At 41.2% G+C, this 216,442-nt stretch overlaps 1 protein-coding gene across 2 annotated transcripts; it reads right to left on the bottom strand.

Moving 5' to 3' along the window:
- Positions 1-65,468: 65,468 nt before the first annotated feature.
- On the bottom strand, positions 65,469-201,732 carry NEDD4 (NEDD4 E3 ubiquitin protein ligase). Of its 2 annotated transcripts, XM_080687249.1 has the most exons (29): positions 201,628-201,732; positions 173,343-173,416; positions 170,709-170,787; positions 170,571-170,609; positions 147,626-147,679; positions 111,368-111,418; positions 109,720-109,781; positions 107,202-107,304; positions 99,567-99,733; positions 96,113-96,230; positions 95,854-96,021; positions 92,775-92,840; positions 88,247-88,366; positions 86,813-87,016; positions 85,558-85,638; positions 85,276-85,330; positions 85,118-85,176; positions 83,971-84,036; positions 80,178-80,407; positions 79,143-79,264; positions 78,947-79,017; positions 76,956-77,051; positions 76,554-76,627; positions 76,208-76,268; positions 73,871-73,930; positions 73,681-73,788; positions 72,954-73,050; positions 68,903-68,975; positions 65,469-68,444 (listed from the first exon to the last, which is right to left on the bottom strand). In XM_080687249.1, exons 1-29 carry the CDS (start codon positions 201,670-201,672, stop codon positions 68,342-68,344), a joined length of 2,706 nt encoding a protein of 901 aa, XP_080543375.1. In that variant the 5' UTR covers positions 201,673-201,732; the 3' UTR covers positions 65,469-68,341. The 2 variants fall into 2 exon arrangements, with proteins under 2 accessions (XP_080543375.1, XP_080543374.1); XM_080687248.1 differs by lacking the exons at positions 147,626-147,679; positions 170,571-170,609; positions 170,709-170,787; positions 173,343-173,416; positions 201,628-201,732 and adding an exon at positions 136,012-137,856.
- Positions 201,733-216,442: the final 14,710 nt, after the last annotated feature.

Genomic DNA, 216,442 nt, shown 5'->3' with positions numbered 1-216,442 from the left:
AGGGAGACGCTGGGAGGGGGGGCGGTGGCGACAGGGTCGCGGCCCCGAGGAGGGGGGCGGGCCGCGCCGGACAATGCACCTGGGGGTCAAGCCCCGGCTGAGGGTCTCCGGCCCGCGTCCCCGCCCCCTCTGCCTCCCCGCCACCGTGGAGGACTGAGCCACAAAGGCCGAGCCTCCTGGCCAGCCTGCCCCCGGGGCCCCTCTCCCGCCGGCTTGTTTAGGATTCAGAGAAGGAGGAGGCGGGGTGGGGGAGGGATGGTGTTGAGAGACGGGGAAAGGCCGGAGACTTCTCCCCTGATGGCCCCTGCCCATCCCCCTGCTTCTCTCACACGCTGAGGCCCTGTGGAGGGAAACTGGCTATTTCCCACTTCAGAGATTTGTCCGCGAGACTGCAGGCATCCCCGGTGATAAGCCCCCCATTTGGGGACAGTTCTTATCCCCCTTGCCCCCATCAGATGCAGCAGATTAAAAGCATCTCCTACGAGCCCTGAAATGACCGATTACCTTTTGGGGAGATGTTTTATTATCTCTCAAGTTAGCCAAGTTCTGTGCGTCCTGAGAACTGTGCACACAAAAGGCCCTGTCCTAAGAATTGAAGATTCTTAGGCTCTCTGAGCTAGGTCTGGGAAACTAGGCTTTGTCAGACTGATACCTGGTTAGAAGTTAAAACTGACTAGGAGAGACGTAAGTGTTGTGAATTCATTCACATCTCTTAAAGTTAGGCATAACAAGAGTACTTAAAAGGTACATTTTGCAAATGTAATCAAATGGCTAAACGTGGATCAATCATAGCGTTACAAGTGGATCAGCAAACGGCACATGAATCTACTAGTAAATCTATGGCACATGATGAGGGTACAGGCTAAAAGCTCACCTTAATGAAAAGTGCTGGCAGAAAGCTAGCTTTTGTCACTAAGACAAAATCCTCCTTATGAAAAACAAAATGTGGGGGGTCAACAGTTTTAGAACATCTGCTGGCAGGGCAGCACTACCCTCGCTGGAAGCTTACCATGAAAAGGATCAGTCTACGAAACGATTTCTACTTGACTGCGTGGAAGACAGTAAAATCTTGCCTATATTGCCTCCAAAATGTTACTCAAAATTTACATGAATTTGAACTATTTTTAAGCATCAGAATAAAGGTAGAAGTAATAAAATGAAATATTTACAAGGGTGTTTTAAATATCTGATAAGTCAAGTTTACACAAAATTATATTTATGGGTGCCACTAAACTAGATTTTTAAAAATTGCATGACATTCTTCTCCCTCTTGACTCCCCTTTCTCCCTGTTCCCTTTCAATCGACCCAAATGCTCATATTTTCTGGATAAGAATTGCTAGTAAGATGCTCTTATGCTCTCTTTCTTGAATAAATAAGAAGAATAAAGGCTGGAGGAGGGGAGGGATAAGCTAAACTCAAGGGAAGAACTTTTTTTTTAACCTGCCACTTTGTCTTTTCTTTAACATTTCAATTAATCATAGGAGACTTTGATTCTAATACAATGGCTTTGGACCTTGAGTTGCACTGGGGAAGAACATAGCATAGCATCTAACACGAAATAAAATAATATATGTAACATATACAACATGTAATGTGATTTAACAAACTTTTCTGATATATTTACTGTCCCATGTTGGGCAGCAAAAACCTTACTCTGATGATGTAATTATACAATTTGTAGTATACCCAAGATCACTCATTAGTAAATGGTAACGGGGACATAGAATCTCACATCTTCTGATTTGTTTTTTGCTTTGGCTTTTTTTACTGTGATCTTTCTGTTCTTTAAATTTAATTAATTTAATTTAAACTTCTCTCTTTTTTTCTTTCCTTTTTTTCTAAACACCTATTCCTGTTGACTTCAGAATTTATGGCATACTTCTTTAAATAACACAGTATGTGTCTTCTTGGACAATTACATTTTCTTTCATGTACAATACTTGTCTTATCTGATGTACTAGCTGCATACGCCACTTCGGGGCTTGTTTCCCAGTTCTCGAATGCCCCACCGATTCCAGCACAGTTCCTGCGTATGGTGAGGTAACCACACTGCGGTGGTTAAGAGCATGGGTTTTGGTGTCTGTCAAACTACAGTTCAAATTTCAGTGTGACATAGACAAGTTATTATGCTCTCAAAAGTTATCTACTTAATGGGAATAAGTATAATGCCAATAGTTGCTGTGACATACTATAATGCTTGGAAAGTACCTGGTGCAAGCTCAATAAATAGTTGCCATCATTATTTAGTAAGTAAATATCCCCAATAGTGACAAATCTTTATCCTTTCAGAGTTGGCTTAATTTTGAAATATTCAAGTTTTTAAGAGTCAGTTCTGATTGGTGACTACGCTGATGACTTCTTTGAATAGTCCCTAAACTAGTCCTGAAAGGGATAGAAGTGCCTAGGTGTTTAAACTCCCAAACTTGCCTCCTCGAAGAATAAATCTCATTGAGATAAACAACTACCTAAGCTCTATTTTGCTTTTTTATTTTCAGGCTGAAAAGAAGAGAACCTATATAGTTTTTTAAAAGAACTGAAATCTGAGGGAAGGTTGGAAAAAAAAAGGGATTGGGTTCTGTTAAATAAATTCACATCTCCTTGGCACAACTTTTGGGGGGGGGGGGGAAAGTCACATAATTTTCCCCATCAAATTATGAAGCTGTACTAAACGATCTTCAGGCTTTATGACCTCTGAACATTATCTGGTTCTATGGATTGAGAAAACGCAACATAAGTCTGGAGTTGTTTAATTTTTCATTTAACAAATATTTATTGAGATCCTACTATGTTGCTTAGAAGGCCAGGCCCTGGATGAGGATCACATGCTATGATCGTCACGTAATTTCAGAAAGCACTCACAGATGAGCTTTCAGAATGTTGCCACCAGAAACATTCTGAAAAGGTTTAATTTAAAAAGGGGTGGTAATTCTTCATGGGTTGTAAAAGGCTGCAGCTGCTATGGAAAACAGATTCCTCAAAAAATTAAAAATAGAACTACAGTCTCACTTCTGAGAAAATATCCAAAATAATTTAAAAGTAGTATCTTGAAGAGGTACTTGCACATCTATGTTGATTGCAACCTTATTCACAATAGCCAAATAGTGGAAACAACCTAAATGTTCATCAACAGATGAATGGGTAAGAAAATGAAATATTATTTAGCCCTAAAAGATAATGAAGTCCTGTTGTATGCTAGCTACAACATGAATGATACTTGAGGACCTTATGTTGTGAAATAAGTTGGTCACAAAAAGACAAGTAATGCATGATTCCACTAACATGAGGTATCTAAAGTAATCAAACTCATAGAAACAGCAAGTGTAATGGTGGTTGCCCAAGAGCTAGAAGGAGCAGGAAACCGGGAGTTGTGGTTCAAGGGTATGGCGTTTCAGTTATGCAAGATGAAAAGAGTTCCACATGGAACAGACTGACCTATCTCAGAACGGGGGTAGAGATGGGGAGAGATTAACCAAAGAACTTATATACATACTAGAGGCCCAATGCATGAAATTCGTGCAAGGGCCTTGGCCCCGGCCTCTGCATGCCATGGCTGGGGGCCTCTGCTGCCTCTGCAGCGGCCCCTGCCTGCTGCAGCTTTGTCCGGAAGGAAGGATGTCTGGAAGGACATCTGGTCTAATTAGCATATTATACTTTTATTATTATAGACTAGAGGCCTGGTGCACAAAATTCATGCACGGGGGGGGGGGGGGGGGCGCGGTCCCCTCAGCCCAGACTGCACCCTCTGCAATCCGAGACCCATTGGGGGATGTCCAACTGCCAGTTTAGGCCCAATCCTGGGGACTGGGCCTAAACCAGCAGTCAGACATCCCTCTCACAATCTAGGACCACTGGCTCCTAACTGCTCACCTGCCTGACTGCCTGATCGCCCCTAACTGCCCCCCTGCCAGCCTGGTTGCCCCCAAGTGCGCCCCCCCAGCCTGGTCGCCCCTCACTGCCCCCCTCTGCCATCCTGGTCACCCCTCACTGCCCCCCCCCTGCTGGCCTGATCGCCCCTAACTGCTCCCCCTCCCCCCCACTGGTCTGGTCGCCCCACGCAGCCTGCTGTTCAGTCATTTGGTCATCAACCTGGTCGCCCCACGCAGCCTGTTTGGTCAACCATTCTGTTGTTTTGGTTGTGACGGTCGCTTATGCATATATATATATATATATATATATATGCATAGCCAATGGACACAGATAATAGTGTGGTAAAGGCAGGAGCTGGGAGGAGGGGGGCTAAGGAGGGGAGGAAATTGAGAAACATCTATAATACTGTCAGCAATATTTTTAAAAAGAAAAAAGTTTTACAGATCTGTTGTACAATAATATGGATATGGTTAACAATACTGTAATATATACTTAAGATTGTTAAGAGTAAATTTATATTATGTGTTGTTTTACCACGGTTTTTAAAAAATGGATTGTAAATCCATAGGAAAAGCAGTGATGGTAATAACAAGGCAGAAACCCATGTTTGCTAAGAATATGTAGATCAGTGCTTGCTTCGGTAGCACATATACTAAAATTGGAATGATACAGAGATTAGCATGGCCCTTGCGTAAGGATGACACGCAAATTCGTGAAGCGTTTCATATTTTTGCCTGTTGCATGCTTAATCCCTGGTGTGGGGTGTGCAGGAGGCAGCCCATCAATGATTCTCTCTCATCCCTCTCCCTTTCTCTCTGAAATCAATAAATATATATATATTTTTTTTTTTACAAAAAGAACTGAAAGGTCTTGGGTTCAATTCTGGTCAAGGACACGTACCTGGGGTTGCAGGTTCCCTGCCCTGGTTCGGGCATGTGTGGGAGGCAACCAATTGATGTAGCTCTCTCATCTCAATGTTTCTCTCTCTGTTCTCTCTCCTCTTCCCCCCTCCCTTCCACTCTCTCTAACATCACTGGGAAAAAAATATCCTCCAGTGAGGATTAACAGAAAAATTTGACCACCCACATCTCATGATATTCTTATGAAGAAATATTAATTGGATGTTAAAGGGATTATGCAAAATAACATTTGATTGAAGCATCTCCTCACCCTCATTCCTATGTTGTCCAGTTTCTCTCTGAAATCTTTTGAAATCTGTTCTCCACTAAATTTCTCCTGTTATTGCCCATGTTCCTTTTCTTAGTACCTCTCACCTGAGCCATTGCATTAGAATAGGCTCTGAACACACTTCCCCCAAATCTAGCAATCTTTCTGTCTCCGATTCATTTTTATTGTTACCACAAGGTTAATTTGTCTGTGATCAAGTTTTTCTTTTGATCAAAAACTTTCACTGCACCCTCATTTACCTGTAAAATGCCAAAGTATTAATTAAACAACTAAACTCCATAATTCTTTTTTTTATTTATTTTATTTTATTTTTATTTATTTATTTTTTTAAATATATTTTATTGATTTTTTACAGAGAGGAAGGAAGAGGGATAGATAGTCAGAAACATCGATGAGAGAGATACATTGATCAGCTGCCTCTTGCACACCTCCTACTGGGGATGTACCCGCAACCAAGTTACATGCCCCTTGACCGGAATCGAACCTGGGACCTTTCAGTCCGCAGGCTGATGCTCTATCCACTGAGCCAAACCGGTTTTGGCTAAACTCCATAATTCTAATGGCTCCCTAATCTGACCCCAATCTACAATTACAAATGTGTAGTCAATCTTTTTCTATATATATTCAACACTCAGGCCAAAGTAAACCATCCATGGTGATAGCTGAACAGCACTTGAATTGCTCTGACTCTGAGCTTTTGCAGGAGATTTTCTCTAATCCTAGACTACATTCCTTGCCCTTCACCCTCACACTGTAGTTGAGAGCCTTCCTAATATCTATATTTTCAGGGGCAGTAGAGATGTTATTTTGTCTGAAACCTTACAATTTTTTTCAATAAATGTTAGTTATTTTATTTTTTTTATTGATTAAGGTGTTACATATGTGTCCGTATCCCTCCATTACCCCCCCCATCTCCCCAACTCATGCCCTCACCCCCTTGCTGTCTGTGTCCATTGGTTAGGCTTATATGCATGCATACAAGTCCTTTGGTGAAACCTTACAATATTTTTGTGGTACATAACTTATGCATATTTTTTAAATATATCTTTATTGATTTCAGAAAGGAAGGGAGAGGGAGAGATAGAAACATCAATAATGAGAGAGATCATTGCTGCCTCCTACACACCCCCACTGGGTATCTAGCCCGAAACCCAGGCATGTGCCTTTGACCGGAATCGAACTTGGGACCCTTCAGTCCACAGGTCGACACTCTATCCCCTGAGCCAAACTAGCTAGGGCGACTTATGCATATTTTATCACGAGCATTTTGAGGACATGAATCACATCTGATTCATCTTTGTGTGCCTCACAGTAAAGACATTGCCTTGCAATGAAGAGGAACTGAATAGATATTTGTTGGCTGAAGAAATAATGAAGTACTATACTGAAATACTGATTAGATAGATGGAAAGCAACTGAGAGAAAGTTCTCTGGTAAAATAGTGCAAAATCCTATACTTGGAGTTAATCTTGTCGATTCTACATTTATTATCACTGACAAGTTAAAATTACAGAAGACATATTTATCTGAATTTTCAAGTAACCCAATGTGTAACTAATACGTTGTATGATAGAATGTGAATTTTTTTCACTCCGGGTAGTTGTTTATGAAGATGTGTACTAAGAAGAGAGGTCCTGGGGACTCTTCAAGTGAAGATTGTTACTAGTACACAATTTCCAAGAGAAAATAAGAGTATCAAGAAACAGGAGCCAGAAGTAACTCATCCAGTACCAGAACTGAAGGGGTCATTCTGGAGCAGGAAAGGGGAGATGATCAAGGATGTGTAAGAGAAGTGAGCATAGGACATTTAGAACAGAGGCCAAGAGCACTGGGCATCCCTTTGGATATATGCCAGCAATGGGAAGAGTCTTAAAGGAACTGCTGAGGAATGACATGTTCACTCATTCAACAAAGTACTGAGCATTCAGTGTGTCCCAGGCACTATTGCAGATACAGTTATAAGAAAATTATGTAGTCACTGAATATCGTGGTAAAGTCTGCAATGTTCAGGATAATTTGAGAACCGAGTTTCAGGAGCAATTTACATTCCTACAGTGGGATGAAATGGAAAGGAAGGGATTATGCTGCTAAGACATATGAAGAGTCTCAGCTTTTACCCCACTTGCAAACTAACAAGTTACTAGTAGACAACACAAAACTCCTGTGCCAGCGATGAAGGACAGTTTATTACTCATGGCAATGCAATAAGCAGAGTACCAGCAATTTTTCATCAGTTTCCTATGCCTCAAATCCCACAGGGCAACACAATGAGGGCCAAATGTCAACTGCACATACTGTGGGTTGTGCTACAGGGAAGGAACCCAAAGCTTAAGGAACCTAAATCTTTTATAATGGGTAGTAAGTATGCCTGACTTTTGCTCCAGAGGGAAACACTGTCTCTATATTCCATGGCTATTCACTATACAAACATCCTTGAAGAGATAGTCCAGGGCAAAGTGCAGCTGGTTCCTCTCTTGCAAGGTGCACAGAAATGCGAGAGAACCATAACTGTCTCCCAACACATGCTTCACAGTGGAGCTGTTATCTGTGGTGAACTTGTGGGTGAGTGGAAGCTGCCTAGTTGGACTGGATTTGGGTTAGCCTTCCAGAGAGAATGGTATGACTATGGCATTAAGTATGAAAGATCAAGGTATATTCAGGAAACTACAGGTAGGTCAGTATAGCTGGAGTACAGGCTACCTTGAAGATGGAGGGAAAAGAGGGACAAAGCCATGTCAAAAGAGGCCTCGTGCCATGCCTAGGAGCTTGAACTTTTCCTGGGGGGCCATGATTTCCCAAACGCTGCCCTTTAGATGGGTTGTATGTGGTACACTCTTTGCTATGAGCCCTATGCCAGATATTTTAGCAATTTATTATTTTTTAAATTGGGGCAGGAAAGGGGAGATGTTTGTTGAAAGTATTACAGGTGTCTCATTTGTTTGTTTGTTTTTTACCATTGACCCCCTCCATCCTGCACCCGCCCCTCCCAGGCCTTCACCACTCTATTGTCTGTGCCCATGGGCTATGCATATATGATTATAAGTTCCCAGTTAATCACTCTCCCCTCAACCCCCCAACTCTGGCCTTCCCCCTGGAATTCGTCAGCATTTTAAACTCATTCAGTTCTCACAACGAGATAAGTTATCCTTGTTTTACAGGTGGGTTGAGGCTCAGAGAGGCTAAGGAGCTTAGTCTGGTTCACACAGCAGATATATGACAAAAGCATGATTCTCCCCCAAGTCTACTTAATCAGAGTTCTTGTTCTTAGAACTCGCAGTGTCCCGTGAAACATAGAAGAGAGAGAGGAGTGTTAGCTGGAGGTGAAAAAACAGAACTACTGACAGATTATAACAAGATAATTTTTACTAGCCAACAGTTGTTTTTATATTTCTTAAGCTCTGAAATGCCACTAGTTATTGGGTCTTGCTGGCACATTTTCCAGTCTCCTATCACCGTCTACCTGAGGCTGCCACTTTTTTTTTTTCTTTCTGCTATGCAAACCACAGACAACTGGTACAGCTGGGTTGTGTGATGGGTGAGAAACAGCTCCCTCGTTTTTCAAATGGCATGGAATTTAACTGAGATAAACTCAAGCTCCTGTGGGTTGTTATTGGTTTGTTTGTTTTGTTAATTGAATTGCATTTGATGGACAGGAGTTAGGGTTGGGGATGTGGAATCCTTGCCCTAGCTGGTTTGGCTCAGTGGATAGAGCATCGACGTGCAGACTGAAGTGTCCCGGGTTTGATTCCCAGTCAGGGCACTTGCCCGGGTTGTGAGCTCCATCCCCAGTAGGGGCCGTGCAGGAGGCAGCCGATAAATGATTCTCTCTCATCATTGACGTTTCTATCTCTCTTTCCCTTTTCCTTCCTCTCTGAAATAAATAATACATATATATTTTTTAAAGGAATCCTGAATTAACTGTGGTTTTTGAGAAAAAGACCTATAGATGTTGATCACTGAGCCAACAATGTATGTGGTTGCAATCATGCTAATGCAGACCTATCCTGTGTTCAGAGATGTGTATTGTCCAGGACAAGGAAGGTTCAATCACACTATATGCCACTTCGGTCTTATACCAGGTCTAGCATATTATATTCATCTCTGAATTCCACATTTTAAGAGGCAAGGTCTAGAATGCATGCAAGTGTAGAATGCATGCAGAGAATAACCAAGAGGGTAAAATATTTGGAAGACAGAATAATAATATCAGCAACAGCAATAGCTAATGCATTGTACAAAGAGAACACAGGCTTGGCAAGGTTAAGAAACTTTCTCAGGGTCAGTAAATGATAATGCAGAATTCAAATTTGGGCTTGTCTGCTTTATTGCTTCATGTGTATTTGTTTCCGTAACCACAGTAAGAGTGGCTTTATCGTTGAATTCATATCTGCCTTTGATTGTGTTCAAAGTTTATATAGACAGGGATTTAATATCAACTAAACTTTTATTGCAGGGATTCTACTGCAATGCAACCAAAAAATAACATGCAAAATACATACATTCCTAAAAACATGGCAATGGGAAGCATACATATAACTTCTCCCATCTGAAGGTTAATGATTCCCTCCTCTTCAGCAATGGAATTATTTTCACATAAGTCTTCTATTTCTTGCTCTGCTTGATATAATTTAAGGAGACAAAATATATATATATAAAATGGAAAATTTGCGGATGTGGAAGAGAAGGGTAGGGAAAATCTGTATAGTAAGATCAATAATAAGAGGTGAAAAAAAAATGGTTAGACCAAAGAAGTAGAATTTGTAGAATAAATTTACAACATTACTGCGGGATTTAGAAATTCCCATCTTTCAACCTGTCCTGCTGCAGATCTCCTGGCCACTGAAGAGGTACTCACGCTCTGTTAGGTGGATGAGAAAAGAGAAAAGTGGTGGTGGGGGAGGGAACGCCATGTACTGAGATATTGTCCCCGACACTTTCATGCTTCATTAGAGACACTCCAGGGGTTTAAAGGGACTTCAGCACTCCACATCTAGACACACCCATGCTAAGCCTTTATTTAGTACATTCATAAATCTTTTATGACTGTCCTCAAATAGTGCACCATGCCTCAACACCTTTGCATCGCACCTAGCAAAGTGCTTTGCGCACAGTGGACCAGGGGGTCCCCAAATTTTCGAAGGGAGGAAAAAACTGCTTTTCACTTTGTCTCCTGATGAATGAAGTGGTGCTGACAGTCTTAAGTCCATGGTGGGTATGTGTGTGGTGTGGCTGATGTGGAAGTAGGGACAGGAAGGGAGGTCACAATTAGAGACCTCTGAATTGTATCCACCCCACCCCCAACTCACCTGGCCAGGGTTTCAAGCCTCAAGCTTCAAGGAACACCAAGCTCTTCACTCCCTACCATGGGAAGTATTGACAACACACATAGAGATAATAGCAACCTCTAGAGTCCTAGCCCATAATTTACTGAGCTGGGTTTTATAAACCAATCATTTTCTTGATAAGCTCATCAAAGACCTCTATAAGTCGGTAAGTTTTTAATGTCTCATTGAAAATGCATTTTACATCAGCGGGAAATTTCAAGTTGGTCATTATATATTGGTTCACTATTACTCCTGTTTCTGTCTATAGCAAATAATAGCACTAGTGGTAGTTAGTAATTGCTGTTTACTCTCTGCTGGGTGGCTATATATCCACATGGGGTTCACCATTTCTATCTAAGAGTTTATAAAGCTGTAGATTCTTAATACTGAGGCATATGTATTTCTCTAGTTTGTAGACTGTATGGCTATCATTGGCAAGGGATAGATACATGTGAAGGTGACTAGGGTTAATAGGTAGTTTTAATAATTATAATTATGGACATAGAATTTTTTCAAGTTTGTATAACATTTTCAAAGATATTTTTGATCACTGCTAGGTGTTTTCTAGATTTCTTGGCTACAAGAGTTAGAGGAAAAAAAGGTAAACAAATTTTGGGACATATGTAGCCATACAAATAGTTTATAATTCCTTTGCTCTGGCTAGTATTTTTCAGAAAATTTATTCTGGTAATTCAAATTTTTCATTAAAATACCTAAGACTCATGACTTAACAGGTTTTTAGTTGCCCAATATTTATTTTAAAATACTGTCGACCGAGAAATACTCTTTTTAAAATATGTTTTTTAAATTGATTTTTAGAGAGAGAGGAAGGGAGAGGGATGGAGAAATAGAAACGTTGATGAGAAAGGAACATCATTGGTCAGCTGCCTCCTGCATGCACCCGCAGGAATCGGACCCGAACCAGCAACCTCCTGGTTTCTGGGTCGACACTCAACCGCTGAGCCACATCGGCCGTAAGATAAATTCTCTTTTTATAACCTCCTAGACCAACTCTCTTTCTTTTTTTTAAAATATATTTTATTGATTTTTTACAGAGAGGAAGAGAGAGGGATAGAGAGTTAGAAACATCGATGAGAGAGAAACATCGATCAGCTGCCTCCTGCACGCTCCCTACTGGGGATGTGCCCACAACCAAGGTACATGCCCTTGACCGGAATCAAACCCGGGACCCTTCAGTCCCCAGGCCGACGCTCTATCCACTAAGCCAAACCGGTTAGGGCTAGACCAACTTTCTTATGTAACATTTTTACTGGTAATTTAAGAACTGTGAACAAACATTGAGTAGTTTGATACGTTTTCATTTTACAAGATAAAAATGTATGGCTATATATTTTAGAAGTGGTGGTTATGACAAAAATTAATCCTTAATTACAAGGTGGGGCAAAAGTAGGTCTACAGTTCTATGTGACACACCAAGTTTATTCTTTTTTTTTTTTTTTTTTTTTTTTTATCCTCACCTGAGGATATTTTTATTGATTTTTTTTGGAGAGAGGGGAAGGGCGGGAGAGAGAGAGAAGCATTGATGTGAGAGAGAAACCTCAATTAGTTGCCTCCTGTATGTGCCCCAACAGGAGACTTAACCCACAACCTAGGTATGTGCCCTGACCAGGAATCAAACCCACAACCTTTCCACGTATGGGGCAATGCTCCAACCAACTTAGCCACACTGGTCAGCGCCCGAGTTTATTCTTCTATTATTATTTATTAATCATTTTCCATATTCACAGCGGTAAACCTACTTGTGTCCCCCCACCCCATGTATGTTTTAAGATTTAGAAGGATTTTAACTTTAAAGCTTGATCCTAAAGTTTCCCGTAGGTTTGATGTCCACTAAGCACAGTACCATTTATCCCAGGCGAATCCCATTTATCACTGAATGGCAGCAGCTAATGAGGAATGGTATCCTGGGTACTTGCTTTCAGTTCAAAGCTCTTGCACTAGTGAAGACGCGTTCATTTCTTCAAAGACTTCCCAGCACCCCCTCCACAGCCTTTAAGAGGGCAAGGAATCCTATTCTGATTCCATAGAGGTTGTTCTGCATTATCATCTTAAGGCAGAGAAGGAGGGAGGAGCTGCCTTCTCTTCTTCTTCCTCTTCTTCCACATTCACTTCAAAAATCTTACTTAACCCAGTGGGGTGCTGACTAAAACCTCGCTGTGCATTTTCTAAGACTGGCCTGTTTCTGATAGGTTGGAGGGAAGCAGAGGGAGAACAGGGACAAAGGGAGATGAGTGAGGTCTTCTCTGGCCTCCCTAGGCTAAGAGAGCACCTAATTCTCTCCCATGGTCATTCTCTTCCCCCTTACCCAGCACAGCATAATTGCGTGTATTTATTTGTAATCTATTTCCTCTCTCACCCACTAGGAAACTTTACCGGGTTTAGAGCAAGCTGAAGACTTTCTGGCATAAAATGAACACTCAATATCTATTCAATGAATGAATTCATGCGTTTTGTAGGCATCATCATTTCCTCTGTTGGTAGTTTGATAATTTCAAGAGAACATTCCCGAAGTGTTAGTTATTTGAAATAGACTTCTCCTCTGATTTGAAATTCTAACATGTCAATATAAAATACTCTTGTTGAGGAATTTCTTTCAGGCGGCTATCTTAATCAGTTTTGGGCTTAATCAGTCAAACACATACTGTCTACCCAGGCACTCTGCTGGATGCTGACAAAATCAGGATGAAATGACACAGCCCCGACCCTTATAAACCTCCCAACATAACTGTGGAGACAGACATATAAACAAATGCTGATAAGGTTCTGTGATCTGTGCTGTAAGAGTGGTATGTACACAGTGTTGGGGGACTAGGCTGGGTAGGAATGTGTTTAAGTGGTGGAGAGGACAATTCAAGACAGGATAAAATCTAAAATATTACTTTAAATGTTATTAAAGTAACATTTACTTTATATAGAGTAAAAAGTTATGATGAAAATGAGCATTTCTGTGCACACCTCACCCCTCTCCTGACCAGAGCCTCCCTTCTCCCCACCCCCTCCAGGCTGGCCTGGCCACTCCATCAGCCTTCTGCAGAGCTGGTCCTGGGAATTCCCTTCCTGCTAGGCAGGGCTGGAGCCACATTTCCTGAATCCCAGGTCTTCTTTTTCCTTGCCAATTCCTTTACTTGGGTAAAGCATGTCCTGTGTAGTAGATCTCCAAGGAAGGGTATTTGGAAGGTATTATTTGAATACTTGACAATCTGGAAATGCCTTTGTTCCACTCTCATGCTTGATTGATAAAGTGTGTTAAGATAGAAATTCTTGATTAAAGATCATTGTCTTTCACTGTCTTTGGGCATCATTTTGCCTTGGGGAGTCCCAAACACGTTCTTTGAATATGATTTGTGTTTTTTTTTCTCTCTGGAAGTTTTTGGAATTAACTCATTATTCACGGTGTTCTAGAATTTTATCATCATGTGCTTTGGTGTGGGTTATTTTTCATTCATCATTCCAACAACCAGTGGGCTCAGAATTTCTGAGTTGTAAACTACTTGAGAGTAACAATTTTACTGACTTCAATCAGCTTGCAAGGTTGTCTGATCATGACTTCAGAAAAATCAGAGAGAAAATTGTATTTTGAATAGTCATTTTCAGTTGTTTGTCTGACATATCCCAACTTAAAATTTTTGTAATGTGAGAGATAGTTCAAAAGCAGTGTCCTGTATGGCCAGTGTAGCTCAGTGGTTGAGCATCGACCTAGGAACCAGGAGATCATGGTTCAGCTCCTGGTCTAGGCACATGCCAGGGTTGCAGGCTTGTCCCCAATGGGAGGTGTGCAGGAGGCAGCTGATCGATGATTCTCTCTCATCATTGATGTTTCTATCTCTCTCCCTCTCCCTTCCTCTCTGAAATCAATAAAAATATATTTAAAAAAAAAACATAAAAACAAAAGAAAATCAGTGTTCTTTTCTAAGAAGTAAAACAAATACCATATAACAATGCCTTTCATTTATATAACTTTTATAGCTTACTAACTTTTTTTACAAACTTGTCTCATACTATATTTTATCACCTATTTTGAGATATTTTTAAAGAGATACAGCACAAAAACAGTGAATAAAATTTGACATTTTTCTGTTTCTATTTCTTGAAGAAATGATAGATGTGTGATTTTTTCTATCAGGGATTAGTTTAGTATTTTCTTTGCTTTAGATAAATTGAAAGAACAGGTTATTAAAAAAAGGTTGTCTGGCCCTGGCCAGTGTGACTCAGTAGTAGACCAGCGGCCCACCCACCAAAGGGTCCTGGGTTTAATTTCCAGTCAAGGGTTGTGGGTTCATTCCCCAGCCGTGTGCAGGGTGTGTATGGGAGGCAACCAATGGATGTGTCTCTCTTACATCTCTCTCTCTATCCCCGCTTCCACTCTCTCTAAAAATCAATGGAAAAATATCCTCAGGTGAGGATTAAACCACCCCCCCCCCCCAATAAAAAAGAAGAAGAAGAAAAAGGATAAAGGTTGTCTGGTGAAGAACGTAAAAAATGAGATAGGTAATTTGGAAGTGGAAATGAAAAATCCAAACAGAGAATAAAGATAAAAACCACAAAGAACTAGTAATCTGTGAGAGGAACTAGGTTAATGTTTTAGAAGACATAGAATTAAAACAAAATATTCTACTGTACATACTGAGGTAAAAACAGGTCAAACTTAATGGGTTGGTAAGGGCCCAGCTTGCTGAGAGAGGATTAAGGAAGGTCCTCCACTTTAAATGCATGAAGATGGGGAGTGTTTCTGTGGTAGAGTTTTTCATCAGTCTCCAATTTCACCACCAAATAAATATCTTTTGGGTTCCTATCCAGTCTAAGAATAGAAAAATATCTCTTATCTGGGTCTTAGGTTTAAGACTAGCTTCCATGGTCTTCTAATATGTGAATACTCTCACAAGAGTAAGACAAAAATTCAAAATTTTATTAAACCCATATCTCTTTCACTAAATTATTTTTGCCTAATGGGTTTATTTTAGTCCAACAGAAATCCAAATCTTAGACTACAATAGAAAAAAGTTCTCACTTTAACCAGTAAACTACACTTGTGTTGGAGCTATGTACACGAAGTTCTCTTTCCAAATTTCCATTTTTATTTCTATAGTCATTGTAGTTACTAAGAATGAAATCTCTAAATCTTGAATGTGACCACTTGGTTTCAAATATTATTTTCATCATTTACTTAGTAGTTTCATGATTTGGGACAAGTTGCTTAATCGCCTGAATTTCAGTTTCCCCACCAGTAATCCTATATAATAAAAGGGTAATATGCAAATTGACCCTAATGGCAGAATGACCAGAATGACCGCTTGATCAGTCACTATGAGGTGCACTGACCACCTCTCGGTCCCTTTCCCAGGCCAGCAGGCTCCCATCGCCCGATGGTGAATGGGCAACTGGGGGTGGGTGGCGGGGGATGCCAGTGGTGCCAGGCCAAGGCCCCTGCCCTGCCAATCGCTCCACATACAGCGGGGGTGGGGCCAGCAAGCGGGCAGGAACAGCTGACCTCTTGGTCCCTCCCCCCGGCTGTCAGGCTCCAATCACCTGATGGTGAATGGAGATCTGGGGATGGGTGGCGGTGGGGGGCAGGGCTGGCTGTGGGCAGCCAGGGAAGATGGCTCTGATCACAGGCCAGGCCTAGGGACCGTACCAGTGCACAAATTTCGTGCGCTGAGCCTCTAGTATGTACATAATAATTAGTACCTATATCAGAGAGTTGTTAGTGCCTGGCACATAATGAATAAATGTTCCATCATTGTAAACCATATACATTTACATATGTAATGTGCAACTGAGCTCCATATTCAGTTAAGTATTCAATATTACAAAAGAGCTCGGATTTTGTTTTTTTCTCAGTTTATAAAAGGCCAGAAATATATCTGATGCAACCTTTCCTCCATGTGAATGATTGGAATCAATGCACAGGTATTCAATTTTATGTCTATAATGACCAAGAAGCTTTAAATCCACCTGCCCTACCAGGTAAGTTTACATACATATTTGTAGAGTATTTATACACTTTTCCAGCTATCAATGTTGCATATTACAGTTAGTTTCTTTAGATTATAAGAATTGGACTAGTTTATCTCTAATTTGTTAGATATTTGAAGTAACTATTACCAGATAGGAAGGTGTTTCCTATAAGGAGAGTGCTGAGCAATTTATGAATTTATCAAGTTCTGTTTCTGCATGCTGTTGTGGTAGATCCATGTATTACTTGTGGTAAATAAAATAGCTGATGTAAAATTCCATGGTTTAACACATTAAGCATTTATTTTATGCTTATGCTACATCTGGTGTACATGTTCATAGTTGGTGATCCACATTGTCATTTTGGACCCAGGATCCTTTCATTTTGTGGTTCCACTGTTCCATAGGGCTTCCGACTCCTCTGCTAAGGACTGCACATCTGGCCAGCAGACCGAGAAAGAGTGGAGACTGTGCAAGAGGCACTTATGGGCCAATTTTGGAAGTGGAGTACATCATTTCAGCCTATTTTTCCATTGACCAGAACTCAACCACATAGCCAAATCTTACTACTTGGGAGCTGGGAAATGTAGTCTACCAGGTATATGGGTTCCAGGAGTAAAGGAAATGGGTTTTAGTGAATGTGTAATCTCGGCTATAGCCTCGTTCAGGAAGTAAGCCAACAAATACTTGGGGAAGCTGTCAGGGAGTGTGAGGTCAACAAGGCATTGTAGTCTGGGGTATCTGCAATCAAAGCAACACAGGAAAACTGGTTTTCAGGGGGCAGTATGCTTACCTGCTGGGTGATATGCTAAATTTCTTAATCTTTCTGAATCTGAGATGTCTGGGTAAATAAAATATGGATAGTAACTGTATTTCTCTTTTAGGATGCAAGAATTAGTAAGAGAATGTATGTAAAATTCCTAGAATCTAACAAACATTTAACAAACATTAGCTATCATTATGATTATTACTATTATTAGGATATGTTCAAATCCTAGGAAAAAATGCTATGCAGTGAAAATGTAGTTTTGTTTTCCTTTATTTGCTCACTTTGTAGCCAGTTCCTAGTGCCACCCAACCTCTTTCCCTCCTGCTTAGCCAGATAACAACTGCCTCATGCTTTTTACTTTCATTTACTTTTTAATTTAACAGCAGAATGATCCAAGAGAACAAAGCAAAAGTGACCATGTTTTAATGACTTAGCTAAAGAATTCATGCACCATCACTTCTGCCATATTCTATTTGTTATATAGGCCAACCCTGTTTACTAAGAGATGTGACTACAATCACACAAGAATCTCGGGGGCATCATCTCTGAAGCTGGCTATCCACAGTCTGCCTTCTGGCCCCCAATGTCTTATGGCTCTTTCACATGCAAAACGGATTTGCTCCCTCCCATAGTCCCCCAAATCTCATCCCATTGGTGAGGGCCAGCACCCTTAAGCTTCTTAAAAGTCCTGTTGTGAAACTAAAAGCTTCCCTCAGGCATTGCCTTGAGCCTTTATGAGGTCTTCACAGAGAATTCTACCATGAGCTTCATCTTTATATATACTGTAGGGAGCGGCTATAGAGTCAAGCCTCTGACTGACCTGTGGCAGGGCCACAAACAAGTCCCAGCTTGGAGGGCAGAGCCCTCTTAGCATAATTTAGCTTGACCTTATAGTCCTCCCTTGCTCCTTCCTAGGTAGCTAATGGGCTGTGAGAGGTGCAGCAAGTGCTGCCAAAACAAGGTGAAACTCACAGGAACATTGTAAACATGTTGACCACTTCCCTTGTTTTGCTTTGTGTGCTCTGACTATAAAATAAAGCTTCAGCTTACAGACTGTGTCACTGTGTCCTCATCCAGGCACAAGTGAACCTACCTAGCCCCAACTGTATTCTCTTGTCTGTCTTCTTTAATCCTTCATCGCCCCTCCTCAGGTTCACCCTTGGCCGTGTTGGACACAGTTCATATACCATGTTTTTCTGCGAATGCCTTGGAGTTTTTCTGCGAATGCCTTGGAGTTTCTCTGCGAATACCTTGGAGTTTCTCTTAATCCAGAAGCCATTTCTTTTTGCTTTCTTTTCTTTTTTTCTAAATATATTTTTATTGATTGCAGAGAGGAAGGAAGAGGGGGAGAGAGACAGAAACATCGATGATGAAAGAGAATTATTGATTGGCTGCCTTCTGCATGCCCCCCGCTGGGAATCAATGCCACAACCCAGGCATGTGCCCTTGACCAGAATCAAACCTGGGGCCCTTCAGTCCACAGGCTGATGGTCTATCCACTGAGCCAAACTGGCGAGAGCCAGAAGCCATTTCTTAATTTCAGCATTATCTGTCATCTGGAGAGGCTAGGAATTTTCAAATTCAGAGATTCCTGAGTGATTCTTTTTAACAGTCCTTTCTTTGGCTTATCTTTCCTCTCACATTTTAGCTGAAGTAGCAAAGGGAAGCTGGGTGGCACCTTCAACACTCTATCTGGAAATCTATTAAGCTAGCTTGTTTTGTACATTAAATACATTTACTACTTTCCTGTTACCACAGACCACAGTGTTGCTAAAATCTTTGCCTTTACATAACAAGGACCACCTTTCCCCCAACGTCCAATAAAATGTTCCTAACTTTCCTTTAAGAACTCACTCTTAGCTTCCTCACAGGCTACCAGGCTTTACTGGCTTCTCGTGAAAGCCTTTTACTAATACTACTCTTCTTAAGGTTCTTCTAGTTTCTCCTTACTGTTTGGTTCCAAATTCCTCTCATATGCTAAGTTTTATTTTGGCAACAGTCCAATTTTAAGCATCAAAATCTGTATTTGTTGTCTTCTGAGGCATAACAAATTACTACCCCCAATTTAGTGTCCTAAAATAACGGTAGACATTTTTTGTCCTTACAGTTTCTTCCAATGCATTACTTTCTATGGCTGCTGTAACACATTTCCACAAACACAGTGGCTTAAAACAACACTATTTATTATCCTCTCATTCCGTAGTTCAGGAGTCTGAAGAGGCCTTCCTGGGCTAACATCGGGGTATCAGTGGGGTGGTCTTCCTTTCTGGAGGCTCAGGGAGAATCTGCTTTCTTGTACTTTCCAGCCTCGGGAGGTCACCACATTCCTTTTCTGGGGCCCCTCTCTCCATCTTTGAAGCCAGCAATGGCAGCTGAGTTCTCTCACTGCTTCCCTCTGACCTATCCCGCCTTCCTTTTCCACATTTAAGGAGACTTGTGATCACATGGATCGTCCTGGATAATCTCCTAATTTTAAGGACATCTGATTAACACCTGTAATTCCATCAGATACTTTGATTCCCCTTTGCTCTGTAATGTAACATAGCCACAGGTTCTGGGGATTATGACATGGACATCTTGGAGGGGGAGTCACTATGTGGCCTATGACAGTGGGTTAGAAATTTCAGGAGCATCTTAACTCAGGATCTCTCATGAGGTTGCAACCAAGATGTCAGCTGGGCCCTAGCCAGTTTGGCTCAGTGGATAGAGTGTCAGCCTGTGGATTGAAGCGTTACGGGTTCAATTTAGGTCAAGGGCACATGCCTGGGTTCAATCCCAAGTAGGGGGCATGCAGGAGGCAGCCAATCAATGATTCTCTCTCATCATTGATGTTTCTCTCTCCCTCTCCCTCTCCCTTCCTCTCTGAAATCAATTAAAAAATATATATATACACATATACATATACATGTATATACATACATATACATATATACATACACACACACACACACACACACACACATATTTAAAAAGATGTCAGCTGGGCTTGGAAGATGACTTCCCAGGTGACTCATTCAGTGGATGCTGGTTCTTGGGGACAAGCCTCAGTCCCCGCGCCTCCTCCCCCGCCCATGTGGGGCCCTCTTCTGCTGCTTGCAAGTCCTCAAGATGTGACTATTGACGTTCTTCAGAGCGAGTGATCCAAGAGAACAAAGCAGAAGCAGCAGTGTTTTTTATGATCTAGCTTCCCTAGTCACACACCATCACTTCCACCATATTCCATAGGTCACAGAGATCAATTCTGGATACAATGTTGGGAGTGGAGAGAGGCACTTACAGGGAGTGAATACCAGGTTACCAGGTGAGGCTAGCTGGGGCCATGTTGGAGGCAGGCTACCACACAACCACACCCTTTGTATGTGTAGGTATTTTTCTCTTTCCACGTCCAGCGCGGCTAGAGAGCGGGTCCAGTTCCCGAGCAGGGGCGGCTGGGGATTGAGAAATAAAAGAAAGAGACAAGACACAGAGATAGAAGGAAAAAGCTGGGAACGGGTGGGACCACCGTCCTCTTCTGATGGAGAGACAGGGACAGGGACCCAGAGCCAATCCAGTGAGTTTATTTTATATCCCAAATATCAGGAAGTTTCACCAAAAGATCAAGACAAAAGGAGATTATTTGCATTCTTGAGTAGGCCCTGAGCATTCCTGGTGCTAGGCTGGATTTAGATATCAAAACCACTTCCCCACACCACAGGCTGAAATGAAGGTCAAGCTGACAACACTCTTGCCCTTTTGGCAAAGCGTGTTCCCAGGGCGTGGCTTTGCCGACACCACTGGGTTCAGCTGACAACAATTGAGGAATGCCCATGTGCCTTCCCAGGGGCTGTCTACAGTATGAAATCCTTTCTAACCATTTTCTGCCCCCTCCCTCCCACCACTACCAACTCCTGTGTGCTTCCTCTGCCCAATTCTGACTCACACTATCCTTCATTTCGCTCCTTTGTTTACCGGTGAGTTTTCCTTCCCCTCCTTTTGAGCTCATTGAGGTTACTTAGTTCTGATTTCCCAACATCCAGCACAGTGTTGTTGAATTAAATTTAGTTGGGAAAGGAAAACCTGTGGACCAGAACTTAGAAGTAAACTCCACTCTTAGAAGGGAGCCTTGCTGAATTTGGATGGTGCCTATTGGCATTGGAAGACTAACTAGAGAGGACACTGAGATGGTAAAACCTTGAGTAATAAGATATCTTTACAGGAATTGTAAGGAACCTAAAGGCTGGGCAGTGGGTATAATAATTCTTTTCATTGCCTTCCTGCCGAATACCTGCGGTGGGTCATTCTGATTGTCTACTTGTATAGGGAGAGTCCTCCCTCTAAACAAGCTCTTCTTGACCTGTCAACCTGTGACAGTGTGACGAGAACTAATAACCGAGGATGATTATTTGCCTATTTAGGTCCCATTCTTTCCCTTCAAGCATCTCTATATGCCAGAGAGACCACTGACAATTCCTCTAAAGACAGGACTTATTTGGAGCCCTAAAATGTAAGTTTCCACTTATCCTGGGTTCTCTCCTTCTTGAATCAAAGCGTACACAATGTTTGTTCTGTGAGTTTTCCAAATTCTGTATTAATCTGGACTCTGGAGAACTGTGTGCTAGTGACAATTATTGCAGCATCCTGTGTTAGTGAGAATGGTTTCAAATTAGACAGCTTGAATTTCTTAATAGAAACCAGAGAGACTTTTGGGTAATATGCGAATTGAAAGAAAAAAATCTGTCAGTTTCTGGCCCAAAGGTGACCTCTGTAAAGACATATTTGTTAGTTGTGAATGCAGAGGTTACAGAGCCAGCCAGGACCATTTCTAAAGTGTTAAGCTGACCTTAGGTAACAAGGTCATGAGGTCAGTAGGAGTCAGGATTGGTTGAGGAGAATTCTTTGCCTTTTGTGGGGAGCTTTTAAAAGTCTGCAACTTTCTTTCCCTCTGTCTCTTCCTTCTGGTCTCTCTCTGCATGCCTGTTTTCTAAACGCCACCATGATTTTAAAACAGACCCACTGGCTGACCTCTCAGTCTAGGGGCACACGGATAACCAAACCTTGGAGTGCAAACCCCTTCCAGTTTGGCAGAAAGGCCAAAGCCTTTAACACTGGCTTCATGAACCTCCTATCCCTCATGCTATCTGTAAGAATTGTTTAAATACGATATAGCCTCCAGTTCTTGGCCTTATTCCCTTTGGTTTCTCTGAGTATATGAGTTTGAATTGGTATCTTGCTTCTCATTTTGTCCGTCTGGGTAGTTAACATGCCTATGCTTTCTTTGGTTCCTGATAGGTAAAGAATTGAAGACAGGTCACATTCTGTTTTCTATACTCTCTCTCTAGGAATGAAGACACTGGATTACTTTTGTTCTTACCAACTTCTTCTCTATGTGTAATGGTTTGTAGTCTAGAAGCTGTACCAACCCTTTGCCTTCATCTGAAATCTACTTAAGAACTTTTATACAAGCTTCTAAGACTTTGCACATGGGGTATGCTCAGTATTTGGTTTCTCCCACATCTAACTTTATATTTCTTATGTAAGCTTCTCTATTTTGCAACAGTAACTTTGGAGAATGATTTCTTTTTAAAAGGACTTTGAATTTCCCCCTGATGAATGTTTTAAGGCACATTCAGTGTTTTGCTCACATATACATACCTTAATTGATTCAGGAACGTTTCCTCCTCATTAACTTCTCTCCATCAGTTTGAAAAGGAAATCAAGACCTCACCGTGAATTCCCCTCCACTTCCACACTTCCTCTTTTTCTGTTCTTTGGAAAACCTGCTGGAATCTGGGCCTGACTTTTGAGTATTTACCAGGCTTCCAGCTGCAATGATCTCAGGCCCCTGAAACCACAGTTGTCCACAGCGTCAGGGTGCACCCAGAGGAGGCTGCTCCAATGGTTCAAAGTTCAGAAGCACACCCCTAATCACCCCCTCCCCCCCACAGCCTCACACCCAATGGTGTTTGCCTGTTGGGGGCTTGAGTTCTGGCTGCCAGGTGCTCATTTAGTTTCTTCTGCCTCTGTTTTAGGGGGGAAATAACCAGAGGAAGAAGAGGAAATGATTGTGTTAATGATCATGGCCCCACAAAAATCTAGAATATATGCTAGAGCCGTGGTCAGCAAACTGCGGCTCGCGAGCCACATGTGGCTCTTCGGCCCCTTGAGTGTGGCTCTTCCACAAAATACCACGGCCTGGGCGAGTCTATTTTGAAGAAGTGGCGTTAGAAGAAGTTTAAGTTTAAAAAATTTGGCTCTCCAAAGAAATTTCAATCGTTGTACTGTTGATGTTTGGCTCTGTTGACTAATGAGTTTGCCGACCACTGTGCTAGAGGAACAGAATATGGGAAGGGACAGCCCTGAGAACCTGGTTGAGAAATACAGATTTGTTTCCATTTGATTCAATTATTTTTAAAAAAAATAAATTGAGAACATTTTAAAGATCTTATTGGCTTTATTCAATGACTCATGAATGGGGCAGCATCTCATCTAGCAGATAGAAAGAACCTCTGAGGAGCTATACAACATGAAAAACTTTTATAGGCCAAAGGAGTGGGAATAAGGAGTTAAACTAGAAAAAAGCAGATTGGTTGTGGCAAGTCACTTTCCTTTAGGGGATGGCAGGGGTCTACCAGGCAGATTACCTAACAAGTGCTGATTAGGTGATTCCTAACTGACTGGTTTAAGGTTCTATTTCTGGGAGACCCAAACTTGTAATTAAGTTTGGTGACATGGGGCTTCGCACAAGTGACTCCATTTGGCCCCATTATCTTGTTTTTCTTTTGTTTTGTTTTTTATTTTAACACAATTCAACAAATGCTTATACAAGTAAAATTCTGTACTGTGAACATGGGGATGCATAAGATGCACAAGAAATATAAGATGTGGGTCCACAATCTAGTGGAGGAGGAAGAAAAATGCATACAGAACTTAGGTACAACCATATGAAGATGCAGAAGCAATGCTCATGAGAATAGAGAGAAGGAAGTCATTCTGATGGGAAGACTTCAAGAAAGCTTCGTGTACAAGGTAGCATTTTAGCATGGTTTTAAAGAATGGGTATAATTTAATGTACAGATTTGTCTGGGGTGCAGGTGGGGAATGCAGAGATTAGAGGGGATATTCTGAAAAGGGAAAAGAGCTTGAAGAAAATCCAAAAGGGAGGCAGCAAATGACGAGAGGCAGACAGATAGGAATTAGTAAGTAGGTATTTTTGCTTTTGTTTTAAAATGAGAACACAAGATCTTTTTAAAAATATGTTTTTTTAATTGATTTTTTAGAGAGAGGGAGAGATAGAAACATCAGTGTGAGAGAAACATCAATAAGCTGTCTCTTGCATGTCCCCCAACCCCCACCAGGGATCAAGCCCAAAACCTGGGCATGCGTCCTGACCAGGCATCAAACCAGTGACCTCTTGGTGCACAGGATGATGCTCAACCAACTGAGCCACAACAGCCAGGCAGTGAGTAGGTTTTGAACAATTAAATTTTAGTCATAAAAATTACATTGAGGGAGAAAAATGTAAAATTATCCTATATAATAAAAGCCTAATATGCTAAGTGTCCAGTTGGCCGGTTGGCCGTTCAACCAATTAAAGTGTAATATGCTAATGATATGCTAAGGCTGCTCAACCACTCACTATGATATGCACTGACCACCAGGGGGCAGACACTCTGATTGGTAGGTTAGCTTGCTGCTGGGATCCGGCTAATCAGGACTGAGCAAGATGGGCCAGACACTCCCTGGAGCCCTCCCGCATCCCTCCCCGCCCTGATTGTGCACTGGTGGGGTCCCTTGGCCTGGCCTGCGCCCTCTCCCAATCTGGGACCCCCTCGGAGGATGTTGGAGAGCCAATTTTGGCCCGATGGCAGAATGACCAGTTGCTATGATGCGCACTGACCACCAGGGGGCAGTTGCTCAACACAGGAGCTGCCCCCTGGTGGTTAGTGCGCTTCCACAGGGGGAGCACTGCTCAGCCAGAAGCCAGGCTCACAGCTGGCGAGCACAGTGGTGGTGGCAGGAGCCTCTCCCGCCTCCGCAGCAGTCGGACATCCCCCAAGCACTCCCAGACTGCCAGAGGGGACAGGCCAGGCTGAGGGATCCCCCTGAGTGCACAAATTTCAAGCACTGGGCCTCTAGTAATTAATAACTGGATGGACAACAGAAGAAAATTTAAAGACAAGATCACTTTGGAGGCTTTAGTTTAAAATTACTTTTAAGAACACAATAATACAGGTACATGGCAAAAACCACTTTGGATGATACAGAACATATTGGAAAACCATAGTGTTTTAGATATTATTAGGATTAGGGTAGAAGTTGGAAAAGGGAAGGTAATTCTCTCATATGGGATAATAATTCTTATGTTTAGGATTATTGTAAGGATAAAGAACAGAATTTAGGCCAAGTCCCCAAAAAGTAGTTGTTATTATTATTTCAAAATGTTTTATGTTTATTGTTCTTGTTATCTATACTAATAAAAGGGTAATATGCTAATTAGACTGGGAGACCTTCCGGACATCCTTCCAGACAAAGCCATGGTGGCAGGGCTGAGGCGGTTAGGGACAATCAGGCCAGGAGGGAAGGGCAGTTGGGGGTGATCAGGCTGTCAAGGGGGGGCAGTTGGGGGTGAGAATGCTGGTGGGGGGGGGGAGTTGGGGGCAAGCAGGCCAGCAGGCAGAGTGGTTAGGGGCAACCAGGAAGGCAGGCAGGTGAGTGGTTAGGAGCCAGTGGTCCCGGATTGCAAGAGGGATGTCCGACTGCCGGTTTAGGCCCGATCCCACAGGGATCGGGCCTAAACCGGCAGTCGGACATCCACTGAGGGGTCCCAGATTGGAGAGGGTGCAGGCCAGGCTGAGGGACACCCCCCCCCCCCCGGGCACAAATTTTGTGCACTGGGCCACTAGTAGTTATATAAAATTTAACTAAATTCAAAGAAACAAGATTTGACAAGCACTTGGCTTTGAGAAGAGAGGGGAGGAAAACATCAGAACTTGATGGGAAAGATGTGGAGATGGAAGTGCCAGTGAGTAGAGTGAGTCTGGGGTCTGGGCCTTTTTGTCCCCTGTGGGCCCTCTCTTCAGTCTTGTGCTCTAAATGTGACCAATTTCTTCAACAGTTGGAAACCACTTCTGTGTCTCTATCAGTTTCCCACCCATCTCTCTAAGCCTAAGCAATGCCAGCCCCTTCCTCAAGGCTTTTCCCACCTCCAATCAGAATGGAGAGTGTACCCCGGCCAGGTGGTTCAGTGGGTTGGAGTGTCGTCCTGTGCACAAAATGGTTGCAGGTTCAATCCTGGGTCAGGGCACTTATGGGAGGCGACACATCGATGTTTCTGTCACATTTTCTCTCTCTTTCTTTCTCTCCAAAATCAATAAAAAACATATCCTTGGGTGAGAATTAAAAAAAAAAAAAAAGAATGCGGAGTTTCCTCTGGGTACTCATAGTACAACATACTGCAAGTACATTGAGTATATACATATTCATGTATCTGTTCCCCCACTGAACTCTTCTGGGTCTCTTGCACTTAGTGGGTACCCAAGAAGCATTTACTAAAATAAAATGTGGCTCATAGTGAGTTTAAAGTTTACTATACATTTTTAATGTAGGTGTTGGGGGTAGCCCCCAACCTCAGATGTATAAAAAAGTAAATTTACTTTCCTGTAAGTCTTTTTTTTTTTATTAATATATTTTATTGATTTTTTTTTTTTTTAACAGTGAGGAAGGGAGAGGGATAGAGAGTTAGAAACATCGATGAGAGAGAAACAGCAATCAGCTGCCTCCTGCACACCTCCTACTGGGGATGTGCCCGCAACCAAGGTACATGCCCTTGACCGGAATCGAACCTGGGACCTTTCAGTCCGCAGGCCAACGCTCTATCCACTGAGCCAAACCGGTTAGGGCACCTGTAAGTCTTATTCACTTCCCTCGGTTGACAGAAATGTAACAGCAGTCCATTAGGGAGTCTCCTGCTTTTCCCGAGGACTGGATATAAGTTCTGGAGGGCTCATACAGAGCCGCCTTCCAGCCACACAGCTCACGGCTGCGTAGTCCCTTGTTCCTTGATTCTTCTCAGTGCTTCTCGGGCTCAAGGAAATTCATTCTACACCCCAGCCCCTGGTTCAGGTGCTGCGTGGGCCAGGTGCTCCGACGCTCACAGCCATGCCCACCCTGGCACTCTGGGATGGGCTGCCCCTGCGGTCTACCAGGGGACTGGGGTACAAGGGTGCTCTGTGCTCGGCTTCCCAAACCCATCTGTGGTTTCTGTGGTCATTTCCCATTGCCACCCTCCAGGCCAAGGTCGAGGAGGCAGGCAGGGCACAGGCCTCTTTTCTCAGAGAGCTACCTGCTTATGATTTTTATTTTCTTTCTTCCAGTATCCCGAGGGGCCCTACAAGGCCTGGACTTCTGAGTGTCAAAAGTTTTCCCTCCGCTTATTAAGGCGCTGACTGTCCTCTGGTCTAGCAGCCTGATTAAGGGAAGCGTGGAAGGGTAACAGGAAGGGTAACTGAAGGTTGAGGGACTCTGACAGTTCAGCTGTGCAGGCATCTGGTGAGGTGGGCTCCTGGTAGGGAAAGAGAACTGGAAATGTAGATTTGGGAATCAGCATAGTGGTGATCACCAAAGCTGAGAGTGAATCCATTCCATTTTCTCGATGTCTGTCTAAGGGGGAAAATCAATCAAGTCATTCTTTTAATTAAGCACTCTGCTCATGACCCCTAAGGGACAGACAGGAAGCTTGCAATTTACTTCTAAGAACCTTTCTCAGTGTGGCCCCAGGCTCCCGCTGCCTCCGCTCTTCTCACCACTGCCTTCCTGGCCCACCCTTGCTCACCCGCTTCTCACTCTCGCCTTTGCCAGGCTGTTCCCTGAGGCTGGAATGCCTGTGAGGCTCTCTCCCTTCTCTTGCCCAGCAACTCATCCTTAAAGAAGCTCAAATGCCTTCTCTGGAAAGCTTCCCTGAGGCCTGCAGCGGCATTTCCCTGTAGCTCTCTCCCAGCCGGCATTACACCAGCAACCACTGACCTGTGGAATATCTGAGGGCAGGAACTGCATCTGTTCAGCGCCTAGCCTAGCGCTCGGCACCTGGTAGATTCTCAGTAAATATTTGTTGACTGAACGTGGGAATTAAAAGCTACCGGTGACAGAACAATAATGATATCTAAGCCGTAAACAACAATAAGAGTGAACATCTGTTGCATGTTCCAGATACCGTTCTCAGCACTTTACTTTCTTTCATAGTCTTATTTAGTCCAAGCTGCAATCCTATGAGATAAGCATGATTTTTATCTCCATTTACAGATGAAGACGCTGAGAAATAGAGAGGTTAAGTTGCCCAACCCTTAGAGCAGTTGCTTAGCCTTGGGCAGGCTTCTCAATTCCTCTAGACTCCAGTCTCCTCCCACTGAAGGGAGGGCACTGGGTTCTGTGGTCTACAAGATCACTTTCAGTTTGGAAAATCTGTGACTTAATAGTCAGGGGTATGACTAAGACGTATGCAAATGATGGAGCCCTGCTGAGGGCAGGGCTTGCAGCGGGAGAAAGATGTATTGGGAAAGCAGATGCTGAAGAAAGGCCGCGTTGCGGCTCCCATCCTTTCCCAGAAGCGGCCCACGCACTCCCTTCTCACAGAGGAAGCTGGGCTGCCCTCTCTCCACCCCCCCCCCCCCACCACAGACCTTCCACACGGTTCCTTCAAGGCACCTGGCAGCTCCTTTTCCTCTCCTAAGGCTGTAAGGCTTCATGCTCACTTGCACTGCCTTTCCCTGGGGAACAGTGTTGGGAGGATCTGCCAAGGACGCACCCCTTAAGATGTTCGAAGGCCCCACACCTGCCTGGATACGGGCCAGGCTGGCCAGTCACAGTGACTCAGAGAAGTGCTGGGGCCCCTCTAAGATGGCAAAGAGCAGCAGGTCACCAGGGCTAAGCAGGTTGTGGGGTGAAGTAGCAGATCTGTGAAGGTACCCCCTCCATCTTGGTCTCCTTTGTCCCCTTGGTGCCCACACATCCAGTTAGTGAATCCCATCCATTCCACCCCTCACAGAACCTGACCTCGTTCCCTCTTTCCCACCACCTCTGTCTGGTTGGGTTTTAAGTACTTTGCTTTGCTGCAGTGACCTCCCTCACAGTCTCTCCTCCTCCCATTTCATCTAACACCAAGCTGTCGATTTATTTAAATCACAGTCCGGTCCCACAACGCCAAGGCCCCTGACTTCCAGCGCCTTCCCATTCTTTATCCTCGTTGGTCCCAAACTCTTTGTGTTCTCATTTCCTACTTTGTACAGGGAAACTGTCCCACCCCTGTCTGTCTGTTGAAACCCTCTCAGACCCAGTTCAAATGCAGTCTAACTTGATTTCCCACAGCCTGGTGCCCCTGTTAGAGCAGAAGATCACAGCCAAACTTGTACTCACAGTAATTTCTGTAAATCTGCCCCTGATAGGCTGTGAGCCCCAGGAAAGTAAGAACCCCACATTTTCCTGTTTCTCACAGAGGCCACGTACACAACCTTTCATTTCGTGGACACTTAGTAGCCACAGAACATGTGGAAGAATGTAGAAATGCCTAAGCCGTGTTGATGGGGGTTGAGCAACATGAGCCAACACTCACGAGTTACATACTCTGCCTACACTGAGCTGAGAAAGGGAATGCGTAGGTCTGTTTTGTTGAGAATGGGATATGATGTATGGGGTAAAAGGAACCGGGTAGTGGTCTCCCTGGAGCTTTCTGCTCCTGGGCTTCCACTCGGTAAGTTGCATTACTGATGTTCCGTTTGCTCAGCATTTTTCTTTTTCTGTGGGTGGGAGTGACAACCTTTAAGCTTCTTACCTGCAGATGGGAAACCAGAAGTCTCTGTGGGGTCTATTTTGAAATGAGAACAAATCAGGTGTCTCAAGTTTGGGAAGGAACGGGCCTAGGGCAGCTATGGGTACTTGGGCAGTGGAAGTTGACCTTCTCTCTGGAGCCCCTCCACTGAGTTGGTTTAGCATCCACAATGCCCAGGCTCCCCGTCTTGCTCCTCAGACCTCACAGTCTAGGGAGGGACCCGAGGGGGGATTAGCCACCCTGGATCAGTCAGCCTTAGCAAGGTCACTGGGCCACTCAGTACAGATGTGGCCTCTGGGACCCACCCTTGTGGGCTAGGGCCACTCCTCAGAGGAGGAAGTATCCTCGGGGGTTGTGTAGAGTCACAAGAAGCAGGTGCCTCATAGCACAGGTCCCTGTTTGAAAAGTTTGGCAGAAGAGGGAACTAGGTGGGGGAAAGAACAAATTCACCTCCTCCTCAAGAGGAAGAAATGTTGGGTAAGAGGATATCTATTACTGTCCAACCCCAAAAGTTGGAGAATGTAAACCAATATTTGTTTTAAAAGTAAAAAATGAGCCCAGCCGGAGTGGCTCAGTGTTTGAGCATCCACCTATGAACCAGGAAGTCATGGTTTAATTCCCGGTCAGGGCACATGCCTGGGTTGTGGGCTGGATCCCCAGTGTGGGGCGTGCGGGAGGCAGCCAATCACTGATTCTCTTTCTCCCTCATCATTGATGTTTCTATCTCTCTCTCCCTCTCCCTTCCTCTCTGAAATCAATAAAAATATACTTTAAAAAAATTTTTACTGTTATTCTAGTAACTTAGTCCACAATGTTTTGTAGACTGGAGAGCTAGAAGCGGAGGGGGCAAAGCATACATAACAAAGAAATGGAACTGAAACCCACTGCTGATTTGAATCATATATTCGAAGAAACAACTATTAATGGAAAGAGAAAATAGGGAAGGAGGCTGTAAATTCCAGGAATTGCTCTCTTTTCATGTTGGTGAAAATGTGAGGATGTGATTGAAGTTGAGGATGGGAGGAGGGGGTCAGGGAAGAAGGAGTGGGGTCTGGGGTGCAGGGGGGTAGGGAGGATCCTTGGGGGCTAGGGCATGACCCCGGCAGTCATGGCAGCTTCTGAAAGCAGATCCACTGCTAGTAGGACTTCAAGGGGTAAAGAATGGATCAGGGCCTGGGCTTGGGTGGGGTTATTATGTGCTGAAGCCGAGGAAGTTCATCTATCTCCCTCTGATAACACAGGGAAGATAAAGAGTTCAGCTGCAAAGACAGGCAGTATGGAGCCCAGAGGGTGATGTGGGACTGATCACGCACTAGCAGCCTGACACTTTAATCTAGTATCTCATTACTTTCAAGATGAATATTGTTCCTGTGTTAGTTTCCTAGGGCTGCTATAACCAAGTATAACAAATTGGGTGACTTAAACAACAAAAATGTATTGCCTCACAGTCTGGGAGGCTAGCAGTCTGAGATCAAGGTGCTGGCAGGACTGGTTCCTTCTGAAGGCTGTGAGGGAGAATCTATTCCAGGTCTCTCTCTTCAACTTCTGGTTGTTTGCTGACCATCTTTGGTATTCCTGGCTTATAGATGCATCAGTCCAACCTCTGCCTTCAGCTTCATGTGGCATTTTCACGTGCCTTCGCATGAGCATTTTCTTAGAACACTAATCAAATTGAATTAGAGCTCTAGCCAGCTCTAAAAAGACATAACCTCAATTAATTACATCTTCAACTACCCTCTTTCCATATGAGGTCACATTCTGAAGTAGTGGGTACATTCTGAGTCAACATATTTGTGTGTGTGGTGTTTTTTTTTGGGGGGGGACACAATTAAGTCAATAACAGTTCCCATTTTATAGATCAGCAGACTGAGGCTCAGAGAGGCTACATGCATTGTCCACGATCATCCAACTAGTAAGGATCAGAATCAGGATTTGAACCCATGTCTCTCTAACTTCAAGGCTGAAATGCTCTTATCTTCTCTGTGAACTGAGGGTTGGTTAAGAGAAAATGGAAAGTTCAAGAGGGAAAAGGTTAACAGCAATCAATGTGGGTGTTGAACTAGAGAAGTAGCAAGAGGGCTATTGGCAAGTGGCCAGGGCTCAATTAAGCTGGAGGGAATAAAATTCTCCTGGCAGGTCTGTGTAATCAGATGTCAACAGATATATTTTGATAACTCATAATATTTATGCACTGTAAGATGGGAATGGCAGTGTTGGGATTTGAGAAGTCCTTCTCTAAATTTTTGGGGAAAGGTACTGAGTGCTATTTTTAAAGCAGAAGGTCAGAAAAAGATAGCGATGATAGCAATAATCAATACTTCCATAGTACTTTATGTTTATATAGGATGCTTACCCTGTGCAGTATCTATAGCCATCCTTAATTTACTGACGAGGAAAGTGAGGCCCAGAAAAGTAATTACAGACATGTGCTGCTTAATGATGGGATACATTCTGAGAACTTCATGTTAGATGATGTTTTGTGTGAACATCATAGAGGGCATTTACACAAACCTAGATGGTAGAGCCTACTACACAACTAGGCTACGTGGTGTACCACCGTCTTCTCTGCCACCCAGCATTGACTAAAATGTCCTTACGTGGCTTACCCAGGGACACCCTGGTGTGAGAAGAATAGCAGGTTCTGTGCTGTTCTCTTTCCACTGAGCGCCCTTAAATGTCTTCTTCACAGTCAGAAAGAGAAGACATCACCAAGAGACAGCACAGGAGGAAAAAGAGAAGAGGGACAAAGCCCTGTCCTCAAAGACGATGTTTTAAAGCCAAGGGAGAGACAACCAGAGGAACAAGTGGCTTCACACTGGGTGGAATCACAGAATCGAGGAGGAAAGAGACGGTGACAGACAGCCTCAAATCCTGGGCAAGGTCGGGAGAATGAAGGCGGAGAACCTATCCCTGGATTTGGAAATGAGCAGTTCACAGGTGACCTCTGGAAGGTTTCAGGAGAGCAGTGGGCGGAAGCTGGCGTGCAGGGGGTGGGGTTGAGGAAATGGGATGATGAGTGGCTCCATTTTTCATTCAGAAAGTTTGGCAGGGAAAGGGAAGAGAGAATAGGATCTTAGCTGGAGGGCACAGCAGGACCCAGCAAAGGTTTTTCCAAGGGGGATGCAGGGAGATCTGTGCATGTCAGGAATACATCTGATTTCAAGGCTATCCTCTGTTTCCAGATGTGCCACAGTCAATGATGAATACAATAATGTCTCCAGCTGTCAGCCGAGTTGTAGTCCTTCTGCTCTCACAAAGACTTCCGTGTTTACTAACATATGTTATTAATTTTGTTTGCATTGTAGTGGACAGTATATTGCCTAACATGGTCTACACTGGATTTAGGTCTACATTTCCATTCGGCAACATTTATTGCATAGTGACCAAGAACTTGGTTTTTGAAGTGAGTCAGACCTGGATGTGAACATTGGATCTGCAGCCCAGGGCCAGTTACTGTCCCCTAGCCTCAGTTTCTCTGCCTCTTGGAAACCGGGGATTATATCTATCACTGAGTATTGTCAGTAGAATTAAAAGAGCTAATCTATGCACAGTGCTTAACACCATGCCTAGAACATACTTAGCACAATGCCTGGAACATAAACACTCAATCCATGGCAAGTACTAGTAGTCTTAGGTGAAGCAGTACAAGCAATATCACTACTGCCTTGTCCTTAAAATCAAAGTGGGGAATTTGTTTTTGCTTTCTGCACCTCTACACTGTACAGCGATCTCACCATCTCCTTTTACCAGGACCTTCTTTAGATCAGGGACTAAGGGTACTGAATTGGTGACCCTCTGAGGCAGCACAGACCCCTCCCCCACTCATTCCTCCACTATCAGGTCAGTCTGTGTGTGGGAAAAAAGATCTGAGTTCTTTTCAAACAGATCTCGGATGAAGGGGGAGGGAGAGGAGAGAGGAGAGAGGAGAGAGGGAAGGACACCAAATGAAACTCTTTGATCTAAAAAAATACCCCCAACCTCCCCCCCACACACACACTTGGTTTCTCTCTAGCCCGTCTGTGTCCACAAGCCTTCCTTTCTGAGGCCTCAGGGACAAAGATAAGAACATTGCTGAGGATTTCTACTTTTGTAGATATTACACATTTTATAATTCAAATGAACTATCACAGTTCCCTCATAGCCTATAAAATCATTAATGGAGTAGGTGCTTGGAAAAATTACAGAATTACATATACTTTTTTTAATGTTTAGAAAGCTATCCATTTTGGGGACCGATGGGGTAAGGGATGGGGGGAGGAAGAGCTGCTGAATCGCTGCAGGCCAGACTGCCCCGGAAACCCAGACAAATATAAACAAATATCCATGCCCACTGTGATTTTCTTTCAAGTTTTCTCGGCTCTTCACAAATGCCACTTTCCTTTGATCAAAGTGTCTTCTGAAGACCTGGGGGTAAAGATGGAACAGGCTTCCTGCTGCTCTCACCCCATTTTATCTCATGGAGACCCTCTGCTGATTAGGAGAAGGCCACTTGGCCGGGGAGCCCACACAGCCCAGCTTCTGGAATGTGCTGCTACAGTACTCTCCGCTGTCACGGGAAGAGTGATTGCCTCTCCGGAGTGTGAAGATAAACAGATTTCTCTGTCTGCAGAGCTTGTTCCCAGCACCACCTACCCACCCCTGCTCTGGGAGGACCCTCTGGTCATCCCCCTGCTTTAAAAACAACCCCCAAATATGACTGCTGTGCACCCAGACTTTCCCTACAGTCACATATTATTGTCATCTCAGGACTCCCGGGAGGATGGGTGCTTAGCACAACTCGGGTTCGTAGATGGAGGCAAGGCTAAGACAAACTGGTTCAAAAATAGCGAGCCAACAGGAAAACAGAGAAGACAGGGTATGAACACACAGTGGTCTCTGATGTTATCGTTGCCTGAGAACAGTTGTTTGAATTTCTTTCTGGAACTTCCATGGATCTTGCCAAGATCTCGCTGGGAACCCTGTGCCTGTTCCCTTGCAGCTGGCGGGGCCCCAGGTCCTCACGGTGGCCACCACCTCCTCCAGCGAAGAGGGGCATTGTGGGAGCCCCAGTGCATCTTCTTTGTTTATTTGCTGTGATTCAGTGGCAGGTGGGGGTGCAGAGCAATTGCTTCTGGAAATAACTCAAGTAGTCATGCAACTGTGTACTTCATAGCCCAGTGAACATCGGACATGTGAGTATGTCCATCAATGCATAATGTGAGCGGTCAGAGTGGACAGGGAGCAGTTTGGTTGCAAGAAGCCATGGGCCAGCTCTCAAAATTCATCTTCCTTTTCATGGCAAAAAGCAATCGGCTTTGTTGTCAGGACAATGACAGTTACTTACTGGCCTGCTTTGCAAGCCCTGTATTTATCTTTTCAAAGTAAAGGCCCCACATAAATCGAAGGAATAAACACTGTTCCCTAATGGATCCACACATGCAAATCTCACGTCTGGTGGTAGGGTTGAAGCATAGAAAAGCACAGCCCCGGGCCAGGTAGGAATTTTAAACCGATAACCTTCTCAGAACAGCCAATTGGGTCAATAATCCCCCAGCAGCAGGTAACAAAAGGCTGCTTGATGAGTTGCAGACAGCGCTCCCTGCCAGAGGCCCCTAATGGTCAGAAGTACATTCCCTGGTGTCTTCAGGCTTTTGTCCTGGAAAAATCTCTCCAGGCTCTGTGGGTTCCCTTCTGGCGCCAGCTCCCCTGGCAGGTGAGGGGAGGGAGGGAGCAGAGAGAAGAAGGGCTTCCCTCTGCAGGAGCCCCAGGAAAGTACTCTGCAGGGAGGAGGGAGGAGAACTGGGGAAGGGCTATATTTGAGTCTGGCTTCCGGCTAGGGTAACCCAGGGCAGTCAGGAGAGTGAGCTTTGGGGACTTGGGACCCCTTCTTGGACCTCCAAGAAAGGACCACCTTTCCATCTGATCTCAGGTAGGAGAGGCCAGGCCCCATACCTAGGCAAACATTGGAGGGGTGCAAGCTCAGCGTTGGCACCCATTTTTGTGTCTCCTTTCCTTCCCACCAGTTCTTCCACACCCAGCACCCAGCTTGTTCTCATCCCCCAGGTCTCAACTTGAAGTCACCTCCTTTCTAGGCACCTACATGAAGTTACTCCTTTCTCTCTCCCCCCCTTTCTTTAATCTCTTGATTCCTCCTTACACTCCACCTGATTTGTCAGCTGTATACTCATCTCCTCTAGACCTTAGGGCACTGAGGTCAGATCATGTCTGCCTGTCTGCCCTGCTCGGTATACAGCAGCATCTTGCTGAGTGCTGAATTAATGGGGAAAGAATACATGCATCACACCCAGGATCTCTCCCTCCCAAAGTATCTTCTTACTCTTTAACATTCATAGAGGGTCTTCTAGGACAAAGAGAATAAATGCTCATACATATAACACTCACCCTCCGTCAGACACTCCACTACGACTTTTCATTTACTTGTCTAGACCTCACAACTCTGTGAGGTAAGCGTAATTCTTATAATCTCCCTTTCGCAGTTAATGAGACTCAGTTTATGTGACCTGTCTGAGGTCACGCAGCTTGTAATCGGCAGAGGTGGGGTTAGGAATATGGGAGACCCTGATTATATAGTCTCCTCATTCTACAGCAGCAAATGGGGACCTCCTCCCTAAAGGCTGAGTTCAAAGGCTGTAAGAGGCTCCACCAGATGTACTACGGAACCAGCAAGGGAATTTTTGGTAAAAATAAATATCCCCATTTACTTGAACGGGCTGGCTCCCACCTCTTTTTAGTAGGCTGTCATAAGTCAGAAAGGCAAACAGTTTCAGTAGCCACCTTCAGAAACCCTCCTCCCCCAGACTGGAATATTGAGAGAAAGGCAATGATGATGAGCATTAAGGTGCCAAGAAAGGAGCTTGTTGACACACAAGAGCATCTGAAGGAGTTGAGCTGGTTGTGGGATCTCTTGTTGGGATGAGAGACAGCTGCCTGGGGCTGTAGGACAGGTGTCTGGAGACCGGCCTCAGTTATAGGCAGGGGTGGCTGGCCGAGGGCTGTTCTCCCAGGATCCTCAGACCATCTTGTTGCAAAGGAGACCCAGTCCACAGATTCCCCCTTCCCAGTGGGATTCTCTAACAGGGCCTGGAATCTTACAATTTCTGCAAAGCATTCACCTTTATTATTCTGTGGGATTCCCATGAGCAACCCTGTGATAGGAAAAAACATGAGTAAAATACAGGAACATGTTTCCCCTTTGGAAAATTGTGCGAATAAGTGGATGGCTCTAGGAGTGATCATGCACTCTTCTTGGGATGCTGGTGGGAGTAACCACTGCATGCTGGGAGGCAGTGAGGAGGAAGGCTGGATGGGCAGGGGGCTATTTTATGCAGGGTCTTAAAATTCAGAGACGTTTGAATGCTCTATTGAGTCTTAGGACGCCTGTGAAAGTTTTTGAACTAAGGAATGTCCATTCATTTATTCATAATTTAACAAAATGGTAGCCACAGGTGCTGTCATGATGAATAAGCCAGTTCCTGCCTTGTGTGATTGATCTCTTGGACTGTTAGAGAAGACAGGTGTATAAGCAAACAACTACAACCCAGCTGGACAAGTGTACTGGCAGAGCAATGTCCAAATCGCTGCCCAAGCACAAGATGGAGGGCTCTACCTGGGGCAGGAGTGGGGGCTGAGGCCTCCAGGAAGGTTTCCTGGAGAGATAGCTGAGCTAGGTCGTAAGTGATGACTAGGTGTTCACTAGTAGAGATTTGATTATAAGTGTGGAGGGCATTCCAGCTAGAAGAAAAAGCATCAGTCAAAGCCCAGGTGTGGGAAACAGCAATGTACCATTAAGGAATGCCAGTCTTACGGTATGGAGTATTTTGGGGAGAGAGGTAGAGAAAAAGAGATGATGGTGTTATAAAAAAATAGAAAGAAAAAGAGGTTAGAAAAGCTGTTGGGGGTCTGATGGTGAGGGGCCTTGCCTGTCTACTGCAGGGTTTGAGGCCAATCCCAGCCTTTCTCCTACTGTTTTCCAAAGGAACACCAGAGCCCTTGGCATGGTGGCACACATTCCAGTTTGAAGGGGTCCTGTGGTCTGTGGTCCAATATACTTAAGGAATTCTTGGGTTAGACAAAGGTCTTTTTCACTTCCTGAATTTTCAGATAGTTTTTTGTTTGTTTTTAGCATGAAGCATGGTGTTTTATTGTATCTGATAAAAGCACATCCGTAAGATTCAATAAGTCTTTGAGAGATATAAGGGTTCTCCAGAGAAACAGAATGAATAGAGTGTACACATATACATATGTGTGTGCATGTCTGTCTGTCTATTTATTTATCAAGAGGAAGGGAGGGGAGAGAGAGAGAGAGACTTAATTTAAGAAATTGGCTTACAAAATTGTGGTAGCTGCCACATCTGAAATTTGCAGACTCACCAGCAGGCTAGAAATTTCAGAATGAAGTATTGAGTCTGAAGACTGTCTGGAGGCAAAATCTCTTCCTCTTCTGGGGACCTTAGTCTTTTCTCTTAAGGCCTTCACATGGTTGGAGGAGGCCCGCCCATTTTATGGAGGGTAATCTGCTTTACTAAAACTCTACTGATTTAATGTTAATCTCATTTTTTAAAAAAGAACTTCTCAGCAACATCTAGACTGCTGTTTGAATGAGCAACTGAGCACTATAAGCTAGCCAAGTTTATGCATAAAATTAACCAACATAAGCACTCATAAGGCACTAAACATTGTTCTGGACACTGGGATCACAGTAATGAACTAAATGGATGATGTCTCTGACCCTATGGAGCTTATGTTCTTATAGAAGAGTCTGACTGTCACTTATGGGGTGAGTTTGGGGTGGGGTGGGGGAGGTTGGAGTCTGGGAGGCCAGAGAAGAGAATCTTATAATAGCATGAAGGCATAAGGTAATGATGTTAAGATTGGAATGGGAGCAGTGTGACGGGAGTGGCAGAGGCTAATAAAAGATCTGTTTTAGAGGAGGAATAAGTAGTAATTAAAATAATAGGAAGGATGCCAAACTCTTCATTTTACAAAGAAGAAAACACAGATCTTGAGAGGTGATATGACAAGTTTAAGATCTCATGACATGTGATGAAATTCTTGATACTAGACATCTCTCGGCAGGTTTGCACTGACATCCTGGATATTATGAATCACAGGTATAGGCCAAATTTTAATCAATGTAAATTTAAGAAAAATATATACCTGAGGAGGCTTTATTTGCCTACAACCAAACATAGCCTATTGTGAAAAATCAGACCAAGATTTGAGCTGAATGGGCCAAATGATGGTGGATAGCATAAAGTCCCCTTAACTTGAAAATGTGGGGTGAAAGGTCAGGACACCTAGTTATTGGAACACGTGAGAACTTTGCCTCAGACAAGGCCCACAACAAATTAGGTTGCACGTGAGTATGGCAATCCCAGTTTGTTTTTTCTGATGGCCCAGCCCCACTGCAGGGGCAGAGGGAGTACGGACTGTGGGCGAGAGTGGGGAGAGCCAGCAGTGAAAGCCCACCCTGGATGGGCAACGAGAGCTTCAGAGCAGCCCCGCGCAGCCCTGAGAGTGGCCGGCCCGAGGCACCCTTGCTTCTTCCTGAGCCCAGCCGTGTTCGCGCGGCTAGCAGAGGCTTCAACTTAATTACATTTAGCATTTGTTCTGATTACATTTTGGAAGTGTTTTCTATGGCAAAGCAGCACCGTTACATTTAGACATTTAAAAAACATACTAGAGGGTGAACCGAATTCATCTTACTCCAGGATGGCAGCTGCCAGCTCAAAGAGACCATGTGTGTATGGGCCACCAGACAAACAGACACGCTGGGTGTCCCTCGTCTCCCTCCCAAAGCCTGGTGTGGGGTCGGATGGCTCCTGTGGCTGCTGGGTGTGGGTTCAGGCCGAATCAGGCCTGGGGGTTGGCCTATGTAAGAGCGAGTCCCAGCATTCCATTCAGTTTGAGGTCAGCGGGGATCTGCCCCCTTTCTGGCCTGTCTTTCCCAAGCGATGCTGAGCTAGACCATCCTGCCCCTCCCCCTTCATAAAGCTCCTCTTCCCTGGGCTCACTACCGGCCCAATCAAGCTGAGAGGCAATAAAATCAAAGACAGCCTGGGACTGGGTACCACTGGCAGGCACAGAGAGAAGCCCCCTGACTGTACAGCAGGGTGCAGGGAGGGCAGGGGAAGGCTTCAGAAAGCCGGTGGGAATCAGTGGGGCCTAGGGAGAACTCAGCCGCATCAGAGGCCTGGAATAACCACCATTAATTACGGAGGGACCGCTGTGTGCCGGGCACCATGCTGAGCAGTTTGCGTATATCTCATTCTTCATGTTCAAGGAGGGTGAGTGACACAGCTGTTTTGCTCACTGCCGTATCCCTGACATCCAGAACAGTTTCTTGGTCAGTAAATATTTGCCTAAGCCCTGGCCAGGTGGCTCAGAGCATTGTCCTGATACACCAAGGTTGTGGGTTTGATTCCCGGTCAGGGCACATACAGGAATCAACCAACGGCCCTACCGGCATGGCTCAGGGCTTGAGCTTCGACCAATCAACCAGAGGCTGAATTCCCTGTCAAGGCACCTGCCAGGGTTGTGGGCTCAATCCACAGTATGGGGTGTGTGGGAGGCAGTGATTCTCTCTCATTGATGTTTCTCTCTCTCTCTCCCTCTACCTTCCTCTCTCTGATATCAATAAAAGTATATTTTTAAAAAAGAAGCAACCAATAAATGCATAAGTAAATAGAACAACAAATGGATGTTTCTCTTCCTCTCCCCTTCTTTCCCCCTCTCTAAGAAAAAAATTAATTTGCACCGAAACCGGTTTGGCTCAGTGGATAGAGTGTTGGCCTGTGGACTGAAGGGTCCCGGGTTCGATTCCGGTCAAGGGCATGTACCTTGGTTGCGGGCACATCCCCAGTGGGGGGTGTGCAGGAGGCAGCTTATCGATGTTTCTCTCTCATCGATGTTTCTAGCTCTCTATCCTTCTCCCTTCCTCTCTGTAAAATATCAATAAAATATATTTAAAAAAAATTAATTTGCCTAATACCAGAGGGGTAGGCATTTTATCTTTCACGGTGAGGAATTTTGGTTGAGAGAGAAAGTGGCCTGCCAAAGCCACCGGACGGAGTCAGGACTCAAGCCCAGGTCTTTCAGACCCAGAGCGCCCACTCCTAACCATGCCACTGCCCTGGAGCCGCCTGGGCCTTATAGAGGGCACAGGACCTGTGCGTGTCGTCTGGAGTCAGTGCTGGGACCTAGCCAGCCTGGACTGTGGAAAACTAAATGGAGTCAGGAGAAGAGGTCAGCATCATCCCCGCCCCCTCCTACACCCCACCCCCATCACTGCAACCTCAGGGGCGAGCCTCGCAGCCCTCCGTCCGTCCTAGAGCAGTGAGCACACCGTGGCTACTTAGGAATACTGTTTGAATGTGTGTCCTCTCCTTAAATGTTCATTGTGTTTTTTCCTTGCATTTTTGAATTGCTCTTCAACCTTGCGTGCATGTATATCTGGTTGTGCCAATTAGATTGTCAGTGAGGTGTCTGCTCTCAGGGTTATTCTCCGATGTATCCTCCCCGCTGTAGCCAGGCCAGGCGGAGCCCACGGCACCACTTCCCTGAGCCCAACTGTGAGAAAAAGCTTCTTAGGAAGCGCTCCACAGGCAGGGGCTCAGTGTCACCCAGGTCTCCTCCTCCTCTTCCCCCTATTAGTTCTCTCAGTTGCTCCATTTGTGTGACCCCACGAAAGAGGCTGAGCAGGATGAGAAAAAGCCTGGTTCCTGCCCTCAAGGCTGTAACAGAACAGGTGACACAGACACGCTTATTAATAACTGCATCTCAAAGTAGAAAGAAATGGTTCCATTAGAGAGATGCAGATAAAGCTCAGTACAGCATGTCACAGGAGGGAGAGATTGTTTCCAGCTGTGGCGATCGGGGACGCTGGCTTCTGGGATGTTCACTGTCTTATGCCACTCACCCCCATCAAAGAGAGGTGACCTCGAAAGACTTCAAAGGATACCGCTAACTAAGGAGATAACAGCACGGGAGAGCCTCGCCTTGGCGGTGGCCCTTGGAGTACTTTTGCACTCACTGCAAAGTGGAATCCTGTTTTAAAGGCTCATGCTGACTACAGAGAGCTCAGAAAGCAGAGGGCAGAGAGACAGCCCCTGGCTTCGGTAATCAAGTCAGAGGTAATTCTGGAAAGAGAAGTTTTGGAAGAGGGTGAGAGCAGAAGCTAGACTGCAAGGATATAAGTTGGGAATATATAATGAGGAAATGGAGACATCTAGTCATTTACTCAGCAAACATTTGAGTGCCAACTCTATACTCAGCACACAGCTGTGCGATGGGGAGGCAGAAATATGCAGAACAGACACGTTCCTACTCTTTGGGACTAGCAGCCTCTAAGTCATTTCAGGAAGACTGGGGAGCCTGACCGGAGTGTCTTGGTGGTTGAGCATCGACCCCTGCACTTAGAGGTCACTGGTTCGATTCCGGCCAGGGCACATGCCCGGGTTACAGGCTTCCTCCTCAGTAGGGGCCATGCAGGAGGCAGCCAATAGATGTGTCTCTGTCACTGGTGTTTTTATCTCTCTCTCTTCCTCTCTCTGAAAGCAATAAAAACATATAAAATAATCCCCCAGAAGATTGAGGAAATGTTATGTGTCAACTATACCTCAATAATTAGAAGAAAAGAAAAGAAAGGAAAAGAAGGTGAGAGGTGTCGTGGACAGACTAGGAGGGTAGCACTGCAAAGTAATGGAGCAAAGGTTGGCTTTGTCTTGTTGTTTTGGTATTAAGATGCGTGGGACCAGAGTGTGGTCTCAGGCTGAGGGGAGACGGAAATGAGGAGTTTGGAAATGCCCGAGGGCATGGTGGGGGGCAGATACTTAAGAATTCGAAATCCTGGAGGAGATGTAGAATGCATAAATCAAGCCAGCACTGAGTTAAGCACATCTTGTAAATGATCTCATTGGATCCTTACAATAACGCTGTAAGGCGGTTATTATTAGAGATGAGGAAACTCAGGTGCAGGGTAGACAGAAGCAGAGGTGCAAAGCCAGTCCAACTGCAAAAGCCAGGCTCACCTTGCAACACTTCACAGTGAATGGGCCCATGTGCGCCTGACCTTTTCACAGGGCTAAGCCGTGCAGTGTGGGGGTGGGGATCGTCTTCCCCCACCTCGGGCTGCTCCAAGCCCATCTGCAATAATGTTCTGGTCAGATTTGGGTGGCTGGTACGAAGGCTGACCGCTCCTTCCTCGCCTCGGGCCTACACTGAACCATCCTGGGTGCATTGACGCTTCCTTTGGCCAATGCCCAGCATCATTTGCCCAGCCCATTCTCCTAGGTTCAGGAAGTCACTTTCTCTCCACTCACCCCAGTTTAGGCTCTCTTAACTTAAAAACGGTGCTGGAGAAGCGATTGGCAAATAACGTTTGGCATTCCTAAAGCAATCAACCCATGTGGAATATCAAAAAAGTACAGAGTGGGTCAGACATACCTAGATTTCAACTCCCTTTCTGGTACCTAGAAGCAGTGTGACTCAGAACAAGTCACTTGTTTTCTCTGAACTTGTTTGCTCATTTAAAAAATGGGATAACAAAGCCTTCATACACTGTCCTGAGGATTAAATGAGCTAATTCATAGCATGTGCTAAACATCTTCTTCATTACTATGTGTCTAATAAATGTTGGTTTCTTCCCACTTCGAATACATTGTAATAAAGCACTAACCCCCACAAGAGCCTGTAGGATTGGTTCCTAATCCTTATTCAACACTGGGGGAAAGTCTCAAAGAAGGGAACAGGACCAAAAGCATTTTCCATGGCCAGAAATCTGACTGGGTTTGCTTCTCAAAATAGAAAAACCTCTACCTTGCACGTGCTGTCACAAAAGGCGTTTGCACACCAGAAGTGTGCTTTAAGGTAATCAAGAGGAAAGAACTGCCTTCTGCAAACACGAGGCATGGTATGGATGACCTCTTTCAAAGCCACTGCAGAATCCCTGACAGAGCTCATTTGCTGGTGCCGTCATGAGCTGCCTGGCTGACCTTAGAGTAGCACTCATGTATTAGACCAGGAGAAAGCCAAAACCACAACAGGGAAGGCCTTCCATAAGCAGCAACAGATGAAGCCACGATAATGCTCTCACCCACACGCCACCTGCTCCCATTCTGCAGAAGCACGGGGCCAAGAGCAGGAGGAAATGCTCTGCGATGTAGCAACCCCTGTCTTCCCAACCCACTGGGAAAACCAGTCTCTAGGGAAGTCCACATTACTCTTCAGAACCACCTTCTGACAGCCTCCCGGTCCCATTCCACATTTTAACCCGGGAAAGACGGGAAAGATGGGGCATTTTAAATACACATGTCAATGCCACATACAAAGCATTTGGTTAGTTAGCAATGAAGAAACGTGATTTTTTTTGTAATATGATCTACGCTGCCATCAATGCGACTTGACAGTGTGTGATGTGATTTCTCTAGCAATCTAAAACCATCAGCTTAGCTCCAATCGGCGAGACCAGAGGGGAAACTGTTCTGCCTTCCCCTCTTCCATTAACAAGGAATCATCGTCTCTATTTCAGATGACTAATATAACCTCATCTAGAGTCTAAAGATAACTCTTTCCTCTTTAAAATGAGCACATCCTAAGTGTTCTGCTAAGCCTGGTACCAGAGAAGAAGTCTTGATAACCTAACATTCAAAGATCAAAATCAGTCCGCAGGATGATTAAATTCGGCCCCATTAATTTTCCAGCCCGCCAACCGAATACACGTGCAAAGGAGATAAGGTAAGCTAGAAGCAAAGACCCAATAATACATTCATATCCTCTACTTTCTAAACCCTAAAATTATTTCTTTCTAAGGGGGGAGAGAGGAACTATTTCAGAAAAGTTATCTATCCTTCTCTCTCTTTTTCTCCCCATTCCCTTCCACTCCTTCGCCTTCCTTCCTCTTCTGTTTAACTCTTGAGAAAAGTCCAAGGATGGAAGAGCTAGAGAATTTTCATCTTACATTCCCTTTGCTGACCAGGGCTGGCCTTGGGTAAAATGAGGGCTTGGTCCCTATCAGCCTTAAGCTGGTTCCCTGGCCTGCTCAGACTGATCCTCCTCACAGCAGCCCCCGAAGACTAGGAAACCCCCTTTTCTGCCCCCGCTGCAGCCTAGCTGCTGCCAGAGACTTGAAGCTGCAAAACCGTATCTGGATCTCCTCCTTGGCAATGAGGCGACAGCCAGGGCAAGTGGCCGTTGGTATCCTCTGAGTAGCATGCAAATGGCTGACTGTGGGTGCAGCTCCACAGCACATGCTCCCGGGCGTCTGCAGCTGTGCTTCTGAGCAAAGGGAAAGACCCCCGAGGGGAGGACGGCCCTGCCAGGCTGCTCTCCGCCCCTTCCTAAAGGCCGAGGACCGGCCGAGGACGCCGATTTCGGTATGCCGGGAGCAAGCAAAAGGGGAGAATACAGCCGCACCGGGAACGTCAGCATCATGATTTTGTAAGTCCGTTTAGAGGCAGCTGCTAAGCAGGCGAGTTTTCCGGCTCCTTTTCAAAGCCGAGGGGAGATGCACAGATAGACAGCCCTCCTCTCTGCTGGAAACATGAATTAGTGGTGCCACCTCCTGGCAGAGGTGGCCTCCTGGCGCAGGCTGGGGAGCCTGCCATCCATTTTGTGTTGGGCACCAGGAGGTCGGAGCTGGAAGACATCCCAGGGCTTGTCCTAGTCCAGTGGTCGGCAAACCGCGGCTCGCGAGCCACATGCGACTCGGGAGCTGCTGTAAGCCGCTCTGTTGACTAATGAGTTTGCCGACCACTGTTCTAGTCCAACCCGCCCTCGCTTTACAGGAGAGGAAGTCGAGGTCTGGAAAAGCACAAAGCAAAATCAGGAGCGGAGCTGACCCTTAGGAACGAAAGGAACCACGGCGGCTGAACCCTTCCTTACTCGGGGCTGAGCCCTGTGCAAAGGGCCTGACATCCTCGCAAAGCTCCCATTCTCCAGGGAAGGAATGTGAGGGCCCGGGAGGCTCCAGTGACAGCTCCCAAATGGTGAGCTCCTCGCTGCCTTCCTGGCACAGCGTGCCAGCCACCTTTCAGACTTTTGGATAAATACTCAGCCCAGGCTCCAGCGGGTCTGGAAGAAATGCTGCCTCTGGACCGACGACCCATATTGCTCTGCTCCCTGGTACCGAGAGTTCGAAGGGACAGAGGCCCCCCTGCGAAGTGGGCGGGGGGCGCGGGGAACCCTGGGCGTGGCTCCTGAGAAGTCAGTAAGTAACACTCATTGGCACCTTGTTCTCTCCATGAGCTTTTGCATAAATGCCAGGCCGGCATCTCAGGTGGAAAATATGGTTCCTGTGTGAACCGCAGTAGAAACTCAACAGGCACTTGTTAAATGAGTTGTTGCAAAAGGCAATTCAGAGGTCATCTCCCCAAGCCGTGCTGCACCCGCCTTCTCTCTCTCCCTCTCCTCCCTCCCAGCCCCTCACACACAAACTCCTCTCCAGTTTCTTATTCAGCTTGAATATCTTCAGGAAACTCTACTAATTTTCCAAGGTGGCCACTTTTCAGTAAGTGCTAATCATTAAAATTATTCCTATTGTTGTGTTAGTTTGTCATCGAACAATTGCACTTCCCGGTCCTAATTCTGACCTCTCAGGCCACACAGGACCGATCGCCTTTGTCTTCTACATGACAGTGGTCAGGTGTCCACTGGCTCCTTCCTTTTATGTTAGCGATCCCTGGTTTCTTTCACAGTTTCTGTGCAGGGCGCCCTTCTCTGGTCACATTGTGTCCCCAGAACTTGACTGGGCACGCGGGCAGATGGGCTGCCGAGGAAGAGGACTGACTTCTCTTGTTTAAGCCCAGGAACCCCAGGCCCAGCGCTGCCTACCTCTGGACCTGATATGTGAGAAAAACAAACCTGAACTCTTTCCTAACTGATGTACGCACCTGCTCTGTACCTGACACTGTGCTGGCTACTGTCCTACTGCCACCTCCGATCACTGGGAAAATTATTAACCGCTCCCACCTTAGCGTTCTCGTCTGTACAATGAGGCACCTGTATCCAGTTATCTCTGTGGTCCTTTCGGTATCTAAGGTCAGCTCTACAGGCATCGCCGCCATTAGTCCCAATGAACTGCTAAAACAGTGCTGGCATTTTTCCTTCAATGGTTTACAGTCACAACTGTATTTAATTTGCATTTTGACATTTTCCTTCCTGGGACTATTTCTCATAACTGCAGAATCTGTTCCTGCTGAGTTGGAGAGTTCTTAATACTCCAGATCATCTCTTTCCTCCTCCCCCTTGTCATCCATGCCTCAGGCCAGTTCAGGGACAAGCACCCCAGACACCCGCCTCCATCGTAGTTCTGAGAAAGAGAATTGGGGACGGGTGAGGGCTGTGGTGTGGGCTCCTGCCCTCTGGCCACCTGGCTCCAGTGAGAAAGACCACACAGAGTACGTGGACATATGACGAGCCGGTTGCAGCACAGGCTGCTAACTAGTGCCCGGACGGACGTCTCTAGGCCTGTGCGGGTCCATCTGTACGACAGGGGGTGGGGAAGGCTACCTGCCTAGCCTGCCCTGGAGGTTGCTCTGAGCAGCTGAGGAGTTTCAAGCACTGTGGAGATGCTGTTCGTGTCAGGATCAATTTTAAGGTCCTGATAGCTACTTTTCCCATATGATGATAATTTTTTTAAAAAAAATGTGTATGTTTTTATCGATTTTAGAGAGAGGGAGAAATAGAAAAATCGATGAGAGAAAAACATCAATTAGCTTCCTCCTGCACACGCCCTACTGGGGATCAAACCCGCAACCCGGGCGTGTGCCCTGACCAAGAATGGTGACCTCTTGGTGCGTGGGTCGATGCTCAACCACTGAGCCACACTGGCCGGGCTGATGATAATTTTTTATGACCAGGTTTATTATCGTTATTCGTTACAATTCAGAGCTAGTAGACGTGGAACTTTGTCCTTCCCCACATACCTCCATGTAGTCAGAACATACACTTATTTGTACAATCACTACATTTATCTGACCAGAGAATAGACAGGGTAGAGCATCTAATTATCTGGCACAAGAAGCATTTCCTCTATTCCTAAAGGGGCAAAGCACCTCTTTAAAGTAAGTGACAGTTGCCCGGCAATGGCTGTTAAACTCAACACTATTTCTGACTTTGACTCTTAAATCACTGAAAACCAATGGACATGTTAAGGCTGGAACTCTCATTCTAGCCCAGCATCAGGGCTTATGGCTGCCACTGTGTTCACCGGTTCCCTTGTAGATAATGGAGGCAGGACCTGCTCCAGTGGCTGCCACCGCATGGGAATAATCATCAAAAGAAAGAAGAGACAAAAATATTTTAACTGCCTTGTAACCTCTCCTTAGCTGTGAAACAAGGTGGCTTTTACAACTGCCCCCCAGAGAGACTAAACACTGGGCCAGGACTGTTTTGAATGGAAAGCTATAAAGTCCAAGCATTTAAAAGGAGTGTTACTCTGTAATCACCGCGGCTCTTTATAGAGCTTGCCCTGCTCCACAGGCTGTGGCCGCACAGAGAACACCTCTCAGCATCTGCCTTTACCAGCTCACTTTGCTGCAATTGGAGGTGAGATCCGAGTGGGACTTGCAGTGGGAGGAAGTCTGGGCCCTGTGATGCTGCCGGCACTCATACAAGGTTCCCCAGGAGGGGTCCAGGGCCTGAATCCAGGCAGGTGACTTCCACTGCACCAAGCCACACAGGGAGGAAGGTAAGGACACCAGCTGGTCCTGACCACCTTTCCATCTTGCACACACAGAACTCTCAGAGGCCAGGATCTATTCCCTTGGGAAAATACAATAAAATACTTAGACAATTTTTAAATTAGAAGTTCTCTCCTGATGAAATTAAGCGGATCCAGAGTTGTTTGGATTTTAGCATTTAGGGACTGTCCAGTGGACAACCAGCTTCCTGCTCAGTCACCTGCCAGCCGAAAGGCTTCTGCCATTTGCATAATTTCTTAACCTCTCTTTTTTTTTTAAATCCTCACCTGAGGATATTTCCCCATTGATTTTCAGACAGAGTGGAAGAGAGAAGGAAAGACAGAGAGAAACATCAATGTGAGAGAAACACATCGATTGGTTGCCTCCTGCACACGCCCCTGCAACCAAGGTACGTGTCCTTGACCGGAATTGAACCCAGGACCCTTCGGTCTGCAGGCTGATGCTCTACCCACTGAGCCAAACCGGCTAGGGCTTAACCCCTCATTCTCAAACATGAACAGAAATCCAAGGATCACCAGACAGTTGGCTCAAACTGCAACATAAAATTAAAATGAAGGAGCCAAACAAATAGAAAAATTGACTCCAGAGGAAACCAAAGGTAATTCAGGGAACAGAAAAGGACTTGGAAAAACAATCTGTAAATATCCTCAGGAAAACGTGAGAAGGTATCGTGTCTTTAAAATGAGAACAGAATGCTATTTTATTTAAAATAGCATTATTAGGAGAAATGCTATTTTAAAAAGGAAAAAAACATGAAAGTGGTCTCAGAAAATAAAATGTTAATATCTAATATCTATTGAGATATTTGATAGAAATTTTAGAAAAGAAAGTCTTCCTAGAAGGTAAAATAAAAAGACACTAAAAATGAGAGGAAAAGAAGAGCCATAGAAGGAAGTCCAAACTCTCTTCTGAGTTCTGAAAAGAAAGAACCAAAGACCATGGACAGGAGGAAATTTTGAAAGGAAGAATTTAAGAAAAATGTCTAAAGCTGAATGACATTACAGTGTCAATGAGTGACATTGTAATTAAAATGGTCACTGAGTACCCGGTACAATAAATTTTAAAAAATAGATTTATATACCTAGATATAACATGAAAGTTTACAATATTGAGATTGAAGGAGATCCTAAATGCTTCAAGATAGAAAAACACAGAATGTCTACAGAACAAGAATCAGAATAACAGTAGCAACAGCAAATGCTAGAAGACAGTGGGAGAAAGTCCTTAAAATTCCGAGGGAAAACATGACCAACTTTTGCATACCCAATAAAACTATCATTTGAACATAAGGGTAAAGCCAAGGCGTTTTTAGAAGTTATGCATTTTTTTACAAGAAGGTCATAGTGATGCTTTGCCTTTCTTACTGCCTCATGAACAGAAACCCAAGGATCACCAGACAGTTGGTTCAAACTGCACACATGCTATCAACATGGCTTATCACTGGTGATTTAACCTTGATCATTTGGTTAAGGTGGTGTGGTTTGCAGGATTTCTCCACTGTGAAGTTAATGTTTTTCCCTTGGTATTAATTATTCTGAGGACATACTTTGAGAATGGGCAAACATACCATTTCTCTGTAAACTTTAGACCATTTCAGCATCCACTAGTGAGTCTTTCCTGCAACAGTTATTACTGCGGTGTTTGCCTAATCATGATTTTCATTTTCTCTCATTTCTCCCACATTTGTTAATTGGAATTCTTCTGTAAGGAATATTTACTTGTTCATTTATTTATTGAATTATTTGTATCAGTATAGACTCATGGAAATTTATTTTATCCTATGGGCTATGATTTAATACTATCATTACTTATTTTCTTGCTCAAGTTGTTCCAGTTTTTACAGTTGGAAGCTCCTTCAGGTTGGCTCCTGTGTCCTTTTGATGTCCCTTTATCCATTTTTAAAATTTATTTTTATTGATTTTTAGAGAGATAGGAAGGGAGAGGGAGAGAAAGAGAAACATCATCATGGCTGCCTCCTGCACACCTCCTACTGGGGACCTAGCCCAATACCTGGGCATGTGCCCTGACCAGGGATTGAACCGGCAACCTTTTGCAAACTTTGTGTGCATAAGACAACACTCAACCAACTGAACCACACCAGCCAGGGCTGTCCCTTTACCTGTTTTTGAGCATTTCTTTATTTTCTATAACTACAAGATGTTCCAAGCTCTTCTTTTCTTTTCCCTGCCCAGCCCTGGATTCACTATTTCTCCAAGGGGGCTTGGTTCCTTTTATTGGAGAACTAGAGGCCCGGTGCATGAATTCGTGCACCAGTGGGGTCCCTCAGCCTGGCCTGTGGGATCAGGCCAAAACCAGCTCTCTGACATCCCCTGAGGGGTCCTGGATTGCGAGAGGGTGCAGGCCAGGCCAAGGGACCCCACCGATGCACTATCAGGACTGGGGAGGGACACAGGAAGTTGGCCAGCTGTGGAGGGACTGCGGGAGGGCTCCAGGGAGTGTCTGGCCCATCTAGCTCAGTCCCGATTGGCTGGACCCCAGCAGCAAGCTAACCTACCAGTTGGAGCGTCTGCCCCTGGTGGTCAGTGCATGTCATAGTGAGCAGTTGAACGGTCTTAGCATATCATTAGCACGTTATGCTTTGATTGGTTGAATGGACGACTGGACACTTAGCATATTAGGCTTTTATTATATAGGACTAGTGACCTGGTGCACGAAATTTGTGCACATTAAAAGGGAATTAATTAGAGGAAATATTTTAATATTGCTATTTGCCCTTTCTCTATAATAGAAGTGTTAGAGATGAAAGAAAATTAGTAAAATGTATATGAAAATCTTCCTCCTGTCAGAGTCTGGGGCACACCACGGGAACCAGAGTCAAGTCCCCACCCACCCATGTGCTCCTCGAAATCACATGAGACCCAGACCTGGCCGGCCCCACCCCTGTCAAGCCCCACTGGGTGGGAGGCGCAGCCTCAGGTCGCCTGGCCTGGCACTGGTGGGGGGGGGGGGCCACAGCCTGAGGTCCCCTGTCAAGCCCCACCAGGCAGGGGGTGCAGCCTCAGGTTCCCCAGCCCAGTGCCGGGGTGGGGGGCATGGCCTGAGGTCCTCCAGCCTGGGCCGGGGTGGGGTGCGCGCCTTGAGGTCCCCTGTCAAGCCCCACCAGGCAGAGGGTGCAGCCTCAGGTCCCTGCTGATTGCTGGTTAAGGCTCGTTATGGGAACTCGGCCTCCGCTGTGGGTGCAGCCATCTTGTCTGTTATGGTGTGATGGTCAATTTGCATATTCCCTCTTTATTAGATAGGATGATGGATCTATCTACTTTCATATATTACAAACCATAGATCATCATGATTCATCCAAATTTAATTCAACATTACAGAGTTCCTTCTAGCTTCTTACTTTTCCTTTTTGTAACTTTCTTCTCAGACCTTGAGAAATGTGGCCTTCAATATCTACAACATATGTACTTATCTGTTTAATCCTAGTTATACCTAGAGTATTTTCAGAATTACTAATCTATACCACGTTGAGAAACAAGTTTAGGAACTGGAGCACAGTATTTATATACAGTTTGTCTTTACTGTTAATATCCAGTAAAAATAGTTTTGCGTTATTTAGGGGATTTTTTTCTCACCCCCTTTAGAGTATTTTCAATCGATTAGGTTCATTTTTTACTGTTTGTGTGCCACATTGGGTTCTTCCACATCCTGGTCCCTTTTACATGTTTATTTTTGGGTGGTATGTGGAACATTACTATGGTTCTGAGTCAGAGCATCACGAAAGTTTTATGGAGAGAGTGGTGGCTCCCTCCTCATCCCTGCTAGCCCATTCTAATCCCTCCCTTCTTTCAACCTCCCGCCCACCCTCCCCCTGTTGGGAACTGTGTTTCCTAAAGCTGCCATACAAAGTGCCACAAACTGAGTGGTTTAAAATGACAGAAAGTTATTGTCTCACAGTCCTGGAGGCTAGAGTCAAGGTGTTGGCAGGGCTATGGTCTCTCTGAATCCTTCTCTGCTACTTCTAGCTTCTGGTGGTTTGTCAGCAATCAGTTGAGTTTCTTGGCCTGTAGATAATAGCCACCCTTACCGCTGCTTTTATCGTCACATGGTGTTTTCCCTGTGCCTCCCTCCACATGGCCATCTTCTTATAAGGACACCAGTCATATTAGATCAGGAGCCCAGTATGCCCCCATCTCAGCGACATCTGCAATAGCCCTGTTTCCCAGTAAGGTCACATTCTGAGGTACTGGAAGGTAGGACTCTTTGGGGGGAGTTGTAGGGAGAACCAAAATTCAACCTGTAACAGTATGCTCTCTTTTTAGTTTCTGGATTATCCTTTCTGTATTTCTTTTGTACATATATTCCACATGTACATATCTCATATGCCTTCTTTCTTACATGTAGGACAGCAGACTATAGCTGCTCTTTTGCAGGTTATTATTTTTACTTAATAGCACATGCTGAAAATCACTGCACATCAATCTTACAGAGCTCTTCCTCATTCTTTTATAGAGCTGCTTGTGTTCCATGTTATAGGTGAGCCAGAGTTTAGTCAGTCTTCTATGAATAAGCATTTGGGTTGCTTCAGTGAATAGCCTGTGCATGTATATTTTCACATTGTTGGAATGGTATCTGCAGGATAGACTTCCTAGAAGCGGTATGGCTGGGTCAAACTGCATAGGTAGTTCAGTTCAGTATGGCCTATTCCTCCTGGCAGTTTGCATTCCCATCAGCAATGTATGAGAAGGCCTGTTTCCCCACAAAATGCATTGTCATGCTTTTTTATTTTGGCCAGTGTCATAGGTGAGAAATGGTATCTCAGTGCTGTTTAATTTGCATTTCTCTAATTACAAGTGAATTTAAACATTTTTTTTCATAGATTGGAAGCATATCTTCCCATTTTTTTCTATTGGATTTTGAGTCATTTGTCTTTTAATTATTTTTTAAAAACATTTTAAATATATAATTCATATACCATAAAATTCACCCCTTTCAAGTATACAACTCAATGGTTTTAGTATATCCATAGGATTTGGTAACCATCAACACAATCTAAGTTTAGAACATTTTTATCACCCTGAAAAGAAACCTGGTATATACCCCTATTCTTTCCTGCTCTCCAGCCCCAGGCATCCTCTAGACAGTTTTCTATTCCTGCATGGATTCACCTGTTTTAGACATTTAATACAAATAGAATCATACAATAGTGGTCTGTTGTGACTGGCTTTTTTCACTTAGCATAATGTTTTCAAGTTTCATCCATGTTGTAGAATGCATCAATACTTCATTCTTTTCATTGAATAATATTCCATTGTATGAATATACTAGTGGCCTGGTGCACGAAATTTGTGCACATTAAAAGGGGATTAATAAGAGGAAATAATTTAATATTGTTATTTGCCCTTTCTCTATAATAGAAGTGTCAGAGATGAAAAAAAATTAGTAAAATGTATATGAAAACCTTCCTCTTGTCAGAGTCTGGGACACACCACGGGACCCAGAGTCAAGTCCCGCCCACCCACATGTGCCTCAAAATCGCGAGAGACCCAGACCTGGCCGCCCCCGCACCCTCATTGGGATAGAACCAGACCTGGCTAGTCCCACCCTTGTCAAGCCCCACTGGGCAGGGAACGTAGCCTCAGGTCCCCTGGCCTGGCGCCAGGACAGGGGGCATGGCCTGAGGTCCCCCAGCCCAGACTGGGGTGAGGGGGAATGCCTTGAGGTCCTCCATCAAGCCCCGCCAGGTGGGGGACATGGCCTGAGATCCCCTGTCAAGCCCCACCTGCTGGGGGGCATGGCCTGAGGTCCCCCGGCCTGGCGCTGGGGCCGGAGGAGCAGCCTGAGGTCCCCTAGCCCAGCACCAGGACGGGAAGTGCACCTTGAGATCCCCTGTCAAGCCTGCTGGGTGTGGAAGGTGGCCTGAGGTCCCCAGTCAAGCCCCGCCATGTGGGGGGTGCGGCCTGAGAACCCCTGTCAAGCCCTGCCAGCCTGAGGTCCCCTGTCAAGCCCCACTGGGTGGGGGGCGCGGCCTGAGAACCCCTGTCAAGCCCCAGGGGGTGGGAGAGGGCATAGCCTCAGGTCCCTGCTAATTGCTTGTTAAGGCTCCATATGGAAACTTGGCCTCAGCTGTAGGTGCAGCCATCTTTGTGATGGAGTGATGGTTAATTAGCATATTCCCTCTTTATTAGATTACTAGTGGCCCGGTGCACGAAATTTGTGCACATTAAAAGGGGATTAATTAGAGGAAATAATTTAATATTGCTATTCGCCCTTTCTCTATAATAGAAGTGTCAGAGATGAAAGAAAATTAGTAAAATGTATATGAAAACCTTCCTCCTGTCAGAGTCTGGGGCACACCATGGAACCCAGAGTCAAGTCCCCGCCCACCCACATGTGCCTCAAAATCGCATGAGACCCAGACCCAGCTGCCCCCCCCCCCCTCATTGGGATAGAACCAGACCTGGCTAGTCCCACCCTTGTCAAGCCCCACCAGGCAGGGAACGTAGCCTCAGGTCCCCTGGCCTAGCGCCAGAATTGGGGGGCATGGCCTGAGGTCCCCCAGCCCAGACCAGGGTGGGAGGGCATGCCTTGAGGTCCCCCGTCAAGCTCCGCTGGGTGGGGGGCATGGCCTGAGGTCCCCCGTCAAGCCCCACCAGGCAGGGGGCGTGCATCCTCAGGTCCCCCAGCCCAGCACCGGGAGTGGAGAACAGCCTCAGGTCCCCTGTCAGGCCCCATCGGCAGGGGGTTGCAGCCTCAGGTCCCCCCTGGGTGGGGGGCGCAGCCTAAGTTCCCCCAACCCAGCACTGGGGGTGCACTTGAGGTCCCCTGTCAAGCACCGCCAGATAGGAGGGTGCAGCCTCAGGTCCCCTGGCTTGGTGCTGGGGCAAGGGGTGCGGCCTGAGGTCTCCCGGCCTGGTGCCAGAGTGGGGTGCGTGGCCTAAAGTCCCCTGTCAAGCCCCACCTGGTGGGGGCGTGGCCTGAGGTCCCCTAGCCCAGCACCAGGATGGGAAGCACACCATGCGGTCCCCTGTCAAGCCCTGCCAGGTGTGGAAGGTGGCCTGAGGTCCCCTGTCAAGCCCCACAGGGGTGGGGGAGGGCATAGCCTCAGGTCCCTGCTGATTGCTCGTTAAGGCTCCTTATGAGAACTTGGCCTCAGCTGTGGGTGCAGCCATCTTTGTGACGGAGTGATGGTTAATTAGCATATTCCCTCTTTATTAGATAGGATTAGATTAGACAGAATTGCATTTTGTTATCCATTCATTAGGTCAGTGATTTTCAACCGGTGTGCCACAAGAATTTTAAAACAGGCAACACCTGACTAATTAGTCAGGGGGCACTGACCTCTTTCCCTTAGATTGTCAAATTGAAAAAATGACAACCACCAACACAACAATAGTGGTCTGGTGTGACTGAACGAAAATTATACCTATTTTTTGTCAGATCAGTTAAAAAGTATATTTTTGGTGTGCCTCAGAATTTTAGTAATTAGTTTATGTGTGCCATGAGATGAAAGAGGTTGGAAATTGCGGCATTAGGGGATGGGCATTTGGGTTTTTGGCTTAATAGCATTTATTAAAATGCCCATCTTTGTCCTATTTTAGATGCCACCTTTAATGTCTGCTAAATTTCCACATGTACTTGGTCTATATCTGGGCTTTCTATTCTACTTTACCCATCTATTTGTTTATTCATGTGGCACTACCACACTTTGAATTACAGAGGATTGATGGTATATTTTAATGTCTGGTAGGACTAGACATCTTTTGTTGTTATTCTTTTTCAAGTGTTTTCCTGGCTTTTTTTTTTTTTTTTTTTATCAAATTGTCTAAAAAAGCTTGTTGGTAATCCATTAGATTTTTTAATTAACTTAGGGAAAACAACATATTTATAATGTTGAATCATACTATGTAAGAGTAGGAGGTATCTTTTCATTTGTTCAAGAATGCTTTTGTGTCTGTCAAGAGTGTCAAGCCAGATTTTAAAATTGCTTTTCAATGATTTCAGGGGCTGTGTTGAGTTTTCAGGAATGTGATAACATGCAAAATGGAGATAATATATGTCACATTCTATGCAGAATAAAAGAGCAATATTTTAAATGCTAATGTGACTCCCACAGTAAATGATGCTTTAAAAAACTGTAGCCTGATGGGCCAACGCCTTTGATGACATTTTATCAATGTCAGTTGCAGAGAAATGCTTGGGCAGCCAGGAAATGCCAGAAATGCAGGTTTATTTTCTTTCTTGGATCTTCCTCTCAGGGCCCTGCAGGGAGCCAGATCTTTCCCACCTAAACCATAAAATTTCTCAAGAAAGATAAACAGCTTCTCCCTTCTTGAAGATGGGGAGAGGGATGCTGACATAACCAATGGAGTCAATGATCTGAACAAAAATCTTCAGAACAGAGTGAGGAAAAAGAGCATGTGCGTCAGGACTGTAGCCAGGACAGCAACGCCCATGTAGTAGAATAACCAGGTGCTGGTGTGCTGCACAGATTTACACACACACACCCTTCCTACCCTCACACCCCAAGAGGACAGAGAATGACCAAAGATTTGGTCAAGACACACAGGTCTGCGAACACAGACCCCGACTCGGCCACCCCAGCAGAGAAGTTAGAGCAAGCCCCTCCGTGAGGGAGGTGTGGTGTCCTACGCCAAAGCACCTTGATCCGAGAGATTTCTAATCAGTTGTAAAGTTTAACTATTTAGATTAGAACATCTTAGCCACTGCTGACACTTGTTATTTTGAGAATGTAGTTTACTACAAGTCCCAGTTTAAGAACCTAGTAAGTTTCTATGAAAGATGCAACTCTCCTTGGCTCCTACTGCCCATTAGTCCCTGGCTCAGGGATGGCCGGCCTGACTCAGCTTGTCCACACCCTTTCTGTCTGGAGTGAGGGGGGCCCTGGCTGGATGGCTGATCCTCTCTGTGGAGGGGCGGCCTCCAGGCCTCACCTGCAGGTCAGGGTAGTGAGGGTCAGGTGAGTTCAGGAGGCCTGATAGGCAGCCCTGAGGCTCTGACGCCTGGGTCAGGGACCACCCACAGGGCCGACCTCCCCTAGATCCAGGTCTGCTCCTGATTTACCCTGTGACCACAGCAAACCCTTGCTGGGCTTGTTTCTCCTTTCTGAGCTGTCAGATGAGACGAATGGCACGCGCCCTACCTCCTTTACCGCCTTGAATGAAAAGAGACCACAAATGTGAAGACACTTTAGAGAGAACTAAGTAAGGGATGTTCTGGGTGGTTCGGTGAACGCCACGTCCCAGTACTTTTCAGCGTTCTGATTAGGAAGAGAGGGCCGTTAGAGAGCTTGCAAACACATTTGTTATGGGTTAAAACCTATCCGCTCACCCAGGGGCTGAGCCACTATTAAAACCGCAGGTGTATGCAGGTTAGGTCATTTTAAAAGGCTGAGAAATCGGGGTTCCACCAGCTGAAATGACTTGGAAGCCCCCATCACCTGGCAGGCAGACTTGGGAAGGGAGCCGTCCCCACACTGCGGCAGGGGAGGCCGAGGAGATGGAGGAAGAGTTGAGCCAAAGCGGAAGTTACTGTCACTCAGGGAGGGGCGTCTGTTATATTAAGTAGGGAATCAGCACAAGGGAAGAAGCCTCCCGTTTCCATCTGTCCCTTTCCGTGCAAGCGTATCTGTTCCCTGAGTCCATGCCCACGAATAGCAGGCTCCTTCTGGGAGCTCAGCACTTGGAAGCATTTAGGGCGTAGAGATTTGTGAATCGCTTCTACACAACGGTCTAGTGGCCTCACAGATGAGATAACTCAAGCAGTGACCCTGCCCAGGGACCGCCCCTGCCCACACCAGGCACTCTGCTCTGCCAGGCCTCTGGCACTGAGATTGGTCTCGGTGAACCGGGCCCAGGAGACAAGGGCGAGGCTGGGAATTCCGTCTCCCAGGCTCAGCCTCCCGTTCCAGGGCCCTTTCCAGCGGGGAGGCGTCCTCCTCGCCTCTCTCAGGGCTGGGACAGGTCCCACCTCCGTCACCGGCACTTTACTATGAACACATTCGGGGTCAGGAAACTTTCCCCCTTTGTATTATAACTTCAGCCTTTTACGTATGGACGTGAAAGGTCGTATTTGCTTTTAAGATACTAGTAAGTTCAGTCATCAACAAAAAGGTGTGTGGGGGGGGAGAGGTATATACCCAGGTGCCCTTGGATCTCAGCACTTCTGCTGGGAGGCCAGCCCCGAGAGGGACCTAAGTTTAGTCATTTGGGGCATCGGGGTCATTGGGGCACAAAGGTAGAGGGGAGGGGCTTCTTCATCCCCCTGGGCTTGGCCCCTTACCTGCTCTCCGTCCTGGAGCTGCCAGGCTTCCCCCAGTGGCTGCTTGTGACACACGGCCTTGGTCCCATCCCTGCAGAGCAGCCTGCTCCCCGCTCCCTAACTCATCCCCAGTCTCTGCCTCCTCTTCCCAGGACTCCCCAAGGTCCCAGGGCCCCTGCTCCTGGCCCTTCTCCCTCCTTGGCCTCCTGTCCTGTTTCCTTGTCTCCGCCCACCGCTCCCACGCGCAGCAGCAGCTGTTTCCCACCCGTGAAGTGACCGGCAGGTGGGGCTGGAGTGCCCAGGGCTCCCAGCCTGCTGGCACCTGGATGCTAAAGTGCAGAGGAGGGGGCCGAATTCTCGATGGGGGGCACAGGCAGGGCCTGGGATGGGATGGAGCAAAGTGAAATGAGGCCTGGTCCAGGCCAAGTGGGGGTGGGAGCCCAGGTCACCCACAGGCATCTGGCTCAGGTGTGTGCCCACATGTGGAGGAGCAGGGAGCACCCAGTGGAGAAGATTGTTGGCAATAATCACAGGTCCTGCCTTGGCTGGTGCGGCTCAGCTGGTTAGAGTGTCGTCCTGTGCACTGAAGGATCATGGGTTGGATTCCCGGCAGCACACATCCCCAGGTTGTGGCTTCAATCCCCCGTCAGGGCAAGTATAGGATGCAACTGAACGATGTTTCTCTCTCTTTCTCCCTCTCCCTTTCTCTCTCTAGAATCAATGAAAAACATATCCCCGGGTGAAGGTTAACAAATAAAAATTAAGAAAAAAAGTGTATCTGTTGAAAAATAATAATTACAGGTCCTGGAATACCTAACAAAGAGGGGAAAAAACCTAAAAGCTTAGTTTTGGCTAGAAAAAACACAAGTATACTGTTTATAATCTTTCCCCAAACCACATGTTCAATTAAATATGAAGTATAAAATTAACTCATCAGAAATGATGTTAGAATGATTCAGAGCTGCTCTCTCGGTTTGCTGCACAAGTAATGTGGCCACCCAGGCTCACAAACCTTTGCTGATAACCTCCAGATCTCTTCCCCCTTTAGATCCTTAACGGCCACAGATGCCTCCCCTTTGAGGTCACACCTGCAAAGTCAAAGCCCTCCTGTTTCAGTTCCAGCGGCAGCGCCAGCACCCGGCCAGCTGCTCCCATCTGGACGTCACAGGAGGAGCGGCCTAGACTCCTGTCTTCTCCTTTCTCGCCCCTCTCCACCAACAACCGGGGCCAGTTCAACCTCCCCACCTCTTTCCACACTCATGTCTCTACCTGGGGTTCAGATGCGACCGTCTCACCTGTGTCACTGGAATGAGCTGCAACTAGCACCTGCCTCCAGTCTTGCCACCCTAACCGGGCACACGGAGCTCTCCCAAGTTCATACCAATCACACATTTTTTTTGGTTTGTGACTTTTGAATTGCTCCCACTGACCAGATTCCTTCACATCGAATGTAAGGCCTTTCATGATCAAACCCTTCCAGTTTCTCCAGCCCCATGTAACCACTGCGTTTTCACCCGCCGGGGGTAACTCATAACGATCCCCGAGGAGTCTCTTGTTGTATTTCACTCTTTCTTTTCCGTGGGCCACACGCACCGCTGAAAATGAGAGGCTGGTTCCAGTTCAAAGCCGTTAGCTGGACTGAGCGCTCAGCCAGAGGTTCTCCATCTGCACTCTATTAGCCTCCTGATCGCATTTTGTTATTCTCTTTGCACCAGAGAAAACAAACAGATGTCTCTCCCACAGTCTGCCTCCCCCCGAGTGTCAAAGAGGTTCTCTCCCAGGTGACCCCCTGCGACCCGATGGAGTTCCTTCCTCTGCAGCGGCCTTACCCTCGGGGTTGTCCAGCCTCACTGTCGCCCTCCCATTTCTGGCTGTTTCTTTCCCATAAACCACCCCATTCCCTGGCCCCCTCGCCTGTTCTGGTGATGATCTACCAAGGTCCTAGATCTAGTGCTTCACAGAGGGCGCTACTGCCAATGATTCCCATATGTTGGCTTCTGCCTCAGCTTCCTTGACCTTCAGAATGGGACTCCCTCAGTGTCACTGTTGGAGACAACCTCAGCACTGGGGAGCAGGCCTCAGGGGTGACTTGGGGATTTAGCTTCCCTCCCCACCATCTGCATCAGATCTCTCCCAAGCCACCCCTAGGAAACATACAATCTAAGTGGAAACAGTGTGCTTACAGTGTAAACACAGCTCCCCTTTCAACCAGACCACCATCCCTAAGCTCCTAACTGTAAAATTTGGAATTGCCACAGAACAACTGTCTCGGATGTGGTTCAGCTTTCCATAGTTGGTGCTCCGGGAGGAACTTCTTCCAAGTCTCTGGAGTTGCCTGAGGAAGCTAGCTAATTTAGCACATCACCAGCTGCTTCTCAACTCCCTTTTGCTGTGTCGAAGCAGGACCTGCAGCCACGTTCCCATGCTGTCCAATATGGTAGCACCAGCCGTATGCGCCTTTTTGAAATGTGGCCAATTCTGAGTTGAGATATATATTTGTATGCATAACATACAAATACATATAATGCATTTGGAGACTTAGTACCAAAAAAATGAAAAACACCTCATTAACAACCTTATATTGATTACGTGCTGAAATGGTAACTTTTTAAATATGTTGGGTTAAATAACATATGTTCTTAACCAGTAAATTTACTTATCTCTTCCTTTTAAAAATGTACTTCTAGCAAACCTAAAATTACAGATGTCACCTACATTATGTTTCTATTGGACAGGCCGCGACTCAGGATGAGGCCTTAAACATGTCTTCATACACCTTCCAAAGGTTTGCAGGAGGTGCTGCATATTTCCTCTTTCCTGCCCTGGTAATGCTTAAATTAGTTATTAGAGATCTTGACGATAACCCCAAATTCCTATCTACATTGTTCCCAGATGCCAATGGGACAAGTATGTAAATTGAGTCTCTGGGGCAACCACAGATATTGAATCCTGGTAGTGACTGAGTTCATAGAGCTTTCTTTTTCCCCTTCTCACATTTCTTTGGAAGACAAGGATAAAACATGACAGAATTCCTCATAGCTTAAAGCCCACCATCAACATATATATGCACAAGCAATACACCATTCCAACGAGTAGCAGTACTGAAAAAGGAAACCCAGTTGGCAACTACTCATTTATCACTGAGAACTTGGTCACCCTGTTGGATCATTGGATGAGCATAAGATATTTCACCGTCATCAAGTCTGGAAGAAATATATATATATATATATATATATATATATATATATATATATATACACACACACACACACACACACACACACACACACATACATATATATTTATATAGTTTTTATTGATTTTTAGAAAGAGAGGAAGGGAGAGGAATAGAAACATCGATGAGAGAGGAACATCATTGATTCGATCTGCAGCCTCCTGCACGCCTGACCCAGAATCAAACCACCGACCTCTTGGTTCCTGGGTCAAAGCTCAACCGCTGAGCCATACCGGCTGGGTAAGTCTGGAAGAACCTTTATGCTGCACTTGGGCTAATGCCCGATGACTGAGTTTAACGAAGTCATTCATTTGGATCCTAGTTTTCAACTCCAGCATCACTGAAAATGGGGTTTGTTTGAACTGAAGTTACCCTTAGATCACTGTGCTCATTACTTCTTATCAATCTGAGAGAATATGCTTGAGTTTATCATTTATAAAATATATGTGTTACAGAAAACTCTCAGGAAGGCATGGGATTTGTCTTGCTAATAACTGACTATTTTTCATAAGAGAAATGAAATGAGAATCTAAATGATGAAACGAGTATGTTCATGAACCTAGTTATGGCTTTAATCTCTGATTAGCTTTCCAAAGAGAAAACTCTGCTCCAGGCTTGCCTGATTGCCCAGGGCCTTCTAGGGACCAGGGCGTTTGCTCACCTTCCTTCCTGGAGATTGAAGGATGGCAAATGACCAGCCACTGTGGCCTGTAAACGGCTTTCTTCCCTTCTTGGTTCTATTTTGATTTGCACCCGTGTCATTATCCAGAACATGATTTCATTGGAAAGAATGCCAACCCTTTAAATAAATAAAAAAAGCAGCTGTGACCTTTCATTTCTGTTTAAATATTAAGGAATCTCCTAAGGATGAGTTGAATTTATTTTCAGGCCAATTCAACCTTGATGCCGCAGGGAAAACACAAACCAGCAGCTCACCTGAGGGTAGTGACTTGTGACTACAGCAGCTGTGGCTGAATCCTACTGGCTGATATTAGCATTAGTTTATCTTGCCTCTCACTGGCTGAGAATGAAAAACTGAACTGTGCACTCTAAAATTAGATCTGCGTAAGTGTTTTTCAAACTGAATCTCCATAATCTGTTGCTATGCTTACATTTTGTGGGAAGCAACATTTCTAGGAATTGTCCCCATGGGCTCTAGCCCCCAATCCATGCAACCTGTGGATGTGCTAAAACCTCACTTCCTCACTTCCCTGCTTGTCATGCCTATGGCACAGTGGACCTTCAAAAGGGGAGATTATCCGGGGGGGCCTAATCTATTCAAGTAAGTCTTGAAAACGAGAGAACCCTCTCTACCTGGTGGTGGAAGAGTACACAGAAGGGGACATGGGGGAGACCCTGAGCATAAGGATTGAATGATGGAGCCAAGTGATGAAGAATGTATGTGGCAGCTAGAAGTTTAGAGTGGCTCCAGCTGACAGCTGGCTAAAAGATGGGGACCTAAGCCAGAAGGATTTGGGTTCTTTCTGTCAACAACCTGAAGGTATCATGGAAGCAGATAAGAGCCCAAATGGTTGACAACTTGATTTGGGCCTTGTGAGATCATAGCAAAGAACCCAGCTGAGCCCACGCAGACTCTAAGCTACTGACCTGTGAGATAAAAAATGGGTGTTGTGCTCTGCCAGCGTGGCTCAGTGGTTGAGCATCAACCTCTGAACCAGGAGATCACAGTTCATTTCCTGATCAGGGCACATACCAGGATTGCAGGCTCAATCCTCAGTAGGGGGCATGCTGGTGGCAGCAGATCAGTGATTCTCTCTCATTGATGTTTCTCTCTCTCTCTCCTTCTCCTTTCCTCTCTGAAATCAATTAAAAAAAAAAGTGGGTGTTGATTTCAGCTGCTAAATTCATAGTATGGAGTTTGTTATGCAGCAATAGAAAACAAATACTAGTACACCTTAATAATATATTGGACTCCATAGCTTTTGTTGTTGTAGTTAATAATCCACCGAGTTTGCAAGCTGTGTGGCCTCAGGTGAACAACTTGCCCTTCTGGAGCCTATAAAATCTGCCTCGCTGAGTTTTCATGATGGGTTATACTTAAATGTTTACTGCAGACCCGGGCTCTCAGCAGGATCTCAGTCAAGCTCACTGTGTATTTATTTAGACCCCAATGTCCCCCTAAATACAGAACTTCCTGCATGTTGTACAGTGCTGGGGACATTGGTGCTCAGAACATGTGCATTGAATGGATTATACACACCAACAGTATGCATCAGATCATCAATTTATCAAATATTTATGTGTTGGTAAATGAACGTATTAAAAGGATGTATACAAAGTAGTCTTTGTTCCCAAGCTACCCAAAAGTGTGTAGGAGTCAATTATGTAAAAAAAGAATTGCAATACCATTGAAATGCCATTCATGCAAGTATACAAGTGTATCAAACAGCCTCTTTCCATTGGCCCAAAAGGGGTGATTTCTCAAGTGAGGGATGAAAGCACGTCAGGCAGAGCAGGCACCGGACACTCTGAGATGATTAGGGGCTGGTTCGGGTGGAGCACGGGGTGCCTGAGCGAGGATGATGGAAGGTGGAACTCATATATTCAACGGAGGACAGACTGCATTTCATGTCCACAGGTTTTGGCTGCTTCACGTTTCTGGCTATGAGGAGCTCCCGGAGGTGTTGTTGACTGTAGAGATTTGCAGACCAGAAAGGAAACACTGGCGTGGCTGGAGGGACTGCATGGAACAGAGTGCAGGAGAAGAGACTGGCAGCACCTACACAGGGTGCTAATGTGGTGATAACCTTTAACTTTCAAAAACGAAAATCTACGGAAGCCCTTTATTTCTAGGTGATGAATGGTGTGGGCTAGCCAGTGCTTGCGCTAGTTAGCACCAGAGGGGTGGGAGCAGGGAAGGCAGTGGCCCGAGTCCCAAGGAATCTCTGGATTTTAGCAGAAACAAAAGGCTGGCGCAGGGAGGGGAGTGGATTCCTTTCTAACTGGGAAACTTCCAGGTGCCCAAGACGAAGAAGGCAAAGATCCTCAGTTCTGAATTAACTCTCAGAACTCCTTTTCTCATAGAAACAATGTTGTCAACAACTGTTAGGTTAAAGGCTGGTCTTTTTAATGACCAGCGGGCAGTGCCTGAAATCCAATCCATTTGTAACTTTATTATTTTGTCTTCTAGATATTTCACTAACAATCAGACTTTTGGAACATGACCTGCTTGTAAAGTGGAGACTACCTATGGTTAATAGTGTATAATATATAACGATGTTAGTTCATCAGATATAAATGCAGAATTGTCTTGAGAATCGCATCTGTGTTGCTGCTGCAAAGGAGTAGACCAGGAGACGTCACCCAGAACACTGGCTTGGAGGCATTTCTATTTAAAATGAACCACAGTTTTTTAAAATGAGAATAGAACTTTATTTGAGGCATCAAGATCTTTAAAAAATGATTTTATACTTTAAAGTATTCAATAAATTTTGATACATTAATCTTGATATATATAGATTTACCATATCGGATTTTTAAAAACAAGGTCAAATGGCTTAGAATCAGAACGAATTGTGTTTAACTTAATAATTATATGGAATAATTTTAGTATTATAAATAATTAAAACAAACAGCATTTAAATTTCAGTGAGGATGAAATGCATTTGTTATACAATTTTATGTCTATTAAAATTTGTTAATAGACATATTAAAATTTGTTTGATTACAGAGAAAATATAGGCTAAGAGTATGTGCTTATCATTTCTAGAAAAATATGATCTCCTTGCTTTAAGAAAATGACCCTACTTCCTCTCCAGCCATAGGATGCATTAGCGATGCTGTTCTGTCTGGATGAGGGGCTGTGCGGCTGGGAGACAGAGGGATGATGGTCTGTGGCTGGGGGCTGGTGGGGGTGAGTCTGGTCTTATTAACACCCTGGCTTATCTGAGTTACAGGATCATCCAAATGAACATCAGATGAAAAGCGAGCTTTATATTTTCTCAAGCTCTGATATCGGCTATGATATTTTACAGAAGTGACAGTTAAGCACTCAGGTGGTAAAATTCTGTTTTAACAAAAATAGTTTTCACATTCAGTTCTACATAATGAGAACATTCCAAAATTTACTGGCCCATGTCAACTGCGTTGCTGATGTGGAGAAAATGGATTCTGATGGTAAGACCCATGCATCGTCAAACATATGTATGCATGTATGTGTGTATGTATTCCGTATCAGAGATGTTCCTATTTCCTTGTTTATTAGCAGTCAGTTTATTTCTAAATAAAGAGATTCTTCTTTGGGAGTATAGTTAGTGTCCACGCCTGATTTGACAAAATCTGATGGCCAGCACAAAGCATCTTCTGATTGTCGAATACTTTACAAAACACCTCTCCCAAACGATCTGACGTGACACTGAGGGTGGGCGTGATGATTCCATTTGACAGGTGACGAAGCAGGGAGCCCAGAGAGGTGGGATAAGTTGCTTCAGTTTAAACAGCAGGTAAGTGATAAAATCAAGGACGACACCTGCCTGCCTGTCTTGCCTGAACGCTGCTTAGCCCAAGTGGAGATGAAACAGAGAGCAGTGATCTGCGACCTCCTTCCCCGAAGCTGAGCTGTTTGGAAAGTGGTTTTGCTACTGTCACATGCGAGATCTCTACCAGGCGCCAGCAGGGAACCATCTTATTACACCCACCAACTTAAACCAATAGCCAGAAGCACTTCTTACAACTCTCAGAGTATATGTACATATATGTATTTAAGAGGATTCATAACACTTATATGATACTTACAATTATTCCTAAATTTCCAAGATACCATATTGAGAAACAGGTTTAGCTTTTCCCAAGAGCATTTTCTATATAATCATTCCAACAGAAACACAGTCTTGGCACACTATTTGGCAGGCACGCAGACACGTTCCTTTTCGCCTTGTTCTGCTCACCCCTACGCTGATGGATGAAAATGCATTCACACGCTGGTAAGTTCCTTGTGGATGAGGGCTGAGCTAGATTTCTTGGGAGCTGACGACTCTCACCCAGGGCCTCGCACAGTGCTATGTGCATAGCAGACATCTAATACACGTTTGCTGGATGGAGGTGGTTTTCAGGTACTTGAATTTGATTCAAGTAGGATTCTACCTGTAACATTTTGCTAAAGAGTTTGGGAGTTATAGTAAAACATCATCACTTTCAAAGTAAACAGTATACTTTTTAAAAAGCATAAGAAATGTGGTAATAAATTTAATACAAATTATGCATTATAGCTACTCTTTGGTTGTTTTTTAACAAATTATTTGGTTTTATGACTAAAGTGACATACTAAAAATATAAAAAGGCAACTACAGGAATTAGCTTAATGTGTAAACATAATAAACCCTGTAAACATAGAGTTACTACATAATTGTGCAAGTGTAAAGAATGTCTAGTAAAGGCAAGTACTATACATTTAACTTAGTTCTTCGAGACGTACTTAGAAATACTGCTTTGTGGAGCTTTAGTTTAATGTGGGAAGAAGGAATTCCTTGAACTAAACTACAACGTGAGAGTGATGACTACTCTGATGAACCACCAGGATATGGAGGCAAGAGGACGGCATTAATACTTTCCACCCTCTGCAAATCTGAATTTGCTTCACGTCTTATACACCACTTCGTTGAGCAAAACCACATATTAACAAAAACCAAATACTTTTAAAATGAAGGAGTAAACAATTTCTTTTGCTGTTATTGCTAGCGAGTCAGTTGACTAAAAATATAGTAACACGGTTGTTCCAAAAATCTGGGCAGGAAGGTGCACTAGATAGGGCTACAGAGTAATAAATAACTGTAGGCAGCACTCAGTATCATGTAGTTTACTCAATATTTAAGTCTGCTTTTCCAAAGTTGGGTTTTCCTTCTCAAAAAGCATCAAACTCTTCACACATGACACTTATCACAAATATTTCACAGTTATCATTTCAGTAGTTTAAGAAAGGACTGCCTGGCGAATACTGGAAAAGAGGTAAATGTTAAGGACACATTCACTATTTCAGGCACAAAGGACTTAGGTCCTGGAGTGTGAACTCTAAAGATAGAATGAAACAACTGTAAAAGCAACACATTCTTTTAAAGAGGATGAAATACTGGTAAAGTCATCACACTATTTCTTCTTATGCATTTATGTGATTTTCTCCAATATCTGGGAGGGATCAATGGCTAAGTTTTAGTAGTTCCCCGGAAAATTTTAAGTCAAGATGTTGCTTATAAAAACGTGGCAGTAAAACAACCTAGATTGTTATTTGTAATCTAATCAACTCCATCAAAACCCTGAGTGTTCTCAATTGCCACCTGAAGTTTATCCCATAATTCTTCAAATGATTCATAGGGTGGCAAGTCCAGTCGATTAAAGCTGAAAAACAGAAGGGAACTGGTTATGACAGACACAGACAAAGCGAGTATAAGAGACATGTCATCACTGGGGGAGAAGGAAGATACAGGACTGCGCTCTGGGCATGGACTCCCCTCAGGATTTCTTGGTAAAGTCCTCTGCCCCCACCTCCAAATGTCTTCTGTCACTTTAACCTCGGAAGGCAATGTTCTACCCTCTTGGCATGACCCATCACTCATGCAATGGAGGCAACACAGGGTAAACAGTTGACGTTGCATCTCCAATGTGCAGCTACCTGGATTTCAAACTCCAACCTACCTTGGGTTGGTGTTGCTGCCTCCTCTTCTTCCTCCTCCTCCTCTTCCCCTCTCCTCCTCCCTTCCCTCCCTCGCCTCCTCCATAGCACAGAGGGGCCTTCGCTACCGAAAGAACTTCGCTCTCTGAGAAGTTGTTCTCTCAGGATGTAAGAATCTGCTTACCACGTATGGGCTCTTGGCAGCTTTTCAGGGGTGCCCCACTGTTCAACTGTAAAAGACTGTGGTCCATTTGAGCCTATCAGAAAGAAGAGTGCTTTGGTTTCATTTACTCTTTAAAGGAAACCCTAGGCATTTCACAACGCACGCTTTCTATTGTAAAACTTAAACACACAGAGAACTCATCTAGTTTTTTTAAACTCAGAAGAAATGAAGGCTGTCCTATGCTTGAAGGTTTTATTGCCCAGCCATGAAATGAGGATTCCTTTTCCACTGAATCACTCTGCCCCTGGGGTGAGATGTCCCAAGGTGCTTTTGCTGTTTCCTAGTCCTGCATTGCTTTTTTTCTCCTTTTTAAAAAAGATTTTTAAATTGATTTTTTAAAAAAATATATTTTATTGATATTTTACAGAGAGGAAGGGAGAGGTATAGAGAGCTAGAAACATCGATGAGAGAGAAACATCGACCAGCTGCCTCCTGCACACCTCCCACTGGGGATGTGCCCGCAACCAAGGTACATGCCCTTGACCGGAATCGAACCCGGGACCCTTCAGTCCGCAGGCCGACGCTCTATCCACTGAGCCAAACCGGTTTCGGCTTTAAATTGATTTTTAATTGATTTTGAGAGAGAGGGGAAGGGAGAAGGAGGAGAAACACTGATGTGGGAGTGGAACATCAATCGGCTGCCCCCTGCACACCCCCTACCGGGGATGGAGCCTACAACCAGACCAGTGCCCTGACCAGGAATCAAAGCAGCAACCTTTCAGTGCACAGGACACCGACCAAGCGAGCACACCGGCCAGGGCACCCTGGCTTTCTGTGGACCGCCTCCTTCACCAGCATTCTCCTTTCTTTTAGGTGTCCCACTGGAAACAGCTTTAATTTTTCTGATTATAAAATTTACTGCAAAAATTAAATCAAGAAAAATATAATGATGTAAAAATCACCTCAGATTCCACTATTAAATCTGAGTAAACCTCCCATCATGAATCTTTTGTGCATGTGCACATAAATAGAATGTGATCACGTTATGCATGCGACATTTTCCTTCTATTTTGGATATTTCTATAAACTCTTTTTTCCTTTGGTGTTTTCACTTAGCTCTTCCTCCTCTAATTCTCAACATCCTCCAACCTCCCAGGTAATCAATGCAGACAACCCAACATGTAACCTTCCATACTTTTCTCCATCCTGTTTTTAAAAAGCATTACTTTCCATACATCACAATTACGTTCACAGTTATTAACACCTCAGCACTTTTGTCATTATTTGTTTTCCAGCCTCTTGATTCTCTCATCTGAACAATCCATTGGGAAGACTCCCTCTAAGTCAATCTATATACACTCAACATGGTTTTCACTGGCTAGATAATATCACATAGCAATATTAATATTTTGTAGCAACACCGTCCTTTGTAAATACAAAAGAACTTGAATTTGTATTCTAATACTAACATCTCTGGCTCTGTGTGTGGGATATTTTCCCCAAATTCCAAAGTTTGTGAAATCAGTGGATGGCTGTAGGCCTGGATGCAGAGAAGAGGGAAGTGGAGGTAGAGATGAAAAGGGTGTTTGCCATGATTTTCTTTACGGAATGGTTACATAGCAGGAGAGGCAGGAAAGGGAGTCGGGTGAAAACACCAGCAAGACAAATGCCAAGAAATCCAATTAGGCAGGGAATGAGCACACTGACTAGCGGCAAAGCTCCCTCTCATTCTTCTCACTGTGGATGGTTATTCTAGCCCCGTGGTTGGCAAACGGCGGCTCGCGAGCCACATGCGGCTCTTTGGCCCCTTGAGTGTGGCTCTTCCACAAAATACCACGGCCTGGGCGAGTCTATTTTGAAAAAGTGGCCTTAGAAGAAGTTTAAGTTTAAAAAATGTGGCTCTCAAAAGAAATTTCAATCGTTGTACTGTTGATATTTGGCTCTGTTGACTAATGAGTTTGCCGACCACTGCTCTAGATCAAGCATGTCAAACTAAAAGGCCAACATGGGCCAAATAAACGAGGCATGCAGCCCATGTTGGGCCAAATAAACGAGACATGCTTGTTCTAAAAAAGTGGCAGCAGCTTGACAGGTTCTGCCAGCAAATATTAATGAAGCTTAACAAGGAGATCAGGTTTCCCAAGGAGGAGACAGAGGGGCTAGCAATCCCATCAGGTCGCAGCAGCTTTCTCTATGCCCAGAAAAGTCAGCTAGCACCACCCAGGCAGCAGTCCGTATCCTCTGACTTCCCATTCCCTGAACAATTCTAATCTTTGTTGCTCTGAGTGGGGCTCCACTCCTGGCAATACTTTCTCTGAATGATTTATTCTTCTTGGTATCTTTATTTATTTAGAGAAAGAGAGAGAGAGAGAGAGAGAGAGAGAGAGAGAGAGAGAGAGAGAGAGAGAGAGAGAGAGAAACATTGATTTGTTGTTCCACCTATCCACGCACTCATTGGTTGACTCTTGCATGTGCCCTGACTGGGGATCGAACCCACAACCTTGGTGTACTGCAGCCGTGGGCAAACTACGGCCTGCGGGCCGGATCCGGCTGTTCTATCCGGTTCTCTTGCTCTCCCCTCCGCTCCTTTACTTTGAATTTATATTAGTTCACACAAACACTCCATCCATGCTTTTGTTCCGGCCCTCCGGTCCAGTTTAAGAACCCATTGTGACCCTCGAGTCAAAAAGTTTGCCCACCCCTGGTGTACTGGGACGACATTCTAATCAACTGAGCTACCTGGCCAGCCTTGGTATCTTTAATAGCAAATAAATGTAATTCCAATAAACAATATGTTAAGCCCTAACCGGTTTGGCTCAGTGGATAGAGCGTCGGCCTGCGGACTCAAGGGTCCCAGGTTCGATTCCGGCCAAGGGCATGTACCTTGGTTGCAGGCACATACCCAGTGGGGAGTGTGCAGAGGCAGCTGATCGATGTTTCTCTCTCATCGATGTTTCTGACTCTCTATCCTTCTCCCTTCCTCTCTGTAAAAAATCAATAAAATATATAAAAAAACAAACAAACAAACAAAAAACAACAATATGTTAAGATGTGAGACAAATTGCTGTGCTCTATATCAGAAACAGTACATTTTTTCCCTTTTTCTTCTTCTTCTTCTTTTTTTTAACAAAACACACCTCTAGAGCTATGAGGTGAATAGACCAGAAAATAGTTTGATAAGCTATATAGAATTTCACTTTAGCCCTGGCCAGTTTTGCTCAGTGGATGGAGCATTGGCCTGTGGACTAAAGGGTCCTGGGTTTGATTCCAGTCAAGGGCATGTACCTTGGTTGCAGGTCTATCCTCTGCCCTGGTTGTGGTGCTCGTAGGAGGCAATCAATCAATGTGAGAAATCGATGTTTCTCTCTCTCTCCCCCCCCCCACCACTCTCTAAAAATCAATGGAAAAATATCCTCGGGTGAGGATTAAAAAAAAAAGAGCACAGAATTTCACTTTATAGAAAACTTAATAGTTATTCTAAATAGCAAGAGATAGGTGCATTCCTATCCCCAGTCCGCCATTTCCCACAAGGCTGAGGAACAGTAGCCTCATGAGACTCTCCACCCTCCAAATACCCACCCCCCCCCCCCCCCCGCCAAGGATTCCATGACCAAATAACTTTGGAAAATCTGCTTTTTTTCCCCCACAGTAAAGGCTCTGAAGAAAACCCAAAGAAACCAGTTTAACTTTGTTTAGTCCAGTATTTTCTCATATGTATTCTACTATGACACGCTTTGCTGTTTGTTGTACACTTATTAACATTCTGTGGAACTTGACACACTGCCCTAAACTCACACCACAGGCAACACTTTTTCTGTATTGGAAGGAGAACTTTAAAATTCAAGGAGGAAAAGTAACTCAAGTCATTTCATATTCCAGTTTTCTCCTTTGCTATCTCATTAGAAGGTGTACATATATTTTGGCCTACTTGAGTGTATCTAATTAAATCATTTAAAAATCTTTTTTGTTAAGCTAAATGTCTGTATGAATGATAGAGTCTTGAAGACTAATCAGCCATGACAAAGACAACTGGCTTTGCTCCATTTTTAAATGCTGTTTGGAAAACCCTTACCATATAGTTCAGCAAATCCATTCATAGGCACTCGAGATGTGCCAGTGACGAACTGAAGTAATCTTATTCTTTTTTCTGAATCCATCATTAAAACAGCCTGAATAACATAAAAACAGCATTTAAGACTTTCACTGGGAAAAGGTACCAAAACTATCCAAGTATGCTGTCTGAATTTTGTTAGAGCATTACTGACCACTTAGTAAATCTGCATGTTTCTTTTAGTTAAACTTGTGTTTATGGGTCGTTTACGATGTTCTTGAGAACTTTGTTTCCAAGGCTTATAAGAGAGTAAAGCCTAATAAAGTGACCAAAATTTCTTCTCAGTGAGTCATGGTTTTTAAGAACTATACTTACTGGTATTATTGAGTGGTATACACTTTCTCCATATGCTGAAAATAACATTTAAAGGAGTCATGGAGGAGTCCTAGACAACACACTGCAGTTTATTACAGGTTCTCCTGAAGAGTCCCTTCTTCAATAAGAAACTAAGTGCCCATTTTAGCTGTCACTGCCATTTGCTAGATTCTGAACATTTTACTTACTTACTAGTATCTATAAATATGGATGGAGGTTGGGACCATACTCAGAAGATAGATGTATATAGTACGAAATCAAAGATATCCTTTGCTGGTCTCTATTCTGTCTTATGTATGAGAAAGTAGCTAGTATAGTTAAATATGATCGAATCTATCGAAAGTAATTTATGAAGAAAGGAGCTTCTGATTACCTTCCAAAACCACTGGATGACCTGATGATTGACGCTGTAGCCATTTTTGTACTTGGTGTGTTCTCTCCAGTCATTCACATCGACATCTCCCAACCCACACATAAGAAGCTACATAATCAGAAATGTCAAACTGTAGATGAGAAAAATAACGAGCACCAAAGTTCCGTTTTGAAGTAAAAATGTTTCTTACCTCTAGCTCATTTTCATCAAAAATTTTGATGAGATCCTGTGGTATCAGTTCAAAAAATCCCTAGAAGAAAGAGTGGATTTAGAAACCTGGTTAGCAGGGTCAGTGGGCAATCCTACTTCAGCTCCTGGATGCTTCTGGAGGAACCCCACGTCCACACAGATTCTACCATTACACATTCATGCTTGCGTCTGTCTATTTCACATTTTAGATTCTCTGCTTCCTGATAGCTATGCCTTTTTGCACAAGACACACAGTCAGTGCTCAATACTGAATAAATGAAAAATTATGTGATAAATATTTAACAGAAGATTTTAAGGTAGCTTAAGAAATGAGTGCCCTGACAATAACCCAACTCCATGCAACCGAGATTTCAATATTGGCAAGAAGCTATGTGTCCCTAGTCTGTTCTCTCAGAGTTTCCTCAAAGTGGCAATTTTAAAGCTTCCCTGTACTCCTCAAGCCTCCCCCTCCTCCATGTCACCCCTTCTTTACAGGAGACAATTTCTGTTTGAGAGAGACATAGAGGCAATTATGCAGGATGGAATTCGCTCAACCTTCCACCTTCCCATGTACAACCAGCACCAACATCCACCATGGCCTCCTTCCCACTGCAGTGGAAAGAGGTACCACTCCCTCTCTGCGCTTCACCTGCTTCCTCAAGGTCACCGCACTAACCCTCCTTCTCTTTATCAGCTTACTCTTTGTGCATTTAAATGCGCTCCAGCCATATCTACGTTAAAAACAAAAGAGCAAACACCCCTTTCTTCTCTTCACAGACAAGTTCTTGACAGTGATATATGTTATCAAATCTACTTGTTCACCTCCTGTCTATCCCTCAACCCATTGCAATCTGACCTCTATGCCACTGCTTCCCCCGAGGCTGTCCTGGGAAAAAGTCTAAGCAACTTTGCGGCTACATCTAATGAGCGCTTTCTAATTCCATGTCTTATTTGACTTCTCTGCAGTATATTGTTGAAATCATCTTTGTTCTTGAAACTTTGCTGTTGATGGTTTTGCTCTTATGTCTCTGTCTGCCTTTGCTAATTCCTTTGAAGACTCCTTTTCTCACTGTCCATCCTTTAAATGTTGGTGTTCCCAGGTTTCCACATGTGGCCATCCTCTTTCACCTTCCTGTTCTTTTGAATTTTCCATCTGATCTGGTCTACAGCTCCATTATACATTCACAGACGATTCCCCAATCCATACTGCCACCCCAATTATCCATCCTTTAATCACCCTATGGTGGATCTCCCCTCCTGAAGACCATTGAGATGCACCCACAGCACTACTTTCTTGGTTCCTAATCCATTCTTCACCTGGATTCTTTCCCAACTAGACCTCTCCTCTTCTGATTTACTGCACATCATTTCCAGAATGGTCTGACTAAAGTGTACAATGCATCTTAACACCATTTCCCTTCCTCTCACTGGACTTCAGAGAAAACTAACAAACAGGCCCTTCACAATCTGGTTTTTGGCCAGCTCTCCAGGTTTAGTTTTACCTTTCGCGTCCTCTTTTCCAGTATTGGAATTGCTTGTCTGCTGTCTAATGTGTGTATAGTCGGTCTCAACTGCTGCTCTCTCAGAACTGCATTTCCCTCCTTTCTGTGTCTGGCCAATCCCTCTAGTCCTTCCCTGCCCCACCTCCACTCTCCCCACTCTGGTCTCTCCCTCTCTTCTGGGCCTCCCTAGCACTTCAGGCTTGCATCTGTCCATTTCAAGTTTTAGATTCTCTGCTCCCTAATAGTACGGCTTATGTCTTTTTGCCTGAGGTAGCACCAGACAGTGCTCAATACTGAATAAATGAGAAAGTATGTAAAAAATATTTAACAGGAAATTTTAAGTTAGTTTAAGAAATGAATGCCCTGATAATAGCCCAAATGTCTACCAGTTGGGGGAAGTTTAAATAACTTAAGAATTAACATTATGAATAAAATGCAGCCATAAATAATGACAGCTATATCTCCTGACATGGTAAGATCTCCAATAAATATGTGATAAGAAAACAAGTCACAAACCAATACATACAGTGTGATCCCACACAGGAAAAGAAACAAGTGGTATATCCCACTATTCTTATAGCACTCTTGTTCCTTTGTTCACTAAGGTCATTTAAGGTGAAAGGAGTGGGATTGGGAAAGGTAAGGGCAATGGGAGGGGGGACTGTCAAGGTTTATTGCATGGATCTCTTGAGTGATTGAGTACTTTGTTAATATAAAAATATAATTAAATTGGGAAGTCATATGCTAATTTTTCTCAGATATGAGAAGCCCCAATATTTACATTTGATGGACTACACTTTGAAATTACAGAAAAGCAAACGAAAGAAGATGAGTACCTCTTTAAAAGCAGCCATTTGCTTCTGGATTCGATTCACAAATCGCCACTGTATTACAAGGCTAAAAGAAACAAAAAGTCTGTCTTTTTCACACAAACCAAGAAAAAAAAATTCAAGGCATATTTATCCTTTTTAGAAACAAACAAAATAAAGACTAGCTAAGCCCAAGGTAAACCCTGAATCTGAGTGGGCAATACAGCATTGTTAAAGAAAGAGAAAGCGACATCATGACTCTAGCTACTGGGAAAGAGAGATAATAATAGAGTCTTCCTGGAAAGAAGTACAAAATTATTTCCAGCAAAGTATTTACTAAGTATAGCAAAACACTTACTAACAAAATACTTACTAAATATATTCCTTTTTGTTCTTATTGGTGACAACTATTTCTGATCCACCAACTTTCAACTCATGCTGATGTGTCTAAAATAAAGTATGATACCTTCATATGTTAGTTTAGTGAAAAAAAAAATATACATATTATAGTTATACCAGAAACCTGGTGTTTTAAATTAAATCCATTCAAAACTAAGAAAACTTAAAATATTAGTTTTACTAAAATAAATACGGAATGAGTCAAATGTCAAAGAAAGCAGAAATTCTTGCTGAGAGACAGCTTTTGTTACTGGAAAATAAATTTAAAAATAGAGCACAGAAATATTTTGAGTATACACATTATTTAACGTCTAAACTTGTTATAACATTTGTGTCATAATTCATGTACCATTTTAATTCATCAAAGTTTACAAACCTGTCCAAAAAGTTCTTCATCTATGACAAACCTGAGGTCCAGTTCTGTTGGATCATTTTCAAGAATCCATCTTAGTGAATTGTAATATTCACTATCCTAGATGGGGAAAATTACATATGTAATATTTGTATACATATAAAAAGAAGACACCTGCACCTGCAAAGGAAGTATACTGAGAGTCTGAAGGAATAATGGGACCAAAGGGAAAAGGTCATTGGACACCTTTTCCATACATTCACATGTATTATAAACTAGTGGCCCAATGCACAAATTCGTGCACATTGAAAGGAAATTAATTAGAAGAAATATTTTAATATCACTATTCACCCTTTCTCCATAATAGAAGTGTCAACCAAATTCACGATTGACAATGACAGATTGAAATACACGCATGAGATTGGCGCCAGTGAGAGTTTTATGTGTATTGCGCATGCGCGAGTCAACTTAGCCTTTTATAGCTATAGAATAAACTTGCTTAATTAGACCTGCTTTCTGATTTAGCTAAACTTTTCCCAGCCCAGTAAAGCATCCCAACTTCTCCTTCAGGTAATTGTCAGCAGCAGAGCAGTAAATATCAACATGAAGCAGATTATTATTGTAGATCAGGCAGGGAGAACAAAGGGTAAAATATTTAACTACAGCAGTGTTTGACTATATTCTGTGCAGTGAGAAAACGTGAAGCCATTTTCAAGGTCCATCATTTCTTACTTCTTTTCAGTCGGGTCAAGTTTCTAAACTTTCTAAATCTCTGTTTCCTGGCTAATGAGAAAAAAATAGGATTCCACTGAGTCTCCTATCTACCTACTCCAGGACTTCTGTGAGGATCAAATGAGATGAGGCATGGGAAAATGCTTCACAGACATTTGGTTAAAGTGTAAAATGTTTCCACCTGGCTGTAAAGCAAGTCGTGTTCCTGGGCTGAAGACACTGCAAGGAGTCTAGTCGCTAGGGAGAGAAAGCTGGGTGTTGCTACATGATGTCATTACCCAGATGGACACTTAGTATATTATATTAGCCTTTTATTTATATAGATAGAGATGGATGACTAGTACGTGTGAGAGTAAAAATGTATACATCAATAGAGTGGGGCCTGCTTAAAAGTTTAGAACTTAATCTCTGTGTGGAAGTAGTGGAGGTAAATATTTTATTACTCAGTTAAAGATCAATAAAGCAGCTTTCAGATGAATCCTAACTTCCATGGCTATTCACGAGCACATAGCACCTTTCTCATGTGGCCTGTGAGACTGTGTGTGTACTGTTTAAGTAGCAGTGGGAAGGCTGTTATTTCTACCTGGGCCAAGTTAAAGAATAACCTCAAATACAGAATCTCAATTAACCAACTCAAGTAACTGCACAACCTTATGATTTGTAAAGAATTATACTGTTCACACTGATACTGTGTCACAGGAAGGGAATGCAAAGTGAACCTGGTACTGAGGAAGCGGTCTTGGAACCCATGTGTACACAGTGTTTGAGGCTATTCAGCATGGGCTATAGTGAGGGATTTAATCCTTATGTTTCTGCTTCTTTGTAGTGGCCTAATCTCAAGGTCTTGCCTTTGAACTGATATTTTGAAAACATATGCCATGCATGATAAGTGATTACAATTCAAATATTGATGTGAGAAATACATTAAAATGTTGTTCAGCATATTGAAGTATTTAGGGAGAAGTTTATTAATATCTGCAACTTTCTTTGAAATGTATCAGAAAAGTAAAATGGATTGATGGATAGAGGGGTGAATAGGTATGTGATAAGTATAGATAAAAAGCCAATAGTGGAATCTGGATAGTGGCTACACACATGTCCACTGTAAAATCTTTTTATCTTATTATATGTTAGAAGTTTTTCATAATAAAATGTTGGGGGAAATGTTATATTTTGGAACATTATAATCTATTAATTTCTTCATCTTTAAAAGCTAGCTCTTTAAAATATTCAGTTGCCTGTTAAATTATTCTCTCTATATATTGTAAGTGAAAATGACATACCACTGATTCCATATCATGAAGTGTTATTGGTTTGTGTAGCATCATCTTGTAAAATGGGCGGATGAAAAAACCTTGCAAGAAAGCAAATATTTTTAAAATGATTACCAAGTGAAAGAAATCAGATCATCACATTATAATTACATTATAATACAATAATTATAATTACATATAAGAAACTTTTAAGCTTAATACTAACCATCCAACAGTTTGCCATGATAAACTGCCATTCCAGCTACCCGGCCAATAAACTTGAAGTAGGAGAGGTGATCTTCATTACACAATCCAGAATTTGGATTTATCTGTAGGGTATAATTATCCCTGCAAAGACAACCACATTTAAATACTGCTCTCTATATTTCACATAAAAATTTTAATATGACCAATAATATTACAAATTATCACTTTCTTTTTAGAGTTGTTTACCTCTTTTAGAACCATATTAAACCTCTGGATTTAATGGTTTTCAAAACAGTAACTTCTGTCAAAAGGGAGAAATAACCCAAATGTTCATTGAAAGATAAATGGAGAAACAAAATGTGGTATCTATATATATAAAAGCCTAATATGCAAAGTGGCCCCTCTGGAGTTTGATCGCTCGCTATGATGTGTGCTGACCACCAGGGGGTGGCGCGGAATGAAGGAAGGCCCTGGCTGGCAGCCAGCAGCCGCTAGTGACCCTCCCCATGCACGAATTTCGTTCACTGGGCCTCTATATAACATAATGGGATATTACTTAACCTTCAAAAGGAAGGACATTCTGACACATTCTACAATACAGATGAACTCTGAGGACATTATTCTAATGAATTAAGTCAGTCACAAAAAGACAATGCTGTATGATTCCACATATATGAGGTGCCTAAAGTTGACACATTCACAGAGACAGAACGTAAAATGGAGGCTGCCAGGGCCTGGGAGGGTTAGCGTTTAATGGGTACGGAGTTGCAGTTTGGGATGATGGCAAAGTTCTAGAGATGGATGGTGCTGATGCTTGCACAACGGTGTGAGAGTACTTAATGCCATGAATTGTACACTCACTTTAAAATGGTTCAAATGGTAAACTTTATGTTAAGTGTGTTTTACCACAATTTAAAAAGTTATTTTTGAAACAGCATTAGTGATCCTCTTCCTTCTGGCACAGTGAACCACATATTTTCCTTGCACCATACAACTCTGTTACTTTTAGGACAGTGATGTCTTTGTCTGTATATGTCACTGTAAAGGTGCTTACGTAGCAGAATATTCAAACAACCCGTAATAAGGGTTAAACATTTCCTTCGAGATCAGGAAGAACCACTCTCTGGCGACTCCTCCGTAATCTAATCCTTTTTCACCATCAAACTCAATCCACAGCCGAGCCTTGAGGAAGTCCGCTCTCTTGACACCCATAATCCTCCTGTAAGAGTCCTCGAGAACAGTTGCTCGGCGAAGTTTCATTTCTAACTTGTTTGGAATGTCATTCTGAAAGCCCAGAGAAGAGAGACTTCTGGTTTAAATCAATTCAACACAACGGCAAATTTCTCTCAGGAAACTTACACAATTCATTGTATTCTACCTTGTGCCAAGACCCTTTCTCAGGGAAAGCATGACTAGGAATATTTCCTCTATGGTATGATAGAATTCATGCGTTTTCTCTAATCACTTAGTAACACAGACTTCTGATTTTTATATCTGAAGAAGCCACTGATGGTGGCAGTAACGCTCAGGTGAAGGTGTTTCAGGAACAGTCCTTTGCATATTAAGTTCCAGTGAAGACCCACTTGTGACCTACAGTGTAGCTGCTGCCTGCTACTTGCTACCTGCCTGTCAGTTCAGGGTTTTTCCCTGCTCCCACCATTCCTCCTTGGAGTCTGTCTCATTCACTCTTCAATAGGTACTAATATTTACAGACTGTGAGAGGCACTGTTCCCCACATTTTAATGGGTTAATGCAATTACTCCCCATAACAGCACTATGAGGAAGCTGCTATTATTATCTCCGTTTTATGGGTGAAGAAACTGAAGACAGAAGTTAGGAAAGGCTTCGCTCTTGGGTCTCAGTTTTTTTTTTTTTTTTTTTTTTTTAATATATTTTATTTATTTTTTACAGAGAGGAAGGGAGAGAGATAGAGAGTCAGAAACATCGATGAGAGAGAAACATCGATCAGCTGCCTCCTGCACACCACCTACTGGGGATGTGCCCGCAACCAAGGTACATGCCCTTGACCGGAATCGAACCCGGGACCCCTCAGTCCGCAGGCCGATGCTCTATCCACCGAGCCAAACCGGTTTCGGCGGGTCTCAGTTTTAAAGTAGGTGCGACATTGTTAAGGATAAGGCAGAGGTCAAGCTTAAAGGTAGCTCAAGGCTTTGTAGCATTGGTGTTTAATATTTTTATCTCTGTCTTGGTGTTCTGCTCTTTTTGGAGTGATGTGTGCAGATATGGATTTCATTGTTTAAATCATGCCTGCGATTTTTTGTTAAACGGGGGGCAGGGGGGGGGAGGAGGGGTTCAGCTTCTTAGCGTCCTGTGCCATGCTTCGGGAATGACACCTTGTCTCTTACCGTTCACTCATGTTTTTATCTCTTTATATACCTTTGTTGCAATGTGGATAATTTCCTCACAAGTTTTCTCTCTTAATCACCAATATATGTCATGATGGTTAAGAATATGGACTCTGAAGCTTTGCCACTAACAACCATGGAACTTGATCACATTATCTAATCTCTCAGTGCCTCAGTTTCCTCACCTGTAAAATGTGATAACAGTCCCTCTCTGGTATATAGGGAGCTTCCCAGACAAGAAACATTTAAAGGAGTTTATCACTACCAAACCAGTCCTACATGAAATGTTAAAGCGTCTTTTTGAAGGAGAAGGAGGAGGTGGAGGAGGAGGAGAAAATATGAACAATAAAATGGCAATAAATACATACCTATCAACAACTGAATCTAAAAACAAAATAGATGAACAAGCAGAACAGAGAATGGGAGGGACCAGATGGGAGGGACGTTGGGGGGGATGAGTGGAAAGGTGAAGGGATTAAGAAGTATAAATTGGTAGTTACAGAATAGTCATGAGGATATAAAGTACAGCATAGAAAATATAGTCAATAATATTCTAATAACTAAGTATGTTGTCAAATGGGTACAAGATTTATTATGAGATCACTTAGTAAGTTACATAATGTCTAATCACTGGGATATACATCTAAAACAAATATAATATTGTATGTCAATTGTAATTGAAAAATAAAAAATTACATTAAAAAAACTTTTCCCAGAAATATTCAAGTTTAACTGATATCCTGGGTCAATTCTAGAAAGTGATGTTTTTCTAGGAATTTGTCTAAATTGATTATTTCAAATAAGTCTTCAAATCTAAAAGTTTATAGTAGTTTTTAATTTTCTCTCATATGTTAATTGCTGATGTAAATGTCATTTTAGCCCTCTTACATTTATAAGAGTTGTTTGTGCTTCGTGTGTTTTTTTCTTAAGGAGATGTCTATTATTCCTCACAAAGTAATTTAAAATAGATTTAATTTCACAATTTAAAAAATCACTTCTTTCATTTGTTGTTGCTTTTTTGAAACTTTAAATGATTTAAGTATATTCTGTTTTTTTATTCTAATTTATAAATTTGATGTTGAACCCATTACTGTTACCTTTTCTTAGGCAGAGTAGAAGGCTGTAAATATTCATGAATGTGTTTTCACTTAATTCTATACCCATTGTTATTTAGTTGCATAGATTTTTAAAACCCATTATGATTTAATTATCTTATGCATTATTAAAAGTACTTTTATTCATTTCAAAAAAGTCCCTTCCTTATAGAGTTATTGTAGAGATGACATGAATAATACATTTAACTTGCTAAGAAGACTGCCCAGTATATAGTGAGAGCTCAATAAGTATTACTGCTTTCATTATAAGTTCTGTGTTCTGTGACCTGTTTCTAAAGGCCTTGTTCCATATCTCCTGCTGCCTGGAAAACATAAACAATTAGATATCGTAACATGTTTATAAGTGTTCAGGGTGACAAAAGAAGTTAGTCCTCCTATTTCACCAGCATTTTTCATTAAGACTGAAAATATTTACCAGACAAATAAACCAACAAAAACTTAAAATCCCAAAGAATTTTAAGAAGTAGAAAACAAATTTCTAAAGCAATTTTAACAGTTTTTATTGAAGATGAGTTTAAAAAATTGCTTATATTTTATGATTTTATTTAGACATACAATAGTTGCACTAAACAACTATTATATTTCATTTTTGTTAAATTTTGAATCTTGGATGTGCAAAAGCAGGCTTCTGGCTTAGAATGCAAGAAAATGTAACCCAATATAGCCACCTACTGGTAGTATTCCTAAACTGCAGGGAAAGGGGAAAAGCGTGAGCAAATTGGAAAGGTATTAAAAATATAGTCATTACCAACAGAAATGAAATAGATGGGTAGATAATGAGTTTAATTCCAAACATATTAAATTTTTGGTGATGGAAGGGAGTGTAGTGAACAGATGTGATAAGTACAAGGATACAAGCAACAAGAGCACTATTCCAACCACAGCTGTACTTTCCAATTATACAGTGTTACATTTGAAACTGTAGAGAATGAATGACTACCACTGGAAAACAACAGTCAAAGCAGAAAAGGAATCCAGAGAGCCCTGCACAGTCAAAGACCAGGAGGAGAGCATCTCCAGAGCGACTCTTGCTCAGGTTCTACAAAGCCCAAGCCCCACAACCCCTCTAGGAAACGACGTTGGAGTTCTTTAAAAGCAAGCTTTTAATATTACTTTTCTAGATTACAGGATATCTTAAAAAATAAAGACATAAGATGACTGTGGTCTCTAAAGGTATATAAAAGAATAAGCGTCCTTTCCCTATAGGAAACTAGTTAAAGTTGTTACAAATATAGAACAAATTCTCTTACTATATTCTTTTCTTTTCTTTTTTTTTGTATCTCCTTCATCCATTTAAAAAAGTATTTCCCATTACCTCAGTGTACATAACATTCATTCTTAAAAACTCATTATAAGTATCACTAACCTGCTTCTTCAACTTTCTTCGGAAGAACTCATACTTTCTTTTGTAATCCCTGGAGTAGGGCACTGCCTTGAGTTGAAATTTTTGGAAAAATAAAGAAGGTTTAGGTTGTTTTATTTTGGAACAATTTTAAAAGTTCCTCTCTCGGTATTTTACGAACATAAGTTAAAGGCATTAAAAGAGAATATTTGGAAAGAAAAGTTTAATTTAAAGAAAAACAAATATAAAACTTAAAACATTTTAAATTTCTCTGTTTAAGATAAAATTGTATTCAGTAATTCCTATGGCTGTAATTTTCATCATTCAATATTCTTGAAATGTAACATGCCAGAAACAGGAAATTTCTTCCAAGAAGAGAAATATTAGAAATGAAAATTTCCATTTCTAAAGAGACTTTCAAAGTGATTTCTCCATTAAGGGAACAATTTGAAAAATGTACTTTTTCCTTGAACGTTAGGAGTTGCCTTTTTTATCCATTATTTTAAACGACCAAACATGGAGACTAAAGAGTAATCTAAAAGAACTATATCTTTAATTTTACTTACTTTTGTGAATTGAAAACAATTAAAATATGAATAAAAAATGGAAATTTTACTATATAAAAGATAATTTTCCTATTATTAACCCGATTCAACAGTAGTATAAACATCATACATGGCAATATTTAAATATAAGTGTGTCATATATCTATACCTATACCTATACCTATACCTATACCTATACCTATACCTATACCTATAATCTATTATATCTACAATAATTTCGACCAAAAAGCTCAAGATGCAGCCCCAGAATGGACAGGGCACTGTCTACTTCCTCACCTGTACACTCTAGATTCCTCTCTGATCTGCTGTGGCCTGACATTCTTTTTCAGACAATGGCAAGTATGAGCCTGAGCACAGCAGCCCACTGCCTTAGCATTTTGACTGTCTGGCTTACTAGTCTCCCAAAGCTATTGTGCAGGAGAAGGATATACTCTGATATGCTTTTTTGAAATATCTGAGAACTGGAGTTGGGGTGACGACAGAGTAGAGAAAGGCAAATATGCTTTCCTCTCAATGCCTGTAGGGTTACGCACTTGACCATTCATCCTTAAAGAGATAGGTGAGAGGACAATCTCATCAGAACACACTGATATGAAGAAACTTACTGGTCCAGTTATTGCTACATTCTGCAACCGAGGATCTTCCCATTGCGTTCTTTTTATATCTGAAGAGAGAGAGAGAGAGAGAGAAAAGATATTGTTCATTCTTATGCACAAAATTCAATATTATGAAATAATGTAATGAAAAATCACGTTGCACATACTGTGATTTATGTAGAAGATTCTTCCATCTGTGTGAGTTCTTTCTTCCCATCCTGGCTATAATGAAGAATGTATTTCAATTATTTTACAAAAAGGTTTTAGATGTATGGGTAGAAAAATACCATTGGTTATATGATTAATTTAATTTGTATATTTCATTCTTAGTAAAAGGCATCAACACTTTAATAATATTACTTATAGCTGTTAAAAAACTATTACTGTATTCCAAAATACAAAGTATTTAATGCGGCCAAGTTAGATTGTTAGCAGCTCTATAAACTTACAGGTAAAGGTCCAAGGTCATTGGAAGAATCTAGTGATGTCTTTCCTCTCAAATGAGCTGGAATTTTCAGTCTTGGATCTTCCTTTTTTGGTAGAATAAATGAAGAAAACAGTATAATTTTAAAATCACTAAAGTCAATCTGATACTATGTTTTCTAATACCAATGAATATTTAAATTATTATCTTTTAAAATATATTTTTATTGATTTCAGAGAGGAAAGGAGAGGGAGAAAGAGATAGAAACTTCAATGATGAGAGAATCATTGATCAGCTGCCTCCACCCACGCATGTGCCCCGACAGGGAATTAAAACCGTGACCTCCTGATAAGCTGATGCTCAACCACTGAACCACGCCAGCCAGGCTTAAACTATTCTTTTATTTCATTTGCTTAATCTGAGAAATAATAGTTTCTCCATGTAAGATCTAGTATCATTTTCAGTTCTCAGATTTCAGAGTTGAATCTGTGTTAACTCATCATCTCTCACAGAAATCATTCAGAGTATTTTGCCCCATTCCATAGGGCTACATAAGACTCTTCTCTAAATAAAATTGGGTGAAAGAGTGGGACGTAAACAGGACTACTTGTTATTTCTGAAGCCCTGAACATGCTATTTGGCACCTGTTAACGTGTTGATTTATTAATATTTTTGAAAGACAGGATGGCAAGCTCAAATAGGTTATTAAAATCAACCAAATTATTGAAAAAGAGAACTTCAATTTATTTGAATTATTATTTTAATATTTTATTAAATAATTTATTAAATTATTTTAGGTACATTGGTCTTTAAAATAAATTAATCAAATCTATTTATTTTGCTGCTAATTTTTAGTAATTTTTCTATTAGTGGTGAACCAAAGGCTAAATCACTTTAAGCCCTTGTCTTAAGATAAAATACTTATTCTACTTAGCCTTACAAGTTGTTGTTTTTTAAATATTAAATGAGTACAGATTCAAAAGTACTTTGGAACTACAAAGATATTACTAAGTACCTTCCCAAGCATTTATGACTAGTGAGTTTAAAACTGGATATAGGAAGTAAATGTATCTATAGGATAATACCCCCAAAGACTAAAAATAGTCATAAACATATCTTGAATAGACAAAACTATTATGAATTCAATGTATCTTTAAATGACTACTAGACAATGAAGGTTATATTAATGTACTAGTACACTAAAAAAGATTACAAAGACTGTATATAAGAGATTACTATTGCAGTTGTTATAAATTTAAATTGGAGACTATTGAAGTTACCCAGGTGGTGGTTTTGGTGTTGTGGTCAATAAAGAAAGGCCTCCCGTTTGGTGCATGCCGGACTTCCCAGCCTTTAGGAAGGAACCCTTGCTCCATTTCAGACGGCTGAGTCACCTGCTGTGCCGAATCACTTGTGGGGACCTGTGGTTGAGGGCTTGCAGAAAAACTCTGGCTTGCTGGCAGCTGACTGGTCTCCACTGTGGCCTAGCACATTAATTAAATCATGTTGTAATGTTTTATAGAGGATACACAAATAGCTGTGGTTAAAAAGGTAACAACCTGCAGGCAGAATATACACTTGTAAATAAGCCTAAACATTGGAAGCTCATTTTTAAAATAAAGTGTTCTGTTAAACTTTGTTGTTGTTGTTGATTTAAATAAATTTTCATTTCTCAGCTAATTCTTGAGCAGTAAGATGCTGGTTAACGAAGTTGTTGCTGATGCACGTGACTAAGAGAAGCCACAGTGCAACTGCAGGAAGTTGTCTTTACTCACCCAAAAGACTCATAGGTGGGGAGTTCTACATATATAAAAGTGGGTTCAAACGTAAAAGTGGGTTCAAATGCTGGATAGGCAAAAATGCATGGCAAATATCCACTACAGAAATGGCTAGTTGAAATACAGTCATCTGATGAAATATTAGGTAGTAGTTAAAAGAAATACACTGGATCTCTATATTTTAAAAAAGGATGGGGTTTTAAAACAATGTTGAGCAAATAAAGATTCAGAATTATACAACACAACATCTTTACAAAGTTTGAAACACACAGACATAAACAATATTTTGCATTGTTTAACTCTGTTTGTAAGTATATAAAATAGGGTAGAATATACAACAAATTCAAAAAGATGGTTCTCTCTGGGGAGTAGGAACAAGTGTTTGGCTAAAAAATTTTTTCTTTTATCTGTAAAATTTTATTTTTAAAAATAAAATGTCTAGAAATGAATATAGCAATTTGTTAAAGGTGGTAAATTCTGGGTGTCAAGAAAAAGGGTATCTGTTATATTATTCTCAATAAGAGAAATGGTGATAAGATAAAATAAATATTTCCCTAAACACTTACAAAAGCACTCACTGTTGTCAAGGACAAAATGTCATCAACACAAATTTCTTTAATAGATACAAATTACTAAGATTATCTTTTAGCTAAATAATGGTCTTAACCATTCAAATTACAAAATTACCCAATGATCTAGTCTCATTTACTTTATCCTCTTATTTCCAACTGGACTTGTTTTATGTAATGACAAGTGGTAATTCATGCACATCAGAGATCCACAGGAAATAGTAGACACTTAGCACCAATGTCAGAAAATAACTAGAACATGCTAGCAGCATCCAACATATATCACAAAGTGATGTAATAGCTTCCACAGAAATATGATGGCTTCATTTATGTAAGAAAACAAGTTAAGGGATAGATTTGAGGGTACCTGTACAGTGGGCCTTGTCCATGTAGTGGTTCTGGAATTGTGATCTACATAATAAGATCTTCCTCTTTCATCTTGTTTTTCTTCCCAACCTGGTGGTAATCCAGATGAAGTAGGCAAAAGCTAAGATGAAAAATAATGAGAGAATTAAATATTACTAAGAAAAAAATGCGTTTAAAAAGATCACATCCCTTTGTCACTGCTAGCCCTCTTTAAAATGAAACATGTTTTAAATAATATTTTGAAGTGTACACAATAAATTATATAATCAGTTCATTTAAACAAAACAGTAGATAATAACAATGAGGGTATTAACACTAAGAAAACATGGGACAGTAGGAAATCTGGTCCAATATGGCAGAATGGATGGAAACTGCCTTCACCTCTTCCCATGACCACATCAAAATTACAACTAAATTACTGAACAATCAACCTGAATAACCAGAATATCCATCTGAAGACCAGCTGAACAGACGTCTTATAATTAAGGATTTACAGAAGAAGCCACATGAGACTGGTAGGAGGGGTGGAGACATGAAACAGGTTGGCCCTGCACCCACATGCAGTGGTTGAGAATCCGGAGGGATATCTCATCTGCAGAGGTCCCTCCGGGGACCCAGGGGTCTCTACCCGATGCTGAGCTCCCCAGCCCAGAACAAAAGTGCTGGGAAGAAGAGCCCACATGACATCTGGCTGTGAAAAACCTATGGGGATTCCTACCCAGAGAGATGGATGGCTGCTGGAAGCCTCGGTGAACTCCTAAAGGGCTTGCACACAAACTCTTGTTCCCAGGCACTCACCCAGAGCTCCAGCAGAGGGATAGCAGTTTAGAAGGTATCTGAGTCATACAGGGAGAAACTGACTTGTGTGGTTTTGGAGAGAGGGCTGGAGGGACAGTCACCAATGACCCTGTGTTGAGTCCCTCTCCCACACTGCACATAGATGCCATCTTTCCTGGGTCAAGCACTTCCCCCTCAGAGCATTAGCCTAGTGAGCTATACTAGTCCCACTCGACGGCTCCCAGAGGCCTTGCACTACTCAACTTGGTCAGAGTTGTAGGTTCTGCCAGCGGCAATCAGCTGGGGCCCACATTGCAGTCTTTCTTAAAAAACACGTGAGGAATTCTGGGTGTCAGAGACACAGAGAGAAACTGAGTTGTGTGACTTCATAGAAAGGGCCATCTTCCTGCATGCTTGACAGGTGCCACCTGTCCTGTGTTGAGCCCTCCCTCTTAATCTGCTTTAAACTGATGAACTCCACTGGCTCCACCCTGATGACTCCCCAAGACCCCATCCCACCGCAAAGGTACACAGGCCCTAGGCAGGTGGCAGCTCGTCTTTGGTGTACCCTGAGATTTTGGCTGAATGGCTTTAGATCCAGAACTAGTGCCAAGTTGAATCTGTATTAACTTGGTGAACACCACTTGCCCTTACCTGTGATTCCCTGTGAACCCAACACATGCAACTAGCGTATTGCCCAAGGCTCTTTCCGTGGCTGAGCAGAACGGGCAGCTGGCAGGCAGTGGCAGGTCTCGGGGTGGCTTGGGCCTTTTGCTGACCTGTCCCAGGCCTTGTACTTGTGGCAGCTGGCCTTGGTACAAAGCTTGGGAGGCCCAGCAAGGGAGCTACCAACTGTGGATTGCTTTGTAGCTCCTAACAGATAGCCCAGAGCTGGTCACAGGCAGCGTAGGACATTGACCTGCACCAGAGTCTCTTCCAATAGGCCCTAGAACCAACATGCATGGTGGCAGTCTTCAAACCACAACAGAGCATGGCCCGATTCGCTCCAAAAGTGATACACTAAAAGGGCGGTCCCAGAAAGCACCAGACCCTGTGGGGGCAAATTCTGTTTCATGGGGGTCAGCCCCCATGCAGCAGCTCAGACATTGATTGTGACCAATCCTCATAGCCAGCCAGTGGAGGGTCAATCCCACTGATAGATATACCAATAGCAATCAAAGCTCATCTACAAAAGAAAAGCATACATAACCTACACAAGGTATGCTCCTGGAGCACCAGGTGATCAGGGAGTCTGTGCCACTGAGTCGCTCAGTACACTTATACTACACATAAGGCCACTCTACCAGGACTGGGAGACATGGCAGATCTACCTAATACAAAGAAAGGTAGCCAAATGGGAGGCAAAGAAAATGCCCTAAACAAACAAACAAAAAAACAAACAGAAGTCTTCAGAGAAAAAGCTAAATGACATGAGGGCAAGCAGTCTATCAGACACAGAGTTCAATAAAATGGTTATAAGGGTGCTCAAGGAACTTAGTGAGAATTTCACCAAAGAGAGAGCAAGCATAAAAAAAGACAGAGAAACCAGTCAGAAATGAAGGACACAATATCTTAAATGAAGAATACAATAGAAGGAATCAACAGAAGATTAAATGAAGTAGAAAACTGAATCAGTGATTTGGAAGGCAAGGTAGAAAAAAACACTCAATCAGAGCAACAAAAATAAAAAGTAATTTTTAAAAATGAGGATAGTTTAAGGCAGAAGTCGGCAAACTCATTAGTCAATAGAGCGGCAAACCACGGCTCACAAGCCGCATGTGGCTTGCGAGCTGCAGTTTGCCAACCACTGGTTTAAGGGACCTTTGGGACAACATGAAGCTTAACAACATCTACATCATAGGGGTCCCAGAAGGAGAAGAGAGAGTATGGGATCGGGAACCTATTAGAAAAAATAATAACAGAAAACTTCCCAACCCTGGCGAAGGAAAAAGATACACAAGTCCAGGAAGCACAGAATCCCAAGCAAGATGAACCCAAAGAGGCCCACACCAAGACACATCATAATTAAAATGCAAAAGGTTAAAAACAAAGAGAGAATGTTAAAAGCAACAAGAGAAAAGCAGTTAGTTACCTACAAGGGAGCTCCCATAAGACTGTCAGCTTATTTCTCCACAGAAACTTTGCAGGCCAGAGGGATTGGCATGAAATACTCAAAATGGCTATATGCAAGGACCTACAACCGAGACTACTCTACCCAGCAAGACTATCATTTAAAATTCAAGGAGAAATAAAGAGCTTCCCAGATTTAAAAAAAAAAAAAAGCTAAAAGAGTTCATCACCACCAAACAATTATTACAAGAAATGTTAGAGGGACTTTATATGAAGAAGAAGGACACTCCCCCATAAATATGAATAAAACGTCAACAACTAAGTCCCTTTCAATAATCACTTTAAATGTAAATGGCATAAATGCTCCAATCAAAAGATATAGGGTAGCTGAATGATTAAGAAAACAAGACCAGCTCTAGCTGGTTTGGCTCAGAGATAGAGCGTGGGCCTGAGGACTGAAAGTTTCCAGGTTTGATTCTGGTCAAGGGCACATGCCCTCGTTGAAGGCTCGATCCCCACCAGGGGTCATGCAGGAGGCAGCCAATTGATGATTCTCATCATTGATGTTTCTCTCTCCCCTCCCTTTCTCTCTGAAATCGATAAAAATATATATTTTAAAAAAAGAGACTCACTTCAGTTAGAAAGATACACAGAGATTGAAAATAAAGAGATAGAAAAAGATATTTCATGCCAATGGAAACAAAGAGAGCTGGGGAAGCAATATTCATATCAAACAAAATAGACTTTAAAATAAAGCTATAATAACAGACAAAGAAGGTCATTGCATAATAAGGAATCAATCCAAAAGAGAATATAACCCTTGTAAACATTTATGTACCCAACACAGTATCACCTAAATATATAAAGCAAATACTGATGGACATAAAGAGAAAAATCAACAGTAAGAGAGGACTTTAACACCCCATTGACATCAATGGACAGATCTTCCAGACAGAAAATCAACAAGGGAACAGCTTTAAATGGCACAGTAAACCAGATGAGTTAAATTGATAGCTTCATAGAATTTATCCCAAAGCAGTGGAATATACGTGACTGAATTCTGACATGACACTTCATGTGTGGGGCAGAATAGCTGCTATATGCCACGGGCCGTGTACAGAACCAAGGCAGCTGGACACCATCATCCTGAACCATGTGCTTCCTGTGGCAGACCCCCTCCAGCCAGGACAGCCCTTCAGACAAGCCGGATGTCACCCACAGTCAGAGATGGGCTTTCTTACTATGCAGGAGGCAGTTCTTCAGTTTCGTTCTTAAAGAAACTACCTACTCGCCCTGACCGGTTTGGCTCAGTGGATAGAGCGCCAGCCTGTGGACTGAAGGGTCCCAGTTTCAATTCCAGTCAAGGGCATGTACCTTGGTTTCGGGCACATCCCCAGTAGGGGGCATGCAGGAGGCAGCTGATCGATGTTTCTCTCTCATCGAAGTTTCTAACTTTCTATCCCTCTCCCTTCCTCTCTGTAAAAAACGAATAAAATATATTTTAAAAAAAGAAACTACCTACTCAATTTCCCTCCCCTGCACCTCCTATCCCAGAGCCTTCCTGGGCTGGATCAGTACTCCGCTAGGCAGTCAGTGTTAAAAAGAAGAAAAGGTTGCTGAGTTTTACATTTTCATGGATGATGGGGCGGGGGGCGGGGGGGTCAGGAGAGGATGAAACTCACCACAGGAAGTGCAGGCTGTTCCTCAAAAGTGTAGGCTTGTAAGCTGCCTCTTCTGCTGGAATGATTCTTATAAAAAGAAGAATGATAATAATTTTATATATTGGATTTGTCTTTGAGAGGCTGATAACATCGTGGGGGTGGGTATGAGGGAGTATAAGAAAGAACACTGGCTAGGAAGCGATGTGGAGACTGGTGACAGCATCCAGGGCTCTCAGCACCACCCACGTGCTAATGCCTTTAGCTTCGAGACACCTCTCCCCTACCCTAGACTGCCTGCCTCCTGGGCACTTTCCCTTTAATGTCAAACAGACACCCCTCACTGTGCCCCAAACTGCATTCGGTTTTTCCCTGTTCACAGCTACTCAAGCCCTCTCCTCACTTCAGTGGGTAGCATGTGAGGCCAGCAGCTGCCCAAGTCAGATGTCAGTCAGACCTCAAACTCCTCTACTCCTGTCCCTCACAGCCAGGTCAGTCACCAGATCCTATTCATTCTGTTTCTTGACTAGCTTGCAAATACACTCCCTCTCCACTTTAGTTCAAGTTTGTTGTTTTTAAAATGTCAAGTGTTCCTCATTTGTCACCTTGGTTATTACTACAGCAACATCCTAATAGATTTCCTGACATCAAGTCTGATTTTCTTGAATCTACATCCCATAGGGAGTGATGCAGCCAGAGACCATTGTACAGCGTGAGCCAGCCACCGGGTTCTCTAGCTCGGAGCCCTGCAGTGACTTCATACCCTCACTAGGATAAATTCACAGCCCAGAACACAGTGCTGAGTGAGCTTCCTGACCTGGCTCTTCTTTTCGGCTCCAGCACCTCCCACCTCACAAACAAGATTGCTTGTTTCCCGGAAATCCCAAATACTCTCTTTCCTTGTGTTTCCATACACATGTTGTTGTCACTATCTAAAATACCTTAGTTTTGTTATTTAATGACATCAAAATGTATAATACACATATAAATGAACTCAGAATAGCCATTGTACCATTGTTTATAATAATAAAGAATTATAAACAATCTAACATCTATCAACAGGAGACAGTATGATCCCTTAAGGTTTATTTGCACATTAAATATGGCAGAGTTTGATAATTTTTGTTGTTGTTGCTTTTAAAAGGAGTAAGTTTATATTTACTGAAATGGTCCAATGGTTTATGATATAGCAAGTGAAAAAAGAAAGTTACCAAAAAGTATGTATGAGATGATCTCAGGTTAAAAAATCATATAGAAATATATGTGTGCTCACAAGTTTATAAATATAGAGAAAATGTTCAGGACAATAATGGTATATGCCAAACCATTAATAGCAATTGAGGAAGCATGTGTTAGAGGTAACATGGAAGATTTAACTTTTATTTTATATACTTCACTACTGTTTTGTTAACCATGACCATATAACACTTTTAAAAGAATAAATTGTTTTTCTGAATAAGCAACACATGCGTACATATGCTATAAAATTCAAGTTACCAAAGACACATGTCCTGCTCACTTGTTCTTCCCTTCAGAGCGGAGGATTGTTATCAGTTTCCTTTAGAGTCTTCAAGAAATCTCATACACATACTTATTCTCTGTCATTTAAATAATTTACATAAAGAACAGTACATCAAGCACACTGTTCTGTACCTTGCTGGTTTTCACTGACTAATACCTTAGAGATTGTTCCACACAACACATACATTCAAAGCCATCTCATTCTTTTCAATGTCTGCATAGTATTTCATTGTATGGATACCATATATTACTTTTTAAATAATAAAAAAATAACAGGAGAAAAGGGAATAGAATCTTATGTGATTTATCACCAGTAAATCAAAATAGCTTATTCTCTAAGTCTTTGACTGACCTTTCCCACGCCCCTGACAAAAATAAAAAGAAAATGGAAGACAGACTAGACAGGTGGAGGAAAGGAGGGGAAAAGAGCAGGCAGGCAGATGTGCTCTTGGATATCCATACGAGTATTCACAGAGAACTGTCTACATTGAAGTTTGTTGAAGAAAGTGCTGAAACAGAAATCAGCAAACTTCTGTTATCTTTTTGTCTCTATTATAACTACTCAACTCTATCAATATAGTGTAAAAGCAGCCATAGGCATCACTTAAACATGTGGATATGGCTATATTTCAATAATACTTGAGCATATTGTGCCTTGCATATTGTTGCCCCTCAATAAATATTTGCTAATTGAATGAAAATCAGGGAACTCCAACTAGAAATGACCATAGCATCCTCAGAGAATGATCTTTGTCTTTCACTGAAAGAACTCCCTTGGTGATACAGATGAGAGAGCTAGCCATAAAGATCGCATTATGGCAGTGCATGTTGGAATACTTGCTTCTGGACCCGACACACAGCAATTTCTAAAGCAGTTACTGAAGTGAGAGTGCCATCTGTCTCCTTGTTTAGTCAAAGTACATCAGCACTTATTCACACATGTGCGTTGGAAACATCTGCAGTATAACTGAGGAGGAGAAAGTAGGATCTGGCCTGACACTCATCGGTAGGATCGAGACAAAATCAAGACCAATCTGTAATTATGCCTGGACACAGACAAAATGTGAACATTTTCCAAGCCCAAAATACCAAATATCTCCCTATCCTGGCAAATGTGAATGACTGATGCCTCTTGACTAATTATAGCTTTTGCCTGGCTATCGGTAAAATTTGAGAGACCCAATGACAGAGTTACCCCTGCTTCCTCACAGCATTCAAGGCACAAGCAAAATCTTGCTTTCCTACACCCTCCCCCAAATTGCCTAACATGAGCACAAATCCATTAAGTCTTTTCTAACATATCTTACTGAGACACTCATGGGGTGTGCTCTGCTGAAATGAGTAATAAACCTAACTTGTTCAATTACAGGTGTGTTCATGGTGGTCTCTGGCTGAAGGGCATTGACATAATGAACATTTGGACTCCAATGACCATTTAGATTATCCAAGACTCTGTTCTATACCATTAGTGGGACTATTTGAAAAAATGATCACACTCTAAAGTCCCAAAGTCCCTAACACATTATTGCATGCCATTTAGACAAAGTTGTTATCACAAGAAAAAAATTTAAGAGCATCTTACTGAGCTGGATACTGGCTGGCCAGTGGCTGAATTTCCACTAATAGTAAGTAAGGCATTCAATTCTTCTGCAAGGTGAGTCTGAACATCCGAGTTGTTTGATGGTGGAGGTGATGAGAAGGCCCGATCGCTATATAAGATGCCTTCATCTTCTCTTATAATTTCCCAATTCTAAAATGAACAGAATAAGCTTAAGTCACACATACTTTAATTTGTTGCTATAACATGTGTCTATCTACGAGAAAAAGAACATTATATCTACCTCGGAAGAGTCTCGGTTGTCAACACTTTCTGTTTCCTCAGATATCTGCCGCCTGGTGGTAAATGCACGTTGTGCTTGCAGTTGAATGTTACCATTCTCAGCATCTGTTAGGCTGTCCCTATATTAGAAATAGAAAAGCTATCACCGATGTCTGAAGAGAGTTAAAATGATAGCCAAATATTCTGTGATCATTTAAAAAACACCTATGTTAGATCAGAATTTATTCTTTTCAAAATGCATAGATTAAGTTGTGGGCACATTGGTACCTTATGGAGTAAAAGTTTTTGTGAAAGTGTGTATGTAACATGTCTAACTTTGGTATTTTAGTTCATCACTGTACCTGGGATAGTGGCTGACATGTAGGGGAACTCAAATATTTGTTGAATGAATGACTATCTGAGAATTTCACAAATAATTTCATTATATTATTTTGCCATGTTATTACAAGAGTATAATCTAAAGTAGTTCTCGAAAGTTCATAAAAGAGAAGCTTAAAGAGTTACATATACATCTTCATGAATCATATGGCAACATTTCCTAGAACTGATCTTAAGCCAAGAGTAGAGTTCCCCATGCATGAATATAGAGAGAAGAATAAAAGACACTACAATTAAAAATGTAATATATTGCAATGAAATGGTTATCTATTTTTGATTATACATAAATAGTAATGGTCCTGGTCTAATAATAAAGGTATGTCTGGGTTTAGGAAAAGCATGGAGGTACCATACTGAGGGGCAGGTCTTTTCTACTGTACCTTTCCTAAATTGCCCCAGTCATTTGTTAGTCATATTATTCTATTATTTACATTTATTATATCTAGAACATCAGATCAAGATATTTTTTACAAATATTTAATAACAAAAGTATTGTTAACTTAGTTAATGCTATATAAGCCCAGGATAGTCAGAACACCAGTTCTTATTGTACTATTGCTGAAGAACACATAATTTTGACAGATTTCCCCCCCTAAATACTTAATTTTGGCTAGCTGAAAACGACATCAACCATAGAGAAAGAAACGTGATTCTGCTCAAGTTGGGCTGACCATAATACTGAGTAGGCAATACGACAATTTTGCAGAATTTTCTAGTGTCTTCAGTTTTGTAATCTGTATGTCATTTTACAGAGATCAATGCCTCTGTGCCATAATCACTCATTTGCTTTGGGAGGATCTGAGAACATAAAATACCTATGAAAGTACTTGGGCTATAACAGGCAAAAAATTAGAAGGTTCATGAAAAATAAAATAAAAAATCTAAGTGTGTCAAAAAGTGGAAAACTAAAGAAAGACTTCAGAAGGCTATGAGAAATAGGATAGTTGATAATAAATATGAATAATTGGAGAATTTATTTACAAATATATAGTCTGATGATGAGAAAAAATGTCACTGAGGAGATGTATCCTATCTAATAAAAGAGTAATATGCAAATTGACCATACCTCCGCTACACCACAAGCCACGCCCACCAGTCACGCCCACCAGCCAATCAGGAGGAAATATGCAAATAAACCCAACCAAGAAGGCTGCAGCCACAGAGAGCAGAAAGGAGGCTTGGGTTTCCCTGACAATGGAGGAAGCCAAGCTTTCTGCCTGCCCTTGCCGGCCCAGGCCTCCACTCAATGCTACAAAGTTTTAATTATAGAAGATAAATCCCAACAGAAATGGCGGCAGCCACAGAGCTGGAGAGAGCAGGAGGCTAGGGTTGCCTGCAGCGATGGAGAAAGCCAAGCTTCTGCAGCCCTGGCCTGCCTTGGCCTCCACTTAAGGCTACAAAGTTTCAATTATAGAAGATACATAAATCCCAACAGAAATGGCTGCCGCCATGGAGCGAGCAGAAGGCTTGGCTCCACTCCAGGCTACAAAGTTTCAATTGCAGAAGATAAATAAATCCCAGATCGCAGGGCCTCTGCTTGGGTCACTGGGGGGTGTGGCCAGCCTGCCAACCACCACAGGCCCCTCGCTCAGGCCGCCCCACACCCCAAGGGAACCCCCACTCTGATCTGGGACACCATTCAGGGCAAACCAGCTGGCCTCACCCGTGCACCAGGCCTCTATCCTATCTAATAAAAGAGTAATATGCAGATTGACCATCACTCCAACACACAAGATGGCTGCCCCCATGTGGACACAAGATGGCCACCACAAGATGGCCAGCAGGGGAGGGCAGTTGGGAGGAACCAGGCCTGCAAGGGAGGGCAGTTGTGGGCGATCAGGCCAGCAGGGGAGGGCAGTTGGGAGGGACCAGGCCTACAAGGCAGGGCAGTTGGGGGCGATCAAGCCTGCAGGGGAGGGCAGTTAGGGGTGACCCAGCTGGCAGAGGAGGGAAGTTGGGGATGACTGGGTCTGCAGGAAAGGGCAGTTGGGGGGGGACCCAGGCCTGCAGGGGAGAGCAGTTGGGGGGTACCAGGCCTGCAGGGGAGGGCAGTTAGGGGTGACCAGGCCTGAAGGGGAGGGCAGTTAGGGGTGACCAGGCCTGCAGGGGAAGGCAGTTAGGGGCAAACAGGCTGGCAGGGGAGCAGTTAGGCATCAATCAGGCTGGCAGGGGAGTGGTTAGGGGGTGATCAGGCTGGCAGGCAGAAGCGGTTAGGGGCAATCAGAAAGGCAAGCAGGCGAGCCAGCAGTCTTGGATTGTGAGAGGGCTGTCCGACTGCCCGTTTAGGCCCAATCCTAGTGGGGTCCCAGATTGGAGAGGGTGTAGGCTGAGGGACCCCCTCACCCCCGTGCACGAATTTCGTGCACCGGGCCTCTATTCTATAATAATAAAAGTATAATATGCTAATTAGACTGGATGGCCAAACGACCTTCCAGACGACATTTCGGATGAAGCCAGGGCTGCGAGGGTCGAGGCAAGCCGCTCCGGCTGCGAGGGCCGAGCACCTTGCACGAATTTCGTACATCGGGCCTCTAGTATTAGAATGAAGATCATTCTTGAAGGTTATTCTGTCCTTGATCTTGTGTATGGTGGAAATTATGCACACATTGACCATATTGGTAAATGGGTGCTTTAACAAAAGATCCTTGTAATTGAATCCTTTATATTTTACAAATAATTTGTATTTTTTAAAGTGTGCTATAGTATTTAAGATTTGATAATAACCTAGTAACAAATGACAAAAATATCTCTAAGGTTTTCTAAATAATTCTAAAGAGAAAAATGTGTCCTTTGTGACTACATAATATTAAAAACAAGCACAGTTAACAATTCATTAAAATATACTGTAGGAGCAATTAGAAGGGTGGTATTTGTGACTCAAATAATTTTGAATGTTACCAAATTATTTTTAAAAACATACAGCAAAGACAGCATTTTTAAAGCCCTGGACAATAAATATCTTAGTGCAGTTTATGGATCCCTATTCTATTACAAATCCATTGGAAACATGACTTCAAAAAGAAAGTTAGTGGTCACAATGTGTTCAGATTACAAACATGAAAGCCATCAGCACATACTGAGGGGTTGGTCTTTTCCACTGCGTTCTTCTAGATTCATGGTTTACGTAGTAGGTCCTTCCAAGAATATCCTGTCTCTCTTCCCAGCCTGGAGGTAGAGGAGAAGGTTCTTGTTGCTGCTGCAAATGGCAAGCAGCATCTGGTTGGTCCAAAACAACCCAGCCAGGCTGAAAACAGAGGGTTAACAATTAAGCTTATGCTCGATTTTTTGACCTTATAAATTATGCCAGAGGTCATTTAAAACGTAATTTAGCATATCCAAGTCCAGAAATTAAACAAGGAATAAGCCCACAGTCAACTTTTAAGATCATCATATGAATTTTATGATAATGAAGACGTGGTTTTTTTTTCAAAATAACATTTAAATTTTGCTTGAAACTTTAAAAATGTTTTGAAAACGTTTTAAAACTATATTATAGTAAGTAAACTATGTAATAGAAAAACACACACAAACAATAACGGAAAGCACTGAGAAATTGAGAAGCATAGTTTAAACTAGGGCAACCTGAGGCTATTCTCTAAGTTATGAGCAAACAAATAAAGGGCAGGTTTCATGTTGTATTGAGCACTGCCTTCCCACAGAGAAAGCACCTTGTATAGGGTGGAAATCAGTATCTCTCTGAGACCTGGAAAAATGTTAAGTGAAGGTGAAATATATAGAGGCATGATAAGGAAATGCAAATGATTTAGAAATAATTGTGACAATGAACTCTCTAGTGATTAAAAAGTCATCTTGACTTTACTCTTTCTCCTCTGGACCAAGGAAAAGCATTTTGGTCAAGTCAGGAAGTAGCCCAAAAGCTCTGGTCAGGTAGTTCAGTTGGTTAAAGTGTCATCCCCATACACCAAGGTTAGGGGTTTGATCCTTGGTCAGGGCACATACAAGAATCAACCAATGAATATATAAATCATTGCAACAACACATCAATGTTTCCCTCTCTCTATCCTTTTTTTTCTCTCCTTCCCTTGCTCCCTCCCTCTCTTTAAAATCAATCAATAATTTTTTAAAAAAAGAAAGGAAGCAGCCAAAGAAATAAAATTTTATTTTGTTTTGAATGCCAGAAAGGCACTGGAAATTTCTTGAGACTATCGAGAGGGTAAATATCATAAAGCCTTAAGCTAGGGAGTTAGAGTAAGGAATTAGTAGGAAAGGATAACAAGAGTTAGTGACATTCTTTGGCAACAGAAACGTAAAACAGAAAAAGGCAATTTGTAAAAGTTATACTAAATACTGGAATGGTTAGGAAAGCATAAATAAACGAGTGAAGAAAACAACAATTCTCCGGATGAATGAAAAGACTTAATATGATCTTCGCTAGGAAGACTCAATCTCACAATGGTGTCAATTCTACCCAAGTTCGTTCACAAAGTTGCCTGGATTCCAATTAAACTACAGGATGGATTCTTTTTTTTTAATTAACAAGGCACAGAAATTCTCAAGTTCAAATTCAAATACAAACATGCAAGAAAAATCAGCAAAATTCTATAAAAGAAGAGCACCGTGTGGAGATTAACCCCACCAGATAAAACATGTTAAAAACCACTGGAATTAAAGCTGCGTGACCCTGTCTTATACAAGACAGCTCAGCAGAACGGATTAGAACGCCCAGAAAAGAGACTCAAAATTGTAGGAATTTAGTGTATGATAAAGACATTTCAAATTTGTGAGGAAACAGGCAAATCACCTAGAAAATAGAAAATTTTTTTAATTTAGAGCTACCTCAGACCTTATAACAGGATGTTACAGATTGAGCAATATTTAAATGTTAAAAAGTCAACCCAAAAGGTATTAGAACAAACCTAGAGAGACTTGTAAAGTACATCCTAAGAGTGGGAAAGCCGTTACGTATCTAATACCAAATCCAGAGCATAAAAGAGAAGACTGATAAATTTGATTACAAATCCCCAAATTTGTACATGGCAAAAACCACTAAATCAAAGTTTTAAAAACGACACCAGTAAATTTAATTTAAAAATTTCCAGAGATGACATCATAAAAAATTTAAAAATCCTATCTATAAAGAGGGAATATGCTAATTGACTGCCCCGCCCTCAAAGATGGCGGCGCCCACAGCCAATAAGGAGGGAATATGCTAATTGACAAAGATGGAGGTGCCCACAGCCAATAAGGAGGGAATATGCTAACTGACAAAGATGGAGGTGCCCACAGCCAATAAGGAGGGAATATGCTAATTGACTGCCCCGCCCTCAAAGATGGTGGCGCCCACAGCCACAAGATGGCGGTGCCCAGTCCACTCAGCCCCGCCAGGATGGCAAGGGCAGCAAGGCCAGGCACCTGCCTCCGGAGTCCCCCAGTCCCCTCAGCCCCCAGCCACCCAGGGCTAGCTGAAGGCACAGGTAAGCCTCAGATGGCGGCTGCCCAGCCACCCAGGGCCGCCTGAGGCTCAGGTAACCAGGCTGGCAAGGGCTTGCACTGCTGGCAGTGACAGCAGCAGAGGTGTGATGGGGCGTCGTCGTCCCCTGATCACCGGGTCGCCTCCCGCCCCTGAGGGCTCCTGGATGGTGAGAGGGGGCAGGCTGTGCTGAGGGCCCCCCTCCAGTGCATGAATTTTCATGCACCGGGCCTCTAGTAAAGAAATAAAAAAACAACAAACTGGCCAACATTTGGTACTATGATAACAGACAAAAAATAATTTCCTTAATATATACAGACTTTTTTTCCCTAGGCACTGGGGATCCCACAACAAAGGACTGTTGTTTGTCAACCAATTGATGGCTGAGAAGATGGAAGAGAATTCTTCTATATTGAAAAATGGGTCTAAAATTGAGGGGTCAGGGAGAAGAGCCGGGAGGAAAGGAGTCTTTTCTGGCAGCAGGTTTCTACAGCAAGGCTGGGCTCTTCCTGTTAGCTTGGAGGGGACTGTGAGAGCCTGACAGAACAGAAGGCGAGAAGCAGAGGGAGAGGAAGACTGAAAGAATTTTTCTGGGAAAAGGAATGTGGATGGGAAGTAACAAGGACTCCCTTTCTTTCTTCCTCTTTGTTATGTTTTCCTTTTTACCTCTTCCCTGGGAACTGGCATTGCTTTATTATTTTTTAATGCCCAAACTCTGTTCTGTTCCTCCCCTCGATCCTCTTACTTTTTCTCTCCATTTATGTTCACCTTCCTTTTATCTCTCCCCTTTCATTTAAATAATCATAATGTAGGATCAACAAACCTAAAATTTAGCCTTGCATATGTTAAATTAAAATTTATTTCTCCAGTTTCAATTTCAAAAGCATGTGAGTTGAATTTTTATATTTTACTCTCAAAAAAAGACTAATAACTATTTTGTTTAATATGGTCACTGATAGTTTTTCTGCAGATTAATGACAATTATTAATAAAATGGTCCTTGTTACTGCTTTAAAGAACTATAAAAATAGTCAGAGCTAGGAATATGGTATCAGAAAATAGTTAAAATCTTCTTAAAGATTTCTCTCTTAAAGGTCACTTATTGAATTTATGCTATCTAAACAAACCCAAGGAGAAGGAAAAACTAACTTAAGAACCCTTTTTAAAAAGCCTGTTTCAACTTTGAAAAAGTATAGCTGTACATTTTAACATTGTTTAGAAAGACTGAATTCTAATTTTTTATATAATGCCTTCCTATTAAATATGTATCAGCTAATGTTCCTCACAGAATAATTTTCTAAGTATCAATGAATGATATTTAATTACTAACCTCAAAGCTAAGATGCAACTGCCCACAATTTAATGGAGTCAAAGGCCAGAAACAAAGCATTCAGAGGTAAAACCAACACTGTATGTTAATCTTGTGAAATACATACTAGTACACTCAAATCAACAGTTGCAAGGGGTACAAAAATAAAATGTTACATAATATCTTTATAGCCAGACTTTATCTTATGAAGGAATACTAACTGCCTTAGAGTGAGCCTCTTATGAAGATTACCATTGTTTTCTTTAAATAGTAGAATTGTGTATATATTCAGTCACAAACTAGATGTCAAAGGCAAGACTTCTCTGGTCATTAGCTACACAGAACATAAATAAGCACAGATTCATGTGTTTGAATTCCTAGGGCCTTTCATAAATAAACTCCTACACGCTTACATCTACTGAAATTATAAGGTGCATTCTGAGGGAATTCAAACATTGAGACAGGAGACCACAAATGAAGTGAAGCAGCTCTGCCCACAGAAACTCAACTGTGAATAAGGTACCTGTGATATGTGCGTGTGGGCAGAACTTGGAGCAGGTTACTAAATAATAAAATGCTATTAATTTTTTTAAAAGTTACTAAATAAAGAATTTTCTTTCTTTACAGCAGACAGCTTTCATTTCAAACAGAATTTCATTATGCAAAATACCCTGTGCACCAAAATGTCAGAAACTTTGATGCAATAAATACCTTAAAACTTTTAAGTGATTATATGATAAATCAGAGAAAAACTAAAAAGATAAAAAGGTAATCAAATAAGTGATTATAGACATAAGAAAGAACACCAAGTTCTATGATGGTCAAACAAAGGGCTAATTATATTCTACTAGAGGCCTGGTGCAGGAAAATCATGCAGTGGGGTTCCCTCAGCCCAGCCTGCACCCTCTCACAGTCCGTGAACCCTCAGGGGATGTCCACCTGCCGGCTTAGGCCCGATCCCCCCAGGGATCCCCCCAGGGATCGGGCCTAAGCCGGCAGTCAGACATCCCTCTCACAGTCCGGGGCTCTTGCAGTCCAGGACCCCTTGCTCCTTATTGCCCACCTATAGCAGAGGCAGGAGAGGCTCCCACCACCGCTGCGCTTGCCAGCCATGAGCCTGCCTTCTGGCTGAGCAGCGTGCCCCCTGTGGGAGCGCACTGACCACCAGCGGGCAGCTCCTGCGTTGAGCATCTTCCCCCTGGTGGTCAGTGTGGTGCGCATCATAGCGACCGGTCATTTCGTCGTTCAGTCGATTTGCATATTAGGGTTTTATTATATAGGATGACTCAAAGACAAAAAGTTCTTTCCATTATTTCAGATTCCCCATCCTATCTAATAAAGAGGGAATATGCTAATTAACCATCACTCTGTCACAAAGATGGCTGTACCCACAGCTGAGGCCAAGTTCCCATAAGGAGCCTTAACAAGCAATCAGCAGGGACCTGAGGCTACGCCCTCCCCTGCCCCCGTGGGGCTTGACAGGGGACCTCAGGCCGGCAGGGCTTGACAGGGGATCTCAGGCTGCACCTCCCACCTGGCGGGGCTTGACAGGGGACCTCAAGGTGCACTTCCCATCCTGGTGCTGGGCTAGGGGACCTAAGGCTGCTCCCCCCACCCCAGTGCCAGGTCAGGGGACCTCAGGCCACTCCCCCCCCCACCAGGTGGGGCTTGACAGGGGACTTCAGGCCACACCCCCCACCCGGCAGGACTTGACAGGGGACCTCAAGGTGCGCTTCCTGTCCTGGTGCTGGGCTAGGGGACCTCAGGCTGCTCCCCCTGCCCCAGCGTCAGGCCGGGGGACCTCAGGCCGTGCCCACCTGGCAAGGCTTGACAGGAGACCTCAGGTCATGTCCCCACCCAGCGGGGCTTGACGGGGGACCTCAAGGTGTGCTTCCCATCCTGGTGCTGGGCTAGGGGACCTCAGGCTGCTCCCCCGGCCCCAGCACCGAGCCAGGGGACCTGAGGCTGCGCCCCCCTGCCTGACAGGGCTTGACAGGGGACCTCAAGGTGCACCCCCAGTGCTGGGTCGGGGGAACTCAGGCCGCACCCCACGCCCAGGGGGGACCTGAGGCTGCACCCCCCTGCCGATGGGGCTTGACAGGGGACCTGAGACTGTTCCCCCCTCCCGGTGCCAGGCCAGGGGACCTAAGGCTGCACCCCCCCCACCGCCTGGCAGGGCTTGACAGGGACCTCAAGGCAGGCGCCCCCCCACCCCCGGTCTGGGCTGGGGGACCTCAGGCCATGCCCCCATCCTTGCGCTGAGCCAGGGGACCTGAGGCTACGTTCCCTGCCCGGAGGGGCTTGACAAGGGTGGGACTAGCCAGGTCTGGATCTATCTCAATGAGGGGCGGGGGGCCGGCCGGGTCTGGGTCTCATGCGATTTTGAGGTGCATGTGGGTGGGCAAGGACTTGACTCTGGGTCCCGTGGTGTGCCCCAGACTCTGACAGGAGGAAGGTTTTCATATACATTTTATTAATTTTCTTTCATCTCTGACACTTCTATTATAGAGAAAGGGCAAATAGCAATATTAAATTATTTCCTCTAATTAATCCCCTTTTAATGTGCACGAATTTCATGCACCGGGCCACTAGTTTGTGTATATAAAAAATTCCCTGAAAGTTCTGTAGCAAAAGCACTGCTTATTATCGAGCTTTCTTTCCCTTCTCAAGGTATGTGCATTTGTGAGGTGAGCCCAGTCCTTGGGGAGGTTCCTCAGCTTTATAATTCTTCTGGAGATCTAGCCAGACCCTCAGGCAAAGAGGCATAGCTGTTGAGAGAGGCACACACACACTCACACACACATACACACCCTACACACACATACACACACACACATACACACCCTATACATACACACTCACACACAAACCCTCCCAAGCAAGTTGGTGCCAATACACTATGTGCTATCTTTTTATGATAATGTTCCTGCAATGGGAACCTCAAGCGGCAGGTGTTTTTTGTCCTTTTTTCAAAGCATAAATTTTTTAGGGCTCATCTGATCCCACCCTGTCACTCTGCAAATAAAGAGCCTGAGGTCCAGAGAAGTTCAGGGACTCACAAAGTCACTGGGCTGGCTCACAGCAGACCTTGCAACTAGGATTCCACTCTCCAATTCCCAGACCAATTCTATTCTGAATACATACTCTCGGACTCTTCTTCTTTTTTAAAAAAACATGTTTTTATTGACTTCAAAGAGAGGAAGGGAAAGGGAGAGAGAGATAGAAAAATCAATGATGAGAGAGAATCAGCTGCCTCCTGAACACCCCCAAGTGGGGATCGAGCCTGTAACCCAGGCATGTTCCCTGACCGAGAATTGAATAGTGACCTCCTGGTTCATGGGTGGACACTCAACCACTGAGCCACATCGGCTGGGCTGGCTTCTTCTTCACGCACCTCAGGTGTATGTAGTTCTGCCTAAATACTTGACTTGGACTTCCTCTTATTCTGTCATCCATGAAAATTGTTAAATTCTATTTGCCCCAAATAAATGTGGCCTAGTAGATCACTTGAATTCTCTCCTCTCTTTCTCATTTCCCTCCTTTCCTCTGAGTCCCCTCCCCAACCATGTTAGGAAAAGAAATTACATTTCATTAAAAAGTTCCTAATTAGTAGAGTTTCCTCAAATTTCCATGTATTTAACTTACAAAGTTTTTTTTTTAATGAAGTGGAAAATGACATGGTTTAGAAAACCGAAAAACTAGAAACAGTTAATGATTTAATTATGATAAATGCTTTCATTTATAAGCACTGTATTCTCTATTCTTTAACCTTTAAAAATTCCATTTATAATGGCCATTCATTCTATAGAAATACTCTTAAAAGAAAGAAATACATGGTGGGCTAAAATAAATAAATACCCAGGTAAATAATTTATATCACACATTGTATAAAGTTATTTTTTTCTTCACAGAATACTAAAATAAGGAATTAGGTATTCATTTTTAGTTTAACCAAATATTTATAAAATCTCACCTCTAATTCCTCAGCCTGTTCTTCGTTATCTTCTTCTGAGCCACTGGTTTTAGGTAAATAAGTCATTTTTAATCTCAGATAACCTTTAACTCTTGATTTATGACTGTAGAAAAGATAATAATTATTCAAAAACTTTAACACTAAGAGAAAAACATTCATTTACTAAGAGTTTATTGAACACCCACTAGCTACTAGAGGAGACTCAAAGACAAGTTCCAGTGCAGAAGGTATCCAGGAAAATACATGGTGGAACAAAAGGAACATACATATATAAGTAACTGTCATGAGATAAATAAGATACTCAGGAAGTTTAAGCTAAAGATCAGAGAGAGTTTGAAAGACAAGTTGGCATCTGAGTTGGGGAAGGTTTTGATTTGTGGCAGTGAAGGGAAAGGCATCTGAGTGAATAAAAGAGCAAAAACAAGGAAACAGATGGGAAACCCAGGGTGCAATTAAGGGAATGGCTGTAGTTGAGTTTGGCTGGATTACAGGGTACATAAAGGAGGTGGTGATGGCCTAGATGATGAGGTCCAGGTGAAAAAAGCAAACTTGAGATTTTATTTTGCCTACTCTGTGAAGCCACAGAATTCTGGAGATGGGGAAAGGCATCCCCAGAGATGTGCTTTCGAGATACTCATCTACCACATCGTATAAGATGATGGGAGAGGGAAGAGCAAAGCCTGATGACCATCTGAAACCTACAATATGTCTTTCTTGGACAGCTATTTGAATCTGCCATACACTAATTTACCCAATCTGTTTTCATATTGTTATCACCTCTTTGAATAATGAGTTATCTAACCTAAAGGTTGCTACCCACTGTATTAATATTTAAATTTTTTTAAACCTGTCTTCCTTAAGCTTCTAACTTAAGACTTATTGCCCCCATCAATTGTAACATCCTATTTACTTAAGAAATCTTTGCTTGTCCCACCTTTCTATATAGATTTTTTGGGGGGATTTTTATAGATATCAGTTATGTAACCAATTAGCCTTTGTCTTTCTATACAAGAGTTCTAATTCTTTTATTCTGTCTTCAAGAAATACGCCTCTCCAGTGACCCCTTAATCTTTTTAGTTGTTCCTCTGTGTATAGTTCTCATGGACTTGATAAGTGGGCCTTTCCTGAGTGGTCAATAAAATCCCTGATGCCTATTTCCAAGGCCACTAATGGTGGCCTGTCACCATATTTAAGGGGCTGAAAACACTGACTTATTGATATAAAAGACAGATACAGAAATCTTGCCCTGACAATGTTAAATAGAAGAGTTTCTCTGCAATGATAGGTTTCATATCTTTCCATCTAGATAATAAGTCTGTGGGTTTAGACTTAATGGGGCTTAAAAAAAATCTGGGGATATAATTCGTTTTCTATCTGAATAAAGTTGGTTTTCTATCTGAATAAAGTTCTCTCTGCACTTGCAATAATATCCAGTGCAGACAGAAGATGTAAACTGTTATAGTTTTCAAAGATAAGGATATTAGAAAGCATTTGACAAACTGAAAAGCAGGCTACTAGGACAATCAAATACGAGAAGAAATATTTATTTAGTTATACTTGGTGTGCAGATGTCATAATCAGTCTAAAATTAAAGGAAGAAAAGAGATTTGTATTCCAAGACTTTTATAGAATTTAAATATGTGACTTCTCTTAGAGAAAGTAAATATTAATAACCAGAGAGCACTGTCCCTTTTTCCTTAATATTTATATTGCAAAGAGTAATTTTTAAAAATAATTTTTAAGTGAAAAAAAATTTGCTAAGTTCCCATTGTATGCTTTTCAAAAGTATTTTCTAGTTTTAAAAACAAGGCACACACTGTTTTCACAGATGTCCTTTCTCTGCTTTACTTTGACCTTTCTGACAGTTCAGTCCTGACTCGTGTTCTGATGAGACTTGACTTGACTATGTGGTACAGAGGATCAAAAGGAGCTTAAACTTCAGCATTTTGATAAAAATCAAGTAATTTAGTTTAGGAAAATGCAATTATGGGTTTTAGATTCCAGTCTTTACTCATGTTATTTTATCTAAATATTTAAGTTTTATGAACTACCCTTTTTTATTAATAGTAATGTATGCAAAATGTAGTTAGGTTTTTCTGAAATTAGTTTTGTGCATGTCAAGTCGGATATTAGTTTTAGATAGACTGATGTTTGTGATTTTTTAAATCATAGTGTGACAAAATTACGTACACTTTACGATATAAAATCAATATAAAATGACAAATTTTAGCCTTTTAGTCTGATAAGTATTAGGGGGACAAATCTTTCCCAAAGGGGTGTGATCACGTTTCTGTATTATGTGTATATTACATAATATATATTACATAATATATATAACTTCTGTATTATGCATATATTACTCTGTAATCAGATATAACAATAAAACTTTTGAAAAATAATAAAATGTTTAGAAGTAGCTTATTTACAAAGGTTTAAACTTTGAATTTTCAAAGTGGTTATAAGTATAATGAAGAAATTCTTTAAAAACTTAATATGTTATTATCTTATAGTTACTGACCTTCTTGGGTGAAGAACAAAATCCTTAAATGTATAGGGTCTCTCCATTCTTGGATTTTCTGTCTAGAATAAAACAGTGGGTTTTCAAGAAGTATCTAGAACACCAAAATATGTACTTTTCAAGACTATTCATGAACTATGACTTAGGCATAACTTAAGTTAGAACTGAGGGAAAAAAGTAGCTTTAGATGAAATGGTTACAATCAATAGTGCTTTCACTTTTCTGCACCATAGGAATTGCAACCGGCATCACAACTCAGTCTAAAACTAGCTGAACAGGTGTGTTGTGGAGCCAAAAATAGGGTAGGAAGTGAAAAAACAGTAGGGTGGTTAGTGGAATATGCCATGTCAGAAAGTTGGCCTGGTTAGAGCAGAGCGACAATTCTAGGAGAATGAAAAAGTAAACGGCGTGGAAAATAAGACTGAATTCAATGTATTATTAAAAGCTTGTAATCTGAAGGCGGGAGAAAGCCAAAAATATCTCAAAAGACTGGTATAGTAAAGAAGTATTACTTCTCTTTCTTATCAAGTTCAGCAGCCTTTTTTATTATCCTTTATCCCTGTTGCATTTTGCATTGTTAACTACACATGCAGTCATGGAACTCTTGAGTTCTCATGACATTATTTTACTTGGTTCTTTGCTCTCTCTCCTTGTCTGTTTTCTCCTTCTCCTCTGACAGCCCCAGGCTAAGGTTCAATGTTTGCCTTCAGTGCTTTCAGCTCTCTTATTTGGATAGCCAGTCATTCTCAGAGATTCTGCTGTTACCTCGACATTGATTTCTCTCAATTCTTCTAGCTCCTTTTCCCTACACAATTTATTTTCACATCTCTGTCAGCTGCCCACTTTTAAATTTTCATTTTTCTTGTTTTCTATTGAAATTCACTATGGTAAAAAATAAATATATCTATCATATTTCAAAACAAAAAGGCTTTTCCGCCGAAACCGGTTTGGCTCAGTGGGTAGAGTGTCGGCCTGCGGACTGAAGGGTCCAGGGTTCGATTCCGGTCAAGGGCATGTACCTTGGTTGCGGGCACATCCCCAGTGGGAGGTGTGCAGGAGGCAGCTGATCGATGTTTCTCTCTCATCGATGTTTCTAGCTCTCTATCCCTCTCCCTTCCTCTCTGTAAAATATCAATAAAATATATATATATATTTTTAGAAAAAGGGCTTTTCCTCCTAACTTTTCTATTTGAGATACCACCCTTATCACCCAAGTTCAACGTGTATTATTTGTATTTTTTATTCATTTTTAACCCCCCTGTCAGAAACTTGGTCCAATATAGTTTAAATATTATAAAATGTTTCCTGAATCTGTTTTCCTCCATTGTTATATGCTTGGTCCAGATTTCATGTCTATATTGTTATAACCTATCTCCCCATTCTAAGTTATTTAATAGAATATTTTCAAATTGATCTTCCTCAAACAATGTTTTCATGTCAACAAACTTCAATGGCTTTGTTTCTTACTGGGGTTCATGTAAGATAAAATTAAAACAGAAAATTGAGATATGTTTTCAGAAAATAATATACTCAAGAAATTATATCAGTATATATTTTAGAAATCAAATATTTATATTAATTACATTGTGTATTTATTAAAAGAAAAACAATAAACATAAAAAGTAAAATCACGAACATTTATACTAACCGGTAATGGGTAAAGAGGAACATCCACTTGACCTAGAAAATCATCTCTTGTCTACAAGAGAAAAAGAAAAAATAAGATTAGTAATATGCTTAATCCTTTTATAAAATTTTGATGAGCTACTGCCATGATTCACCAAAAAATTGTAAAAGGTTTTTTTATTCAATCCTATATAATATCAATAGAAAATAAAAAGTAATATGGTATAATTTCTGGTAATGGCAGACTAGAGTATATTAGATTGATCCTTTTGCAGATAATAATTATGTAGTCTGAAAATAACTATTTGAAAGCACCATAGATTGACAAAAGCAGGCAGAAACTGGAGAGGAGTCAATCTTGAAAGAACTATACTGGGTTGGATTCATATTTAAATGGCTTTCCACCTGGTAGTACTCCATAGTTCATATGGTGAAGTGATTAGAACTTAATCAGAAATCCAAAGTCTTACTTGTTTGAAGACCTAGTTTGAGGTTAATAGTATAACTGGAAAGTGAGGGGGACAATCCCTGAAAGAAATAAGCCATAAGAGTCCCTCCAGATCTATATATAAACTCTACCCAAATTCCTAGCTGATTCTTGAATTGCATATGTGAAAGGCAACAGCTGGAAGGCTGAGAGGATTGAGCATAGATTTCAGTTGATGTTGACCTGACGAGAGATAGCATTTGGAGTCCTGTTAACAACTTGCTAGAACAAAAATCAATACCCTTCAGGGAAAGATAACAAAGTTCATGGTCTCCATCCTGTACCACACACTGTCCAGTATACAATAAAAATTACTAAATATACAAAGGAATATAATCCAGTATCAAAGAAAATATAATTAATAGAAACCAACCACAAGATGAGCCAAATCTAGGAATTAGCAGACAGGGAAATTAAAGCTATTATACAAATGTTTAAGGACTTAAAAGGAAAATATCATAATTAATGAATGGATGGGGAATCTCAGCAGTGAAATTCTAAAAATGAATCAAATGTATATTTTAGAAATAAAAGATGTATCTGAATTAAAGATCAGTGGGTGGGCTTAACATATGATTGAAAATGACAGGAGAAAACTTATGTTAACTTGAAGACATATCCATAGAGTTTATATAATATGAAAAATAAAAAGCACTTGCAAAAAACTTCAAACAGTCTAGAGAGAGGGGAAATAGGACAGAAAAACACTTGAAAAAAAGCAGTCATCTTCCTAAATTGTTAACATCTTATATAACTACTAGAGGCCCACTGCAAGAAGATTTGTGCAATAGGCCTTCCTTCCCCTGGCTGCTGGCACCGGTTTTCCTCCGGCACCCAGGACCTGGGCCGCAGAGGAGCCAAGTCTTCAGCCTCCAGGCTTGGCTCTGGCCACAGCAGAGCCAAGCCTTCAGCCTTCAGTAGAGCTAAGCCTTCAGCCTTCAGGCTTGGCTCCAGCCACAGGCGGAGCCTTCAGTCTTCAGTCTTCGCTCAGGCAGAGCCTTCAGTTTTCGCTCCATGCCTGCATATGCAAATTAACCTGCCATTTTTGGTTAATTTGCATACTCACTCCTGATTGGCTTGTGGGCGTCATAGAGGTATTGTCAATTTGCATCTTTCTTTTTTATTAGTGTAGATAGCACAATGACCAAACCAAGAATACTATTAGTTAATCTACAGAACTCACTCTAATTTTGCTAAATGCCCCACTAATTTTGATCCAGGGTCCAATTCAGGATTACACATTGCATTTATTTGCCATGTCTCCTTAGTTTCTTTTAATCTGAAAAGTACCTCAGTCTTTGTATTTCACAATCTTGACATTTTTTAAGAGTACTGGCTAATTACAGAATGTCCCTCAATTTGGGTTTGTCTAATGTTTCTTCATGGTTGAATTTAGGTTATACATTTTGGGGGCAAGAATACTATATAAATGGTATTTGGGCTTTTCTTAGTATATCATGTCAGAAAGAAACAAACACTAAACAGTTAAGGATAAATATTTAAGGAAATTCTGTAACTTAAAAAACAGAGACCTAATCCAAAAGGCAAACAGAAAGAAGGGAGTAAGATGAATAAGAATTAAATCAGGCTGTAGGAGAAATGCTTCAGAAAAACTATATTAATATTCTCAGAGATAAGAGTTGAAAAATCTGCCAACCAGAGTAGGAGGCTATAAAAAAGAAGCAGAAAACAAGAAAGAGCTCTTAGAAATTAAAAATATAACTTAAATGAAAAGTTTAAGATAGAGTTGGAAGACAAAATTAAAATATTTCTCAGAAAGCTAAACACAAAATTTCTAAAATTTCTAGAAGGAGAAATTCCCAATAAGAAAACTACATGATACATTTTAAAAGGCAGCATCTAAATAATAGGCATTCCAGAATAAGAAAAAAGGAAAGTGAGGAAATTATCAAGTAACCATTTTTAGAAACTTTCCTTGAACTCAAGGAATTGAATTTTGAGAGTGAAAGGCCCCATTGAGTATTAGGCAAATTGCATGAAAAAAAAAAAAAAAAAAAGACCCACAGCGAGATACATCATTGTGACATTTCAGAGCAACAGAGATAAAGCAATTCTAAGTGTTTTGGGAATCACAAAACAGATCATACCCAAAACTGAAAGACAAGAGACATAATACCTCCAAAATTATGAGAGAAAAATATTTCCTACATAGAATTCTATACCCAGACAAACTATCTTTTTCAATTATAAAGGTACAATAATGACATATTCAGACACTGGTTTTCTTAGGAATGTAATGGAGGATATACTTCACCAAAATGAGGGAGTTCACCATAGTAAGGGCAGGTATAGGAGATTCAAAGCAGGAGAGAAGCAGAGAATGATGGAGAAGAGAACTCTCAGAATAACAGTACCGTAGTATAAGACCACAGAACAACAATAAGAGAGATACTTCTAGAAGAATAGGAATAATCATATCTACCTAACAGGGTTTTGTTATAATTAAATGAGATAATATATGTAAAGTACTCTGCATATGCCCAGCCAGTGTGGCTCTGTGGCTGAGCATTGATCTATGAACCAGGAGGTGACAGTTCAATTCCTGGTCAGGGCACATGCTGGGATTGTGGGCTCGATCTCCAATAAGGGGCAAGCAGGATGCAGCAAATCAATGATTCTCATCATTGATGTTTCTATTTCTCCCTTCCTTTCTGAAATCAATAAAAATATATTAAAAAATAAAATAAAATGCCCTACATAAAACCCAGCATATAGTAAGCATTCAGTAAGTGTTAGCTGTTACATTTGAAATGAAGGATTCTATAATGAACTCCCTGCTCCTTTTCCTCTGGACCAGTCTATGGGAATTTCAAACAGGTACATATAATAAAAGGAGCATAGCTGGACATTTAAGACTAACATACTAGATTAGCTTAGGGCCATATTCCTATTCCAGAACAAGAGATGACAATAATTTTTGAAATGACAAAGTTAACTTTTAATTATACCTTTAAGGCTGTTGTATGGCATGTTTTTTTTATTCCTGTATTTATCACAAGTAGATGTTACACTCCATAAACTTGACCTTTAAGAATCTTTAAGTAAGAAAGTAAAATACTAGTATAACAAAATATAGCAAAATCTCAACCAGGATGACTGAGGAATAAAATATTTTGGTTAACTGAATTATCTAACAGGTTTAGGCATAACCAGAAAAAAAATAAAACCCTTTCTTTTGGATTCACTCTTATTGAATAGCCTTGCCCTTAGTAAAGTGAATGTAATGAATGCCTCTCTGATTATCCATGACCTTGCACTGCTTAAAAGACATGACTGTGGTAAATTATCACTTGAGTAATGCAGTTATAGAACAAGATTTCTCAACTTGGCCACTACTGACAATTTTAGCCAGATAATTTTTGTGTGTGAGGGCTGTCCTATGTATTGAAGGATATTTAACAACATCCCTGAACTCTACCCACTAGATGCTAGTACCACTCCTCCTCCAGTTGAGACAACCAAAAATGTCTCCTGGCATTTGTTTTGGGGTGATAAACTGTCTTTGTGAACCACTGATAAAGAAGATATGAAACAAACTGTCTCAACCAGTAACAAAAGACTCCTTCTCCACCTTTTTGAAATATTGAGATATAATTCACATCCTATACAATTCACCTCCTCAAAATGTATAATTTTAGAACATTTTTATCACCCCAAAAAGAAAACCCATACCCATTTCCTCCCTCTTTCCTGGCCTAGGCAACCACCAATTTACTTTCCATATCTATGGGTTTGCCTATTCTGGACATTTTATATAAATAGAGTCATAGCCCTCACTGGTTTGGCTCAGTGGATAGAGCAGTGGTCTGCAGACTGAAGGGTCCTGGGTTTGATTTTGGTCAAGGGCACATGCCCAGGTTGTGGGCTCAATCCCCATAGGGGGCATGCAGGAGGCAGACAATCAATGATTCTCTCTCATCATTGATGTTTCTCTCTCTCTCTCTTCCTCTCCCTTTCTCTCTGAAATCAATAAAAAAAGCTTTAAAAAATAATATAAATAAATAAATGGAGTCATAAAATGAGTAGTAGTCCTTTATGCCTGATTTCTTTCATGTACCATAATGCTTTCAAGGTTCATTCATGTTGTAGCAAGTATCAGTACTTCATCCCTTTCTTTTATTGCTGAATATTACATGGATATACCACATTTATTTATCCATTTATCAGCTGAGTGTTCCATGTTTTGGCTATTATAAATAACTAGTGCCCCGGTGCACAGATTTGTGCACATTGAAAGGAAATTAATTAGAAGGTGGCCAGTGGGGCAGGACTGGGCGAGAAGGGCCGGACACACCCTGGAGCCAACCTCCCGCAGTCCCCTCCCCCCAGCCAGCCACACCTGCGGCAGCGCCGCAGCTCAAAGGGCATCTGCGGAGTGAGCGGGTCCCTCCGGCAGGTGGGGTCCCTTGGCCTGGCCTGCAGGGATCAGGCCGAAACCAGCTCTCCAACATCCCTGAGGGGCCCTGGATTGCGAGAGGGCAGTTCTTGGGTGACGCACCCCAGAATTAGGCCCCCTCCTCTCTGGTTCTGGGTGGGTCACCCAAGAACCTTAGCTGCCAAGTGACCACAGCTCGGCAGCTCCTACATTGAGCATCTGCCCCCTGGTGGTCATTGCGCGTCATAGCTACCAGCTGGTCGAACGGTCACTTAGCCTTTTATAAGATAGATGCTGCTATGAACATTGGAGTACAAGTTTTTGTATTAACATATATTTTCATTTCTCTTGAGTATATACTTAGGAGTGGAATTGCTGTTTAACCTTTCACAGAACTGCCAGACTCTCTAAAGAGAGTCATTTTATATCCCCACTAGCACTGTAAGAGTGTTTCGATTTCTCCATATCTTTGCCAACATTAATTACCGCCTATATTTTGTATAATAGCCCTCCTAGTGGATGTGAAGTGGTATCTCATTGTGGCTTTGTTTGCATTTCCACGATGGCCAATTATATTGAATATCACTTCATGTGTTTATTGTGTTCCTTATTTCTTAAAAACTCAGCTTATACATCTTCCCTCAGTATTCAGTCTTCATTGCCTGGGCACTGCAGGACAGAAAGAAAACATTTCATCCCATATGTTGTTGCTCCATACTCCTTGTTCATTGATTGCATTCTGTGAACAAAAGCACAGAACAAGAATCCCACATAATGAAAATTTCCATGTCTCAAGTCACTCGGGTATATAAAGACGTATTTTCAAAATGTCTTGTAACACATCTTCTTTACATCTTCCTTCTTTGAAACAAGTGATCTGAAAGGAGTTTCTTAACTTCTACTTAAAGTGAAATGATTCCAAAGAACTATCTTTCTATTAGAAGAATGAACACACTTTCCAAGCTAGAAATCAATATGCTTATTCCAAGGAGATGGAGAATGTGAAACGAGGAACTATCCTGCAAAGTCTGGGACATATGGTTGCTATAAATATGGACAATAATTAGAAGTTCTTTTTCCATGTACAAAAAAAAAAACAACAAAACCAAACAGCAATAGTTTTAAATTCATTCCTGTGAAAGCAAGTCAGTCTGTGATGCTCATTAATTTTTCCCTAGCCAACCAATTGTTCCAAATTCTGAATATCAAGCATTTCTTTGCCAGAGTTATTTCTTATATTCGAACTGCATGCCACTTACTTCATAAAGCAAATTTGCATTTAGTAAAATATAACTAATTTAAGAATGCTTGAAAATTTACAAAATAATTCAGAACAGCAGGCAATTTTAAACTGTAGTAGGCAGTTCAGTCAGTAAACAATACTTTTTAAAAAATATTTTAAAGATAATTTCAGTTTCTTAAAACAATTTTTAGAATATGAAAAGAGAAAAATCCAACCAACTTGTTTTGCAAAACTTCAATTAAAACTACAGATGACTCTAAGTTTAGGAGGACAAATAGTTACTAATTTTGATAAGGCTGAATAATGACTGAAGACTGTGCTTTATTACAAAAAATCAGAATTTCAAAACAGATAAGTTCAAGTTTCATAGCTTTGAAGAATATTTGGCTTTCAAAAGAGTTTCCATTAAATCTGGAGTTACAAATAATTTCCCAGGATAAATCTAGAGTAAAAAGTAAAATATTAAAGGAAGAATCACTTCCTCATAACCAGAGCCAAACAACCTTGCCCAAGTTTTCTGCTGTAATATCCCACTTTTCATTTTAATCAGTAAAAATGCATTTTATTCATGAGTGTTAAATATAGTATAGTTTAAGTTTTCAGACTTACCTATCAGCACTTTTCTAATCAGGATGATTTTTAAAAGTAATTTTAAAACATAGGTTATACTGAGTACAAAATTGAAAAGAAAAAAAAAGGGTTTCTAGCCTCCAGCTATCTAATTCACCCGATGTCCTTCCAAAAGGCAATAGTAGTCAATTTTTTTAGTTTGGACATCCCTTCAGATATTTCTTTGACATACTGTTATACATCTTATATTTTCCCCTTTTAACAATAGCTCTAGGACCTTGTCCCATATCAGTCCACAAAGATGCTTTACCTCACTGGTGGTTGAATAGTTTGCCACTGTAAGGAATGCCAACATTTATTTAACTAATTCCCTCCCTATGGATAGACATTTAGGCTGCTTCTAAACTTTTGCTATTACAAACAATGCCTCAATGAATGAACTTATATTTATCATTTTGCATTTATACCCAAGATAACTTTTATTCTGTATAATAATAAAATCTACAATGAACTCATCTGAACTCATCTGAAATGGAAACAGATCTCAATGACTGACTGACTGACTGGGTGTTACAGAAGGAAATAGTGTCCTGAGTAAGCCCAAAAGCAAGTTTTCAAAGATAAAATCAAGATCAAAGATTCAAGATCAAGAAGTCTATATTTGAATTAATATCTTACTCAGTATCAATAACTACTGTCTTCACACAACTGTATTCAAATTCTCTCAGTGCAAATGTCATAGATCACTAGTCTAAGAAAATAAATTGGGACAAGCAGTAAAAAAGAAACAAAATAAATGTATAGCTATAAATATGTTCAAGCCATTGTTAATCATACTACTTAAATTAAGTCAAGAGATATTTCAGAGATCATAAAAGACTAAGTAGGGTTAAAAGCTCAAAGCTGGGATACTAAAAGTAAAATTATCTGAAAACCTATTTGTGTAAAGTAGAATTTAAACTATTTATGAGTTAAGAGGTTAAACGTTTTCTTGATTTGAACATTTGGAAAGTCAATATTTTGACAAAGGATAAATAAGCAGAACTTATATGAATGGACCCATTTATAGTATTTTTAAAAAGAAGGAATCACATATTTTCTGCTTCCAAAATTTTATAAAAACTATTATTTTCATGAACATCCTCTCAAAATCCACATTACATGGTTTCATACTACATCCTTGACATTATAAATAGAAAAGAGGATTGCGAAAACTATTCTAAATTTAGCTTTTTTCTAATGTATACAAATCTTATTAAGTAAAATTTCATTGGCATAGCTTCTACCTTCCTTCTCACATACAGACTCACTCTATGCTGTGACATGCTTATTTTAAACATTTTTTTATGAGTTCAAGATTTATTGATTCAATCTTTTCAATAGGTTGAGGGGAAAATGGTGTTAGCTAAATAAACAGTATAATCTGATCTATGCTATAAAATCATAGTGCTATGGAAACCGGATGTCTTTCCTTAAAACAAACATTCAGCGTCCCAACCTTGTGATTTGCTCAGCTGGCCAGCCTGCCTGGTAGCTTTAACTGTAAGACACAAACTGTACTTGTTCTCTGACAATAGCTTCACACTGCTTGAAATTTTGGGTACATGCGTTCTACAGTCCTAGCAACCTTCACATTTTTAAAGGAATTTTTTTTCCCTACTAAACAGGGGTAGGGAGGGAGTCAGGAGAAACCTCTGTCTAAATCAGTTTCAGTTTGAGTTCTCCTCTGAATTTCAGTTTTTTTAGAGGTCTCCACTTTATAATCATCACAAACTTGAGAAAACTGATGATTTACCTTGACAAGTTCCTTTATTGCTACATGCTTTAAAGTTAGTTTATAATTTACTGTGAGGACTTCCAAATATAATTACATTTTTAATATGCTACAAAAGAGAGGGATCTGAAGCAATAGGAATCAGGTTGTGTTTTATCAAACATGAACTAGATTTTATAATTATTTTCTAAAGTAAAGTTTATTATCTACAACATACTTTTAGAAGCAATTATATTGAATGCCCCTTAACTAGAGGACTATACAGGTGAGAAGAAAGTTATTACAACTTTTCTCCCCTCCTCAAAAAAGGGGAGAGGCTCATCAAGATTTCCCATTGTTTCAAATTTATATTTCTAAACAAAGGAAAATGAAAAAAGACTCATGTATACAGTTATAATTTAACCAGGAAATACCCACAGTTACATAATTGATAAAAGAGATAAAAGGCTCTTCCCCTCAGAGAGAAAAGTATTCATTCTTGATTGAAAATCAACAGACACAGAACGCCTACTATGCCACTTACTTATGATGCTACTTTTGTTTTTTTCCTTTGAGGAATGTCTGCCAAGCTCCCAGGGAAAGAAAAGGTAAACTTTGAAGCTCTGGAAGCTAATATTCTCTGAGGAATTGTATCTATAATCTAAATGAGCTGTCAGATGGCTGTCACGATGAGAAAGATACAGTGACTTTAATTCTAAGAAACCAAAAAGCTGTGCAAAAATCTCATATTTAATTTGTAAACAAGTAAGCAGGTGAAGATGAACTTAAAATACTGTGATTACTTTAAAGTAGTTACACAGAGGCTATGGCAGCTGAAGAAGTGTCTAGAAGCTTCTGCTCTCCACCTAACCTACGGTTTAGGTTAGCCATCGCAAGTGGTTTCCCAGCTTCCGTGTGTGTCAGAATCATCTGGAAGGCTTTCTAAGGACAGAGCGCTGGGCCTCACCCCCGGAATGTCTAATTCAGTAGGTCTGGGATGGGGCCTGAGAACGTTCAGTTCTTACACGTTCTCAGGTAATACTCATGCATCTGATCCAGTAGTCACACCTTGAGAACCACATCTCCTTTTAATCCTTGGAGAAAACTAGGAAGAGTAAGCAATGATTAGTAACAGCTGAACATGAATAAGCAGGGCATCTAAATTTATCTGTTTATCCTGCCTACTTCCAAATGAACTTGGTCGTTTTAAGATAACACACAATGTAAATTAAGACAAAGATAAATTCCTCTAGAAGAAGCAAAATGAATCAGGTATCTATGCATTTGCATTTCTTTCTAGCTCAAGGTGTAAAAATATAAACATATTTTCTAATTACGGCAATCCTCTTTTCAAACCCTTTGAAGACTGGCTATTGCATAAACATCATTTCCCAAGTGTGCTCTGAGGAATAATAGATTTGCTGGATACTAAAAGAGTTCAAAGGTGGTCACATATTTGGGAAATACTTGGTTAAAGGAAGTTCAAAAGTTTATTTCCTGTAGGATTTTAGAAACTTAACTTTATTGGTGTGCATTGTGACATTCCAAGAAATATAGCATGTGGCATTAGGCAAACTTACTTGTCAATGGGATGGGTTTTATATGAGGTATCTTACAGACTGGATAGGAACACTTTTCAAAAACATTGGCCCAGATGGAAAACTATAAATTCCTTAGCATGGGATTCTAGGCCATCCATACGTGTTTTTCCAATCTATCGTGCAGTGTTATCTATTAATATAAGCCTCCCCAGTAAAATATGATGCCTTTGCTCTCACTTCTGCTTTCTGGAAAGTTTCTTTCTGTCTCTCTCTCTCTCTCTCTCTCTCTCTCTGTGCCTGTGTAAATCCTAGCCACATATGAGGCCCAGCTAAATGCCATTTTAATGCAAATTTTCTTGATGAGACTAAAGTGTTAATTTTCTCCTCTGAAATTCTACTTCATCTTGCACCTTTTAACATCAGTGTTACAGTTCCCTTCCACTCCAATAGCATTATAAATTCTGTGAGGTCAACAAATGTTAGTGATTGGCTTCCATAGGCAGTCTCTATGCTAAATGTGGGAGAATGTTCCTGATGTCATGACGCGTACAATCCTGCCTGCTAGACAAACATGCACCTGTAATTAGAATGTGTGCAAAAACTGAAGTAAAAATACAGAATGCTATGGATGTATATAGGAGAAGAGTTAGGGAAAACTTTTATTCTTTGTTATATCCCTATCCACCCTGCCTTTATGGGTCTTTAATACCCAGAGGTAAATTCTAAATTATTAATTTTAAAAAATGGAAATGGCCTGACTTATTAGAAAATTATATCATCTTTATATCAATTAATCTCTCCTTTATTAAAACTAGCTATTTAGATCCGAGGAAGTACTCTATGATGTGAAGAGAACTTACCGGGAAGAAAATAGTGATAGTTCTAACGTTATAAAACCAACTCAGCAATATGGCAGGAAATGCTCCGTTATCAAAAGACGGTTATCAGATTTCCCTGTGACTTAAAGTACCACTTGCCCATCCCAAGAGGGTCAGTATTGAACCGCATTAGAGAAATAATCAAAAGGGTTAAATGACCTGCTCCACTCCCTAAAATCTGACTGCCTTCTTCAGCCTGGACTTGAACTTAGTCCTCTGTCATGAGTGTGATGGCCTGATAATGTGTGGGCGCAGAGTGGTTTATCGATCCCCTGACATTTCTTTCTGCTTTGACTATGGCCCAGGTTCCTGGATCATTTACTGGCTTTCCTGCCTCTGGGGCTGAACTGTATTTTCTTGAGTTGTAAGAGGTTGTTTTCCTTACGAAGGAGCAGAGCAAGCTTTCCCGACACTTCTCCGCAGGCTTCCCCATCTCTCCGGACTTTTTCTGCCATCTAGTGACCGTGAGACACTCTCCCACCCGTGGCACCACGTGGAATCTGCACAGAATTGGTAGGTTGACAATATTTTGTGTGAAACTATTATTCCAGTCTCATGGGATTACAACCCTAATCTCCTATTGATACTACCAACAAATTTAAAAATTACACCCAGGAGAGGTGAAATCCACAACTCACGTAGACTTAGATTCAGATAAAACTACCTCATTTATTCATTTAAATATAATCTAAGGATGTTTAAACAGTGTGAAAAGGGAAGGTTAAAAAGAATTCCTAAGTTTTGCCATATCGTGCGGGGCCTTGCAACGCCTTGCACATAGAAGGAAGTCACTATTTAGCTCATTGTTAGGTTAGTTGCTAGATTAACTCCTCCAAATTCCAGTTTAATCATCTTTGAAGGTAATTGAAGCGGAAGTTTATAAATCTCTGAACTTCATACTGACTCTGTTTCTCCAGTGTATGAAACAGCAGCCAGCAGTCGTAGGTCTGGAGAACTCTGTTGACAAATCCAAGTCTTCAGGCTACAGACTACTTTAATGAGACGATCCTCCTGCAAACTCTTTGATTCGTGAGCAAGCAGTCTTGAAGCTACAATCATTTCAACTCTCCAATCCTTCTACTTTAATCAATTTCTAAATTAATTTTAAATTATATTATATAGGTTCTTTGCTGGCTTAGACTGCCCCATCAAAAGTTGGGATGATGTTACCTACTCTTTTGCATTTCACAACAAAAGACATTTTAAAAGCAAAATCTGCTTGTTAGAATTTCATTAATATTTCCCCTAATCATCAACAAATAGTATTAAACACAAATGGTGCACAGTGACTGGCAAATACATTCAAAGGTTTATTGTCGGTAAAATGAGCTTATTGGGAGAAGACCCAAAAGGACTGGCCAAAGAATACCGCTAAACAACAAAATAATTCTCAAATGACTCCCAAGGTAGTTTTTCTTTTCTTTTTTTCCTTTCTTTGCTCTGTTTTTGTTTTTTTGTTAGTCCTTGGTACAAGACTACTAATGTAGTAGTAGAATGAAATGTTTAACACTTTTTACTTTTTGAAATGAATAATCTTTTCTCAGTTTAAAAAAAACATTTTAGACATAAAAACTGATTATTCTTACAATTTAATGACCTGATCATCTGGTCAAATATAAGTTTCCCTCACCTATAAGCAGTTTTAAAAATTTCTCCCACGGTTGGAGACTCATAATTTTTATTCAAGAATATAATATATCAATGAAAACAGGAAAAAGGAGGGGGGGGGTGGGTTACTGTTGTTTAAGAAAATAAGAACTCAAAAGATCCCTTTAAAGCCAAATTTTTCTTGCTTAAACAGCAAGACAGGTGCCAGTGGAGAAAAATAAGGCCATTGGATGTGGCTCCCCTCCTTCAGTCACCACAGCTCCCAGGCACTGTAGCTTTAGGTACCTTCCTCAATACATTGGAGCACTGTCAGAGTTACAGGGGCATCAATACTTTGCTTCTCAAACGGAATGTTGAGGAGCCCTGGCCAATAGAACTTCCTGCAATAATGGCTATTCTATATCGTGCTGTGCAGTGCGATAGCTACTAATCACATGTGAGCACTTAAAATGTGGGTAGTGCAAATGAGGTTCAGAATTTTAAATGTGATTTAATTTAAATTAATTAAAATCTCAATAGCCACATGTGGTTACTGGCCACTGTACTTCACAGATGGAGTTCTAGAAAATTTTTTAGTGAAACAGTACTTTCTGGTTTTAAGGTTTTGTGTTTAGTTCTTGCCCTGGGATCCAGAAAGCTCCCCTGAGCTGACTGATTTATTCACGCTTCCCTGTTCAGAATCATAATTCCCCCCACCACCTTTTTAAAAAACAGATCAGTTTATCATACCTAAGGAAAGGTTGAGTTAAGCTTTTCAAGGATGCTCCTGAGAAAGAAGTCACCCAAAGGGAAAAAAACAATAGTGGAGGAGAGGAGATGAATGACATGATTGTCAAAATGTTGATAACTTTGAAACTGGGGGTTCACTGGAGACACACAAGGGGACTCAATGCATCAATCTTCCTACCTTTGTGTGTGTCTGAAAGTGTCCAATACTTTAAACAAAAAATATAGGTAGTTTATAATGATTTAGGTAGTTTATAATAGTTACTGAAGAAAAAGAACATATGAATGAAATTCATAAACTGTTTTAGGAGGTAGAAACACACAGTATGTGTTATTTGATCAATAAAAACAATCAGAAAGAACAGCACAATGATAAATATTGAGTCATAAGCCAGAAGAATAGGAAAAATATTTAAAAGAAAAACTGGTTCTCTAGTAAAAATGCGCTCAAACAATAATCCTTGTATGTAGCTTTCGTTCACCAATGGCAATAAGAAAGAACTTGATTGGACTATATGTTCTACAGAGTGTAAAAGTTCATTATCAGATGGTAGTGAGTACAGGTGAAAATTTTCCTTTAGACAATTCTCACTTTTTTTTCTTTCTGATGCTACTTTTACTAGAATAACCTGCCCTAAGCAGCTTTATTTTGTGGTTTCCTCCTGCTGCCGGGTAGAATGAAAGTCCTCGTGGCTTGTAATGCTGCAGAAAAGTGCTGTAGAACATATAACAGACCTGAATATTGGCCTGTATATGACATTGACTAGATTTATGATCTTGAGTAAGTCATTTTAACTTTTCTGAGCTTGTTCCTTATTTCATCTATGGAGATAACCACTATCTCAGAGAGCTGTTTGAAATGTATATAATATATGTTACCTGATTTAAAGTTTTACAGATACACATAGAGGTTTAAGAGTTTACAAGCATACAGCAGGATTTTCTCCAAATTAAAAAATATCATAGTTGAAGTTTTAAGTTCTGGTGGCAGTGAACATGCAATAATACATTCTAGTAGAGGGTCATTATGGTCTCTTTTTCCTTCCAAACCCATTTTTAATAGGTCTACTCTCTTCCTCAGAGTGACAGGCATGCACACTTACATTTAAGTGTATTGCCAAGAAATATAAAAGGTTGGGAAATATGTTAAGGAAACCGTATATTCTATTATAAAGAACATTTCATTTAGTCTTTCTAGGAGTATCTTCACTTATAGAATGTATTCAATATATTTCAGACAACAGATATGAAACCAGGCCCCTCACTTACTGTAAATTATTTAAATTATCATCAGGCCTTAAGAATTTGGTAAGTAAATATTACTTTTAAGGCATGTTTTACCCTGAATTAACTCAGTTTCAGAACCTATAAAAGAAGTCACCTTCATTTCCATGGCTAGCAAACATAACGGGCTAATCACTGGGAGTGTCTTTTCTGGAGAAACAAACTGATCTCTGAGAAAAGACCTCCAGATGCTGAGTTACAGGTCTCCCTACAATGAAGCCTACTAGTTGTGAAGCCCCACACCACACAACTACAGAGCCTCCAGTTCACTTCAGTGACTCCTTCTCAAATGTGGACAGACAGCAAGGTCCACTGGACTCCTGGAGGAAAATGTCCAATAACAACAAAAACAATAACCACAAAGTGACCCACAGGAACCAGAGACAATGGAGGACCCATTTCAAAACAACACAAACCTGAAATAAAATATTCTAAAATAAACGATTGTATTTATTCAATACAGTTGTTTAACTCTACTAGCAAATTCTGTCTAGAACAGTCTTGTGTTAGTGTTTCAATCAGTTGCTCATTCTATAATACTGGTAGTGAATTGTTTAAACACTCTTAGATTTAATACGTACCAAGCAGATTTGGGCAAACTGTTTTCAATACAGATAAGAACCACTAAATGAAACTCTATTAACTATGTCATGAATGTTCCAGCATGCTCCCCCAATAGATAGCATTATATTTTAATGTTTCAATGAAGATACCAGCAGTAAAAAAATATATATATATTGTATTTGTAAAATAAGAATAAAAACATGGAATCATCACAAAACAAGATAAAACTATAGAAATTAAAATAACCAAAATTTTAAAATTAAAGAAGAGAAACTTGAAGGAAATCTTCCTGAAAATAGGATAAGGAAGCAAAGAGACAGAAAACAAGAGAGAATAGGAAATTATCAGATCAATCCAAGAGGCAGAGAGAACAGAGAAATCTTCAAAGAAATAACACCTGATTTTAAAAATAGGCACATGTATTATCTTGATAAAAATTAAAGCTGGTTTAAAATTATACAGGCAACCACATATCTCAGACCTTAGGTGCTCACCTGCCTGAAGTAAGTATTTGGATATTATTAAATTTATTACACATTATTGTACTTTGGTTGTTTATTTCAATGGTTTATGCTGTCTTCTCATCTAAATTATGAACTCATCAATGCCAGGAATAATATTTGCCACTTAGCAGGCACATATTCTATTTCTGATAAATACTTGTTAAACTCATTTGCTTTGAAGATGACTTGAGTTTCCATTAAGCTCTGTGACTCTTTGAGAGGGTTCAGTCTTTCAGTCTTGGTACAAAAGGTAAAGGTCATTCTCAGCTAAAACAGTTACTTGAGACTCCAGGAACAACTCTGAGAATCCAGCTCTTACATCAAGTCTGGAATGAAGTTGTTTTATTCAATAATGATAAATTTAAAGCCAGCCAAATGGCCTTTGTTTAAACACCCTTAAAAGTTTTGGCCCATTCAATCTTCTCTTTAGAAAACTTGGTCTGAACCTCTACCCAGACACATAGTTCTACGGTACCAGTGAGTGGAATATGTAGGCTATGAATCAGACTCCACTGTGGAAACTAATCCTTGAGTCACGATCATAATATTCCACTGGCACCCACCCCGGGGACAAGGTATTCATTTAAGAGTGCCACTCTTTCATGCAAAGCATGAAGCATCAAGTAGCTCCCACTCATCATTACAGTCATCATTTAAATATCCTAGTTTGGTTATCTGTTTGTGCAAGGCTGTCTGGCTACCCACATCTCTCAGGGACCTCCAGTCACCTCTACCCCATCCCAAAGGGTCTCCTGGCTTCATTCATTACTTTACTTACTAAATGTTTGTTGAGTGTCTCTTTTGAGCTAGGCACTGTTCTAGGTCCTGGTGCTGTAACAGTGAATAAGACAAAAAGTCCCTGATTTAGGGAATCACATTCTAGTAAAAAAGAGCCCAGAAAAGATTGCTTAATCCCTTGTCTAGAATTCTCCTCTGATCAATTCTAGAAAATTTACATTTGCTTAATCCCTTGTCTAGAATTCTCCTCTGATCAATTCTAGAAAATTTACATTTGCCTGCCTGCTTGCTTGCCTATGTATTTCCATCTCTCCATCTTTAACTTTTTTCTTGCTGTTTCCTTTTTCTCATTTTTTTTTCATCTTATGAGGCTCCCTGAAATTAGGCTAAGCCATTTGGTAGCCATAAAGACTACAAAAACCCAGCCATCAATAAGATTTCTTTAAGGTGCTCGAATGGAAGAACAGTTCCTAAGATTTTCATATACTGATTTATACTAGAGAAGTAATATATAATTTTAAGAAGCGCTAAAGTTATACATAAAGAATTTTTAAACTTTTTCCTTATAGAGCTATGACTATCAAACCTCAGAGGGAAGGTAGGGGAGGGTGGGGGTAAGTGGGAGAGATCAACCAAAGGACTTGTATGCATGCATATAAGCCTAACCGGTGGACACAGACAACAGGGGGGTGAGGGCAGGAGTGTGGGGGGGAGGGGTAGTGGGAAGGTAAAGGGGGAATGAGGACAAATATGTAATTTCTTAACCAATAAAGAAATTAAAATGTAATAAATGAATAAATAAAACAATGACAATAGCAATAAATAAATAAAATAAAAAATACTTCCAAAGTAAAAAAAAAGGACAGTTCATAACTCAGCATGTATTATATATGATGTTTCAATTCATTATATAAACCATGTGTAATATTTAAACATTCTTAGTAGTACCCTATCTGGCACTGCTAGAGGGAAGAATATTAAAAAGACTAAAAATGTTCGCAAAGAGGAAGATAGAAGATGTTGCTTGAATAAGCCAGCATAATGAAGAAAAATATAACATTTCAAATAAACTAGGATAACAGCCATGATGAATTAAATAGATTTCTTTAAGTAGAACTGCATGCCTTATAGACCAATATTTTTAAGTCCTTAGATGAAACTAAAAGGTAAACCTGGGAAATTTAATAGAATTCTGGAAGAATATATTATTAAGGTTCTTTTATGAGGCAGGTAGGCAACCTTGCTCATGTATTTTTCTTGGTCTGAACAATCTCTCCTGTATTACATGGTCTCAATCAATAACTATTCTAAACGCCTAAGTGGATTTAAATCTCTTTGCAAATTATTTGGCCTTGGCCACAGTATACCTATGGCTCTTCTTTATGTAAAAGCAGGACAGGGCCCATTGAATACTTCAACTATGAACTGTATTACTGCTCTCATAAATGAATGGTCCTAAACCTTGCTTCTCAAAGTGTGTTCGGGGAAACAGGAGCACTGGTATGACTTGGGAGCTTGTTGGAAACACGGAACTCTCAGGTCCCACCACAGACCTACTGAACCAGAATCTGCATTTAACAACTGACAACTTAACATGCCATTCTCCAACTGCAGTCCCTGAAGCATTAGAAGGCAATACCAACCACAGAAAATTTGAGAGAAAAAGAAAAAAATTAAGTAGTCCTGGGTAATGTTATTTTAGCTATATCATAAAATGTTACACTCTCAGCTTCTGTAAGGGAGGCTAAAGATAAAAATTCTATTAAAAATATTTTTTTACTTAATGATCAACTGAATTTAAAGACATTGTCTACTGTGCTACCAATATCCTTGATGTAAATTTGTTGTTGCTCAGTAGTATTTTTTTTCTGTTAAGGTAAGCACAAAACATTTCACAGTGTTACGGTTTTGTAATACATCTAAGTCAAGAGAAGGCTTGATCTCCCCCCCACCCCACTACACCCCCCCACACAGATACCCTCAGGCCTAAATAGAGACATCCTCTTGGTCAAGGTGTTCTTTGTTGTGACTTGCCATGAACGGAGCTAGAAGGCACACAGACATGCTACTGCTTGCCCTTCCAAGTTCTCAGACCTGCTCTAGTTACATCTAAGCTGTTTAGTTAAATCTCATTGAAGGTAAAATTGCTTTTTGATAATTGCTCCCATGTTGAGGGCCTTCCTCAAAAGATGTCACTGAATCGAGATAAGATCTGTTCATCTCTTGTTTTGAAAGGCTTTCTTTAATAAATCTCTTAAGTGTCTGTCTTCATCTGACCATAGTCTTCCAATCTCACACATGCGCAAACAAAGAATACTGAATCACACACTTGAGCAATACTTCAGGTATTTCCTGGCTATGTTGACAACATCATTGGTTCACTTTCTCAGCACTCATTTGTTCCTACTGCTAACCACCCTCCTGACCTCAACACATTGGCTGGCCACACCCAGGGCCTCTGCCAAGCCCCTTCTGCCTAAACTGGCTCCTGGTCCTGGCTTCTCCTGCTCTACCTTGTTCCACTCTCATGCATAATGTAAGGGGAGAGTGGGTTTACAAGGGTGAGGACCCACAATAGCTAGCACCTGGTAGGCTCCATATCCTGAAAAATTTAATAGAATTTTATTGATTTTTTTACAGAGAGGAAGGGAAAGGGATAAAGACAAAGGTGCCTACTCTCCAAATGGTTTCCAGGAATAAGCCTTAAACCCTGACTTGTTTTATACGCGGAAGCTCTGTTTTAGCTTTGTCTTATTTTTGGTGGTATGGCGGAGACTGAGAAAGAGTAGTGCTGTTCAAATTGAGTTGTGACTATTCATAGATGGCCTCAAGTTTTCACTTCTAATTTCCTTCATTTCATATTGCTGAATCTCCATTTTGGTGTTTACCATATACACTCCCTTATTCTATAGTTCTAAGATGAAAGAACAGAGAGATACAGCTTCTCCCCACCCCCCAGAATATAGACTACAATGTTCTTGTAGACAGAGAATCTGTGTTATACATCTTATATCCACCTAATACGGTCTTCTATATAGTGGCCACTAAATATATACCTTGCCTACAGTACCTCAATGCCTATTTGGTGACATTTAGCAAGCAATCTTCACTTGCTATTTTGCTTCCTTACCTGTTTCATTCTTATTTCAACCAGGCTTTTCCACTATTTTCCTAAAAATACTCTTGCTAATGTCCCCAAGGACCTCCTTACTGCCACATTTGATGGATATGCAAATTCTATAGCGCTGTATGCTGCCCACCTTGAATTTTCCTTCCCTTGCCTTCCACACCTCCATGCTTTCCAGGACTCTCTGCCCTCTAGTGGCTCTTTCTTAGTCTTCTCTTTATCTCTTCTTCCACTGTCTCCCCAGAGTTCGTGGTCCCAAAGTTCTGATTTATTCCCACCCACCCCCAATCCCTGTCTCATTTTCATGCTTTTCAGTTCATCCTTACACAAGGCTTTGACTATACTCATAACTCCCAACCTCCATATCCAGCTCTGATGTCTCCCCTGAGCACTGGTCCTGTATCTCCACCTGCCCTACTTGACAGGACAGCCTCCCAGTACATAAACTTAATCATGCTTGACTTCCTCTTCACTCTCCAATCTGGCGCCTTCTCCTGAATACCCTATCTCAGTTCATGATATCACCATTCACCCAAAAATCTAAGTTAAATAACACACAATTCATTTATAATCCACAGTGTCACAAAAATATTACTTAAAAACACAGAAATGAGCACATTACACTTGCAAGTAAAGACTTCTGTTGCCCAACTATTTTCTGTTAGCAGGAGGCTAACACTGCTTTCTCTTCAGCATGAGGGATCACACCCAAAGGGACTCCAACCCACTTTTAGTTCATTATCTCCTCCCATATCGCTGGACTCCCTATGCTTGAGTCACACTCAACCCTTTGTAGGGTGATTCTTTCACACAACTGGCCTTGCATGTGCAACTGACTGCTTCTGCCGAGAGCAGTGACTTTCAACTGGTGTGCCTCAAGTATTTTTAAAACATGCAATACCGGACTATATAGTCAGGGGCACTGACCTCTTTTCCCTTAGATTATCAAATAAAAAAATGGTAACAGCCAACACAAAAGAATCCATCTAGTGTGAATGAATCAAAATTATACCTATTTTTGTCAGATCAGCAAAAAATATACTTTTTGGTGTGTCCCAGAATATTAGTAGTTACTTTATGTGTGCTATGCAATGTAAAAGGTTGAAAATTGCTGGCCTAGGCCCTAGAGCAATGATTCTCAACAGGTGCCATTTTGTCCCTATGAGACATTTGGCAATGACTAGAGACATTTTTTGATTGTCCCAACTGGGGAAGTGGGGTGCTTCTGGCTTCCAGTGGGTAGAGGCCAGAGATGATGCTACACATCCTAAAAGGCACAGATCAACCCCATACAACAAAAAGTAACCAGCCCTACATGTCAATAGTGCTGAGACTGAGAATCACTGCCCTGGAATATCCTCCTTGATTTCTCTGCCTGGGGAACTCCAACTCACCGACTAAGACTCAGCTCAAATGTCACCTCCTCTTTGAAGCTTTCCTCTACCAACCAGGTCCTCTTCTCTAGACAAACACTGTTGCACCTTTCTCACTTTCTCATACACACCTCTATTTTAGTACATCACACATTACACTGAAATTTTTTTTTGTTTACCAGTGTGTCTCTATTACTAGAATGGGAGCTCCTAAAATAGAGACTGCACTTTGTTATCTTTTATTCCCAGTGCGTGGGTCAGTGCCTGGTAAATAGTAGGGACTCAAATGTGTGCTAAATGAATGAATTAAAGAAGACACATCTACAGAGAAAGTAAAAGTATTTTTGAAGCAAACAATTCAACTCCTTGACCCACTCTGAAATTAATATTATAGTTCCTCAGTTCTAAGAAATATACAAGCATAAATTTCTCACTAAATTTCCAAAACTGGTCATTTAACAATGTTGCATCATAGTTTGAGAGTCAATATTTATAAACTATACTATTTAATTAATTTTTTAGAGAGAGAGGAAAGGAGAGGGGAGTAAGTACAGGGGAGGGGGAAGAGGGAGAAAGAGAGAAACTGATACATCGATCGGCTGCCTCCTGCATGTTCCCCACCAGGGACCGAGCCCACAACCCAGACATGTGCCCTGACCAGGAATCGAACCAGCAACGCTTTGGTGCACAGTATAATATCCAACCAACTGAGCCATACCGACCAGAGCAAAACTACATTGGTTTTTATAGGAAAGATTAAGTGTTGTTCAAAATAAATTTAACCAAATGTCTCTAAATACACTGTTAAAGTTAATAAAATGAAAACCAAGAAAATAATTGAACACTAAAATAAGTATATATTTAAGACATTTATTTTAGGGAGAACAACTAAATTATTGAAACGTATAATCTTGAGATTAGTGTTAAAGGCTTTTGAAATCATTGAGACATAGTCTTTTAAAGTCGTACTATAATAAGCTTAAGCAATTTACCTACCCAGGATTAAGTAACAGAAAATGGACAAAAGAAGTTTCATAACAAAAAGAAAAAATGTAAAGCCAAACTTTCTGATAAAAACATGCATATTGTGAAGAATGGAAGAAATATATAACTTTGGGCAAAATGCTAAGGTATTTTAAATAATAAGGTAATGAAAACTCTGAGTATCCTCACAGCATAATATATGAGATTTAGAAAAAAACGGATAGAGAAAAATAAAATGATAATGAGTAAACTAACTATTACACAGATTTTAGAAATATGAATAGTAATTTCTATAACTGGATAAAAACTACCTTAGTTCCTTGATTTACTTCTTGATAGACCTGACAAAATATTACATACAATGTTAAAACATCAAATACCTACTTTCAGATCAAAAGCCATTAAACAGCCTTTACAAAAGTAATATTGTTTTTCAAAAGTATATGTAGTAAACATATGTCAGTTACTGGTATAGTCTTTGATAGCAAGTAAATAAAATAAACACCATCATGCAGACTACAACGTTCATCTTCATTCTAAATTGTAAACACAGAACAGAGCCCTGTCATAGATACAGGTAAGAGTCGTCACTCAATTTAAAAAAGTAGCCATTACTGGGCTGCTGATTATAGAGAGCTAGAAAACGGATCCTATGCCGCTAGAGACGAACACGTAAGAAAAGAATATGTAGTCCTCTCCGTGCTTTAGAATCAAGGGTCCCTGACCAAAGCAGTGATTTAATTTCACGGCTGCTCAGTACAGATAGCTGACATTACTAAATGCTACTCTAATATCAACTTGTTAAATGTGAATCCAGACTCAGCAAATCAGAACACTAACCCAGACTAACTGGAGTCATGGGAAATATTTTGGGAGCTGTTTATTTATAAATGAGTTACAATATACCACTATAATTAGATTAATATATAATTATTGATAAACACGGGATTATTTCTAAAATCCCATTATTGTTGCCACTGCTGTGTTTAGAAAAAACATTAGTATTTTCCTCTTAAAACAAGCCCTTGACTTACCATTAATCATTTAGATCAATTTTGATCTAGTATATGTTGAATTTATTGGTCAGTATATTGTTTATACTTTTATAAAGAGTTGTTTAATAAACAATTTCAAGCTCTCTGGAAAATTACACACTTTTGAACCATTTTATAATCCAATAATCTACCCAAAAAATAGAATCTGCACAAAGGTAGGCATTTGGCTGTCACAAAAAAAAATATTTGTAAGCTTACTAAGTTAAATAAAACCAATGAAAGTGCGTATTTTTAGCCATGCAAAGCATTTAGTCACACTTTATTAAAAACATTAAAAATACTATTTTCAAAAGCATAAGCAACAACAAACTATACCACTGCCACAAAATAAACTATTTTAAGGATATTTTTATAAGTATTTCTAGGTTAATTATTCCTTGCAGATTAATGATTTCATGAAAAGTAAAATAAATTTACAAGGTACATGTAAATTCAGATAGCAAACTATTAATATATGTTTCTTCATAGTATCACTTCATTGCTTTCTTTTAGGGGTCAAAACAGTTAAATAGACTATCATCTCCTAAAAGCTCATTTTTAAACAGTTTTGTAAATAGAATTAACAATTCTAAAAAATAAATCAGAATATGAAATCTGACCTTTTTCATCTTCAGTAAAGTAGTTGCTTATATTAACATCTGGGTATTGGGTAACAATGATTATATTTACCAGATTTCAAAAGAGAGAAAACAAACTAGCAATTACTGAATATTTTATTTACTTTAAGCTACTTATCCAGAAGTATTTTTAATCTTTAATATAGATATTGAGTGTTATATAAACACAGATAAACTGATAAGTTTCCACCCCTCCCCCCCACCCCCCTGCAAAAAAAAAGTTGTTTTGTACTGTCATCTAGAATTGCTTTAGTCAGAATTCTTTTTTAATTTTCCGGTATTAAAAATGTTTTAATATCCTGGCAAGACCTTCCAAATACAAAAATTTTTTAAATCTATTTAAGGTCCAAACACTTAAGATACTTTGGAAAGGCCACATTACATAAATGTTTTGGTTAAGATTCATTAGAGTTAAATTACTAATAAAATAAAGCAAAATTAACAAAATAACAAATTAATAAAGTAACTAGAAAATTATGAGAAATACCTAGCAATTGAAACCAAATTAAAATACATAAAATTTAAATTTTAATATTGTTGAAAAAGTAAGCTACATTCTAGAAGGCAGTCTTAACTGGTAACTAAAAAAAAAAAATAGGGTGGAAACAAAATTCCTGTGGTTAAGGGTATATACAAATGAAAATGCCATTTATTTTTCCTCTGCTTCAAAGATGAACACAATAGTTTTTAACAATGATCTAATAAAATCATGTTCAAAAAAACAATTTTCTTCATGTTCATTTATAACAAGATTTTCACATAGGTTTTTAAAAAAATATTTTAAATATGCATTCTACATTTTGCTTTATTTCACAATGATTAAGAAGGGGAGAGTACTAAATGAGCATTTTGAAAATTGGAATAAAAAATGAAGTTAAACATTAAAATATGATGCCACTTGAGGGGAGGGAAAAATAAATATACCAAGGTAAAGTGTTATTATTTAAAGCTTGTTTTTATGCTACAGAAATGTTTTATGGCCTAACTCACTTTGGAAAGTTTTTTTTAATGAATATTTTCTACATTGCTAAAATAAATAGAGTCACAAATTATAGGAGGTTCTTTAGATTTACAAATATAAAGTGCATTACTACAAAAATATTTGCTAGCTAAGGACCAGGAAAGTATATAAAACTGTTTAGTTATAATAAATTTTAACCAACTATTTCATAGTCATTCTAATATAAATTAACATTTACCGAGACCAAAGGAAACTTACCTTACAAGAATGCTTCGAAGATTTAGATAGTTCATTTGTGAAACTTCTGTTACTGTCACTTGGTAAATTATCAACTTTACCTTCATTTCCAGATGCAAACTTTATGAGTAATTGAGATGGTCCCCCTTTAGAACAATTGTGCTTAAGGCTGGATAAACAGGAAACATTTGGGTAAGTTCCTCCTAATGAAATACTTCTTTGTAAAATAGCATGGTTTTTGTTTATCTGTAAATTTGGTCTTTCCAACTGTCCATTGCTATTTCTTTGGTAATCTACATTTGGGAAGGATGGTAAACATGCAGATGTCCTATCTGTAAGCTTCATATATTCTGAATCAGAATTAAGCTTCGTTTCAGACAACTCTGGTTTACAATCACCATTCGCAGCTTCACAATCTAATGTGGTTGCTTTCTGTTGGGTGAAATGCACTGAGACACATGAATATCCTTCCAATGGCTTTTCAAAGACAGTCTGATTTGGACTAGTATTTGCAATAACCATTTTCTTTTGCGATGAGCCCTTCCCGTGAAGTGGTCGTACGTCTCTTACTTCTCCGCGAGTACAGATCGTTTTAGATAGCCGAAGCCCATTGACAGCTGTGGAGAGAAATCCCTTAGCACCAGTACTATCTTCACTGTGGGCAATTTCACCGGGAGAAATAATAAACTGGTGTGAGGTTTGATAGGATCCTTTGCTTGGAAGAGTACCTGTACTTGTTGGAGACGTTGGTGGGGTGTTTGAAAGGCTCCTAGGAAAAATGACTAAGGATGAACAACGTTTTAGTGGAATTTTTGAGTCTTTGCTCACTGACAATGTCATAATCTCGAGTCCATGCTCCAAGTCATCCTCGACAAAAGGAATTGTACTTGTACTTCTTGAAAAAATTTCACACGGAGTGACATTCCTGTTTGGCGCACTTCTATTGGAGGTGCTGTCCGATGATAAATTTCCACCAAAAAACGTCTCATCCGTCGGCGGAAAAGTATAACCACTGCTGTCGCTGACGATACTGTTGGTGTACGAACCTCCACTTGTGATACTGGTGCTTGACCCATAATCACTGCCGTTGCTGTTGTAAGACCCATTTTCGCTGGTCGAATAGTTACTAAGGCTACTGCTGCAAATGGCAGGATTGCTTAAAAAGCTATCATCATTCACAGCATTCAGTTCATTATCAACCCCAGCACTGCCATAAATGCCATCCTTCAAAACGCAGGCAAATGAAGCATCCTCACCATCAGCTAAGGCACTGCTAGACTGAAGACAGCTACCGTACCTTGTTGGCTGCAGTGAAATCTGTAGGCAGCTGCTCTTTTTATTAACATTTTCAGGTGAAGGAGCAGATGATCTCTCCTGAGACTTCACGTTTTCCTTTATTAATGGAGCTAGTGCAGTCTGTCTGGGAGTCAGCTTCATTTGAACAACGTTAGACGTTGAAATCCGTGTGGGTCTTCTGAAGCCCATGTGAACATCTCTATCCAAATCATCTCCGGAGGTTTCTGACAAAGGGTAAGTATTACTTCTTCTGGCTGCAAAGTGCAATCGTAAGCTTTGTGCCATTTGTTCTCATTTCCAAACATGTTAAGGGCTGAAAGTCATAACAAAGATCTCTGTCGGGAGACAGACTAGAAGCAGCTGCACTGCATCGAAAGAAAAAATCATTTGTGGTGCCTGAAAGGGCTCTTAAATAGTAGTCTTTATCCTAAGTAAAACATTAGATACCAGATATCACGGAAAGAAAAAGACGACCCATTCCTGAGACTGACGCTTCCAAAATGTCTTGAATTGCTTGTAGTCAAAATGCCTTCAGTTACAAAGCACTTGATTTCCAGCGACCTTTCAGCTGAGCTCAGCTGCAGCAAGCACACTGCCTCACACACTGCCAACCTTGTTTCAATTATACCTTCTCCAATTTGCATGAATGAGTAACACAAGAACAACAATCTTCTAGCATTTCCAGTTGAAACAGTATTTTTTTCACTCCAGCTCTATTAAATGAACATTTAACTACGTGAATCACAGTGCCTATACTTTCTCCAGCGCAGTTTGACCACTAATATTTTTACCCATAGGGATAGAATTACAGGAAGTTGGTAGGAATGAAACCCCATGTAATTGAGTATCAAATCGAGGATTGAATTTCCAAATAGTAGCCATACTAGGAATCTAGTCAAGTTAGTTAATGTAGAAAGGAATAGAGACTGTTACATTTTTTAAGATAAGTTCCAACAGTTATGCAATTTGGAAATACCAAAACTGTGGTGTGCATTTAAAATTTAGCATGAGATCAAACAGATAAATATTTTAGCTTCCAAAACACTTCTTATACAAAGTGAAAGCTGAAGGATAGAAATACAAAATTTGCCTAGTAATACTATTACAAAAATTGAGCATACGGCTGAGAGGAAAAAAAAAGTTTAAGAGAAGCTGTCACCAAGCATTTTCTCCTATAATTTTGGGGCCTATTCCAGCCAAGTAGTACAGTGCCATTTATATTTTGACTATTAAAACTCTGCCAAGAAATAGCATAAGCAAACATTCCATTAAAAATATATGCAGATTAGACAGAAAAACTATACCCCAATATAGTTTGAGCACACAAGATATTTTATTCCACTGTCTCTGCAATTTATTCACTTAAGAGAGTGTTTTGGTAAGTAAAGAAGTCTAAAAAGAATTTAACACATCAAATAAACATATCTCAATGCCAATTCTGTTCTGAAAAACTCTAAGAACTCTTTGCTGGCCCCTACTGGTGCACTGAAACAATCCATTTAGCTGTTTGATATCTATAAAGAAATACACACCATGCTGCATATTTCTTTATATAAACAAAGTACATATTTGTTTACATTTCTGAGTACTACCACTGCTCCCGCAGTGGAATTACTACTGCTGATAAAGCTCTCATAGTAAAGAACAGTAGACTGTTTGTCCTCTTAGCGGTTGTGATTTTGTACATATATTTTTTTCTGCTTTGTATTTATTTAACCTTTACTTTATTTTCAGTTTACTAGGTAATAAAAGTTTAATATTTTAATTTCTGTCCCAAATGTCATAGTCCAAGGCTGGTACCCTATTTGAAAGAAACAAATTTATTTTTAAATAATACTCTAGGGTATATTTAAACCCCTTACCTGAATTTTATAGCTGGAACTCCAGTAATAAATATATACTGGCTCATTCATAGGAAAGTAAAATAGTTCAGTTGTTTACACCACATGGTACTACACCCAAGTTGTATTTTTCTAAGTAAGGTTTTTTTTTTTCTCTAAGTAAAAGCAAATATGTAAAATATATACTTGTACTTTGTTTAAAAAAGAAAACTCCATAAGACAGTTCTGTTCTCAGTCAACATTTTCTAAACAGTTTTGAAAATCAATTAAGACAGGGAAAAATAAAAACATGAAATTAATTAAATTATATTTCCGACTAGAATAAAACAAAACAGTACTATGTTTCAGAATGTACACATTAAATTATAAATTTAGTAATAAAATTATTATATTTTTGGTTTTACATAATCTATTGCCTTTATAATTTTACAGATTCAGAAATATTCCCTTACTTTTTCTTTATAGAAGGAAACTTGTAATCTTTTCACTTTGCTTTCAAATGACTTCAGCTTTCCTTCTTAAATTAAGTTAGGGATCTGATAATTTAAAGAATGGATCACTTCTAACAGAGATCTAATCAGTGAGATCTAACTGCTCATGCCTGTGACTTAGAACTGCCAGTTCATAAGCAAAGAAAGCTCCCCTGGTTGTTCATATAAAATAATGAACCTCAAGTATTTGGCCAGATAAATGTTTTCTCTTTGGTAAGCTTCACTATAAACACCAGTTTCATGTCCCCTAACTAGATTTTAAGCTTCCAGAAGTGTGAGGGCCATAACTAAACATTTCTTCTGAGCTCATGCTGGGCACAAAGTAAGCATGAAGTAACTAACACCAGAGAGGTGGCTGGACAGATGGATGAATGGTCACCGCAGTAACTCTAGCTGCCTAATGCTTTCTTTCAGTTTATATATACTAGAGACTTGGTGCAATAAATTCATGCATGGGTAGGGTCCCTAGGCCTGGCCAGTGATCAGGGACAACTGGAGCCTTCCTTCCCCTGGCTCCCGGCTGCCAGCTGGGGCCTTCCTTCATTCCACACACATCATAGTAAGCAGTCAAACTCCTGGTTGGTTGAACTCCCAAGGGGACAATTTGCAAGTTAGCCTTTCATTATATAGGATCTTTTAAATTTATTGATTAAGGTATTACATATGTGTCATTATCCCCCATTGCACTCCTTTACCCCCCGCCCCACTCATGCCCTCAAACCCTTGGTGTCTATGTCCATTGGTTAGACTTATATGCATGCATACAAGTCCTTTAATTGATCTCTCCCCTATAACCTCACCTTCCCCTACCTTCCCTCTGAGGTTTGACAGTCTGACCGATGCTTCTCTGTTTCTGGATCTGTTTTTGTTCATCAGTTTATGTTGTTGATTATATTCCACAAATGAGTGAGATCATGTGATATTTACCTTTCTCTAACTGGCTTATTTCACTTAGCATAATGCGCTCCACACAACAATCCAAAATCTTTGGGACACAGTGAAAGCAGTCCTGAGAGGGAAGTTTATAGGTCTACAGGCCTATCTCAAAAAAACAAGAAAAAATGGTAATAAATCATCTAACTCTACAACTTAAAGAATTAGAAAGAGAGCAACAAGAAAAGCCAGAGTGAGCAGAAGGAAGGATATAATAAAGATCAGAGCAGAAAATAATGACATAGAGACCAAAAAAATAATACAAAAGATAAATGAAACCAAGAGCTGGTTCTTTGAAATGATAAACAAGATTGATGAACCTCTAGCCAGGCTCACCAAGAAGCAAAAAGAGAGGACCCAAATAAACAAAATCAGAAATGAAAGAGGCAAAATAACAACAGACCCTACCAAAATACAAAGGATTGTTAAAAAATACTATGAACAACTCTATTCCAACAAACTAGACGAAATGGACATATTCCTAGAAAAATACAACCTTCCCAAACTCAATCAGGAAGAATCTAAAAATCTCAATAGGCAGATAACTATGGAGGAAATTGAAGCAGTCATCAAAAAGCTTCCAGCAAACAAAAGCCCGGGGCCAGACGGCTTCACAGGGGAGTTTTACCAAACATTCAAAGAAGAACTAAAACCTATCCTCCTCAGACTATTCCAAAAAATTCAAGAGGAAGGAACACTTCCAAGCTCCTTCTATGAAGCCAGCATTACCCTAATACCAAAACCAGATAAAGACAACACAATGAAAGAGAATTACAGGCCAATATCCCTCATGAACATAGAAGCCAAAATCCTCAACAAAATTCTAGCAAATCAGATCCAGCAGTACATCAGAAAGATTATACACCATGACCAAGTAGGATTTATCCTGGGGATGCAAGGATGGTACAATATCCGCAAATCAATAAACGTGATACATCACATAAACAAATTGAGAGATAAAAATCACATAGTCATATCAATTGATGCAGAAAAAGCATTTGACAAAATCCAACACCCTTTCTTGATAAAAAACCCTCAGCAAAATGGGAATAGAGGCAACATACCTCAACATAATAAAAGCCTTATATGACAAACCTACGGCCAACATCATTCTCAATGGGCAAAAACTAAAACCATTTCACCTAAGAACAGGAAGAGATAGGGATGCCCACTTTCACCACTTCTGTTCAACATAGTACTGGAAGTGCTAGCCATAGCAATTAAACAAGAAGAAGAAATAAAAGGTATCCAAATTGGAAAAAAAGAAGTAAAACTGTCATTATTGGAGAAACCAAGATGGCGGCATAGGTGAACACCTAAACTGCTGCCTCACACAACAATTTCAAAACTACAGCTAAAAGACAGAATGGACATCATCCAGAACCACAGGAAGGCTGGCTGAGTGGAAATTCTACAACTAGAAGGAAAGATAGGGGCACACGGAGACTCAGAGGAGCTGGAAAAGGCTGAGGTACGGAGACACGCGCTCGGAGAGGATGGGCGGCTGAGTGCCTGGCTAGCTTTCTCTAGTGGGAGAGAGACGGAAGCTCCCAACTGCACTAAACCCCAGTTCCCATTGCACTGAACCCCAGTTCTGGGCGAGACCCTGGGGTCCCAGACTCATACGGGGGAGTCTGGACTGTCGGGAAAAGAGGGGAGCGCACAGAAACACAGGGGAGCCGCGCAAGGCAGAGGTCTGGAGGCGTGTGCGCAAGTGCGCGCAGAGAGGACTGACTGCTGAGTGTGTCGCTGGCTTTCTCTAGCAGGAGGAAGACAGAAGCTCCCGACTGCGCTGAACTCCAGTTCTGGGCGAGAATCTGGGAATCCAGATTCATTGGGGGAGAAACTGGACTGTCTGGCAGCGGGCGAAACTCGAGGGCGGCTTTCTCTCAGAGGTGCTTGCGTCGATTACCGAGGGACACTGAGACCCAGGGGCCTCATAGGGCAGGGCTGACAGGAAGCCAAGGCTGTCTGCTCAGCCCTGAGACTCCGCCACATCCAAGCTGAGCACAGAGGCTTTTGCAATTTTGCAAGTCTTGTCTCAGAAGGGTGTCTCCAGCAAAGAAGTTCTCCTGGTGTAGACACAGCTGATCCTCACAGCCAATTGGCCTGGAGGTCAATTCCTCCCAGTGATACCAACAACAATCAAGACTTAACTACAACAAGGCTGTACACACAGTCCACAAAGGGGTGCACCAAGAGTGCCCACCTCAAGTAACTGGGGAGGCTGAGTCACTGAGCCATATAGGACACCTACCACACAAAGCTACTCTACCAACTCAGGGAAGCAGCGAAAATGTGAAGACAAAGAAACAGATCACAAACAAAAGAAATGGAGGAAAGCAAACAACTGGATATAGAGTTCAAAACCACAGTTATAAGGTTTTTCAAGAATTTCCTAAAAAAGGCCGATAAATTTAGCGAGACCCTCGAGGATATGAAAAAGGACCAACTAGAAATTAAGCATATACTGACTGAAATAAAAAATATTATACAGAGACCTAACAGCAGACTAGAGGATCTCAAGAATCAAGTCAAAGATTTGAAATACAAAGAAGCAAAAAACACTCAACCGGAAAAGCAAAAATTTGAAGGTAGTGTAAGGAGCCTCTGGGACAACTTCAAGCGTACCAACATCAGAATTATGGGGGTGCCAGAAGAAGAGAGAGAGCAAGATACTTAAAACCTATTTGAAGAAATAATGACTTAGAACTTCCCCCACCTGGTGAAAGAAATAGACTTACAAGTCCAGGAAGCACAGAGAACCCCAAACAAAAGGAATCCAAAGAGGACCACACCAAGACACATCATAATTAAAATGCCAAGAGCAAAAGACAAAGAGAGAATATTAAAGCAGCAAGAGGAAAACAGTTAATTACCTACAAGGGAGCACCCATATGATTGTCAGCTGATTTCTCAACAGAAACTATGCAGGCCAGACAGGAGTGGCAAGAAATATTCAAAGTGATGAACAGCAAGAACCTACAACCAAGATTACTCTACCCAGCAAAGCTATCATTCAGAATTGAAGGTCAGATAAAGAGCTTCACAGATAAGAAAAACCTAAAGGAGTTCATCACCACCAAACCAGTATTATATGAAATGCTGAAAGGTATTCTTTAAGAAGAGGAAGAAGATAAAAAAAAGGTAAAGATAAAAATTATGAACAACAAATACATATCTATCAACAAGCGAATCTAAAAATCAAGTGAATAAAAAATCTGATGAACAGAATAAACTGGTGAATATAATAGAATCAGGGGCATAGAAAGGGAGTGGACTGACAATTCTCGGGGGGAAAGAGGTGTGGGGGGTGCGGGAAGAGACTGGACAAAAATCGTACACCTATGGATGAGGACGATGTGGGGGAGGTAAGGGCAGAGGGTGGGGTGGGAACTGGGTGGAGGGGAGCTATGGGGGGGAAAAAAGAGGAACAATTGTAATAATCTGAACAATAAAGATTTATTAAATTAAAAAACAAAACAAAAAAACTGTCATTATTCACAGATGACATGATACTGTACATACAAAACCCTAAAGACTCCATCAAAAAATTATTAGACTTAATAAATGAATTCAGCAATGTAGCAGGATACAAATTTAATGCCAAGAAATCTATGGCATTTTTATACACCAAAAGTGAACTTACAGAAAGAGAGATTAAAAAAACAATCCCATTTACCATCGTACCAAAAAAAATTAAGATACCTAGGAATAAACTTAAATAAGGAGGTATATAGGATTTTTTAAGTTGATCTAGCTACTACTCTAAAGAAATACAAAAAGCACTACCGCTGGACAAGAAGAAATGATGCTTCAAAATTTTTCAGAGGCCCTGGCCAGTGTGACTCAGTTGGTTGAATGTTGTCCCATGTAACGAGAGGTTGCCAGTTAGACTCCCTGTCAGGGCACATGCCCAGTAGGGGGCATGCAAGAGGCAGCCAATCATTGATGTTTCTATCTCTCTCTCCCCCTCTCCCTTCCTCTCTGAAATCCATAAAAATATATTTTTAAAAAATATGTTTGTGCTCTTCAACGTACATTTCCAAAGAGAATTTTCTAGGAAATGAATACATTCTTAATTTAGTTCTGAATGCTACAGGATAATAAAGGTAAAATGACATTTACAGTGGAATAGAACATTTATTGCTATATAATCAAGCCTGTTACTCCACAAATGGCTATAGTTTGTACGACATCTCGGGTAATGTGTACATTTCAGTTTCCTGCTCGAACTAGCAACAAATTAGAGGATTAGAATGACACATACCACCCTGTTCTCATTATTTCTTGCTCCCTTTTTCTAGTAAAGTGAGCTTGAGAAAAGCTGTGTTTCTAAGGCACAGTGGAGTATGTAGCACAGCAGATACCGTAATGGTATACCTTGGTTAATATGAAATATATGGTTTCAGAGAGCCATTAAAGAGTGAGTCCATGAATGTTAAATAACAATTTATTTTTGAATCATGATGGAAAATTTTCTGAGTGCTTTGATAGCCACTGCCTAATTTTATCATCACAATATATTTATCAGATAGGTAGGGCAAATGTTATCACCATCTTTTTAAACTTGAGAAAATATTTTCAGAAGGATTGAATGACTTGTCCAGGGCTACAAGCAGGTAGGATTTGGTTTGGAAATCTATACTATCCCAATCAATGCATTCTTTTGTTTTTGTTTTCAGCTTTAAAGGTTTTTAAAATTTTTTATATATCATGCTTACAACTCCAGAAATATCCCATTGTTAATATCAGAGACAATGCTCTTTTTTTCCTTTGGACACATCATGATTCCCTGTGAAGTACTCTATCCATATTAAACACTAAAGGAGTTTAATGCACCGATCAGAGTATGAGAATGTCAATTTTGGCAATGAAGAAAGAGTCATGCCATACTGAAGTTACTGGCAAAAAAAGCCTAGACAACTAGGGTGAAAAGCACAAACATGAGCTATCCCTCCTTGTGGACAATGCAAACAACACATAAAGAACGTACCCAAGAATCAGGGAGAAATTCACATCAGTGTCAATAACAACAGAAAAATAACATGGTAATACCGCAACCCAGCAATTCAATCCTAAATATGAATCTTAGAGATATGCTCAGGAAACATAGCAAGAATTTTTATCAATTGGTAATAGCAAAAAAACTGGAACAACACTAACACTATTAGGGTGGATAAATGGATAAATTCATATATTATGGGATTATCAGATTAAGGAAAACTATGCATCAGTGAAAATGTACTATGGATCAAGCTGACAAATATAACATTAACCAAAAACCATGCCATGGAGGAATATATACAGAGTGATACTGTTTTAATAAATTAAAAAATATGCGAAAGGAAACTATGTTTTTTTTAGGAATACATATATGCATGATAAAAATATTTAAAGCAAAAAATAATAAACACAATATTTAAGGTGATATACTACTTGTGGAGGAAGAAAAGGAGATGCTATTGGGAAGGGATACAGGGGGGTTTGAAGATTTTGGTAATGTTCTAGTTCTTAAGTTGAGTAATACAATGCACAGATATGTCTTATTATTTAAAATAAAAATTATGTTATATATACTTTTTGTATTTATATTCACAATTTAAAAATGCCAATACTAAATTTCACCTGGTCCTATCTAGAAGGAAAACACATTTGTAGAGACAGAGGGGAAAAAACATTGGCTATTCTATAGAAAAAGCAAAAATTTAAACAGAAAAAAAGCTCTGCAATTGCTCTGGCCGCTTTGGCTTACCACGTAAGAGTGTCAGCCCTCGGACCAAAGGGTCTCGGGTCAAATTCCTGGTCAAGGGCACCTACCTCAGTTGCAGGTTCGACCCCTGGCCCTGGTAGGGGCACATGTGGGAGGCAACCAGTCAATGTGTCTCTCTCACACTGATGTTTCTCTCTCTCTCTCTCTCTCTCTCTCTCTCTCTCTCTCTCTCTCTCTCTCTCTTTCTCTCTCTCTCTCTTTCTCTTTCTTCTCTCCCTCTCTTCCAGTCTCTCTCTAAAAATCAATTGAAAAAAAATATCCTTGGGTAGAGATTTTTTTTAAAAAAAAAAAAAAGCTCTGCAACTGACCATATTGATAACCAAATCATCTACATCTGCCACTCAGCCTTAAAATATCAGATTGCCAGTCAGTGATGAAATCCACTTTGGCAGCAAAAAAGGACAATGCATATTACAGGGCTAATTAATAGATTTCATTTGAAATATCTTCAGTTACTAGTGTAGTTACAATTTATTTAAGAAAAAAACATATGTAGTCTAATACATTTTTAGTATTAGATTCTTTAAAAAATAAATCCAGTGTCTTTGTGATCTAAAAAATGAATAAAACTGTTCAACTTTTTTTTTTTTTGGTGCTTCTGTTTAATCACAGATAAGCTTTGAACACATAACACTGTTCTTGTACCTTCATATTCAAATCTTATATGTTTAACATGTAAATGTAAGATTTCAGAGTAAGAGGGTTTGAAATAGGATCCCAAAGAGACAAAATTAGGAAGAGGAAAAAGCTTCAAGATAGTCTTTAGGAAATCAGAAATTATAACTATCATTAAAAAAAGTAAAATCAGGTTTAACTTTGCCTTTTGCCTCTGTAAGGGCTGATGATCTTTTAAAGGACTTAATTTTATTGACGTAAAGAGGATAGCTTTCCTCCATAGCTGAGTGGGGATAAGAGTGGATAAGATGTAACTGGATACAGGTAACCCCCCAAAATCCACTGGAGTGAGGAGACACAACCCAAGACACCCTGAACTACTGACCAGGGTACAAGGATGAGAGTCAGAGAAGGCAAGACAAAGAGGCTGGCTTTCCTGTCATCTCCTGTCACAATAGGCTTTGAGGAAGACCTTGTAACCTACTGAAAATTGATAATCAGAAGAGGGACCTGGGAGGAGAATAGAAGGACAAAAATAAATTGTAGCTACCTCACCATATTGCCCAGATTCTGCATAACCACCCCAAATCATCTCCATATTGTCACAGATTCCCAAACCACTTTTCCTTGCTGCTTGGCTGAATACACCTTTGCTTCATATCTCTCACCCATACAATAAAACTTACCAATCGATTCTCATCAAATACTTCAAAGAGAAGCCGGTGCTGCTGAGGATGGACCTAAGGAAGAGAAACACAACCGTCCTTTAACGACAAATGGACATCCCCACAGAGACTAAGAATAAATGCCTGAAATTGTTGCCATTTCCTAATTCCTATTCTTTCCAAGATACTGGTATTTTCAATTACAGGGGATACTTAATACAAAAGCAGACCAGTCACATGTCCCCCATTTTCTAATGATTTTATCATAACAGCAAAGTGGATTTGGTTGCATGTTTATCCAATTTTTCCAAAATAGGATGTAAGGAAGCAAAAAAACATTTTAAAAATTTATTTAAATGTTTGCCTGTACTTAAAAATATAGACTAGTTTTAAAACTCTCATTATCAATTTTATTTACTCACTTCATATTTATCAGATTAGAACTACCCAAACTGGGTGTTGCTTTTATGGAAACTAGTGCCTGAATCCTTTCAGACTTGACAAAGGAATTTATTGTTTCTACTATAAAGAGTACAGCCCGCTGGCATGGCACAGTGGTTGAGCATCTACCCATGAACCAGGAGGTCACAGTTTGATACCCAGTCAGGGAACATGCCCAGGTTTTGGGCTCGATCCTCAGTGTGGGGCATGCAGGAGGCAGCCAATTAATTATTTTCTCTCATCATTGATGTTTCTATCTCTCTCTCCCTTCATCTCTGAAATCAATAAAAATATATTTTTTTAAAGTATAGGAGCAGTCAAAAAGTATAAACTGAGTTTTCACTTACTGTTTATATTTTACACGAGTAAAAATTAACATGTAGTATTTTATTTTTCAAACCTGATGCTTTCATTTTTGCTGAAGTATTTCAACAAGTTAAAATCTACTAAATACTTGAAATAAGTCAGAGAAAGACAAATACCATATGATTTCACTTTTTATGTGGAATTAAAAAAATAAATGAACAAACAAAACCAACAAACTCATAGATAAAGAGAACAAATTGATGGTTGCCATTAATAGGAGGAAGTTGGGGGACTGGGTAAAAAAGGTGAAGAGATTAAGAAGTACAAATTTCCAGTTTAAAATAGTCACAGGGATGTAAAGTACAGAATAGGGAGTATAGTTAATACTATTGTAATAACTGCGCATGGGGTTAGATGGGTACTAGACCTATTGGGATGATCACCTAGTAAGTTATATAATGTCTAATTACTATGTTGTAATTACTATGCTGTACAATTGAAACTAACAAAATATTGAAAACAATTTTTAAATTATATTTTTAAGTGTTTGATATCAAAAACAAATAAAATATTTAATAATTTTTATACATATACTAGAGGCCCAGTGCACGAATTCGTGCATGGGTGGTGTCCCTCGGCCTGGCCAGCAATCAAGGCCTATGGGGGGCTGGCCAGCCAGGGGGAGGTACCCCAGGAGGTTGGCCAGCCTGCCCCCCAATCAGGGCCTATGGGAGGGCCAGCTGGCAGTGGGGAGTGACCATGGGAAGTTGGCTGGCCAGTTGGGGGGCTGACCAGCTGGGGGGAGGGGCCACAGGTGGTTGGTGGTCAATGCGTGTCATAGCGACTAGTCAACTGGTTGTTCCGGTGGTTCTGGTCATTTGGTTGTAATGTTCGCTTAGGCTTTTATATATATAGATTACTTACACATTTTATACAGGTTAAAATGTGTAAGATAACAGAAAAATATCTATCTATCTATATATATATCTATAGATATAGATATATATATATAGAGAGATAGATATAGATATAGGGATAGAGATATATATCTGCCTAGTTTCTGACACAGGGCTTCTGAAACCCTTGTAATTTCCTGGGTCATAGGGTTGTCTTTTGTTCTAATGAGGTGACTCTGGGTGGCTCCAGGATGAGGGCTTGTCACCAGAAAGAACAAGCCATGACTGGGAGCTTGGAATTTTCAACCCCAACCCTCATTCTCTTGAGAAGAGAGGAGGTTTGAAAATGGAATTAATGATTAATCATGCCTACATGGTGAAGCCTCTAGAAAAAATCCCAAAAGCATTCGAAGAGCTTCAGGTTTACACATCCATGTACTAGAAGGGTGGTACACACCAACTCCACAGGTACCCTCCCAGACCTCACCCTGTGTATCCCTTCACCTAGCTTTTTGTCTGTATTCTTTATTATTTCCGTTAATAAACTGGCAAACATAGATAAGTGTTTCTTTGAATTCTGTGAGCTGTTTTGGCAAATTAATGGAACTTGAGGAGGGGGTCATGGGAACATCTGATTTGTAGCTAAGTCAGACAGAAGTTGAGGGTAACCTGGGGACCTACTACTTTCGACTGGTATCTGAAATGATGTCAGGCTTGTGGGGCTGAGCCCTGAACCTGTGGGATCTGACACTATTTCCCGGAAGGTAGTGTCAGAATTGAGTTGAAATGTAGGATGCTCAGTCTGTGTCGCACAGAATTGCCTGGTGTGGGGAAAATAATCTCCACATGTTTGGTGACCAGATGTATCAGAAGCAAAATACTGTATGTGAGTAAAAAGGAAAAACACAGGAAGTGAAACACTAGAATTATTTTTCCTATGATAAATGTATTTCCCTACTCAGGCTAATACAAGACAATGTATAAAAAATTCTCACATTTGGGATGATTTTTTTTCCCTATGGTAAATATATTGCATTAAAAAATGTGATATGTTAATACTTTGCTTTACATATCAAAAGTATTGATAGCCCTCATAAAAATCTACAAGTGTGACAGAGCTACTTAGATACCTAACCCAATGTCCACTCTCACTTCCTTCTGAGAACATAATCCTGATTTTACCTGCAGTGATGTGCCCAAAAACACCACACTGCAGAACTCTGGTGGATAACTGTTTTTATTTGAAGTATAACATATATTCAGTAAAGCATAATGTATACTTTATACTTAAACTAGAGGCCCGGTGCATGAAATTTGTGCACGGGGGAGGGGTCCCCTCAGCCCAGCCTGCACCCTCTCCAATCCGGGCCTCCTCAGGGGATGTCCAACTGCTGGTTTAGGCCCTCGGACCTAAACCAGCAATTGGACATCCCTCTCACAATCCTGGACCGCTGGCCTCAAATCGCTCACCTGCCTGCCTGCCTGGTCTCCCTTCACTGCCACTCCTGCTAGCCTAATCACCCCTTACTGCCTCTGCATGCCAGCCTGATCACCCCCAACTGCCCCCTCTCTGCCAGCCTGGTCGCTCCTAACTGCCCCCCACCTGCCTGGTCACCCCTTACTGGCCCTCCTGCCAGTCTCGTCACCCCCAACTGCCCCCCTCTGCTGGCCTGGTTGCCCCCAACTGCCCCTCCTGCCAGCCTGGTCGCCCCCAACTATCCCCCTCACCAGCCTGGTTGTCCCCAATTGCCCCCCTGCCGGCCTGGTCATCCCTCACAGCCCCCCCCCCCCCGCTGGCCTGGTCACCCCATGCAGCCTGCTGTTCAGTCATTGGCCGTCCCTCACTAACCCCCCTGCCAGCCTGGTTGCCCCATGCAGCCTGCTTTTTCAGTTGTTTGGTCATCTCTCCCTAACTCCCCTGCCGGCCTGGTCATAGGTAGCCATCCTGTGAGGGTGTGATGGTCAATTTGCATATTACCTCTTTATTATATAGGATATATAGCTTGGTGATTTTTTTTTTATTGTGTCATTACCACCCAGATCAAAATATCAAATACTCCATTCTATTTTGTGTACTGTTTTCCATGTGAATAGTGCCCTATGGACTTGTTCAACATTGAGACTCTGAATATGTCTATCTAAAAATGATTCCTTTGCACGTAAGGGTGACGAGGGAGGCCAACCTGATGGTAGTCATTGGATGGGATTTCTGGCAGAGCTCTTTAAATGGGGCTGTCTCAACTGGGATAGATGTTCTTCAGGCCCTTTGCATTTCTCTTTCCTGACTGGAACTTGGATGGGATAGCTGGCACTCCTGCAGCCATATTGTAACCATGGAACAACTCTGAGGAAGGAGACCAAATCAAGAGCTAGACACCAGGGGGATAGAAAAATAGTGTAAGATAATAATCTTTTCTAAGAACACGTAGAGGAAGTTTCAGGGAGGAGATGAAATTTGAGCTGAGACTTGAAAGATGGGAAGAATTTGAAAAAGAAAGGATAGAGAACATTCACAGCAAGATGATGGCATGAGGAAAGACATGGGGACATAATTAACATGCTCAATGGAGCTCAATAAGAACATTTTTTGTGATTAGAAAGTGACAAGAAAAATATAGTTAGTTAGGGTAGAGCCAGGCTGAAGTAATTGAACTCCAAAAAAGGAGTTAAGATTTGCTTGGTAGGGAAGAAAAAAAAGCTTTTAAAGGAAAAATGGCATGATGTAGGTCCTATGTAAATATTATTTTCGTCAAGTGATACATAAAATGAACTGGACTGGAGAGAGACCCTGGAGTCTATAGGGACTATAGTGCAGTAATTCAGGCACGAAGGGAAGAGAGCTCTGCCTAGGACTGTCCCCGGGAGAATACGGAGGGAGACAATGCGATGAAAAACATTTTGAGGGAAAATCAGAAGTCTCAGTGTCTATCAAAGTACCTGGCAGACACTGTAGACATTAAATATAAAAATGAATATTCTAGTCAGGCCTATGTGGCTCAGTGGTTGAACTCAATCCAGGCAGGGTACATGCCTGGGTTGCGGGCTTGATCCCCAGTAGGGGGCGTTCAAGAGGCAGCCGACCGATGATTCTCTCTCATCATTGATGTTTCTCTCTCTCTCCCCCTCCCCTTTCCTTTCTCTGAAATCAATAAAAACATATATAAACAAACAAAAAAACAAATGAATATCCTAAGAAAATAGGAATAATGTCTGATCTAATGAGGCCTCTGCTGTCCTTGTTCAGGCCATAACTAATAGCTTCCTAGCAGGATTTTCCCCACAACTATCCGCTCTTTTCAATCTATCTTTCCTACTAAAACTGGAGTGACTTACCCTAAAAGACAGTTTGGGCCATGTTTCCTGCCAACTCAAAACTTATTCCTAACGGCCTAAAGAATAAAATCCAAACCTGAGCATGGAATGATGCTTTTGATCTGAGTCCAATTTGCCTTTCCAGGCCTGTCTCCTACCACTGTCCCCCTGCCCAGCCAAATACTCTAAAACAGACTACACTCACTGCTTACTGAACAGGTGCTGTGAAAGAATTAGGTTATGCAAACTATGCCACGTGGGCCAAACTCAGCCACCTGCTTTTTTTTTTTTTTTTCTGTAGCCCATAAGATAATAATGTTTTATATATATATATTTTTTTAAATATATTTTATTGATTTTTTTACAGAAAGGAAGGGAGAGGGATAGAGAGTTAGAAACATCGATGAGAGAGAAACATCGATCAGCTGCCTCCTGCACAACCCCCACTGGGGATGTGCCCACAACCAAGGTACATGCCCTTGACCGGAATCGAACCTGGGACCCTTCAGTTCGCAGGCCAACACTGCATCCACCGAGCTAAACCAGTCAGGGCTGTTTTTTATATTTTTAAATGGATACGTAAGTTCCAGATAATAGCCTCAATTATTGCCTCCTGGCTGGCGACACCTAAAATATGTACTAACTAGCCCTTTAAGAAAACATTTGCTGACCTCTGTCCTAAGACATTCACTGTATGTTATTTATTAATTTCTCTCCTATGTATCTACAAAGGTACTGAATAAAACCATCCTTGGAAGATGTGATAAAGTCTCTCAAACCACTTTCTGTGTTCTGTGGGTCACATGAGGATACTGGCTGAGAAAGATATAATTCAGTTTGGGCAGCCCTGTATCCAACTAGCTGGAATCCCCAAACAACATTATGTACATAGGAAAGAACATTATTACAGAAATTATTCACACATAAAATTTCAGAGCTGAAGAGAAACAGTTGTCTTTAAACTGAAACATCTACCAAAGGCCCAACACAATGGATTTTTAAAACTGTACACACACAGCATATCACTATGAAATTTTAAAACCCTGGGATGAAGACAATTATCAAATCAGACTTTTCAACTATAACACAATGCCCAGTGATGTAAAGGCAATGCCTTCAAGTTTCTCAGGAAAGATTATTTTCAGCCTAGAGTATGTGAGGGGCCAAACTACTGGCCAAACATAAGTTGGCTATTTACTCATCTATTATGGCTGGAAGTCAGTTTGGGACATGAATGTATGAGCTATTGAGCAATATGGGAATAATGACCAGAAAACAAACAGAAACAGTTAAAAAGCAGTCCCTTAAGAGAAGCAGGGAGGATGGGGCACCAAAGTCTGTTGCTTTTCACTATAAGCCCCTTCACAGTACCTCATTTTCAAGCTATGTGTGAATTCTTTGATGAGGTGGTTTTTTTTTTTATAAATGTATTAAAAATAGGATTAAACTTATGGTCACAAAAAATAGTTCAGAGGGTCATATTTATAGGAAAGATGAGAGCAGAAGAAATAAAAATATTGACCATAGGTCTCCTGGAAAAAGGATAAGTATGTAAGTCTGTAAATGCATAAAAGAGTAGAAAATAAACCTTGCTAGAGGAGTAACCAAATTTTCAAAAAAGAACAAAAGTATTGGTAAGTGTCAAGTTATTCCATGCTGTTCATAAAAAACCTGAAGTGCCTGGAAATTTAGCTGGTGGGTTCTGGGGAAAACAATGTAGGCATATTTTAAAAAATAGCTTTATTGAGATTTAATTCAAATATCAGACAAATGGCCCACTGAAAGTGTACAATTCAATGATTTTTTTAGTATTTATGATTTAGTACTGTGTAACCACCATCACAATTTTAGCACATCTGCATTATCCCATAAAGAAAGGAAATGCCCGTTAGCAGTAACCCCTAATTTCCTCCCAACCTGCCCAATTCTCAGGCAACCTCTACTTTCTTTCTCCAGAAGTTTGACTATTTTAGAAATTTAATGTAAGTGGAATCATGCAATATATGGTAGTTTGTAACTGGCTTTTTTCACCTAGCATAATGTTTCCAAGGTTCACCCATGTTGTAGCATGTTCACTACTTCATTCCTCTTTTTAAAAAAATATATTTTATTGATATTTCACAGAGAGGAAGGGAGAGGGATAGAGAGCCAGAAACATCGATGAGAGAGAAACATTGATCAGCTGCCTCCTGCATACCCCCTACTGGGGGTGTGCCTGCAACCAAGGTACATGCCCTTGACCAGAATTGAACCTGGGACCCTTCAGTCTGGAGGCCGACGCTCTATCCACTGAGCCAAACTGGTTAGGGCTTCATTCCTCTTTATAGCCGAATAATATTCCATTGTTTGTATATACCCCCTTCGTTGATTCACTCATCTGGCTTTTTTTTCCTACTTTTCTACTATAATGAATAATGATGCTTTGAACATTCATGTACAAGTTTTTGTGTAAACATATATTGTAAGGACATTTTAAAGTAAAAACTGTGTAAAAAGTTAAATGAATTAGGTAAATATTTTTATAAGCATAAAGCATTATATAAATAGAAAGTATCTTAGCATTTTTATTATTTTATGTATATCTATTTTGTTTCTCTATACAATTAGTTATTTATAATCAACAAATATAAAAATAAATTATAGATACATAGTCATGGAAGAAAAACCCGAACAATAAAAAGGATATATAGTGAATTGTAAAACTCTCTCTTATCCTTGTCCCTCCCTCAGAGAAAATACTGTAAACAGTTTCTTTGGTCCTTCCAGAATTTTTTTTTTCCTGTAAATACCAGCATTTGAGAAAGCATTTTTAAATTTCTTAATTTACAAAAAAAAGATGTATCATGTATATATATTGCACTTTTGTTCCTTCATTTAACATATTTTGAAATTAATGCTCTGTCAATACATATACATCAGTCTTTTAAAACAGCTGATGTGGATTTCACTGTCTGGATGTACCATCATTTACTTAGTGCGTTATTAATGAGGTGCCTGGCTACTTCCTCGCCAACATAACTCTGATTTTATTCAAATACTAGATGACCATGTGTGTCACTCAGCACCCTCAGGGGCTGAATCCTCATTCCTCTAAGCCTCAGCGTAACTCCATTCTCCTTACCAGGGACCGGGTTAAAAATAAACACATGACACAATTCTGGCCCAAGAGATATAAATCAAAGTTTCCTGGGGGAACTTTTGGGAAAGTTTTAAGACAAATGCCAGGGGAAAGACTCTCCTATTTCTGCCTCTGGGCATCAGGAGTGAGGCTATGACGTCTGGAACTGTTGCAAGCATCTCGTGACCAAGGACAGACAGCCAAGAGAATCCCAGAGAGGCTGGGTCCGACGTGACTCTGTTCAGCTGCTGCAGTCACCGCCCTTCCTCTACGTGTGATTCTGTGATTAGAGATAATGAGTGTGCATATTCTTTAAGACAACCTGACCTGCTCCTTCAGATATGTTGCTTGAAGCTGAAAGCATCCCAAATGACACACTTCCTCAGAGGACATCTCCTGAACTTCCTAAATTTATTTAGGGAATCCCCTCAATTCCCTTATATCTCCCTGATATTCACTCCCTAGCACATGGTTTTTATTTTCATAATGCCCAGAACACTAATAATGAGAGAAACTTGTTCACAGGGTCCACAGCAGACCCTGAGCTTCAGTGAGGGTAGTGACTGTAGCCACCTCATTAACCTGCATCAGCAAAGTGCCTGGGAAACCAGCACAGAAAAATATCACACTAACTGTGTGTGTGTGTGTGTGTGTGTGTGTGTGTGTGTGTGTGTGTGGAGGTGGAGGAGGATAAATATATGGATAAAAATACTAGAAGGTCACAAAATTAGTGGTGGTTTTAGGAGATTAAAGTATGATTTTTATTTCTCTTTATTAAAATATCTATTATGTACAACTTGCATTGCTTCTGCAACATAACACAAGTATATATGAACATATACAGATTATGTTAATATAATAGGATGAATATGAATACTGCAGATACAAAGCAAGCACCATGGGAATAGAGGGAACGAAGTGGGGCTGCCTTTTCACATGTTCATGCAGTAGACTTGGAGAGTCCATGTCATGTACATTGCACCTAATGGGACTTTTTCCCTCCTGTAACTTGCCTCCCTCAGTCTCATCGGAGCAACTGTAACTGCAGATTTTACTATAACTTGCTATTGAGCACCAACTTCAATTTGGAGTGTCCCGTTTATCTCTAACAATAACAGTTCTCCAGAAAAACTTTCTTTGAACTTCATGTTTTCTCAAAGACATAAAGGCTTCCTTCAACTTCTGACCACAATTTCCATTTGGCCGAATGCCCAATAACCAAGTTTTTACTGTGGTATATTATCTCAATAGACATTTTTATGTGAATGCATTCAATTAAAATATTTTGTGCTATGTATAAATAATGATATACGTGATGAGGAAAGTAGGGGCCCACACATCATAATGTCCTTTGTACAGAAAGTAAGTCACCCTGTATTTTCAGTTCTTTATCTAGCTGTGATGAATTAGCACTGATCCATACAATGTTATCTATTTATCCTTGCAATAAATTTGCAAAATTCTGATTGAAATAAATGTGCCACCTATGATCCCAGAATAAAGTAATACTGGCTGGAACACTTGGTAACAGGAAAATTACGGTAAAAGAAACAATGAGAGGGAAACCAAGAGGGCGGCATAGGTAAACACCTAAACTGCTGCCTCGCACAACAATTTCAAAACTACAACTAAAAGACAGAACGGACACCATCCAGAACCACAGGAAAGCTGGCTGAGTGAAAATTCTACAACTAGAAGGAAAGAGAAAAGCTCACAGAGAATTGGAGGTACGGCAAAGGGGCTTTGTGCACGCAGAGGGAAGGGCGGCTGAGAGCCTGGCTGACTTTCTCTGGCGGAAGGGGGAAGGAAGCCCCCGACCGCACTGAACCCCAGTTCTGACTGCACTGAACCCCACTTCCGGGCGAGCCCCTGGGGACCCACGCTCTTACGGGGGGAGTCTGGACTCTCGGGCGGAGACTCGGGAGCCGGGAAGGCAGAAGTCTGAAGGCGCGGCGTGCCAGTGCGCACAAAGGCTGCGGAGGTTGCCACAGGCTTTCCCTAGTGGAAGGGAGTCAGAGGCTCCTGACGGCACTGAGCCCCAGTTCTGACTGCAGTGAACCCCAGTTCCAGGCGAGCCCCTGGGGACCCACGCTCTTGTGGGGGGAGTCTGGACTCTCGGGCGGAGACTCGGGAGCCGGGAAGGCAGAGGTCTGCGCGTGCGCACAAGGGCAAGGCTGACGGGAAGCCAAGACTGTCTGCTCCACCCTGAGACTCCACCCCATCCAAGCCGAGCACAGAGGCTATTGCAATTTGGCAAGTCTAATCCTATAAGGCTGTCTCTAGCACTGAACTTCTCCCAGCATAGACGCAGCTGATCCTTACAGCCAACTGGCCTGAAGGTCAATTCCTCCCAGTGATATCAACAACAATCAAGATTTAACTACAACAAGGCTGTACACACAGTTCACAAAGGAGTGCACCAAGAGTGTCCACCTCAGGTTAACTGGGGAGGCCGACCCACTGGGCCATATAGGAAACCTAGCACACAAATTTACCCTACCAACTCAGGGAAGCAGTGAAAATGCGGCGTCAAAGAAACAGATCACAAACGAAAGAAATGGAGGAAAACAAACGACTGGATATAGAATTCAAAACCACGGTTATAAGGCTTTTCAAGAATATCTTAGAAAAGGCCGATAAATATAACGAGACTCTCAAAGATATGAAAAAGGACCAACTAGAAATTAAACATACACTGACTGAAATAAAAAATATTATACAGAGACCCAAAAACAGACTAGAGGAACACAAGAATCAAGTCAAAGAATTGAAATACAAAGAAGCAAAAAACACTCAACCGAAAAAGCAAAAAGCAAAAAAAAATTCCAAAAAGTTGAAGATAGTGTAAGAAGACTCTGGGACAACTTCAAGCGTACCAACATCAGAATTATGGGGGTGCCAGAAGAAGAGAGAGAGCAAGATACTGAAAACCTATTTGAAGAAATAATGACCGAAAACTTCCCCCACCTGGTGAAAGAAATAGACTTACAAGTCCAGGAAGCACAGAGAACCCCAAACAAAAGGAATCCAAAGAGGACCACACCAAGACACATCATAATTAAAATGCCAAGAGCAAAAGACAAAGAGAGAATATTAAAAGCAGCAAGAGAAAAACAGTTATTACCTACAAGGGAGCACCCATACGATTGTCAGCTGATTTCTCAACAGAAACTATGCAGGCCAGACGGGAGTGGCAAGAAATTTTCAATGTGATGAATAGCAAGAACCTACAACCAAGATTACTCTACCCAGCAAAGCTATCATTCAGAATTGAAGGTCAGATAAAGAGCTTCACAGATAAGAAAAAGCTAAAGGAGTTCACCACCAAACCAGTATTATATGAAATGCTGAAAGGTATTCTTAAAGAAGAGGAAGAAGAAAAAAGTAAAGATAAAAATTATGAACAACAAATACATATCTACCAACAAGTGAACCTAAAAATCAAGTGAATTAAAAACCTGAGGAACAGAATAATCTGGTGAATATAATAGAATCAGGGGCATAGAAAGGGAGTGGACTGATAATTCTCAGGGGGAAAGGGGTATGGGGGGTTCATGAAGATACTGGACAAAAATCATACACCTATGGATGAGGATAGTGGGGGGGGAGTTAAGGGCAGAAGGTGGGGTGGGAACTGGGTGGAGGGGAGCTATGGGGGGGAAAAGGAGAAACAATTGTAATAATCTGAATAAAGATTTACTAAAAAAAAAAAAAAGAAACAATGAGTAAAAGGCGTAGAGTCTCGAGCCTGGTTTAGCATTTACAAATGACCTTCTTTCTTATTTTTGTGGTAGCATCTCTAATTCAAAGTAGTAATGACTTTCAAGCATCCTTTATAATAGGAAATCAAGATAAAAAATAATGGGAAGATTTTTAGTTATAATATTAAATTTAAAAAAAAATTTTAATCACAATTTTAATTCCTCTAACGCAGTGGTTCTCAACCTTCCTAATGCCGCAACACTTTAATACAGTTCCTCATGTTGTGGTGGCCCCCAACCATAAAATTATTTTCGTTGCTACTTCATAACTGTAATTTTGCTACTGTTATGAATCGTAATGTAAATATCTGTGTTTTCCGATGGTCTTAGGCTCTACAGCAGCAGTTCTCAACCTGTAGGTCGTGATCCACAGGTTGAGAACCGCTAGCAGGGTCGCCTAAGCCAGTGGTCAGCAAACTCATTAGTCAACAGAGCCAAATATCAACAGTACAACGATTGAAATTTCTTTTGAGAGCCAAATTTTTTAAACTTAAACTATATAGGTAGGTACATTGTTATTAACTTAATTAGGGTACTCCTAAGCTGGCCTTTGCTAAAAACTCAAGGGGCCAAAGAGCCGCATGTGGCTCGCGAGCTGCAGTTTGCTGACCACTGGCCTAAGACCACTGGAAAATACAGATATTTACATTACGATTCATAACAGTGGCAAAATTACAGTTATGAAGTAGCAACAAAAATAATTTTATGGTTGGGGGTCACCACAACATGAGGAACTGTATTAAAGGGTCGCGGCATTAGGAAGGTTGAGAACCACTGCTCTAATGGATACCCATATTTTCTATTTCTTTTCATACTGGTTTTGCTATTTTTTTGGACTTTTTTCATTTTAGCTAATTTAAAATTATAGTCATCAAATTATCCATAATATTACCTCTTTTTTTTGTCTATAGGATATTCCTCTCATTCTTGATATTGGTCATTTGAGGGTTTTTTCCCTCTCTCTCTTATTTGGACTAGCCATAGCATATCAAAGAATCACTTTGGTTTCATTTATTTTGTCTCTTTTTATCCATTTTCCATTTCATTAATTTCCATTCTTATTTCTTCTCTCTCTCTCTTTCTGTTTCTCTCTCTCTCTCTCTCTCTCTCTCTCTCTCTCTCTCTCTCAGTAGAAATTTAGATAATTGATTTTTAATCTTTTTTCCTTTTGTATATCTATATCATAAAAGGCCGTTATGGTGTGACGACCAAACGAGCAGCGGCTCTCATGGTGGGCAGGGCGGGGTCTGGCAGCATCTGCGGAGCGTGTGAGGCATTGCAGGGCGGGGTGCTGGCAGTGTCCGCAGAGCGTGCGAAGCATTGTGGGGCAGCGGACATGGCCCTGATGGCAGGCTAGGCCTAGGGGACCCTACACACACACGATTTAATCATGCACTGGGCCTCTAGTAAGTATATAAAGGTGGAAATTTTTCTCTAAGTACTGAGTTAGCTCAGCCCATATTTTGATATGTTTTATCAATCAGTTAAAATGTTTTCTAACTTTTCTTATGATTTCTTTTTTAAGCTATGGCTTATTTAAAATGTTGCTCAATTTCCAAATATTTGTGGAATTTCCAGATATAGTTGTGTTGCTGAATTCTATTTTAACTCTGTTGTAGTCAGAGAACATATTGTTGAATCTCAACCTTTTAAAATGTATTCAGATTTGTTTTATGGCACAATATATGACCTCATCCTGGTGGATGTTCCATGGGCATATAAAAATATATAATCTTTATATATTAGATATAATGTTCTATACATACCAAACAGGCTAAGTTGATTGATAATGGTTTTCAAAACTTTTATGTACTTACTGAATTTTTTTGTCTAGTTGCTTTATCAGTTATTGAGAAAGGAATAATAAAATCTTCAACTATTCTGGATTTATTTATTCCTCTATTTAGTTCTGTCAATATTGCTTCATAATTTTGAAGTTCTTTTATTAGGTGCATACAAGTTTAGGATTGCATGTCTTGATAAATAAGCCCTTTTATGATAAAAAAAAATATCCCACTTTATCTCTGATAATATTCTTCATCCTGAAGTCTACTTCATCTAATGTTAATACAACCACATCTGGGTTTTGTTTGAGTTTGCTTTGTGTTTGCATGATAAATCTTTTTCTGTACTTTTCCTTTCTGTGTCTTTATACTCAAATAGTATCTTCTGTAAATAGCATATAGTTGAATCTTGCTTTTTTTAAAAAAGTATTGAGATGGTTGGCTTTACAACTATCATCATTCTATTTCTTTCCTATTTGTCTTTATTCTCTTTTCTTCCCCTTTAATTATTTCTTGGTGTTGTTTATTTCATTTCTTGGATTCTTACAGATAATTTTGTTTTAATTTCTTAGTAGCTGCTGTAAGGATTATAATATGCATCCTTTAACATCACAATTGTAACAAACAACCAGAGTTGAGCCACTAGACCTCTTTCAGATCTCTTGTAAGAGAACCTGCATAGTAGATTCACAGCCCCGAATAGAACCTGCACCTTTGAATCTACCCATTGTGTTCTCCTTGCTTGCTACCAAAGACTGGACACAGTGGGGGTTCAAGAACCCAGCCATTCTTGCTCAACACAGGACCTAACAGACAAGCTTTGCTGGGAAACTCTCCATCAGCCTGAATAAGATTTTCTCAGAATGGCATTACAGTGTTTAACTCTTCCTTTCCAATCCTGTCACACCTCATGATGGTAGGGGCTGCATCATGATGAGGCCTAACATCATGAGCATCCTCCATCTTTGATCCTCACAGGTGCTTCCCTAATAAACCTCTTGCATATTTAATCCCATTTCGGTGTCTTGTTTCTTACAGGGCCCAAAGAGAACACTGATGATATAGGTAGTGGGGTTTTAGGACCAGCCCAAATTCACCTGGAAGGCCAGGAGCTCCCCATCCTGAGCTGGATGTAGGACATATAAAGTCCCAGGCATAAGGTGATGGCTCAATTCCTAAAGATTTCTCCAGTGGTGTTCTGAGGATCTGTCCTGGTGTGATGTTTAAGGCACTTGAAAGATATGGGGAGAACAATGCCTACGAAAACAATGGAGTTGGCTAGTTACTACTATGCTGTATCGATGACTTACAGGGAGATAATGGGAGCATTCTCAAATTTGACAGAATTGCAGAGCTCAGACATTTAAATGCTCAGCCACTGCATGTCTACTATGTTCAAGTCAGAGCCCTGGCTGGGAAAAAGGGGACCCTGACTCCTATCCCACAGATAGGAGGATCTGGGTGAATATTCCTGAGATTTTAGTTCTGCAGGTCCCTAACCCTCAGAGCTTGCAGAGCAGCCCATCCCTCTGTAATAAGAGCTAGCAATTCCCACACGCAGGAAGACACTGCCAAGGCTTCTCCTCCACAAGGAAAAGAGGTCTCTCCTCAGGAGTTTCTCTAACTTCTCTCCAGCATACCAAGTTAACAGCCAGTGTTAAATCCCAGCATAACCCAGCTGGGCCTGACATAGCATGAAAGAGATTATTACATCTGGAAGCAGCTTCAAGAATTAAATGGCATGTACTAGCAGGAGCCAGAGAAATACCCTTGGGATGACAAAGCCTGATCAAAGGGGCAGAAACAGAAGACTGGATAAGCAAGATTTCATTGACTTGGGATTTAATATCCTGTCAAGGACCCCATGAGATGAGGCAAACTTACTGCTAGGGTGGCTCCTAGAAGCTTGAAAAAATAATGAGCCAATTGGAAATGCCTGCATTGCCCCAAAAGAGGGTAGGAGGAGGAGTAAGATGGTCGATGAAAGTGGCCAAAAAAATACACACACACACACACACACACACACACACACTCTAGGGGCCCAGTGCACAAATTTGTGTACCTTGAAAGGAACTGTGGGCTGCGAGGCTGTGGTGGGCAGAGGGGCGGATCCCAGCCCCTCCCAGCACGGCCCCGGTCCCCTGTCTGCCAGCAGCCCCACTCCCGCTGCCACTGCACCCACACGCTGATGGCACTGGCGCCAGCAGCGGGTGCAAGTGAGGCTGGCACCATCAGTGGGTGCGAGCTGTAGCTGCTTCCCTGATTGCCCCTCAGGAGAAGGGGGAGATGGAGAAGCTCTCAGGGGCGATCGGGGCCAGCAGCCGCCACTCGCACCCACTGATAGCACCAAGTGATCGGGGCCGGCTCTGGCAGCAGGTGTGAGTGCTGGGCGGGACCATGGTGCCACGGGAACAAAGAATTTTCAGTAACCACCAGAGGCTTACCCTTATGACAGCGACTGGCGCCCCACCTTGGTCTGGCGCCCCCACTTACCTGCTCCACCATCCCGCTGTGGCCAATGCCCACCATGATCTGCACTCTGCCACCTGCTGCTGACACCCGCCATGTCCCGCGCACGCCCCTGGTGGTCAGCGCACATCATAGCGACCGGTTCTTCCGCTATTCGGTCTATTTGCATATTAGATTTTTATATATATCTATAATAATAAAAGTGTAATATGCTAATTAGACTGGACGTCCTTCTGGACGACCTTCCGGACAACCTTCCAGACGAAGCTGGGGCTGGAGGGAAGCCTGGGTCCTGGGTGCCAGAGGGAAGCCGGTGCCAGCAGCCAGGGGAAGGAAGGCCTACTCTTGCACAAATTTTGTGCATCGGGCCTCTAATATATATATTAATTACATGAGGCCAAAATACCTATCAGATTTTTGTGCCCAGAGGATACACCATTAACCACAGTCATCAGGCGTGTGCTGGTGAGGGGGCAGCGGCATCCCCAAGCAGTGCAGTGGTGGCTCTCTTCTGATGCGAGGACTGGTGGTAGGAGAGGGGAGTCACAGAGCTGACTCTATGCAAGGAGCCATGCAAACAGATATCCTCCCCTTCTCCAGTAATCAAGGCCAGCTGGTGGCATTTCACTGCCAGAATCAGGGGGCTACAAGTACTCTAATGACGACAGATCAGAGGAGCTGTGAAGCAGACCTGACTGGACCTGCAAAGTATAGGGCGTGGCATCCCTACCAAAACAGGCAGGTGGCCAATGAAGATGCTGCTTCACATGTACAATCATGAGAAGACAACAATGGAGGAGTGAATGGTTAAGGACAGTTTCCCCATTTTTAAAAAGTCACAATCTCTCCTCCAGGCCCCAACCTGAGCCAATATTCTGAATCAAAGCCCACTCACTGAAGAAGGTCTCTAGTCCTTAGAAGGAGGACGCTGCGTCACTGTAGGACGTGTGTATGGTATGACTCCTGCCTTCCTCCCCCAAAAGGACTACGGCCATTTATTTGGGTGATGGTGTAATGGGGAAAATGAATACTCAGACAGATTGAGGACTGTTGGAAACAAGGTCTGTGTCGACATCTAGAAACCCAAAGCATCATCATGGCTTCCCTTTTAGAGTGAGATAATAAATGGAGTCCTGGCTAATGTTCAGCTTACCCAGAGTCCACCGGTTCTGTGGATCCACCCAGTTGTCATTTCCCTGGTATACAAGTGTAAGATTGGGATTGACATCCTGAAGTTGGATCTCCTCCCTACCACCACCACACTGACTCCAGGGCCTGTGGGATAAGAGCTCATAGTGAGAAGGCCACGTGGAAGGCTCTGAAACTGTCCTCCCTCTGGTCAAGACAGTAAATCTAAGACAGAAATGACAACAGCAGCACAGGCAACAAAAGAGAACAATAGATAAAGAACAGAAAAAAATAGATAATTTTTAATCAAAATATAAAACCTCTGTGCTTCAAAGAACACCATCAATAACATCAAAGGACAGCCTACAAAATGGGAGAAAATTTTTGCAAAACATGTATCTGACAAGGAACTTCTAATATAGAAAAATAAATAACTACAACTACTTAGTAACAGAAGGACAAGTAACCCAATTATAAAATGGGCAAAGGATCTGAACAGACATTTCTCTAAAGAAGATATACAACTGGAAAATAAGCTCATGAAAAGATGCTCAACATCCTTAACCACAGGAAAATGCAAATCAAAACCACAATTAGATACCACTTCACACCCACAAGAAGGGCTCTAATAAAAACAAGTATTTTAGAACATGTGGAGAAATCAGAACTCTCTGTTGGTGGGAATGTGAATGTGATATGGTACAGCCACTTTGGAAAACTATTTGGCAGCTCCTCATATGACCCAGTAATTCCACACCTAGGTATATACTTCCCCAAATAAAAATCTATGTCTACACAAAAACTTGTACACAAATGTTATGTTCATAGCACCATTATCCATCATAGTTGAAAAGTGGAAAGAACCCAAATGTCCATTAACCGATGCATGGATAAAGTGTGGTTATCTATACAATGGGCTATTATTTGGCAATAAAAAAGAAAGAAATACTGACACATGCTATAACATGATTAAACCCTGAAAGCATTATGCTAAGTGAAAGAAGTCAGACACAAAGGACCACGTATTGTATGATGCCATTTATATGAAATGTCTAAAATTGCAAATCTAAGAGACAGAAAGTAGATCGGTGGTTGTGTGGGAGCGGGGCAGGTGCTGAGGGAAAATGGAGAGGGACAGCTTGTAGGTATAGGGTTTCCTTTTTGAGATGATGAAAATGTTCAAAAATTATTTTGGTGATGGTTACACAACTCTGTGAATATACTAAAAACAATTGTATACTTTGAGCTAGTGAATTGTATGTTCTGTGAATTGTATCTCAATGAAGTTGTTTTAAAAACTAACAAAAATATTGCAACCTCATGGGAATGTTACTAGTAGAGTTTGGTACCATCAGAAAAGATCTAAAGGATTCAAGTGTGGCTCCTATAATATGTTCATTTAATCCTCTAGTCTGACCCCTGCAGATATCAGATAGACCCTGGAGAATGACTTTACCTGCAAGGTCAACCAAGAAATAGCCCCAGTCGCCTGCTGGTTCCTGGATACAAGGAGCCCAAAGTGCCCTCACAGCTGCTGTAGACTGGTTTGATAGGACCCTTGCAATGTCCCCTTGAAAGTGTGGGACTTGGACCTCTAACTCAGCAGAGCTGAGTAGCAGGGAAGAGAAGCTCATAGTCTTCCACTGGGTCTTTGGCAGTAAGTGGGGCCACTCCTGCTCCTACTCCTTTGTTCCTGGACCCATGTATACTTTCAGTTGCAGACACAGCCTCATATTGATGTCTCTGGGATAATGAATAAACTGGCACCCCATCTTTGTACAGTACTGCTTCGTTATTGGTGCTTCAGTTGTGCCTTTAGTAGGCCATTCCAGCTCTATGAGGCTGCCTGCTTTTGGGTGGTGTGGTAGATGATGTGACCAATAGATCCCATGGCCATGGACTCATTCCTGCACCTCCTTCTCTGTGAATTGGGACCCCTGGAAGCATAAAATGTTGTGTGGATTTCCATCCCTATGGAACACACATTCTGGAAGCCCCAGATAGTTGTGCTGGCTGAGGTTCTGCAGATAGGAAAAACAAACCCATACCCAGAAGTAAATTGAGGACATATTTCTGGCCCTTTCAAAATAGAAGGGGTCCGATTTAGTAAACTTACCACAAAATGGTTATGGTCATGAGGGTTAATGAATGGTCTGCAGTTATATCTTCTTATAAAGTATTTTGTTATCAAGGTAATGCTGGCCTCATGAATGAATTGGGACATGTTCCCTCCTATTCTACTTTCGGAAAGACATTATATAGAATTGAAATTATTTAATCCTTAAATGTGTGGTAGAATTTAACAGAGAAACCATCTGGGCCTGTAGTTCTCTATGTTGGAAGGAAGGTTTTTAACTTTAAATGCAATTTCTTTAAGAGACATAGGATTTTTCAGGTAATTTATTTCTTCTTAGAATTTTGGTACTATGCATCTTTAAAGGAATTGGCCCATTTCATCTAAGTTATTGAATACCAGAGGCCCGATGCACGAAATTCGTGCAAGGGGATCGGCCCTCGCAGCCGTGGCGGCTTGCCTTGGCCCTTGCAGCCCCAGCTTCGTCCAGAAGGTCATCCGGAAGGACATCTGGAAGGTCATTTGGCTGTCCGTTCTAATTAGCATATTACCTTTTTATTATTATAGATGGGCACAGAGTTGTTCATAGTATCCTGTGCTATCCATTTAATGTCTATAGGTTCTAGAATGATGCTACTTTCTAGGTGGAAACTTAGATTAATGGTTCAAGACCTTTCTTCTTTTCTAATGTATTTAATTCTATGTTTCCCTCTAAGCAATGCTTTAGTTATATTCTACAAATTTTGATGTTGTATTTTTATTTCATTCTGTTAAAATATTTTTTAATTTCCCTGGAGATTCTTCTCTATACCATGAGTTATTTAGATGTTATTTAACTTGCAAATATTTGGGGATTTTTCTGATATTTTTGTGTTATTGAATCCTACTTTAATTATATTGTAGTCAGATACCATACTTTGCATGATTTCTATCCTTTTAAAATTGTTAAGGTTTAGTTTTTAGCCTAACTTAGCAAATATTGAAAAGACTACATTCTGTTGATGTTGGGTTAGAGAGCCTATAAATGTTCAATTAGGTTAAACTTATTTGATAATGTTGTTCGGCATTTCTATGTTTTTACTGAATTCTTTCAGTCTATTTTTACTGTCTCTCAAACTGAGACAGTATTGGATTCTCCAAGTATCATAGTGTATTTGACAATTTCTCCTTACAGTTCTATCATTTATTGCTTTACAATTTTGAAGCACTGATGTAGGCGCACATACAGAATTGTTACGGCTTCTTGATGAATTTGCTCTATTTTTTATTTGTTGTTGGCCTTTTGGCTATATCTCTTTAGTAATTTTTAGTAATTGCACTAGCAATTACAATATGCATACTTAACCTTTCGTGGTCTATTTAAAGTTAAAACTGAACCACTTGAAGTAAAATGTAGAAGCCCTACAACCAAAAAGTTCACTTTACCCTCACTCTTTTATGTTATGGTTGTAATATGTATTACACCTACATAAATGAAAAATCCTCCCAATGCTATAATTTTTGCTTTCACTAGCCATACATATTTTAAAGAACTCAAGAGAAAATATAGCCTATTATAACCACAGATATTTACTATTTCTGTTTCTTTTCCTTTGTTTCTGAAGTCTTAACTTTATCTCTGATATCAGTTACCTTTAGCCTAAATAATTTCTTTTAGCATTTTCTTTAGAGCAAGTCTGCTGGCAATAAATTATCTTATTTTTCCTCAGCTTCAAATACCTTTATTATATACTGTCATTCCTGAAGGATACTTTTTAAAAATATAGGATTTTGAGTTGACTGTTCTTTTTTCCTTTACTACCTTAATTATACAGTGTTATCATAATTTCTGATGAGAAATGCATTGTTCCCCAATGCATAATGTGTCATTTTCTCTGGCTACTTTCAAGATTTCTTCTTTTTCTTTTATTTCAGCAATTTCATTATGTGTCTGAACCTGGTTTTCTTTGCATGTACTCTGTTTGGGTTTCACTGAACTTCTTTCATCTATAAATGCATGTCCTTCACCAAATTTGGAATTTTATGGCCATTATTTCTTCAATTTTTTTTTCTACCAGTCTTTTTCCTCGTTTGAGACTTCAAAGACTCAAATATTAGACTCTTTTAATACTATCTACAGGTCCCTCAGGCTCTACTAATTTTTTTGAATATTTGTTTTGTGTTCTTCAAATTAGATCATTTCTATTGATTATTTTCACGTTCACTGATTCTTTTCACTGTTATCTCTATTTGTTATTAAGCTCATCTAGTGATTTTTAAAATTTCACAGATTCTGTTCTTAAATTTTAATATTTCTATTTCATTCTTTTCTATGGTTTCTATTTATTTGCTGGGAATATTCATCTTTCCACCAATTATAAAAGTGTTTACCTTTACATCATAGAGTTATAATGTAATAGCTGCTTTACAGGGTTTTACAGATAATTCCAATGTCTGGGTCATCTTGGGACTGGCATTTATTGACTGTCTTTTCTTTTGAGAATTGGTCAGATTTTCATGGTTTGTTGTATATAAAATAATCTTGTTGACATGTTGAATATTACGTTTTGAAATTAGATCCTGCTAAAATCCTTAATAGCTTTATAGATGTGTACATTGAGTGGCCAGATTATTATGATCTCTGAACGCATAATAATCTGGCCACTCAGTGTATATCCTATATAATAAAAGGCTAATATGCAAATTGTCCCCTCGACCAGGAGTTCGACCAGCAGGCAGGCCGGCCAACCGCCCATGTCCCCTCCCCCTGGCCAGGCTGGCTGGACCCTACACACACACACACACACACACACACACACACACACACACTTAGTAGCCAGATTATTATGCATTCAGAGATCATAATAATCTGGCCACTCAGTGTATAGCATCAGGTTAAGGACTCTGACAGATACGCACAAGGAGACGTTCTCAGGTTGAGGGGCCTCCTGAGGAGCAACTGCTGACTGGAGTTTGCTCTTAAGGTATAGTGAGTTAGTGCACGGGGGAAGGCAGGAATGTGCATGAACGGTGTAAACGAAGAAATGTATCCACTTAGCCGAAACCGGTTTGGCTCAGTGGATAGAGCGTCAGCCTGCGGACTGAAGGGTCCCAGGTTCGATTCCGGTCAAGGGCACGTGCCTTGGTTGCGGGCACATCCCCAGTGGGAGGTGTGCAGGAGGCAGCTGATCGATGTTTCTCTCTCATCGATGTTTCTAACTCTCTATCCCTCTCCTTTCCTCTCTGTATAATATCAATAAAATATATTTAAAAAAAAAAAAGAAATGTATCCACTTATTGGCAGGCCCTTATCATCTCTTGCCTGCATCAGTCTATTTAATAAATAACTGGAGAGACACAAATATTGATTCATCTTTAAAGGAAAAACATCAAAATATGCTAAATTAGAGTCAGACTACCATATAGTCTCTAAATCACAATTAAACTAGAATAAAATAATTCCAAGTTTACAATAATCTTTTACCCCTTCATTACCTTACCTTGCATATATGGTTTTCATAATAAAATAAATGGTCCCAGGACCATGTCCTCTTGGGAATACCTAGATTTAACTTTTAAATGTTTAAAAATATAGACAAATTCTTATAAGATACATTTTCTAATATTATAAGTGAGAATTTACTCTAACCTATTAAGAAAAAAATGTGCTGTTTTGATGAAATAAAATGCATACTTACTTTGAATAATATTTCTTCATTCCATTTTGGATTCAAAGTCTAAAAGATAGTAAACATAGTATAACTAATTTTTTATATTTTGTCATATAAATTTAAAACAGTATATTTAAATTTTTTTTGAATCCTGCTAAGTCTGACCTTTTTAATGGTTTTCGTCTGCACACTTGTTAAAATTCCATTCATGGGGTCATATAACGTCACTCTCACATAAGGATCACTGTTAAAATTAGGAAAAAATTGTTACTTATTCCCAAACTTAGATATTCAAACTATTAAAAAATCACAGAAATTTCCTTTTTAACAATTTCTACAATTATTTCCTATAATTAAAAGTAAGGTTTCCTTAGGCAGGAGTAAGTAATTATAGTAATTTTTGCATCTTGTTAAAAAGCTAAGGTACCATGTTACTGAAATACACAAAGAATTAAAGAATTACAAAGAAAACCATTTAGTCTCAATTTAATGATGTGCAATCTTTTTAGATTTAAACATTTTTTGTTTAATTTTTTAATTATGTTCTTTGGGTTAAAATGGTTAACTCACTGATTTTTAAGAACTTAGCCCTGCAAGACCTCAGGTCACTCCAAGTTATCTCATGGGTATAAACTCCTTTTACAAAATAAAGGCAAAGTGCTTTCAGTTAAAAATAATTACGTCATATAACCTCTTTTACAAAGAATCATGGAGAAGGACGCCCTGGCCAGTGTGGTTCGATTGGTTAGAGCATCCTCCCATGAACCAAAGAGTTGTGGGTTCGATTCCTAGTCAAGGCACATACCCAGATTGTGGATTCAATCCCCAGTCAGGGGGGAGGCAACCAATCGATGTTTCTCTCTCTCCCTCAAAAAAAAAAAAAAAAAAAAAAAAAAAAAGAAGAAATCAGTAAGAAAAAAGACAAGGAGAAGGAAAATCAAGATTTTTCCCATTTTTGAATTGGCCTTTTTATGGTATTATTAAAGAGTTGTAAGAGCTCTTTATATATTGTGAATTAAAGGCCTTTGTCAGATATAAGTTTTGAAACTTTATTGATCACTTCAAAGAATAAGTTTTAGATTACAATGATTTTTTTCTATAATTGTCCATTTAACTAATTCCACTTTATCCTTATTATTTTCATCCTTCTACTTACTCTAGAATTAATTTGCTCTTCTTTTTCTAATTTCTTAAAATTAGAACTCAAATCATTCACTTAGGTCCTGTTCCTTTTCTAAGTTAAACATTTTAAAGATCTCAACTTTCCTCTAAATATTTAACTGCACCCTACAAATTTTTATATTACTGTATTTTCATTTTCATTCTGCTCAAAATGTTTTCTAATTTTTCTTGTGATTTCTTCTTTGACCTATAGATTATTTAGAAGTATATTGTTTTATTTCCAATACGTGGGATTTTTCTAGATATCTTAATGTTATTGGTTTCTAACTTAATTCCATTATTATCAGAGAACATCCTGCATATAATTTCAATCTTTTCAAAACTGAGACTTGTCTTTTAGCTCTATACATGGTCTATATTGGTGAATGCATCGTGCACTTGAAAAGAATGTAACAATTGTTCGCAATTGTTTGAGTTATTGTTTATGGCAGTCATAGTCTAGGGTAGCTTCTATTATCCCCATGTCCTAATGTTCATGCCCTTGTATTACACTCCTCTTAAATGTGGGAAGGACCTATGAATTCTAACCAATACATTACAGGAAAATGACAAAATGTATATAACTGCCGGCCAACTTCCTGGTCCCTCCTGGTTCCCGGCAGGGAAGTGGGGGATGGCAGTGGATGCGGGCAGCGCCAGGCCAAGGTGGGTGCAGTAGGGGGGCAGGGCCAGCTGCTGGTACCTGGGGGAAGCTGGGGTGCCAGATGCCAGCAGCCAGAGGGAAGCCCCGGTCCTGAGTGCTGGCAGCTGGAGGGAAGCCCCGGTCCTGCAGCCGGAGGGAAGCCTGGGTCCCCAGTGCCAGCAGCTGGAGGGAAGCCCCAGTCCTGCAGTCCTGAGTGCTGGCAGCCAGAGGGGAGCCTAGGTCCTGGGTGCTGGCAGCCAGGGGAAGGAAGGCCTACCCTTGCACAAATTTTGTACATCAGGCCTCTAGTGAGATAATAAATGTGTATTCTTTTAAGCTGCTAAGTTTGTGATCATCATAATAGATAAATCACTCTGGGGAAGAAAGCACCCTATGCACACAGCCAGAAGCTGCACTGCCTGTGCCCTGGAACCTGGGTCTGGCCCTTGCCCCTCCATGGTGCCTGAAAGGGACAAGTGAGGGCTGCCCAGCATTAGCACAAACAAGGATATAAATAGGTGTGAGGGGAACCATGCTTAGGGTGCTGCTCCCTGCTTCCTTCCTCCTAGCTTCGGAACCAACAGCACAGGAAAGCGGTCAGCCCCAGGCAGTCCTTTCCATTTCTGTGATCCCAGGCCCAGGCTGCTGCTTACCAAAGAGGGGGCACAGGGCAGGGTGTTTGTTCATCCCCTTCTCTTGATCCACCTGGGCCCTTTGTTCATCATCTACTGCCCACAGCCTATTTTATCGATGCCCAGAAGCAGAAATCATAAATGTATCTTATGAGTTGTACTTTCGTTTATCAAATTTCACAAATTCAGTAATTCAGATATGAAGGAATTTAGTAAACCACCAACTGAAAATATTATTATTCTACCTCGAACAACAATTTAATAATATTATTCAATGTTTCATCTAACCAACATTTAGAAAAAATTAGTTAACGAGTACAAATTTTAAAATTGCAACCCAAATTAATATACTAATATACTTACCTAGATCCTAAGATATCCTTCTTGGCAAGGCCTATTCCAGCTATAACTTTCACCCTCACAATTCGAACATTTTCCTAAAATATAAAAATGTGTATTTTATTTTCATGTACTTTATAACTTATCTAAGACACATACCTTTAAATATATACATCAAATACAGTAACCAGCCTTGCCGGCATGGCTCAGTGGTTGCATGTTGACCTATAAACCAGGAGGTTCAGGTTAAATTCCCAGTCAGAGCACATGCCCAGGTTGTGGCCTCAATCTCTATTATGGGGTGTGCAGGAGGTAAACGATCAATGATTCTCTCTCACAATTGATGTTTCTCTTTCTTTCTCTCTCCCTCTCTGAAATCAATAAAAATATAAATATATTTTAAAAAATACAGTAATCAAGTTATTAAAATTAATTGGAGGAATTTTTTCCAAGAATTAATGTGAGCCCTGGCCAGTGTGGTTGGAGCATTGTCCCAGGCACCAAAGAGTTGTGGATTCGATTCCTGGTTAGGGGCATGTACCTGGTTTGCAGGTTCAATCACCAGCCCCCAGGCAGGGTGCATGTGGGAGGCAACCAATCAATTTGTCTCTCTCACATTGATGTTTCTCTCTTTCTCCCAGTCCCTCGCTTCCAATCTCTCTTAAAAAAAATCAATGGAAAGAGTATCCTTGGGTGAGGATTAACAACAACACCAAAAAGAATTAATTTTATTAAAAGCTATACAAGAAAAAATGAAAACAATTTGTTATTTGTAGATGATCTGACTATCCACTAAGAAAAGCCAGAAAAAATAGTCAATTATTACATTAAGAATTTATCATTCCTTCCAAGAAAATTGTAGCTATTATTAAGACTAATATGAATTTATCATTGTTGCTATGTACACAATAACACAAATCAAGAGTTCATAATCATTTGTTATAACTATTCTAAGACTAATTATTTTTATAATCCCATTCAATAGATTATATGTTAAATAAGACTATACTGTATTGCTACTATAAAGTATCAAAAATATTAAATTTCTTGGGTATCATAATACTATGATGAGGTTTTATATGATAACATCTTAGTTTTAAGATAAACATACTGAAATATTTAGGAATAAAGTATAATAAGTCTGCAACATACTCAAATGGCTCAACAAATAAAAAGGTTGAAAGTGAGTGTGTGCGTGTGTGTGTGTGTGTGTGTAAATAGAGGGAATAAGCAAAATACTAGCAATGCAATGGGTATACAGGCTCTTTAACTGTCCTTTGGATGTGAAATTGTTCAAAATTAAAAGGTGGGTAAGAAAATATTAAAACACAGAATACATATTTTTAAAAATTCCCAAGTAAGTGAACTGTTGGACATGGAAATAAAGTTAATAAAAAGATTTTAAAACTCTATGGATAGAATTATTTTTTAAACTATTGAAGAACACAAAGAAAACAAATTTAAAAGTTCACTATGTTCATAGATGAAAATAATATTATTGTTTGTTTTCACAAAAGTAACCTATAAGTTGAATTCAGTTTCAACTCTTCCCCCTTGGATTTTTTTCATGGGTCTTAAATGATTTGGAAATTCAGAGGAAAGAGTAAAATTGAGCAAAGAAGTAAACAATAATATGCAATCACTATCTTATACTGCATATAAGAATAAATTCCAGATTCATTCAAGTCTAAAAGTGAAAAAGAAAACTTTAAAAATTTTTTAAGAAGAAAAAATACAAGCTCCCAAAACTCAAATCAGGAAGAATAAAAAAAACCTGAATAGGCTGATAACTACCAAAGAAATTGAAGCAGTGATCAAAAATCTTCCAGCAAACAAAAGCCCTGGTCAGGATGGCTTTACAGGGGAGTTCTACCAAGCATTCAAAGAAGAACTAAAACCTATCCTCCTCAGACAATTCCAAAAAATTCAAGAGGAAGACACACTTCCAGGCTCTTTCTATGAAGCCAGCATTACCCTAATACCAAAACCAGATAAAGACACCACAGAAAAAGAGAGAAGTACAGGTCAATATCCTTGATGAACATAGATGCTACAATCCTCAACAAAATTCTAGCAAATCGGGTCCAGCATTACATTAGAAAGATCATACACCATGACCAAGTGGGATTTATTCCGGGGATGCAAGGATGGTACAATATCTGCAAATCAACACTATTAAATGTGATATATCACATAAACAAATTGAGAGACAAAAATCACATAATCATATCAATCGATGCAGAAAAAGCATTTGACAAAATCCAACACCCTTGGGGGAGACAAAATGGTGGTGGAACAGACAGACGTGTCCCGAGCCTTGTCCTAAAGCAAATAGAAAGAACAGCTGAAACAAATAACATCCAACCCAAATTAGCGAAGGAGACTCAGCGGCCCAGGGCACTGCAACCACATGAGCAGCAGACATGTGAGCAGCCCACTCCTGTCCAAAGAGCAGCAGCCCTGCGAGCAGCCCCCCCAGGCCTAAGAGCAGCAGCCTCACGTGGCCTGCCCCTGTCCAAGGAGTAGCAGCTGTATAAGTGGCCCACTCCCCTGTCCGAGGAGCAGCAACAACGCGAGCATCCCGCCCCATCTGAGGAGCAGCAGCCAGAAGAGCAGCCCGCCCCATCTGAGGAGCAGCAGCCAGAAGAGCAGCCCGCCCCATCTGAGGAGTAGTAGCCACAAGAGAGGCCGCCCACATTTGAGGAGTAGTAGCCACAAGAGAGGCCGCCCACATTTGAGGAACACCAGCCCCACGCAGCCCGCCCCATCTGAGGAGTAGCAGCCACACGCAGCCTGCACCTAACCGACGAGCAGCAGCTGGGTGAGCGGCCTGCCCCTGTCCGAGGAGCAACAGCAACACAAGCAGACCGCCCACGTCCGAGGAGTGGCAGTCCTGCGCTGCCTGCACTGGTCCGAGGAGCAGCAGCCACACGCAGCCTGCACCTAACCGACGAGCAGCAGCTGGGTGAGTGGCCCGCCCCCGTCCGAGCAGCAGCAGCCACATGTGCAGCTCATTCCCACCTGAGAAGCAACAGCCAAGCAAGCAGCCCATCCCCCGTCTGAGGAGCAGCAGCTGCGTGAGGAGCCTGCACCCGTACGAGGAGCACCAGCCCGGCAAGCAACCTGCCCCTGTCCAAGAAGTGGCAGCCTCACGAGCAGTCTGCCCCATCTGAGGAACAGCATCAGCATGCAGCCAGCCCTGATCCGTGCAGCAGCAGCCACGTGACCAGTCCGCCCCTGTCTGAGGAGCAGCAGCCACGTGAGCAGCCCACCCCCCATCCAAGGAACAGCAGCTGTGCAACCAGCCTTCCCCACCAGCCAGAGGAGACACCACTGCTGCAAACAGCACCCACTGGACAAGCAGCTGCCAACTGAGGAGCAGCCACTTCAGCGACCGCCTGAGGAGCAACTGCAACCCGAGGAGCCACTGCCACTCAAGGAGCAGCCCCTGCATGACTCTACATATAGATCAATCGGTGAGACCAAAAATGGGTAGACAAAGTAACCCCCAAAGGAAAGAAAAGGAGGAATCACCAGAAAAGCAGCTAAGAGAAACAGAGGCAAGCAATGTGTCAGAAAAAGAAATAAGGGTTATACAGTTCATAAACTGGATGGAGGAAAAAATCAACAACTTATGTAAGAATCAAGAAGAAATGGATGAAAAAGTCAATAACTTATGTAAGAATCGAGAAGAAATGAAGAGTGATATAGCTGCAATAAAAAACACCATGGAAGGTTTCAACAGTAGACTAGGAGAAGCAGAGGACCGAATTAGCAAATTAGAAGACAGGGAAGGAAAACACACCCAAACTGAACTACAATTGGAGAAAAAAAATTAAAAGACAGGAGGAGAGCCTAAGAGAGCTATGGGACAACATGAAATGAAGCAACATTCGAATAATAGGGGTGCCAGAACAACAGGAAGAGGAGCAAGGGTTAGAAAACCTATTTGAAGAAATAATGTCAGAAAATTTAACTGATGTGGGGAAGAAAAAAGTAACACAAGCTCAGAGAGTCCCAAACAAAATGAACCCAAAAAGACCTACACCAAGACACATCATAATTACAATGGCAAATGTTCAGGACAAAGAGAGAATCCTAAGGGCTGCAAGAGAGAGACAGAAAGTTACATACAAGGGAGCTCCCGTTAGATTATCAAATGATTTCTCAACAGAAACACATCAGGCCAGAAAAGAATGGAAGGAAATTTACAAAGTGATGCAAAGCAAAGGACTGAATCCAAGAATACTCTATCCAGCAAGGCTATCATTCAAAATTAAAGGGGAAATAAGGAGCTTCACTGACAGAAAAAAGGCTAAGGAAATTTATCACTACCAAGCCAGCAATACCAGAAATGCTAAAGGTACTGGTGTAAAATGAAGAAATAAAAAAGTAAGAAAGAACACAGGCACAAAAAGTAAAAATGGCTACAAACAATTACCTTTCAATAACTTTAAACGTAAATGGACTAAATGCTCCACTCAAAAGACTTCGAGTGAGTGAATGGATTAAAAAACATGACCCATACATATGCTGTCTACAAGAGACCCACCTTAGAACAAGGGACTCACACAGACTAAAAGTGAAGGAATGGAAAAATATCTTTCAGGCAAATGAAAATGAAAAAAAAGATGGGGTAGCAATACTTATATCTGACAAAATAGACCTCAAAGTGAAGGCCATAACAAGAGATACGGAAGGCCATTTCATAATACTAAAGGGATTGATACAACAAGAGGATATAACACTGATAAACATATATGCACCCAATGCAGGAGCACACAAATACATAAAAAAACTCCTGGAAGATATCAAGGGAGAGATCGACAACAATACAATGATAGTAGGGGACTTTAATACACCACTGACATCACTGGATAAACCCTCTAGACAAAAAAATCAGCAAAGAAACAGCAATCCTAAATGACTCACTAGATCAGATGGACTTAATTGACATCTTCAGAATATTTCACCCCAAAGCCACGAAATATACATTCTTCTCAAGTGCACATGGGACATTTTCAAAAATAGACCACATATTGGGTCACAAGCAAAATCTCCCCAAATTCAAGAAGATTGAAATCATATCAAGCATTTTCTCAGACCACAATGGCATAATATTAGAAATAAACTACAATAAAAACAGGCCAAAAAATTAAAACACTTGGAAGCTGAATAGCATGCTATTAAACAGTGATTGGGTTACCAAAGAGATCAAAGAATAAATAAAAAACATCCCTGAAACTAATGACAATAAAAACACAACAATCCAAAATCAATGGGACACAATGAAAGCAGTCCTGAGAGGGAAGTTTATAGTGCTACAGGCCTACCTCAAAAAAACAAGAAAAAATGGTAATAAATCATCTAACTCGACAACTCAAAGAATTAGAAAGAGAGCAACAAGAAAAGCTCAGAGTGAGTAGAAGGAAGGAGATAATAAAGATCAGAGCAGACCTAACCAGTATGGCTCAGTGGATAGAGCTTCGGCCTGCGGACTCAAGGGTCCCAAGTACGATTCCGGTCAAGGGCATGTACGGTGGTTGTGGGCACATACCCAGTAGGGAGTGTGCAGGAGACAGCTGATCGATGTTTCCCTCTCATTGATGTTTCTGACTCTCTATCCCTCTCCCTTCCTCTCTGTAAAAAAATCAATAAAATAAAAAAAATTAAAAAAAGATCAGAGCAGAAATAAATGACATAGAGACCAAAAAAAAACAAAAAACAAAAACAAACTACAAAAGATCAATGAAACCAAAAGGTGGTTGTTTGAAAGGATAAACAAGATTGATGAACCTCTAGCCAGGCTCACCAAGAAGCAAAGAAAGAGGACCTGAATAAACAAAATCAGAAATGAAAGAGGCGAAATAACAACAGACCCCACAGAAATACAAAGGATTGTTAAAAAATACTATGAACAACTCTATTCCAACAAACTAGACAACCTAGAGGAAATGGATATATTCCTAGAAAAATACAACCTTCCAAAACTCAATCACGAAGATTCTAAAAATCTTAATAAGCCAGTAACTATGAAAGAAATTGAAGCAGTCATCAAAAAGCTTCCAGCAAACAAAAGCCCAGGGCCAGACGGCTTTACAGGGGAGTTTTACCAAATATTCAAGAAAGAACTAAAACCTATCCTCCTAAGACTATTCCAAAAAATTCAAGAAGAAGGAACACTTCCAAGCTCATTCTATGAAGCTAGCATCATCCTAATACCAAAACCAGATAAAGACAACACAGTGAAAGAGAATTACAGGCCAATATTCCTCGTGAACATAGATGCCAAAATCCTCAACAAAATTCTAGCAAATCGGATCCAGCAGTACATCAGAAAGATTATACACTATGACCAAGTAGGATTTATCCTGGGGATGCAAGGATGGTACAATATCTGCAAATCAATAAACGTGATATATCACATAAACAAATTGAGAGATAAAAACCACATAGTCATATCAATCGATGCAGGAAAAGCATTTGACGAAATCCAACACCCTTTCTTGATAAAAACTCTCAGCAAGGTGGGAATAGAAGGATCATACCTCAACATGATAAAAGCCATATATGACAAACCCACAGCCAACATCATACTCAATTGGCAAAAGCTAAAACCATTTCCCCTAAGAACAGGAACAAGACAGGGATGCCCACTCTTACCACTCCTGTTCAACATAGTACTGGAAGTACTAGCCATTGCGATCAGATAAGAAGAAGAAATAAATGGCATCCAAATTGGAAAAGAAGAAGTAAAAGTGTCCTTATTCATAGACGACATGATACTGTACATAGAAAACCCTAAAGAATCCATCAAAAATTATTAGACTTAATAAATGAATTCGGCAATGTAGCAGGATACAAAATTAACGCCAGGAAATCGATGGCATTTCTATACACCAATAATGAACTTACAGAAAGAGAGTCTAAAAAAGCAATCCCATTTACCATTGCACCAAAACAATTAAGATACCTAGGAATAAACTTAACTAAGGAAGTAAAAGACCTATATACAGGAAAACTATAGGACACTGGAAAAAAGAGATAGAGGAAGACGGAAACAGATGGAAGAACATACCATGTTCATGGATTGGTAGAATCAACATCATTAAAATGTCCATACTACCCAAAGCAATCTATAGATTCAATACACTCCCCATTAAAACACCAATGGCATATTTCGCAGACCTAGAACGAACTTTCCAAAAATTCATCTGGAATGAAAAAAGACCCCAAATAGCTGCAGCAATCCTGAGAAAGAAGAACAAAGTAGGTGGGATCTCAATACCAGATATCAAGCTGTATTACAAAGCCACTGTTCTCAAAACAGCCTGGTACTGGCACAAGAACAGACATATAGATCAATGGAATAGAATAGAGAACCCAGAAATCCACCCAAGCCACTATGCTCAATTAATATTTGACAAAGGAGGCATGAACATACAATAGAGTCAAGACAGTCTCTTCAATAAATGGTGTTGGGAAAATTGGACAGATACATGCAAAAAAAATGAAACTAGACCACCAAATTACACCATACATAAAAATAAACTCAAAATGGATAAAGGACTTAAACATAAGATGGGAAACCATAAAAATACTAGAGGAATCCATAGGCAGCAAAATCTCAGACATATGCTGAAACAATTTCTTCACTGATACTGCTCCTAAGGCAATGGAAACTAATGAGAGAAAATAAACAAATGGGACTGTATCAAAATAAAAAGCTTTTTCACAGCAAAAGAAACCATCAACAAAACAACAAGAAAGCCCACTGCATGGGAGAACATTATTTGCCAATGTTATCACCGATAAGGGCTTAATCTCCAACATCTACAGGGAACTTATACAACTCAACAAAAGGAAGATAAACAACCCAATCAAAAAATGGGCAACGGACCTAAATAGATACTTTTCGAAAGAAGACAGAAGGAAGGCCAAGAGGCATATGAAAACATGCTCAAAGTCACTAATCATCCAAGAGATGCAAATCAAAACAACAATGAGGTACCATCTCATACCTGTCAGAATGGCTATCATCAACAAATCAACAAACGACAAGTGCTGGCAAGGATGCGGAGAAAAAGAAACCCTTGTGCGCTGCTGGTGGGAATGCAGACTGGTACAGCCATTGTGGAGAACAGTATGGAGTTTCCTCAAAAAACTAAAAATGGAACTCCCATTTGACCCAGTGATCCTAATTCTAGGAATATATCCCAAGAAACTAGAAACACCAATTAGAAAGGACATATGCACCCCTATGTTCATAGCAGCACAATTTACAATAGCTAAGATTTGGAAACAGCCTAAGTGCCCATCAGCGGATGAGTGGGTTAAAAAACTGTGGTACATCTACACAATGGAATACTACGCTGCAGTAAAAAAGAAGTTCTTACCATTTGCAACAGCATGGATGGAACTGGAGAGCATTATGCTAAGTGAAATAAGTCAGGCAGAGAAAAATAAATATCATATGATCTCACTCATTTATGGAATATAATGAACAACATAAACTGATGAACAAAAATAGATTCAGAGACAGAGAAACATCAATCAGACCATTAAACCTCAGAGGGAAGGTAGGGGAGGGTGGGGATAAGGGGGAGAGATCAACCAAAGGACTTGTATGCATGCATATAAGCATAACCAATGGACACAGACAACAGGGGGATGAGGGCATGAGGGGGGGCATGAGGGGGAAATGGGAGAATAAGGACACATATGTAACACCATAATCAATATAAAAATTTTTTTTAAAAAAAAAGAGGCAAAAAGAGGCAAAAAAAAAAACCCAACACCCTTTATTGATAAAAACTCTCAGCAAAGTGGGAATAGAGAAATCATACCTCAACATAATAAAAGTCTTATATGACAAACCTACAGCCAACATCATACTCAATGCGCAAAAACTAAACTCATTTCCCCTAAGAATGGGAACAAGACAGGGATGCCCACTTTCACTACTCCTGTTCGATATAGTACTGGAAGTGCTAGTCATACCAATCAGACAAGAAGAAGAAATAAAAGGTATCCAAGTAAGAAAAGAAGAATTAAAACTGTCCTTATTCGCAGATGACATGATACTATACATAAAAAACCCCAAATACTCCATCAAAAAACTCCTAGACCTAATAAATGAATTCGGCAATGTAGCAGGATACAAAATTAACACCCAGAAATATATGGCCTTTTTATACACCAATAATGAACTCACAGAAAGAGAAACAAAAAAAAAATCCCATTTACCATTGCACCAAAAAAATTAAGATACCTAGGAATAAACTTAACTAAGGAGGTAAAAGACCTATACTTTAAAAATTACAGGACATTGAAAAAAGAGATAGAGGAAGACATAAACAAATGGAAGAACATACCATGTTCATGGATTGGTAGAATCAACATCTTTAAAATGTCCATACTACCCAAAGCAATCTACAGATTCAATGCAATCCCTATTAATATACCAATGGCATATTTCAAAGATCTAAAACAAACTCTCCAAAAATTCATATGGAATAAAAAAGACCCCTAATAGCCACAGCAATCCCAAGAAAGAAGAACTAAGTGGTAAGGATTACAGTACCAGATATTAAGCTATATTACCAAGCCACGGTTCTCAAAACTGCATGGTTCTGGCACAAGAACAGACATATAGTCAATGGAACAGAACCCAGAAATCGACCCAAGCCATTATGCTCAATTAATATTTGGCAAAGAAGGCAAGAGCATACAATAGAGTCAAGACAGTTTCTTCAATAAATGGTGCTGGGAAATTTGGTCAGATACATGCAAAAAAATGAAACTAGATCACCAACTTACACCATACACAAAAACAAACTCAAAATGGATAAAGGACTTAAATGTAAGACAGGAAACCATAAAAATCCTACAAGACTCCATAGGCAGCAAAATAGCAGACATATGTTGTAGCGGTATCTTTACTAACACAGCTCCTAGGGCAATGGAGACTAAGGAGAAAATAAACCAATGGACTACATCAAAATAAAAAGCTTCTGCACAGCAAAAGAAACCATCCACCAAACAACAAGAAAGTCCACTACCTGGGAGAACATATTTGCCAATGATATTTCAGATAAGGATTTAATCTTCAAAATTTACAGAGAACACATAAAACTTAACAAAAGGAAGATAAACGATCCAATCAAAAAGAGGACATACATTAGGCCGAGAGACATATGAAAACATGCTCAAAGTCACTAATCATCCAAGAGATGCAAATCAAAACAACAATGAGATACCATTTCACACCTGTCAGAATAGCTATCATCAACAAAACAACAAATGACAAGTGCTGGAGAGGATGTGGAGAAAAAGGAACCCTCATGCACTGCTGGTGGGAATGCAGACTGGTGCAGCCACTGTGGAAGACAGTATGGAGTTCCCTCAAAAAGTTAAAAATGGAACTCCCATTTGACCCAGTAATTCCACTTCTAGGTCTATATCCCAAGAAACCAGAAACACCAATCAGAAAGGATATGTGTACCCCTATGTTAATAGCAGCACAATATACAATAGCTAAGATTTGGAAACAACCTAAGTGCCCATCAGCAGATGAGTGGATTAAAAAACTGTGGTACATCTACACAATGGAATACTACGCTGCAGTAAAAAAGAAGAAACTTTTATTATTTGCAACAGCATGGATGGAACTGGAGAGCATTATGCTAAGCGAAATAAGCCAGTCGGAGAAAGATAAAATATCACATGATCACACTCATATGTGGGATATAATGATCAACATAATTTGATGAACAAGAATAGATCCAGAGACAAATGGCAGGGGAAGGGGGTTAGAGAGCAACCAAGGGATTTGTATGCATGCGTATTAGCATAGCCAATGGACACAGATACTGGGGTGGTGAGGGCTTGCCTGAGGTGGGAATGGCTGGGCGGGGTGGGAGGGCATCAATTGGGGAAAAAGGAGACATATGTAAAACTTTAGACAATAAATAAATTTTTTAAATAATAAAATTAAATTGAAAAAAATAAAAAGGATGTATGTTTGAAAATTTTTTTTTATAAGAAACTGAAGAATCCCAGCCAGCCTGGCTCAGTGGTTGAGCATCAAGCTATGATCCAGGAAGTCATGGTTAAATTCCCGGTCAGAGCACATGCTCAGGTTGCAGACTTGATCCCCAGTGGGGGTATGCAGGAGGCAGCCGATCAATGAATCTCTCTCATCATTGATGTTCCTATTGCCTCTCCCTTCTTCTCTGAAATAAATAAAAAAATATTTTTAAAAAGAGAAATTGAAGAATATTTCTGACATTGGGGTAGGGAAGAATTTTTAAAACTACAAACCCTACTGAGAAAAACTGTTAGATTTTACATTAAAATTATATACCCGCCATGAACAAAATGAAAAGCCAAAGGAACAAACAGGGTGAAAGTATCCTATCTAATAAAAGAGTAATATGCAAATTGACTGTACTTCTGCTACACCCACAAGCCACGCCCACCAGCCAATCAGGAGCGAGTATGCAAATTAACCCAACCAAGATGGCTGCAGCCACGGAGAGAGCAGGAGGCTTGGGTTTCCCCGGCAATGGAGGAAGCCAAGCTTTCCACCTGCCCTGGCCTGCCTTGGCCTCCACTTAAGGCTACAAAGTTTCAATTATAGAAGATAAATAAATCCCAACAAAAATACAGCAGCCACAGAGCTGGAGGGAGCAGGAGGCTTGAGTTGCCCCTGGCGATGGAGGAAGCCAAGTTTCCACAGCCCAGGCCTGCCATGGCCTCCGCTTAAGACTACAAAGTTTCGCCAAAACCGGTTTGGCTCAGTGGATAGAGCGTCAGCCTGCGGACTGAAAGGTCCCAGGTTCGATTCCGGTCAAGGGCATGTAACTTGGTTGCGGGCACATCCCCAGTGGGAGGTGTGCAGGAGGCAGCTGGTCGATGTTTCTCTCTCATCGATGTTTCTGACTATCTATCACTCTTCCTTCCTCTCTGTAAAAAATCAATAAAATATATTTAATTAAAAAAAAAGATTAAAATTTTAAAAAAAGACTACAAAGTTTCAATTATAGAAGATAAATAAATCCCAACAAAAATGGCTGCGGCCACAGAGTGAGCAGGAGGCTTGGCTCCATTGAAGGCTACAATGTTTTAATTATAGAAGATAAATAAATCCCAGATACCAGGGCCTCCGCTTGGGTTGCCGGGGGGTGTGGCCAGCCTGCAAACCACCACAGGCCACTCGCCCAGGCGGCCCCACGCCCCAAGGGAACCCCCACCCTGATCTGGGACACCCTTCAGAGCAAACCAGCTGGCCCCCACCCATGCACCAGGCCTCTATCCTATCTAATCCTATCTAATAAAAGAGTAATACGCAGATCGACCATCACTCCAACACACAAGATGGCTGCCCCCATGTGGTCAAAGATGACCGCCCCCATGTGGACACAAGATGGCCACCACAAGATGGCCAGCAGGGGAGGGCAGTTGGGAGGGACCAGGCCTGCAAGGGAGGGCAGTTGGGGGTGATCAGGCCTGTAAGGGAGGGCAGTTGGGGGTGATCAAGCCTGCAGGGGAGGGCAGTTAGGGGTGACCAGGCCAGCAGAGGAGGGAATTTGGGGGCGACCGGGCCTGCAGGGAAGGGCAGTTGGGGGAAACCCAGGCCTGCAGGGGAGAGCAGTTGGTGGGGACCAGGCCTGCAGGGGAGGGCAGTTAGGGGTGACCAGGCCTGCAGGAGAGGGCAGTTAGGGGCAATCAGGCTGGCAGGGGAGTGTTTAGGGCAGCTGTGGGCAAACTACGGCCTGCAGGCCGGATCTGGCCCATTCAGCTGTTCTATCCAGCCCGCGAAGCCGAAAGAGCGGAGGGTTCTCTTGGTCTCCCCTCCGCTCCTTTACTTTGAATTTATATTAGTTCACACAAACACTCCATCCATGCTTTTGTTCCGGCCCTCCGGTCCAGTTTAAGAACCCATTGTGGCCCTCGAGTCAAAAAGTTTGCCCACCCCTGGTTTAGGGGTGATCAGGCTGGCAGGCAGAAGCAGTTAGGGGCAATCAGGAAGGCAGGCAGGTGAGCAGTTGGGAGCCAGCAGTCCTGGATTGTGAGAGGGATGTCCAATTGCCCGTTCAGGCCGGGCCTAAACGGGCAGTCGGACATCCCTCAAGGGGTCCCAGATTGGAGAGGGCGCAGGCTGGGCTGAGGGACACACCCCTCGTGCGCGAATTTCGTGCACCGGGCCTCTAGTCTAAAATATGTACCATTGACAAATCATGATTATCTGGAATATATAAACAATTTCTAAAAACCAGTAAGTGAAATATAAACAACCTAGAACAAGCAGTCAAAGGGAATGGCCAATAAACACATGAAAAGATCCTCAATCTCACCAGTCATCAGAGAGAACTGTAATACACTGTAGGGAGAAGTGTAAATTGAAGAGTCATTTTAAAGAGATATTTGGGAATATTTACTAAAGTTCTAAATCAATATCCTAGGAATTCCACTTTTATATATATCCCCTAGATAAACACTTATTCATGTATTCAAGGACATTGGCACAAGAGTATTCACAGTAGCATTTACAATATTTAAAAAAATACGAAATAAATGTTGCTCAACAGATATCTGCCTAACTGATTCTATTCTAAAATTATCCCACCTTAAATAGTCATATTCCCTTCTGGGGAGAGGTCAGGGTGGGAGAAAATATAGAGTGTCCCAAAAAATGTATACACACACTTTGAATAATTATTAAAGTCTAGGGGCCTGGTGCATGAAATTAGTGCACGGGGAGGGGGGGTTCCCTCAGCCCAGGCTGCACCCTATCCAATCGGGGACCCCTTGAGGGATGTACATTCCTCTTGCAATCTGGGACTGCTGGCTTCTAACCACTCACCTGCCTGCCAGCCTGATCGCCCCTAACTGCCTTCCCCTACCAGCCTGATCTCGCCCCCAACTGCCCTCCCCTGCCAGCCTGGTTGCCACTAACTGCCTCTGTCTCAGCCCCCACCACCATGGCTTTGTCTGGAAGGAAGTCAGACATCCGGAAGATGGCCGGTCGACCCGGTCTAATTAGCATATTACTCTTTTAGTAATATAGATAGATTATATAGGATAGGATTGCTTAAATGGGGAAGGGGGGAGCCTTTTCAGCAAGAGGAGATGCTCTTGGCAGACAAAAACACATAATCCCTATATCTGGACTGATAGCCAGCCATATGCACTATGCTACCAAAGCGGTCATGAAAAAATTGAACCGCTTTCTTACACCTTACACCAAACAGCTGTTGCCCTTAAAATCCCTCCTAAGCCCCCACCTTAGGTTCTGCCTTCATAGTTCAGCCAGGTTAGGTTCTAATTGGTTGGTTTCTATGCCAGTCAGCATCAAAAGTTCCGCCTCCTAGGCAGCCATTGGCTCCTCACACTTCACCTAGATTAGGTTCTGATTGGTTGATTTCTATGCCAGTCAGCATCTCTGGGCCTATCTCTGGGCCTGGTCAAAGAGGCGGGGCTGATCAGCAGCCCCAGAGGAGGCCTGGAGAGAAACAGAGGCACAGCTACTGGTGAAGCCAGGAGAGAAAGAGAGATGCAACAGCTGATTAACAGCTGCCATGGAGGCTGGGGATCAGACCCTGCCTCTCTCTCTGCAGGCCTCTCTCAGGGCCTGATCTGCAGCCCCCTCTGCAGTCAGTGCTGGGTCCCCATGGCAACCCAGCACTGACTTCCAGTGTTCAGTTGAGCCTTGGTTGTTACGGGACCTTGGCTCTTTATATATATAGTGTTTATTAAAATACATTTCATTCTCAAAGTTGAACTATCAGCTGTTGATGTGTATATAATCTTTTGGGGGGACACTCTGTATACATATCATATAGCATTTATTTCAATCTTATTCCATTTCTAAATATTTACAACCACCCTCATTCCTGAAGCTTTCATGGAAAAAAAATATGACAATTGAAATAATCTATTAGCTCCCAAACTCAGATGATAAATTTAGATAGCACAAAAATCCTTAATGAGAGATGTCAGATAAAATATAACTTTATCCCTGATTAAAACTAAATACATAGCTGATCTTATAAAAAGGGCAGTAGCTAGGTGTCCTATCTAATAAAAGAGTAATATGCAAATTGACCATCACTCCAAGACACAAGATGGCCGCCCCCATGTGGTCAAAGATGGCTGCCCCCCTGTGGACACAAGATGGCCACCACAAGATGGCCTGCATGGGAGGGCAGTAATGGGCAGTTAGGGGTGACCATGCCAGCAAAGAGGGCAGTTAGTGGTGACCAGGCCTGCAGGGGAGAGCAGTTGGAGGAGACCAGGCCAGCAGGTGAGGGCAGTATGGGGGGCCAGGCCTGCAGGGGAGGGCAGTTGGGGGCGACCAGGCCTGCAGGGGAGGACAGTTAGGGGCTATCAGACTGGCAGGGGAGGGCAGTTCGGGTTGACCAGGCAGTTAGGGGCAATTGGGCCAGCTGGGGAGCAGTTAAGCATCAATCAGGCTGGCAGGCAGAAGCGGATAGGGGCAATCAGGCAGAGGCAGGCGAGCAGTTGGGAGCCAGCAGCCTGGATTGTGAGAGGGATGTCCGGCCTAAACAGGTGGTCAGATCCTTCAAGGGGTTCCAGACTGGAGAGGGTGCAGGCTTGGCTGAGGGACAACCCCCCCCCCCGCCCCGGTGCACGAATTTCGTGCACCGGGCCTCTATTCAGAAATAAAGATAGGATTGAAAACCAGAAAGGAAAATGTAAACTGAAATTTCAGTTTTCTACGGGGATTGATTTGCAAAAATCTGAAGATATTTTCAGATTACCTTTTTCCCTGGAAAGTCACTGAATACGTAAACCCATGAATGTATTCTATTGGCCAAGTTCTCATTATACCATTTGACTAGGAAGTGGCTATACTTTATTAAACAAGGTACTAATTTCAAGACTGAATTCTGAAAATCAGAAATATATTTTTTGTAATGATAATTCGTACAAACTTTTTCCAGTCATAAAGTATAATCAAAAGTGGCATCAGATTAGTCAACAATATTGTAATAATTATGGATGGTGGCAAGTGGGTACTTAAAATATCGGAGGGGGGAGGACACTTTTTAAAGTACATGATTGTCTCACCACTATGCTGTACACCTGAAACTAATACAAAATAATGTTGAATGCAACAAAAAGTTCTATCAGCAAATAATACGTTATTTGGTCATCTTAGCTTTTCTAAGTGTAGACAAGTATTTATAATTTGTATATGAACTTGAAAATTAATCCATATTTGTGGAGCCTCTACTGGAACTGTCTCCCAGAAGTCTCCAGAGGAAAAACATAACAAGCATTAATTAAAAACAACTCCAGGAAATAAATTACTCACAGTGACAATTCAACTTTTCAACTTTATCCTTGCATTTCCCACCACAAAAATCAGAACGAATTATATTAGATGCTATGGTTAACTGATGTGAAACTATGCTGTTTTAAGATTCTTTCATAAAAATTAAATAAGAAATGCCATTTATTTTGATATTTATATTCATTTAACTTCATTTTATAAGTTTAGCTAGAAAATTGTTCAAACTGATCTCTTCTATCACACCCATAAACAGAGATCACATTTCCCATTATTTTTGAAAACAAAGGAAAAGAGCATAAAAGCTGCAATGTTAAAATCATGATACTAAAAGTACTATTAACAGAAATCTGGATAGTGCTCAAATGAGCAAGAGAGAAACAAAAACAAAACATCTTTTCCTTAATCAATATGGGGACATTATCTTTAAACAGATGACCATCATGGCTCTTCACTAAAGCTGGAATCATCCCCTCCACTCATAAGAGAGCTTTATTGATTTATGAAAGTGAGAAAAGTTGCAACTTGGCCAACATATGTATGCGGCTTTTCTCAATGACTTGGTGAAATAAAATGTCAATGTGTTATCTATACAGATTCAGTAATTAAAAGCAGCTTTCCAGGCTGAGATTTTCTCCACAACTCATAAAAACAGCGACTTGCTGCTCCTTAATCTTCTGTCAATAACCCCCTCCAAAAATATAATATCAGGAATAGGAAATGCAGAGCTTAGATCTTTCCATCTCTCTTAGGTCTTGGGAGACTTTGTGCTACTCTTTTTATCCTCCCATCCTTCTGTCTAGTCTTTAAAAGAAGATATATCTTGTGTTGACTTACCTTTGGGTTCCCTCTGCCTGAGATATTCTTCCCTATCTTCTACTCCTTCATTGTTAAAGTCCTATATCACCTGAGCAGATCCCTTTGAAACCATTAACGTGTAATTATTAATGTTATTTAATGACAGAAAATGATAATGTTAATTGGAAAAATCAGGATGCAGAATGTTACCTATTCTGTTATAACTCTGTAAAAACATGAATGCAGATGGATAAAAATCAGAAGGAAATATGCAACGATGAAAATAGCTATTAAAATATGAGATGATGAAGCGTTTTGTTTTCTCAAACTTTTTATAACTTTTAAATTATTTTTTTCTTTAAAAAGTTCTGTCCTTTCTTTAAAGTCCAAATGCCATTTTTCCTAAAAGCCTTGACATGAATCTTCCCTTCTCGTTAGAGTCTCATTTATACAGCATTTATCACATACTATCCTGTATCTGAAGCAATAAACTGTGTTTTCTTAAAATTGTGAGATTTTAAAGCTTAAGAATTTGTTTTCTCTACAGAACCCAGAAGAATACTTGGCACATAGTGGAGGCTGACAAATTCTTGATTAACCACAAATCTTTCTGAAGTTGCGGAAAGAAGGAATAACGCATCTTATCAATAACCTGGACATGTTTGCACAAACAGTGAACCAAGAACAGTGGCTGCCAGACCTACCCCACCAAACAGAGAATTGGAAGACTTCTCTCTGAGTAAGCTGAGTGGTTCAAAGTAAGGGAGAAGAAAATAGACACTAGAAATACTTATTTGTGAGAGTCCCACAATTAAATATTAGGTCAGAAAAACCTACTATGAAATACTCCTGTCAATAGGACCTGCCCACTTTTACAGAGTATCTGTGTCAGCACCTGAGGGAATCGATTAGGAAAGATGAAGGCAAGAGATCAAGGAAACAGTGGATCCAACACAGAAAAGAGATCCAGAGAATTCTGACAATGATGGGAAATGGCAGCCCGCAGATGATGCTATACAATAGGGGTAGAGTGCGAGCCATTTGGATAGAGGGCACATAGCAAGAGGAAGTTTCCAATAAGAATGAGGGAAAAGGAATCAATACCATTCATGAGATATGTATCCATGCATATGTATTTTTCGACACTGCATGGTTTTAAAATCCTATTAGTTTGCAATTTTATTTGTGATAGGTATACAAAAAATTAAAGCAAAAAGTGTATAATAGCCCTAGCTGGTATGGCTCAGTGGATAGAGCGTTGGCCCAAGTACTGAAGGGTTGCAGGTTCGATTCTGGTCACGGGCACCTACCTTGGTTGCAGGCTCGATCCCCTGCCCTGATCAGGGCATATGCAGGAGGCAACCAATTGATGTGTCTCTCTCACACTGATGTTTCTCTCTATGTGTCTCTGTCCCTCCCTTCCACTCTCTCTAAAAATCAATGGAAAAAATATCCTTGGGTGAGGATTAACAACAACAAAAAAGTGTGCAATAAATAACTATAAGGTATAATAGTTCAGATATGAATACTACTATATGTACACCTAGTGCATTAATATAAACCCTAGATATTTGTCTAACAAAAAATTGCTACAATAGGAGGGCAGGCTGTGTATTTTTTTAATTTTCTGCAATACCTGCTATATAACTTATGGTGACCATATTTTCCAAAGTAAAAATGGAAACTATGGATTGACAGTTTTCTTCCTCTGGTGTGTAAATTTACTTGAAAATGTTTACAAAAATATAAATGCTAGATCACCTTTATTGAAAAATACATAAAATCAGGACATCCTAGTAAATGAAAGGTAGAGTATATGATTGTTATATACTTGCTATGGTCAAAGCTCCTTGGGAGTGTTAGCAGTAATAACCATGATAAACTAGAATACTCGTAATTCTTAGATTTATAAGAGAGCCATGGTTCTCAAAGTGCATTCTCTGGACCAGTAGTATGAACACCACATGGCAAGTTATCAGAAATACAAATTTTCAGGCCCTGCATGGAGTGAATCAGACACTCTGTGGTGGGGCCAGCAGCCTGTGGGGATGCTGATGGACACCAGCGTGAACCACAGGTGAAGAGCATGAGGGTAAGAAGGGAAGTGTTGTAGTTAAGGCAGTTGCAGGAGTATTCCCCATTTACAAAACTGTAACTTCATTTATTCAATCAGAACTACATAATCTCCGAAAAAGAACAGCTAATCATTACTTTACATCTGCACATTACTTTTAAATCTGACAGCACAATATATGTTTATTTATTCATAAAATATCTCTGGAAGCATATATATCAAGCTGATAACCTGTATTCCACAGTAGGCTTATTCACAATAGCCAAAAGCTGGAAACAATCCAAGTGTCTATCAAAAGGAGAATGGATACATATTTGGTATATTCATATGGAATACTACTGACGATAAAAAGACTGAGCTACTGATACAAACAATCACATGGATGACTTTGAAAAACATTACATTAAACAAAAGAAGCCATATTCTTGTTTCTCTTCAGGAAGAATAAATCTTTCATCTTTTATTTTTTAAAAAGGAAGTTAGACACAAAGAGTACACACTGTATGATTCCATTTATATGAGTTCCAGAACAGGCAAAATCAATCCATGGTGATTAAAAAGTTCCCCGGGAAAAGTAAAAAGAGGGAGTTGACGAGAAGAGCTCAAGGAAATATTTGCAGTGATGTCAATACTCTATATCTTAACTGGGTTGTTAGTTATACAGGTTGAAAATTACTGTGCATTACAGATCTGTTTGTAAATTTTACTCCTTTCCCCACCTCTCCCTGAAAAAAGAAGGAAAGCATTTTCCAACATTTTCAGACAAAAACAAAACTGAGAAAGTTCATTACCAGCAACACTCACTGAAAGAAATTCTAGAGGACATACTTCAGGCAAAGAAAAGGGATCCCGAATGGAAAGCTAGAGATGCAAGAAGAAATGAAGAAGTAACAAGCAAAGACAATGTTAAATACAAACATTATTTTAAAAACCAGTGTTGATGATGATGATGACATGCACGTATGATGACATCACGTAAACATCCAGTGAGTTTCCATTCCACTTGGGATCCAATTTAAAATCCTTGATAAATGGCCTTTACACCCTGCTCTCCTCAACTCTCCAGAATCATCTACCACCGTCCCTCTTGCTCTACCACTCTAGTCTTCTTTATGCTCCTATTCATCGCATCTTTTACATTCTCCGTTCTATATCATACAAGATTAGTTCATCTTTTCATTAGTTCATCTTTTCTGTTATATACTTTCATTATTACATCTCCCTCTCCTTTCCTTCATAATATTTATAAAACGTGTATGTCTGATTATATTAATACTAGAGGCCCGGTGCGCAAAATTTGTGCACGGGGGAGGGTCCCCTCAGCCCAGCCTGAACATTCTCCAATTCAGGACCCCTCAGGGGATGTCCTGCAGATCAGGCCTACACAGGCAGTCAGACATCCCTCTCACAATCTGGGACCACTGGCTCCTAACTGCTCACCTGCCTGCCTGATTACACCAAACTGCCCCTCCTGCTGGCCTGGTCACCCCCAACTGCCCCCTCCCCCGTAGGCATAGTGGCCCCCAACTGCCCCCCTCTGGGCTGGTTGCCCCCAACTGCCCCCCCCCCGCCGGCCTGGTTGCCCCTTAGTGCCTCCCCGCTGGCCTGGTCGCCCCTCACTGCCCCCCTCTGCCGGCCTGGTTGCCCCACGCAGCCTGCTGCTCTGTCGTTTGGTCGCCCCTCACTGACCCCCCTGCTGGCCTGGTCACCCCACACAGCCTGCTGCTCGGTCGTTTGGTCGCCCCTCACTGACCCCCCTGCCGGCCTGGTCACCCCACACAGCCTGTTCGGTCATTGTTCGGTTGTTTTGGATGCGATGGTTGCTTAGCCTTTTATATATATAGATATTTAATGTCTCTCTTTCCTTCTAAGCTATACATTCAGCAAAGTCTGTCTTTCATCATTATAATCTCATGACTCAACCCAAATGCCTTATTCTATCTAATAAAGAGGGAATATGCAAATTGACCATCATGCCATCACAAATCTGGCGGCGCCCATAGCCACAAGATGGCAGTGCTCAGTCCCCTCAGCCCCGCCAGAGTCCCACAGTCCTTTCAGCCTAGATGGGAGGGGGGGCGGCAGGCGCACAGTGTGGCTGGACCCTCCCTCAGCCCCCCAGGGTGGGCCCAAGGTGCAGGCAAGCCTCAGATGGTGGCTGCCCAGCTGCCCAGGGTCACCCGAGGCTCAGGTAACCAGGGCCGGCCGAGGCTTGCGCTGCCAGCAGTGGCAGCAGCAGAGGTGTGATGGGGGCATCACCTTCCCCTGATTGGCAGGTCACCTCCCACCCCTGAGGGCTCACGGACTGTGAGAGGGGGCAAGGCAGGCTAAGGGGCCCCCCGTCCAGTGCATGAGTTTTCATGTACCGGACCTCTAGTACATAATAAATGTTCAACAAGTATTTGCTAAGCAAATACAAAATTCAATTATTTCAGAGGTCTACCTAAAAGATATAATGACAAAAAAAGACAGAAAATATGGGAGTAAAGACATAAAAACAATCACAAGTTGATTTTGCTCCTGTTCCATTCATCATCTTCCTGAGAAAGAGTCTCTTCTGTTAAATTCTTTCATTTGGGCAGCTATTTACAGCAGCACAGTGGAAAGACCAAGTCTTTGGCACTAAAGAGACCAGGTTTCCATCCCAGATCTGCTCCCTCCCACAAGTGAGTCCCTGAGCAAATCACAACCTCTGATTCCCTATCTGTAAGGTGGGGATAACAATATCTATCTTTGCAAGACTTATAGCTAAAGTATAAGAATACGTAATCTGGTACCAGCCATGTGGCAGGTGTTAAATTAAAGGCAGCTAAGATTATATTTAGGTTGTGTTCTACCCTGAAGAATATTTATATTAAAGCATCTTTAGCTCTGGCTGGTGTGGCATAATTGGTTGGGCATTGTCCCATGCACCAAAAGGTTGCCGGTTCTCTTCCCGGTCAGAGTACATGCCTGGGTTGCAGGTCAGGGTGCTTACAGGAGGCAGGGAACAGATCATTCTCTCTCTCTTTCTCTCTCTCTCTCTCTCTCTCTCTCTCTCTCTCTCTCTTTCCCTCCCTCCCTCCCCCCCTTCCATCTCTCTCTCTAAAGTCAATAAAAAACACTTTTCTTAAAAGCATCTTTATGCACTGATATGATTGTTTGTTCACATTACTTTCTTTATTGCCCTAACATGTCTCACATCAGTGGAAACCAGACATTTGGTCAGGCCATGAAGTTATAACATTGACTACAGACATACTTATTCCTCAAGACTTTCAGAAAATTATCAAAACCTTTTTTCATTTGTTTATGCAGTCTTTCTCCCTGCATTTACCTCCAGACTTCTCCAACCTTCTCCATTCCTTTATCCTCTTAAAACTGAGATAGAATTGGCAAGGGAGCTGGACTAAATAGAGCTTCAAGGAGAGAGAAGCCATAGAATTCAGTAAAACAGTGGGGTTTGCAATTCAAATCAGCAATCTCACACATCTCCAGGCATTGCAGAATATCCCTAATACCAGATACAGCTAGCGGATGGGAGAATCAACAGATTTAAATATTCTGCTCTGAAGGATGTCAAACACCTAAGCCAATGGCTCATTAAATGATAAGGCCAGAATTCTAACCTAGTCAAATTCCATGTTCTATACCTCTACTTACCCTAAATAATTTATTTGTAAGGAGCCTTCAAGACTATATCCCTATGAACTGCTAATAGCTAACTGTGTGTGTGTTGTTGTGTGTGTGTGTAAACTTTCCTCATCTTCTCTTCCTACTGCAGAGGAGTCAGTGGGCCTACCTTAGGCAGAGTTTGGGGGCCAGGGAGTAGTTTCATGGAGGTGTATGGTCAGCGTGCTCGCCATGGGGCATGGAGGGGACGAGGGAGGAGCCATACAGAGATGCTCAGCAGTGTACCCACTGCCATGGGACACAGAGGAGGAGGGTGTTGCCTAGAGCTGTAACAGCAGTACTCCCACCGGAGGGGAAAGTGGGGTGCACAAGTGGCAGAGGAGAGGCCTGCATGGCTAGAAAATTAGTTACACCAGAAACATAAGCAAATGGATTGAGCACATAAGTAAATATAATGAAGATAATGAAAGTCAGAATTTTTTACTGTTAGAGAAGGCACTTATGGCTACAAAGAACCCCGAGATATTATATTTGAATTAGAGAAATTGGTATGAATTAATGATTTTTAAATATCTATATACAGACTGATGTAGAAATAACTATAGATTTATCTGTATTTATGTATACATACGCGTGCAACACACACACACACACACACACACTCACACTTTTTAATTCTGTTTCCTGAGATGGCTGAAGAACAATGACATGCAGTAGCAATGAGCACATTGAGCACCCAGATCTTGGCTCCTAAAGAACATTTCCTACCGAATGGGTGAGGCAAAATGTAAGAGGAACCTGGAACATCTTCTGCCAGAAAGAAAAGAAGTGCTCAGAGGAAGATGTAGACATGCCACAGTGACCTAAGAACCTTCCTGAAAGGACTTCCATTGGATAATTTAAGCAACAAAATATTTAATGACAGCAATTAATTACAACCCAGTGAATAAGCTGGGATTCTACAAGTCCCTGCTGATATAAATAAGCAAATGAATAAATAAGAAGACAGGAACGCTCTTCTTACATAGAATGCCAATTAATAAAACTGGAAATAAAGACACGGTGGTGGAAATCATCAATGGATGCTAAAACGGGTGGATGGAGATCTGGTGAATGAAGGGTCGGGTACTGGCATAATCTCTGAATATGTCCCCACAAAATACTAACCAATTATAAAGGGGGAAATGGTGGCATTATGAAAAAGAAACCTTGCAGACACCAAAATGACCAAGTCATCAAGGTTATCATTGATAGTAATGGGACAAGTCAACATCACATACCCCTTGATAGATGCACTGAGAACACAGTATCATTTCTGTGATACCTGCCAAAAAAGCATGACCTTCACATGGTCAGGTTGAGGAACATCCTACAGGTTGTACAGTCTGTACTCCTGAAAACTATTAAGGATAAGAAAGACTAAGGAATGGGGGAATAAGGACACATATGTAATACCTTAATCAATAAAGAAATTTAAAAAAAAAAAAGAAAGACTAAGGAACTCACACAGATAAGAGACTGCAAATACATGACAAGTACAGGCACTATATGCCTCTAAATGGGACTTTGAATCAGAAAGGAAAAAGAAAAATTATTAGAACACTTGTCAAAGATTGAATGGGATCTGTGGATTGGACGGTAGTGTATCAATGTTGATTTCTTAGTTATAGAGGGTTGGATGGCTGTTATGTAGAAAAGTATTCTTTTTTCAGAAAAAGACATTCTAAAGTATTTAGAGGTGATGGGGCATTGTATCTGCAGCTTGTCCTCAAAGGGTTCAGAAAAAGACCAATGAAAATGGCAAAAAATGGTTATGGAGCAATTGTGGTAAAATATCAGTAGTTGGAGAATCTGAATGAGGAGAATTTAGAGTTCTTCACACTGTACTTCCAAACTTTCTGTTGGTTTAAAATAAAGAGCAAATTACCACAAATAAACTATATTTTGCACTTCTTTGGTCCCATGGAAACCCATGAGAAATATTTTAGGATGAGGCTGGAATTAGAGAGTTGCAAAAAAGCAGTAATGGTATAAACAATATGTGAAAGATTGGGCTAAATACTAACACAGCTGCTGCTTCAAACGTGCTTTTTCTTTTTGTGAGTAGCAACTAGAGGTGTGGGCTCAGTATAATGCCAGTGTGGGCAATAGTGGGTCTAGAGCAGTCAGGACATACACTTCCTAGTTATCCTGTTGCTTATGCATTGTGGTCACTGACACCATCAAAGGCACCCATTCTTCTATATGTGAAAATTGTGGAGTGAAGACTCTCAACTCTTCCCTCTTTATTTTTTCCCCTTCTATTCCTTTGTTTCAATCAGATTTCAGTTACAGAAAATAGAAGTCACTCAATATTTTAGGAAGAAAGACGTTAATACAGGGAATTAGGTGCTTACAAAAATCAAAATCGTTGGAAGTGCTAGAGGGGCAGGCTACAGGCTGGGCCCACCCAGGAAGCTGCCACTTCTGCCCCAGCCAGAGAAGTAGGTAATCAGGAGCCATCACAGACCTGTTGACTTTAAAGAATGTACCCAATCAAGACATCAGGAAGCCGACCACCACCAATCTCTGCTGGCAATTTCCTATCAATACCCACAAGCCAGTGTTACCAGGTACTAGAACACTTCTGCAGAAAAACTCAATGTCTACATGGCCATGCTTATCAGCAGAAAAAGCAAAATAACAAGCAAACAAACAGTAAGTTATGCTGTACTTCATTTCCACCTTCCAAATCGTAAGTGCACCTAACTAGGAAACCTATTTCACAACCCATTTCCAGAATGCTAAGTGCAAGAGAGTCTGGGATGCAGGGTGTTTAGCTTAACGTAACAGGGACGTCTGCTGGCAGGAGGCAGGAAGGGATGCTGATTTCCAGTCCCCATATCTACCACACTCCTTCTCACCAAAGATTTGTGGGGATTAACTTCTTGTCAGAGCAAATTTGGTGGAAATTATATTACACTACTTCCTTAGTATGTTATGCTTTAATGGCAAAATTCTGCACGTGGAGCCAGGACCAATCTCTTACTGAAAGACACAAGTGGAAGAAGAGCTAAAACTCACTTCAACACTAATATGCTCATACAGTGTGACAAAGTGGCTATTCAGTATATACTGGCTAAATTACAGTTGTCTCACTATCTTCTATCCCCTATCTATTCATCTTTCTCCTTGTTTCAGTTTCAAATTTAAAATAAGAATCATCTTTCTTTTATTATTAAGAAAAAAATACCTTTTAATAAACAGCAGAGGGCTATTTATTCCCAGACTAGTCTGAGTTTTAGAAAGTGACATAGCTGCAATGCTTTTCTTCTTAAAAAACAAGGAGGGGGAGGCTTTTCTAAGCCCTCTTTTATTTTTGTGATGGAGCAGAAAATAAATGGCAAATAATAGTGATGTGATGGCAGCCTCTACCAGAAAACAAGCAATGCCTGTCTCTTTCCCACCAGACTGTGAGCTCCTCAGAGAACAGGCGGGGACTGTTGTTTCTCTCTGAATCCCTGGTGCCTAACAAACTGTGTGAAGCAGAAGAGACAGTTAATAAATGTTGAATGCATAACCTAAATTACAATGGAAGAAGTGGAAGACAACACCACCATCATGTCTTTTATCTTCCTGTCCCATCCTCTTTCTCAACGTGGACAAAGTATACAGAAGGAGTTGTAAGAAACTTTGGAGTCATGGGACTGACAACCAGACCCCCATCATGAGAATCAGAGTGGGCCCCATGCCACTAAACTTTCCCGAAGTACAAATCCTTCAGCCAGTTCAGGAAAACCTCATTTCAAAGGGTGGAGTTTCTGGCCTTCACACGGAGTTGCTTAATGACCACCCATGAACAGCCACAAATAGTTTCATCTCAGCCTGGCAGAGGGGTGATGCGAGAAGCAAATAACTGTAAACACAAGACCCTGTTCCAAGGGGGAGAGAACAGTGAATGATACCTTTGGCAATGTTCTGTCTCTGATCAATGGGCTCTGCGGGGAGTGAGATGCGAAATCTGGAATAGCAGGGCCCATACCCCTCGGTAACAACACACCCAACAACAATGACGGGGAAAGAAAGTCCAAGGCCAGCCAGATTGCGTTGGATGCCAGCTTGAAGTTATCTTCATTGGACAGCTTATTGTAGCAAGCAAGGAACCCTGACTGATAAGAAGAAAGCTACGGTAGGGTCAACGCTGCATTATTTTCCTCTGATCTCCTCCATAGAACATTAGCTGGGTATTATTTTTAGCTAGACGTATGGACCACTGTTTCCAAAGGACTACCAAGCTGCCACCATTGGTCCACCTGCCCTGTGCTTCTCTTCCGGCAGCAATCACTAAGAAACTAAAGTCTAACCGCATGGCCAGAATCATTCTCAAAACACTCTGAGATAACGTGCCTGCATCAACAAGTTGCCCATTGCTTATAAACAAGGAACTTTCAAGAGAAATGTAAAGGACATTTTTTAAAAGATGTTTGAAGAGACCTTGCTACGAAGAGGAGGCACTATTACAACACTGTGAGAAGATACCCAGGCAATTAGGCTGAAGGATTCACAGTTAAATGGGTCCAATCTAGAAAACAGATACTTGTGGCGGTTTAGTCAACAAGAATGCTTAAATTTGATGTTTTCCCCTCCAAACTGTAAACCAGTCTTTCACCTCCCACCTACCTCCTTCAAAACAGAACAACCCTTTCCAAATGGCTTATTTTTAATAAGCGTAGGGCATAACTGAGAAGGGACAGCTTTGCCTTTTCAAAGAGCAGAACTTAATTTCAGAGTGAACAACTATAGGAAGTTCTTTCACGCAGTTATACTCTTCTAGCTCGACTTTGTAAGTATCCATACAGACCGGTGAAACATAGCATGAACTTGCCGCACGTGACACTTGTTACTAAATATGAGGAAGACCATCTATTTGCCTGCTTTCCCATCCCCGACTCCAGTGAGGGTTAAAAAGGACGGCAGATAAAAAAGAAAAAACCGAAACAGCGAGTCACAATCCCGTGGAAGTCTTCAGGCCAAAGTGCACCGAGCGGAGTCCGGCGGGCCTCTGCCAGGGCAGGCTAACCAACCGCCGGGATGCTAAGCTCCGGGGATTTCGCCGCCTCCCCGCCCCGAGCTCACGCCCTCGGCCGGCGGGGAGGGGGTGGCAGGAAGCGGCTGGCCCGGGAGGCGCGTCCCCGCGCGCACTCACGCCGCCGGCCGCCGAGCCCCCTCCGCTACACTTCCCGCAGGAAACTGACGAGGAAGGCGGCGGAGCCGAGAGGGGCGGAGAGGCGTGTGGAGTCCACAGGCTCCTGAAGAAAATGCGGCTCCCTACTGCACGCCCCAGCCCCAGTCCCAGCCCGCGCGCGGGGTCGCCCCCTCGGTCCCACCGCGCCTCGCGCGTCCCCGGGCTCGCGCAGGGGGAGGAGGGGGCTGACAGCCGACCCCCTGGCTGCCGCCGCCGCCTCCCGGGGTCTGGCTGATGGGCAGCGCGATGGGAAGCCCGCCCCGCAACCCCGCGGCCCCCGCACCTCGTCCTCCTGGAGCCCGAACACCTCCACCGCGCAAGTTGCCATTTCTGAACGGTTACAGCAGACCGGACGCGCTCACCCCGCCCAGGGAGTGGGGACTGGAGTGGGGACGAGGAGAGGGAGGAGGCGGGAGGAATCGGAGGAAGAGGAGGCGGCGCTCCCACGGCGCCCGCAGCGCCTCCCCTGGCCAGTGGGCGCTAGTGGGCGAGGAAGTGCGGCGGGGACCGGCCGCTGCGCCTCTGCCGGCGGCGCGCGTGGCGGGGCCCCGGGCTGGGGGGCGCGCGTGGCGGGGGCGCGCGTGGCGGTGGTGCACCTTTCGCTCCCTCGCCGGAGGTGGGTGGCCTGGAGACCCGCCCCGAGGCGTCGTGTGCCCCAGGGCTTTGCGCCAAGCTGGCGTCGGAGGCCGGGAGACCGTCCGCTCTTCCCCTGGGAAACAAAGCTGCGGTTTTCCTCAGCAACAAGTCACCCGAGATCGGCCTCGCACGAGACACCTGGGTCAGGAGTGCTGCTCTCAACCTCACCGCAAGCTGAAAATCAGAGGCTTTCGCCCTGGCCGGGTAGCTCCGTTTGTTAGAGCGTCGTGGTCCCTATATGCAAGGTGGTGGGTTCAATTCCCGATCAGGCCATATACAAGAATCAACCAATGAATGTATAAGTAATCTCTCTCTCTCTCTCACTTTCTCTCTCTCTCTCAAAAAAAAAAAAAATTAAATGCTTTGTGGGTCAAGGCTGTGATCCCAATGGGAAGGACCTTGGGAGCTCCAGGCAAAGTCCAGCCTGAGCGTGGCAGCAAATGGGGAAGCCTGAAAGGGTCTACTCAGCCCTAGACTCAGGAGCTGAAATTCTCTCCCTGTGATTTGTAAACACTGTGCCAGTTCATAAGGTGTTTTCTGTCTCATGGTCTGTCTTTAAAGCTACCAATAACACCCAGCCTCCAGGCTCACCATCTAAACCCGCTAAACCCGCTTAGCTAAGCCTTGACCTGCAGCACCACTGGAAGGGAGGGAGAAGGGGGACAAATAAAATGAACAGGACCTCCTGTGCTATGGAATAGTTATGCTTATTTTAGGGCCATGTCTAATGGGTCCTCCATAATCACAGGAGGACCCCACCACCACCAAATAAGCACCCATAAAAGAGATGGGGGAAATTACTGTCAGAGGTAATATTGTCATTTTTCTACAGTTGTAGAAATTTGCAGAACTCTAGAATCTCAAAAATCTAATTTAAAGTTTCTTTAAGAAATTCAGAATAAACTGTTTAAAGTGCTGAAAGGTGGGAACAAGACTGTAGCCCATGTTATTGGTTTGTTATATAAGATTTTGTCATACTTTCATTATGTTTAACAGGGCCCACTTCATTTATATGATGTATCAGAATTCTGTTCACACACAATCCAAATTTAATCATCTGTATTGCAGGAGAAACGAGGTGGCAATTAATAAACAGAAGTGCAATATTCCAGAATGGTCAGGAATTGTTGACTTAACTAAATTTAAAAAGCCATCATAGCCCTAGCTGGTTTGGCTCAGTGGATAGAGCGTCTGCCTGTGGACTGAAGGGTCCTAGGTTCGATTCCTGTCAAGCGCACATGCCTGGGCTGTCGGCTCAATCCCCAGTAGGGGGCATGTAGGAGGCAGCCGATCAATGATTCTCTCATCATTGATGTTTCTCCCTCTCTCTCTATCTCCCTTCCTCTCTGAAATCAATAAGAATATATATTTTTAAAAAGCCATCATAACATTCATTCCTTTGTTTTGAAACATAACTATTTTTTAGTGGATCAGTAATAAAATAATTTGAAAATATTCAATATGTCCTTTTACTTTAGAAATAATACTTTTCCCTAACCTCTCTTTCTCCAATATACCTTTTTATTCCATTCTTGCCTGAGAGAGAGAGAGAGAGAGAGAGAGAGAGAGAGAGAGAGAGAGAGAGAGAGAAACAGAGAAACATTGATGTGAGAGAGAAACATTGACAGGTTGCCTCCCGTATTCACCATGGCTGGGGATGGAACCAACACCCTAGGTGTGTGCCTTGACTGAAATTGAACCCACAGCCTTTTGGTATACTGGATGCCACTCCAACCAACTGAGCCACCTGGCCAGGGCTCTGATACACCTTTTTATAATTAATATTAAGTAGAATATTCATGTCACTATTGCATTAGTGCTACTAAAATTTTTAATGAGTGGATAGGAAGTATATATATGCCCTAAAGCCCGTAATAAAATAACCCTAATCCCAGGAGTTTATAAAGTAAAGCATCAGCTGCTATAATACTGAAGATAGTTCCAAATGCCACTGATTTTACTCATGACTTCTTATTCCTTCTTTCTGAACCCAAAACCATAACGAATTAAGCAGGCAGCTACTGATACTGTGACCTCTCTTTTTTGCCCCTGGCCCTTCTGCATCATTCTGTGGTTGCAGAGACTTAGGGCCTGTCTCCAGCCGGCTCTGGGGACGCAGCCTTTGCATTACTCTGCACTATTGCTTCCATTCCTCTCAGTGTGTGGTGGACATGGTGGGTACTTCTGCAAAGCTTTCCACGTAAGACTGCGCCCAGGACATAGGTCACCTCTGCCTGTGAATTCCACAAATCTAACTGGGGGTTCTGCCATTCTCTAACCTTGAGGGAAAACTTTTTAAGTGCTATAAGAGGCTCAGATCCTCTTCTTGGAGATAGTCACTGTGATCAGAACTGTCCAATAAAACTTTCTGCAATGAGGGAAAACTTTCTCCACCGTCAGTATGGCAGCCACTAGCTCACCTGGCATTTGAGCACCTGAAATGTGGCTAGTGCAAATAAGGAATTTCACAGTTAATTTAAATGTAAATAGTCACTGTGGTTAGTGACTATTATATTAGACAACATAAACTAACGATGAAATGAACACTATGTATTCAATACCCACTATAAGAAAAAGAATATTACCAACAACTTTTTTGTTTCCTTCATGCCCTCCTATTTCATTCCCTTTCCCCTGAATTCTATGTTTATCATTTCCTTGGTTTTTTTTATTGTTTCATCCAATGTATACGTATTCCTGAATAACACACTGTTCATTTTTGCTTCTCTGAGCTTCTCTGAGCTTTATATAAATTGAATCACAAAGTGACTTGCATTTTTTACTCACCACTCTATTTGTGCTCCTGCCAGTCCAAAGAGTGATGGGTAATCTGAGTGTTTTCTTTTCCTGGAGCTGCTATAACAATTTACCACAAACTGGGTGGCTTAAGCATAAATTCATTTTCTCACAGTTCTGGAGGCCAGACATCCAAAATCTATGTGTTGGCAGGGCTGCACTTCCTCTGGAGGCTCTAGAGGAGAATCTGTTTCTTGCTTCTTCCAGCCCTGGCAGCTGTTGGCATTCCTTGGCATGTGGCCTCACCTCTCTGTGCTCTAACCAACAGCTACCCAGCCAGGTCCACCTCAGGTGCCATCTGCTCCCTGAAGTTTCTCACGATTCCCCCAGATAGACTTAGTTGTTCTGTGTCACAGCCCTCCATCTTACCTTAAAAAAAAACGAATTTGATGTCTTTCAAAAAATGATTCATACCTCTTTTACAATACCTAACACATTGTTTTATAAATTGACTTGTAGCACTCCCTGAATTAGTCTGTGGGTTCCTCGAATATAGGAATTGTGTGTATTAACTTACCATAGAACCCAGTCAACAGTTACATGTTAAATGAATGAAAGATGTTATTTCCCAGCAATGGAGGGAAATGCAACACATATTTTTACCTCATGAAATTTTTATATTTATGGGTTTAATGTTGTTTTCTTATTGTTCATGACTATTCAATGATACAATAGATAAACTGTATCTATACCATTAATGCTCTGTAACTCAAAACTTTGAGAAAATACTGTTGCTTGTTTTCACCCCAAATATAAAATAAACTTCAAAAGAACATTCAATTGTAATTATTAACCATTTTTGAATGACAAAATCAAATAGGGGGTTAGAAAAAATATTAATAATTACTACAATTGTATAATCTTTCTACAATGAATTGTTGAACTTCTACCTCAAATGAATAGCATTTAGGATTTTAAATACTTGTCTGAATTATTAGAAAGATAGAATAAGTATTTGAATTGCAAAATATTTTATATTATTTCCTGAGAGAGTAAAAGACATTGTATTTATGGGTTCTTTTACTCTAACTATTCTTAAATCTGAAGTATAAAATCTATCCATAAAAATGATTTTGACTTAAACATTTAAGAAATTGCTTCTATTTTATTATAATATGCAAAGGTCTTACAAATGAGGAGTTCTACACTGTTGCTTGAAACAATTCAAATGTGTGAATAAAAATAACATTACCTTCAGATTAGGCCAAGAAGACAAATTGGCAAACAATTAGAAACTCGATATTTTATTTAAAAAGTAAAAATTATCCTACAGGTAATGTGGTTTGTGTATATGTGCCTGTGAGTGTAATTTTGTCTTCTTGTTCTACATGCCACATTTCTGAAGCAAAGGCATCATTTCTAAGTTACAAATGGCCTAAAGTGTCTAAACCATTGAGTAAACTGTCTTCCAAGTTTTCTAGTGAACATTAACATCCCAGTTTTGATATCAAAAGTCGGTGAGTAATAAAATGGCTTGAGGGTTTTGCAGGTAACCACTTACAAATTAAGCTAAAGGTCTTACTCTACCTGCCTGAACTTGTTTAGCTTTCGGTTGAAGAGACACAAGTGCAGATAGATAATTTGCAAGTAATTTGGTAAATAAATCCATTGCATTTGATGTCTTCCTTCTTCTCTTGACTCATTTTTGAGGCCAAAAATAAAATCACTTCTAAGGAGATATTTTTGAGGTTAAAACACTATTTCTGTCTAGTGAACAGTAAAAGTACAGAACACAACTTGGCATCTCTTATTGGGAATTCTTATAGAATTACAGAATGTTAGAACAGCAGGACACATCCCTCGTTGCATGTGCTAACTGATGCTGAAGGACAAACAAGTTTATTGAAGAATAAATGCAAAAATGATGGCAAAAGTAATGTTCTCTCCCCTCCCCCGTTCTATATTGAGCTTTTTGGATCTGTCTTATGTATGAAAATATTTTCCCTATTATGTGAAAAAGTCATAGGAAATAACGTGAAATCTTAAATAAGCAAATTAATATCAATAGGGAAATAGCTTAAATAAATTATGGTATATTAATTCTTTCCACAAATATAAATGTACTATATAAGTTAAACGAATATGCAACACTGTAGATTATAAGACAACATGTTGAAGGTATAAAAACAAGTCACAGAACAATGTATACTTTTTCCTATCCAAGTGGAACTGTGCATATCAAACTTATAACAATGGTTACTTCTAGGGAGGGGTTTACTGGGATTTGGGGATTTGGCCAAGAGGGACTCTAGCCTTATCTATCTATAATGTGTATTAAATTTTTTAAAGAAGAAATTTTAATCTATATTTTATACTATAAAGAATTAAGATGGCGGCATAGGTAAACACCTAAACTGCTGCCTCGCACAACAATTTCAAAACTACAACTAAAAGACAAAACAGACATCATCCAGAACCACAGGAAGGCTGGCTGAGTGGAAATTCTACAACTAGAAGGAAAGAGAAAAGCACACGGAGACTCACAGGAGCTGTGGAAGGCAGAGGTATGGAGGCGCACACGTGAAGAGGGCTGGCAACTGAGTACGTGGCTGTCTTTCTCAATCGGGAGGGAGACAAAAGCTCCTGACTGCTCTGAACTCCAGTTCCGGGCCAGACTGTGGGGACTCTGATTCAGGGAGAAACTGGACTGTCTGGCAGCCGGCAAAACTCGAGGGTGACTTTCGCTCAGAGGTGCTTGCAGTGATTACCACGGGACACTGAGACCCAGGGGCCTCTTAAGGCAGGGCTGACAGGAAGCCATAGCTGTTTGCTCCGCCCTGAGACTCCGCTCCATCCAAACTGAGTGCAGAGGCTTTTGCATATGAATGGCCTTGTTCTTTTGAATTCTTAACTTACCTAACAAACTGCAGCTGAGTCAGTGAGACCCAGAACATCCAAAAGAAGGCCCAAGGCCCCGCAGCAGCTTGCATTGCTTCACAGCTGGGCCTCATCTGGGCACCTCCAAAACCCAAACAAAGAAAAGGAATCTGCAGATCTCTCCATAGCTCCTGCTGGGTGGCCTCAGGCAGAAGCTAAATTAGCACCTCCTTGGAGATCCAAGAGCCAGTGTACCCAGGGGTCAGAGTGGGACCATCCACATTACAACTCCTCAGATCCATAAGGGACACACTCAGGGGGCAGACTCAGTGAGCACCAAAGCCCCACTGAAGCAAGTCTTGCCCCATAAGGGTGTCTCTAGCACAGAAGTTCTCCCATCGTAGACACAGCTGATCCTCACTGCCAGTTGGCCTGGAGGTCAATTCCTCCCAGTGATACCAACAACAATCAAGGCTTAACTACAACAAGACTGTGCACATAGCCCACAAAGGGGTGCACCAAGAGTGTCCACCTCAGGTAACTGGGGAGGCTGAGCCACGGGGCCCTATAGGACACCTAGCACATAAAGCCACTCTATCAACTCAGGGAAGCAGCCAAAATGCGGAGACAAAAAAAAAAAAACAGATCACAAATGAAAGAAATGGAGGAAAGCAAACAACTGGATATAGAGTTCAAAACCACGGTTATAAGGTTTTTCAAGAATTTTCTAGAAAAGGCCGATAAATTTAGCAAGACCCTCGAGGATATAAAAAAGGACCAACTAGAATTTAAGCATACACTGACTGAAATAAAAAAATAATATACAGAGATCCAACAGCAGACTAGAGGAACGCAAGAATCAAGTCAAAGATTGAAATACAAAGAAGCAAAAAACACCCAAGTGGAAAAGCAAAAAGGAAAAAGAATCCAAAAATATGAAGATAATGTAAGGAGCCTCTGGGACAACTTCAAGCATAACAACATCTGAATTATGGGGTTGTCAGAAGAAGAGAGAGAGCAAGATACTGAAAACCTATTTGAAGAAATAATGACCGAAAACTTCCCCCACCTGGTGAAAGAAATAGACTTACAAGTCCAGGAAGTGCACAGAACCCCAATCAAAAGGAATCCAAAGAGGACCACACCAAGACACATCATAATTAAAATGCCAAGAGCAAAAGACAAAGAGAGAATATTAAAAGCAGCAAGAGAAAAACAGTTAGTTACCTACAAGGGAGCACCCATATGATTGTCAGCTGATTTCTCAACAGAAACTATGCAGGCCAGACAGGAGTGGCAAGAAATATTCAAAGTGATGAATAGCAAGAACCTACAACCAAGATTACTCTACCCAGCAAAGCTATCATTCAGAATTGAAGGTCAGATAAAGAGCTTCACAGATAAGAAAAAGCTGGTTCATCGCTGCCAAACCAGTATTATATGAAATGCTGAAAGGTATTCTTTAAGAAGAGGAAGAAGAAGAAAAAGGTAAAGATAAAAATTATGAACAACAAATACATATCTATCAACAAGTGAATCTAAAAATCAAGTGAATAAAAAATCTGATGAACAGAATAAACTGGTGAATATAATAGAATCAGGGTCATAGAAAGGGAGTGGACTGACAATTCTCGGGGGGGAAGGGGTGTGGGGGTGTGGGAAGAGACTGGACAAAAATCGTACACCTATGGATGAGGATAGTAGGGGGGTAAGGGCAGAGGGTGGGGTGGGAACCGAGTGGAGGGGAGTTATGGGGGGAAAAAAGAGGAACAATTGTAATAATCTGAAAAATAAAGATTTATTTAAAAAAATAAATAAAGAATTAATGAAAACATAAGTGAGACAATAAATTAAAATATTGTAAAGTATACAGTGCTACATTAATATAAGGTTTTAATAAGAAATACAAAATTACATAAGATTTGGTGTAAGAAGGAAAAGATAAAGTATTTAAAATTACTCCTGATTCTTATGTGATGATAATATTGCAAGGAAATGATTTTAGAATCACTAAGAACCAGAGGACTTTTTAGGATAGCTTAACATTTCTGGTCAAATGAGGAATCAAAATGCTGGCTCATGATGGCTCCAGACACTGTCACTTAAAAAGAAGCAGCAAAGGTTGAGTTTTGCGTGTGTGTGTTTTTAAAGATTTTTAAAAATTGATTTTTATTTATTTTTATTTTTTTAAATAAATCTTTATTCAGATTATTACAATTATTTCTCCTTTTTCCCCCCATAGCTCCCCTCCACCCATTTCCCACCCCACCTTCTGCCCTTACCTCCCCCCCACTGTCCTCATCCATAGGTGTATGATTTTTGTCCAGTCTCTTCATGAACTCCCCATACCCCTTTCCCCCTGAGAATTATCAGTCCACTCCCTTTCTATGCCCCTGATTCTATTATATTCACCAGATTATTCTGTCCCTCAGGTTTTTAATTCACTTGATTTTTAGGTTCACTTGTTGATAGATATGTATTTGTTGGTCATAATTTTTATCTTTACTTTTTTCTTCTTCCTCTTCTTTAAGAATACCTTTCAGCATTTCATATAATACTGGTTTGGTGGTGATGAACTCCTTTAGCTTTTTCTTATCTGTGAAACTCTTTATCTGCCCCTCAATTCTGAATAATAGCTTTGCTGGGTAGAGTAATCTTGGTTGTAGGTTCTTGCTATTCATCACATTGAAAATTTCTTGCCACTCCCGTCTGGCCTGCATAGTTTCTGTTGAGAAGTCAGCTGACAGTCGTATGGGTGCTCCCTTGTAGGTAACTAACTGTTTTTCTCTTGCTGCTTTTAATATTCTCTCTTTGTCTTTTGCTCTTGGCATTTTAATTATAATGTGTCTTGGTGTGGTCCTCTTTGGATTCCTTTTGTTTGGGGTTCTGTGCACTTCCTGGACTTGTAAGTCTATTTCTTTCACCAGGTGGGGGAAGTTTTCGGTCATTATTTCTTCAAATAGGTTTTCAGTATCTTGCTCTCTCTCTTCTTCTGGCACCCCCATAATTCTGATGTTGGTATGCTTGAAGTTGGAGAAGGAGAGGGAGAGAGAAACATTCCCGTGAGAAACATCAATTGGCTGCCTCCTGCACGCCCCCTACCAGGATGGAGTCTCAGTAGCCCCTGACAGGGAATCCAATCGGCAAGGCAACCTTTCAGTGCACAGGAAACCAACTGAGCCACACTGGCCAGAGGAAAGGATGAGTATTTAAATGAAAACCACTTGACTGCTCAATGGGTCCTCCTTTGGAAAGCTTCCTTCACTCTCAGTTTCTATAATTCTGAAAGATTGCTAATCACAAGTTCCCACAACCCTGACCAAAGGATGAGGATGTGGTCCAAGCTAGGCCAGTCAAAGTCTCCTGGGAATGTAAGTGTTAGGTGTGGAATCTAACAAAGACTTCAATAAAATAAAATAAATTAAAAAAATACAGACAACCCAATAAAATACTTAAATACTTCACTGAGTTTTTTAAATACTTAAACAGGCATTTCACAAAGGAGGAGATCTAATTATTCGATGAACATATGAAAAGGTGCTCAATATCATTAGTCCACAAGGAATTGCACACAGTGAGATAACACTACTCACTGACCAGAAAGGATACAATTTTTTAAATGACACTGCCAATCATTGGCAAGGATGTGGAGTGATTGGAACTCTAATCCTCTACCGGTGGGAATGTAAATTGGCACAGCTTCTTTGAAAAGCTGTTTGGCAATATTTACTAAATCTGAGTATATGCTTATTTATGACCCAGGAATTCCACTCTTAAGAATGAAAACATATGTGAACCAAAGACATGTGCAAGAGCATTCATTTGTAGCTTTGTTTATAATATCCAAATTGGAAACAATCCAAATGTCTGTCAGGAAAATAATATTCATAGAATACTATACAGCAACCAGAGCAAGCTACTGTTCTATGCAACGATAAGGATACATCTCACAGGCACAGTCTTGAACAAAAGAAGCCAGACATTAAGTGATTCCATTTAAATAAAGTTCACAAATAGGCAAAACAAATCTGTGTGATAAAATCAGAATACGAATACCTTTGAAGGGTAACAACTGGGAGGAGGCATTGATAGGGACATTGATCTGCATGCTAGTTACATGAGTATGTTCACTTGGTGAACTGAACGCTGAAGATCTGTGCACTTTATATGTTACATTTCCATCTAAAAGGTTTATAAAATAGAATCTCTAGCAGAGACAAACAGATGGAAGGCAGTTAGAGCCAAGTTACCCCAAGGCTGGCCCCTAAAAGATGGTCAATGAGTTCCCCCCTCAGAGGTCCCCAGAGCTCCAGAGCTGTTCCAGTTTCTCTCCTTCCCAAGAACAGGTGGGTTGTGTGTGTGTGTGTGTGTGTGTGTGTGTGTGTGTGTGTGTGTGTGTGTTTTAATTCTCTGGATCATTATAATAAATTCCTTTCCCCTTCCCCCCAAGACACTTGATTTCTTACTGAGATCCAACTTAAGTTGCCAGGGAAAATGTTAGTTTTATTCTTGAGGTAAATAGTAAATTTCTTTTTAAAGGCAAATACCTTGTAAGTAATGTGGCCAAAAAAAATCTTCTTATGAATGATAGATGCCTAATTGAATGTCTTGGAATGTTTGGCTACAAGAAGTTTATATAACTGGCATCTGTACTGTAAGGGAATGCCATCTAACTTAATGGCAATAATAAAATCCAGATCTAACACCAGAATTGAAAGCGTAACATCCACAAGAGCAAAAGCAGCTAAAGTTGGGGGGATCTCTTGCTAATTACCTTTCATGAGCACACAGACCTAAACATGATTAACCAATTCTTAATATTCCTTAGTGCAAATGAGAAGACTGGAATGTTCCAACAGCAATGTTTAAAAGTAACCAAAGAACTTATTTGCATACATGAATAACCCACAGGCACACACAATAGTGTGGTGAAGGTCTGGGGCTGGAGGCGGGGGCGGGCTAGAAATAGTCAATACTTTCAACAATAAAGATAAATTATGAATAAATAAATAAATAATGAAATTGCTAATTTAGAAGGACAAGTCTCTTCACAGAGGGTGGATTACATTATAAGAAAGTCCCTTTTGTTCTGCTGAATACCTGGATATGCAAAGTGAGCCTACAGCTAAATTTGGGATTGAAGAGTTGAATTGTTCTGTATTTTAGAGACAGAAAAAAATTGGAGTGACTGGAATACTTGGTAAGTGTAGGGGGGTTGAGGAAAGAAAGGAAAAGGATGGCAAGAACCAGCAGGAAAATGGGTAGCGGGGGATAATCCCATGGGCCACATACCCTTTAAGAGTGTTTAACAATCTTCAAAGCTGTTTGCATTTTTACAATGTAAGTCCCATATCTGCCCCCTAAAAGGATTCAATCAAGATTACTACACACATAAATGTTGTGTGTGTGTGTGTGTGTGTGTGTGTGTGTGTTTCGATAAAGGAGTTGTGTTTCACATAAAAGTTGGTATGATGTTTAACAAATAGCATACAGCTCGACATACACTAGAGAGTGAAATGATCCATAAACAGAACCACTGCCAGCAGAGGACATAGGGACGTGAGTACATCTAGAATTCAAAGGCATCTGGAGGAACCTGGAACCTAGGTTCAGGGTACTCTCAGCACAATCTTATGGGCAAGGGAAATCCAACTACCATATAGTTTATACAAGACCTTACTAAAGGTAGGCAACAACAAAAGGGGAGTAAAAACACCAGTGTGAACAAAAAAAGGCGGGGGGTCTATAGGAAGTAACTTCACAGGGTAGTCTGATCACAAATTCCTAAGTAGGTAGGTCATGGGGGGTAGTCATGCCCAGGCCTATAACTTCTTTAGTAAAAGGTTTTAAGCCAGCCTGCCATTGTTCTTGTGCATTTAGGTTAACACACCTTTGAAATACCAGAAGCAATACCTCTCTAAGGGGGTATTAACCCTCAAGAGAGCATATTATCTTGTCAACTATCCTGTAACCAATCCTCACCTTGCTTCCTCCCACCTCCATGTACATTCCCTCCTTAATTTCAAATGCATAAAAGAAGCTGAAAAACTGTTAATCTTTGGAATGTCTGAGATCTTGTTCCCCCAGCATAAGTCATCAGTTTGGCTCAAATCAATTCTACAAGTAAAAATTCTCCACAGGTTTGGACATTTATTACATCAGCCCCATACCACACCAAACTAGATAGTCTTCTTATGATTTTCTCACCAGAACTCACAGTCCTCTGTCCAGTTGATTCCATATTAGACTTATCATTCAGGGGCCTATACCTGGACATCTATTGTTTCAGTTAAGAGGCTTTCTGCTCCATATAACCAAAAACCAACTCCAAGGCTTAAACAGTGAATTTGGCTCACATACCTAGAAGTCTAGACATATTCAGGCTTCAGGTACAATATGATCAAGGCTCTTGCCCTATTTTCTTGCAGTTCCCTTAGCTCCATCCTCCTCCAATGTTTAAGTTCTGTTCTCAGACTGACTCCTCTCAAGGTCACAAAATGCCTGCCAGCAGCAAGTGAGGCAACAGGGTTCTTTGCCTTCATTCAATATGGATGAGCGAGATTGACTTTCCATCATCATCACTCAAATAGAAGGAAGTACTTTCCTAAACGGTTTCAATAACTCAAATATCATTTGCAACATTGGGGCACATTCCCATTCCTAAGCCATTTGCTGGCCAGGGGCAGGATTACCATGATTAGCTTACCTTGATCCATCTTTACTTTGTGAGCCAAAGATCTTTCTCTGAGACGCAAAGTCTTTGTAAGATAAGGGCCGGTACCTGAACAAAATTGGAGGTCAATAAGGAAAGAGGTCTGGCAAATGGATCATGGGTAGGCACCAAGAATATTCACTATGTATATTTTCTACCTTCTTCAAATTCTTGCACTACTATTAACCCTTGCTGCTTCTTTTTTTTTTTTTTAATATATCTTTATTGATTTCAGAGAGGAAGGGTGAGGGAGAGAGATAGAAACATCAATGATGAGAGAGAATCATTGATTGGCTGCCTCCTCCACGCCCCCTACTGGGGATCAAGCCCATAACCCAGGCATGTGCCCTTGACCGGAATGCTCTATCCACTGAGCCAAACCAGCTAGAGCAACCCTTGTTTCTTATAATCCACCCACACTGGCCTTCTTTGAATTCGTCAACATGCTTTTTGTACCTTCTCACTCTAAGGTCTTTGCTCAGGTTATTTCCTTACCCTAGACCCGTGGTCGGCAAACTGCGGCTCACGAGTCACATGCGGCTCTTTGGCCCCTTGAGTGTGGCTCTTCCACAAAATACCACAGCCTGGGCGAGTCTATTTTGAAGAAGTGGCATTAGAAGAAGTTTAAGTTTAAAAAATTTGGCTCTCAAAAGAAATTTCAGTCGTTGTACTGTTGATATTTGGCTTTGTTGACTAATGAGTTTGCCGACCACTGCCCTAGACTTTTATTCTCCATCCCTTTCCCATTTAAATACTACTCATCTGTCTGAACTCAACTTAAAAGTCACTCCTTTGGTAAAGCCTTCCAGCCACCCCACACTACCTCATGAAATTCTTCGTCCAACTCAAATTTGAGTAAAAAGAGAATAGGAACCAAACCTTTGCTTTACATTCCCAAAATAGTGCACAAGGATTCCGTTTTTCACAGCCTCTCCAACACTCACCTCTTGTTTTTTGGATAATAGCCATTCTAACAGGTGTGAGGTGATATCTCACTATGATTTTGATTTGCATTTCCCTGATGATTATAGTGATGTCAAGCATCTTTTCATGTACCTGTTGGCCAATTGTAAGTCTTCTTTGGGAAAATGTCGGTTCAAATCCTTTGCCCACTTGGTTTTAATGGGTTTTGGATTTTTGTTGTTGTTTTGTTTTGTTTTTGCTATTGAGTTGTATGAGTTCCTTATATGTTTTGGATACTAACCTCTTATCAGATAGATGGTTTGCAAATATTTTCTCTCATTCTGTTGGCTGCCTTTTTATTCTGCTGATCATTTTTTGTTGTAGTATTGTGCAGAAGATTTTTAGTTTGATGTAGTCCCACTTTTTTTTTTTTGCCTGTTTTTCTTTCTTTTTTTTTTTTTTTTTAACCATTCAACAGCGTTTGGTATATTTACAGATATATACAACTATCACTATAATTTCAGGACATTTTTAGGACTTCAAAAAAAAAATTCATACCCTTCAGTCATCACACACACACACACACACACACACACACACACATGAAGCCCCCAAACCCCAGCCTCAGCACACATTCATCAGCTTTCTATCTATGAATTTGTCTATTCTGGACATTGCATATAAATGTAATCATACAATATGTAGCCTTTTATGTCTGGCTTCTATCATTGAGCATAATATTTTCTAGATTTAGCCATGTATCAACACTTCATTCCTTTTTATTGTTGACTCGAGGCCCAGTGCACGAAATTCGTGTGTCCCTCAGCCCAGCCTGCACCCTCTCCAATCTGGAATTCCTCTCACAATCCAGGACTGCTGGCTCCCAACCGCTTGCCTGCCTGCCTGCCTGATTGCCCCTAACCACTCCCCTGACAGCCTGATTGATGCCTAACTGCTCCCCTGCCAGCCTGTTTGCCCCTAACTGTCCTCCCCTGCAGGCCTGGTTGCCCCCAACTGATCTCCCCTGCTGGCCCGGTCACCCCTAACTGCCCTCCCCTGTAGGCCTTGTCCCCCCCAACTGCCTTCCCCTGCAGGCCTGGTCGCCCCTAACTGCCCCTCCTTGCAGACCTGGTTGCCCCCAACTGCCCTCCCTTGCTGGCCTGGTCACCCCTAACTTCCCTCCCTTGCCAGCCTGGTCACCCCAACTGTCCTCCCCTACAGGCCTGGTTGCCCC

This window comes from Plecotus auritus, assembly GCF_963455305.1.
Source record: "Plecotus auritus genome assembly, chromosome: 1".
Taxonomy (NCBI): Eukaryota; Metazoa; Chordata; class Mammalia; order Chiroptera; family Vespertilionidae; genus Plecotus; species Plecotus auritus.
The sequence above is the reverse complement of the archived record's forward strand: the minus strand, read 5'-3'. Positions and strand labels throughout refer to the sequence as shown.

Excerpts from the sequence above, each read along its gene's own strand:
- NEDD4 (XM_080687248.1), bottom strand. The coding sequence starts at position 137,571 with ATGGCACAAAGCTTACGATTGCACTTTGCAGCCAGAAGAAGTAATACT. Across the intron at positions 73,931-76,207 it reads AAATGGCTGCTTTTAAAGAG|GGATTTTTTGAACTGATACC; the intron begins GTACTCATCTTC and ends TCTTTCTTCTAG. Across the intron at positions 73,789-73,870 it reads TTGATGAAAATGAGCTAGAG|CTTCTTATGTGTGGGTTGGG; the intron begins GTAAGAAACATT and ends CTGATTATGTAG.